The sequence below is a fragment of the Capricornis sumatraensis genome, chromosome 13, assembly GCF_032405125.1.
Source record: "Capricornis sumatraensis isolate serow.1 chromosome 13, serow.2, whole genome shotgun sequence".
In the NCBI taxonomy this organism is placed as follows: domain Eukaryota; kingdom Metazoa; phylum Chordata; class Mammalia; order Artiodactyla; family Bovidae; genus Capricornis; species Capricornis sumatraensis.
In genome coordinates this window covers 19400763-19689120 of record NC_091081.1, presented here as the reverse complement: position 1 = coordinate 19689120, position 288358 = coordinate 19400763, and the positions used below count along the sequence as shown (strand labels likewise).

The window sequence follows — 288358 nt, the reverse complement described above, 5'->3', positions numbered from 1 at the left end:
ATAGAAGCATATTCACATCACAGAAATTCATAATAATCTGTACTTTGACAGTAAGTATCAAATACATTTACTGCCAAGATGTAAAGTAAGTTAGTCGGCAAACATTAGTTTTAATTAACTATGTGTAAGGAGATCCGGGTTCAATTCCTGGGTCTGGAAGATCCCCTGGAGAAGAAAATGTAACCCACTCCAGTATTCTTACCTGGAGAATCCAGTGCACAGAGGAGCCTGGAAGGCTACAATCTAGGGGGTTGCACGAGTTGGATACAACTTAGCGACTTAACTACTACTAACTAACCTAAAGACATCATGAACAGCCAAGTGTCAGTAAGTTACCAGTTTTATGTTTAAAGAAATTGTATCACTATCCACGGTTAGAGAATTGTCTTGGCATGCTTTTTATAAACTGTCATTTGTGAACTGGATATTACCATGAAGACAGATGCTATTAAAAAATCAAACTGATTTATTTTATAAAAGAATATGTTACACAATAATTTGTATAGCAATTACCCAGAATGTTACCTTTTTCTTCTCGTCTGTTTTCAGTCTTATGGTTTTTAAAGTAGGAAGCCAAGTACTGACAATGCTCTTAGGTTATTTTCTTATTTCAACTTTTATAATTAGAGGTCATATGAACTATTCAGAGTAAAGTCAGTATATCTACTTAATTGTTTGGCTCCCACTTTAGCTTTAAAACTAATTAACTGGATGACCTTTGGCAAATTATATACACTTTTTGTGTGTCTCAGTTTCCTCATCTCTAAAATTGTTGGCTAGTATTATTTCATATGACACGAAGTTGTCGTGATAATAAGTAAAGTAATAGGCATGAAAACTATATGGTATGTAAGTTATCTTTCAGAGTACTAAAAGTTCTTTGTAAATAGAAACATTCAGTGAAAAAAAATTCTCTGAAGTTATGGGAATGGGAAAGATTCTGTAAGGAGAAAGATTGGTAACTGGGAGTAACTTGTTTCAAAAATGGGGGAAAAGCCTCATATATATTTGTTATACTAATTTGTTCAGGTTACTCACTTATATTCCTCTCATAGCTCTCAAGGAAATATCAAACTTTGGGGCTAAATCCATTATCTTAAACTTGTAATAAAAGATAATTAATAAAAATAACTAATTGAAAGTACTACTTAACGTATAGTAAACATTGAATGTATAAACTGCATATGAAAAAGAATTCCTGCATGATCTCAATTTGCTAAAGCCCTTAACTTCTCTCACGGATACTCATGTTCAAACTACTTTCCTAGGTTGTCATGGTTTATTAATATTAACCTGAATGTGAACTCAAGGTTTCTGAAGCAGAACAGACTAATATTTGCTTACAGCAAAAAACTGTACCAGTTCCCTTTTGTCCCAGTTCTTAGCTGTACAACAATGTGATGAGAGATGGATCTGGTATCATCACACACATATCAGAGTTTGTAATATGGTTAAGAACTCAGAGAATATAAATCTGGGTGTTTACCTAGAGAGGGACAGCTCTTTCCCCTCCTCTTCTGAAAGGTAAGGACAAAAACCTTTTTTCCCTTGAGAAGGATCCTAGGTTGCTGCTCTTACCCTTTGAAATAGAAATAAATCTCACCAGGAGAAGATAAGACTAGCATCTCTGCGGAGGGTTTTATAGCAGTTTTATAGCTTCCCCAAAAGGGTTGTCCTGAAATATGAAATGATAAGTATCCCATTCGTGCAGGCTATAAGGATAAAGTTGATGGGCATATTTTTAAAAAGAAAACCAGAGGTGGAATTTCTGTAGTAAGAAGGATGATTGACTAAAGAATCTTCAAGTTTTTCTTGTTTTTGAGTTTATGGTAAAAGTAAAAAAGGCATTGATTCTTTCCTGCTATTCATAGTCTGAGGAAATTGAAGACGTTCAATAAGTAGCAATATTCTTTGTAAATATCAGCTGAACTGGGAGAAAAAGGTCAGTCCGGTTAGGGTCTCCAGAGAGCAGAATCAGGAGAGAGTGAGGTCCAGAATCTATGTTTCAATGAGCTCTTCATATCATTCTATATTCTAAAGTTTGAGAAGCACTAGCAATAATGATACGACGGTCACGATGATTTTTCATGCAGAGTTTTCCATGATTACCATAATATTCCGTTTCTTATTTGTGGTTAATATAGGGGACGGACTTCAATTTATTGGGCTCCCAAATCACTGCAGATGGTGACTGCAGCATTACATTTAAAAGATGCTTGCTCCTTGAAAGAAAATCAATGACCAACCTAGACAGCGTATTAAAAAGCAGAGACACTACTTTGCCAACAAAGATCTATCCAGTCAAAGCTATGGTTTTTCCAGTAGTCATGTATGGATGTGAGAGTTGGACCATAAAGAAAGCTGAGTGCTGAAGAATTGATGCTTTTGAACTGTGGTGTTGGAAAAGACTCTTGAGAGTCCCTTGGACTGCAAGGAGACCAAATCAGTCAATCTTAAAGGAAATCAGTCCTGAATATTCATTGGAAGGGCTGATACTGAAGCTCCAATATTTTGAGTCAGTTCTTGGCCTGATGCGAAGAACTGAGTCATTTGAAAAGACCCTGATGCTGGGAAAGATTGAGGGCAGGAGGAGGAGGGGACTGCAGAGGATGAGATGGTTGGATGGTATCACCGACTCAATGGACATGATTTTGCGCATGCTCTGGGAGTTGGTGATGGACAGGGAAGTCTGGTGTGCTGCAGTCCATGGGATCACACAGAGTCAGACTCGAATGAGCAACTGAACTGAACTGATAGGTAGCTCATCCAGATCTTTTCATGCCTTGGTATAGGATGGGTGAATTTGCCTTGACACCCTTACTAGTTACTTTTTTGTCAAATAAGGATGTGGAAGTGGGAGGAACTGGAGGACTTGCCTAGAGCAGAGTAGAACCATTTATAGCCAGGGACCGAAGGTCTCTACTGTCTACTGAAATGCTGTACTCTTGAGATTGTTTTCTTGGATTTTTGTTAGGACTCCATTTGCCTTTTCAAATGGTATGAAAGAAAGCCTCTCAGTCATGCCTGACTCTTTTCGACCCCATGGATTGTAGCCTGCCAGACTCCTCTATCCATGGAATTCTCCAGCAAGATTTGCCAGGCAAGAACTCTGGAGTGGGTTGCCAGGCACTCCTCCAGAAGATCTTCCTGACCCAGGGATTGAACCCAGGTCTCCTACATTGCAGGCAGATTCTTTATTGTCTGAGCCACTACTTCTCTTCAAATTGCAAAAACTAGCTAGTTTTCCAGCCCCTCACAGTGGATTGGAAAGGACAATGTCCTCTGTTGGTTAGGTTGGTTTCTATTTTGGAAGGAATCAACCAGGACTTCATGGATGGTTTGATGGAGAATGAAGAGAGCTGCTGGTCCATGAGCTGAGGTTCAGCACAAACTTGGGCACCTTGGGATGCTGCTAGGTTATCCAGTGATCAAGGGTTTGAATGGAGCTGGGAATGATAGAACCGATAATCTCTGTGTTTCAGGAAATAGGATTGCATCCTCCTAGTCCCCTTCAAAGCTTTTCCTTCCTAGCTTTTGAGGGCACCCATAAATTGATGCAACACTACAAATCTAAATCTATTTTCACCAGTTTTCCTCTCCATCCCCCGAAGAAGTTGACTGTGTTCATACCGCTTTGCCTCTCCTTCCTTTTCATTTGGGAAGTTCTTTTTTTTTTTTTTTCCTAACCGCTCCTTTCACAGTTTCTCCCCCTTTCCCATCTCTTCCATAAAACCTTGAATATTGTTGGTCTTATATTGTCAATTTCTGTAGCACTTATCCCCCGAACCATGTAATTTAACCATTAATTACATGTTGCACCAGATTGTTTGCTCTCGCATTAACATGTCTTAGATTTTTTTCTCTCCAACTAAATTATAAGTATCATGAGACTTTTCACATCTCTCACTTTACAAGTGCAAAACCCTGCTCCTAGCATAGAAAAGAAATTCAGGTCCCAGATTTAGATCTGGTTTTAGCACGTGAGCCTCCACCAGTTCTCCTATTTAATTCTACCAGATGCTCTGATTCTGGAATATTTTCTCTAAACTCTCTTATCTTACTTTGTAAATGACTCCTTCTGTTTCTCTCTCTTGGATGTTGATAAATGTTCATTTCACAGGATGGATGTGTTAGCTACATATATAGACCACCACATGTTCTTATAAAATATAATAGAATATTGATGGGAACAACATTATCTTGGCCTTATGGCATTTCACAAATGAGTTGTTATAGCATGTGGTAAAATCCGGTAAGTTGAACTCTTTAATGAATAGGGACTCCCACATTCATGAGGATTTTTACGAGAAATATTAAGAAACTCAACTCTACATTTATTGTTAAAAAATGTCATTCTCTTCTGCTATTTCCACGGCTAAATGCCACTCCTTCCTTTATCTACAGTTCTCCTAACTTGTTACTTTTAATGTTGCACAATGTTGGCCTTAGCCAATTATTTCTAGAGGCGTATCTGCTAAGTCACTTCAGTCATGTCCGACTCTGTGTGACCCCATAGACGGCAGCCCACCAGGCTCCCCGGTCCCTGGGATTCTCCAGGCAAGAACGCTGGAGTGGGTTGCCATTTCCTTCTCCAATGCATGAAAGTAAAAAGTGAAAGTGAAGTCGCTCAGTCGTGTCTGACCCTCAGTGACCCCATGGACTGCAGCCTTCCAGGCTCCTTCATCCATGGGATTTTCCAGGCAAGAGTACTGGAGTAGGGTGCCATTAACTCATCTACCCATCTCAGAATGTCTATCCATCTGACTAAGAGGTTGGGTCTGCTTCACTGACGTAAACTTGACGATGATGATTAAAACAAATAGGGGAATATTTTTCTCACATAACAGGAAGTAGGAAGTCCTCCTGGAAAGCAAGAATTCAGCTAGCGTAGCCCAGGGATGGTTACCACCTCACTTGGGTCATCATCTCCAGGCGCCTTTTCCTACTTTGAAATATCGAACACGTGCCTTTTGTTTTCCTAATAGTCTCATGGTTACAGTATACCTGCCCCACATTTTGTTTCCCATCCAACTCTGAGGTAGGAAGCCAACAAATCAAGCAAAAATAAAGCAATAAAGGAAACAAGGAAAACAATCAGGAAGGAGGAAGAGCCTATATCAAGAAAATAAAACTTTTGATCTGCAGTAGATCTGAGGCTACATGTCAAGGATAGAAGTATGTCAGGTGGCCTCCTCTGGCTGTGGTGGAGATAAGGAATTATAGGTTTTCTTCGTTGAGTACACTGTCAGCTGGGGTTTTTATTATTAGGGACGAAGGTGAGAAGGATATTGGATAAGCAACAAGCACTGTCTATCACAGAAAAGCCAGAGGCAATCACTCATGAACGATCTAACCTACTTTCAAAGTTCCAAGACATTGTGGCAAGGAGATTATCATGTGTGTGTGGTTGGCTGAGACATTTCAGGCAAGATTGTTGAAAACTCTGAGCAGAATCTCAGCCCTTCAGATACTGCTTGCACTGATTCATTAGTCTTCTGTATTTCTCAATTAAAGGACGCCTTATTAGTTAAACCCAAATAAATGCCTCAAGAGTTCCTTATATTGAATGTAGGAGACTAGAGAAAAATATTCATTCTACTCTGAAGGGTCAAAAATAAACAGGAAAAAAGCAGCTATCCTTTTGGCAAGCATTGGGCTTAGTTTATTGATGTTTGCTGCCACCTGCAGTTTAAACTTGATATTCACTCTGGAGCATATTGACCCAGGAAGTAAAAAGAAAGAATTAGACTAAGAGTATCTGCCACTACTGCAGGGGTGTGTTTGTGTGTGTGTGTGTGGGTGTGTGTGGATGGGTGTGTGGGTGTGTGTTTTCATTCGACTGTTTGCCTTTAGTTGAGTGATTATTTGATATTTAAGTGTAAATTAACTCATCAGCTATATCACTTACACCTGGCTTCATGCTCAACAGATTAGAAGCCTAAATGGATTAAGTGAAGTCGCTCAGTTGTGTCCGACTCTTTGCAACCCCATCGACTGTAGCCTACCAGGCTCCTCCATCCATGGGATTTTCCAGGCAAGAATACTGGAGTAGGTTGTCATTTCCTTCTCCAGGAGATCGTCCCAACCCAGGGGCTGAACTCAGGTCTCCCACATTGTAGGCAGATGTGTTATCATCTGAGCCACCAGGGAAGTCAAGTGGATTAAGGCAAAGTGATTTCTCAAAAAGGCACAAAGATCTGAAATGTCAGTGAAGCTGAATGGCGGTATACTCTGCTTTGCTAAGAAAATGATACAGTCCCTAACAGAATTTAGCTCTATTTGTTATCCTTTCTAAGTAGACTGTCACTTTTTAGTGTGACTTTTTTTCTTTGACAGTTATTTGACCATTCTCTAGTAGGACTATTGCTCTTCTGTATTGGGTTGTGGATCATCAAAGGAACACCAGATGGGCAGCCCTCCTGTATGGAAACACCCAGGCTCAGTGGTCAGGGAAGCGGGGGAAGTCTCCTAAGGGCACGTCCCGCATAAAGAGGGCTTCCGGGGGAATTCAGGTATTGCTGGAAGATATAGTTCCCTTGTTAAACCTAGGCTATTTACATTGATAAGTTGATTACTGTTCACCCTATTTGCCAGATGCATAGCTGGTTTGGTCACATAATCTTTGGTAAGACAGACTGGTATTTAGGAAATAAATCTAGGCAGTTATTTTTTTAAACTGTAGAGAAATATATCTGGAAACACTGTTCCTCCCTATTCTATTTTTAATTCTGTCTGAGCCACCCATTTTTTGTGGGTTTTCACTATAGTTGTAACATGCAGGTGTGGATGTTCTGACACAAACATTTACAAAGCACACCACAAAGCATGAAGTTGAGGTGAAGTGAAGATTGCTCAGTCGTGTCTGACTCTTTGCAACCCCATGGACTATAGCCTGCCAGGCTCTTCTGTCCACGGAATTCTCCAGGCCAGAGTACTGGAGTGGGTTGCCATTTCCTTCTCCAGGGCTTCTTCCCAAACCAGGTATCGAACCCAAGTCTCCGGCATTGCAGGCAGGTTCTTTACCATCTCAGCCACCAGGGAACCCCAAGGCATGTTCACTATCAATTGCTATTTATGGAACCCCATGTCACTGATAAGTAAAATTGGTCTTGAAATTTTTTGTTTTATTTCTTCTATAAATTGAAAATGTTCTTGGCTATTCATAGCCTTAGCTAATCAGTGTTTACGGAATTAAAAATGACAGTCAAAGAAGATTTTAATTAAAAAGATTCTTGCCTTTTCATTCATTTGGTTTAATTACCTGGCCAATGAACAAGTTAGCAGTCATGTACAGATGTGAGAGCTGGACCGTAAAGAAGGCTGAGTGCTGAAGAATTGATGTTTTGAACTGTGGTGCTGGAGAAGAGACTTGAGAGTCCCTTGGACAGCAAAGAGATCAAATCAGTCAATCCTAAAAGAAATCAACCCTGAATATTCATTGGAAGGACTGATGCTGAAACTCCGATATTTGACCATCTGATGCAAGGAGCCAATTCATTCGAAAAGCCCCTGATGCTGGGAAAGACTGAGGGCAGGAGGAGAAGGGGGTGACAGAGGATAAGATGGTTGGATAGCACCACTGACTCAATGGACATGAGTTTGAGCAAACTCTGGGAGATGGTGAAGAATAGGGAAGCCTGCTGTGCTGCAGTCCATGGGGTCGCAAAGAGTTGGACACGACTTAGCAACTGAACAACAATAAAAATGGACGAGTTAAATTCTGGCAGAGTTTCTATTACTCCCGTTCTTAGCCACTTCCTTAAAGACTTTTTATCTATGTGTATTAATGATGCAAAGAACTTTACAGTATCAAAATTCATCTTATAAGTTCAACAACTTTTATTGACTGGCAAAATTTTATGAAATTTTTGGATTAAGTTATGCTGGAACTTATGATAACAACTCTTGAATTTTAAAAGCAAGACAAAAATGATTATAACTAGCCGATTGGCTTCAACTCTGTGCTAGTGATTGCAATTATAATAAAAAAATCTACATTTACTTATGAAATTTTACCTGGGGGTGTAAAAAACCTCATAGTCTATTAGAAAGACGATAGTTTTATACGCTGTTAAAATGAGTCATGCTGAAATTATTGCTTACAAGGGGTCCATCTAAATGATAATGGGTACAAAATGTAGGTTATGCTCTGACAGTAGAGGTCTTATTTCCATCTGGCAAATCTAATGATACTTGAAAGATGTTAAGTCATGAACAAACTAATAGCCCAATTAGAACATCAAATAATCCATGACCCTAATGGTTTATTTTATCTTACACCTTTAAAGTACTTTCGGTAACAATTACTAATCTCTATGTTCCAAAAAGATATAACCTCAGAACCTCTATAGTACTGAAGTTGTTTTTAGCTCTCTTGGTGTTATGTATCTGAGGAATATTCATACCTAATTTTGCATAAAAATTCCTGGGATTCATAGCTCTCTAGAAATCCTGTTAGGCATAGAAAAGAATATTAAATGAAATGGAGTTAATTTTACTAATGCTTTGAAAGGTATGATTTATAAATGATTCTTTATCAACATTGCTGTGACTTGATATTCAGAAATTTTAATTCATACCCAGGCCATAACATTTATTAATATTTTCTTAGGATAAACCTTCAGAAAATTTGCATACACACCTGGTCTAAGACTTGAGCCAGCTTTATTTTATCATTCATTCAGTCAGAAAATGTATGGTTAACAATTACTGTTGTGGCCATCTATAAGGGAGTCACAATACAGGAAATATTTCCTTCAGGTTTATTCTCTTACATTCATTGAAGAGCTAGTTATAAACTTAGATGGACACACCAATTTGCTCATCAGTGTTGGGGATTTTTGCATTTTCCGGCATAACAAATAGATGTCTACAACTTTGCACCCACAATTGGCAAGCTACTTTTGAATTCTCAGAGTTGGGTCTAATTCTACAGGGTGTCCATTAGTCAATATTCTGTGATGAGGAATTTTCAGAGTCTTGTTCATAGCACGTGCCACAGGGAGAAAGCAAACATCAAGCCAACAAGTGGGAGATTTTCCCCAGGAGCATGTAGCCAGCGGGAAGTTTGCCAGTGGAAGTCAGGATGCTATCTTGAAGAGTTTCTGAGTGGTGAGAGAACCATTCAGGGTCCCAACAAGAAATGGATGGCACACTCAAATTAGGGTAATTTGAGAGAGGTCCACTTACAAAGAGATGGTTCCAGAAATAGAGGTGGAGTAGGGAAATTATTATAATAGTGCGGGAACCTGGGACCGCTAACTGGGACTGTCCCCAGCCCTAGGTCTGAGGGCCCATGATGAGGAAGAGGTTACTAGGAGCTGGAAGGGAAAGCGTGATGGAGTTCAGGTCACCTCTGTCTCGGGACACATCAGCGCAGAGTGGCCTCCTGGGATGGAGACAGGGAAGGAACTATCTCTGTGTCACTCTCCTCCCACCTCTGATCTCTTGTTGGGCTCTCTTTTAGCAAGAACCAATAAAACCCCCTGGGTTTCCCAGGTGGCTCAGTGGTAAAGAACCCGCCTGCCAAGCAGGAGACACTGGTTCGATCCCTGGGTCGGGAAGATCGCTTGGAGAAGGAAATGGCAACCCACTCCAGTATTCTTGCCTGGGAAATCCCATGGACAGAGCATCCTAGGGGACCACTATCCATGGGGTCACCAAAGAGTCGGACAAGACTCAGTGACTAAATGACAACAATAAAAATCCCTATTGGTCAGCCTCCTGGGGCAGAGAGTGATAACAGATAACGGGGAGAGTGACTTTTGGGCAAAGTGGGCTGAAAGCCCTCCTTTTTCAATCACTGATGGTATTTAAAAACTTATGAAAATACCATAGGGGTAGAAAATTTTTCTGTTCTGACCTTTCTCTCTGAACCTCATCCTGCTTTTTCCTCTCCTGAACCGAGTAAAACCAGTTGCTTTAAAATCAGACCCTCTGAGGATACAAAGCATAAACCCCTCATTTTCTATGCTCCCCAGACTGAACCTGAACTATTAGCCATATTCAAACATTTTCCCAAAGTCACTGAGGATCCCCACAGATTTGCTGAGGAATCTAGTATAGTCATTTAAACTTATCAACCTGGTTTCTCTGACTTTTATCAGCTAGTTCATGTGCTTCTCTGTGAAGGCCAGGCCCAGTGGTGGATGAAAGCTGCTAACTGGGATGATCTTGAGGAATCTTTAGAATTACATCTTGTATACAAAGGAATCCCTGCTGTTTACTGTTTGATGTAATCATATTATCTATGATCAGGTATGGAGAACAGCAGGTGACTGCATCTGACAGTTTCTAAGGCTTTCCCAAATCCAGTTGATTGGAATAATATTCAGGCTTTTATTAAAAACCCCAGTGAGCTCATGCATGATCATTAAAGCCAGCTCCAAACTGTCTTTAAAGAAAACTCGTTTTTGTATGTTGAATCACTTGAGAAGACCTTAAGTCTATGATCATTAGCAGGCTGAACCGAGATCTTTTTCTTCTAGTTAAAAAGGCCAGGATGGGATAGGAAACTATGTCCTGTCCAGATTTAATTTAGCAGATCAGCTCACCTACACCCTAGATGATTAGACCAAAAGGAAGATCACTAAAGTCTTTAATTTTCAACTGCAAAAAATGGAGGTCCCTAAACCAAACCAAAACTCTCTTAGTCTCTGCCATTATTGCAGAAATCCAGGGCACTGGAGGAAAGATGGTTATAGGCTTAAGTGCTCCAGATGCCTTCAGACTTTTCAATGTCCTCCTGACTCTCCAGTGATGAGACTCTGAAGAACTATAGGGGATTTTCCCAATCCTTCCCCTTAAACAACTTGGAGAAACCACTCTCCAGGTTGGGAATGAATCTTTCTCTGCCTTTATTGGCACTGGAGCTATACCTTTGGTGCTCAACCCCGCTGTTATGAAAGTCCCTGCCTCCAAGTGCTAAATAAAATGGTTCAAATAGTACGGGGTCTCAAACTTGGACAAGTTACTGTTTCTAAACCCATCCCCTTTGGTTTAGGCCCTCTAAGACATTCTTACCCCTTTCTCTTTAGTTCCTCCACCTTTTATTTATGTATTGGGGAGAAATTTCTTAGAAAAACGTCATGCTGAGATATCTTTCTCCCAAAATGGGGAAATAATTCTAGGATTTGATAGTAGCAACCAAAACAGCCAAACAGGCAAAGCAAATAACCCTTCAACAGCACCTCTTTCCTCTGCCTCTGAACACACTAGAGCTAATTTTAGGAACATTAATCATTTGTCCCCATTGGATCAGCTACCACATTCCTTATCAACAAAATCTGTAACTGATATTGATAGAGTGTACCTTCTTCTGAAGTCCAAATAGATCCCTCAAAGCCTCTCCCCAGAATTTATCAATACCTTATTAATAAAGGCTTCCCTGGTGGCTCAGATGGTTAAGAATCTGCCTGCAATGCAGGAGATCTGGGTTCAATACCTGGGTTGGGAAGATCCCCTGGAGAAGGAAATGGCAACCCACTCCAGTATTCTTGCCTGAAGAATCCCGTGGACAGAGGAGCCTGGCAGGCTACAGTCCATGGGGTCCTAAAGAGTCGACTAACACTTTCACTTTCACTTCACTATAAATTAAGAAGTCCTGCAAGGCATTAATCTGATAATGAAAGACTAAGACCCAGGACTTCCTTATCCTCTTCACTAGTCCCTCCCATAACCCTATTTTGCCAGTGAAGAAACCTAACATGTAAGGATGGATATTTGCCCAAGACCTCTGAACCATAAACAATATTGCTATCCCTCATCAACCTTTGGTTCTCAGTCTCAGTTTATTAGCCTTCATCACGCTGAAAGCAAATTGTTCACCGTGACTGATTTATGTAGCTCTTTCTTTAGTATTCCTGTGATAAAGCTGGTCAGTATCTGCTCGCCTTTATTTGGGAAAGAAGATAGACCTGGAAGTGATATCCCAGAGTTTTACCAAAGGCTGTTCTTAACTCTCACCTTGAAAGCAGATTTAGATAATATCATCCCTGTGACCTGTTGCCATTTCAGTGTAGAGAGTAGACTAGTTTTCTGTTGCTGTGTAACAAGCTGCTGTTAACTTAAAGGCTTACAAGAACAATCACTGATAGGCTCACAGTTCTACAGATCAGAAATTGGCATGCCATGGTTATGTTCTCTGCTCAGCGTCTTCCTAGACTGAAATTAATGTGTCAGCCAGGGCTGTGATGCTTATCTAAGGCTTGGAGTCATTTTCCAAACTTATTCAGGTTATTGGCAGAATACAGTGGCTTGTGGTTGTCTGTCTGAGGTTGCCACTTTTGCTGGTGGCATTGCTCAGCTGCCAGGGATTGCCTATTTGAAAGTCACTTATTTGGGACCCTTGGAGATTATCCTTAGTGAGCTTGACCGAGTCAGATAAGTTACTAAAGGTATTTGACTTTTTCTGGAAAGAGATCCAAAGCGTGAGGGAGATGTGATGGGAAGGAGGGTCTCCGCTGCTGAGGGTGTCAATAGGAGGAGTCATGTGGCAGGGAACAGTGGGCAGATGTAGTCACAGTTCTGAGAGGTGGAAGGGAAAGGCTGACAAGGAGGCGAGATGAGCATGCAGTGTGGAATTTTTCCTTACCTCATCCATCCATCCATCCATTCCACAGATAGTCATGTAAGACCACCTACTTTGTGCCAAACACACGGAAGGGCAGCTAGAGAGAATCAAGTAGACAGCCTCTCTGCTTCCTGTCCAGCCAGAGAGACAGAGGCAAGTGGATGCAAGATGGTGAATGTTACTGAGCGGGGACCACAAGATGCCAAGAGGGAGAGAGCAGGAGTCCTCTTTAGGAACTAATGCTTAAGGATTCTGTATTAGCTAAGAGAAGAGGGTGGAAGAGCAACAGAGTGGGAAAGGTGGAGACCTTCCTTCCTTCAGGAAAGGAAAAAAGCGCCGATGAAAGGTGGAAGCTTTAATGACTAAAGGCACATTTAAGGAACTATAATTAGCCCACTAGGATCTGAATTGTCTCAGCCCACCATACAAATCATGCTAATGAGTTTGAATTTTTTCTCCTAAGCACAATGGGAAGACACTGCAAGGACTAAAGCAAGAGTAACTTGAAGAGATTGGCACTTAAGTGATATTAATATCAGCCAGGCTGTAGTGTGAAAAATTTATTGAAGAGGGTGGCCGTAGCAGAGTCATTGAGATGACTGCAGATGGGTGGGACCAGGAGAGGGAGGAGAGAAGAAGGCAGATTTGAAAGAGATGCCCAGTGCTTGGTTGGACTTGTGTGATGATTTGTATGTTATCAGGTATAGGAGTTGTAGGATTAAATGTGACTGCATGAACTTGAATTCACAGTTGCCCCTTTATACTACTCAAGATGTGTCTTTTCTGTTATCAGGATCCTTAGGTTGCAGCAAGACAGCATGTCTTCCATCCACGTTTGGAATACTTGTTCCATCAGTTTGGAATATTTCACTGGGAATACGTTTTTAAGCAGGATAGAGAAGATCTGGATTCCTGTGCCTTTTATTTCCTTGTCTGCTCAATGAGAGGACTGAATTGTAAACTTCAAAGGCTGACTCTAGGACTGACACCCCTGAACTGGGCTCACTCTTGTTTCCACCCAGGCTAGCCAGAGTTTCTGGCTGTAGTAATAGCAGAATTGGCAGTACCCTGAGAACAGTGCATATTTGGATCAAAGGCTGCTTTTGAACTTTTGTACTCCTCCAGTCCCAGGAGTAACGTAAAGAGAGTAGCCAGAAACAGTCAGGTCTATAGATTTAGCTTCATAGCCTGATACCTCTGAAAGTTGCCCAATGTGTCACACAGCAGGGTCATCCATCTGAGCACATGGGAATATTTAATCACTGTCAATTTCCCTTTAATTTCTCCTCTCTCAGTAGGAGAAGATGCATTGAGTACAGTGAATGACATAAATTCTGCATAAAATTTATATTTTATGCATATATATATGTAAATTCCATACTGCATTTATAAACTTCATTTTGCTCTGTCCTCAGAGATTCCAATCAGCAGTGGAGTTCTATGCCTGGGCAGAAATGCCTGAATGCACAATGCTGAAGATGGCAAGGGGAAAATTCTGTCTGCAGCTAAACCTACCAGTGCCAACCTGGGCTCCCCAAGCAAAACCTGCTGTGAGGCAGATATGATGGAGATTTCCACTCTTTTAAGACCCAGACTCATTTCACTGGATGCACATTGCCTTTTTGTGAATGTATCTCATACTTTGTCTTTCTGTGTATTTTAATCTAATTTAACTCTCCTAATGGCTTAGGTGGAGAAGGAAATGGCAACCCACTCCATTATTCTTGCCTGGAGAATCCCAGGGACGGAGGAGCCTGGTGGGCTGCTGTCTATGGGGTCTCACAGAGTCAGACAGGACTGAAGCGACTTTGCAGCAAGGGCTTAGATGAATTGTAGAAAGTGCATTTTATTTTAATCCACTAGAGGGAGCCAGAGGGATTTAGACAATGGCACAAAGGGGACAATCAAGCTGCTTAAGGTCTAAGAAATTTAGACGTTTAAACATTTACAGAAATATCCAGGGTTTCTCAAAGTGGGCTTATTGTCAGTATTACTGGGAGGTGCTTTATGTTTTTGCTTCTTAACTTGTTTGCATTAAAAAATAGACTAAGAATTTTAGATTTACAGCAAAGCTGAGCTAAAGGGGAGTTTTAAAAATATGTAGATTTCCAGACCCTGTCTGAGATCTATAACATCAGAAGCTTTGGGGTGAGGAATCGCTACTGTAAGGGTTGGTAGAATGTCTGGCTTATAAAAAAATGTATGCAAGCTTAAAACCAAGCACAGGGGCAGAAGCACACTGAACTGTATGTAGCATACACAGCAGGATATAGGAACAAAGACTCACAAAGATTTAAATATCAAAAAAATAGAGAGAGATTAAAAACTTAGAAGCTATCAATATTTAAACTATGGGTCGTATATTTTTCTAATTTCAACTGTTATTAATAAATATAATCTATGTGATTTACATAGAGTCAAAGGAAAATCTGAGAACTACCATTAGGATAAGTTTTCCAAGCTCCAAGATGAGATTTTTAGGGAACCCCCAAATCAGTAAAGAGTATACTGTTTTGGAAATAAGCATTTCATGAAAGACTGCCCGATTCCTGTGGCTCTTACCCAGGGAATAGAAATAACTGCTCTAGATCCGATTGCTACCAGACCCAGATGTCTCCACAGTGTCCAGCGCAATCTGTCACACTGGCCCCGACACAAGCAGCTTAAAAAATTAAAGAAAGAAAAGAGGGCACGTGGATTAACAGAGAGAAGTTAACACATTCTGTCCTTATAGAAAGAAATTTAAAATAAAATGAAAGTAATTGGATTAATGTATAGAAAAGTGTGTTAGAAAACCCAAGTGGTATGATGAAACTTAGCAATCCAGACCCTTTGGATGCAGCTGGCCCTGTGGATATTTATAGATTTGTTTAAATCAACATCAAATAGCTAGAATCCTTGTGCTAAGAATTGGTCTTTATAACCGGTGTCTGAAACCTAACTTGAATATCAAATAAAAACTCAGAGCAATGCTTTAACCAACCCCACCAAGGTCCAGCTAACTAGGTTTTCTTTTTTCTTATCTCAGTTTATTTATTTGGCCACACCACCTGGCATGTGGGATCTTAGTTCCCACACCAGAGATTGAATCCACACCCCCTGCAGGGGAAGGGCGGTCTTCACCGGTGGGCCTCCAGGTCGTCCCCCTAACTGGGCATCTATTACAGTCTCGGGGTCAGAAGCGTCCTCCTGATGATGACGCCCTTCCAATGTCAAGAAGTAAAAGGGCACACCTCTTTTTGCCTCTACGTAAAAACAGGGATTCTGAGCACAGTCAAACTTGAAATATTTTTCCTCAAAGATTAAATACAACAGTAATTTTAAAAGGAAAAATGGCAAGGCTCAATTGGCCCAACAGGCCCTGATAAGTGTGGAAACAAGATTCTTCCCGAGAAACCTGGGCAGGTTGGCTACTATCTTAAGAGTTCTTCATTATTTTTTCTTCAAAGGTTTCTTTCCTCTGTAAGGAGGGCCCTCATACTTTTATAACTGAATCTACTCAATCATAAAGCGTAACAGAATTGTATTTTATGTTATTGATGTATTTCAACACAGAAAAAAAGGGAAGTTATGTGATGGAGAAGGAGGTTATGTGATGGAGAGCAATTTAGTAACGTACAGTCAACTCTGAGTAAATCATGCAAATGAATAAAACTCTTTTTAGCTAACTTGATTATATATCCTTCCTCTATATCATCATGTTCAATTTGAAAATAAAATTTTAAAGGAATATTTTTGTGGATAAAAAATTTTTTTTGGAAAAATCTTTTGTTTTAAAATAGTGAATAACAGGGAGTTCAGGGAACTATGATCTTGCATGCTCCGAGGTATGACTAAAAAACAAAAACCAAAAATAAATGAAAAGTTCCTTCTGGATTTTAATGATATTGAATATAAGACTATGTGCCATTTTCCTCATAATAAAATATAAATACATTTATACTGTTATTCACTCCCTTGATTGCAGAATCATTTTCAGTCCCCTGTCTGCCCTTACCAGCTAAATATTGTTCTCCTATCAGCCTTTGGTTAAAAATGAAATACATCTTACTCTAAGTTAGTTGGCTGCAAAACTTGGCAATTCCAACTAGGCTGGCTTGGCTAGAGAACGAGCTCTTGTTTGAGGTTCTGATATAGAGTCTGGCCTTCAAGATCATTAAAATTGTCAGCTGGTCTGCAACAGCTGCCTAGGTCCCAGGTTCAACACCCACACACCAAATCCACATTTTTGAAGAGACAGGTAATTTTAATAGTAAATACCATTATTTTTTTCGTTTGCAAATTTCTTATTCAATCTCTGATTTTTTAAAAAATGTTAACCACTTTCCGCTCCTACCTTAGTTATCTCACCCCTGAGAGGCATATTTAATGGATCACAGTTGTTTTTCCCTCAGAATGGGGACGTAGACTTGTAACCCATCTAGCATCGTGATCCATAGTTTCCTTTACTGGAAGTTGGCACTTGCGGTGAAATCTATTTACTACCCTGGCTTTAAGTTACATCTTTCAGAAACATTAGGTTCCAATTAGCTTTTCCCTTGGTGGTAAGGATCTTAGAGGAGGAGTTCAACTGGGACGCAGATGCTCATACAATGCTCCTTTCATTTTAATCAACACAGTGTTGAAAATATCAGGGGACCAAAAGTCAAACCTGGCAAGACAGACTTTGTTCATAAATATTACTGGCCTGGAGCTTCTCACTGGGTTGAGAAACTGGGTGACATGTATCTTGTTTGATTATGCTTGTTTCTGCTCAATTGTGGATATTTTTGATCCACAATTATCTTGAATGAGTGGAGATCAGAAGATCAGAAACTCATCAGAAGTTTGCAAATTAATAAAGTCTCAGGAGGGAACCTGTATTCAAGGGAGAAATCTTGGCAAGTATTTGGCACAAAAGTCAACTCTGATTGGCTGTTGCCAACTGCATTCTAAAACTCAGCTCCTATACAGGCTTTTTCACATGAGTTTTAACTGATTCCAAATTGTTTTACTAATTTATTCTGAATTATCTTAATTGATTAAAAATGTTAGATAATGCGGTAAATGTTAGATAATGTGGTATATTAGCTATAACTTTCCTATATGAAACAGTCAAATCTTAGTTTTTCAAAGTCTCTCTTCCTTCCTATCTGCATTGGTAAACTGACATTAAAGTAAGAAAACCCCAAACCTCCCAAACAGAAGAGAAAAGAATTCTGAAAGCTAAGGAAGTTTAAACCAATCTTCACTCTGAGACTGTCTGCCAGACCTTTGAGACTTTGATATCTGTTTGATCAGGCCAGAGAGTAGGGGGCAGTAGATGAAACCTAGCATCTGCTCCAAGTGGAAAACTTGATATGAGGCACTCACATACAGCTGAATCCCCAAAGAGCTTCACCCTCAGTCTCAGAGTGAATGAGTGAAACTCCTTGCATCGAAGGGGGAGGTGAGGAAATATGTGCCTCTTGACTTTGGCACCAAGGGAAGGGCAAGGAATAACTGGAGAATTCATAACCCTACACTGTTCTTGAGTGGCTGTGTGTTTTTAATTCATTCTGCTCATGCGGCCACAGAAAGCCTTATGTGTAGGATATAATCTAATGTGGTTTCAGGCTGGTGGTGCCCCTGGATAACTGGCAGGAACAAATGGCCTCTGGAGAGACTCAGGCTACGAACAAATACAAACGGAAAGTTGCCATGAAATGATCCTCATTAAAGCGCGAACAAATTGATGCTTTCAAACTGTGCTGCTAGAGAAGACTCTTGAGAGTCCTTTATATAGTAAGGAGATCAAACCAGTCAATCCTAAAGGAAATCAGTCCTGAATATTCATCGGAAGGACTAACGCTGAAGCTGAAGCTCCAATACTTTGGCCACCTGATGCAAAGAGCTTACTCATTGGAAAATACTCTGATGCTGGGAAAGGTTGAAGGCAGGAGGAAAGGGGACGACAGAGGATGAGATGGTTGGATGGCATCACTGATTCAAAGGACACAAGTTTAAGCAAACTCCAGGAGATGGTGAAGGACAGGGAAGCCTTGTGTGGTGCCATCCATGGTGTTGCAAAGAGTTGGACATGACTGAGCAACAGAACAACAAGAGGAAACTCTGAAATTTCCATTTTTGCTGAGAAGGAAGGTCTGAGATGCAAGAAAGAATGGGGAGCTAAAATATTGCTAAATATGTAGATAGATGCAAACAAGATTGCCAGGAGAAATATCAATAACCTCAGATATGCAGATGACACCACCCTTATGGCAGAAAGTGAAGAAGAACTAAAGAGCCTCTTGATGAAAGTGAAAGAGGGGAGTGAAAAAGTTGGCTTAAAGCTCAACATTCAGAAAACGAAGATCATGGCATCTGGTCCCATCACTTTATGGCAAATAGATGGGGAAACAGTGGAAACAGTGTCAGACTTTATTTTGTTGGGCTCCAAAATTACTGCAGATGGTGATTGGAGCCATGAAATTAAAACCTGCTCACTCCTTGGAAGGAAAGTTATGACCAACCTAGACAGCATATTAAAAACCAGAGACATTACTTTGTTAACAAAGGTCCGTCTAGTCAAGGCTATGGTTTTTCCAGTAGTCATGTATGGATGTGAGAGTTGGACTATAAAGAAAGCTGAGTACAGAAGAATTGATGCTTTTGAACTGTGGTGTTGGAGAAGACTCTTGAGAGTCCCTTGGACTGGAAGGAGATCCAACCAGTCTATCCTAAAGAAAATCAGTCGTGGGTGTTCATTGGAAGGACTGATGTTGAAGCTGAAACTACAATATTTTGGCCACCTGATGCAAAGAGCTGATGTTGGGAAAGATTGAAAGCAGGAGGAGAAGGGGACAACAGAGGATGAGATGGTTGGATGGGATCACTGACTCAATGGACATAAGTCTGGATAAACTCCAGGAGTTGGCGATGGACAGGGAGTCCTGGAGTGCTGTGGTTCACGGGGTCGAAAAGAGTCAGACACGACTGAGCAACTGAACTGAACTGTATAAAACAATATTTTTTCCCACAGATAAAACATTAAGATTAACTAAAAGACTAGATAGACAGCAATAAACTTATAAGGTTGGGTCAGGATAGAAGGGTAGGAGAGTTAAAAGTTTTTTAAGGTTCTTATGTCTTTCAGGAAGGGAATAAGGATATTAACTATAATTTTTAGGTATGTGAATTAAAATAGCTTGAATTGCCTTTAAAAGGCTAGAAATAATATAACTCTTAAAGAAACAGAGAAGGAAAAATGGGATGGTAAAGATATAGCAATTTTAATCAGTTTAAAAGAAGGCAAGAAAGCTAGGAAGGAAAAAAGAAACAGAAATTTAAGACAAAGAGAAAGTACATGATTCAGTGCTAGAAATAAATGCAAATATGTAAAAGTCCCTGATGCTGGGAAAGAGAAGGCAAAAGAAGAAGGGCGTAGCAGAGAATGAGATGGTTAGATATCACCACTGACCCAATGGACATGAATTTGAGCAAACTCTGTGGTACAGTGAAGGACAGGGAGCCTGGCGTGCTGCACCTCATGGGGTCACAAAGAGTCAGACATTACTTAGTGACCGAACAACAACAACAATATAAATAATTACAACCACTCTCTAGTGAAAAGCAAGTTTTTTCAAAATAAATAAAATTCTGCTGTATGGTCTCTATAAGAGCTATACATAAACATAAAAAAACACAGAAAGATTGGAAGTCAAAGGATTGAAAAGATACTCAGGAAACAGCTAAATGAAAACTGGCATAGAAAAATTATTACTAGATGAAGTATAATTAAGGGTTAAAGTCACTTTATGATGGGAAAAGTTAAATTGCTCAGGATGATGCAAGTCACAACTTGTATGTACTTAATGAAGTCTCAAATTATATAAACCAAATATAGAACTGTGAAGATAAATTGGTAAGTCCACAAGCATACTTGGAAATATTAAATCTCTCTCATAGTAATAAATCTCTCTCGTGTGTGTATACTCAGTCATGTCCAACTCTTTGTGACCCCATGGGCTGTAACCCACCAGGCTCCTCTGTCCGTGGAATTTTCCATGCAAAAATACTGGAGTGGGTTGCCATTTCCTACTCCAAGGAATCTTCACGACCCAGGGATCGAACACAGGTTTCCTGCATTGCAGGTGGATTCTTTACCACTGGGCGACAGGGAATCTCCAATATCTCTCATAGTAAATAATAAGGCTGACAATATCTGTGAAGATAAAAGATGATTCGAAGAGAAAAATAAAACTTAACCCCCAAATTGGAGTATGCACATCTTTTTGAAGCACAGATGAAATATTATGAAAACTGACACTTTGAAAACTGGTATTAAGTTTCCACACCCATCAATGTAAAACCTCAAGTCAAAGGACTGGTGTCATACCGATCACTTCTCTAACACAAGGCAACTAAATTAGAGATAAGAAAATCCTACATATTTAGCTATTCAAAAAACCACTCATGTCTAAGGGTCAAAGAAAAGATCATAGAAATTAGAAAATGTTAAGCTCTGAACAATGATAAAAGTATTCCCCATCAAATTTGGGGGGATTCAAATAAAGTGGTACTTAGGGGAAATGTATATTAAGAAGAATCAGGGTTCAAAATTAGTAAGTTAAATATCTATCTTAGAAAGTTAAAAAAAAGAACAAGAGAATAAAGTGAAAGAAAAAAGTAATGCAATTTGAGAAGAAAATGATGAAATAGAAAAATAAACAAACATAAAACAGAGAAATCGACATAGAATCAAAATTGATTTTTTGAAAAATAATACAAAAACAAACCTCGGGGAAATTAAGGAAAAAAGGGAGAGTAGTCTCAAAATAAATGTCATGAACAAAAAAAATGCTATGACTAAAGATGTCAAAGTTATGAGAAGAGTAAATTATTTTACAAACTGGATGAAAATATTTCTTATAGAAATACAAATTGTGAAATCTATTTCAAGAAGAATTAGAGAACCTGAGCAGTCTTATAACCATTAAAGAAATGAAATAGTTAAAAACCTTTGCAAAGAGCAATTTTGATCTTCAGATAATTCCAGTCTTCTCCAACCCTTTCAGAGACCAGAAATGGAGGGAAATACTCCCCAACTTATTTTATGAAGCCAACATTATCTTGATGTCAAATCTAGACAAAAACATTACAAGCAAAATGGAAACCCAGAAAACCCTGAAATGAGCCAATCTCAATCGTGACCACAAATAAAAATCCTGAACAAAATGTATATTAGCAAATTAAATCTGAAAATGCACAAAGATAGTACATTATGATCAATTTGCCTTCATCCCACAAATGTAATTATCAGTTTACTTTTAAATTGTCTATGGCCTCATAAACAACAGAGAAAAATCAGATGATTACTCCAATTGATGCAGAAGAAACATTAGAAAAACTTGATATTCACTTAGATTAGAAAAACTGGAAAACTGAAAATAGTCACTGTCATAGCTTGAGTTTCTCAGGAAGAAGTGTCTGAGATGGAGGTTAACATGGAGGAAACTGATTCGGGAGTGTTCCCAAGGTTAGGATCTTTGGAAGAGAAAGCAGAAAGTAAGACGGGGCAGAGAAGGAAGAAGTCAGGCTGCAGTGTAGACTCAGGGAAAGCTTCACCCAACCCTAAAGAGAGTGCTGAAATGAGGGTAGCCCTTTGGAGTTGGTTTGACTTGGGGTGATAGGTGGGCCTTTACACCTTGTGTCAACCAGCCACCTGAGGTGAGCTACCCCAGGAAGTGGGTGTGATGTGGGCAGGTTGACTCTCTTCAGCCGAAGAAGGCTGACAGTCAAGGGCTGTTTGCCAGTAGCACCGCCAGCTGCTGGAAGAATTACTTCCGCTCAGAAAAGAGGGACCACAGGGGCACACCACAGAGTCTGTTACAGGCATGTACAAAAAGCCTACATCAGATGCTACAGTTAGTGTTAAAATGTGGAAAGCATTCCCTTCAAGATGAGAAACAAGACAAGGAAATCCATTATTACCACTTCTGTTTAGCACTGTGTGGTGAGACAGGATAAACAGAAGGTTTAAGGATTAAAACGGAAATAAAATGAATATTGTTGTAGCCGCATATTCCGGGAAACAAACTCACTCAGAAGGACAGTGCAGATGGAGTGCAGTTTATTACACCGGCGGGCCCAAGACAGAGTCTCCTCTTAGCCAAGGACCCTGACCAGTTTTTGTGAAAACCTTATATACCCTAAGTGTAGTTGCTCAACCCACCTCCCCAGATTCCTTGAAACTAGTCTGGACAAGGTAAAAGAGAGATGTGATCAAAGTTAGCCCATGGTTCATGGGTCACAAGACTAGACAACAGTGGACATTTATCAACAGGCCTGTGGTCATATCCCGATAAACATAATGGAATTTACCACTTTGTTTGGTTAGAGAGATAATTAGCATATTCTTTTAGGTGAGTCCAAGTCCTGAGGCTCTTTTATAGGAGGGTCTGGTTTTCCATTGGTATGCCACTTCTATAGACACCGGGCGCAAAGTTCAGAGTCCATTGGGAGGGTGACCCTGCATGTAGCCTGATGTTCGTAACGTAGCCTGGCCTAAGACGGAGTCCAGCTCTGTCTGTTTCCTCCTTCAATATGATTTGCAGGTGATATGATTGTCTATGAAGAAAACAACCTACAAATGAATGATAACAATAAAAAGCTAGTCAGCTCTGCTGGATGCAAAGCAAATGTATATAAAATGTATATACATATATGTGTTGATGCCATTTTTATAGATAATTATTTAGAAAATCTTAGTCATAAATGGCATTTACAATGGCATCGAAATATAGTAACTTGAAATAAATCTAACAAAAGTGTGTGATACTGAAGAATATGTTAAATAAATATATGATGTTTATGGCTAGTACTCTATTCTATAAAGATTTCAAATCTTCCCCAATTGATCTATAGATATGAAACTCCGATAAGCAAAAATACTACCATGTTGTTTGTGGAATTTGACAAGCTGATTTGAAAATTTACAGGGAAGCATAAAAGACCAAGGAAAATGAAAAGTGAAAAGACTTGCATTACTGGAGAAAGTGACTTGTTATCAGATTACATTATTAAGAATAGGATGTCGGTGCAGGGATAAATTGACAAGTGAAACCGAGTAGAACAGAGTCCAGAAGGAAACCCCCATATACGCACAAATAGAAAATGGATTTTCACAGATCACTGGGAAAGAGTAGACTATTTTGTTAATGGCTTAAGGATGATTTGGTTCCCATATACTTTTAAAAACCTGAAAATTGATTGTAATCTTATATCATGAGGTCAACTTAGGTGTTAAAGACAATGTAAAAGGCAAAACCATACAGTTTTAGAAATAGTGTATAGGGACTATCTTAAAAATCTTTAGTAAGTAGAGTTTCTTAAAGAAGACACAAAAGTATAAATTATGCAGGAAAAGATGAATACACTCAAGTACATTAAAAATGAGAGTTCAGATAGTCAAAAGACACAACAAACAACCCCAAAATTAGAAAATTAAAAACCCCCAAACTAGGAGATGATATTTGCAACCTTTATTATTAACAAAAAATTAGTATCTGAAACATATATATAAACTTTGAAAAAAATAAGGAAAGACAAACAAACACAAAAATGGAGAAAACACATGAGCCAGATACTTAAACAGAAAAGGAATACAAAAAGTTCAGAACCATAGAAAATGTGTTAACCTCATTAGTAACAGCATATTGAAAAGCAGAGACATTAGTTTGTCAACAAAGGTCAATCTAGTCAAGGCTATGGTTTTTCCAGTAGTCATGTATGGATGTGAGAGTTGGACTATAAGGTAAACTGAGTGCCGAAGAATTGATGCTTTTGAACTGTGGTGTTGGAGAAGACTCTTGAGAGTCCCTTGGACAGCAAGGAGATCCAACCAGTCCATCCTAAAGGAGATCAGTCGTGGGTGTTCATTGGTAGGACTGATGTTGAAGCTGAAACTACAATACTTTGGCCACTGATGCGAAGAGCTGACTCATTGGAAAAGACCCTGATGCTGGGAAAGATTGAGGGCAGGAGAAGAAGGGGACGGCAGAGGATGAGATGGCTGGATGGCATCACTGACTCGATGGACGTGAGTTTGGATGGACTCTGGGAGTTGGTGATGGACAGGGAGGACTGGCATGCCGCAGTTCATGGGGTCGCAAAGAGTTGGACGTGACAGTGAATGAACTGAGCTGAATAGGGAAATACAAATCAAAACCAAAATAAGCCATGTGAGTTACATTTTCCTTTGCCTCTAAACTTAGTAAACACTTATTATCTCAAAGTTTCTGTGGGTGAGGAATTTGAGAGTGGCTTAGCTAGGTGATACTTGCTTAGGATGTGTCATGAGGTCAGACTCAAGAAGTTAATGAGACAAGGATATCATACAGCCAGGGAATATAGCTAATATTTTATTATAACTATGAATGGAGTACAACCTTAAAAAGTTATGAATCACTGTGTTGTACATCCAAAACTTACATAACATTATAGATTAACCATATGTCAATTTTAAAAAGAGAGGATCATTTAAAAAAGACTTAAATGATCCTCATAAAATTGCCAAACATGACTGTTTGTTGGCAAAAAAAAAAAAAAAAAAAGAGTAACTTTTAGATGGATTGATATCTACCTAGGACTTATTCATTAAACCCACCTGTCTGAGTATTGTGACTTGATTGGGGTTTTCTTTAAGTCACTCCTGAAGCATTGTGATGACTTTGTCTAACATTAATAGATTTTTAAAAATAATATGTCTTGAGGTATGGCTATGAATAAAGGGGAGAATCTGCTGCTATTGCAAACCAATTATGGAAGTAACTTAAAAAGAAAATCTGAATTGTAACTATGTTTCTATTTATGTAAAATACTGTCCTTGCCTTTCAGTCTGTAGTTGATGTGCACAGACACAGCAGTGGCTCTCGGGTTGCTGTTCTGCTATCTTCCTGTCTCCTTCAGTCCCTCCATGTGTATATGAACTTCAATGATATAATGGGGCATTTAACAGAGATTGCTATGTGCAATACTGTATTTAGTGTTTCTATTTTAATTTTTCTAGGATGTTAATTTATATGAAAATAAAATGCATAATAAAAGAAAAAAAGAAAGTAGCTGAGCTGTAGTCTTCTAAAGGCTCGACTGGGACTAGAAGGTCTACTTCCAAGATGGCTCACACACATGGCTAGCAACCCATGTTGGCTGTTGCCATGGGTAGAAACTGCTTGAGCATCCTTACAATATGGCAGCTGGCTTCTCTCAGAGAAAATAATCTAAAAGAAAGGAAAGCCAAACTGTGATTTCCTTTGTGATCTTTCCTCAGAAATCATAATCATCCATTTTTGCAATATCTTAGTGTTTACAGAGATCAGCTGTATTTATTGTGGGAGTACAGTGTATCAGGAGGAGAATATTGAGAGTCAGGATTCATTGAGAACCATCTTAGGTACAAGTAACTATGGTTACCATTGCACATTTAACAGACCAACAAAATTTTAAGTCTACCACTCCCTGTCATGAAAAAGGCACAGTTATGCTCACTAGGATCACATGGGGAAAATTCAAGACTGAAAAGTTAACCATGTCCTGTGTGTCCCCTATCCTCTTATCCTACTGGTGAGAGAGAAGAACTAGGGCCATTGAGCCATGCTGTCTCTCTCAGTCCAAGGGTTTAGAGCGTCAAAGACTGTCACCTGCTCGCACATGGGAATATAAACTGGCACAAACATGTCAAAAATATTTGGATTTCCTAGGAGAGTTGAACTTTTGTGCAACCTGTGATCTAGCAATTCCATTCCCAGTATGTACTTTAAAGACAGTTTTGCACATATGCAATAGAAAAACATGTTCACAGAAGTCTACTTTTAAGACCAGAGATTTATAAATAATCCATAAAAGGATAAACAAATTATGGTTACTTATCAAGCAGAAAATGATATAGTAATAAGTGAAGAGGAACTAAAGACCCTCTTGATGAAAGTGAAAGTGGAGAGTGAAAAAGTTGGCCTAAAGCTCAACATTCAGAAAACTAAGATCATGGCATCACTTTATGGGAAATAGATGGGGAAACAGTGGAAACAGTGTCAGACTTTATTTTTGGGGGCTCCAAAATCACTGCAGATGGTGATTGCAGCCATGAAATTAAAAGATGCTTACTCCTTGGACGCAAAGTTATGACCAACCTAGATAGCATATTCAAACAATACTTTGTCAACAAAGTTCCGTCTAGTCAAGGTTATGGTTTTTCCTGTGGTCATGTATGGATGTGAGAGTTGGACTGTGAAGAAAGCTGAGTGCCGAAGAATTGATGCTTTTGAACTGTGGTGTTGGAGAAGACTCTTGGGAGTCCCTTGGACTGCAAGGAGATCCAACCAGTCCATTCTAAGGGAGATCAGTCCTGGGTGTTCATTGGAAGGACTGATGCTAAAGCTGAAACTCCAATACTTTGGCCACCTCATGTGAAGAGTTGACTCATTGGAAAAGACCCTGATGCAGGGAGCGATTGGCGGCAGGCGGAGAAGAGGATGACAGAGGATGAGATGGCTGGATGGCATCACTGACTTGTTGGACATGAGTCTGAGTGAACTCTGGGAGTTGGTGATGGACAGGGAGGCCTGGCTTGCTGTGATTCATGGGGTTGCAAAGAGTCAGACACGACTGAGCAACTGAACTGAACTGAATTTAAAATGAATGAACTAAGGTACATGTTTCAATTTTAAGTAATCTAAAAACAATATTGAACAAAAGATGCAAGTCACAAGGAATATGCTCAATATATTCTTTAGAGACCGTACATATGAGATGAAACTATCAAGAGAACAAGAGAATGAATGAACAATATAAAATCTAGACTGGTGGCTACTTCTGTGGGAAGGGGATCAGGAAGTAATTCAAAAGGGGGTTTTGGTATTGTCCCATCTCTCAAAGGCCATGGTTCTTTAAATTCTACTGATATATTTTATACAGTCCTTTTGTAAAAAGGACATGTTTCACAATAAAAATGCAAATTAAAGTGTTCTTAAAAAATAATTTTAAATGTCAGGGCTATTTCAGTGAGCAAACAAATTGTTCTTAAATATTCATCATTACACATCAAGCATCTCCCCATCCTGCATGCCTCTTTATCAAAAGAGAAAAGTATAAATGCATCAAGCCCTTCAAGGAGGACCAGGTTTCCTCAATTCACAAATGTTACCACAAAAGTCATGGTAATTTGCCCCCAGAGCTCCCTCTGATTCATTGTCTGGCTCCACATCTTTGATGTGGGTTTTCAGGAGAACACTAAAATAGACTGAGAATAATAAGCCCAAATTCAACTTCATGCAAAAGAAAAATTAGAATTTGACTAAAATTGATGTCCTAGGTGGATTCTTTTATTCCTCAGGTCTGTGACATCATGGCATTTTAATTTTAAAATGTATATACATATGTGACTTGGACTTCCCTGGTGGCTTAGTGGGTAAGAATCTGCCTGCCAGTGCAGGGGATGAGTTCAGTCCTTGGTCTGAGAAGATTCCACGTGCCTAGGAGCAACTAAGTCCATGTGCGACACCTACTGAGCCGAAGTGCTGCAGCTACTGAAACCCAAGTGCCTAGATCCTGTACTCTGCAACAACAGAACCCGCCACAGTGAGAAGCCCAAGCAGAGCAACAAAGAGTAGCCCCGACTCACTGCACCTAGAGAAAGCCCACACACAGCAGCGAAGACCCAGCACAGCCAGAGATAAGAGGAAAACAAGAAAAAAAAAACCCAAGCATATATGACCCTCTTTATTCTCACTGTTTCGTAAATACTTCAAAATAGACATTTCATCAACTCCAGATGAGTTACCCAGATGGCCCTAAATATTAGGGTGCTCTTGTTGATTAAAAAAATCAGAAGACTATTTCCAGAAACATAGTACATTTTCCTACAGTACGTTAATCACTAAACTCTTTTTTTAAATAACATTCTTTCCAAACCATGAGTAGCTTTCAAAGTGTATGCATTTTGCATAATTATACAAAAATAATTCACTGGCATTAAGATAAGATCAACAGCACAGATTTGACAGACCCACGTATCTGTCAGAGTTTCATGGTTGCAAGCAACCAAAACCAATGCTGACTGGTTAAAACTAGAAAGTAATTTATTGTGAGGATATGGGGTGTCACCAAAGTGAAGACATAATTGACCAAGCAGACTTTGGAAATGGCAGGATTTAGTGTAGCTCTAAGAATCTAGACAATAGAAACTATTAGGCAGTATTTTTCCCTAGGTGCTGTCATCAAAACAGATTAGCTCCAGGTCTTCTCTGGTGGTTCAGTGGTGAAGAATCCACCTGTCAATGCAGGAGACACAGGCTCAATTCCGGATCTGGGAAGATCTCACATGCAGCAGGGCAACTAAGCCCATGCACCACAACTCTGAAGCTGTGCTCTAGAGCCCACTTGCCTCAGCTACTGAAGCCCACGCACCCTGCAGCCTGTGCTCTGCAATGAAAAGGCACCACAGAGAGAAGCTCGTGCACGGCAGCTAGAGAGTAGCCCAGGGAGCAACGAAGACCCAGCACCGCCAAAAATAAATAAGATAATACAATTAAAAAAAAGTTTAGCTCCAATATATTTCAGTCCTTATGTGCTCAATTTTCACATTTCTGTGATAATCTGGTCTGGGCCACTTCTTGGCAGTAGAAAGTACGGCATAATTGACAATTCCACTCAGGCTGCTGCAGTCAAAAGTTTGGGGTGGTAGTGGGAAAAGATTCAGTAGTTCCCAAAGTAAAATCAGGTGCTGTTACTAAAAGAACGGGGGGTACTGATGCTGAGCTGGCAAATAGCAGATATCCACTATAACCCTCTTAACAGAAATTAATTTTGCTGTAATCTTCTTATCCGGAACCACTGCACAATTTAAATTAATGCTATAAACATTTGTGCGTTGTCTTAGTCTGCTTGGACTGCCACAAAAAATAAATAAATAAGTCCAATAGATAGGGTGGCTCACACAACAGAATTACATTTTCTCACAGTTTTGGAGGTGAGAAGTCTGAGATCAGGGTGCCAGCATGGTTGGCTTCTGCGGAGAGAGCTCTTCCTGCTTGCAGATGGTCACCTGTCCTCACATGGTCCTTCCTGTCTCTTTATCTTCAGGCCACCAATCCTATCAGGTTAGAACCCCACCCTGATGACTTCATGCCACCTTGTCTTTTTTCCCATTGACCTGGAAAGTTTCAGTTCATTTTAGCAGTTACTATTTAGGAGTGTTTGTGAAATGATTCTGTTATTAAAAAGTTGTGAACCTACGATATGATGGGTACCATGGGGTTGTGCAAATAAGTAGAAAGTAGATAATTATGTCTTAATAGTCCTGTCTCCAAATACAGTCATACTGAGGGTTGGGGCTTCAACATATAAATTTTATGGAGACACAGTAGCTTTTTTTGGCGGATACCACTATGGGATTCACGATTTGCTAACTCACTTTGATAGTCTTCTTGTCCTCATGCACAAATTTGATTGTAAATTCTGGTGAACTCGTGCTGTTTTCTAAGTAATCTGTCAGAGGTTTGTGGGGAACCCTGCCTCTGCTCTTCCTAGACCAGGAAACACTGTGCTCAAAGCCAGAGGCTCGTGTCTACCATCCATATGCCAGACTGACTTGTCTGAGTCCTTTTCCGCACTTCCGCTCCGGAGCACTCTCTGCTCTGGTCTGGGTATCGCTTTCTTGTTTTTTTATGAAGCCATGTGGAGTCGTGGAAAGGTGTGGAAGTCAGAACACCTGTGTCTGTTCCTAGCTCCAGCACTTCAAGCTGTGTGACTTTAGGGAAATCACTTACCTTCAGGAAATTCATCTGTGCCACAAATGTGCCTTGCTTTCCTACTTGCAAATCTGCAGCTAGGTGTTGAGAAGTCAGAGATACATGCTATGAAGGAAAATGTGGGATGCTGTGAGAGCGTGTGGGCGGGGTGAGGAGCGAACAATGAATCTGGTGGTGTAGGTTGCAGAAGGCTTCCTGGAAATGATAATGAAAATGCAGGATGAGCAGGAGTTACCTAGGAGCAGGCAGGGGGCAGTGTGGGGGAGGGAACACTCAAGACTCAGGGACCAGCCTGAGTACAGCCCCTGAGGCCAGAGGGACTGGGCACGCTGAGCTTCTGACTGGCCAGAGAGAGACTCGGCAGGTGTGATGTCTGGTGAGCCTGGGCAGGCATGCAGGGGCAAGAGTAGGGAGCTGCCAGGCTGCTGGAGATTCTGTTCTCTATTCCAGGACCTGGTGGGAAGTGGGGAGAGTAAAGGACACTCAAAAGATCCCTTAGTCTAGAATATGGCCAAGTATTGAGAGAGGAGCATGGATGTCCCTGGTGGATCAGACGGTAAAGAATCCGCCTGCAAAGCAAGAGACCAGGCTCTATCCCTGAGTTGGGAAGATCCCTTGGAGAAGGGAATGGCAACCCACTCCAGTACTCTTGCTTGGAGAATCCCATAGACAGAGGAGCTTGGCAGGCTTCAGTCCATGCAGTCGCAAAGAGTTGGATGCGACTGGGAGGCTAACGCTAAGAGGTGGCTGAGGCAAGACTAGTGAAGCAGCTGGGGAGGATGGTGGTTTGGAAAAGAATGGGGAGAGTAGAGATAAACATACTAGTCAATTCTTTCCATGTTCAATATATACATGTTTAGCTGCACCGGGTCTTAGCTGAAGCATGTGGGATCTAGTTTCCTGACTAGGGATTGAACCGTGACCCCCTGCATTGGAAGCTTGGAATCTTGACCACTGGGAAGTCTCAACCTGTTAAGTCATTTCTAAACAAGGGTACTGTTTAAGTTACCTGTGGATTATGTAATACTACCTGATTGGCCTAGAGTGATGTTTACTGAGTAATACATTCAGCATATATTGAACTAGACACTTCTCTAGGTGCTGAGGACATAGCAGTGAACAAAACACAGAATTTGACCTCTTACAGCTTTTTTGCTAGAAAAATGGCTTGCATTCTACTGAGGTTGTTATAGAGTCCAAACAAGATATGTAAACTACCCAAATGTGAATGGTTACCTTGGGGTCTCCAGTTCACAGATTTCTAGAGAATACTGGTTTTCAGCTTTTTCCCAGTATTAGTTTACTATGGTTGCTAAACAAATTACCACAAACTCAGAGGCTTAAAACACCACGCATTCGTTACCTTCAGTTCTGGAGGTCAGAAACCTGAAATGCATCTCAGTGGCTCTATCTGAAGATGCTTCACTTAATTACACTTGAGAAGTCCCTTCTATCGCATAAGGTGCTGGGGGTCAGCACGTGGACACCTTTGGCAGTGGTCATTATTCTGCTGACCCCACTCCCCAGTGCAGTTACAGTCTGCCCAAGTCATGACATGGAATCACGTTTTCTCATCTCTCCCAGGGTGTTATGGAACAGTAAAGGGAATCACAGGGACAGCCACTCTGGTTCAGTCCCTTTTTCCTGTGTCTGAGAGGTTTAGAGAATCGTGGAGGTTCCCTCTTTATGAGAGGATCTAGTGTCAAAACCCCAGGCCTCGCCCGTGCAGCTGGGGAGGAGGGCTGAGTGGGTGGTTCCTAGTTATCTCCGCTGCCTTGCTGCTCTCAGACTATTCCTGACAGTATCTGGAAATCTTTAACTGTGAGTGGTCTATCGAGCACAATGTCCTTCCTACAGGGTTACTAGTGGGGGGAAAAACAACACTCTCATGAATGTACCCTGATGGTGGCTCAGGTGGTAAAGAATCTGCGTGCAAGGCAGAAGACCCAGGTTCAATCCCTAGGTTGGGAAGATCCCCTGGAGAAGGGAATGGCAATTCTAGTATTATTGCCTGGAGAATCCCATGGACAGAGGAGCCTGGAGGGCTACAGTCCATAGGGTCACAAAGAGTCAGACCCAACTGAGCGACTAACACACACAAAGAATATGCCCTGACACATTTTACAGCACAGAGGTAGGAAAAGATTCAGTTGATTAAGAAAAGTTCTGGAACTTGTTTCCTTAAGGGGGAAGCAATTCTAACCAATTCCTTGAAGAATTACACTTTCCCACAATGCTGCTATTAAGGGATGAGAAAAACACCCCGGGAGATTTATTGGCATTTCTTCATCAGGGACCAGGCTGTAATTTTATGAATCTTTCCCATGGCTGTGTTAGAAGAGCAGCTCTGAAAAAGAAATAAAAGGTTAAGTTAAAAAAAGGTTAAGTTCAAGTTCTCTTTTTTTCTCCCTTCAAGAAAATGACTAGGGTTTCCTGATTCCAAGGAAGAAACTGCCAACTCAGTCACAGCAAGTGAAAAGTTACCCGCTTCAGATGCACACGTTGTTAAGAGGTGGGAGTGAGGTCTGAGTCTGCCGCAGTGCCCGGCAGGGTCCTTGGCTGCACTTTGCAGGCAAATTTGATTTGGATCCTCAGCTCCTGTGAGTGAGAGGGTATAAGGGCCAGCAGTAGAGAGTGGTTTCAAGTATGTGGATGGAAAGGGCTTGAGATGGAGGATGGGTACTAGAGTGGTGCCAGAAATCAAGGCTGTTATCCAATGGAAAACAGGTCCATTTGCCCTCATGAGTTGTTCCTGGTGTGACAAGGGATGGGAGCTGACAGTGGAAAGGTACACTGAGATAGAGGGCAGGAAAATAAACTTTCTGGGCCCGTGTCTATTTTTTTTTGGCTGTCATGGGTCTTAGTTGTGGCATGTGGGATCTAGTTCCCTGACCAGGGATTGAACCCAGGTTTCCTGCATCAGGAGGGTGGAGTCTTAGCCACTGGACCACCAGGGAAGTCCCCCAGCCCCATGTCTTTATTGCTTGCCATACACCACACTCATGGGTCCTCTGGTCAGATTTGCTTCTCCAGTAAACAAGATTCTTCATTTTCCCCGGCCTCTGGGAAGGCCCCTGGGAGAAGCAGACAAATGAATTTCAGGAGGGACGTCTTTGAAAGACAAAACCACGAGAGGCCCGCAATCCACACTGTCCACTTTCCTGGACTCACAGAGCACATCTTTCTTCCTTTCTCAGCCCCTGTCTGAACCCTACTCTCTGCTTTCTTTCAGTCCTTGTAATCGCATCATCTTGTCCGCGCCTTTCAGCGGCTGGCTGGCCTCTGTTCCCCGAGCGGCGATACCGGTTCTCAGGGGCACCGGCCGGAGAACAGACGCTGCCTCTGCTGGGAGCTGAGTCTCCTTTCCCAGACTCCAAACAGGGAAATGGGTGAAAGGGAGGTGATGAAGGGCCTCTCTTTCGTTTTCAAAACCCTGGCATCAAACCCTGCTAGGATTTCCATGCGGTACTTCCTTGTTCATTTCGGACTGCAGCCCATGTCCTTTCTATTAAAGCTAGAATTCATTCACTAGGTAATGAATGGAAAACTCCTCCCCAGGCTTCCCAGAGAAATTACATAAGCTATTAGTAGCATTCAGCAAGCTTTTACAACTGGAGATAAGCTACCCCAATGTTCTGTCTGTCTCAATGTGTAAAAGCCTGGGCTTCTTCACCTGACTTCAGGTGGGTGACAGGGTCAGAGGAAAATGTGGCCGTTTGTGGCTCTGATTCCCAGCGTGGTTTGTTCCTGTGGGGTATTGCTCTCGTTCTTTCACTAGAAAGCATGGCTTGTTAAAGCCAACTAGACCCAGAGAGCATGAAAAACACACTTTAAAATTCTGACTTTGCTTTTGGGCTTCCCATGTGACGCTAGTGGAAAGAACTTGTCTGCCAATACAGGAGATGTAAGAGATGTGGGTTTGATTCCTGGTTTGGGAAGGTCCTCTGGAGGAAGGCATGGCAACCCACTCCAGTATTCTTCCCTGAGAATGCCATGGACAGAGAAACCTGGCGGGCTACAGTCCATAGGGTTGCAAAGAGTCGGACATGACTAAAGTGACTCAGTATGCTTGTCGCCTTAGGATTTAGCAAGCTGCCTAGTCAGATTGCCCTGGTGTTGATCTTAAAGCAAAACTGGCTCTGTAAGTAAATTGCCAGGTGGACCTGTCCAGGCAGCTGAGGAATTTGTGTCACCGTGTCGGTCGAAATTGCTGTCTGCTGCAGTTTCGACAGTCAGGTGTGGGGTGGGCCCTGATTGTAGGGCAGCTGAGCTGTTGAATGGGGGAGATCAGCTGAACTCCTTTAGAAGTCTGGCTCAGGACCCCAGACTTGCATATCTGGAAGAGTCTATGTGATAGATATATCAGTAGCCCCTTTTTTCAGTAGATGAGCTCAGAAAAATTTTAAGTGAAATCTTTTATTATTATTATGGCTGGTTGTTCAGTTGCTCAGTCGTGTCTGACTCTTTGTGAGCCCATGGACTGCACAGCATGCCAGGCTCTTTGCCCTTTACCATCTCCCAGAGTTTGCTCAAACTCATGTCCATTGAGTCATTGAGGCCATCCAACCATCTCATCCTCTGTCACCCTCTTCTCCTGCCCTCAGTCTTTCCCAGCATCAGGGTTTTTTCCAATGATTTGGCTCTTCACATCAGGAGGCCAAAGTACTGGAGCTTCAACTTCAGTGTCAGTCCAGTGAATATTCAGGGTTTATTTCCTTTAGAGTTACCTGGTTTGATCTCTTTGCCATCCAAGGGATTCTCAAGAGTCTTCTCCAGTTTGAAAGCATCAATTCTTTGGCGCTCGGCTGTTATTATGGCTAGTATAGTTTCATTTAAGGAATTATTTTCATAGTCTCATTTAAGGAATCACATAACAAATCCTTTATAAACACAAATAATCATCCCTTAATTGTACTTCTAGAATTGCTGATTTTCATATGTTGGAAAATGGTTATTCCTCTAGAGAACAAGTTTCAGGGGTAAGTAAGCTGTTTAGCAGCAATATAGTTATTTAAAGTACCGAGAGTGAATAATTTCTGTTCCCACTCTCAGTAAATCTGTTTTGTGTGTCTCAGCTTGAAGAACATTGCAGAGGACACAGACAAACATCTGAAGATAATATTTCAGCTAGGCAGCCTAAGCTCCTCTGGGGTGCAGTATTTAAGGAGGTGGTGACAATTAGATAAGCCAGGGAAGGACATGATGACCTTGAAGTCCCTATAGTCTTGCTTCCCAAGACTGTCCAGGCACAACATTTTTGCCTGTCCTTTGGGACAAGGTGGGTAATGCAAAGCAGCAGAGAATGTATTCTTCAGAGATCCAAAGATACAAAAAATACAAAGCGTGAAGACAAGATTTGATCTCCTGAAGTCCATCCTTAATGTTCTTCCTTCTCCTAGGGATGAAAATGACATTGAACATTTAACAACACATAGCGAAGGCAGTCCCAGTTAGAACCAGAGGGGCACTCAATAAGCAAGAATGAACTCAACAGTCCAGACCAAGAGGCAAAGGGAGAAGGAGCTCCTTACAATCAGAAGGCACACAAGCTAAATCTCGGCTTAGACATGATACTCCCACCCAGTATGATTCTTCAGCATTTACAAAATGCACTGAATGCTCACAGAGATCCTGGAGGCTAGCTGTTGAGGGTTGAATTTGTCTTCCTGAAGGTAATGTTGAAGTCCTGGCCCTAGTACCTGTGTATGTGTGTATGTACATACGTATGTGAAAGTCGCTTAGTTGTGTTCAGCTCTTTGCAATCCCATGGACTGTACCCTGCCAGGCAATTCCATCCATGGGATTTTCTAGGCAAGAATATTTGAGTGGGTTGCCATTTTCCTTCCCAGGGGATCTTCCTGCCCAGGGATCAGACCCAGGTCTCCCACATTGCAGGCAGACTCTTTACTGTCTGACCCACCAGGGAAGTCCTAGTACCTGCGAAGTGAAGTCGCTCAGTCGTGTCTGACTCTTTGCGACCCCATGGACTGTAGCCTACTAGGCTCCTCTGTCCATGGGATTTTCCAGGCAAGAGTACTGGAGTGGGTTGCCATTTCCTTCTCCAGAGGATCTTCCTGACCCAGGGATCGAACCCAGGTCTCCCGCACTGTAGGCAGATGCTTTACCGTCTGAGCCACCAGGGAAGTAGGGTCTTTGCAGATATAATCAATTTAAGATGATGTCATACTGGATTAGAATGGGCCCTAATCCAGTGACTGGTATCCTTGTAAAATGGGGGAAATTTAGACACACAGAGAGGAGAAAATGTCATGTAAAGACACAGACACACAAGGCAAGACAGCCATGTGATAAAGGAGCCATGTGACAATGGACTCAGCCGAAAGTCAAGGAGGCCAGGACTGCGAGCAACCACAGGAGCCAGGGGACAGACATGGAACACACTCTCCCTCTGAGCTACCAGGGAGGAACCAGCTTTGCTGACACCTTGATTTTGGACTTTATAGCATCCAGAATGAAGAAAGAATACATGCTTGTGGTTTTAAGGCATCTAGTTTACAGTACTTGGTTATGGTATCCATGAGAAACTAATACTGTGGGTGATATATTTCCAGTTGTATGAAAAAACAAACAAACACAGGTTTCAGAGATGTTAAGAAACATACCCAAGATTATATAGTCAGTAGGAGGTTAGTATGGGCTTTCCTGGCGGCTCATTTGGTAAAGAATCCACCCACAATGTGGGAGACCTGGGTTCGATCCCTGGGTGGGGAAGATCCCCTGGAGGAGGGCATAGCAATTCACTCCAGTATTCTCGCCTGAAGAATCCATTGGACAGAGGGACCTAGTAGGCCACAGTCCATGTGGTCCCAGAGTCTGACATGACTGAGCAACTAAGCACAGCATAGCACACGGAGTTAAAATGGAAACTGAAAACCCAGATTTATGACTTTCAATCCTCAGCCCTTCCCTCAACACAGCCTCTGAAACAATTGACATGAAGGTGAATAAAAAAGAGATGTGTAGATAGTTCATTTCTGGCTATATACTCAAAAGCATTGAAAGCAAAGTCTCAAAGTGATATTCATACACCTGTACTCACAGCAGCATTACGATGGCTAAAAGGTGAAAGCAGCCATAATGTTCACTGATGGATGAATAGATAAGCAAAATGTGGAATGTATATATATAAACAATGGGCTGTTATTCGGCCTTAGAACACAAGGAAATTCTGACTTACAGTGCAACACAGATGAGGCTTCCCAGGTGGCTCAGTGGTCAAGAATCTACCTGCCAATGCAGGAGAGGTAGAGGTGGATTTGACCCCTGGGTAGGGAAGATCCCCTGGAGAATGGAATGGTACCCCACTCTAGTATTCTTGCCTGGAAAATCCCATGGACAGTGGAGCCTAGCAGGCTATAGTCCACGGGATCTCAAAAGAATCAGATACCATTTAGCATGCACGCACATACTATAACATGGATGAACCTGAGGACATTTTGCTAACAGAAATAAATGGATCACATAAGGACAAACACTGTATGATCCCACTTATATGAGGGATCTAGAGCAGTCAAATCCCTCGAGACAGGAAGTAGAAGCCTGGCTGCCAGAGGCTGAGGGAAGGCGCAGAGGGGAGTTGTTTAATGGGTATAGAGTTCAGTTTTACAAGATAGATGGAGTTCTGGACATTATTACAACAAGTAAATGTACTTAACACTCATGCACTATACACTTAAAAATGATTATATGATAAATTTTATGTGTATTTTACCACAATTTAAAAAGAGGGAGGGAGCATATTTTGATAACAAGATTGTTCGATTGGATTTGCTGTGAGCAGACAGCCGGATTGAAAGGGCTGGTTTCTTCCCTCAAGAAAATATTGCTTCCACCTAGGTAGCTCAGCTGGTAAAGAATCTGCCTGCAATGCAGGAGACTTTGGTTCGATTTCTGGGCTGGGCAGATCCCCTGAAGAAGGGATAGGCTACTCACTCCAATATTCTTGGGCTTCCCTGGTGGCTCAGAGGGTAAAGAATCCACCTGCAATGCAGGAGACCTGGGTTCGATCCCTGGGTTGGGAAGATCCCTTGGAAGAGGGCTTGGCAACCCACTCCAGTATTCTTGCCTGGAGGATCTCCATGCACAGAAGAGCCTGGTGGGCTACAGTCCACTGGGTTGCAAAGAGTTGGACACTTCTGAGCAACTAAGCACGCACTGCCTAGGCCGTCCACCTTAAGGGAGGCTTCAAATAAGGGGGAGTCACCTGCCTCCCTCCAGGGGGTCTGGAAGCCCACCCTCTGAGGGTGCCGGCCTCGCCCTGCAGGTCTGTGCAGGTGCTGGTTATTTGCTCCCGAGACTTCCAGGGTTACGTTCTTCTCTCAGAAGACTTGCACATCCTCAGTTTGTTAGTAGGATGGGGATTTTCATTGCTCTGCTTCCTGATTTTGCTGGTTTGTGGTGTAGGAGGGAGGCGTGGGGGTCCTTTGCATGGTTTGTTTCCTTTGTGGTCCGTGCTAACAGAGCTGTGGCCAGGGCTGGGAGATGGCCTCCGTTCCGTTTCCTGGATGGGAGCCGAGGGCTGAGCTGCTGAGTTCCTGGGTGGTGGCCCTTGGCCTGTGGGGGGCGCTCTAGATGGGTAGTACACGCCTCTATTTTGTCTGTGCCTTCTCCTGTGTTTGTGTCGTTGACATACACATTTACAGTCTGATTCACCTAGCATTTCTTCCGAGAATTTAAGGGGCAGGATTTAAGGACTATCACATGCAGACAGACAAGCATCACAATATAGCAAACGTGTTGGTTCCTCTGCATCCAGCCCTCAGCACATTTTTCCCACACTCCTCTGCTGACGTCTAAGGATGACCTGTCCAGTGCTCCCCTTGCCCTCTGGCTTCCAGTTGGGTTTAGCCTCCAGGAAGCACTGGCAGGGAATGACAGGCAGGAGGAGAGTCCATTCACGCTAGGTATTTATTCTGGTCTGCGTCCTCACTGCTGGCCCGTGGCTGAATTCCTCCACTAAGGCCACAGCTCCCACTGGGGGCAGAGTGGGGTGACCCTTCTTGGCTTTGGAGTGCCCAGAGATCCAGGAACAGCCTCCTCCTAACAACAAAACTAAAACATTCTAGTCGTGAGTTTGATGTCCTGTATTCAAGAGAAAGCAGTCCGTGGGCTAGGGGGAATGCAATGACTCCAAAACAGCGGCACACTCTTCTCGAGGGAATTTAAACAAGAGCCAGTTTTACAGAGTGTTAGAAAAAGCAACTTGGATACAGGGCATGATCGGCTGGAATTACATATCTGACCTTATTCAGAAAGGTCAAGGGAATAGGACATAAGGGAGAAGGCAATGGCAACCCACTCCAGTACTCTTGCCTGGAAAACCCCATGGATGGAGGAGCCTGGTAGGCTGCAGTCCATGGGGTCGCTAGGAGTCGGACACGACTGAGAGACTTCACTTTCACTTTTCACTTTCATGCATTGGAGAAAGAAGTGGCAACCCACTCCAGTGTTCTTGCCTGGAGAGTCCCAGGGACGGGGGAGCCTGGTCGGCTGCTGTCTCTGGGGTCACACAGAGTCGGACACGACTGAAGTGACTTAGCAGCAGCAGTAGCAGTAGAGTCCAGACTGGCTTGGTGTTTGGGGATTGGATGACGGCTACACTGCGTTATGGGTGCATGGAAGTCCAGGCACATCTCCATCAACAGCTCTATTACTGGTCTCTTACATGACTCCTTTGGGTACCATCTAATTCCTGCTGAGACTCTGCCTGATACAGTGAGTGTCAGGAGAAAACAAGAATATTATCACTGAGAACCAAGGGGCTGGGAAAGGGCAGGTAATATAAAAACCTCAAATCAAAAGTTGATTGATATACTTTGGTTCTCTGACTCACCCACTGGAATTTTTAACATGAAAGGCCCAGCAGCTGCATTGACAAGGTCAACTGCATTTCTAGGAAATCAAATATAGTTTCTCACCAAGATAGAGCAAGGACCCCAAACTCTCATAGAGGAACCAAGTTACCCTATGAAACCGTGGCAGGCTCTGTTTCACGTCTCTTGCCTCCCTCAGCTGCCCACAGGATGGGCCGCCCTGCCGCTATCAGCCCCACTGCCATCAACACCACCGCCACTTCCTCCTCTTGAAGCTTAAGTTTCTTTCAAGTTCCTCATCCGATCCTGACTAAGACAGCAAGTATCCTGACTCTGGGTACATTTCCTCTCTGCTGCTGCCTGCCTACGTGGCAGTCCAGCAGCCCACCCCTGCTCTGCCTCCAGGGGTCTTCTCCGTCCTGCCTTTCCCTTCCCCAGCACACACACTCTTGCTGCATCTATCAGACAGGGGACCAGCCAGCCCTGCTCTCACAGGCCCCCCAACACGACTATCAGTCGGTCTCCCTGCCTGGCTTGGCTCTCGCCAAATTCTGGAAGACACTCAGTGGCCACATGATGGCACTAGAAAGTTGCCGATGCTCTTACAGAGCTGGCGACTGCAAAGCTCCAGGGAGCCGGGATCTGGGCTTTTCTGTTTTTGTGAAAGTCACAAAACTGAAAACTGGTCATGGTCAACAGCCTCCGGAAAATCTTAATGTTGTTTCGTCAAGCACTCTTCCTAATCAATGGTTATTGGTGTTTGACACTTGCCAAACGTCAACCCTCCTTCCTCAGCATGCAGCCACACTGCCCAGGGCTCTCTTCTCTTTGCACTCAATACATTTCCGTCCTAAATAGTCTGCCAGTTGCCATGAACCCAAAATTGCACACACAGAGATGTAAGAAAGATTAAAATGTCTCACCTAAGCATGACTGAACTGTTCTCTCCTTTTGTTTTGGTTCATGATTATGCTACATAGTTAGATGTCTTTTCCCTTTACACAAACAGAGCTGGGCAAACATGCGCAAATGAAGACTGCCCACATTGAGAAAAATCCCTCGGCTGCCCCTGGCTGATTAGTCATTACATATTTACATAACACAGGCAAGGTTACCGGAGTAATCATACAAACATTTGCTATTTTCCTGTACCTTCCCTGGCTGATTCAGATTCTTAGGAATCGAGATTTGCTTTGTGCATGCTTTTAAAAACAGCAATGGTGAGATTTACTTGGACGGCTTCTGTTTTAATGTGACTGACTGACAGCCTAACGTTCTCTGAGCTCTGTATCAAAGACAGCGAAACAGAGTGGGGTGGGGGGAGTGGAATACATCTCCAGGATTGAGAAGGGGGAAGGGAACCCGCTGAATCCTGGCTCAGTTCTTTGCCACCTTTGCCAAATGTTCTCAGTTTCTTTGACCTTTAATTTGCTTATCTGCGAACTGGGGTAAAGAATATTTGACTTCTGGAGTTGTTTGGGGGGATTAAATCAGATAAGGCAAATATGCACAGAAGGTACTCAATCATTTGGAGCTATTAATAGTATTCCTGTGATTAGGCTGGATGATCACAGATCCTAACCCACGGTCAAGCGGCTGAAAGGTCAGGAGACGGCCTTGTGCTTCTCCTGAAATGCCACATGGTGATGAAGAGCATGATCTTTTGAGCCAAAAGGTCTGGATTTAAACCGTGGTTCTGCCATTTGTGCAGCAGATGAGTTCGGCAAAGGTAAAATAAAAAGCTTTTGAAGCCTCAGTGTCACAGTTTGTAATCGTAACTGTGCTATAGCTGTTATAGCACTGAACAAGATAATCCCTGTATTGTGGATTGAGTCGTGTTCCCCAAAAAGATGCTGAAGTCCTAACTCTCAGGACCTGCCATGGTAACCTCATTTAGTGATAGTGTCTTTGCAGACGGTCAGCTTAAGATGAGGTCATTTAGTTCATTTCACTTCAGTTCAGTCACTCAGTTGTGTCTGACTCTTCGTGACCCCATGGACTGCAGCACACCAGGCCTCCCTGTCCATCACCAACTCCCAGAGCTTACTCAAACTCATGTCCATTGAGTTGGTGATGCCATCCAACCATCTCGTCCTCTGTCATCCCCTTCTCCTCCCACCTTCAATATTTCCCAGCATCAGGGTCTTTTCCAATGAGTCAGTTCTTCTAATCAGGTGGCCAAAGTATTGGAGTTTCAGCTTCAGCATCAGTCCTTCCAACGAATATTCAGGACTGATTTCCTTTAGGATGGACTGGTTGGATCTTCTTGCAGTCCAAGGGACTCTCAAGAGTCTTCTCTTTGAACACCACGGTTCAAAAGCATCAGTTCTTCCGTGCTCAGCTTTCTTTATAACCCAACTCTCACATCCATACATGACTCCTGGAAAAACCATAGTTTTGACTACACATTAGGGTCATTAGGACGGGCCGTAATCCAATACAACTGGTGTTCTTACAGAAAGCGGACATTTGAATCCAGAAAGAAGCTCGCACGGGGAGAGCACCATGTGAGCGTGAAGGAAGAGATCAGGGTGATGTGCCTGCCAGTCAAGGAACGCCAAAGGTTGCCAGCAAACACCAGAGCTAGGAGAGAGGCATGGACAGAGTCTCCTTCACAGCCCTGGGAAGGAACCAACGCTGCTGAAACCTCCATTTCACACTTCCAGCCTCCAGGGCTGTGAGATGCTAAATTTCTGTTAAGCCAGCCCGTTTGTGGCACTTCGTTACAAGAGCCCCTCCCCCCTACAGACTAACACAGTGTGTATGCACTAACCCAGTGTTTGGTACCTCGTAAGCATTCAATAAATCTTAGATATGATTGCTGTGGTTGTTGGCTAATGACATGTCTTACCTTTTCTAACATTAGTTCCTTTGCACACAAATATTCCCAGCTGCTCTCCCCTGCTTGGTTTCTAGAACATGCATTTTATTGTGATGCTTAAACACGTACAGAAAGGGATATACAAATGCAGATTTCAATCAAGCTGTTGTTTGGATTTTTAAAACATGCAAGCACCATGAACAGAGCTTCATTAAATAGAAAGCCCAGGGTATAAAGAATGATTTTATACAGGGTGAGGGTGGAACCAGAAAACATCCCTGATTAAATTGTGAGGCATTTTGGCAGGTGTCAGGCCCACGGCCAGCAGGGGACAGATCAGCGGCTCAGAGAGTGAGGATGAGGCATCTCGACTTGCTATTCACACGTTTCCAGGGAGTGGAAGTTCATCTCATGAAAAATACAAGATTCCTAGCGGGGCTCCTCAGTGGCTGTTTTATTTTACACTTGTCCTGTGACAGCACAATAGAAGCAGTTTTATTCTCTCATCTCTTGGTATGACCTGTCTTGCTGATGACAACTACTCAGGAGTCTTGACCGATCTGACCTGTGACTTGGTTTTGTACCTTGGCATTTAAACTGTATCTAAAACCACGTAAATAGCACAGAAGCTCACACAGTTTCTTACTCTCTGTTCAACAATATGTATGTGCTGGAAGAATATGAACTGCAAAAATAAATATGTATTTTACTAATACTTGATTCTTGACCTTAAAGATCATTAGGATGGTCTCACTGGAAACACACTATAAAAGTTTCAGGTGGAAAGCATCGATGGTCTGTCTTTCCAGAAAAATTAAAATTACAAGCGTTCTCTTCCTCTCATACATACAATATACAAACAATCCCTAGAAATGAACTGTCTGGAGTATTTTATTTCTTAATTAATCCAGTTTTGCTATTTGGTATAAATAGGATGATGTTCAGGCTGAATGAAAGAATAGGAAAGTTTAGGGAATACAATCCAAGGAGGAGTTTTAACTCCCTCCACATCTGCTGCTGTATTTTGCTTTAAATTAGATTTTAAAATTAATTTAATTTTTCATTTGAAATGGCTCAGCTTTCCCTCACCCCTTTCTTTTTCAATTCTATAGCTGGTCCTCCTGTCTGTGTCCCCTTGGAGGACAAATACTACTTTCTCCAACACCTGATAGTTCTTTTCCCATCTATTTTTTTTTTTTAATCATTTAGCTATATTTCTGGAGAAGGCGACAGCACCCCACTCCAGTACTCTTGCCTGGAGAATCCCAGGGACAGGGGAGCCTGGTAGGCTGCAGTCCATGGGGTCGCTAAGAGTCGGATATGACTGAGCGACTTCACTTTCATGCATTGGAGAAGGAAATGGCAACCCACTCCAGTGTTCTTGCCTGGAGAATCCCAGGGACCAAGGAGCCTGGTGGGCTGCTGTCTATGGGGTCGCACAGAGTTGGACACGACTGAAGTGACTTAGCAGCAGCAGCAGCAGCAGCTATATTTCAGTAAGAAGAACATGACATCAGAAACAGGCTTATTGGCATATAAAAAAGATAAAATTCTCCCCCACGATGTTAGAAATTCCACTTCATAACTCACCTGTTTCTGAAAGCACTGCCCTCTTTCCACATGCAAATACTCAAGGTAACACAATATTATACAACTTGACACACCTTCACCTTAGTTTCCTCATGTGGGAAACTGAGACTCACCATGAGGATAACTATGTCCCAGAACTATTGCTGAAGATTGTATTTTCATGTATCTATTGATAAAGACTCAGTTTTCCAGCAAGCAAGATTTTATCTGCTGACCACACATATAATACAAGAAAATAATGGTAAAATAAAATTAAGGAACCAGAAACAAGGATGAAATAAGGATATTACATGTGATAGTAGAAAGTCAAGATTGAGTCAGGAAAAATATGTTGGGGGGTGGGGTGGGCTGGGCCACCTAGTTTCTGTAATTAAGCTTTAATTAATTAATTAATTATATTTTTGGCTGTACAGCATGTGAGACCTTAATTTCCCTACCAAAGATGAAACCCCTGTGCCCGGCAGTGGAAGCACACAGTCTAAACTGCTAGACTGCCAGGGAAATCCCTGAAATTAAGCTTTAAATACAACTTAGATTCTTGAGAATTCATGGGTTAAGGGTCAGTTATATGATCTTTATGATCACAGAGAAGATAAGGGTTTTAAGAGAGGACATGTGGAACTTGAATGTCCTTACCCCAACAGCATGTGATGCAATGAGGTCATGTTTTCATGAATAATTCACAACCCATAACTTCTGGTTGTTGATATTAGCCCCTTATCTTCCACCTACTGCTCTCCTCTACTCCCTGCATCTCTGTGCTGTCTCCAGTCACCCTTGCAAACAGTAACAACAACAGCACACAAAATAGGAACCACAAAACACAGCTCACCACATGGTGGAAGGGGTGAGGGACCTCCCTGGGGTCTCTTTCATAAAGGATGCTAATCTCTTTCTTTTATTAAGGATGCTAATTTCAGCTCATTCAGTTGGATGTGGATGTGACTGGTGATAGAAGCAAGGTCTGATGCTGTAAAGAGCAATATTGCATAGAAACCTGGAATGCTAGGTCCATCAGTTCAGTCGCTCAGTCGTGTCTGTCTCTGCGACCCCATGAATCGCAGCACGCCAGGCCTCCCTGTCCATCACCAACTCCCGGAGTTCACTCAGACTCACGTCCATCGAGTTGGTGATGCCATCCAGCCATCTCATCCTCTGTTGTCCCCTTCTCCTCCCTAATCCCTCCCAGCATCAGAGTCTTTTCCAATGAGTCAACACTTCCCATGAGGTGGCCAAGTTTCAGCTTCAGCATCAGTCCTTCCAATGAACACGCAGGACTGATCTCCGTTAGGATGGATGGGTTGGAACTCCTTGCAGTCCAAGGGACTTCCAAGAGTCTTCTCCAACACCACAGTTCAAAAGAATCAATTCTTTGGTGCTCAGCTTTCTTCACAGTACAACTTTCACATCCATACATGACCACTGGAAAAACCATAGCCTTGACTGGATGGACTTTGTTGGCAAAGTATTGTCTCTACTTTTGAATATGCTATCTAGGTTGGTCATAACTTTCCTTCTAAGGAGTAAGCATCTTTTAATTTCATGGCTGCAATTACCATCTGCAGTGATTTTGGAGCCCTAAAAAATAAAGTCTGACACTGTTTCTACTGTTTCCCCATCTATTTCCCATGAAGTGATGGGACTGGATGCCATGATCTTCGTTTTCCAAATGTTGAGCTTTAAGCCAACTTTTCCATTCTCCTCTTTCACTTTCATCAAGAGGCTTTTTAGTTCCTCTTCACTTTCTGCCATAAGGGTGGTGTCATCTGCATATCTGAGCTTATTGATATTTCTCTCAGCAATCTTGATTGCAGCTTGTGCTTCTTCCAGCCCAGCGTTTCTCATGACGTACTCTGCATAGAAGTTAAATAAGCAGGGTGACAATATACAGCCTTAACGTACTCCTTTTCCTATTTGGAACCAGTCTGTTGTTCCATGTCCAGTTCTAACTGTTGCTTCCTGACCTGCATACAGGTTTCTCAAGAGGCAGGTCAGGTGGTCTGGTATTCCCATCTCTTTCAGAATTTTCCACAGTTTATTGTGATCCACACAGTCAAAGGCTTTGGCATAGTCAATAAAGCAGAAATAGATGTTTTTCTGGAACTCTCTTGCTTTTTCCATGATCCAGCGGGTGTTGCCAATTTGATCTCTGGTTCCTCTGCCTTTTCTAAAACCTGCTTGAACATCTGGAAGTTCACAGTTCACGTATTATTGAAGCCTGGCTTGGAGAATTTTGAGCATTACTTTACTAGCGTGAGAGATGAGTACAATTGTGTGGTACTTTGGACATTCTCTGGCACTGGAATGAAAACTGACTTTTTCCAGTCTTGTGGCCTCTGCTGAGTTTTCCAAATTTGCTGGCATATTGAGTGCAGCACTTTCATAGCATTATCTTTCAGGATTTGAAATAGCTCAACTGGAATTCCATCACCTCCACTAGCTTTGTTCATAGTGATGCTTTCTAATGCCAACTTAACTTCACATTCCAGGATGTCTGGCTCTAGGTGAGTGATCACACCATCGTGATTATCTGGGTCGTGAAGACCTTTTTTGTACAGTTCTTCTGTGTATTCTTGCCACTCCTTCTTAATATCTTCTGCTTCTGTTAGGTCCAGACCATTTCTGTCCTGTATTGAGCCCATCTTTGCATGAAATGTTCCCTTGGTATCTCTAATTTTCTTGAAGAGATCTCTAGTCTTTCCATTCTGTTGTTTTCCTCTATTTCTTTGCATTGATTGCTGAGGAAGGCTTTCTTATCTCTCCTTGCTATTCTTTGGAACTCTGCAATCAGATCTTTCCTTTTCTTTCCTATCTTTCCTTTTCTCCTTTGCTTTTCGCTTCTCTTCTTTTCACAGCTATTTGTAAGGCCTCCTCAGACAGACATTTTGCTTTTCTGCATTTCTTTTCCATGGGGATGGTCTTGATCCCTGTCTCCTGTACAATGTCATGAACCTCTGTCCATAGTTTGTCAGGCACTCTATCAGATCTAGTCCCATAAATCTATTTCTCACTTCCACCTTGATTTAGGTCATACCTGAATGGTCTAGTGGTTTTCCCTACTTTCTTCAATTTAATTCTGAATTTGGCAATAAGGAGTTCATGATCTGATCCACAGTCAGCTCCTGGTCTTGTTTTTGTTGACTGTATAGACCTTCTCCATCTTTGGCTGCAAAGAATATATCAATCTGATTTCAGCACTGACTACCTGGTGACGTCCTTGTGTAGAGTCTTCTCTTGTGTTGTTGGAAAAAGGTGTTTGCTATGACCAGTGTGTTCTCTTGGCAAAACTCTTTTAGCCTTTGCCCTGCTTCATTCCGTATTCCAAGGCCAAATTTCCCTGTTACCCCACGCATTTCTTGACTTCCTACTTTTGCATTCCATTCCCCTATAATGAAAAGGACATCTTTGGGTGTTCGTTCTAAAAGGTCTTGTAAGTTTTCATAGAACCGTTCAACTTCAGCTATTTCAGCGTTACTGATTGGGGCATATACTTGGATTACTGTGATATTGAATGGTTTGCCTTGGAAACAAACAGAGATCACACTGTCATTTTTGAGATTGCATCTAAGTACTGCATTGCAGACTCTTTTGTTGACCATAATGGCTACTCCATTTCTTCTAAGGGATTCATGCCCGCAGTAGTAGATATAATGGTCATCTGAGTTAAATTCACCCATTCCAGTCCATTTTGGTTTGCTGATTCCTAGAATGTCGATGTTCACTCTTGCCATCTCCTGTTTGACCACTTCCAATTTGCCTTGATTCATGGACCTAACATTCCCGGTTCCTATGCAATATTGCTCTTTACAGTATCGGACCTTGCTTCTCTCACCAGTCACATCCACAACTGGGTACTGTTTTTGCTTTCATCCCTTCATTCTTTCTAGAGTTATTTCTCCACTGATCTCCAGTAGCATATTGGGCACCTACTGACTTGGGGAGTTCCTCTTTCAGTATCCTATCATTTTGCCTCTTCATACTGTTCATGGGGTTAGGTCCATGAATCAACACAAATTGGAAGTGATCAAACAGGAGATGGCAAGAGTGAGCGTCGACATTTTAGGAATCAGACTGGAATGGGTGAATTTAACTCAGATGACCATTATATCTACTACTGTGGGCAAGAATCCCTTAGAAGAAACAGAATGGCTGTCATTGTCAACAAAGGAGTCTGAAATGCAGTACTTGGATGCAGTCTCAAATACAACAGAATGATCTCTGTTCATCTCCAAGGCAAACCATTCAATATCATGGTAACACAAGTCTATGCCCCGATGAGTAATGCTGAAGAAGCTGAAGTTGATTGGTTCTGTGAAGACCTACAAACCTTCTAAAATGAACACCCCAAAAAGATGTGCTGTTCACTATACGGGACTGGAATGCAAAAGTAGGAAGGCAAGAAATACCTGGGGTAACAGGCAAATTTGGCCTTGGAGTACAGAATGAAGCAGGGCAAAGGCTAATAGACTTCTGCCAAGAGAATGCACTGGTCATAGCAAACACCCTTTTCCAACAACACAAGAGAAGACTCTTCAAGTGGACATCACCAGATGGTCAACACTGAAATCAGGTTGATTATATTCTTTGCAGGCAAAGATGGAGAAGCTCTATACAGTCAGCAAAAACAAGACTGGGAGCTGACTGTGGCTCAGATCAGGAACTCCTTATTGCCAAATTCAGACTTAAATTGAAGAAAGTAGGGAAAACCACTAGACCATTCAGGTCTAGATCAAATGACCTAGATCAAATCCCTAATGATAATACAGTGGAAGTGAGAAATAGATTCAAGGGACTAGATCTGTTAGAGTATCTGATGAACTATGGATGGAGGTTTGTGCCATTGTACAGGAGACAGGGAGCAAGACCATCCCCCCAAAAAAGAAATGCAATAAAAGCAAAATGGCTGTGTGAGGAGGCCTTACAAATAGCTGTGAAAAGAAGAGAAGCCAAAAGCAAAGGAGAAAAGGAAAGATATACCCATTTGAATGCAGAGTTCCAAACAATAGCAGCGAGAGATAAGAAAGCCTTCCTCAGCAATCAGTGCAAAGAGGAAAACAATAAAATGGGAAAGAGTAGAGATCTCTTCAAGAAAATTAGAGATACGAAGGGAACATTTCATGCAAAGATGGGCTCAATAAAGGACAGAAATCGTAGGGACATAACAGAAGCAGAAGGTATTAAGAAGAGGTGGCAAGAATACACAGAAAAGTTCTTCATGACCCAGATAATCACAATGGTGTGATCACTCACCTAGAGCCAGACCTCCTGGAATGTGAAGTCAAGCGGGCCTTAGGAAGCATCACTATGAACAAAACTAGTGGAGGTGATGGAATTCCAGTTGAGCTATTTGAAATCCTGAAAGATGATGCTGTGAAAGTGCTGCACTCAATATGCCAGCGAATTTGGAAAACTCGGCACTGGCCACAGGACTGGAAAAGGTCAGTTTTCATTCCAATCCCAAAGAATGTCCAAAGTACCACACAATTGCACGCATCTCACACGCTAGTAAAGTAATGCTCAAAATTTTCCAAGCCAGGCTTCAGCAATACGTGAACCGTGAACTTCCAGATGTTCAAGCAGGTTTTAGAAAAGGCAGAGGAACCAGAGATCAAATTGGCAACGCCTGCTGGATCATGAAAAAAGGAAGAGAGTTCCAGAAAAACATCTATTTCTGCTTTATTGACTATGCCAAAGGCTTTGACTGTGTGGCTCACAATAAACTGTGGAAAATTCTGAAAGAGATGGGAATACCAGACCACCTGACCTGCCTCTTGAGAAACCTGTATGCAAGTCAGGAAGCAACAGTTAGAAGTGGACATGGAACAACAGACTAGTTCCAAATAGGAAAAGGAGTATGTTAAGGCTGTATATTGTCACCCTGCTTATTTAACTTCTATGCAGAGTACATCATGAGAAATGTTGGGATTGATGATGCTCAAGCTGGAAACAAGATTGCTGGGAGAAATATCAGCAACCTCAGACATGCAGATGATACCACCCCTATGGCAGAAAGCAAAGAAGAACTAAAGAGCCTCTTGATGAAAGTGAAGGAAGAGAGTGAAAAAGTTGGCTTAAAGCTCTACATTCAGAAAACGAAGATCATGGCATCTGGTCCCATCACTTTATGGGAAATAGATGGAGAAACAGTGGAAACAGTGGCAGATTTCATTTTTGGGTGCTCCCAAATCACTGCAGATGGTGACTGCAGCCATGAAATAAAAAGGCGCTTATTCTTTGGAAGAAAAGTTATGACCAACCTAGACATCTTATTAAAAACACATTACTTTGCCAAGAAAGTCCGTCTAGTCAAGGCTATGTTTTTTCCAGTAATTATGTATGGATGTGAGAGTTGGACTATAAAGAAAGCAGAGTGCCAAAGAATTGATGCTTTTGAACTGTGGTGTTGGAGAAGACTCTTGAGAGTCCCTTGGACTGCAAGGAGATCCAACCAGTCCATCCTAAAGGAAATCAGTCCTGGGTATTCATTGGAAGGGCTGATGTTGAAGCTGAAACTCCAATACTTTGGCCACCTGATGCGAAGAGCTGACACATTTGAAAAGACCTTGATGCTGGGAAAGATTGAAGGCAAGAGGAGAAGGGTACAACAGAGGATGAGATTGTTGGATGGCATCACCACTCAATGGACGTGAGTTTGAGTAAACTCTGGGAGTTTTGATGGACAGAGAGGCCTGGCTTGCTGCAGTCCATGGGGTCACTAAGAGTCAGACACAACTGAGCGACTGAACTGAAACTGAATCTCATTGATGAATGCTCCATCCTCATGATTCAAGCACCTCTCAAAGACCCTACCTACTCAGACCATGACAGGATTTCAACACTTGAATTTTGGGGGAACAAAAACATTCCATCCATGGCAGTGGCAGACTCCTCCATTGGCAGTGAGGTGGGTACAGACATGGAGAACTCAGATTTCTTTTTTTGTTTTGCTTTCAATTAAAAATGGACTCTAAGTTGCCTTTTGAACACAGTTGAAACCGCTAGCATAGGAGGGATAAGAAAACAGTGAGGGAAGTAACATAAGCCAAAATGGGGTGGGTGGGGGTAACCATCAGGAGTTAACCTGCTTTTGGGCTGAAGACTGGGTTCCTGACCAAGAGTCAGTTAGGCTTTCTTTCCTTTTTCCTTGGGAGATCTCACACTGCACCCTGTGCATCCTCAGAAGAGCATTAGTCCTATGCTAGTATCATCATCTTCTATTGACCTGTCTCTCTCTGGATTCTGGCGTTGCCTGAGAGGAGACTTTTGTTTTTGTGTTGTCTTTACCTGAGTATCGCGAATTCCTAGTAGATTTTTAGCTACAAGAGGGCAGGGAATAGATTTTGCTATCTTCTCTATCCCCTGCTCAGTCTCCAATAAATATCTGTTGCATGAATACATAAATTACTCAGCAAATTTTAGGGATTAATAAATATTTATTCAATTAATGAATCGTACATGGAAATTAAATCATGCTCTGCTGTGCTAAGTCACTTCAGTCATGTCTGACTTTTTGCGACCCTTTGGACTGTAGCCTTCCAGGCTTCTCTGTCTATGAGGTTCTCCAAGCAAGAATACTGGAGTGGGTTGCCATGCCCTCCTTCAGGGGATCTTCCTGGCCCAGGGATTGTACCCACGTCTCCTGCGTCTCCTGCATTTACCACTGAGCCACTGGGGAAGCCCAAATTAAATCATATTTTCATGCAATAAGGGAGTTAACTGCTTTGAGACACATTAAATATATCGTGTGTTAACTGATTCTTTTATCCACTTAAAATCTCTAGTCTTGTCTTTAGGTTTTCCTGATTGTATAGTAATATGTATCCTGGACTGAAAACCTAGGAAACACAGAAAATATAAATGATACAGAATCCTCCCACATAAAATTAAGAACTGTTAATATAGCCTTATTCATACAGCACACATAGTTTTTTATTCTGCTCTTTACTTAATATTTTCCTTCATTGTCAAATCTTTTGGGTTAATATCCTTTTTAATGGCTATGTGATATTCTGACTAACTGATGTGCCTTATTTTATTTAGCTATTTCTCTTATTCTAATGTAGGTCAGTTTTGATTTTTCACTATTATAAATAACATTGCAAAGAAGACTGAATATAAATTCCAGTCTGCATTTCTGATTGTGTGCTTAGAATTGATTTCTAAAAATCTTTTTTTCTCCCAAGCTGTTCAGGGCGGTATATCTGAGTAAACACTAGGACTTTCTGCCTTTTATTAGTGACCTTGGGTAAGTGGAAACATTGTTACCAGTTATTAGTCTGCAGATGGTTCTTTCTTCAGGATAGAGACCCAATAATTCCTTCTGCTCTAGCCTGTGACTACCTACTGAATTGTATCATTATCTCAGCCATGTTTACAATGCTCTGGCACCCCACCCTTGCCCCTTCCAGGGCTGTCTGAATGCCCTGGACATTTCCTTAACATCCACAAAAGGGTTTTGAAAACCCTGAGATTGATGGGGTCATTCAGGAGTATCCTCTTCAGGACAGAAAGGATGAAGGTAAGGACATTTTTATGACAGCATTCAGTCACCCTGAGCACCTACTAACCTCACCAATCCCCTGCATTCATGCCCCTTGTCACCCTCTGAAGACTACTTTGGACTCTAGTGCAAACTCAAGGACATGGTGATTCTGTCAACAGTGTGTGGCAGTAGCTCTCATTAGAAGAACAGATGGGTGCCCCTTAGCCCCAAACATTACATAAAGAATGCCAGTCTCCATAGCCACAGAGGCTGCTACCTTGACTGTCCCTAGGTAGCCTTGTTGTGGCTAAAACCTGAGTAGCTACAGTAGATTTTTAAACTGGACTGAACAGAAATTGCCATGAGGCTGAAGACACGGAGCTGGTTCTGGTCCCCAGCTCTGCACTGGGGCAGCTCCTGTGTAAATCCCTAGGACTGGCCTGTGATCTCCAGCTGCCACAGGGCTAGAGGCTTAGTGGACTGCGTAAGAGGCCCCAGCTATTGGCACATGATGGCCCTCAAGATGGTCACGGGTCAGGAGAGGGTCAAGAGGGTTAGAAGGCTGAGTGCCCACCTCTGCTTTTAGACATTTCCTGGGTTACCACTCCCTGGTGGCTCAGTGAGAAAAGACTCTGCCTGCAACGCTGGAGACCTAGGTTTCATCCCTGAGTCAGGAAGATTCCCCTGGAGAAGGAAATGGCAACTCACTCTGGTATTCTTGCCCAGAGAACCCCATGGACAGAGGAGTCTGGTGGGCTATGGTCCATAGAATCACAGAGAGTCAGATATAACTTAGCCACTAAACCACCATCACCGATAGCTAAGAGACTGGCTGGTCCAGAAGAAAGGAAATCCTTAGAAAGTCAGGGGATCTGTGGTCATGTGTTGGAAAGCTGCATGTCCCAGGTATGAGAGAGGCAGAGAGGCAAGGACAGCGTGGGAAGCATGGTCAAGGGAGGGTGCAGGTAAGTGTCAGCATGCCCGAGTCCATAGCCAATTTCTGGTTTTAGAACAAAAGAAACATTCGATCTGGAAATAGATGACAGGCAGGATTAAAGCAGACACTTATGAATTAACAGTATGAACTTTTAAACCGATGATACACACACTTAACTGGTGGCCCAAACACTGTGGTTTAAAAAAAATATCACGTGGCCGACAACCCCTGCCAATATATTTTTACAAGGTGGTTAATACTGCCAACACTCTGTGATGCTGAGCCAAATTACTCTGGGGTATTGTGGTGCAGAGCATGATGCCGTGTTTTTGTGACAGCCTGGATAGCTGGGGAGCAATCCCTATAACTCAGGAATGTGTACATGGGGCCAGAAGGCACTGGTGGGATCCAGGCCTTCGTGTAGAGCATCTCAGCTCCCTACCTTTGATGGTGGGGCGGGTGGAGAGTTAGGCTGAGTGAGACATCTTCCTCGGAGGCAGGGAAACCAAGACCTGGTGTTGGTTTATTAAAACCCCAAGCATGTATCTCATAACTAGAATTGGGAACTTCTCCCGGCCTAACGTTTGCCTTAGCGTGTGATACCCGGTAACGAGCCAGTGATGTTTTCCAACAATCAGCATGAGCGCTGGCTGGAGCTCTGCTTGCAGGAGCCTGGAGCAGGTCTCCTTGAGGTCATCGACCTGCAAACAGGCCCAGCATCCACCAAATGCTCACAGCATCCATGGCCAGGCCAGGCCTGCTGCTGCTTAATGGGTACCTTCCTCACCAGTGCCGCTTCCCCCACCACCAACAGGACCGACTTCCTGCCTGTCTGGCCAGAGCTCCTCTGGATTCCCTAACGTTCAGTCCAGCTGCCTAATGAAGAAGCCACGGTTCAGTCTGTATTTCAGTACAGGAGATGCCAAGGCCTGCGAGTTTGGCTAAGATTCTCCTGGTAACCAAACCAGATAAGAGCTGAGAGGCTGCTAAGTGGGCAGGTGGATTGTTTACACCTGGCTCTTTTCAGAGGTTCTCTGCAGAGCTGACTGTTGCCTTATTGTGCAGTACATGGTCTCCCAGGGCTGGCGGCGATGGGCAGACCAGAGCTGGGTGAAGGCAACGAGAGTTCTTGGGGTTTAGCAACCACACAGACCATTAACACAAGCATCTAACACTTGCCTTGGAGCATAGAGTATGTGCACCCTAGGTATTCATTGCAAGAAGACAGCAATGTTCTCAACAGTGGGTAACATTGAGGGAGAGAGAGAGGGGATGTGTTTTTCATACAAACAGTAGTTCTTTTCCCTGCAGCAACCATTCTCCCTACCCAGACCTTCACCCTCTCCAAGAAGGATAATATGGAAAATGTAATGGGAAAACACGTCCCTTTCCTTTCTTCTCCAGTAGCTTTTCTAGACTAAGCTGTGATGGGGACTTCCCTGGTGGTCCACTGGTTAAGACTCTGTGCTCCCAGTGCAGGGGGCTGGGGTGCGATCCCTGGTCAGGGAGCTAGATCCTACTTGCTGGGACTGAGAGTAGGAGCGCTGCGACTAAAGGTGCTGTGTGCAGCAACGAAGACCTGGTGCAGCCAAACGAATGAATGAACAAAAAAACATTTGGAAAATAAAGATAGACTGAGCTGGGATGCAAAATGGCTGTCTGGGGAGGCCTTACAGATAGCTGTGAAAAGAAGAGACGCGAAAAGCCAAGGAGAAAAGGAAAGATATAAGCATCTGAATGCAGAGTTCCAATAATAGCAAGGAGAGATAAGAAAGCCTTCCTCAGCAATCAATGCAAAGAAATAGAGGAAAACAACAGATTGGGAAAGACTAGAGATCTCTTCAAGAAAATTAGAGATACCAAGGGAACATTTCATGCAAAGATGGACTCGATAAAGACAGAAATGGTCTGGACCTAACAGAAGCAGAAGATATTAAAAAGAGGTGGCAAGAATACACAGAAGAACTGTGCAAAAAAGATCTTCATGACCCAGATAATCACGATGGTGTGATCACTCACCTAGAGCCAGACATCCTGGAATGTGAAGTCAAGTAGGCCTTAGGAAGCATCACTATGAACAAAGCTAGTGGAGGTGATGGAATTCCAGTTGAGCTATTTCAAATTGTGGAAGATGATGCTGTGAAAGTGCTGCACTCAATATGCTAGCAAATTTGGAAAACTCGGCACTGGCCACAGGACTGGAAAAGGTCTGTTTTCATTCCAATCCCAAAGAAAGGCAATGCCAAAGAATGCTCAAACTACTGCACAATTGCACTCATCTCACATGCTAGTAAAGTAAAGCTCAAAATTCTCCAAACCAGGCTTCAACAATACGTGAACCGTGAACTTCCAGCTGTTCAAGCTGGTTTTAGAAAAGGCAGCGGAACCAGAGATCAAATTGGCAACATCTGCTTGATCATCGAAGAAGCAAGAGAGTTCCAGAAAAACATCTATTTTGCTTTATTGACTATGCCAAAGCCTTTGAATGTGTGGATCACAAGAAACTGTGGAAAATTCTGAGAGAGATGGGAATACCAGACCACCTGACCTGCCTCTTGAGAAGCCTCTGTGCAGGTCAGGAAGTAACAGTTAGAAGTGGACAGGGAACAACAGACTGGTTCCAAATAGGAAAAGGAGTACGTCAAGGCTGTATATTGTCACCCTGCTTATTTAACTTCTATGCAGAGTACATCATGAGAAACGCTGGGCTGGAAGAAGCACAAGCTGCAATCAAGATTGCCGGGAGAAATATCAATAAGCTCAGATATGCAGATGACACCACCCTTATGGCAGAAAGTGAAGAGGAACTAAAAAGTCTCTTGATGAAAGTGAAAGAGGAGAGCGAGAAAGTTGGCTTAAAGCTCAACATTCGGAAAACGAAGATCATGGCATCTGGTCCCATCACTTCATGGGAAATAGATGGGGAAATAGTGGAAACAGTGGCTGACTTTACTTTTTTGGGGTCTCCAAATTCACTGCAGATGCTGATTGCAGCCATGAAATTAAAAGACGCTTACTCCTTGGAAGAAAAGTTATGACCAACCTAGATAGCATATTCAAAAGCAGAGACATTACTTTGCCAACAAAGGTCTGTCTAGTCAAGGCTATAGTTTTTCCAGTGGTCATGTATGGATGTGAGAGTTGGACTCTGAAGAAGGCTGAGTGCTGAAGTATTGATGCTTTTGAACTGTGGTGTTGAAGAAGACTCTTGAGAATCCCTTTGACTGCAAGGAGATCCAGCCAGTCCATTCTGACGGAGATCAGCCCTGGGTGTTCTTTGGAAGGAATGATGCTGAAGCTGAAACTCCAGTACTTTGGCCACTTCATATGAAGAGTTGACTCATTGGAAAAGACTCTGATGCTGGGAGGGATGGAGGGCAGGAGGAGAAGGGGATGACCGAGGATGAGATGGCTGGATGGCATCACCGACCTGATGAACATGAGTTTGGGTGAACTCCGGGAGTTGGCGATGGACAGGGAGGCTTGGCATGCTGCAATTCATAGGGTCACAGAGTCGGACATAACTGAGCGACTGAAATGAAATGAACGAAGCCTGGATGACCTAATTGAGGAAGAAGCCCTGACCTGGAGGAAGTCATTGCCAGATGGAAATAGGAGAGGAGAGAGCTCCTTCCTCCGTGGGTGGGTTTGGAAGTGACAGAGGACATAATGGGGAGAGCGAAGGTCAGCTGTGACTGTCTGGCCACCATCTGCTGCTGGTGGGTGAGGCTTCGGCAGCATTTCTTAAGTAGTAACAGACCCGGAACCTGCCTCACTGTCCCCCCAACCCCGCCCAGCTCTCTGTGATGAAATGTTCCCCTGGCCACTCTGGTTGGAAGCTGGAAACGCAAAATAAAAGAACAAAAATGGAGGGTGCCAGAGCCCTGAGGTCTGTGCTTGCCATCTGTGAATTTTCTGAGTGATTCTGCTTCCAGCCTCACCTCCAGAGGCAACTGATATTATTTTCATAGGCAGAGCTTCTCATATCCTGGCAGCCTTCTTTGGCTGCCAGAAATAAGTCTCAGGGTCGAGAAGCTTCCCCAGATATCTGATCCACTCAAGAAGGACTCTGTCTGTGGCTGCCTACTCACGGGTGCTGGGGCAGAAACTGTTCCCAGTGAGGAGCTGAGCATGTGATGTGCTGTCTGGTGGGTGGGGTGCAGTGGGGTGGGGGCGGGGGGCGGCCTTATGTGTGATGTGGAGCTGGTCTTTTTCCTCGGCCACATCAGCCCAACACATGAAACCTTCAATGACCCCGCAGTTCTCAATGGGGAATGTTAGACTCTTTCTCCCACTTTCATCATCCTGCTTAGTCTGGCCCCACCCTGCTTACGCAACTTGTTTTGTACTCATCCACCCTTAACACCTCATCCTCTGTCCAGTCGCCCTGTTGGCCCTGTTCTTAGATGCCTCATCTTCTGTAGACTCTCCCAGGTCTCCTCCTTTCTGATCACTGCTTGGCACACATCTACTGTACACGCTTCCAAAGCTCACTCTAGTCTCTGGTGTCAGTTTTGTCTCCCTCAGTTCATTCAAAAATGCATCGAGGCCAGTTCAGTTCAGTTCAGTCGCTCAGTCGTGTCCGACTCTTTGCAACCCAATGAAATGCAGCACGCCAGGCCTCCCTGTCCATCACCAACTCCCGGAGTTCACTCAGACTCACGTCCATTGAGTCAGTGATGCCATCCAGACATCTCATCCTCTGTCGTCCCCTTCTCCTCCTGCCCTCAATCCCTCCCAGCATCAGAGTCTTTTCCAATGAGTCAACTCTTCACATGAGGTGGCCAAAGTACTGGAGTTTCAGCTTCAGCGTCATTCCTTCCAAAGAACACCCAGGACTGATATCCTTTAGGATGGACTGGTTGGATCTCCTTGCAGTCCAAGGGACTCGCAAGAGTCTTCTCCAACACCACAGTTCAAAAGCATCAATTCTTCGGCACTCAGCTTTCTTCACAGTCCAACTCTCACATCCATACATGACCAGTGGAAAAACCATAGCCTTGACTGGATAGACCTTTGTTGACAAAGTAATGTCTCTGCTTTTGAATATGCTATCTAGGTTGGTCATAACTTTTCTTCCAAGGAGTAAGCGTCTTTTAATTTCATGGCTGCAATCACCATCTGCAGTGAATTTGGAGTCCAAAAAAGTAAAGTCAGCCACTGTTTCCACTATTTCCCCATCTATTTCCCATGAAGTGATGGGACCAGATGCCATGATCTTCGTTTTCCGAATGTTGAGCTTTAAGCCAACTTTTTCACTCTCCACTTTCACTTTCATCAAAAGGCTTTTTAGTTCCTCTTCACTTTCTGCCATAAGGGTGGTGTCATCTGCATATCTGAGCTTATTGATATTTCTCCCAGCAATCTTGATTCCAGCCTGTGCTTCCTCCAGCCCAGCATTTCTCATGATGTACTCTGCATAGAAGTTAAATAAGCAGGGTGACACTATACAGCCTTGACGTATTCCTTTTCCTATTTGGAACCAGTCTGTTGTTCCCTGTCCAGTTCTAACTGTTACTTCCTGACCTGCACAGAGGCTTCTCAAGAGGCAGGTCAGGTGGTCTGGTATTCCCGTCTCTCTCAGAATTTTCCACAGTTTCTTGTGGTCCACACAGTCAAAGGCTTTGGCATAGTCAATAAAGCAAAATAGATGTTTTTCTGGAACTCTCTTGCTTTTTTGATGATCCAGCAGATGTTGGCAATTTGATCTCTGGTTCCTCTGTCTTTTCTAAAACCAGCTTGAACATCTGGAAGTTCACGGTTCACGTATTGCTGAAGCCTGGTTTGGAGAATTTTGAGCATTACTTTACTAGAGTCCCTGCCTAATTGCTCTCTCTGAAGCCCCATATTAGTCAAAACAAGACTAGGGCGAGCTTTCGCTGGGGTTCAGGTCTTGTGTCTCTGAGCTAAGACCCAACTCTTAAGAATTGTGACCTGCGTGGGGCAGGGAGCACAGCGCGTTCTGGGAAGAGGAAGAGGAACAAGGCTGTGCTGGCCGCTGAGTGGGATGAACAATTCCTGGAAGTCAGCAACACGCCCGTGGAACAGGACCTGGGGTGGCCACTCCTGCCCCTCTGGTCGTTCCTAGTCTCTTCTCCCTCCAGGCGGTAAGGTGGGGCTGGAGAGGAAACCCAGGCCTGCGGTCCTGCTGGGAAGGGATCCCCAGCACTTCACTGTGTTGGCTCCTCCCTGGAGGCGGAGGTCCGTGCGAAGGGGGCACTTTCTGCAAGAGATGGTGCTGTGGGAACCTGGCTTCGGTGGACTCCCATCCAAGCAGTGCACCTCCGTGGTGGGAAGCGGGTGTTGCTCTCTCTTCACGTCAGCATTTCACCTCCTCTCATTGGCAGTGAGACGTCAGCCAGAGGAAGCGCCAGAGGGGCAGCCACGCATGTCCTCCTGGGGAAGGCCCCCACCTACCTGCTTGTTGCCCCTTCTTCAGTCTGCCCCCTCCTTCTCAGGGACCTGCTGGTCCACACCTACCTCACTCTTCAGTGTACCCAGTGACACCCAATCGAGGGTCAGGCCCCCTGACCCTGAGCTGCAGGACAGAACCCCACGTCCCGGTTCAGGGCCTGCTCAGGCATGCGAGTGGAGCGGGGAGGGAGACCCGGCCAGGGAAGGGGACCCTCCCTGTGAACAAAAGTGCCTGCATTTCTGACCCTCTCCCTCCCCCCTGGGTCTCCAGGGGGCCTGTGGTGGGCCTGAGCTTGGACTGCTGGCTGCAGGGTGGGTTTGGGGGGTGGTGATGGTGAAAATGTTCAAATTTGTTGCAAAAAAGACACCTTGTTTTAAGAAGTTTGCCCTCTGCTACTCTGCTCTGGGGCACAGCTTCCATTTCCCAGCCCGGCTTTTGGGCTCATTTGCACGAGCTTTGCACCTGAGGTGAAAGAGGTGGAAGGGAATTCTTCTGATCTTAATGGAGCTCCACTTTGTGCTCTGCGGAGCCCTTCAGCCTTATCGCGTTCTCACAGCCCTTCACAGAAGGCGTTTCGTATCCATCACACTCAGGAGGAGAGGAGCGCCGAGGGGAGGGGCTTGCTCCCACAGTGGTCTCCAAGCCCCCGCCTGCAGCCTCTCCTCTTGCTCGTGCCCTCACCTACTCCCCTCCTGGCCTGTCCCCTCACTGTTCCTTGACCTTCATGCCCTGTTGTATCTTTTTTTTTTTTCATTGTATATTTTAAAAAAAATAATTTTTATTGTGGTAAAAGTCACATAAATAAAACATACTATTTTCACCGTATTTCACTGTACAGGTCAGTGGCACTAAGTACATTCACATCGTGTAGCTCTCACCATTGTCCATCTCCTGAATCTTCCATCCTCCTAAACGGAAACTCTGTCCCCTTTAAACACTAATCCCCATTCCCCCATCCTCTCCCCCTCAGCCCCTGGCACTTACCAGTGTACTTTCTGACTATGAATTGGACTATTCTACTCTAGGTACCTCGTATAATGGAGTCCAGTAGTATTTATCTGCACCTACTGTATGCTGGGAATGCATTTTTAAGGTTAACTTGTGCTACAAACAGATTGCTTTTTCCTCCTTTCCTTGTTATACAGGGGATTCTCATTGGTTATCTGTTCTGTACATACTAGTGTGTATGTGTCAATCCCAGGCTCCCAAGTTATCTCCTCCCTCCTCCCTTGTATCTTAAATCCTTCGCTCTAGCCAGTTGCTCTTCCTGGAACACTCTTCTCCTGGATGACCCAAAAAACTCCCTGCCTAATTCTTTGTATCCTTCACGCTTTTCCACCAGTCTCCCATTCTCCACGGTGGTCCACCCTGCCCACCCTATCTTCATACTGCAACATGTACAGAAGGTATCATGCCCGGCTCTTGTGATGTCTTAATCTTGTCCCATTTCCTATCCTCATCTTCTTTATGTTCTCCTATCCTCCCATCCATCAGTTGCTAAATAGTGTCTGACTCTTTGTGACCCCATGAACTTCAGCACACTAGGCTTCCCTGTGTCCTTCACTATCTCCTGGAGTTCACGCAAATTCATCATTGAGTCAATGATGCCAACCAGCCACCTTATCCTGTGCTGTCTCCTTCTCCTCCTGCCCTAAGTCTTTCCCAGCAGCAGGGTTTTTTTTTTTTTTTTTTTTTCCCCCCCAGAGTCAGCTCTTTGCATCAGGTGGCCAAAGTATTAGAGCTTCAACTTTAGCATCAGTCCTTCCATTGAATATTCACAGATGATTTCTTTTAGGGCCGACTGCTTTGATCTCCTTGTTGTCCAAGGGACTCTCAAGAGTCTTCTCTAGCACCACAGTTCAAAAGCGTCAATTCTTCAGCATTCAGTCTTCTTTATGGTCCAACTCTCACATCGGCACATGACCACTGGAAAAATCATAGCTTTGACTAGACGGACCTCTGTTGGCAAAATGATATCTCTGCTTTTTAATATGCTGTCTAGGTTTATCATAATTTCTGTATTTATGAAATTTATCATTTTCTGCTAGTGGCCTGTTTGTCCACTGCTGTCTCTGAAGTGCCTGGCATTGTGACTGGCAGGTGGCAGGCATTCAGTCCATGGCTGAGGAATCAGTTTAATGAAAGGTCACCCTCGCCTGGATCTAGACAGAGACAGAGCTGGATTCGAACTCTAAAGGTGTCATCTTGCTCTTCCATCTCAGAACCCAAAGCCTGTCCAGGCGGAAAGCAGGCTATTGGCTGCTCAAGAGATGCCTGTTAACTGGATTTCCCCATCAGACTGCTACTCCTCCACAGCAGGGATATCAGAGGCTGTGAACACAAGGCCTGGCCTTGTTTTTCCTGGTTGATAGGTTTGCTGGCATCCAGAGATGGTGGCACACTCCTGGTCACAGGGCACCAAGCTCTGTGGTCCTCAGGAATGTCCTGAATGAGCTCTTCCAAACAACACTAGCCGCTGGGCCCATGCTGTGTGCTCAAGACACAAGCTTGCAATCTCTCCAAGTCAGACACCTGTCAAATCCAGAATTGGCTCCCGGCCTTGCTCGAAGGATTTGCTCTTTAGGAAATGATGGAGGGAAACAGCTGGGGCTTGCAAGGCATGAGCTGGAGGTATCAGGGCAGCACAGAGCTAGAGAGGATGCGAGGAGAAGCCGGTGGAGCAGGGGCGCCAGGTATCTCCCAAGAGGCTGCTCTCTGGGCAGAAAGGCAGCTGAGCCTAGAGGGCTGAGATGAGACAGCGGTTTTGCCGTTTTTGTTTTTAATGAGGGTCTGGGGATGGAGACCATGAAGAAACTCTATAACGTGAGGGTAGACGGGTCAGTCGGGGTCCACTGGCTTAAAGGATGAAGATATCTTCCTGCTCATTTCATAATCAGTTTCCTCAGAACAGATTCTCCCCTGAACTCCATGTACCTGGTCCTTTTACTTGTTATGCTGTGGTTCTGGCTTCTATTTTCTTTTTTCTTGTTTTTGTTCCTGTTATTAGCTGACCTTGTTTATGTTGGCATTAAGGAGAGTTTTCTTCCTAATCTCAGTGGCTTGGTAATAGAAAGTTACACATGGTTTGGATTCTGGGTGAAAGGGAACATTTGTATTTATTCTCATACTTACTGGCTATGTTAGTGTTTCTAGGATAGCCCCAGAATTAATGTTTTAATGAACACTCTAACTGCTAGGAACACCATTCTTTCTGGAACATATTAACCCAGTTAGAGAACTGCCAGTTAGGGTGGTATTTGGTCAACAACAAGCATTTTCTTCCCCACAAAAGAGAGTAATGGAATTAATTTACCATTTCCTCGCTTATGGCATCTATCTCAACATAAATCTCTATATAGAGATCGATTGCACATATAACTATAAAACAGAGTATTGGGAGAAATATTATGATGAGGAAAATCAGAACAGAAGCACAAATCAGGCCTGGCTGATGACATACAGGCAACTAATACATGTTCTCAGGAATAGCATTTAGAAAATGGACTTAGGAACTTCCCTGGCGGTCTAGTGGTTAAGACTTTGCCTTTCAATGCAGGGGATGTAGGTTCAATCCCTGGTCAGGGAGCTAAAATCCCATATGCCTACAGCCAAAGGACCAAAACACAGAACAGAAGCAATATTGTAACAAATCAACAGATTTTAAAAATGGCCCACATAAAAAAAAATCTTAAAAAAAAGAAAAGAAAAAGGACTATAATGAAAATAAATCACCTCTCTATGATTTTTCATCGCAGATAATCTCAGTATTTGGAATGAGTGTGTCATTGTTTCAGTCAGTTCTGGGTAATTCTGGGTGATTTAGTCTTGCTCCCAGTGGATATACATTTTCTGTTCACGAGTTACTTTGTAACAGAAGTGCATCTTCGGATTGAGACTGTCACTTTTTGATGACCTAACTAGTAAAGAAAATAGTTTTTAAAAATAGCATCTTGGTGACCTGAGAAAATCTGCTTGGCTTCCTAAAGTGTATAGCTCACCTGGATGCAGTTTGCCCCTGGCCCCAGACTGCCTGGTCTAGCAGAAAGCACACAGGGTGTCGACATGGTAGCAAAATCCTTCTTCATTTGAGCATCTCTTCCTTGGTGTTCTCACAAAAGCTCCCAGATGAATACAAAAGAGACTCAACTTCTTCACCATATGTTAACTGGGATCACAGAAGAAAACTGAACAATTTTAGCAGAATTCTCCAGATCCAAATAGTGCAATGAACCTACACTTGAGAGTGCCTAGGTTAACTGAACTGCTTGTTTTTAACTTGTTAACTGTAGCATCTATCTGCAACAGTGGTTTCTAGTCTTTTTCAGGTCACAGACTCTCTTTCTCCCACTTTGGGAATCTGGTTAAAGTTTTAGATTCTCATTTCTGAAAAATGCACATAGAGGTATACCCTCATGTTTGAAAGTTCACTTTAGGCCATTTTAATGAAGACTTACATCAGTTCTTGTTTTCACTAACCAGAAGAAATCCAAGGAGGATTTCTGATTTTACAAAAAAGACAGAAAGTGAAAATAGCATTCAGCACATGTCTTGCAGTGTGCTGTTACAGAGGCAGCTTACACCTTGAGCAGCAACAATGTCACCCCCAAGCTCCTTTCCATGCTCAGCATCTCAGCATCCAGGCACCATAGCTTTGAACTGTGTCTGTGAGCATCTGGGCTTTATCTCAGTTTGTGTATCCATTAGCAAGATGCCTCCTAAGGTAATTGCTTCTTTGCTTACACCATTTCGGCATGCAGAAGGTTTTTCAGATAACAGGGAATCCTATACACTAACAGGCCCCATTCATAGACTCCTAGGCCAACAATTGCTCATCTGACACCATGCCAAAAATCTCTTGTGTTTATGTTCTTTGGTGTGCTCTCTAGAAATGTGCAAAAATTTGCTGTTTATATTGAAACATGTACACATACTAAATGTATATACACATGAAGACACTTGAGAGTCCCTTGGATAGCAAGGAAATCAAACCAATCAATCCTAAAGGATATCAATCCTGAATATTCATTGGAAGCACTGATAGTGAAGCTGAAGCTCCAATACTTTGGCCACCTGATGCAAAGAGCCAACTCATTGGAAAAGACCCTGATGCTGGGAAAGAGGGAAGGCAGGAAGAGAAGGGGGCAACAGAGGATGAGATGGTTGTATGGCCTCAGCAACTCAAAGGACATGAGTTTGAGCAAATTCTGGGAGATAGTGAAGGACAGGGAAGCCTAGTGTGTTGCAGTCCATGAGGTCACAAAGAGTTGGATATGACTTAGTGACTGAACTAAGTGATTGTAAATATAATTTTGTTTTTTTTCCTTCTAAATTCAATCCATATCTACAGATGGCGCCCACTCTTTCATGTATTCGACAAATATGTATATTGAGAGGTCTTTCTTTAACAAAAACTTTTCATGAGTCCATTAGTTCAAATTTGATTTTACTGATTCTATAATTTGATTCTATATATATATGGCATTTTCTCTATTAGAATGAATAAATGAAATAATATATGAAAAGATATATCATAAAAAGCCAAATTGAGAATGTTGATATTATTGTTATTATTATTTGAATTGGCCATTTAAAATTCAGCATCAAAACTTTAGCTTCATATTGCAGCAGGTAGTATCTTTTATGGAAACTGCTCTAACATATGACCTTTTACATTCTAATAATTCAGACTGCCTCTTTATTTTTATTTCACTCTAATCAATTATTTATAAAGTCATGACACACCTGCTCACCAATCTTTGTGGAACAGGTACTTTTGGGGGTGTGTACTGTATATGAAGTCTTTTTCATTTTGTGAAAAAAAACCACTTCTCCACATTACTCTGATTGGAGTTACTGTAACTCCAACACAGGTCCTGACAAAAGCAATTACATTCTGACCTGAGTTAGAAATCTTATTAATTACACGTAATCGATCAATTGCTTGTTTGTTTCGCTGACTTCTTGTTATAAACTGATTATAGACCATTAGTGTTCATTAATATACCAAATTAGATTTCACATCTTCTTCATTATACACTGGAAATAACACCAGTTCATGCTTTGACAGGGTCTGTTAAAAAGAATGCCTGTTGTAACCATACTCTCCTATGTGAGTCTGGAAGTAGATAAACCACTCAAGAACAATTTATGAGCTTGCTAATTTTTTTTTCTGCTCCTTGCCTTTAGCAGTAATATATAGCTTTGATATGGAGAGCCCTCAAGAGTGCTGTCTCAATGGAATTCTTAGAGTAGGGAGGAAAATAACTTACGAGAAGGATAGCTTTATTCCAGCATATGTTTTATGGAGAGTGAGACTTTTCTTAATATTTGGGGAGGAGGGATACTGAATAGGGGGAGTTGGGAGCTGGAGAAATACACAGAGAAGAGTAGGGAGAGAAACAATATTTCCTATTTTGAAAAATAGCATCACAGTTCAGTAGAATCAAATTTGAACTAACGGACTCATGAAAAGTTTTTGTTAAAGAAAGACCTCTCAATATACATTTGTCAAATACATGAAAGAGTGGGTGCCATCTGTAGATATGGATTGAATTTAGAAGGAAAAAAACCAAAATTATATTTACAGTTAGTCCATTGGGGCTGGTATAATACAATACCAGGGACATTCGTTTCTCACAGCTCTGAGCTGTTCGAGATTCTGAAGATTCGATGTCTTAGGAAGGCCCTCCTCCTGGTGCACAGATGACCTTACTGCTGTGTCTTCCATTGGTAGGAGAGATGAGAAAGCTCTCTGAGGCTTGGGATCTCTTCTTATAAGGACCCTTGCCCTTATAAGAGGTCATGAGGGGCTCCACCCTTATGACCTCATAACTTCTCAAAGCCCCACCTCCAAGTACTATTGTATTGGGAATTAGGTTTCAACATATGAATTTGAGGGACACATATTCAGTCTATAGCACATACTCATTTATTAGGTACTTATTATATACTATGAGCTAGAGTCAAAGATGAATATGCATCATTATAGTATTTTCTATAAAAAGGAAAACATATCTTAAATATTGTTTTCTAGAAATCAATTTTGGACTTCAAAGTTGTTTCAATTTGTTGCCTAGTGCCAGATACTTGTCTTACTCAATCTCCTAAATTGGTATTTTGGTTGTTTCAATTTTTATAAATAACACAGAATAGCAACTAACAGAGAGAATAATTTAGCAAAATGAGAAAAACTCCACTCCCAATTCTGGGAGAAAAAAAAAAAAAAAGAACAAAAGAACCTCCCAAAAACCCAAAACACTGTTCTACAAGAAAATGATCAAACTTGGCAACAGTGACTGAGGATATTATTTTTTTGACCAAATTATAATGCAGACTGGTCTTAATTGCTTTTGATAAATTGTTTTGGTCTAAATCACTAGTAGAGAGAGAGAGACTGGCACAAATAACTGCAGTATAATGTAATAAGTACACCCCTTTAGGCTTATCCAAGATGCTAATACATCAAAAAGAAAGAAGACAGGGTTAGAGAGGGTCACAGGTAACATCTGAACTGGACTTAGCAAAGTAGGCATTTCCATCTAAACCCAGCCAAGAATGCAGAGAAAAATACTCCAAAATGTCTCTAAATAATTTTTTTAATCACAGGATTCTATGATGCTAAGTATTATTAATTTCTGTCCTTTATCTCTAATTTCTTGAAGAGATCTCTAGACTTTCCCATTCTGTTGCTGGTTTTAGGAAAGGCAGGGGAACCAGAGATCAAATTGCCAACATCCGCTGGATCATGGAAAAAGCAAGAGTTCCAGAAAAGCATCTATTTCTGCTTTATTGACTATGCCAAAGGCTTTGACTGTGTGGATCACAAGAAACTGGAAAATTCTGAAAGAGACGGGAATACCAGACCACCTGACCTGCCTCTTGAGAAACTTATATACAGGTCAGGAAGCAACAGTTAGAACTGGACATGGAACAACAGACTGGTTCCAAATAGGAAAAGTGGTTCCAAATAGGAAAAGGAGTACATCAAGGCTGTATATTGTCACCCTGCTTATTTAACTTCTATGCAGAGTACAACATGAGAAACGCTGGGCTGGAAGAAGCACAAGCTGCAATCAAGATTGCTGGGAGAAATATCAATAACCTCAGATATGCAGACAACACCACCCTTATGGCAGAAAGTGAGGAGGAACTAAAAAGTCTCTTGATGAAAGTGAAAGAGGAGAGTGAAAATGTTGGCTTAAAGCTCAACATTCAGAAAACGAAGATCATGGCATCTGGTCCCATCACTTCATGGGAAATAGATGGGTAAACAGTGGAAACAGTGTCAGACTTTATTGTTTTGGGCTCCAAAATCACTGCAGATGGTGACTGTAGCCATGAAATTAAAAGACGCTTACTCCTTGGAAGGAAAGTTATGACCAACCTAGATAGCATATTAAAAAGCAGAGACATTACTTTGTCAACAAAGGTCTGTCTAGTCAAGGCTATGGTTTTTCCAGTGGTCATGTATGGATGTGAGAGTTGGACTGTGAAGAAGGCTGAGGTGCTGAAGAAGACTCTTGCGAGTCCCTTGGACTGCAAGGAGATCCAACCAGTCCATCCTAAAGGAGACCAGTCCTGGGTGTTCATTGGAAGGACTGATGCTAAGGCTGAAACTCCAATACTTTGGCCACCTCTTGCGAAGAGTTGACTCATTGGAAAAGACCCTGATGTGGGAGGGATTGGGGGCAGAGGCAAAGGGGACGACAGAGAATGAGGTGGCTGGATGGCATCACCGACTCGATGGACATGAGTTTGGGTGAACTCCGGGAGTTGGTGATGAACAGGGAGGCCTGGTGTGCTGCGATTCATGGGGGTCGCAAAGAGTCGGACACAACTGAGCGACTGAACTGAAGTATTATTAAACTAATAGAGTTAGTGTTGTGAAAAAAATCTAAGTTCTCTCTCTTGGAAGATCATTTAGCTTTCATCATTTTTATGTTCCACTAAGTAGGATATAAAACTAAGCTGATATATATGGGTTGGCATATAAAGGCTTAGAAAAGTGCTACTATTAGTCATGTGAAAATCTGGAGTTAAGATCAATTGTGATCCAAAGCAGGGTAGCCAAAGTTTAATCACTGACATCTGAAACAATCATTTTGATGGCCAAGCTTTTTTCAGGTTTTATTTCAGGTTCATCTGTCCCTCTGTTCTCTGAGAACAGGTGCTTCATGGACTCACATATTTCCTTCTCTGAAGCCTATTCTTTGACTGAAAGCACATGCTAAACTTTTTGGATCTTTCATGGATGGGTAAATGTGACTTCTCACCAGCAAGTTCATCACTGAGATATGAAGGCTCAAAAATACATTCAATGTTTTTGCTCTGCAGCTCAGGGAGGACTCATGGATTGTTGCAATCAAGGCTCTCAATCTATTAGTTTCTAACAGCTGGTAGTCTTCAGGCTTATTTTTTTTCAATGAGGATCTCTCAAGCTAAGCGGAGGTTCCAAATGGTGAGACTAGCTATAGCTAATTTGGTGACATTTACCTGTTTCCTCTCCTATCTCTTCCTTGAGCTTCTTAAGGTTAACTCTGCATCTCAGGGAACGACAGTTCTCAGACTCCTTTGTTCTGTTTTCCTGGTAGTCTTGGTCGTCTTGGCCAATGGGAAGCATTGGTAATAGACTGTGAGGTAGGAGAAAGGAAGAAGCCAGGGCATTTTCCTGCTCATTGTGCTTCCAGCGCTGCCTAGCCATTGCTGTGCCACCTTCATGATACCAGCCTGTCCTGGACCATTCCTTCCCGCTGCGGTCTCGGCTGCCGCTGAGTCCCCCACTGTTGATCTAGCTCACGCTCTGGCCTTTTCTGCTCTCTTGCAGCAATGCCTTCACCTTGTGTCTTTCCTCCTCCCGCCCAGAGAGTGCCATATTGCAGTTGCTAATTTCTGAACTGCCATCAGAGTTCACCATCCACTGTTTGATGGCTCAGCTCTTCCATCAGCAATGTAACACATTCTTCATGTTAAATTTCTTCTTGTTGAGACCGAGCGGTTTCTGGTTCCCTGGCTGACCCCACTTGTAATAATTACAAAGATAATGACCATAGAAGAACCTGGAGGATTTCTCACTTTAAACGAATCTCTTCACAATGTGATGCCTGCTTCTGAGAATCTAGGGATCTTGTATTGGAACCATGAGAATCACAGAAAAAAGAAGGTTTTGCCAACTTCCTTTGAGATGTGGGGCATATCAGCAGTTTCACCAAAGGTCTCAGGGAAGCTCCTAAAATGTACTGAGGAGCCACCAAGTAACCTCTGTACAGTGGAGCAATAGTTGACACTTGGTCTTGGATTTTTATCTCGAGGTAAAATACAATCTCATTGCCAAATGGATTTTTTTTTCTTGCTTCCAGCTTTTTATAAAAATATCATGGGCAAAAAAGTAATACAGCATATATTTGTAGGGTAAGGGAGCAGTATGTACGTCTCATTTTTCCCTTCACACCTTTTACTCCAAAATAGAATAAAACAATTTATTTTACAGCGTATTCAAGACTCATTTTAAACAGAATAGCTTCTACAGTTAATCAATAGATAAAGACTCTGGAGAAGTCTGCTCTTGCTCAGACGTGCTGAATCTCCTATTTAAAGAATGAGCTGTGTACATGAGCCAAGAATGCTTTTTGGTTTGGCAGTCTTTATCTGATCTTTGGGAGAGGTTAAAAGCCCAGATACACAATGTGGAAATTTTGAAACTGCTCCTTAATGCACTCATCATTGTATGAGCAGACAGAAAGAAAACTAAATCTATTCTATACTGTTTTTACAACAGAAAAATAAATCCAAGATCTTGTGAACATTCATTATATTTATCTACCTTTTAATCATGTTTTTGATGTATTATATGCTTTTATCTAGTGTGTAAAAGAAATTGTGTATATTGATTGATAATAACGACAAAAGTCGCTTTCAGATTTTCAGGGACTGATTAATCTCTCTGAGATCTCTTGTTTATTCTCCCTCTCGATATTTGCTCATTTATACTAGCACTTCCACCAGAAATAAAGCAGACAAGAAGATAAGGTTGATGACAGTGAAAATTCTAGCTAGCCATTTTGTCACCTGTTATTGTCGCTGAAGAAAGGCCAGCTTGGGAAAAGGAAGATGAACTTATTAGGAAGAATATAACAATGTAATTATTAAGGGATTTGCTTGACTCCTAAAATCCTTGATCCTATTTCTAGAGAGGATTACAAAAAGGCTGCAGTAGCTAAGAGGTATTCTTCTTTACCTCACGGACAGTGTCTCCCATGTGTTTCACTGACCAAAAGAAGCCAGTCTCAGATGTGTGAGCAGTCTTAAACTATGATGGCTTAAACAAAAAACCCCCCACCCCCTCTAAAACAAAATAAGCAAGCCTAATCCTAATGATGAGAGAGTATCTGGTGTGTCTGCTGATCTTACCAGCAGTGTGTAGTCCAGATCAATTAAAATGAAGGAATACAGCTCAGGCTCCTGTGGGTTTTCCCTGAGACAACTGATATATTTTGAACATGCTGCTGCTGCTGCTGAGTCGCTTCAGTCGTGTCCAGCTCTGTGTGACCCCATAGACAGCAGTCCGCCAGGCTCCGCCATCCCTGGGATTCTCCAGGCAAGAACACTGGAGTGGGTTGCCATTTCCTTCTCCAATGTGTGAAAGTGAAGTCGCTCAGTCGTGTCCGACTCTTAGCGACCACCTGGACTGCAGCCCACCAGGCTCCTCCATCCATGGGATTTCTTGCCTGGAAACAGGCAAGAGTACTGGAGTTGGTTGCCATTGCCTTCTCCGTTTGAACATGCTAAGGGATGAGAAAAGTGTTCTATCTTTGGTGAGTTTACTGTTGCAAGTACAGTGATGAGAATTTTCTAATGACAGCTTATAATTAGGTATCTCACAGTTAAGGTAAACATGAGATTACCCACTAAAAATAGAATCTGCATTCAATCTTGCAGATAGAAGTACCACTTTGTGTTAGTAGGGCCTAGCAGAGGCTGTGTTCTGTTGCAGGCAAACTTAAGATGAAAATTCTGTTTTTATTTTTTCAACAAGAGTTTGAGACTTTTCTTTCATAATACTTTGTATGTGCTAAGTTACTTCAGTTGTGTCTGACTCTTCGCTACCCTTTGGACTGTAGTTCTCCAGGCTCCTCTGTCCGTGGGATTCTCCAGGCAAGAATATTGGAGTGGGTTGCCATGCCCTCCTCCAGGGGATCTTCCTGACCCAGGGATTGAACCCTGGTCTCTATGTCTCCTGCCCTGGCAGGCAGGCTCTTTACCACTAGCGCCACCAGGGAAGCCCTTAACACTTGGTTCAGTCTTTATTGTATGTTCTCTGAGTGCCTTCTAGTGCAGGATGGAAGGATGTAACCAGATTGAAGACAAATACATGCCAGAGGCCACATTAAGTCTTGTATTTTTATTCATTAATAAGCCATGGCAATTTCCTTTTAAAATTTTATATATTTTTGCATATTTGCCCCATTTTCTAGCTCTGTTCAAGCAAGAAGCAAGTCTAACTTGCTCTCTGCTGAATCCCTAGGAACCTGGGATAGTGTCTGAAACACTCTGGGAGCTTAATAAATGTCTGTGGAATGAATAAGTAAAAACTAATGACCCAAGAATGTGATGCATGTGAATAGGAGTTTGTATAAAGTCCTTTGGAGACTCATAAGAAGCAAGGACAAATTGGGGGAAGAGAGAGGCAGATAGGTCACAAACATGTAAATTGAGACTTAAAAGGTGAATAGACATTTTTCAAAGAAGAGCAGAATACAGACAGGAAGGGCCATTTCAGGTGGAGTGCAGAAAAGTGAAAGTCAGCAGGGGTGTGGCAGGGGAGGAGAGGGGAACTGTGTATACTTTGTTAGGCAGAATCTAGGGCAGAAATGCAAGCCCCTCTTTAGAAGGGAACAGTCTGCTTCACTGGCGGGGAGTACTAGATGAAAAGGCAAGTGTCACTCTGACATAATTCATGTTCTCAATGCTACAGAAACTCTGTTTCTTTTTTTTTTTTTCTTTTTGAAGGCGGGGGACAGGTAACTGGACGCTCAATAAAAATCACTTTATGCATTTGTCTTTGAAAGGATGTGATTAGTTTTAAATCGCTCTAAGTACATTTCAAACATTTAAGCTGAGGGGCTTCCAGTTCAAGATGGGAGAGTAGAAGGATGTGTGCTCATCTCTGCCAGAGCAACAAAATCACAACTAGCTGTTGAACGACCACTGACAGGAGGGTGCTAGAATCCACGAAAAAAAGATACCCCAGTCCAAAGACAAGAAGATGCAATGAGATGGTTGGAGGGGCACAATCACGATAAAATGAAATCCCATAGTCACCGAGTGGGTGACCCACAGGCTGGAGAACATAACACCAAAGAAGTTCTCCCACTGTGAAGGTTCTAGGCCCCAAGTCAGGCTTCCCAGCCTGGGGATCTGGCAAAGGGACTGGGAATCCCCAGGGAATCTGATCTTGAAGGCCAGCAGGGTTTGATGACTTCCACGGGACTGGGGGAAACAGATTTGACTTTTGGAGGGCACAAACATGTAAGCTGATCTTGGAAGCAATACTGGCTCTTTCAGAAATTATTTCAGCAATCCTTCCTAGTTGATAAAATTGATTTTGCTGGTTTCCAAAGCTACTTTTGGATGAAAACAAAACTATACTTCAATTTAAAAGCAGTTCTTAACTTGCAGTCACTGGTTTATTTTCACGGCAATATTTGAATACATCAATGACACAGCTGATAATGGTGCTCTTACTAGTGCAGCAGTCAGGCAGGTTGATCCCTATTTCTTTTCTTCTATAAATGCTCAAAGAAAACCGCCTGTTCTTTAATAGAAAGTATGTGGAAATGTCAATTAGTGCAGCACACTGGTGTGAAGAAAGAGCTGGATATTTCTGTTCTCATCTCAGAAAATAAGAGCTACACTCTGACCTTGGAAGATGAGCAATAACATGTGTTTGAAGCAGTCTGATTGAAGGACGGCATCCAAAAAAGCCTAGGGTAGTTGGAAACCGCAAGCAAAATAATAGCAAATGTGTTGTCATAACAAAACAAGCTGGAGCCTTCCCAAGGTAGAGGAGAGATGATTCTTTTGCAGGAGATGATTCTTTTTAGCTCTTTATAAAGCAAGAAATAGGGACTGGGATTCAGGGATTGAAGCATAATCCTACCGGGTACAGAGATAAGAACATGTACATAGATAAGAACATGTACATATATGAGCTGTAGTAGTCCTCCTGATGTAGGTGTTATTATTCCCATTTTACAGATGAGAAAAGTAAGGTTTTGATGTCTTATAATTTGGGTGTGGTGGTCTCAAGTCCATGCATGGAACATTCCTTGTTTGTGTATTGCGTTTCCTGCTCCACCATCCTCAATAGACATTACTGAAGGTACAGCCTAGCTGCTCACCTGGGCTGATTCACTCCTCTCATTTTACAGATGAGGAAACTGAGATGTAAAGACTTGTTTCAAATCATACAGGAAGTTAATGCTATAGCCAAGTCTGGAACTCAGTTGTCTTGATTCTTAGTGGAATCTGCTTGTCACTGGCCCAACTATCCCTATGTTCTTCTTTTCTACTGCATTATATAAAGAAAAGAGACTAGATGTTTTTAGTGGTGGTATTTAAAATATACAAAATTTTGCAGCTCCTGGCCAAGAGTACATTAAGTCACAAAGTTATCCATCTGGAAACAGATAGCAAGGTGAACAGTACTTAAAATGTACTTAGGGTTTATTTAACTAGTGAGGCTAAAGTGTTGTATGGACTGGCAGGGTGGTGGTGAGGTTTTGCACAAAGAAGGAAGAGACAGCTTGCTAGTCCTTCTGTCACTTACTAAATAGATGCCTTGGGTCGCAAGAGTCAAAGCTGTCATGCCCATGATACGGGGCCAACAGCACCGTGCCTGCCTTAAGAAGTTGGTATGGTGACTTCTCAGCTTAGTTCTAAGGGGCGATTTGATGCTATGTGTTTCTACTTTCTAGCAACAACTACAAAAATTGAAAGTCAGGAACAAAGTTCCTAAAAATTCGGCGAATGAGAATCATCATTTCTCCTAGGAGAGTCAAAAAACAAAACAGAATAGAACAAACAAAACAAAAAACTCTTAGGTGCCAGTCATTTTTTGGGAAAATGTCACTTGAAAATCAGTACATTTTATGGCCCTTTGTGCAGAATTATGAATTAATGTGTGTTCCTAGCCTAAGGCCAAAATAAGCCAGGATGTGGGAAAGTTGCTCTGCATCCATTGCTGTTCTTCTCTAGGCTTTCATGCTAATTTGCATTCACTGGGGAATGAAATGAATCTGGAACACAAGTTTACGTTAATTTATTAGTAAGTAATGTTTTAAGGGCATTCAAAGTGATCGTAACAATGACAAGTCAAAAAAAAATCTTTGGTGATTAGCATTACAATGAATGTAAAAAATAGGGCGGGTGGGAGGGGCAAAGGTGGGTGTGGATGGAAATGAAGGTGCTTTTCAGAGGTCATTTCCAAGAACATCTTATACATTTACATCACACATGGCCCACTAGGAATTCCGTGTACTCTGCACAAGTGACAGCCATGTTAAATTTCAAGAAAAACAGAAGAAACAATTTAAGAATTGACTTTAAAAGCAGCTATTGGGAGAAGAAAGCAAATGGAACAGTCACTGAATTAAAAATTGGGGTGATTGAAGTTAATACTTTTAAGATTCCTTCAATAAGAAAGAGTTGTTTAAAAATCCAATGTAAATCTATTTCTCAACGATTTAGGTGTATGGCTTACTACTTAGAAATGCTTTTGTAAAAGGACGAAGCTATGTTTCCAAAGTGATCCAAATTTTGTCTCAGGTTGTTGTTGTGCTTAAACCTTGAAGCAGCAACAAAAATTCAGAAGGTACATACGCTTGTCATGACTTGCTACTTAATTCATTATTTCTTCTGTTTTAGGACTTCCACCTACTTATAACTTAAAATTGTGGCTCTTGAATTTAGAATGGATGGGAATTACAGAAAGAGCTCACTAAACATGGATATTCCAGGCCACCCTCTAATTTTGATTTGCTTAGTTTAGACCAATGCTCTGGAATCTGCAGTTTAACAAGACTTACAAGAGATTCTCGCACAGGTGAACAGCAGCCGACACCTTGAGAAATACAGCCTTAGACCAGTTTCCAACAGTGAACTCTGAATTTACACCTTTATTTTGGAGTGGGCTGGTTGGATATAATGTACGCTCTCATATATTGTTCTTTCTTATAAGCATAAATCTTACTAAACCTCTGTGTCTGGTAGCACAGAGCCAGGATAGAAAACAGTTCCTGACCTTGGGAGAATTTCCCAGTTTCGTCATATTTAAAATAAAAGAATTGGACTAAATGCTGTCTAGACTCCTATGTAGTTCTAATACTTTATGTGCATATCTGATGCCTGGCAAATATTTTGTAAAGATTATGACTCATGTATTGGCCAATGTAGATGGAATGAACCAGAAGAAACAGAAACCAGTCTTTGGGCCATTAAATCAGTTAAAAAGATTAAAAAAAATTCTCTTCATCCCCTTCTGAGACCCCTCAGATGTCAGGCACAACCTAAGGAGCTAGAATAGCAATTAGATATATGAACTCTAGGCTTAAATAAATGAAAAGATCTATATTATTTTCTTAAAAATTTAAGCAACAGTCTACTTATAATTGGACTTCCCTGGTAGCTTGGTTGGTAAAGAATCTGCCTGCAATGAAGGAGACCTGGTTTTGATCCTTGGGTCAGGAAGATCCCCTGGAGAAGGAAATGGCAACCCATTTCAGTATTCTTGCCTGGGAAATCCCTTGGGAAGAAAAGCCTGTTGGGCTACAGTCCATAGGGTCACAGAGTCAGACACGACTTAGTGACTAAACCACCACTACCACCTACACATAATTATCAGAAATGAAATGTATTGATTGCCAAGTTGTCATCTCTGTATGGATGGTTGATATTAGTGTAAAAAAAAAATCATGCTTAGAATCTTTTTAAGTAATCCTGTCACCAACAGAGTAAACAAAACCAGTATCATTTGTGTTACAAATAATTGAATTCAGAAGGTTTCCTTTTGATTAACTCTATGTTAAGTAAAAAAAAAAACTATTTGCTTGATGCTATTGAAATAGGTTCTTTTTATGATATAGTGACTGGGAGAGTAAGTTACAGAAAACACTAGTAGGCTATTCAAATAGAAACACTGAAGAAAACTCAATATTGGAAAAATCGTGACTTACAATTTTTTGGGTATGTATTTTACACAAGACTATATATACACAGTACCTTAATGATATAAATGGTGTAAAAAAACATCTGTTGGTTGAAGGTTATTTCAATCATAAATACTAATTTACTCTATATTTCCCTAAAACTACTGTGTGTGCTAAGTTGCTTCAGTTCTGTCCAGCTCTTTGTGACCCCATGGGCTGTAGCCTGCCAGGCTCCTCTGTCTATGGGATTCTCCAGGCAAGAATACTGGAGTGAGTTGCCATGCCCTCTTCCAGTGGACCTTCCCAACCCACGGATCAAACCCATGTCTCTTACATCTCCTGCATTGGCAGGCGGATTCATTACCACAGCAGTTTTAAAAGCTGCCCATTCTTGTGATAAGTTATTTAAAACAATAGCAGGTAATACTGGTATTAGCATTTTTTTTTAATGTACTACTTATTAAGACATTTGTAAATAGCTGTAGCAAAGCCTATGAATACAAGGTAGAATTTCATTCATTCATCCACCCGTTAACCAAACATTCACTGTGTACACCAGGTATGAGATGCTACTCCAGCACTGAAAACGGCAGGGGGAGAAAGACCCAATAAAGTAACTTTCTGTTCATATGGAGCTTAAATTCTAAGAGGTGAGGCAGACAACAGACACATAAGGAAAACAAATATGTTACATAACAAATCTAAATAGGAAATAAAACAGAGTAAGGGGCAAAGGTTGATTGGGAATTTTATACTGATTTGTCAAGGAATCCACTCTGTTACGGTGCTAATTAAGCAGAGGCCTGAATGAAGTGAGGATGAGCCAGAAAAACGTCTAGCAGAGATCTGGGCAGAGAGAACAGCAGCCCACATGTTTGAAACATTTTAAAAAGTACAACCTGAATCTGAAGAACCTAGCCTTTTAAAAAATATTGGACGTTCTCCTGTAGCTTAAGTTGTTCTTTTCTATTAAGCCTCTTGGACCACTAAAACCTAGTGACCTCCTTCTCCTCTGAACATCTATAGCAGAATTTAACTTGTCATTTAACACAATGAAATGTTTCGTTTCACTGGTGGTGGTGGTGGTGGTGGGGTTTGATCTCAATTGGCCTGTCAACTGAAGAACAAGGACCACCGATGTCTCCCTGGTGGTCTGGTGGTTGACAGTCTGCCTGCTCAGGTGGGGGACACGGGTTTGACCCCTAGTTTGGGAACTGGGATCCTACATGTCTCGGGGCAGCTGAGTCCCCATGCAACAGCTCCTGATCCCGTCGGCCACAATTACTGAAACCTGTGCACCTAGCGCCCATGCTCTGCAGCGAGAGAGGCCATTGCAGAGAAAAGCCAGCGCACTGCAGCTAGTTCTTTTGCTTTTGCTCGCTGCAGCTAGAGAAAGCCCATGCGAGCAACGAACGCCTCATGCAGCCAAAAATACATACATAATAATTAAAAAAAAAGAAGAGAAACACACTTCATGTTATTTCTGATGCCAACTCCCTGTCTCTGCTCCATGTGCCCTGGTGTTCAACATATGTCAGATTCTGACCAAAAGTATCTGATTAACCAAAGGGGGTTAGGCAACATTATCTGCAATCTAAAGTTTTTAATGGGGAAACTGTCCTTGGCCCAGTTCTCTGGGTATGGTATGGAATCACTGTTAGGTTTAATACGTCCATTTGCCATGGTACACACTCATCCCCAAACACCCAAAAGCTTACTTAGATGGAGAAAAACATAACAAATGAGGAGATATATCAAAAGACTTTATTTACAATAGAGAAAATTTACAAATATAGTCTTTAAAAATTATGTGTCAATCTATTATGTTTCCCATTACATTAGAGATTTATATAAAGTTGAAAATGACACAGTGGATTTAAGCACAAACAAAAAGCAATGGGAAGAACTACTAGTACACATGAAGACGTCATGATGAACATCACTGAAGCTCTGTAAACTGCCATGTAACCTATATGTGTATCGCACAATGTCTACCAAACATGTGCAGAAACAAAATTAAGTGCTATTTTAATTATTCACCTTTTGGGATGTGAAAACATATGTAAACATAATTGCACACTTTTTGCTGAAAATGAAAGAAAGACAGCCTCTACCTAAGGACTTCAGTTGTTTAAAATAATTAACACAAAATATAACTTTAATTAAATTACATCACCATAATAGTAATCTCTTATTTTGCTTACGTGATTGGTATTTTGGGTCCTAGGTTAAAAATATCCAAGTTCTAGAATTGAAATAACTTTGTTCTTGCTATTGGCTGGGCAACATGTAGTACAATCTTCTTGCCTATTTATATCAGAAAGCAAAAAGTTCATCATGGTACAGTTCTACGTGTTCATACAACCTGACTTTAATATCCTATCTGCTGCAGAAATACCTATCAGCTTGTGCTTTTTCAAATCAGATTGAAAAGCAAAGAAAATAAATTATTTTAAATTGCTAGTTCAAAGACATTCATATGAAAGTTATAATCTAAATACATATGGCCCAATTTTGATGAGAATCTTCTATACTTTGCCTTTAAGTTTTGGAAATAGCAATCATGATGTCCTAAAGGATCTTTTCCACTTACTAACTTTACTGATTTATTTTTTGACATATACCAATGAATAATATTGAAAAAAGGGGCAGGTCATATACCTTTCAGACAGTGGAAATCTTTTGAAAAGCTTTCAAAAGCTGAAATAGCTAAAACAACTAAGTCTATTGAGATCTAAGAAAATAACTGTCTTAAAAACTATTAGGCTGAAGCATATGAAATTGCTGATATTGAGCAATTTTTAAACTACAAATGCTTTAATTTCATACGCTTCAACCTAATCTATGGGGTTGCACTGATCTATGTGACCGCTGTAGTTGAAAAGTACAGATGGTCAAAATCTCTGTACCTCAGTACATGCATCATATTAGCCCTTTCATAGGAATATATATAAAATATGAACCAATATGATAACCTAATCTATTTCTGGGAGAACAATTCAAATCTCAAAAAATGTTTTGAAGAATCATTTAATTATAATTATTTTGATCCGCTACAGGACTGAGGAGGATTGGGAGTGTCCATTCCTATGCATTACTTCTAAGTGGAGATTGCTACATTGAACTTAACCAGACAAAGTATACTATAACGTAATTTGGCCTAAACGTTTATTAGATTTTTCCTCAATTGACCATGAATAGACACATTGCCAAAGATTCTTTGAGTTAAATTCTGCTTTCATAAACTGAAATGAATGATTTACTGTTTGAGAAAAGACCCTTTTCAAACCTGAAAAACCTAAACAAATGTAATAGTTTCTTTTTTTTCAAGAAAAATTAAAGATGAAATGTAAACAAAAAACCATATGAAATACCCTCTCTCCAGAGAGTGAGCCCCGATTTCTTTACATATTCAGATAAAAGCAAATGCTAACACACTAAAAGTTATACAGTTTCCCTTTAAAAAATATAATTCGGTAATAGCAGAGCTCTGCAAAACCGAAAAGCTCACTTTGTTGTGTGGTGGAGAATGGAAGAAATTAACCAGTACATGATCCAGAGATGACACAGGGCGTTTAAAATAAAATCTGAAAACTATTTCCCAAATTAGGGAACACTAATAAAATTAACTGACAAAAATATACCGAGGATCTGATGAAATGAGGTCAACAGGAGATGATCCTTTGGGGATGATATTCTAATTTGAATTACAATGTGAGTAAAGTATTCTAGAAGATATTCTATCAAATAATGATAGACCCGCATAAGGACACTGTCACAGTTATAAGATCTGTCTCTGGTGGATAGACAAACCCGATTAACATGAAATTGGAAAGGAAAAAAGCTTTTTTATTATTTAATTCATTATTATGGCTTTTTGCAACATGGCAAAACATTACAGCTTAAAGCAGACATCATCTCCTCATAGAGGAGGAAAAAGTTTTGCAGTCAAATCAAAATTGTAATTAAGAGATCATAGGTATACCGTTCTATTCAGTTTACTAAAAATAATACCACATCTTCATAAACTCTAGAGATAACAGATTACTTAAAAACAACAACAAAAAAACCCTGTGATTCACTGGCTGAATAATAAAGGATACAGTAAGGAATTTAGGTCCATCTATATGTATGATAATAAACGTATAAGACTGCAAAACAATTTTAAAACTTAGAATAATCACAGATCTATTAATAAAAATTCATCATGTGCCTGGTCACCAGAAAAAGAACTATTAAGGTATGCAGTGAAAGGAGTGGAGGAGAGTAAAATATAAAATGTCTTTTTATTTCCCATCGTCTTCAACTTTCTTTAAATTCCTAGAGAGTACAGGGAGAAGATGTGCCTCGGTGTTGAAGATCCAATGTTCCAGAGGAAGTAGATTGTCATCAGAAAATATTAAGTACAAATATCTGGAGAGAGAAACATGGGTATGTGAGGCCTGAGGGACCTGGTTAGTCAGTGAAACCACAAAGACACAGAAAAAAACCACATCAGCGTCTCCATTCCCCTTATGGAGAAGTGTGGACATCAGTCAAGTATAGCAAAACCTTAAGAAGTGCACTCGTTAATGCTGAGGAAAAGCAGCTGCTGTGTGCTTTGATCCCCTGGACAAGAACCCTACACAGCAGTCCCAAGGGGCTTCCCTGGTGGCTCAGGAGGAAAGAATCCACCTGCCAGCACAGGAGACATGGTCCAAACCCTGATCCGGGAAGACCCCACACTTGGAACAGCTGAGCCTGTGCACCACAGCTATTGGGCCTGTGCTCTAGAGCCCTGAGCCCGTGTGCTGCAAGGACTGAAGCCCAGGTGTCTGAGAGCTCGTGCTCTGCAACAAGAGAGGCCACCGCGATGAGAAGCCTGCTCACTGCAACCGGAGTGCAGCCCCCCTTACCACAACTAGAGAAAAGCCTGGGCAGCAACGGAGACCCAGGAGAGCCAAAAATAAATAAATACAATTAAAAATTAAAGAGGTAGAACATGTAAAAATGTTAACTTAAAAAAAAGAAAAGGGCAGTCCCCAGCCGCCGAACTTACACAAGGATGGAAACACGCCCACAGCTACTGCCATGCGCGCAGAATGGATTTCGGCAGCAGTCATGCTCGATAGTATTTGAATGTGCTCATGATAAAGACAACTGGGAAGATGTGCTCAGGTATCTGGGGCACACACACTGAGAATGACTGTTACTCACTTTAGAGTCTCTGCCAGGAAGAAGCTCTGTTGCACGTCGTCGTAGCTCTCCTTGTTGAAGTAAACATCCCTGAGGCCGGAATAGCCCCCTTTCACTCTGCAGTGTTTCTCCAGGGCCTAAACCGCAAAGAGGAGGGGAAACATGGTCACATTTCAGGAAACTGGCTGTCACAGGGTTTTACTACTAGACTTTCATGTTTACAGAAAATAAGGACTTAAGCTGACCGACTGTGCCACCCCACGGACTGAGGCCCACCAGGCTCCTCTGCCCATGGGAGTCTCCAGGCAAGAATACTGGAGTGGGTTGCCATGGCCTCCTCCAGGGGATCTTCCCGACCCAGGGACAGAACCCAAGTAGGTCTCTTCTGTCTACCTGCATTGGCAGGAGGCTTTTTTTTTTTTTCTACCAGTGCCACCTGGGAAGCCCATGGACAGTATATCTCATGTAACTGGAAACACTTTTACATTGAATTTTGGAATAATTTTTCTGTTTTTTTTTTTTAAAACCATTTCGTCTTACGGTCTAGAGCAAGATTCGTCAAACTACAGACCACAAGGTACATCCAGCCTGCTTTTGGTTTTTGTAAATACAGTATTATGGAACCACAGACGCACTCATTTATATATTGTGTATGGCTATTTTTTCACTACAGTGGCAGAGCTGAGTAAATGCTTATGGCCCCCAAGCCTAATTCTCTTTGGCTCTTACAGAAAGTTTGTTGACAGCTGGTCTGGAAAGACTTGATGTCAACCGGGATTCTAAACCACTGGCTGAGAGAGTGTGCGGGACTGCTGCGGTCCTCAGAAGATCTTATCTTTAAAAAATTGATAGAGTACTAATGAGTGATATTGGTGACTGGCAGATATAAAAGGAGAAAATGAAAACCAGTGAAGAAAACATGGCTGGCATCTATTTCTGAAATATATTTTTCTTTTCTTTAGACTGAGATGGAAGAAGATGTGATTAAACCACTGGTTAACTACCCAGAGAGAGGATCCTACATTCTTACCACTGACTGACTACAAGTGGGTATTATAGTCAGAGATGGGAAAAGGCAAGGGATGGGCAGTGTGGGAGTGAAAATTTAGGTAACAAAATTTTAAAATGACTTGCTTTCCATGTGCCAGTTACTGCTAACCTGACTGCTCTTTGTAGTGGATATCTGGATATTACACTGGTTTGCCTTACTGGTTACCAGGCACAATCATCTCCAGAAAGTTATTTTCTACTCACTACATCCTATTGATTTTAATAACTATATGGTCAAATAAAGATTCCCACTGTATACAAACTCTTACTGGAAACCTGGTTCTAATTCATAGAATGTGGACAAAAACAATAAAGTGTAAGACTAAGTCCCTTACAATGTTTAATGAGATAAAGGAAACATGAATAAGATGAAGTTATTCTTCAGGTTATTTTTCAGTTTTCTTCTACAGATCACTACCATGTCCCTTTAAAAAAAAATTTGTATAATTATATTGCATTTTCCTCCTATTCAGCTCAACTACCAAGAGGATATGGCATAGCTCTTGCCATATTAATTGAGAAAAATCTTCATCAGCGAGAAAAGGGTTTAGGAGGAAAGTATGGCTCTAAGAATGTGGGGCCTGGAAAAGGTGAGGTGGAAGGCAAAGGCAGGGAGCAGGAATGTGGTGCTGAGTGATCCACTTCCATCTGCAGACACTGATAATGAGGATATTGATTCCACACCCTAGGGCTGGAGGGCAGAAGGGAGACAGCATTGGTTGGCAGAAAAAGCATTTAATTACCAGGTGAAAGAAAATCTAAGTGGCAGGCTACGTGAACATGTCTCCCAGTGTAGAACTTTTTAAAAGCCCTAGGGAACATACGAACAATCAACTTAAAAAAAAGCAGTTTCGATTATACTCTCAGTTTCAGACAAAGAACTAAATGGAAGGAAAGCCTGAAGAAAGGGACTTTCAGATTCTATTATATTTTTCCTTCCTTCCTTTTTTGATAACTGTTCTGTTTGATAAAAAGTCAAATGCCAGATACATGGAGTAGGCCAAAAATTATTTGTAAAAAAGGGTAAAAAAATAAAGATTCAGAAGAAGTGGGTAAATTTGTTGTCATTGAACGTAATGAAATCCTATTTCCAGACATTTCCTTAAAAGAAGAATTTATCCACAAAAATTTTTCTTGATTTTTTTCCCTTGAAGTTCTTTGGTACTGTGATAAACTAAAGAGAGGGCCAGGTATAATAAACAGCTAACCCGCCTTCCTATAGAAGTTTCTATGTGATAATGTATTGGTTGCTTAGTTGTGTCCAACTGTTTGTGACCCCATGGACTGTTCTGTCCATGGGATTTTCCAGGCAAGAATACTGGAGTGGGTTGCCATTTCCTTCTCCAGGGGATCTTCCCGACTCAGGGATCCAAAATTTCTATAAGCTCCTTCTTTTGTTGTAGAAAAAAAGAGTTGTTTTGGGACAGGTGCTGCCCAAACATTTTTCATCTTTTCAGTTCACTTCCACTCATTCTTTTTTCTCTCCCATGCCTAATGCGGTGAACCAGAGTGGTCAAAAACGCAATCTGACATTTTAGAGGTGGGGGCTAAGTCCCATCTCTAGACTTCCTCATTGTGGCCTCAGTTTTCTGGATCCAGGGAGCATCCTTTTTCTCAACGTGAGGCTGTCCTGAGAATAGAACAAGATGACACACTTACTATTATTAGCACAGCGCGGGCCTTTCAGAAGTTTAGAGAGGCCTGCCTGTGTGCTAGGTCACTTTAGCAGTGTCTGCCTCCTTGTGGCCCTATGGACTGTATCAGGCTCCTCTGTCCCTGGGGATTCTCCTGGCAAGAATACTGGAGTGGGTTGTCATGTCCTCCTCCAGGGATTTTTCCAACCCGGGGATCAAACCCACGCCTCTCATGTCTCAGGTATTGGCAGGTGGGCTCTTCACCGCTAGGGCCACCGGGGAAGCTTAGAGAGGCCTAGCTACTTTGATATTTTGAGGGTTTTGGTAAATTAAAAAGAAAAACAAGGCAGGGAGAAATGCCAAAGAGATATCTTTAACTTTCAAAAAATAAAAAAGCCTTCATGTCAAGTCTAAATTTTAAGACTTCAGAGATGTGAAGCTGGGGACAAGCAGCTCTCCTGGGTCCCCATGACAGTCCCTGGCTTTACTGTTTCTCGACAGTGGAAGAGGCCACGTACCCAGGACGCTTAGTCTGATCAGAACATCATTTCACTACCATCTTTGGGACTCAGCCTCTGGACATGGGTTCCTCCAAAAACAGAGCATGAGACATGGGCTGGATGCAGGGAGCTTTGCTTTTTACAGAGGTGACATCAGGAAGTGATCGAGCTGGTGGGAAAAGTGAAGGAAGGGAGGAGGGCCAGTGAAATACACACGGGGCAGGTCACAGCTGTGTGCATGGGGGCTCACTCCCGCCTGAAACCCTCTAAAGAGCCAAACAGAATGCCTCTCAGAGACTCTTCTGGGATAGTGATGTATCAACTCCAAAACCTCGGTGGCCGAGGGCGGCCCTTGGGGCTGCAGCCTCCCACATGTCCCAGACCTCCGCCAGCTGCCTCGGAAGAGCCTCTGAGTCAGAACAGCTGAGAAGCACTGGCACTGGACATGACAGGGCCAGCAGGCCAGGGTGTTATCCACTGGAGCTGAAGCCAGGACACAGGGAGGGCTGATGGGACGGGACACAGCAGAAGAGGAACAAAAGGTGCTGCCGTACCTTCTGAGTCTATGATTTTCGTGGTTTTTCACAGAAGGCAAGAGGCCCCAGCACTACCACCCTCCACTACATTTCAAGTTCTAACAGAAGTTACCACAGGCAAAAACAGGGGAATTCCTGTGTTGCGACACAGCAAACAATCTGACATCATATGCTACAGTAAAAGGAGTAAACAGATAAAAACCCCAACACATCAAACCAACCTTCATACCCTGCAGACAACCCCCTCCCCAAGAACCAAGCAAATCAAAGCTTTCTGCCCACGCGACAAACTACCGTCATACAATTTTTTTTTTCACTTTAACATCTCCAAAATTGGCATGTCATAATTTAATTGGTATTGTTGTATTTTCTTAACAGTATATAAAATAATGGTTTCTTATCAATTATGGTGTTTCATATTTGATGAAATGTTATTACTGAAATTTTTAATTTAAACTGATACTTGCAAGGGAGTGTTAACCTTAATTTCCTTGCTGGCCTATTGAAGACTAAAATAATTCCCAATTACCAAAGCTTAGCTGAATCTCAATTTTAATATACTTTTTATTCAGAGGAAAAAACATAAAGAAACTGGAATTACAACTGACTAACCATAATTAGAAAATTTTGCAAAAAAAAAAGGCATAAAGAATTGCTATTACTTAAAATAACTGACAACTGGTGATAAGATACATACCAAATGAAAAGAGTAATAAGCAAGATTCATCAACAGCGTCCTAAGATATTAGTCAAATTTTACACAAAGGCAATGCTCATTTTAGATTTCCTAAGAGAACTTATTCCTAATGGTTTTAAAAGACAGCTAACTTTCTAACAAAGAGTGCTACACAGTAAGAGAATGTATTGATAATTAAAGTGTTTGCCTGTTCTTATCCCCTGAATTTCCTCCCACTCCTTTTGAAATAATAGCTCTTAAAATTAGACATTGTTTGATGCATATCCTAAAGTGCACCTCCTCTGGCATTCAGCACACAAAGTGTTAACAGATTCGTTTAGGAAGATGATACATCATATGCAGCAGGAAGAGATCCATGAAATGCCAAGATAATCCAAATAACACACTGGACAGATAGAAAGCTTACAGCTTTCTGAGACCCGTGTTGGAATATTCGTGTACAAAGTAGTTCTTCTATAGGTACTGTCTAAAAGTTATATGTAAGTACCTCATTTGCTCTAATTAAAAGCATATATTACCATTATGATGCTCAAAGACTAAAAGAAACATCACACAGTGGTCTCTTGAAACACACAACAGGTAAGGGTGACTATTCCCAAGTTGCCAGATGCCCTTCGTGGGATTAACTGGTCAATGTTTTTATAAACGTGAGAACTTAATTTTATAATAGGTCTTTCTAGATTCTTCAATACCAGAGGAGGTATATTTATATACAAAAAACAGAGCTGAAGGCAGGGATGGGGGATGACTTAACTGAAAACAGTCTTGAATGGAAAGATGGCTGGTCAAAGCTTTAAGCATCATAGGAGAGTTAATAGACTAGATTGACAGGGATCACTGAGTATTTTTTCCACACATGTATTCCCACAAGAAACATAAGCAAACTAAAACGTCACCTCCACAGCTTCCCAGGCCCATTTCCTGTACTTTGGATCATGAGTCAGTCGCCACATGTACATGTAAGTCTCAACAACTTCTGGCCGTAAGATGTAGTATTTCTCATTTTGCCTCGTAGCAATGGCTTCAACACCACCATCGAATCTGAAAGCTTCTGGTCCCAGTTTCACAACTGAAAGACATGCAGTGGGGGACAAGGGTTATTGTCTCTGACAATGCTTAGTGTCTATAACTTAAATGAAATTAAAAGATACTTTAAAACATTCAAGAGGGGTGCCAAAATGCCCTTTTAAGGAATAGCTATACACATTGTATAATAAGCAATAGTCAATATACATTTTAAATTTATCTACTGAAAAGAGTACATTTAAGAAAGTGGTAATAATCCTTTATTTTCTTTCATTTTACCACCATTTACTGAGTACTCACTGGGTCAGTGCAAATCATCACCTTATTAGTGAGCTAAAAAATTAGTGTTTGAGAATTCTAAGTCATTATGGCATGAAGGTTACATAGTATTTGTGCATCAAACTTTCATAAGAAGGCAGCTAGACTCATCACATGGGGCTTCCCAGGTGGTGCTAGTGGTAAAGAAGCTGCCTGCCAATGTGGGAGACCGAAGAGACGTGGGTTTGATCCCTGAGTCTGAAAGGTTCCCTGGAGGAGAAAATGGCAACCCCCTCCAGTATTCTTGCCTGGAGAATCTCACGGACAGGGGAGCCTGGTGGGTTACAGCCCATAGGGTTGCAGAGTCAGATACAAATGAAGGAACTTAGCACACATGTAGATTCATTGTATATTTCATGGAGATTCTGGGAAGATTAATAATGGTTTATAACATACCAAATTTCTTCTGTATTAGGACAGGGACTCTCGCCCAATGTTATTTACGTAAAGCAGGGTCAATAAGTTACACTTGACCTTTTATGGCCTGGATTTTTGTTTATTGGTAAACTAAAGGTAAATATCTTTATGTAGAAAAGCAATGCCTCTTAAATTAAAAATGTAAATTCCTTTAAGATATTAATCATAATCATCAAATATTCATCAGGCACAGTAGATGTTCTTTTGATGGCAACAAATGGACAAAGCTACTTACTGAATGAAATAAAAAGCACAAAGATTATATATGAAGAGTAACAGGGACTCACAGGTGCGATTGTAAGATTCGTGACAGGTCCGGGCAATTTCAGCCCCAAGTTGAAGGTAGTGTTGGGTCATTCCTTCAGGAGCGTCGTCGGCCCCGAGTGCAAACATGCCTCCAGCAAAGCAGGTCAGGTGGCCCATCTTGTGTTCCAGGAGGCCCCCTTTCCACTCTGCGATGTAAGTCAGTCCATTACGGGACTTCCGGATCAAGTGAGTCTCAATAGCCTGAAAATAATACTTATTTTCAACATTTTGTAATCTTTTCTCAGATTTATACTTAAAACACATTGTGGCTCAGATGGTACAGAGTCTGCAAAGCAGGAGACCAGGGATCGAGCCCTGGGTCGGGAATGTCCCCTGGAGAAGGGAATGGCAACCTACTCCAGTATTCTTGCCTGGAAAATCCCATGGACACTGGAGCCTGGTGGGTTACCGTCCATGGGGTCACAAACAGTTGGACACGACTGAGCAACTAACACATTCACTCTCACCACAACAGTATATATATATAAAAGAATAAAACATCACTCACAATTTGAATTTTGTTCCATAAATACAATTCAACTTGAGATTTCATTTATTGCTCTTGTATATCTCCTCTAATCTACGCTTTGTTAGTTTGGTTCGTTGGAATTAATGCTGTTGGGCCAGCCCCATAGGTTTTTCTTGGTTCCATGATCAAACACTTGTAGTCCTCAGACCAGAAAAGCTGTCTCTTTTTCAAAGACAGGCCACTGGTATAGTGTTGAGAGCTGCTTTAATGCATTTCCATTTTCAAAAATAACACAAAGCACAGGCTCAGCTCTGAATAATGAACAGAGCATATTTGTGTATAAACCCCAGGCCAGTGCTGTTACTCTTCCTTTCCCTCCCTTAGGCTTGAAAGGGTGGCAAAACAGAGTGGAGAAAAAGGAGCTGTTCTTCAGGCAGTCAGATCTTGGGTATGTATGCGCTTCGTTGCTCAGTCGTGTCTGACTCTTTGCAACGCCATGGACTGTAGCACGCCAGGCTCTTCTATTCATGGAATTTTCCAGGCAAGAATACTATAGTGGGTTGTCATTTCCTACTCCACGGGATCTTCCTGACCCAGGTATCAAACCAGTGTCTCTTGCATCTCCTGCACTGGCAGGTAGATCTTTACCACGGCTTGGTCTGGGAAGCCCCAATTGCTTGGCTTCAAATTCCAACACTGACATTTACTATCTGTAAACTTTGTGGGTAATTTGCTTACTGCATCTTTAAATCTCAGTATCCTTATCCATGAAATAGGAATAGTAGTATCCATTGAGAAAATAGCAACATTTTGTTTATGAAGCAGTCAGTACAGTGATTAGCAGTTGATAAAAACCATTTATTATCATCACATCACCACTGTGGTAACACATGAATTAAATTCCTCCTTAATAATTCTATTAAAAAGGATATTAATATATGATGAATAAGTTTTTTTTTTTTTTTAAAGAAAAGAGGTCTTTAAATTTGGGAGAAATGATTTTACAAAAATGACTAAACATCTTTGGTTATTTCTGCCCCAGAACTGTTGATATTCTTCTGAGTATATAAACAAAATAAGCCTTATTAGAAAAACCCAAAGTTGTGGTATAAGGGCTTGGCACGACTATTTTTATTACTTAAATAGGAAATACCCCCCACACCCTCAATTATTAATACTTCTTGGAAGAAGAAGGGCTATGACTGTGTCTGTAACTGTTATAGTATCATCAAAATAGAGATTTTAGGAAGCACAGAATACAAGCATACCTTTTTTTATTGTGCTTTGCTTTATTACACTTTGCAGATACTGTATTTTCCACAAACTGAAATTTTGCTGTGACCCTGTGTTAAGAAAGTCTATCTGCACTGTTTTTCCAACAGCATTTGCTCTTTTCATGTCTCTGGGTCACATTTTGATAATCTGCAACACTTCAAACTTCTTCAATATTATTATATTCATTATGGTGATTTGTATCCGTGATCTTTAATGTTACTATTATGACTCACTGAAGACTCAGATGATGGTTAATATTTTTAACCAGAGTATATACATTGTTTGCTTTATACATACTGTTATTGTACACTTAATAGCCTAGAGTGTAGTGTAAATATAACTTTATATGCATGGGACAACCAAAAATTTCATGTGAGTTGCTTTACTATGTTACTTGCTTTATTGCAGTGGTCTGGAACTGAACCCACAATATCTCTGAGGTATGCCTGTAGTAGATACAGACAAAATTGTGATAGAGAAGAATGAATGAAAATGAATGCATAGGTAGGTAAAACCTCTTTTACCTTTATTGGAAATAAACAAATGAAACCAAGATGGCAGGAAATAAATGAACACGCTACTGTGCTCATTAACTGTGGCTAAGCTAATTTTATTGATGGTCTAGTTATTACATTAATATTTCATTCTTATTTAATGCAACTGAACATCTTAGTTATTTACACTTCTCATAGCACAAATTGCAATAAAGTCCTTCAAGCAGATACTTGTTCATCACCCAAGAAATTATTCTTTCTACATGGCAAGAGTAATAGCTTTGAGCATGCATTAGAGAAACATTATTACCCTGTTATGGATCCTGAATAAAGTACTGTATTATTTTTGGCATGATTCTGACCAAGTCACTATCTCTCAAAACAAACTACAGTGAAGTTCTAAGACTTTTGAAACAATGTTTGTGTGGCAATGGGAAAATGTAAATAAATATAAAGGAGGAAAAATTAGTCTTCAGTGGTTTTAAGATATGTTGTGTCAAGCCTATAGAGAATTGATTAGGGGAAAAAAAGTGTATATTTTGTGATTTCATCCTATATTTGAAAAAAATTAGCTGGATGTGCCTCTAGAATCCTAAATGCCTAATCCATCACCTGTCCAGATCACTCCAAAGGACTTTCTGGCTGCATGAGAACCTACCACCATGGATTCTTAGTATGACTTCCAGACGAGGCCACATAACAGCCAGGTAAAAACTCAAAAGTATCTGTTATTAACACAATCAAAAAAAAAAAAAAAAAAACAAACCACGCCACTCTGGGATTAAATGATTTTCAAAAGGCACTAGAAGCTAAAGCTGATGGACTACACGTCCAGTAAATTAACTCTCCAGAACAACATTGCAAGGGATTCTCTACTTCACCACAAAGATCTTTTGCAGTATAACCAGGTGGTGACAGTGCTAAAGAACTCGCTTGCCAATGCAGGAGGTGTGAGACACGGGTTCGATCCCTGGATCGGGAAGATCCCCTGGAGGAGGGCATGGCAAGCCACTCCAGCATTCTTGCCTGGAGAATCCCATGGCCAGAGGAGCCTGGCGGGCTACAGTCCATAGTGGCAAAGAGTCAGACACGACTGAAGCCACTTAGCATGCATGCAAGCAGCCGGATATAACCAGCACAAGGAAACTTTAATATGTAAGACACGACTACTTCTTCAAATCAAAAGTGCAATTGTTCTAACTTTGCTTTCTAAGTTGAAAAACACAATATGGATTGAAAGTGTTTTTACTATTAAGAGAAAGAGGAAACACTTTGACTTCATTTGTTCTTAATGGATTTTCCTGTCAATGGTTTGTCTAAATACAATATGTTAAAAGCTGGGTGGGTATAGTTCTAGAAACCAAGGGAAAAGTATTTGAAAGTTGTCTTTCCTGGAACATCAAGATCTAAGGGGGCAATTTTAAGATTAGAATAATTAAAATGTCTGCCAAGACAGTAATTAAAAATGATATAATGGAGACCATACTGTATGGAGAACTCCCTGAGTTAAAACCTGAAACCTCACAGGAATGAAGAAAAAATAAATCTGGAAGAGGGCATATGGACCATATCCTAGTCTGCTTTTAATGTTTACCATGTGTCTTAAAGGCTGTGCGAAATGAAGGCCACGGTTCTAACTAAGGTGTCTGGTTCCAACATCTGATATATTAAAGAGCTGTATCTGCTCTGTGTAGTAAAGCTCACTATTGACCTTGGAGGGAACCAACGTAATATTAAATCTAGAGAGGGGATATATGTACGCATATGGCTCATTCACTTCATTGTACAGCAGAAACTGACACAACACAGTAAAACAATTATATTCCAATTAAAAAGTGGTGATGGGAAGACTGGAAAGCTACATGCAAGAGACTCAAACTGGACCACTTTTTCACACCATATATAGACATAAATTCAAGTGGATTAAAGACTTCAGAGTACAATCTGAAACTATAGAGCTCCTAGAAGAAAATATTGGCAGTGCATTCTTTGACACTGGTCCTAGAACCATATATATATTTATATGACTTCCTTGGTGGCGCAAATGGTAAAGAATTTGCCTGTGATGCAAGAAAGAATTTGCCTGGGTTCAGTCTGTGGGCGGGGAATATCCCCTGAGAAGGGAACGGCTATCCACTCCAGTATTCTTGCCTGGAGAATTCCATATATCGGTTTTTGATCTGTCACCTTAGGGAAGGAAAATAAAAGCAAACAAGGGAGACTACATCAAACTAAAGAGCTTTTGCACAGTGAAGGGAACTAGCAACAACAACAGAAGAAATGGGCACACAATAGAAAACCTACTAAATGGGCGAAGATATTCGAAAATGCATCTGATAAAGGATTAAACAAAATCCACAAGGAACTCATACAACTCAACAAACAACCCAATTAAAATGGACAGAAAGCCTGAATAGACATTTTTCCAAAGAAGAGAGAATACAGAGAGATGGCCAACAATCACATGAAAAGATGCTCAACATCACTAATTATCAGGGAAATGCAAGGTAAAACCACAGTGAGCTATCACCTCACACCTGTCAGAACGGCAATCATCAAAAAGACAACAAACAGCAAATGCTGATGAGGATACGAAGAGAATATGGTTGATAATACTGCAATAACTTTGTATGGGGACAGATGGATACTAGACTCACTGTGGGTGATAATTTCATAACATACACAAATGTCGAATCACTATATACTACATTTGAGACTAATATAACATCATACATCAACTACATTTCACTTAAAAAAAAACTAAACTAACACAACATTGTTAATCAGCTATACTCCAATAGAAAATAAAAACAAAAAACTATTTAAGGAAACAAACATATTATATATTTACCTAACACACTACTTATTACACAGTAAATCAACAAATATTTGTTCCCCCTTATTCCTCTTCTATCACAAGGACCTTTGAAAACTATTAATAATCGTCCCTTACAGATTAGTTTGGATAGTTCAGGTTTTTATTTCAAAGTACTGTCCATAATTAAATGGAAGTAGCCATTAGAACTGTCTGTAATCGTGGGTAATTTTAACTTACTTAATTTTTAGAATATAAATTCAGGATTTACAATAATTTCAACTGTGATTTTAACAGGGAACTCACACATGTTTAAGAAAAATACCTCGTTTTCAGATGTGTGAATCTTAACTGAGGTTTGAACCATGAAAAAACTTCTAACTGCCCTATTAGAACTAAACAATATCAAGTATGATTATTATTGTTATAATTATACTAGCACATATTGAATTCTACCTAACTGAAAATATTTTGTAACCCACTCATGTAGTATTTAATTTTTTCATTAAAGCTTGATTAATATGCAAGTTATAAGTTAGCTGAGTGCCAATAATGATTTAAATTTGTGTTTACCTTAATAGCATCAAAATACATTTTCTTAGCCTGGAGATCTGTCTTGTCAGACATTAACCATGCCTTTAGCAAATATTCATAAAAACTGTCTCCAAGTCCTCCAACTGATACATGATCTGCAAAGAGAAGGAAATGAATTTTAGACTGATTCAGACTTTAATTCAGATAATGCAGTAAAATCACATCAGTAAGTAGGATGCAAAACCCCAAGTCAACAGCAAGTCAATGTTACATTTAAATTCCAACAAATCTCCTATTTGCAGAAAGATATTCTGAAATGAGCAGATGTGCTGTTAATTAATGTGATATACTTTAAATAATAACCAGTATAGTTTTATAAATATGCAGATAAAAAATAATCAACCCTAATTCTAAAATTATGGTTCATTAGAAAAAAACTAAATTAAAATGTTTCACTATATATATACAAAAATTTTAATTGCTTTATTTCTCAGTAAGATAATAAACCATGTCAAAGCTATGAGTATCATATCTTACAAAAAAAACCCAAAAAAAACCCCTGGCCTGAAATATAACCAGAAACTCCTCAGTTTCTTCTAATTATTATTATTTGATAGCTTTTGTAGTATTATCAATCTGAAGGCTCAAAATTCTTCAGGGGAGGCCAGTAACAAAGAAGACAGGGCAGAAGTTTTTCTTCCTAACACAGTCACTCCTCTGTATCTGTGGGCTCCCTGTAAGTAGATCCAATCAACTGTGGATTGAATATGTGGAAAAAACATTCGAGGAAGTTCCAAAGAGCAAAACTTGAACTTGCCACGCACAGCCAAATATTATTTTAATAGCATTTATACTGTATTTACATGGCATTTACATTGTGTTACGTATTAAAGGTAGCGCAGTGGTAAAAAATCTTCCTGCCAGCGCAGGAGACATGGATTTGATCCCTGGGTTGGGATGATCTCCTGCAGGAGGAAATGACAAACCACTCCAGTATTCCGGCTGGAAAACTCTTGTGGAGAGAGGTGCCTCGTGGGCTAGAGTCCATGGGATCGCAAAGAGGCCGACATGACTGAGCAACGAAGCACGCACATGCACACAGGTAGTAAACGTACTCTAGAGATGATTTAAAGTATCTGGAGGATACGCATAGGTTACTTGCATATACTATGCCATTTTATATAAGGGGATGAGCACCCGTAAATTTTGGTATTGTGGAGTCCTGGAAGCTATACTCCACAGACAGGAAGGATGGAATGCACTTCATTCCTACAATCCCCCTCCACGGTCATTTATTATGCTAGATCCACTATGTATGTTGCAAACAATCTTGTAACTTGCAGGTAGGTAATCCTCTTTAAAAGTGAGATAAGAAGCTTAGAGGAGCTAAATGAGATTTTAACACTGGTAGGTGCCAGGTGACTCTCCAGCCCCCATAGGGTCTCAAATTTGTAATCACTTGCTCTCCAACATATACACCAACCGTACGTATTCTCTTGCCTACTACTTGAATACATACATTTTCCAAGCATATTTGCCTATAAAAACAGAGACACACTCTCTTTGAAAGATCATTCCTAGAGTTCACAGACAATTTGAGCATTAATAAGATGGTCTTATTTGGGAAATTCGCATTTGAAGTTTCAAACCTTAAAACTAATTTTATGTATCTATTAAAAAAAATCTTTATTTGTTGAATTAGTTACAAAAAAGTAAACTGATTTTTATACCACTATCCAAACAATTTTCTCCTGAGTCCCACCCAACAATGAAACTTGGACACTGGGACCTAAAACTGAAGAGGTCATAAGAATGAACATATTATCTTTCCCTCCTCAACCTTATCTTAGCCTTGATCCCTATCTCACTAAGTGGCACCTTCATACTGCCAGGTCAGCATAAGTCAGACATCAGATGGCCATTCTTTACTTCTCTCCCTCACTCCCATATTCACTGAGTTACTGAACTCTACTAATTTCACCCCCGATGTATCTCTCAAGTCCATCCACTCCTTCCTGTCTTCACTAATACAATTTTGGTCTGAGCTACCACTATGCCTGAGTCTGCAATGGCAAATTATCTTGTCTCCTGCACGGTGACAGCATTTTGCTATTTCAACTAATTAAAAAATCAGTTCCTCAGCCATACTCGTGCTCAAGAGCTACATGAGGCCTTGGTCACAGCACTGGAAGGGAGATGCAGAACATTTCCACCACCACACAAAGTTCCCGTGCCAGCGCCACGCCGATCTATCCTCCACATTAATGCCAGAGCAACCCTTGTAACATGTGAACTGAATCATCCCTTTCCTGACGCCTTTAATGTTGAAGACTCAAATCCTGGGTGTCTGGAGACCAGGGAGGCCCTGCACGGTCTCAGCCTTCGCTATGTCATCAATCCTGCTCTCTGCCCTCTAGATATACTGCCCTTCTCTAGGGTTTTCAAAACAATCAGACTCCTTCCCACCTCAGGGTCTCTCAAGGTATTGTTCTCTCTGCCTGAAGTGTGCCCCCTGACTCCTCTCCCCTTCCTTTGGTAACGCTTACTCACAGTTCATGTATCAGACTGCCCACCAGGCTCTCCATGCACTTTCTCACAGCACACGTTTGCCACATCTGCACTTTCATGAAATGGGGACATTTATTGTGTGTGTGTCTTCTCCATGAGATTATGGTTCAGGAAGGCAGGGACTAGACCTGTTATGTTTTCCAGTCCATGTCAACCCCTAAGGAGTATCTTGCACATAGTAGGTACTCAGTAAATAACTGACAAACAAAGCCAAATTCTTTTAAGTTAATTTTATGAAGGACTACATCTATGACACCTAGAAGGGATTTATTTTTAATGTGTGATTTTCTTTTGCAGAAAGCCCAGAATTACAGTTTGTTTTACTGTAAGATTAGTATTTTTATAATTCTAAGGCTGATTCTTAAAATAGCAGTTTGACATGACCTTTACAGCTTCCTAAATAGACAGCCACAGAAACCTCTGACATTTACAAACTAAACGGACTAAGTACTATCTCATCAATAAGAAGCCTGTTGTTATAAACACGATCACAGGAGACAAATGCAAGTGAGGCATGGTAAAGCAAATCTCTGTTCAGTTACTTTCAAAATAACAGGGACTAAATGAAGTAATAGGAAATGATGGCCATGATTCAGACATGTCCTTTAGAGTTAAAGCAATGAGAGTTGAAAACGAACAGCCAGAAGCAGCTTCATTTTCTTCCCCCTTGGGTTATGATTCTATAATGGAGGAAGAGGCAAGCTTGGACATTTAGTGATTTTTTTTTTTTTAAAGGAAACGGGTTTATATATTTGCTTTAATGCCAGTTAGTTTTCTATTTTTTTCACCTATAAAGTTTTTATATTTGGAAAGAATCAAAATAAAGGAACATAAAGGAATATGGAAGAGAAACAAGAAAAATTCTTTTTTAATAATTTAGTATTTCACTCACTAAGCTCCCCCCGACCATGTCTGGATGACTATTTGTGTTGGCAACGAAGTCCTGTGTAAACATCTTAGTGGCTGTAAGATAGAACATGCCTCATTTTATCAGCAGGAAAGGACTGTCTACTAGAAGGAACATATATGGTATTCTTATTCCCAAATGCTCTAAACATAATGTGTATGACAGCCACTCAAATATTATGCTCTTCTATAAAAGGGGTAATTTATTCTTTTCAATAGGAATAGGTCCCAGAAAAGGATGTCTGCTACTTTAAAAGAGAAAAAAAAAAATCAAAAGAATCAAGACAAAAAGGATTATATACTCAATATCTTAACCCTTTAGTTTTATAGACTTCATCTGAATGTGAACTTCTCTCTTCAAAGCAATCCCCCAACGATGCTCATTACACCACATTTTATACATATATATAATACTGTGTTACTATATGTATATATAATATGGTGTTACTAAACACACACAATGTTGTCTCTATTAATTGAAGAAGGGTGACAGTTGTTCTGTTTATAGACATGGAAACCATCTTTGGCCTCAACAGTCATGACATATTATTAATGATCAGGACTAGATGCTGCCTCTCAACCACAGTTGAGGAGCAGGAGCCAAATGGTTCAGAGAGGAAAAACAGAGCCATTACTAACAGGAGAGGCAGGAGTTAGATTGGATACATACTGCATGAGTATTCACAAAATTCAAGTAAACTTCTACTAGCTGTAAGACACTACGTGCTGGGTCAACAAATATGACGAAGTCACTGTCCTCAACAGTTCTGGATCCCTAGGAAGATGGATATGTATATGAGCCATTAGGAAAAGGACTGTGATGGGAAAGTACCGAAAGTGTTGGGATGGGGGAGGAAGATAGGGGCAAGCAGAGGAGGAGTGGGTGAACAATTTCCAAACAGTGTCTTGAAGAAGGCCACGAAGAAAGGGTGATTGAGTTGGCTCTTGGTAGAGTTAGAAAAACAGGAAAAGGGCTGGAGGGAAAAGGCACAGAAGCCAAGACCCAGATATGGCCAAGCAGAACTTGATTAATGAATAAAAAAAAAGTGCATCTTCCTCGTGGCTGGAACATCGGATGGGGATGTGGGAAGAGAGGCAGGAGACGCATGAACTCTATTTGTTTTTCCATCAGGAAACTGGCCCATAAGCAATTCAGTTACAAAGGGCCCTTTGTACCAGGAAGCATGGACAAATACATAGTACACTGGTGACCCAGAAGGTGAAACTGAGATGTTCCAGAACAACTGACTCTTTTTGTCCTTCTTCATAGTGATCTCTAAATCCTATAACACAGGAAGGAGAGAGCAACTCACAGAGACTTTTCTTTAAATTTTGAAATCTTTCATGAGGATAACTTTAAAAATACTTTTCCTTTCAGAGAATCATATCTAGTTATCTTGAATTGAGAAAGTTACTCAAGTTCTATTTTTCCCAAATATTATGGTGGCCTTAACATTTTTAACCTCAGTATGCTTTAACATTCTTAAAAATGAATACGCATGCTGAAGAATCCGTTTATGTAATATCTATCAATATTTGGGCTTCCCAGGTGGTGCTAGTGGTAAAGAATCCACCTGCCAATGCAGGAGACACAAAAGGCATAGGTTCGATCCCTGGGTTGGGAAGATCCCCTGGAGGGCAACCCACTCCAGTATTCTTGCCTGCAGAATCCCATGGAGAGAAGAGCGTGGCAGGCTACAGTCCACACAGTAGAGTTGGACATGACTGAAGCAACTTAGCATGCATGCATATCAATATTTACTGTATTGGAAATTAAAACAGAACGGAAAATATCTTAGTAAAGTAATAATATACTCATTATGTTAATATATAGGCTTTTCAGAAGAATATGCTACATTTTACCAAAACAAAAAAAACAAAAAACTTAGTGGGAAGACAGACACCGTTTAACATTTTTGCAAATCTCTTTAATGTTTGCTGTACTAGAAGACAATTGGATTTCCATATCTGCTGTACATTCAATCTGTTGCTATGTGTTGTTCTGGCTGAAACATATGAAGAAAATGCAGCCTCACACACTTACATAGTGGGAAAGCAAAGAGTATTTTGATAGTCTTTTCAGATAACTGCAGATAATTTTTTTGGTATTACAACAAAACTGACAAGTGGTTAAAGTTTTTAACAGTTACAATGTGGAGTTAGAAATCACATCAATGAATTTTTGCACTATTACATTAAAATGCACTGGGCCATCTTGCACTTTGAATGCACTTTTTCTCACACATGATTTTGCAACATCATGCACGGTCATTTGGGACATACTGGTTCCCTGAATTATGCACAGCTTCCAGATGATGATACATTTGATTATATAGCATCAAAAAAAACCATATTTGTTATATCATCACCAATCTTAGCAGAAGAATCTTTTAGTGTTGGTGAAAGGCATTAAGCTTATGGTGGCATGTGGAAAAAATTTCAAAATTCTAATTATAAGCTCAAGTTTTATCTTTGGTAGAGACACTCTTCATTTTCCTTGAAGAAACATGCTCATTTTTGTGACATTTACCAATTACCCAAGTCTGAATAATCAGTTTGTCTTCAGCACTTCCTTCAAGTAAAAATGATGACTCATGAAACAGCATGGCAGCCAGTTCAGCTTGCAACTCAAATCACAACACAAGTGCTTTTCTATGAGGTTTTTCATCATGCAGCAGAAGCGTTTTGTGTCTTTTTCATTTAATCATACAGAATATTACAAGGATGTGATCTACTCAGTGACTGTGATTTACTAGAATCAGTAAATGTTTTGCTTCATTAACAGCATTCATGAGCGAAAGTGGCATCTTTTTATTTGTTGTGGTTATCTGTAGTGAAGGACATAACCACAGGCAAATCTCAAGTTACTGCCCTTCATTTTATTGCCTGAGTTTGTTAGAAGTTGGAAATTTGTGAAAACCCTGCATTCAGCAAGTCCGGCATCATTATTCCAACACCGCTTGCTCACTTCCTGTCTCTGGATCATAGTTTGGTAATTTTCCAATATTTCTAAGTCTTTCACTACTATTATATTTTTTATGGTCAACTGTGATCAGTGATCTTTGATGCTACTGTGACTTGCTAAAGACTCAGAAAATGGCTAGCACTTTTTAGCAATAAAGCGTTTTTACATTAAGGAATGTATATTGCTTTTTAGATATAATATTGTACTACTGTATGCTTAATGGACTGCAGTATAAACATGACTTTTATATGTACTGGGAAATTAAAAAATTTGTGTCACTTGCTTTATTGTGCTATTTGATTTACTGCCATGGCCTGAAATGGAGCCTGCAATGTTTCTGAGGTTTGCCTGTTAGTATCTGCTGTCTCTGGCATGATTCTCACCATGGGTTTAGCAGTTTTACCCACTACTGCTTTTGCAACATAACTGCAAATGTCAACATGGTGAAAAGTGTTATTATAAAAATAGCTTTGATTGTGGAGATCCCCTGAGAGGTCCAAAGAACATCTAATGACCTAGCAGACCATGCTTAGGTTAAGTGGCAACCTTGACTGTGGACTTATCATGTCAATGCCAAGCCTTCCACAGACAATACTAACGCAGACACAGATTTTAGCGCATTTTTTCCTACTAAATTATTCTTTAAGAAAAATACTTCTGAAGTAACAGTGAAGCATACTCATCTAATACCCTATTTAAATATAAAGAAAAAACTCTTGAGTAAAATCTCAAGGTGTTGCTAACATCCTTGTCACTGCCAGGCATCTCATTTAGGGTTCTTCATTTGCTCTCAGGTGTTGCTTAATCTACCACTGTTTTCCCCAATCAGCCTGAGAGCATTTCTTTCAGCTACTCTGAGTCTTTAGAGCCTTGGTCAAAGTCCCTGAGGATCTTAAGTGAGGGCTTCCAGCACAATACTTTCTCCTATGGTAAAAGGTAGCTCTCCTGGCGAGAAGCCTTTATCTGCCGCCTTAACACTGACTAAACAAAAGTACCCTGTTTGCTCCTTCAATTTCTCAGCCCTTAAAGATTCAGGGTCCACTTTCATCCTGCAGCCAAGCAGAAAGAGAAAATGTTATGAAATAGAATGCTCTAACTACTCTGGGAAAATCCTGCTAGTCATTAGCACAAAGGAACAATTTTCTTATCTGCATAATCAGTTTGTTAGAGGCTATCATCCCCACACTACCCTGACCAGATCTGCCTTTCTGATTAACACCTTTAAATGCGCTTACAGATAATCAGGCTCACAGTTATGCATGAAAAATAAAACAACATAGCTCCCCTGGTAACAGTTATAGTCTGCCCTATGACAGAAGCTTATTTATGAAGGGAACTTTCCTCTTTTCTAAGGATTCTCCAACAAGATTTGGGCTATTTTGGTGTTCCTTCTCTCTGTTACTAGAACAGTGCTGGGTACTATAAAGAGCTAAAACAAGGCTTAACTCTTGACTTACATTGAGCCCACTGTCCACTATTGGGATTCAGATAGTTAGGGTAAAGGCCTTCTGGTTTTTCCAGGTTGTTCAGTACTGTTCGAATATTCATTACCTACAATAGAAAATGAAATGTTACTATGAAAAATCTAAAGAAAAAAGTTTGGTGCCATTCTTCTCTTTCTTGATTACCTTTTTTCCATGTTAGAATAAAAGTTGATTTAAATGATGCAGTATTAGAACAAAGATAGTTGTCACCAGCTTACAAATAATTACAGTAAGTGAATATAGTCACACTGATTACCATATGCGAGATACCATATAAAGAAGTAGAATGAATCAGTGGATACACTGGATAAACAAAGTCATTACTGTTTTGGAGTTTGCATCCAGTGGAGTGAGACAGCTAAGAAACAAATAAATACGTCAAGTGGTAATAAAATCTATAAAAAATACAAAAGGGTAATGGGACAGAGTGATAGGAGGTGGTGAGGCTGCATTCGGTTAGGGTGCTCTGGGGAGGGTACTGGGAGAGTGTTTAAGCACAAATTTAAAGGAATAAAAGAGGGAGCAGTGCAGAGCAATGCAGGAGCAAGTACACAAAAGCCCTGAGAAGAGAGTGGGCTTGGCAAGACCACCGAGGCTGAAGGTGAGGAAGCAAAGCAAGCCAGGACCCACACTGTGCAGGCCTCTCAAATCATATCTTAATCTGAGGAAGATGCAAAGCCATTGAAAACTTGTATTTTTACAGGATCAGTGTGACTGAGGGTATGAGAGGAAGTGGTAGTCAGACAGCTACTGCACAGTCCAGGTGAGAGATGATGGGTCCCTGAGCCAGGGTAATGCACAGGGGATGGGATACAAAAGATTTCTTGATGGTTTGGACCTGAGGTTTATAGAAAGAGAAGAACCATGATAACTTCAAGAGTCTTGGTCTGGGCCCTTGGGTAAACTGAGGTGTCTTTTCCCAGACAGTAAAGACTAGAGTAGAAGCAGGTGTGAGGCGTTTTAAGTGGGACTTGTCTGAGCGACCTCACAGTGCAGATGTTGAACAGGTACTTGGCTGTAGAGCTTGGAGTTCAGGCGCCAGGTTGGGACTGGATTTACAAACGTGGAGACAGTCAACATACAGATAATACGTCAAGTCATGAGACTGGGGAGAATGATGGAGAGAGTGAAAGTAAAAAGAAGAGCCCCCACTTTGAGTTCTGGGCTTTTTCAGTGTTTAGAGGGTGGGGTGATAAGGAGGATCCAACAGAAGAGAGTGAGAAGCAAGCAACCTAGGGGAGTACTGCGTGTCTGCATCCAGGGCCAGAGAAAGCCTCCTGGAGAAGGAAGTGACCCAGCGCATCAACGCTGAGAGGGCGAGGAAGACGGAGAGAGACGACAAAGGTCCCTGGAATGTGGCAACAGTGTGGCTGGGAGAAAAGCCTGGCGGGAAAGCGCTCCAGGGAGTGGGAGTCAGGCAGAGAAGACAACAGACACAGACAATGCGCCCAAGGGACGCTGCTGTAAAGGCGAGCCGACAAAGCGGGGTGAAAGCTAGATAAGGGCAGAGTGGTGGTGTGGTGGGTGTGTTTCTTGAAAATTAAAAATCAATTCAACTGCTACCTTGCATTTGTAAAACTGAGCTTAAAAAATTCTTCCACATGTGTGGTTCACATAGTCCACAAAACACTGTTTTTGAGAAAAGGGAAAAAATTCAGAGAGGTAAAGTTACTTACTGGAGGTGCAGAGAATCAGACATGTAACTCAGGCCCTCTTGCACTGTTAGAATAGTGCCATGAAATAGTGCTTTATAGTTTGGTTACAAGCAATGCTGCATGTAACAAAAATTTACGGAGGGCTCCATTAGACTTGGTTGTTCTTTTCCACATTCCATATGCCTAAATCTCCCCAGAGAGGATATTTTCCTATAAGTACTCTTTTGCAATGCAGGGTCGACTGGAGAATCTCACCTTATCAGCAAAGATGGGGTTTCCTGATAAGTAGCTCAAGTGCATAAACTCCAAGTGCAGAGTTCCAAATTCTGCCAAAATACTGCTTCCTCCTGAGGCCCAGGGCCAGTTCCTTCCAATCCCACTACAGAAGAGAAGAGAGTGAAGAGTTATGGGTCAGACTAATTCCATGTTTTTGCAGCTCTAAGTAGTAGAAGCTAAAGACACAGTTTTTGAATAACGACATTTCAGCTAACAGATCACTTTATATATTTTAAAATATTCACTGCTGTTTTCCTTGGCTACTGGTTTCAAGCTTTGACCCTTATCTCCAGATGGAAAATTACTTTTGATGTAAGTCAGAAAGAAGTTGTTATGCGCTTGCTGTTGATGAACAAATATTTTAGAAGGTATAGGTGCCAGATAGAGATACACACCTATTCCAATTAGAATATAAAACAAAATCAGATCAAAATACCCCCACCATGTTCCAGAACCCACATAAAAGACTTTCAACATTTTATTTAATAAAAGTCCAGGGGTTTTATAGATTTTACATATAACATTTTCTATACAAAAACATTATTCTTGGATATAAGATCCAACACTCATTCCAACTCCCTTCAAACTTCCTCCCCATTTACTTGATGCCCTTTCTTATGTTTCCCTTCATACAGTATTACCTGTTCTCTAAGGCACTCATGTATTATTCCATGATCTAGTTAATTTATGCTCAAAAATTTCAACAAAATTATGTAATTCAAATCTGAAAGAGGTCAAACGGATACACTTAAAAAATGATTGCCTTGTGGCTTATCTTAGGGAGATGCTTTTTAGAAAGAGTTAGTCCCAAACGTACACTGACACAGAAACGCATAAGCGACTCTTGAGACATGGCCATACCCTTGGGTATAGTTTATTTTGGGAAGGCTATTTAAAATGTCAAACACAGGTGACAATTCAAATAAAGAATAACGCTAATGATTCTCCTGACCGATAAATTCCCTTGCAGAAGCTGAAAATCCATATTTTGGTTTTCATTCAGGTTCACATTTATTGTATGCCTAATATGCAGATGACACCACCCTTATGGCAGAAAGTGAAGAAGAACTAAAAGCCTCTTGATGATGGTGAAAGAGGAGAGTGAAAAAGTTGGCTTAAAGCTCAACATTCAGAAAATGAAGATCATGGCATCTGGTCCCATCACTTCATGGGAAATAGATGGGGAAACAGTGGCTGACTTTATTTTTCTGGGCTCCAAAATCACTGCAGATGGTGACTGCAGCCATGAAATTAAAAGGCGCTTACTCCTTGGAAGGAAAGTTATGACCAACCTAGACAGAATATTGAAAAGCAGAGACATTACTTTGTCAACAAAGGTCCGTTTAGACAAGGCTATGGTTTTTCCTATGATCATGTATGGATGTGAGAGTTGGACTATAAAGAAAGCTGAGCGCCGAAGAATCGATGCTTTGGAACTGTGGTGTTGGAGAAGACTCTTGCGAGTCCCTTGGACTGCAACGAGATCCAACCAGTCCATCCTAAAGGAAATCAGTCCTGAATATTCATTGGAAGGACTGATGCTGAGGCTGAAACTCTAATACTTTGGCCACCTGATGCGAAGAGCTGACTCATTTGAAAAGACCCTGATGCTGGGAAAGATTAAAGGCAGGAGGAGAAGGGGTGACAGAGGATGAGATGGTTGGATGGCATCACTGACTCAGTGGGTTTGGGTGAACTCCAGGAGTTGGTGATGGACAGGGAGGCCTGGTGTGCTGCAGTTCATGGGGTCGCAAAGAGTCGGATATGACTGAGCGACTGAACTGAACTGAACTCTTTGCCAGGGACTACAGTAGGACATTGGGTTCAAAGGATTTTTATAGTGAACAAATCACTCTTAACTGCCTTCTAGTATAATGGGAGAGAAAGACCCAAGCATAAATAATTCTAATCACTTACGATAAAAACTAAGTTAAATGTGTGAAGTGTTCTGAGCGCCTAGAGCCAGGACATGCAATTCAGCATGGTAGTGATCAAGATGGCTTCTTCAAGAAGAGTCTTGAGTTGATTCTTGAAGGGTAAGTAAGAAATAGTGAGGGAAGAATGGACAGAGAATCCAGACAGTGAGAGACTCATAACGGAAGGGCTAGCCAGGAACTGGAGGTAGCTCCAGAGACTGGTAAGTGGGGGGAGGGGAAGGCGGGAAGGAGAGAAGGCTACAAGGTTAAGTTGAAGCCAAATCTTGGAGGCTAGAGAGCCTCTTGATGAGGATGAAAGAGGACAGTGAAAAAGCTGGCTTCAAACTCAACATTCAAAAAACTAAGATCATGGCATCTGGTCCCACCACCTCATGACAAATAGATGGGGAAAGTGGAAGCAGTGACAGATTTTATTTTCTTGGGCCCCAAAATCACTGTGGACAGTGACTACAAGTATGAAATTAAAAGACAGTTACTCCTTGGAAGGAAAGCTATGACAAGCATATTAAAAAGCAAAGAAATCCCTTCCCTGGCAAAGGTCTGTCTAGTCAAAGCTGTGGTTTTTCCAGTAATCATGTATGAATGTTAAGAGTTAGACCATAAGGAAGGCTGAGTACTGAAGAACTGATGCTTTCAAACTGTGGTGCTGGAGAAGACTCTTGAGAGTCTCTTGGACTGCAAGGAGATCAAACCAGTCAATCCTAAAGGAAATCAGTCCTGAAGACTCATTGGAAGGACTGATGCTGAAGCTGAAGCTCCAATACTTTGGCCACCAGATGCAAAGAGCCGACTCACTGGAAAAAACCCTGATGCTGGGAAAGACTGAGGGTAGGAGGAGAAGGGGGTGACAGAGGATGAGATGGTTGGATGGCATCACCGACTCAATGGACATGGCTTTCAGCAAACTCCAGGATATAGTGAGGGACAGGGAAGCCTGGTGTGCTGCAGTCCACAGGGTCCCAAAGAGTCAGACACAACTCAGCAGCTGATCAAAAACAACACCTGGAGGCTTGTGGATTTGTCCCTTTCCTCTCTTTCCAAGTTGGGTCCACTGACACACTGCTCCTGCTGGACCCTAGGTTTCCCACCTGCTTTGTTTTTCATCTGAGGCATTCACAACCCTGGGTAAACCCTTCTGTTCTGTCGCTGGTTCTGCTGCAGGGCTTCTAAGGACACTCAGGAAAAGGAAAAGAATGATGACAAACTGGTATCTGACATGGCATGCCTTCCTCTTACTCCCTGTTTCTTTTTAAGAAAAATTTGTGTTTTGTTTCTAAAACACAAATTTATAGTAAGCCTAATAAAAAGAAATAAAAGACAGAGATCTGAAAATATTTATTTTAGAAAGTGCCTTACACTTACTAACTTCTGGGACTGAGAGTCAGTTTTTATTTTCATGGTTGGCTTAGGTAAAAGGAATGGCCAGTCATCCAAATAGGATGAACAGCTACTTTCAAATTTTATTAACATATGGCAAATGCATAGAGTAATTGGTCATTAACTTGCTGTCATGACATATTATTTTTTTATTCTAACCGTTCCATCACTGACCAAAGTCAATAAGCCTATTTAGCAAAACTACAAATTTCCATGTTCCAGAGAATCTATAAAAAACAAAGCTACAAAACCAAGCAAGGGGGAACAATGACTCCATGCTAGAGAAGGAAGAGGATGGCACGTTTCCAGATCTTCAGGGACTAGTTCAAATTCAGGGTATCAGAGGGTGTGGGAGGGCACTCAGATGCAAAAGAAGCAGTGCAGGTTCTAAATAAAATTCAACTTACTTTTGTATGCTGGTATTTGCTCTCTGCTATTAATGTGGTTAATCAAGAGAATATCAGATACACACTGAAAATTTTTCAATATGTGAAAAAATAAAGATTTTTAAAAGGGTTTTATATATATATACACACACATATATATACGTTCTCTCTTTCTCTGTCTTTGCACTCATTCATATCAGAAGGAAAACAGTACTGTATCACTAATTATACAGGAAGCAAAACATTAAAAGCACTAGCAAAGGATGCGTCATATGAACAGAAAGGAAGCTGGGCTCCAAATGCATGTATTATGCTTATATGAAAGTATAGTTTTGGTTGCCATTCTTTCAACCTACAAAATTAATATATTTCAGTAAAATTATAAGATCAATGGTTACACTGGCTCTTAAATGTAAGTCCTGAAAGGGTTTCAAGAAATCAGATAAGGCATCATTACATCTTTATATTAAATAAGGTCAAAATGAATTTCATTTGAGAGCGTAAGGGATTTTAAATATCTTTACCTTTAGTTCTGTTGTCACAGTATCTTAAAGGAAATCATCTTCCTTATTTTTATTTTACAAGCACTAATATTTTAGAAAAGTGTTTTAAAGATAAAATAACAGTTTGTGCTCAGAAACTATAAATTCCATAAGGCAAGCATGAAAGGAAAGAATACTTAAATACTGCCAATCTTGTTATAGTGACTGCATATTAAACCAAAATGATGACTCAGCATATGGAAATACATACAGAAAGGCAATTAACATGATGTGAAGAGCTGCTAAGTGTTTGGTTCAAAGAATCCTAGAATAGAACTTCAAACTTTGGTATCATCCTAATTTCATTTATTTCTGTTTCCTCCAATCTTCAGTTCTGCTATTTTAAAGTATAGTATTATTTAATACATGCATCTCAACTTTTAATTTAAAGCATTACAATTCTACAAAGGTAATAATTCTTTGAAAATAAAACATCACATCAGAAAATAACTGATTTTGGCAACTGCAATTAGAAACATGTCTTTTAAAAAACTGAGCTGCTATGATTCTTTTGAAAATGTGGATTACTGTTGTTGCTTTAGAGACTGTAATTTGAATGTGGTTTATTAGCAGCTGTAATATACTTCCTCATTCGACCGCACTCAAAAGCAAGAAGGTATAATTATTTACTGAACTTATAACTCTGATAAGCAATGGGCGTTATGTGTTTCCCTTCTTTCTCTTGGGAATAGTTAACAGCACCAAAGAAAGGAAGTACAGTAGTAATGATGCTATTCCACTCACGTTTGAATCCTGTGAGATTCAACTCAAAAGAGATGCGAACTCTTTTGCCAGAGCTTATAATGAATCAAGTAGCTGGAGGATTGTTCAGGATTGATGGTATACCCCCTCAAATTAATCTTAAATCCAGGTACCTGAAGTTATATGTTATAGTTACTTCCCAGATACAATTTAGAACATTAACAAATACACCTGTTTTTTTAATATCATCAAATGTAACAAAGAATTTATAGACGTGAACAATTCTAAAAAACTGCCAGATGAATATACAAGCAAAACATTAAACGGTCATAAAGTCCTGTTACAGACTTTAAAGTTACTCTTCCTTGCTGCCTGCTCTTCTTTATAAAATGGGAAATGGGCCAATAAAGAAATTTCTTGAGGATTCTTGCCTGAATAATTTCTGATTAGCTGATTAGTAAACAAACTCTTTCAAGTTCACTGTCCAAAATACAGCTTATTCCTTGGGGCTATAGAGTTAACAAGTTTTGGAAGAAAAAAAATTTCCCATGTTCTATATATCATTGTAAAGCTTTACTTATGTTTGCAAATGAAGGGGCACACGAGGATATTTAATTCAGAACAGCAGATAATCCAATATTATTCCTTTTGGATTTTAGCACAAATTAGGAAAAAATAATTAGAAAGTTCATGATGATTGTTTCATTTAAACGAATTCCCAAAGCTAATTGATTTCCAGACTCAGCAATTTCAGCTTCACTTATTACAAATGCTTCCTTCCCGCAAAGGTTCGCATAGTGCCAATCTTTCAAGTTTCTAGCCTAAGACCTCATTAAGACTTGGACTACAATTCCAGGGACTAAGACTAGACATGATTCCACTGTAGCTCATGCACAGAAATTCTGACTGGGGAGCACTGATCTCCTGAGGGCTATCCTTCCAGGGAAAGCTGTTTTAATAAAGGGCAGTCACTTGACTGAATTAATTCATAATTCAGCACTTAACTGTTTCTGAATAGTAGCATATGGATTATACCTCTAAAGAATTTTCATACTTAAAATTTTTTAACCAAGGGACACATAACTTTTTAACAATTATCCAGATCTTGTTCCACTTTGCAGGTATTTAGTTTAGACGGAATTGGAGCTGAATAGCTATTGTTTTAGTTTATTCTCACCCTCCATACAGCTGTCCTTGTACTTGACCATCCTGGATTGGAGGATAAGCTCAGGGCTACAAAGACTGAGATGTTAGACTGAGATGTTAGACTCTCTAATTCCATAACGGATTTGCTCCCGAGATTCAAAGATGCTAAAACTCTGTTTTCCAGCTGCTCTTTCGGTAAGGCGCCCCCCCCCCCCCAACCACTTTCAACAGACTGAAAATAAGCTGAATGTACTTTCTTCTCCATTATGGGGCACATGGAATATCCTACCATTAGGTCAGGGAACCCCACCAAAAGGCAGTACTAACGAGAAAATATTCCAGTGACTTTAGGATGTGTGAGCATGCTCATATATTTACTTTATCATACTTAAAAAAACCATATTCTACTTGTTTGCTTTAAATATACATTTTTTTTTCACAGACATTTCCCACGCCAATCAATGTACATCATTGTTGTTGTGGAGTACTGAAATCATAGTATCTGACTGAATGGATATATTCTAATTTACTTAAATATACACCTACTGACTCAGTGACATGAGTTTGAGCAAATTCCGGGAGATAGTGAAGGACAGGAAAGCCTGGTGTACTGCAGTCCATGGGGTTGCAAAGAGTCGGACATGACTGAGCAACTGAACAACAACAACCCCTACTGATGGACACTGAAGCTAATTTATTTTTTATTTATGATTTTACCACTATAAATAATTTGCTGATAAGTACAGACCTTTGATAAAGCTAACTTACTTTTACATAAAAAATGGTGACATCAATTCCAGCTGGAAGCTGTTAGCTTGTCCGAACTGATAATGAGGATGGGCTTGGGAATGTATACTGGAGGCATATATGTCCACTGTTTACAGAAATATCTCTCCTTATAAAGTGGGCTCATTACATACCATCACATTCGGTAGCTTCTAGAACTCTTGGGGTAGCTCAAATCCATTTGTTATAAATCATCACATTAAGTCCTTTAGAATTGGAGGAATGGAAGTTACAGACAAGGACTTCACAACCAGACACTTCTCTAATAAACCTCGGGGTGGAACAGAAGCATAGGATGTTCCATCTTCCAAATGGAAATTCACTAACAAAATTAATAGTTTGTCAGACATTCCCTTCCTTTGATTTTAGATATAATTATTCCACTACTGTAAGAGTTTAACATATAACATTATTCCAAGACATGACTTAAGGTCCAAGCCTACAGTCAGATTTGATTACGTTTGTTATAGTCGCCAAATTGTGTCTGACTCTGAGACCCCGTGAACCGCAGCACGCCACGCTTCCCTGTCTTTCACTATCTCGTGGAGTTTGCTCAAACTTATGTCTACTGAGTTGGTGATGTCATCCAACTGTCCCATCCTCTGCCACCTCGTCCTCCTCCTGCCCTCAATGTTTCTCAGTATCAGGGTCTTTTCTAATAAGACAGCTCTTTGCAACAGGTGGTTGGAGCTTCAGCTTAAGCATCAGTCTTTCCAATGAATATTCAGGGTTGAAGTCCTTTAGGATTGACTGGTTTGATCTCTTTGCAGTCCAAGGGACTCTCAACAGTCTTCTCCAGCACCACAATTAGAAAGCATCAATTCTTTGGTGCTCATTCTTCTTTATGGTCCAACTCTCACATCTGGTACATGACTACTGGGAAAACCATAGCTTTGACTAGACGGACCTTAGTTGGCAAAGTAATGTCTCTGCTTTTTAATATGCTGTCTAGGTTTGTCATAGCTTTTCTTCCAAGGAGCAAGTGTCTGTTAATTTCATGGCTGCAGTCATCATCTGCAGTGATTTTGGAGCCCAAGAAAATAAAGTCTGTCACTGTTTCCACTTTTTCCCCATCTGTTTGCCATGAGGAGATGGGACCAGATGCCATGATCTTAATTTTCTGAATGCTGAGTTTTAAGCCAGGTTTTTACTCTCCTCTTTCACCCTCATCCAGAAGTTCTTTAGTTCTTCTTCACTTTCTGCCATTAGAGTGGTGTCATCTGCATATTTGAGGTTGTTGATATTTCACCCAGCAATCTTGATTCCAGCTTGTCTGGCATTTCTCATGATGTACTCTGCACAGAAGTTAAATAAGCATGGTGACAATATATGGCCTTCACATACTCCTTTTCCTATTTTGAACCAGTCTGTTGTTTCATGGCCGGTTCTACCTGTTGCTTCTTGTTCTATACACAGGTTTCTCAGGAGACAGGTAAGACGGTTTAGTATTCCCATCTCTTTAAGAATTTCCCACAGTTTGCTGTGATCTAGACAAAGGCTTTAGCATAGTCAGTGAAGCAGGTGTTATGTTGCAATTCCCTTGCTTTTCTATGATCCAGTGAATATTGGCAATTGGATCTCTGGTTCCCCTGCATTTTCTAAATCTAGCTTGTACCTCCAGAAGGTCCTGGTTCACATACTGTTGAAGCTGAGCTTGAAGGATTTTGAACATTACCTTGAGAGCATGTGAAATGAGTGCAAATGTATGGTAGTTGGAACATTCTTTGGCACTGCCCTCTTTTTCTGCCTTGCATTGTATGGGTCTATGGCTCATCTTGGGGCTTCCCTTGTAGCTCAGTTGGTAAAGAATCTGCCTGCAGTGCAGGAAACCTGGGTTGGGAAGATCTCCTGGAGAAGGAAATGGCAACTCACTCCAGTATCCTTGCCTGGAAAATCTCATGGACAGAGGAGCCTGGTGGGCTGCAGTCCATGGGGTTGCAAAGAGTCGGGCACGACTGAGTGACTAACACTTATGGCTCATCTACAGATCAAGACCAATGAAATCAGTACAGACCCCAAGTCTTTGATTCTCTGTATGCTATACAATAGTCTCTTTTCATAGCCAGAATGGCCAGTATTTCTCCCTTCTACCTGATTCTAAATCCTTAGGGAGACAGATTCTGCTTTATGCACCTGTGCAACCTCAAAGTCTAAGGCACTGCCAAGAAAGAGACGTGCTCAGTTCAAGCTTCATGTAATACAATTGAAAAAAAAATAAACAAAAGGGTGTTTTTACTGCCTCCTCCCCCTAATTTATATAATCCTACATTAATGTCACCATACACCTGCCCGCTCAAAGCCAAGTTAAGAAAAAAACATAGTCGCTGGATTAATCATATAGTTTTCTATCATATACTTGAGGTAGTCTGAGGCTGTGATTTCTAAGAACTTAGAGGTGAAATGAGCAAAGTATGGAAAGAATGGTAAATTTTATGAAGGCTAAATTTTATTCAATTTAATGACTTTTTAATTCTGAATCTATGTCTTTCCTATTTTTGTGATGTTAAGCTTATCTTTTTCTTCCCAAATGGAATAATGATAGGAGGTAGTTTTCCTTTTTGTTTTCTTGAGCATCTTTTTTTTTTTTTTTCTTTTTTAATGAAAAAAAAAAAAATGCTGACAATGTAAGGCTGGTCTCTCAATAACTGGGGAAATTTTACCAGGTCCATGAAAGCTAAAAATCTGGCACCACTAATTGTAAGATACAGTCAAAGCTACACAGCAATTACTACTGGAAAGCTCACTATCAGTTATACCAAAAAATGGATGATATCAAGGTAATCAGGGCTAATTACCAATGCATTCTTTTAAGTAACATTAGGTAAATTTAGATATTTTTCTTACCATCTAATGGAAATCTAACCAGCCCAAAGAAACTAGATGGTTAGTTAAACTACTTTATCATTGGAAATGGTAGTTTTCTTAGTTTTGAATTTTTACATAAGAAGTATCACACCAACAAAAATGTGTGTATAGCTTGTGGGAAGAACAAACAGACTATGGGATTACTCTGAACAGATGCTGGAGAATAAAGCTACCAGCTATTGCATTCTCATTTTCCTGCCTTCTGCCTACAACGTATGCTTCCAAGACTGTGGAAAACGGTGTTATGAAATAGTGTGGCAACTAAAGGTTTGAAAACATAAAGATAAGGAAAAATTAAGACAAAAGAATAAAGAGGACAATACAAATAAAGAGAAAGCATAAATTGCTGAGGAAAATTCAGCAATAAAGACAGGTGTCCTCAACGGAACACTACCTACTACAATAAAATCAACGTCTGTTCTGTTCTGACTCTCACTGACATCCTTATATAAAATAGAATTGTGGTAAAGAATCATCTGTGTATAATTAGCTATATGCTGCCTGGTGACATCTTCTTTGTTATTTATTTTTCCACATGCTGAAATTCATCTCTCTAACCAGGGAATAAGATCTACAGGGGGAGATAAAAATCTTTTTTTTTTTTTAACCACCACTCCTCCTTCAAAGAGATACTCACATAGTATAGGCCATAATTTGATGTTTGATGCATTTATATATTAGGGTAACAAATTTACTTCTAATATTACTGTAATTAAAATTCTGAGTAAGGTTTATTATAATTAAAATATTTTATATGTATTGATACTTTCAGTTTATGTTTACCTCTAATTTACAAGTGTGAATATTTTCAGTAATTGAGATTCTTTTTATTATAGGAAAAAAATACTAAAAAAAAGTAATCTCCTAAAAACTTTCACAAAGTAAAAATAATCAAAATGGGTAAACTACATGGTCTGAACCTTTGGTAGTCTCCTAATCCTGATACGAACATTCACAAAATATTTCAAAATACTAAGCAAATAGTTGGTGGAACTTTGATAGTAAAACTGCCTGTTTCCCAGTAGAATATTCAAAATATGAGCACTGACAAACACAACTAACTTTTAAAATCTATAATGTGTGTTAGTTCTGTAAAATGCCACAATGAATACATGAGTATAATGTTTTGAGACCATTCAGTCATATTTATTTTACCATTAAGGCAATAATCAGATAAATGAGTGCCATCACAAAAATGTAGCTTTTGATAGCTTTAACGGTAGAAAACATTATAAAATGCTAAAATGAAAATATCAAAATAGCATTTCAAAGTTAGAAATAATAGCCACTCTCATTTTATCTATTTCTGTAGTTGCTAAGTCATGTCCAACTCTTTGCAACCCCATGAACTGTAGCCTGCCAGGCTCCCCTGTTCAAGGGATTCTTCAGGCAAGAATACTGGTTGCCATGCCCTCTTCCAGGGGATCTTCCCAACCCAGGGATCAAACCCAGGTCTCCCACATTTCAGGCAGATTCTTTAACATCTGAGCCACCAGGGAAGCCCAAGAATACTGGAGTGGGTAGCCTATCCCTTCTCCAGGGGATCTTCCCGACCCAGGAATGGTTAGGCTTTATAGTTCATATAAGGTTCAGTGCAAATATGATGGCTCAGAGAATTTTATGTAATTAATAGGCCCCAAACACTGCTTTTTGGATCTTCCCCTGTAGCTCAGTTGGTAAACAATCTGCCTGCAACGCAGGAGACCCAGGTCGGGAAGATCCCCTGGAGAAGGAACTGGCAACCCACTTCAGTATTACTGCTTGGAGAATCCCAAGGACAGAGGAGCCTGGCAGGCTATATAGTCCATGGGGTCGCAAGAGTCGGACTTAGTGACTAAATCACAACCAAATACTGCTGTTCTTAACCCACTGAGGATAGGGTTTGGTGATGTTATGAAAAGAATATATAAGAAACAGAGGAATCTGGAATGAAGGGGAGAGACAAGACTTAGGACAATCAATATTAGACTAAGGTTAAGACCACACTTTCCAGGTAGATCTGGTCTGAAATGAGCTGTTGTGAAATAAAGTGATGAACTAGTAGGGGGATTCCAGGTTTTATGGATTGGGGTTACTCTTGGTACAAAACAAGTCTTAGAGCTCTGATGAGTGTCGTCTTGTTCCATGAATGCCAATTTAAAAACAATCACAATGTTTATGCTCTCTTCCCTGCCTCCCTCATTCAAAATGAACATGCTCTCCTAAAGTCCTTGGGGAAAATGTACTTTCTTGGAATTTAAGGTGACCGACTTCAGTTAAGGGTAGGATTCCAATGTGGAAAATGGCACAATTATCATGTAATGTTAAGTACCAAGAAGAGAATAAAACAAGCTGATGAGACAGAGTCTGATGGGGAGCCGTTTTAGATGGGTTTTTTGGGAAGAGCACGTTAAAGAGGAGATTTTCAAGTGCAGATGAGCAAGATAAAAATCAATCTGTCAGTGAGGACCTGGGAATGGTTTCTGCAAGTGCCCTAAACGGGGACATGACTCTGCAAAGCGTGAAAACAGGTTGTGTGGCTGTAGTGGCAGATCACCCAGGACTGGCAGGACACAGCAAGCAGGGCCTTATTCTAAGTGCAATGGGAACTCACTTAGGGTTTTAAATAGGAAGTGACTTGCATTATTAAAGTTCACGCTGGCCACTATGTGAAACCAAGACTGGAAGTAAGCAAGCAAGTGCAGGTGTTCAGGCAAGATCAAGCTGGTGGCCTGCACGGGTGCTGGCAGTGGGCATGGACAGATGAGGGATTCTGGCTATGTCTGGAGGAGGAAATGGATTTGGGGATGAGTGAAGACCAGAATTAAGGCAGATTTTTAATTTTTTGGATTTAGCAGCTGAGGGAGTATTGATGCCACTTCAGAAGATGCAAAAGACTGATGTAGGAGAAGCCATGATAAAGCATGAGTTCTCTTTTTTCGGAGTTTGCTATAATAATCATCATTTATAATTAGGAGGACAAAGCCAAATTTGATCATTTTAACTTTCCTTTTTTAGTTTTTTTATAAGGATCAATTTATGCAATTTAAGGAACTTTTACAATGCTTTTTCTGAACTCTAAAAATTGTGAAAATAACAAAAATATGGCAAAAAATTGAAAACATAGAAAAGAATATGTAATCAAAACAAAGTTTGCATCATATTCTAAGTCATAATTCTAATGGAAGGAGCAGCCTGGCAGGCTGCAGTCCATGGGGTCACAGAGTCAGACACGACTGAGCAATAACACCTTCATTTTCACTAATTATTTTTCAGAGAAAACACCATCAAGAATTTACTGAAATCTCTCCCCAAATTTCCTAATGCATGGTCACTAGGCAAACTTTTTAAAAGTATAAGTGGAAGTATGCTATCTGCTAATGCTACTGCTAAGTCACGTCAGTCGTGTCTGACTCTGTGCGACCCCACAGACGGCAGCCCACTAGGCTCCCCCTTCCCTGGGATTCTCCAGGCAAGAACACTGGAGTGGGGTGCCATTGCCTTCTCCGGGAAGTATGCTATACATATTACTATACACTGTGCTTCATGAAAGATTTAAGTATATTGGTGTTCTACCATGTTACAGCTGCGTAGTATTCCAGGGTGTGGGTATACAGTTACTTATTCAATCATTTGTCTTTGGTCTCAAGTTTTGCTATTATAAACAATGTTGCACATTCATCAGTAGGCCTAAAGAATAAAATCTTACAAATGGAATATCCAGGTCATGAAGAGTATGTTTAAAATTTAATGAACACTACCCAATTACCTTCTAACAAATTTGTCCCAACACATAGTCCCTTTAAGTGTGCATGAGAACATTCTAGCTACTAACTCTGGGCATTTATCAAAATTTTGAAACTTGGTAAATTTGCTAGGTGAAAAGTAACATCAATGCTATTTTAATTTGCATTTCTTTATTTATGAGCTTCTGATGTTCAATGGACAATTGCATCTTTCTCTGAGAAACACGTTTATGAAATTGTTTCATGTACAGATTGGACAAAATGTTCTCCATTATCATTTAAATGCAGCTTTTTTTCTCCTGTATTAATGGGGAAATATTGATGAAACTACTAAATAGTTTAATAGCTTAGTTGCTGCCTCTATTTCCGTTACTTTTTATAAATTAAAAAAATATACAAGTATTATATAAGAAACAATGTAAAAATGAATTAAGAAACAGTTAAACATTGAATCCCTACGCTTAGTTGCTCAGTCCTATCTGACTCTTTGTGACCCCATGGACTGTAGCCACCAGTCTCCTCTGTCCAGGAGATTCTCCAGACAAGAATACTGGAATGGGTTGCCATGCCCTCCTCCAGAGGATCTTCCCAACCCAGGGATCGAACCCAGGTCTCCCACATTGCAGGCGGATTCTTTACCATCTGAGCCACCAGGGAAGCCCAAGAACACTGGAGTGGGTAGCCTATCCCTTCTCCAGGGATCTTCCTGGTGCAGGAATCAAACCGGGGTCTCCTGCATTAAAGGTAGATTCTTGACTAGCTGAGCTACCAGGGAAGCCCACTGAATCTCTACCCCCTTGTAATGTTTCCCACCTGTGAATCCTAGTTAACCAGTGTCTTCCAACCACATGCATACAAACATACAGATATATATCTACACAGATATATGTCTCTCAAGGATTTGTTCTTTTCAATAAAAGAGATTACTTTTACATAAACTACTTTGTGAGGTACCTGTCTTAATTAACAGCTTATCACAGACACTTTCTGGGACAATCATTTTTAACAGCTGCATAATAATATTCCATAGAATGGATAATCACATTTCATTAAGCCAGTCCTCTACTGATAAACAGGTAGAGCTCTTCAAATTTTTAAATACTACAGTTATGCCATGTTAACCATCCATATTCATACTCATGCTTGTAGGAATAGCTTTTTACACATTAAGAAAACTTGCTTTTTATCTAGCATGTGTTTTGCTAATTTTTCCCCAAGTTACTGTTTGTCATTTGATTTGGCCTTTTTTTTTCCTATATTATTTTTATTTGGTAACATTTTCAATTCTTCCCCTATACATTAAATAAGTTCTGACTTCTGTGCCCTATTTATAAAGTCTTCTCCCTCCAAAATTATGCTTTCAAAATCCTGAAAATCTGGGCAATAAATCCTTTTTTAAAAAAGTTAGATTCAACAGTGAAAACCAAAGTATTATTGTATATAAGTAAGCATAAAATTTACATTTTAAAACTATAAATATTTTTGTTTCTTAGGTCATGTAATACTTTAGAAAAACTGTATTAGGGTCACCTGTTCAATAGCTTAGCTAATTATAGCTGTTGAATATTTAAGTTTCTAAAGTTAATTTTCTTCAGTATTTTTTTGGATCCTACTGCAAATTTAGTGATTTATTTCCTCCCTATAGAGATTTAGTAGTTTCATCAGTATTTCCTCATTAATAAAGAGAAAAAAGCTGCATTTAAATGTAATGGAGAACATTTTATCCAGGAAAAACAACGGAGAGACTATAGGTAAATCAGAGAATGGTCCACAAAATCTTTAAACCTTATGTATTTAGAGAATTTGCAGGTATAACCATAGCCAAGGCCCTTAAACTCTCTAAGGCAGCCATCTTTTGTTTTTTAAAACAAAGTAACACCTGTACAACCCACCTCCTATGATTTCAGTGGGATCACATGGGATAATACACATGAAAGGACATAGAAAACATAGGGTTTAGCCCAGAAAAGTATTTTTATCTTTTGCATTAAGCAACTGACATTTAGCTAACCAAAAGAAATCTGTTTGGGGTTTTTTTCTCTTCAATTTTAGAGATATGTACTCAATAAAAATAAATTAACCAAATGTTCACTTGGAGATAGAAACTATAACACAAGTAATAAGGAAACAAGGCATTCCCAAAACTTAAAAATGTAACAAATTATAACCGTTAACACCCAACTTCCTTAAAGCAACTTAATTGCTGTAAAGCTACCAAATAAGCAGCACTTTAAGAAAGCTCTTATAGGTTGCAAGTCCTCTAGAAAAAGGGAATTCCAAAAATATTTCCAGGAGTAAGAGACAACTGCAGAGACCTATGACATATATATAACAAAACATGAAAATCCCTGAGTGATTCCTCCACCCCTACTCCAGCCCCAGCCAAAGGTGAGAAATCTTCACTTGTTCTTGACAGGCACAGTATATCCCTTCTGCAAGCTGGATAAATAATCAATTACGAGTCTTTAAGGAATCATCATCTTAAAAATTCACATATTTGTAAATATCCATATACACAGCAAATTATTAAAGATTATTCTCATAAATTATCTCCTGCCAAAACAGAACTTATATAACAATATCCATTTTAGAATGATTTCCAAAAGCTTACAAGAAAAATCTTTCTTAGGCCCAAACTTGCTCATTATGCTAACTACTTTACTATAGTAATGTGTGATGTCGGTAAAGGGTATTATGATTTCCACATCTGCTGATCTAATCAACTGTGATCAGTGGGTTAAACCCATTAGAAAGTTTAAAGCTTAATTTTAAAGGGTAAAGATTTGATAACTCAAAAATTTATTTTACTTGGCAAGCTTGAAGAATCATTGGTATAAATAATTTTTTGAAGTTAACATCAATTTTTAATTTAATTAAACTTACTTTCATTAAACTTAACTTTGCAAGCAAAACAGTTTAAATTTCATTCTTGTTAGAAGTATCTGTAAATAATGAAGCACTGCAATCAATGTCAAAAACAACAGCCTTTCACAGACTTTTATTTTTGACATTGGTTACACTGCTTCACAGACATATTGGTAATTCACAGTAAAAAAAACCCAAAAGCAAACATATCAGACGAGAGGTAAATTCAGAGAAGAGAGGATGGCAAAAAGGAAGTGGTAATCAACTTCACCTGTGGAAAGAAGACGAGACTCTGGTAATGCTCAGTTCAGTCACTCAGTCATGTCTGACTCTTTGCGACCCCATGAATTGCAGCACGCCAGGCCTCCCTGTCCATTACCAGCTCCTGGAGTTCACTCAGACTCAAGTCCATTGAGTCGGTGATGCCATCCAGCCATCTCATCCTCGGTTGTCCCCTTCTCCTGCCCTCAATCCCTCCCAGCATCAGAGTCTTTTCCAATGAGTCAACTCTTCACATGAGTTGGCCAAAGTACTGGAGTTTCAGCTTTAGCATCAGTCCTTCCAATGAACACCCAGGACTGATCTCCTTCAGAATGGACTGGTTGGATCTCCTTGCAGTCCAAGGGACTCTCAAGAGTCTTCTCCAACACCACAGTTCAAAAGCATCGATTCTTTGGTCCTCAGCCTTCTTCACAGTCCAACTTTCACATCCATACATGACCACTGGAAAAACCATAGCTTTGACTAGATGGACCTTTGTTGACAAAGTAATGTCTCTGCTTTTGAATATGCTGTCTAGGTTGGTCATAACTTTCCTTCCAAGGAGTAAGCATCTTTTAATTTCATGGCTGCAGTCATCATCGTTTTCAGAGCCCCCCAAAATAAAGTCTGACACCGTTTCCACTGTTTCCCCAACTATTTGCCATGAAGTGATGGGACCGGATGCCATGATCTTTGTTTTCTGAATGTTGAGCTTTAAGCCAACTTTTTCACTCTCCTCTTTCACTTTCATCAAGAGGCTTTTTAGTTCCTCTTCACTTTCTGCCATAAGCGTGAGGTCATCTGCATATCTGAGGTTATTGATATTTCTCCCAGCAATCTTGATTCCAGCTTGTTCTTCCTCCAGCCCAGCGTTTCTCATGATGTACTCTGCATAGAAGTTAAATAAGTAGGGTGACAATATACAGCCTTGACATACTCCTTTTCCCGTTTGGAACCAGTCTGTTGTTCCATGTCCAGTTCTAACTGTTGCTTCCTGACCTGCATACAGGTTTCTCAAGAGGCAGGTCAGGTGGTCTGGTATTCCCATCTCTTTCAGAATTTTCCACAGTTTATTGTGATCTACACAGTCAAAGGCTTTGGCATAGTCAATAAAGCAGAAATAGATGTTTTTCTGGAACTCTCTTGCTTTTTCCATGATCCAGCGGATGTTGGCAATTTGATCTCTGGTTGCTCTGCCTTTTCTAAAACCAGCTTGAACATCTGGAAGTTCACGGTTCACGTATTGCTGAAGCCTGTCTTGGAGAACTTTGAGCATTACTTTACTAGCGTGTGAGATGAGAGCAATTTGTGTGGTAGTTTGAGCATTCTTTGGCATTGCCTTTCTTTGGGACTGGAATGAAAACTGACCTTTCCCAGTCCTGTGACCACTGCTGAGTTTTCCAAAATAGCTTGCACATTGAGTGTAGCACTTTCACAGCATCATCTTTTAGGATTTGAAATAGTTCAACCGGAATTCCATCACCTCCACTAGCTTTGTTCGTAGTGAAGCTTTCTAATGTCCACTGGACTTCACATTCTAGGATGTCTGGCTCTAGGTGAGTGATCACACCATCGTGATTATGTTGGTCTTGAAGATTTTTTTGCCCAGTTCTTCTGTGTATTCTTGCCACCTCTTAATATCTTCTGCTTCTGTTAGGTCCATACCATTTCTGTCCTTTATCGAGCCCATCCTTGTGTGAAATGGTCCTTTGGTATCTCTAATTTTCTTGAAGAAATCTCTAGTCTTTCCCATTCTGTTGTTTTCCTCTATTTCTTTGCATTGATCGCTGAGGAAGGCTTTCTTATCTCTTGCTATTTTTTGGAACTCTGCATTCAGATGCTTATATCTTTCCTTTTCTCCTTTGCTTTTGGCTTCTCTTCTTTTCACAGCTATTTGTAAGGCCTTCCCAGACAGCCCTTTTGCTTTTTTTGCATTTCTTTTCCATGGGGATGGTCTTGATCCCTGTCTCCTGTACAATGTCACGAACCTCTGTCCAGAATTCATCAGGCACTCTATCTATCAGATCTAGTCCCTTAAATCTATTTCTCACTTCTACTGTATAATCATAAGGGATTTGATTTAGGTCATACCTGAATGGTCTAGTGGTTTTCCCTACTTTCTTCAATTTAAGTCTGAATTTGGCAATAAGGAGTTCATGATCTGAGCCACAGTCAGCTCCTGGTCTTGTTTTTGTTGACTGTATAGAGCTTCTCCATCTTTGGCTGCAAAGAATATAATCAGTCTGATTTTGGTGCTGACCAACTGGTGATGTCCATGTGTTGAGTCTTCTCTTGTGTTGTTGGAAGAAGGTGTTTGCTATGACCAGTGCGTTTTCTTGGCAAAACTCTTGACAAAAATGCCCTGCTTCATTCCATATTCCAAGGCCAAATTTGCCTGTTATTCCAGGTGTTTCTTGACTTCCTACTTTTGCATTCCAGTCCCCTATAATGAAAAGGACATCTTTTTTGGGTGTTAGTTCTAAAAGGTCTTGTAGGTCTTCATAGAACTGTTCAGCTTCAGCTTCTTCAGCATTACTGGTTGGGGCATAGACTTGGATTACTGTGATATTGAATGGTTTGCCTTGGAAACGAACAGAGATCATTCTGTCTTTTTTGAGACTGCATCCAAATACTGCATTTTGGACTCTTTTGTTGTCCAAAAGAGTAATGCTCCAATATGTTAATTAAATTTTTATTCACAGAAAAATGAAATAATATGAGGATCCTAACTCATATCCTAAAAAGCTAAATGAGGTGCTGGCTGTAAAAATTCCTTGAAAGCTTCATGTTATCAAATTGTAATTGTTCTGTTTATTTGAATATTTAAAAAGTGGTCCTTACTTGTTTGTTTAAAAAAAAATAAAAATAGGCAATGGGCACTACCTTTAAATGAGGGCGGACTGGTAGGAGGTTGTTTATATAATTAAGTTAATCTTCACTACAACCACATAGGTAATGTTACCTTACTGTTTACCAAAGGAAACTCGTAAGATTAAGAGACTTCCCTAAGGCTTTCAGTTAAGTGGCAGGAATGGGTGGGTTTCTAAGCCAGGTCTATTTCTACAGCATGTATTTCTACTCATTTCACATAATACATCGTGTCATTTTTCATGCTGCTAAAGATGGTAGGGCCATGAAAATAAGCAAATTACCTGCATCTAGGACAGCAAAACGAATTTATTAAGTGAAAATTGAGGAATGACCAATCAGTATTCATTTATCTGAAACAAGATGGTGTTTTAAAAAAGAAAATAATACATACAAGATGACTCATAATATACTTTTGCTTTAAAATAAGACTCCCCCAGTACAAATATACTATAGAGATACAGAGAAAAATGATGTTGATATCTTGCAACAAAATAAAACAAGTTCAGTTTTTTAATGACTCCAAAGTAAACTAAATGTCCAGGTCAATGACAGTTACTAGATCTATAAGCCTAATGCTTTGCCAAAATCTAAAAAGTCTTTTGGGCATGAAAAAATGTTTAAATTTTTTTTAGGATCCAATTCTTAATGGCAATTTAGGACATAATCTCTCTCTTTTAATGTATATTTTTGTTAGATATAAAATGTTTCAAAATACTGAAAAGCATTAAAAATGAAAAGTTTGACTTTCAATTTGTGCTTCATCTTCTCTTTTCCTATTCTCTCTCCTCCACAGAGAATCACTCCTGTCTGCTGAATCACTTTTACAGAAATTTTTTGCATATGCCAGCAAATATGAATAAATATTCATTCCTTTTAACAGAAATAGAGCTTCCCCAGTAGCTCAGCTGGTAAATAATCTGCCTGCAATTCAGGAGACCCTGGTTTGATTCCTCGGTCAGGAAGATTCTCTGGAGAAGGGACAGGCTACCCACTCCAGTATTCCTGGATTTCCCTGGTGGCTCAGCTGGTAAAGAATCCGCCTGCAATGTGGGAGACCTGCGTTTGATCTCTGGGTTGGGAAGATCCCCTGAAGAAGGGAACGGCTACTCCAGTATTCTGGCCTGGGGGACATGACTGAGTAACTTTCACTTTTACAAGACCATACTCTTGTTTCATATTTAGAATACTCACTGCTCTACTTTTAAAACTTAATTTTTAACAAAAAATGTTGAATACAAAGACAAGGTAAAGCAAAAGTTCAATAAGCACATAGATTTATCTGTATGCCCACCACCTAGATATAATACTATTAATATTCATATTGTTATATTTGCTTTACTTATCTACCTATATGTAAGCATATTAGTGTTCTTTTGGGGAATTATTTTAATAAAATTATAGATATCTAGTCACAAAATAGTTCAATATTCATCTCCAAAGAGAAGGGACATTTTTCTTCAAATCATGTAATGCCTAGTCATTATCCAATCTCATCAACAAACTGACCTCCACATGTAAAGAACCATTACTTTTTAAAGAGCTCTTTTTGCCTGCAGTACCGCTGGCATAAGAGAAATATTACAGTCTTCATCTAATACCAAAAGTTTACAGTGTTTATTTTTCATTTTGGTTGTTGCCAATTTATTTTTATTAGCACTTTTCATCTCTATTAAAAAAGTACTGTCTAAACTTCACTTTGACATTGACATAGGAAACTGTCCTCACCATATTTAGTCTTCGCAGTTTGACACGCACAAAATTGCCTTAAAAATGTTATTTATATAATCATAGCTAACATCCTGAACAGTGATAGGAAGTGCAAAGGAGAAAGCCCAGTTGCTCTTGTGGCAGAATCTTCCTTCTCTCTCTTCCACAAATTCTCTACTCACTGACCTTGCAGGGAATTTATCTTACATTCTCAATTTATTAATCAACAGGAAGAGTGATTAGTGGTGGTGAAATCTGCACAGCTCTGTGTATATATACTAAAAAACTTTGTATACTTTATATGGGTGAATTGTACGGTACGTAAATTGTATGTTCATTAAAGCAGTTTTAAAAAGAGAGGGAAATACATGTACAATTTATTCTAAAGTATGTGCTAAACAGAATTAGTTCCCTAAAGTGAAATTTAGGATTTTTCTATGTATATTCTTAGTACTAAAAAGAAGCCTAATAATTAAACTAAATGAACTGAAGTTCCTATTTATTCTACTATTTTGATTATGTAACCATATTACAACTGTGATTCTTACAAATGTAGGCATAGTGTGAGGAGACAGTTTATCAAAGTATTGTTGTTTAGCTGCTAAGTTGTGTCTGACTCTTTGGGACTCCATGGACTATAGCCTGCCAGGCTCCTCTGTCCATGGGATTTCCCAGGCAAGGATACTGGAGTGGGTTGCCATTTCCTTCTCCAGGGATCTTCCCAACCCAGGGATGTAACCTGAGTCTCCTGCACTGGCAGGCAGATTCTTCTAGCCACAAGGGAAGTCCATAAAAAAGTACAGTTAGAAACACTCTTTAAAGCTGTGTGACTTGAAGGGAAGTAAGTAATCTTACTTTCACAGGTAACACTGACAATTGGTACAATCATTCTGCATGGGTGTTTGTCAAAATATATAACAAATATTTATAATAGTCACACTCCTTAATAATTCCATTTCCAGAAACTTATCCTGAAGAAATAATTTTACTGTCAAATATAAACACTTATATCCCCAAATGTAAATAAATGACTTGTATATTCAGGTACTATTTATACTAATGTAAGACTGAAATGAGCTTGGCTATCTAACAACAAGGAAAAGTTTAAAAACTATAGAAGATCTTATAGTATGCAGCCATGTTGTTAAAAAAATGTCTAATAACATGGAGGACCCTTTTTAATATATTTTTTTTAAATGAAAGGACTTCTGACTTCCAGCAATGGTGAAGGGAGCTGACTGGCAAATCCTCCAGTAAGTAACAATTATAAAATCATGTTACCTATCTGTCTATTAAAGGCACCAGAAAGTCACCAAAAGCAGGCTTAATATAAAGGAAAAGCTGACCACTGCAAGACACCACTGCAATGAGCTAGGGTTCAGGTTAGTGGCTTTCCCCCAGATCGCATGGCGTTTCCCAGGGGGGCAGTGGTAAAGAATCCACCTGCCAGTGCAGGAGATTTGATTCCTGGGTCAGGAAGATCCTCTGGAGGAGGAAATAGCAACCCACTCCAGTATTCTTGCCTGGAAAATTCCATGGACAGAGGAGCCTGGTGGGCCGAGTTAAAGGTTGGTAGAGCAGCTGAAAATTTGTGTGTCTGTGTCTCTGTGGGTGTGGGGGCCTAGTCCACAGACGCCATAGAGGATGTGGGACTAAAAATCTGGGTATACTGTCTGCCCAAATCCCTGCTGGACCACTAAATAAGATGCCACTGGGTCACCAGGAAAACAGCTAACAGAAACCAGAGGGACATTTACCACTGAAAGGCAGAACTGAACTCGATCTGTGAGATCTCTCTGCATGAGATCTGTGAGCTCCTGGCTTTGTCTGACTCCTGAATCTATGCCTGACTTGGGAGGCAGAAAGCTAAAGCCTCACTGATTTCAAATGTCAGTGGACAGAGATTACTGACGGCCTACCACAAACTTTGCCCCAAACCTGACTGAATGCTAAATTGCACAGGTACAAGAAAGTTCCCCGGGAGGCCAGATTGAAAACAATAACATCTGGAAACTAAAAGAACTGAGCAGAAATCTCAGCTGTTGTACACTGCAGGGTAGATAGTTTACGGTTTGAATGCAAAGGAGCTAGCTGCTTACTAAACGACAAAACCATTCTCAGAAGGACATAAAATGTCAAAAGTCATATCCACAATATCTAGTTCTCAACCCAAATTCACTAGATATGCAAAAGAAATAGGAAAATATGATTCATACTCAAAAGAAGGATCTAGATGCTGGATTTAGCAATGACTCCAAAGCAACTATTTAAATATATTCAAAGAACTAGAGAGAAACTTGCCAAATAAATGGTCAGAAGAAACAGAAAACTTGAAATTATTAATAAAAATTCATCTGTCGAACAGAAAGAAGACATCTAAACATAAATTTCAGAGTCCAGAGGAGAACATTTAGAGGTCAAACAAGCGTAAAGGAGAGAAGAGTGGAAAAAATATCTGAAGAAATAATGGTTGAAAACGTCCCAACTTTTTCTGAAAAGCATGATTTGCGAATCTAAAAAATGCATTGAACACAAGCAGGATAAATACAAAGAAATCTATACCTAGCTAGGTACATTAGGGTCAAACTTATAATAGCCAAAGATAACGAGAAAAAATTAAAAGCAGTCAGAAAATAAACAACAAATTACATAAAGGGCAACAGTGACAAGGTAATAGCTGACTTATTATCAGAATCAGTGGAGGCCACAAGCTGAACGAATGATATTCAAAATGTTAGTAAGATTTGAAAAGTAAAAATTCTATATCTGATGAAGCCTTTCTCCAAAGGTAAAAGAGAAATAGGTATTTTCAGATAAGAAACAGATTGTTTGTGGCCAGTAGCAAAAACAAACAAAAAAACCCTAATACTAACACTCAGCGATTATGAAGGGCCAACTATACTATGCCATTTTATGTAAAGTACCTGAGCATGTAAAGGACCTCAGATTTTGGTATCTGAGGAGGATGCCCTTGGATACCAAGAGCTGACTATATACTGTTGGAAAGTTCCTATATTTTACCTGAAATAGAATATTAACTCTAAGTAGATTGTAATTCTTAGAGCAATATACATGATGTCTAGATACACAGATTATATACCAACATATAAAAATATATGTTCACATATAGTAATACAGGAAAGGGGAAAAGGAGGGACAGCGGACAGCATGCACTTCAATAGGGACATCAGTTCCTCTGTCTTCACGTTCCACAGGGGTGACACGCAGAAACCTGAGTGGATGCTACACATGTGGTTGTCTTGTATTCCTGTCAAGGAGCTTTAACCTAATAAGCTTGCTCAACGTTTGCTCCAGAACAAGACATTATCTTTGTTATCTTGAACAGCAAAAACCACAACAAAACCGTACAAACAGAACTGCCCACTACCCTAGAAGACATGTTAGATTCTTTACCTTCTAAGGTTGTTGAAAAGATCTTTGAAAACAGAGCCAGGAACAAAAACTGGTATGATTCGACAATTCCATTCCTAGGTATTTACCCTAAGAAAACTAAATAACATGTTCATGTAAAGACTTCAACTTTCATAAACAGCTTTATCCATGACAACCAGACATTGGAAATATCATAAATGTCCATAAACTACAGAATGGATAAAACCATAGTACATCCATAAGACACTATTCAGCAATCGAAAGGAACTATTATACACAGAATAATATTAATGAACCTCAAATACTATTCTATATGAAAGAAATCAGAAAAGGGCATTTATTGTATGATTCCCTTTGTATAAAATTCTAGAAAGGGCAAAAGTCATCTATGGTGACACCAATGGTCAGATGAAGGGGAGTGATGACAGCAAAGGTCACAAGGAGAGTTTTATGAGTGATGAAATGCTGTATGCCTTGACTGTGGTAGTTACAAAGTACACATATTTGTCCAAATTCATTGAAATTTATAGTTAAAGTGGGTACATTTTTGCCTATAAATTATATCTCAAAAAAGTACATGAAAAGGAAAAAGAATAAGAGAAAAAAGTTCATGATTTCGGTGTTGCTGCTGCTAAGTCGCTTCAGTCGTGTCCGACTCTGTGCGACCCCACAGATGGCAGGCCATCAGGCTCCACCATTCCTGGGATTCTCGAGGCAAAAACACTGGAGTGGGTTGCCATTTCCTTCTCCAACGCATGAAAGGGAAAAGTGAAAGTGAAGTCGTTCAGTCGTGTCCAACTCTTAGCAACCCCATGGACTGCAGACTACCAGGCTCCTCCACCCATGGGATTTCCCAGGCAAGAGTACTGGAGTGGGGTGCCATTGCCTTCTCCGGATTTCAATGGTGACTCCTTGAAAATGCGAACTGAATGATTTTTAAAGTATTTATTTACACTGGATTGAAATGGTGAGTGATTATTTTATTTTTTCTATATTTTCTCCAATTAATTTAGTTTTTTCATAATAAGAGAAAAAGAAAATATAGTTTATTAAAAACAACAGGCTTACCAAAGATTATTTTACTAATTAAAATTATTTAAAAATATGTTATCTAGAGAGAAAAACACCTATAGTATTTCACTGAAGTGGCACTAGTGGTAAAGAAGCCGCCTGCCAGTGCAGAAGACACAAGAGACACAGGTTTGATCCCTGAAGTCAGGAAGATCCCCTGGAGAAGGAAATGGCACCCCACTCCAGGATTCTTGCCTGGAGAATCCCATGCGCAGAGGAGCCTGGTGGGCTACAGTCAGTCCATGGGGTCACAAAAAGTCAGACACCGCTGAGCAACTGAGCACGTGACATGAATCTAATGCTTAGAAAAAAATTTTCTAAATATGCAAAAATACCTATTGGACTAAAAAAGGAGACAAGAATAACGGCTTGATTTTCTCGCTCTTAGGTTAACATATTCAACTGCATGTTAGACAATGTTGGAATACTAAACTTACTAGACTTGTGTTAAGTGACATGGTTCAGAGAGACCCTTGTAATATAGCTCTGGGGTAATTACTTATTGATTGTTTGCCAGCATATTTATCCCTTGATAACTTAATTGAAGAAAGTTTTATCTTTAGTTCAGAAGCAAAGAATCTGATTAACTTCATTCTAACACTACTGGTATTTCATGTGTTTACAATGAATCCAAAGTGCTGGTCAATGAAAATGATTATACTTTGAAAATATCATATTGTGGTATTGACTTAGGATTTTCTTTAATATATATTGATAATTCCCAAACAATTTTTAATGACACTTTTAATACTTTTTTTTTTTTTTTTGCTGAGAAACTCAACCATCTTAACTGACCATTCAAAAATGCATCATGGAATAAATTATTAGCACACAAAAAATAACTGTAATTCAGAAGAAGAGTTTCTGGAACAATACACATTACATTTTTCTTATAAAATAAGTCAGATTTTTTTTGGGAAGCTCAGACTCTTAGAAAACTAATTGTTAAACTAATCTCTTAGTCACAGGATTACTGGAAACTGAGAATAAATCTAAAGAGTTTTAAAAAACAAACCAACATGGAGGCAATACTAAATTTTTTCTAAATAAAAACACAGATGCTTTACCTACTCATAGATGAAAATGAAATATAGTTTGTATCAATCTTATACCTTTTAACCTCCAGGGTTCAAATCTCTCACTGAGGGCAAACATATGAGTCTGTTCCTTTTTAATTAGAAAGCATCATAAATATAAGCAATAAGGCTAATTTTCTACAGTGGGTACTTTTTGAGATTAAGATTTCATATTGCTAAACACATGTTACTTTCATTAGTAGTTAACATAAATGAATAGTACATGACATTTCAATTCATTTCCAAATATATTCTGGGCAATAAGTTTATTATACTAGAGTAATGATATATTTATCAAGATGACTATGTGAAGAACATGTAACAACATTCATCTGAATCACTAATTTATGAAAGTGCATTCTGGAGACAGGAAATGTAGATCAGAAATGGCAATAGTTGTTCTGGATAAAAGAGGTTCCAAGTGAAAGAAGTCTGGGAAACAAAGTTATAAAAAGCCTGAACCCTAGTTAACTGCTCTGAGAAGTTTACAGTGAGGAAGGCTGTGTAACATACTGCTTACATTCACCTACAGAGCTGTTTTCACAGATCACCTATTAATATCTCATGACATTATATTCTGTGAAACACAGTTTGATATTACTATCAACATAACTTATCAATAAATTCTGCTGTGCTGATATAAAGATATAAATTTCACAAATGTGGTTGAGTTGCAAGCAGTTTTGATTGATAATCAACAGCACACACTTACGTTCTTTGAGGAAAAGTGCTTTACCAATACCAGAAAAAAAATGCTACATCTTTTATGAACCTTTCACTCATTTTTCTGCAGTCCTACTTCTCTGTCACATTCTCAACTCACGTAATTCCCTCTTCTTTATCTATTTTAAACATATGTAAGATGAGCTGATAAAGATATGCATATAGACCTGCACCTTCTGAGTTTAGGCTTTTGGTAGCAGGACTCATCCTAAGCTATAGCAGTTTTGAATCTGAACCCACTATGATGGTTTCTTCTACAAATTAAATGAACAGGTTCCTTTTTTCAGTCTTCATTTTTGACTAACCGAAACAAGTAAACAGAACTGAAAAATACAAATTCGCTGTGGTGTCAAACACAGGCTTTTTCTCTCAAGTCAAGTCATTTTTGGTAGCAGTCCCTTGTAAACAACCTGATTTCACAGATTATTTCAACTGAATGAAAATCTTGGAGACTGCTGCTTGATGGCTAAACTAAAGACAAAAGATCAAGTTTAACATTGTTCCCAGCATTTTGAGGACTGGCAACCTACTCCAGTATCCTTGCCTGGAGAATTCCATGGACAGAGGAGCCTGGCAGGCTACAGTCCACGGGGTTGCAAAGAGTCAGACACGACTGAGTGACTAACACATGACTGACTGTGAACTTCCACATGCAGGACTTACTTCATAGGTTTGTGTTCTGGGGAAAAGTTAAATACGAAAGAAGGAAAATATAGAGATCCTAAACTATCAGCTCCTGTAAGTGGGCATGATTTGGTCCTAGGTTTTATGGCTTTCAAGACAAGGAGAGCAGTAAATCTAACTCAGCTAAGCTCGAGCCCCATTATGTAGCTCATCCTGCTTAAAATCTTCCACGGCTTCCCACTGACATCAAGAGAAACATGAAACTCCCAAGAGAAGCCTGCTGTTGCTCCTTTCCAGATGCTGCTCTGGGTTCCAGGCAGCCTTGCCTTTGTTCTGCATCTCAGCCTTACCCTGCTCCTTTCTGACATGGAGATTCTCCATCATGGGCCCCACTACCTGGATGGTCCACTCTTTCCTCTTCCCCTAGATTTCATCTACACATCCCCTCGATCTCACCTTGAAAATCACTTCTTCAGGATAACTGTCTCCGATCTCCCTGAAATTTAATTGTGTTTGTGATTAATTAATGCTTGTTGGTCCCATAGACTGTAAATTCTGTTAAGAGTCACCAGGAATGTGTTTGTGTTTACCAATCCATCACTCGCACCTAGCCCAGGATCTATAATGAAGAGGATGGTCACTCGATGATTGCTGAGTAAGTGAGCAGGTTCCTTTAACTTACCGCAATGGAAGCACAGGTCTAGTTCCCTGACCACTTTCCTGGAGCAGGTTCTCTGCACCAGTGCTGCCCTGGTTTAATATGACTATAGTGACTATGACAAATATATAACTGGACCTCAGATAACAAGCACAAGGATATTTCTTGGACCACATGGTCCTTCTGCTGATTCTACAATTCTGTGCTTGCTCAGCACCAGCCTGCTTGCTTCCTTGTCTTGCCAAAGCACTACTGAACTTATTTTACCTGACCATGAACCCTTGAAACAGCCTATCAAAATGCTCATGAAAAGTAGAGTCTTACTGGATAAAGAAATAAGATGGTATTTTTTTTTTTCCACAGATGAATATTGCTTTATAATTATGTGCTGGGTTGGCTTAACACTTTTTTTTTTTAATTTAATTTTTTTTTATTTTTTTAATTTTAAAATTAAAAAAATAAGATGGTATTTTTGAGTCTTAATTTTTCATATGAAAGGCAAAGGCAAGAGAAATGTTGTGCTGGACCACAGTCTGGGCACTGGGACAGTGATTAACAGTGAGTATTGCCACACTGCACTGTGATATTCCACTTTGATCATTTCAGATGCACTGGGCCAAAGATTCATGTCTATACATATTCTTAACAGAACTTACTTTCTACCTCATCTTCTAATTAAAAATGCTTTCCCACTAAAAAATTATGAAGAATATTTTTGCAAGGCGGTCTCTACTTTTTTCCACATATTTTATTATTTTCTTAGAAACTGGACTATAATTGCTTTTGCTTTACAATGTTGTGTTAGTTTGTGTTGTACAACATCATGAATCAGGCATATGTATACACATATCCCCTCTCTTTTGAGCTTTTAAAATCAGCCTAACTGAACCCAATATCTTCCATCCCATTCTTCTTATATCCGTGAAGTATGCAGATATAATTTAAATCCTTCCTATGAGTCCTGTTTTCTGATCATGCCAGAATAAGAGAATCTAAACATTATTTAGATAAATCACTGTACTTGGTATACCAGTTTTTAAGGTTTAGATGGTGGGATGGCCTCAATCTCTTCCCTAGCTATGTAAAACAGGAAAAAAAGTCCACAGTGCAACACCATTTTGTAAAAAGCTGCCTACACTATTTTTCGCTACATAATTAATGTCATATTTACACAATAGAGGTTGACCAAAAAGACACTTTTGGTAATTATACCTCTATGCACCATTTTTTGTTTTAGGGGAGGAAAATGATCATATTACTTCTTAGTTCACTGAGGAGCCTTCATCTCTATGCATTCAGCACACAGGCAGAACTATTAGAAATCTCACAACTAAGTGGTATAGCTTGTATTTGTAGAAAGAAACAAAATGTTAGGAGAACAAAGAAAGGAATGTGATTAAACTTGTCCAGGGTGGGGAAGGGACAAGGTAGAAAGGAACCAAAAAAAAAAAAAAGGAAGAAGAATCTTCCCCAGAACAAGTAATGTAACTGGCCCTTTAAAAACTGCAGACAGATGATCCATCAATCCCACTCCTGGGCACATACCTAGGCAAAAGTATAATTCAAAAAGATACATGCACCTCTCTGCTTATGACAGCACTGTTTACAATAGCCAAGACTTGGAAACAACCTAAATGTCCATCAACAGATGACTGAACAAAGAAGACACAGTATACATATAAACGGGGTACTACTCAGCCATAAAAAGAATGAAATAATGCCATTTGCAGTAACATGGATGGACCTAGGGATTATTTTACTAAGTGAAGTAAGTCAGAAAGAGGAACATAAATTCTGTATGACAGCATTTATATGTGGAATATAAAATACAACACAAATAAACATTTCTATTGAACAGAAACAGACTTACAGACATAGAGAATAGATGTGTGGTTGCCAAGGGGCAGGAAAAGTGGGAGGAAGGACGGATTGGGAGTGTTGAGATTAGCAGATGCAAGCTAGTATATGTAGAATGGATAAACAACAAGATCCTACTGTATAACACAGGGAACTATATTCAGTATTCTGTGATAGAAGTCACAATGGAAAAGAATAAGGAAAATACACATATGTATAACCGAGTCACTTTGTTGTTCAGCAGAAATTAACACAATATTGCTAATCAACAATATTTCAGTAAAATTTTTTAAATGGCAGAGTTTTGTTGAGGGTAAGGGGGCCCTTTCGGGCAAAGGGTAAATATACATAAACATGGGGGTCTGAAAGCACAATACCTATTTGAAGAAAAGCTCTACAGCTCTTGAAATTAAAAGATGCTTGCTCCTTGGAAGAAAGCTATGACAAACCTCGACAGCATATTATAAAGCAGATATATTACTTTGCCGACAAAGGTCTGTATACTCAAAGCTATGGTTTTTCTAGTAGTCATGTATGGATGTGAGAGTTGAACCATAAAGAAAGCTGAACACCGAGGAATTGATGCTTTTGAACTGTGGTATTGGAGAAGGCTCTTGAGAGTCCCTTGGACAGCAAGAAGATCCAATCAGTCAATCCTAAAGGAAATCAGTCCTGAATATTCATTGGAAAGACTGATGCTGAAGCTGCAGCTCCAATACTTTGGCCACCTGATGAGAAGAACTGATTCACTGGGAAAGATCTTGATGCTGGGAAAGACTGAAGGAAGGAGGAAAAGGGGATGACAGAGGATGAGATGGTTGCACGGCATCACTGACTTGATGGACAGGAGTTTGAGCAAGCTCTGGGAGTTGGTGATGGACAGGGAAGACTAGTGTGCTGCAGTGCATGGGGTCGCAAAGAGTCAGACACGACTGAGTGACTGAGCTGAACTGAACTGAACGGTTCTTGGGAAGCTGTTAAAGATTCTTGAGTAAGGGGAGAAAGTGTGGAGAGCAGACGGATAACAGTTTGGAAAGATTACTCTAGCTATGATAGATAACATGCATGTACTCTAATTGGAGGGAAGAGAAACTGGCAGCCAGGAAGAGTATTTCCAAACCTATTGCTCCAGACCAGAACTGAACTGACTGAGGGTTGGCGAGAGTGGACAGGGGGGCGGGGATGAAATAAGAATGGGAAAGGAACCTGGCTGTGAGAGGGGTCAGAAATATTACAGAAATAGAGTACATAGGATCTGATGACAGACTAACCATCAGAATAAGTATTTCAAGATGTCCTCGGGATGAACTGAGGTTACTGGTATAACAAAAGGTCAGTCTGGAAGGGACACTGGTTTAGGGAAACAATGAAGATGACTTTCAACATTTAAGTTTAGGAGCTATCTGGCACTCAGCAGGATATAGGGATTACATTCTGTAGGGAGGACTGGGCTAGAGATGTGGATCAAAGGATGGCTACTGCCATAAATCTAGGGCTTAACAATAGAATATCCAGATGTTTCTATCTAGAGAAGGCTCATAGGCAAGTATCATAACATCTCAACGGAGTGGGGAGGATGAGGTGTAAATAAGTAGGTGGTGTGAAAGATGAAGAGGAAAAGACTGTTGCCTTGAAGAGCCAATGTAAGAGAGGACGCAAAGACCTCCTTCACTGCACGGAGGGCCTGGACACTGTACTAAGAGAGGCAGGGAGAGACTGAGCCACAGAAAAATGCTTCCACCCTTTCTACACCCCTCAGACTTTCAATGAATGCAGTTCCAAATTCTGATTATTTTGACATTATCACAAAGATGAGGAGGACATACAGGAGAAGAGTAACTAAGATGGTAGAAGAGAAGAAAGTGTATTTGTAACAGAAAGGGTTGAAAAGAATTCAGGTTCTACATAAGACTTAAAAATATATTCCTGTAATTTATCAAAGTTATGTCTTTCAGTTGATTCCACTTGCAACATAATTTCTTTTCTTTGGGAAAAAAAGAATACAGATTCTTTACTCTAAAAGAGGATTAAGGGAAGATTTACATAATCCTAGCTCTTTCATCCAGGTAAGAAAGATGCTATGCATATAATTTTCCATTTTAACTCTTTAGAAAGGAGATTATATTTATTTACATTTACTTTTATCTTTAAATAGTGAAAGTGAGTTTAACAAAAGATATAGTTCTAATAATAGGGTACTGGTGAAATTTCATTCTGGGAGGTATGTGGAATTCTATCAGACCCAATGAATACACTTTTAATAGCCAGGAAGTGCTCAATGATCAATACAGCACAAACAGACAAACACGGTGATAGCCTATAATGGCAGTAAAATATCAGGACAGTTTTCTATTCCCTGTCTTTCTGAAAGCGTGAAATATTTTTTTCCTGAAAAAAAAAATTTCTTTTTATTCCAATTGTTAACTATTTCAAAAAGAAATCTGAATTATAGAATTGGATATTTATGTCTGTACCAGACTAGATTAAATCACATTAGTGAAAAATTTAAAACATACATCTGTTTGGGACTCCTCTGTAGACTACAGAAAATTGCAGAAGCATAAGGCATTAATATTAGCTTGTCTGGTGGCCTGTAGCTTATACACTCATAATTTTTCTTGCTTCCCATCTCCTCCCCTTTACATCTTTTCCTTTAGGATCAACATAATAATAAATGAATTTTGTAGCACCTTTAGTTTGAAAAGAGACCCTAGGCTTTACTGTCTTTGGAAAAACTTGAAAAAGCAAATGTATTATTCTTAATAGATCTATAAATTCCAATTTTAAAAATTTCTTTAAAAAATATAAACATGAAATCATTTCTCCTTATAATCCTCAGAAACTCACATGAGTGAAATCTATAATTTGAAGTCCTTTGACTCTTGTAAAAATTTTGGATACTAGCACTATATATGTTTTTCATTTAAAAATACCACTCTGTCAGTACAGACTTACACCTTCAGCCATTTTGTTGCATAGCTAATCAATATTAAAGATTAATGTCTTTAAGCACTTTCTGACCTATTTCATCTTAAAACCAATAACTCACCTAAGAAAAGCTCTTGATCTAATTAACAACTTTTTCAGGCACACTTCCATGGTTGGCCCACTTTAAAGTGGAGAAAATTAATACCACAAGATTATATAGTCTTATAATATTTAGATCTAGTTAAAGCAATTTAGAACTTCTCTTGAAGCCAATTTTAAAAATATTCTCAAGAGTAATCTAAACAGGATCAAAGTCCACTTAATATATTAAGACAATATGCCCATTATAAACTGCCAAATGATAAGACATTGGTCCAGGCTTGATAAAGGCAAATGACATTTAGATATTTATTGTTTATGGTAGCAGCCTTTGAAGCAGAATGCAAAACTCTTAATTAGAGTGCAGGAAGAAACTATCAAAGCTGCTGTTTCTAAATTTTTTATCTAAAAGAAAAAAGCTTTATTAAATTAAATATTCAGATATACACTATTCCCCTCCCTTGGTGCATATGTAAAAGGTTTCATATAAAAGATATTCAGAGGTTTCCATAGAGACTCCAAAATGAGGAGAGGTCGGCAGTGGGTCCTTTGCTTGTCCTACAGCTTTCAGGGACTGTGGATGTAGTGGGATTTATGAGCACAGAATGACATTGATGCAGTTAATTTTAAAATTCAAGATCTCTACATAGTAGAAAAATGATAATATCATAACAGTTTGTAAAAGGATGGAAAGCTACCACACAAATATTCCGCACTAAACAAGAGATTTTTTAGATTGTCTTGAGGCAAAGTATTTAATTAAGAGTTGACATTTCACAAAAGAAATGTGTCCCTATTTGCTGATGTTTTCTAGTATAAGCAGCTGTTTGCAGTTTGCTACCTACCAGATAATTAAAAAACAGAAAGAAAGAAAATGGAAGAAAAGAAATAGAAAACATGCTTAACCCATCATTTGAAGATAAAAGTAACATTTGACGTGAATTTAAAAAAATCTGAATTTGAAAGAAAGTTTTTCTAAGAAAAGATCATCTTGAAATTGTAAATTTATGAAAATGTGTGACTGTGACTCACCTTTAAAATTCATAAAAAATATAGCAAATTTATACAAATTGATCAAAATTTGTGTCAAACTTGAGAATGGAATTTGCTATCCTGCTTTAGAATCTTCCAAAGGAAGAGTTCCAGAGGTTTTTCTTATTTTCTATTAGTTTGCAAGAAGAGATAACAAGAAATACTGAAATTTTCCAGCAGAGTTACAAGAATATTCTTTGCATAATTAAAGAATAGGATTTAAAACAAGCATCATGTTTTTAGATCAGTCAATACCACACTTCTCTCATCAACACAACTTTAAATCTTTTCCATCTGGACAAAATTAAAACCAAGTTGAAATAAACACAGAACAAGAACTTTGAATCACTTACTGTATCACAAGCATTAAATTGAATTAAAAAATCATATGACTCACTAAAAATGACTAAAAATTTATTTCCTCATCTGTATCTTTTTACAATTTTATTTTTTGGAGTGTTTTAAAGTGATCATGACATTAATATGCTGGTATTTGCAAATAAAATTTATAAGTAAAAATACATGCTCTGGGGTAAGTGCTCAAAAATATATTACTGATAAGAGAGCAGAAAAGCTTAAAAACCATGGACTTATGGTACTGACATAATTGTGCAGTACAAAATTACATGTAAATAAATGGCTAAAAGTGATATATTTATATATCATTCACATTAATTTTTCTCATTAAGGAACCATAATTTTTATACCTCATGATGAATGAAACTGCCACAATTTTAGCCCTAATTTTAGCCCTTATTTTATAGTATCCCATAACTTAAAAATAACCTTTCTTCAGCTGGGCAGTTCCACTGTGTACTTCCCTTTGTGGTCCCTGCTGCTGCTGCTGCTGCTGCTAAAGTCGCTTCAGTCGTGTCCGACTCTGTGCGACCCCTTAGACGGCAGCCCATCAGGCTCCCTGTCCCTGGGATTCTCCAGGCAAGAACACTGGAGTGGGTTGCTATTTCCTTCTCCAATGCATGAAAGGGAAAAGTGAAAGTGAAGTTGCTCAGTCATGCCGGACTCTTAGCGACCCCATGGACTGCAGCCTACCAGGCTCCTCTGTCCTTGGGATTTTCCAGACAAGTGTACTGGAGTGGGTTGCTATTGCCTTCTCCGCTTTGTGGTCCCAGATGATGACAATTATTATGAAGCCTTATTAATATTTCCCTTGTTTGAGGAATGGCAGAAAGTGAAGAGGAACTAGAAAGCCTCTTGATGAAAGTGAAAGAGAAGAGTGAAAAAGTTGGCTTAAAGCTCAACATTCAGAAAACGAAGATCATGGCATCACTTCATGGGAAATAGATGGGGAAACAGTGTCAGACTTTATTCTTTTGGGCTCCAAAATCACTGCAGATGGTGATTGCAGCCATCAAATTAAAAGACGCTTACTCCTTGGAAGGAAAGTTATGACCAACCTAGATAGCATATTAAAAAGCAGAGACAATACTTTGCCAACAAAGGTCCGTCTAGTCAAGGCTATGGTTTTTCCAGTGGTCATGTATGGATGTGAGAGTTGGACTATGAAGAAAGCTGAGCGCTGAAGAATTGATGTTTTTGAACTGTTGGAGAGTGTTGGAGAAGACTCTTGAGAGTCCCTTGGACTGCAAGGAGATCCAACCAGTCCATTCTAAAGAAGATCAGTCCTGGGTGTTCATTGGAAGGACTGATGCTAAAGCTGAAACTCCAATCCTTTGGCCACCTCATGGGAAGAGTTGACTCACTGGAAAAGACTCTGATGCTGGGAGGGATTGGGGACAGGAGGAGAAGGGGACGACAGAGGATGAGATGGCTGGATGGCATCACTGACTCGATGGACATGGGTTTGAGTAAACTCCAGGAGTTGGCGATGGACAGGGAGGCCTGGCGTGCTGCAATTCATGGGGTCGCAAAGAGTCGGACATGACTGAGCATCTGAACTGAACTGAATTGAACTGATGAATTTTAAGGGATTCCCAGGGGACACTAGTGGTAAAGAACCTGCTTGCCAGTTTAGGAGATATAAGAGACATGGGCTAGATCCCTGGGTCAGCAAGATCCCCTGGAGGAGGGTGTGGCAACCCATTCCAGTATTCTTGCCTGGCAAACCCCATGGACAGAGGAGCCTGGAAGGCTACAATCCACGGGGTTACACAGAGTCAGACATGACTAAAGCAACTTAGCACACATGCATGCATGGGTTCTGTGGGGAGAAGTCTCACCCAGGGAGTGGATGAGCTGCCTGGGAACCGTCTTCCCAATCAGAACTCCAGATGTGCTTTGACACTGGACTTCCCCCTGCTGATTAAGTCTGGATGTTGGTCAAAACCCAATCTGGTGATTCATCCTCTATCCTCTGTTTGATCCCTGGGTTGGGAAGATTCCCCTGGAGAAGGGAAAAGGCTGCGCACTCCAGTATTCTGGCCTGGAGAATTCCATGGACTCTATAGTCCATGGGGTCACAAAGAGTCAGACATGACCTAGCAACTACACACACACAGATATACATATTATACTCACACACATAAAAAGACATACACTCGTTTACTTGAAAATCCATTCTTCTCTCCTAACTTAAACACAAGTGATATGGACAGCTACCATAAAGATGTCAGGGTTCTGAAATTCCATAATGATCCCCTCTTTTGTATCTAAAAGACCCCCGACTTCTCAAAAGTCTAAGGGCCTGTCATAAACATTATCCTTGTAAAACTGATACTATTTATTAACTGCATTTAAGAAATGAGAAAGCCAAGGCTGAGAGAAAGAAGAGATGTGATCCCATTATTTTGTAATAAAAATATACTCAGTAAACACAGCATCTTAAACATATAGTTTGATGTATTTTTGAGAAATAAATCACACTGTTAACGTAGCAGAATTGGGACTTAGGTTCCTATTCCTTCTGCTGCCATTTTCTTACACACAATCAGCCAAGTTCTAGAAACGCAGTGTCAGATACTAAAAAATTATGGCACATATGTAATTCATAATTCATTTATTTTCAGAGTCCATTTGCAGAGTGCTAGCCAAAAAAAATCACCACTCTGACAGCAGTTTGGGACAGAGAGAGTGGGACAGGACATTCCCTAGCTCTCTAAGGAGAGAGAGTACCAACCCCAGGGTCTAGGCACAGAAAATAGAAGTGAGAGAACACAAGAATGTGTAATAGGTTTGTCCAAAGCATATAGAAGATCATTTATAAAATCATATGCTTTAAGGGTCTGGCAAGTAGATTCACTGACCTTTGAAATAAATGCAATCATATTTTAAAAGAAAGAAACACAAAAAATCCAAGCTCTTTGTACAGTGTACTCACACACAGCTATATGAATGATACCCACCTTAAAATAGCTTATGTAACTTTTATTGTACTTCCAGGGGGATGGAATAGATTTATGCTTAAATTTTTGGAAAAACTGCTCACTGATAAAGCCATTATAGTAATTGCACTGGGTCTGTTTATTAATTTGTCACAATTAAGTCAATAAGAGCTTTACTAATGTCCTATTACTTGATTAGTTTTGAAAGTGATTATCTTAAGAACTAGACTTAATTGGAAGCCTCTCAATTTACAAGGTACATTAAACTCTCAGTAGCATCTTAAGATTATTCAACATATGCAGGTCAATTACCAGTAATCACTGTTTTGTACAAATGTTCCATAAAAACTATAGCATGACATGACAAAGAGGGAGAGTGAGATTTAATTAATAATGCCAGACTCCAACTGACATTTCCAGGATAAAAGGGCAACATGAGCATTCATATAAAGTCTTCCTGAAACTGGGTCTGTTACTAAAAATCAAATAATGGAAAGCTAGCAACTCTACACCTTATGGATGAAGATAATTTGTCATGATTGCTAAATCACCAAATTGCACTGCCTCTACTCATGCCCAGCTGCATATTAATTTCTAGATTAGTAAATTACAATTAATTCTTACTATTGCTCCATCACTTTTCCATTTAATAAAAGAGATTTCAATTAATTATTGTTCATCCCTGTTTTCAGAACAGATCAACTACAGCTATTACTGCATAAGCAAGAAACCTGGAGTGGTTAATGTATCCACCAAGATTGTGAGTTCTTTAAAAATTATTGGCTGTAGCATAAATATTTTATATTGATCTTCCAATTTCGACTCAAAGATTCAATGTGGTCAGTTGAATATCTACAGTGACTAACAATTATAAGGTCTAAGAAAGTACCTTGAGACCTAGGGTGATTTTCAAATACCTATTCAAACAATTTCATAACTTTTAAACTAAACTTTATTAGATATTTGAAAGGTCTGCCCCACACTAACAACATGAGCCTGGTCTTGAGATTCATCACAAGAAAATTGATTGCTGCTTCATTAAAAACCTGGGATTGTAACTCCTTGAGAAAACTATTCCACTGCTGACTTGTAAAGGCACCCTATGAATTATGTGTTCTGACTTGTTCCTAATCTAAGTTCTGTACACAGAATACATTTCAAATTGCCAAAGCTGATTTGCCACCAATTGTGTGAACACAGTGAACAAAGCTGAATCTGCAAAACACTAGTTCTGTGCATTTGAAAATCTTGAGATGAAAGGCGCTTTGAGTTTGTTGCATTCAAATAACTATAATTGCCCTTAAACAAAAATTTCCTGGTGCGTTAAGCACTTAAATGGTGGGGATGCTATGGGGAAAGTCATGGTCATATTTAACCATCCAATTCCATGGATTTTGTACCAATAATCTATCTGCCTAAAATAGAAGAGTGAGGAAGGTCTCTTAACAGACTTCCTACACACCACAAGTCATTTTTTTTAAGGGTTTTAAGCAATCCTCGTAGGATAGATTGTCTCTAAATTGCCTACACATCACCTCTGATACATTTCTGGACTTTATGCATTTGCTGTAATTGAGCTTTAGAGGCAAGACATTATGAAAATAGACAAAAAATATTTTTTCAATATCTGATCCATGCGTGCGTGCATGCGAAGTCACTTCTGCTATGTCCAACTCTTTGCAACTGTATGGACTCATAGCCCGCCAGCCTCCTCTGTCCATGGAATTCTCGGGCAAGAATATCTGAATGGGTTGCCATGTCCTTCTCCAGGGGATCTTCCCGACCGACCCAGGGGCTGAACCTGTGTCTCTTACCATGGTTGGGTAAAATAGCCAGCTTATTCCATTCACAGGTCATTTTTCTGTTCCTGTCCTACCAGAAGCACACAGAGGCGGTCTACAGCAGATGCAGATTCATGGAGAAAGAGGGTGGGTGATGTGGAGAGCTTAGGAGGACTGTTAGCACCTGTGTTTAGAGACAGATTACACCTGCTTCTTCCTCCAGGGAACAAAAGACACTGAAAACCCCATTTACCTGGGCATTAACTTCAATTATGACCAGAGGAATGGGATAAAAGGGAACAGTCTGCCTTCCTTCAGGCTCTTCAAATTCCCTCTGCCTCACAATGAATGTGTGACTAAGAAACAGCAAAGCATCTTTTGCTCAGGATTGCTTGTCCCTTAAGTCCCAATAAAAGAGGCTATACACAAAGTGCATTTAAATTAAGTGCTGCCACCCTTATTGTCCACTTGCAATAAATAAATGCCTTGAGCTTGGTCAAGCCACTGAATACCTGGCATGGACTTAGTGATCTGAAGCTTGCTGAGAGGATTAAATGATTCAGAAAAAGCCTAGACTCCCTCTTCCTCTGGTGGAAGGATAACCTTAGCCTCTTTTCATGGGTGTGGAATGTCCTCAGGTACAAGAACTGGTTGCCAGCTGCTGTTAGTAAAGTTGCTTTGCCTTGAAGCAACAAGAAGGTTCTTCTTTCTACAGTTACCCTGAGTTCCTTAATTAAAAATGCCTTTCTTTCCTCCTTCTATGCTAAAATGGCCCAAATCTTGCTTTCTAGTCTTACAGGATTAAAAAATATATATTGCAAGGGGACAAAGGCGATAAACTCTTTTTTGGTAATTAATGTTTGGAATTAGCTGTTTTCCAGAAGAAGCAACAAACTGCTTGGGGATAAGTGAAAATACTGGGCAATTATTAACAAGAGTTAATTAATCATAGGACTCCCCGCCCCTGCCCTCCCGGCCCAATCCCTCACTTTCACCCTATGGAAATTTGGAATTGGCTGCCCCTCTGAGCAGCTCTGAGATTTAAGAATCTAAACAGCTTGGATGTCTTAGTCAATTCTTCTATTACAGTGGTTCTCAAAGTGTGGTCCCCGACCAGAAGCATCAGTCAACCTCTGCATCAGCTGAGACCTGGTTGTTGTTCAGTTGCCAAGTTGTGGCAACCCCATGGATTGCAGCACGCCACGCTTCCCTGTCCATCACCACCTCCTGGAGTCTGCCCAAGTTCATGTCCACTGCATCAGTGATGCCAATGTAAATTATCATACCTGACCAAAAACCTGCCCAATCAGAAACTCTGTGGGTGAGGCCCAGCAACAAGAGTTTTAACAAGCCTTCTAAGCCATTCTTGAAGCTTCCCAGGTGGCTCAGTGGTAAAGAATCTCCCTGTGAATGCAGGAGACGCAGGAGATGTGGGTTTGTTTCCTGGGTCAGGAAAATCCCCCGGAGGAGGAAATGGCAACCCATTCCAGCACTCTTGTCTGGAGAATCCCATGGATAGAGGAGCCTGGTGTGCTACAGTCTACAGGACTGCAAAGAACTGGATAAGACTGAACATGTATGCATGCTAAGCAATTCATACAGACTCTAAATGTTGAGAATCATTGCTCTATTACAGCTGGGTGTTTTCAAATCAATTGTCTGTTTATTTCAATAGTTAAATTGGCCATCAATGGGGAAGGAAAGGTTTCCAAAGGTAACTGAAAACAGAAATGAATCTATACTTAGGATAAAAATATTAGACTTCCAGCAGTGACTCTCAAACCTAGATTAATAATGGAATGGCTGAAGAGCCTAAAAAATGCCAGGATCTTACTCTAAGCCAACTGAAACAGAATGGAGGGTAGAGAGGTAGTGATGATATTTACAAAATGCACAGGTTAGTCTAGCACAGGGAAGGCCGAGAATCACTGAGAGAACGTAACTACAGTAGTCAGACCCTTACTAGAAGTAGGACAGCCTAAGAACTAGAAAATAGGGCTATGTGGATGTTTCTAGCAGAAATATATGTACATTCTCATAGACTCATGTCATATTAATTAAGCACTAACTGGCATGTGGGACGTGGGAAAATAACATTACATTTTATTGGCTCACATGCTTCTTAAACCTCATAGGTTGAACAGTTCCTCTTTCTAGAAGAGAAAATTCACCAATAAATATAATTTGAGAGAGGTATCTGGGTTTTGACCCTATAGACTGATTCTAAAATAATTTTCAAAATAATATATGTTGGAGCATAAAGCCCCCACAATCCTACATGGACTATGGGGACACATTCTCTCCACACTTCTAGCTGGTTCTACTAATAGCAATTCCATTTCTGACCTAGAAAATGGGACTCGAGTTTGAGAATGGATTAGAAGCACTGAATGACTTAAAAACAGAAGATTATCATAAAAAGGCATCAAAACCAAGTCAGTTTTAGTTATGCATTATTTTATTGCTCTATACACACATTATTTTATAATGAACATTTAAAACAAGGCCATAAATTAATAATTTCAATTTATATTTATTTCACAGCACTCTGCAATGACTAATCTTTTACATATTAATTCACCAGATTTTCACAAAAAATGCCTTATGAGGTCATCAGAACAGATACTATTATTGTGGCTATTTTAGTTTTACTTATGAGAAGAGAAACTCAAATAAATGAATTATCCAAGGCCAACCTGGTGCAAAGAACTGACTCATTTGAAAAGACCCTGATGCTGGGAAAGACTGAAGGCAGGAGGAGAAGGGGACCATAGAGAATGAGATGGTTGGATGGCATCACCGATTCGATGGACATGAGTTTGAATAAGCTCCTGGAGTTGGTGATGGGCAGGGAGGCTTGGTGTGCTCCAGTCCATGGGGTTGCAAAGAGTCAGACACGACTGAGCAACTGAATTGAACTGAACTGCACTGAAGAGCTATACTGACAATCTTAACAAGTAGCAACTTTAACTTTGATATTTTGATGTTTGATATTAGTAACTTCATGCATGTAAGTTTCAAACCTCAAAATATGGTTATTTTTATTTCCAGAAGAGTTCAGTTCAGTCGCTCAGTCGTGTCTGATTCTTTGTGACCCCATGAACTGCAGCATGCCAGGCCTCCCTGTCCATCACCAACTACCGAAGTTCACCCAAACCCATGTCCATTGAGTCGGTGATCCCATCCAACCATCTCATCCTCTGTCGTCCCCTTCTCCTCCTGCCCTCAATCCCTCCCAGCATCAGGGTCTTTTCCAATGAGTCAACTCTTCACATAAGGTGGCCAAAGTACTGGAGTTTCAGCTTCAACATCAGTCCTTCCAATGAACACCCAGAGCTGATCTCCTTTAGGATGGACTGGTTGGATCTCCTTGCAGTCCAGGGGACTCTCAAGAGTCTTCTCCAACACCACAGTTCAAAAGCAGAAGAGTATAAACGGCCAAATGAATTAAAACAGATAAAAGAGGGAAACCCAATAAAATATCCAATCAGAAAAAATAAAAACCTAGTTTAGCATAAATACCTGGAAAGACTAACTTCTATTTTACTTTTCTAGAGTTGGTAGAACTTATTTTCGAATTCTTAACAGATCCATAAAACATATAAAAGATAAACTATAAGATATAGCTCTAATTTTATACTTAGGCTATATAACTGCTACAAAACATGTCTAGGATAACTAAGTACTATTTTGCTTCTTAGAATATTAGCAAATCGTTAAATAAGTTTGATCTCCTCAGGGCAGAAAATTTGTTTCTTGATATTTTTTAATTTTTTTTAATGATGTTAAACTATAGAATTGTATTCTGCTTCATTTTAAAACAATATACCTCTTTCAAATCTAAAACCAGATACTTTAAAAAATGGTTAGCAAATTTAAAATGTAGATGTTTATATATCAATGTCAGGTAAAAATGCAGGGAGATATATGGAAAATACTTTTTAAAATATTTAACCTGATTAGCCTGTCTTTCATAGTTTGTGTCTATTAAAACTAATTATGATTTAATATTCAAGCATTTTATACCACCAAAGTATTAAGAAACCCCAAATGGGGGTTTATTACCCTACACAAACTACCTACTTCATAAAGGATAATGTTTCACTATTAGAAAACATTAAGCTATGTACTATTCTTAATTAAGCCCCCAGTTCTGTTAAAGTAAAGCAATTTGCAATTTAATTATTATAATACAAGCTAAAATGTAACTAATGACATAGTATACATTTGTGCTGGATAATTAGAGTAGTCAGTAAATAAAGCTTTACAAAGCAGGAAATAAAAACAGGTGAGGGAGTTGCGGCTCATTCATGGCCTTGCTTGGGCTTCCCTGGTGGCTCAGACAGTGAAGAATCTGCCTGCTATGCAGGAGACCTGCGTTCAATCCAGGATGGGGAAGCTCCCCTGGAGAAGGGAATGGCGATCCATTCCAGTATTCCTGCCTGGAAAATCTCATGGACAGAGGAGCCTGGCAGGCTATAGTCCATGGGGTCACAAAGAGCTGGACACGACTGAGTGACTAGCACATGTGGCCTCGCTTACTAATGAGAATTGGAGTAGAGATCAGTCACTCACCAGCACGTTTCCCTGATGTGTGCAATAATAGCGCACGCTGTAGACTGACCTGCTAACCTAATATAACCACCAGGTAAGTGTCTGTTCAGGAAAATCCACAAAGAGAAACAACTGAGGGAACAGTATAAACTAAAACTAACTCACAGGAAAGACAGAATAATCACTAGGAACACCCAGACTATATGCTCTGTGATATAAATGAGTAACAGGAATATTAACCATATTTTTTAAAATTAAGAACACTCTTTAGAAAACTTCAAACTACTACATTTATCCTATTTAGGCTTAAATTATAACTAGAAATATGGAAATGGTGAAACATTTGACTTTACAAACCAGAAGTGATTTTTCTTCTTTAGGTTGGAAAAAAAAAAAATGCATAGAGCCTCTTACTAGTAGTACTAACAACATCAGACATCAAATTTTGACATTTTCACAGTAGCAAAATTGAGTTCTACCAAAATCTAATCTGTGAAAAAGGCAATGCTTTCCTTTTACCAGAGGTGTTACATAATGTACGCATTCTCATTCTACTATTGTACTGGTGAAGCAAGCATGTTATTCTAATCAAGTACTGTGTGTAACACCCAGGTGTTTGTTCAATCAAATTACCACTTACTATCAATTCATAGTTTCAATTAACTTACAACTTCATATAGCAACTCTTGAATTAGGAATTTATTATAGATGTAGCAGAAGAGATGATTTAAAACTTTTTTTTTTGTGAACAGATTTTTTGGGATAGACTTTCTAATGTAGGATATGCGTAAATTATTTAGATTCTCTGGTATTCTCAGTTTGCAGAAATACTGAAATCTAATTCGGTTTATTGGTGTTTTGGCTCCAAATACATAAACCTCCCCAATTCAAAACACTGCTTGCCTTAAGTTCAAACTGGTAAAACCTAAATACTAGAGGAATGTGAACAGATAATACCAGTATGTTCACATTTCTGTTAACCTATAGGTTCTGGCAAAGAGTAGCCTCCATAACTATTTTCAAAACTGAGATGGAAGAGCAGAATTATGTTACAGACAGCATATTGTGCCCCTCCCATCATAATTATTGCCAAGAGTTTGAAAGCCAGTCAATAGTGACTAAGGAGCTATTCTAAACAGCATTCTTGAACACTTTAGTTCCTCTTGAGCGTCCTTCCATTGATACTCCCTAAGTTTAAGAAGGTAATTAAGAAAATATTATTTTGCCAGATATATTTTTCCCCACCTCTTTTTAAACTTCACTGGTGACAGGCTTCAAAAAACTAGAAAATAAGCCCCTAGAAAATAAGCCCCAAACCTGCTGTCCTTTGTCCTCTGGCCCATACTGTGAAAATACAGAGATTCAGAGGAAACAGCAGAGATGCACTGGGTGACATCAGTAACACACCCTGAAATGTGATTATTGCAGATAAATATCAAGTGCTGTTTTTGTTCCATAGAGAGAAAATTCTTCAAGATGATAAATGAAGCTGATTGGGCAAAGGGTAGGATGAATTTCAGTGGGTTGGTATTACTATTAATTTTCCCAAGACTTATTGTGTAAATTTGTAAATGAGATTGAGAGTGGATAAAATAATAAAAAATTCATACAGGTTGCCAGGAAGAAGTTAAGAGTGTTCCTGTCAGTTGTAAAATGGTTACCTAATTTCCTCTAGTTCAACATGAAAACATCACAGATTACATAAATGAAATGGCACATTATTTCTGAATCAAAATAATTTTCCTGTAATACTTAAAAATCAAACATAAGTTCTAAAGTACAATACTGTAAAATAATGTACAATACTGTAAATTTGAAATAAGTTCTGATAAAAAAAGGTAAAGCCCCAGTTAATGAATTTTCAGGAGATATAAAGATAACAAAGGATTCAGTACTGAATAGTTTTTAGAAATATTCCTTTATGCATTGAAAAATATCTCCACTATACACAAAAGATAGATTTAACTAAGGAAAAAAATCCTCTTGGCTGTAAAAAGAAACACTAAGTTAAATATGTTTTAAAATAATCTAATTTCTTATAAGTATTTCAAGAGAGGCTAGAACTAATTAAATGATATCAGCACCTTATAATAATTGACTTAACTTTTGCAAAGATGTAGGCCCACACCTCAATTAGTTTTAAGAGCCTTTATCTAATTCCATTATCTTCCACAAAGCAATAAGAACTACCCTTATGGCATCCTGGGCTTCCTGACAGCTCAATGGGTAAAGAATCTCCCTGCAACGCAGGAGACACAAGAGATGCAGGTTCAATCCCTGGGTCAGGAAGAGGCCCTGGAGAAGGAAACGGCAACCCACTCCAGTATTCTTGCCTAGGAAATCCCACGGACAGAGGAGCCTGGTGGGATACAGTCCATGGAGTCGCAGAGTCAGATACAACTGGAGCGACTTAGTATCCATGTACCTACTTAGAACCAGGTCTCTTGGTAACCAGTTAAGTTAGTGGGTTATCATGCCCATATCATTCCTCTCAGAGGGTGCAGAAAATATGTGTTAAATGTGCACAAAGTTTTCATAACTAGATCTTATTTTCAAGTATCAGAGAAGTTTCTAGGTCTGAATACTATCTGTATACTATCTGAATACATAGTCTGAGGATATGGACGGTATTATAGGTGATCTACATGAGCCAAATAAAAAGCTCACAGATCTCTAATACCATGCTGCTCAAGCCAAGCATATATACCCACTTCCACCTTAAGACACTGGAACATGTGCCATGATCCCCAAGCTAACAGAGAAAGCTGGAGGAACCCAAAGGGAAGAATGAATCCTGAGATACCACGTTATACAATAGAAAGCAACTTCAACTTAACATGGCCCAGGGGCGTGAGCTCTGCCCATCTCATCACCGCGACACCTTTGCCTCTGCCCCAGACACACACACATACATAAAATTATAGACAGGTACGGGGTGATTTCAAGGTATAGATATAACATACAGACAGAGCATGACATTTAACTGATACATTAGCCAATTAATTTCATGATTTTCCATGATTAATTTTAGGAAGGAATGTCACTAAAATAAATAATTAAGGAAAAAGGTGCATTAATCTTGCCAAGTCGCCCTGTGCATCCTCTTGGCTTTCCTAACATAAGAAAGCCATTTAACTTTTGCCTGTGAATCCACGCATCTGAGTACTCTGGTTCTACCATTTACACACGGCATGATGTTAGGCAAATAACTGTCTCTGTGACTCAAGTTCCTGATTAGTGAAATGGAGATAACAGTAGTACTGACCTTATTGGGTTACTGCGAGGATTAAATGTGCTAAAGTGTCTACACAAAACTTCATATTTTATGATGACCAAACAGCTGTCATTATCATCATCACAAAGAGACACATGCAATTAATTACTTATGGGGAAGAAGGAGTTAGAAGGGAGCTTAAGATAAAACTATTAACAAAATGCTCAGGCTATCATGAAAATTCAAACTATTAATACTTCCTGTGAGAATATGAGAAATTCGGTTTAGCCCAAGTTTTTCTTGGGGCCACATTCCTATGAACTTGGCATGCCAGGGTTCTCCACGCAATTGGGATGAGGAGGATGGACTGATCTGGGTCAGTGGAGCAGTTTCCTTCCCTCCTTACAACTGTGGGTGAGCAGCCTCAGACGCATCCAGTCTCAGTTACACTTAGCTCGTCGCGTGGTGGTTCCACTTGTATGTGCTGATCTACACCTTGTATTATGCTGACTGATCTACACGTTATATCTTAGCAATGCCTCTGACCAGCAGCTTAACTGATGGAAGTGATTTAGGAACTGGCTTCTTTTGAGAGTGAAATGCTTTGATGAGAAAGGGATGTTTTTGGAATTTATGGAGAGACAGTATCATTGATACAATGTCACCATGAAACAGTGAAAACCTTGAATCATGTCTCATGTGGATGACTTTCTTGAGGTCATTTGATCCCATGATGGGAACCCATGGAACACTGAAAAACACTAATAACTTCCAACACAAGGACGTATGCCAAGACTTGCCATGGTATCAGTCACCAACACCATTCAAGTAAATATCCATCTGATGTATGTTTGTTAGACCACAATCTTGACTATTTTAACTTAAAACATGTTGTTGAAAATGAAGAGTTTTACCTTTTTATATTCAGCAGTGCCCAAGGTATTCCAGAGGGTGTTTGAAATGCAGGTAGCAATTTTACCCCAAGTTCCACTGCTTTCTTTCGAAATATCTGAAAAGTTAAACAGTTAAGTAAGCTACTGTTGTAAGAAAAACAAAATGTGCTATTCTACTTCCCCGCATTGAGTATATTTCTACTTAACATTAAAAAAAAAATGTTTCTGAACTTAATGGAATTACCCAGGAAAGTAAGAATGGTCCAGGGGCCACTGTGCTGTGGAGTATTTATTACCAATGCTGGTTGCACATTAGACTCATGTGAGGAGATCTGAATAATACTGATGTCTTGGTAGTACTCCTGATATTCTAATTTCTATGGCTTGGGGGCTCCCAGATCAGAACTTTTTAAAGCACCACCTGTGATGTCAAGTGATTCCAATGTGCATGCCCACGGGAGAACCATCAGAAGTTCTGGTCCTGTTCTGGTTTCACTTATTTACTAGGGCACAGAAAAGGGAGAAGCTGTGAAAAGATATATTATCCTACAAATAATCTGTAAGTCCTCTTAGCCCTCTGCAGTTTTAACTTCCTCTTATGGTTAAGTGCAGGTGACACGGAAAATACAAAGTTAAAATAGATACAAATTCTGCCCAGAATTTAGTGAAGAAGGCAATGTATGAACAGATATCTGACACACAGACCCTGACATAAAGTCGTTTAAGAGTTCCGATGAGTTCAGCAAGGCTGCATGCCATTTAGATGAGGATTGTATGCAGCATGTAATGGGGGGTTCATAATTCTAGAGACAGGCTGAGAAGAAGAGGGAGCATTGTGAAGGCATCAGTATTAAGCACTGATGCAGGCAAGTGGGGGGCCTGCAGAAGAAATGGACCAGGTCAGCTTCCCTGTCCAGAGCCAAGAGGGAATACTGGTAAATGAGGTCTGGTATGCACAGCATGGGCCCAAATCACAAAGGGTCATAAATGTAAGGCTAAGAATCTTATTCCATTAAAATGGAAAAATATTGAAAGTTTTGAGCAGCCAGTTCACTTCATCAGAACTGTGCTTTAGAAGATTAATTAAACGACATCCAGTCACAGTTTTAGGTCCAAAGAAAAGCACCGAGTTAATTTATTCAGTGAAGGAAGGACTGCTACAGCGTTCTCTGCTCGAGCTGTGGCCGCTAGCAGATGCCGTGTCCCTTCCTCCTTGCCACGCTGTATGACTGAGTGTGGTGGGCTGGGAACTTACTATTTCCTTCTGTCTCTTCCTCAAACAAGAGAGATGTGAGAAAAGCTGCAGGAACCCTGAAAAGCATGGAGGATGAGCCAAGTCCTCTCCCAGCCTGGGAAGGGGTTCATTAAAGCCATGGTCAAGGAAGCGTTTTGTGGCTTCTCCAGAGGCAAGGGTTCCAGTCCTTGGAACTTCTGCTGCAAGACCTAAGCCCCCCACAGAGAAGTCTAGGCACTGGGGCTTCCGGACGGAGAAGAATCCAGTGATATCAATATTGATGCTGCTTTTGAAACCCTACTCTTTTGGAAACTAACTCCTACTCTGTAATGAAAGTTGAGAAAATAATGAGTTTTAATGTAAGAATTTGGCTGACAGTCAATTTAGGTAAACTAGCATTCTTGGAATACAAATGAGGACAAAGACATTTGTAGTATATAAGGCACTAAAGAAATAGAGATATCATTTTCCCCATAAAATATTATTATAACTCTTTGAAGTGGACAATTTCCTGTTTCAACAGCTGACAGTGAATGGGAGAGGAAGAGAAAGAAAATAAGCCAAAAGGTATATTCTTTATTTCCAGTCTCTTAGTCTAGAGAATTCCAAGTTCTCTTCTGCTGTAAAGAATTATCCAATCACTGCCCAGCCATCTGCCAACTTTCTAGTTTCCACCCAACTTTTAAAACTGTTAATTAATTAACTCCTTTACAAGAAACTTACATAAGACTGGAAGTCAGACTTGTAATTAAAACACCATCACAGATATTATAGCCATATGGCTTGGGAGTTAAGGGCTCGGGCTTTGAAAACACGATGCCTGTGCTGGAATCTCAGTTCTACTTCTTCAAATGGGGTAATCTTGGGCACACTGCTTAATCTACCTATGCCTAAACTTCTCCATCTATAAAATGGGGATAGCCATGTCCAAGGCCAGCTTCTCTAGTTCCATCACTGACACTACTGTTCGGCCAGTCCCTGGGGCATGAGAGAGCACACATTGTGACTTTCATCACCTTTCGGTTATTAAACATCAACACTGAAGTTCCCAGAAACATCTCATTTATGGCTCATTTCCTTTCCGTGATGTGAACACAGTCCATATTTTCATCACCAGGCACAATGAAGGGGCATGGCAGCAAAGGAGGTCTTCCTACCTAGGTCCCCATTCTCTAGGATTTCCCTTCCTATCGCCATTAGCCTCAATCTATTTTACCATGTTTTTCTTTTTACCATGTGATTTTCTTATTCAAGAAACCATCATGATTCCCTCTGTTGTGTAAAACGTCAAGTCAAAACCTAATGTACTGGCTAATCTACTGACCTCTATGAATCCGACCATCTATTATCTTCCGTTTTTACAAAGGCCATCCTGGCTCCAGCTTGAGTCTTCAGGGTCTCAAGTACTCATTCAAGTTCAGTCTACCTTAGTATCTTAAAAAAATTTTTTTTTTCCTTCAGATCTAGTGAGATATAATTGACATACAACGTTGTGTAAGTTTAAGAAGTAACACATGATTATTTGATACATGTAGATATTGTGAAATGATTACCATAATGAGGTCAGTTACCACTCTCATCCTCTTGCATAACTATCTTCCATATGCATGTATCATGCCAGCTTAATATATTTATTTACACGGTTTTCTCATCCTAAAACATGCAGTGCTGCCTCCAGTTGGCTAATCCAAACTCACCCAATTCTCCAGGCCAAGATATTTATTAACACCGTCAGTGAACTTCTACTTGACAATTGGCATCAGCCAGTGCAGCATTTGATTACAGAAGGCAAGATCCAGATCTCTGTTTTCCTGTGTTACTCTCTTATATCCTCAAGTACTTTTCTTCTTCAAAAGTAGAGAAAAAAATCTCCGTTTCTCCTTCACTACCTATTATACATATCCAACCCAAATTTGCTCACTTTGTATTAAAGTTATTGATATCACCACAGTATTCCTATGAGTAGTAGGTGGGAAGACATTTATAATCTTAATTAACATACAGGAAGGAAACAGCAACCTTCCCCATCCCAAGGTTTTTGCCTTTGCTGTTTCCTCTGGCAGCAATGCCCGTTTCCTAGCTCTTTGCATACCTGTTTCATCCTTAACTTCAGGAAACTGCTTGAAAGTCCCCTTTTAAGAGAAGTCTTTCTTAAAAACCCCAAATAAAGCTGGCCATTCTCATCATTTATCATATCACCTTATTTTGATCCCACTATCACACTCTAATTATCTTATTTGCTTGCTGACTGGTTGACTGACAACCCCACTAGATGTAAATGTCATGAGGGCAGGACTTCTGTCTTGTTCCTCCTTGCTGTACGTATATACCTAGTATCCAGCAAAGTGGCTGGTCCTCAATGAACGTTCATTTAATAAAGGAAAGAATCAATCAAATATTAAATATATCTGGAGCACTCTAATGAGAAACCACTAATATTATAGTGTCTGTCCTATTCCATGAATTTCTATCATCTTCAATGCCTACAAGTAATTATATCAAGTACTCTGCAGTCTCTATGTTGGGCACAATTACAAAATAGTTTTTGGATGAAAACATTAATTAACCTCTTGATACTTTAAATGAAATCATATGTGAGCCTAAATTAATTCCAATTCTTAACGTTTGATTTGTTACCTCCTCTTGAGACATGAAGAGAGGTTAGTTACTTGGAGGAGGAATCCAGATTCTCAAAGAGAATATCTTTCTACCCAAAATGGTGACTAATAAAATTCCAATTTAGCTTACAAAGTTAACACTGTTAAAAGAATGAAGGAGCAATGTCACAAATCATCCTGAAGGGCAGTTAAGTTTTAACTAGCATGTCTTAGTTAATGTGCTCAAGAGTAAAAGACCACAGAAAGCACACTAAATGGTACTTCAGTGCCTCTTCCCAGGCGGCAGGCACGATGGAGGGTGCGCTGGACCCAGGCCCACACTAGGTCCCAGGACGGGTTTTACTATGGCTCAGTAGCAGGCCTGGGCCTGCCACTTAACCATTTTGATCTCAGTTTCCCGAAATAGGAGAGCGGGGTTGGTAACTTCTAGTTTGGACTTATTCCTGAAAAAACTAGCATCAGAAGTCACAAAGCTAGTATTAAAATGAAACTGGCAAAAAAGCAAAACTATCATAATTTTTTAATAAAGACAGAAAGTATTAATGTGCCACCCAATTCTTAGTCAATCTTGGTTTGTTGGTACTTACACTGGGTAGGGTGGATTTTATAAAGTTAAGAGGGAAAGATGAAAAATGACAGGTAATGAAATGTAATCTATGCTGATAATAGAAGACACACTCTTAAAAAAAAAAAAAGACCATTACAACTAAATATGGCCTTGGGTAACTTGCAGTAATCAGCTGGAAACGGGCAGATATCTAATGACCCAAAAGGAATCTTCAAAAAGATTCTGCATTATAGAGACTCTGATTACATTCACATCAAAAAAAATCAAAACTAATAAAATTTACTAGAAGGGTGGTAAAATATTATGAAATAGCTTCTGAAATAATCTTTCAAGCATGTAACTAAAAAATAGATTTAAATAAAAACATTTATGGTCTAAAGTTAAGAATTTCAAAATAACTACATCCAAATTGTATATTTTCATTACACTTAAATAACATCATCACAGTCTTATTGCTAGAAAACTTCATATTTTAGAATCTATCAAATAAAAACATTTATCTTTTTACTTTACCCTTACAGATAGGATTAGACAGGCTGTAAACAAGATGTATGGCTTTCTTTGCCTTTCTAGTTTGCAGATCCCTGAAGAACTGCACAAGAATATTTACACACCAGAGCAAAGAATAAGGAAAGAAGAAATGAATAACAACAGACGGCTCTAGAAAGAACCAGTTTCAGTTCAGACATGCTTCGATTTGAAATGTACAATTAATATAAAAGCCTTTCTTTAAAAGCTCCTGCTGCAAACTTCACTGTTAAAAGATCAAACACTAATTCCCCATTAGTACAAGCAGAGTTTACCTATTACTCATTTCTGCTACATAAAGCTTTCAGCACAAGATGCCGTTGATCTCATAAATATCTTTGGCTTAAAATAACTGAAATAACCCATATATCATTAGCTGAGTTGATTAACACATATAATATGGGCCAAATTTAATCACTCAACCAATAAGCTACTGTATTGAGCTACTCTGGCTTTTGAATTTAGAGTGGAACATGGAAAGGTTTAAATATTTGAATAAAGATATAAAAATAGTTAATCCAGGAGAAATTTAGAGCTAAGAGGGACATCAAAGGTCATCTAGTTACATAATCTTGGCTTACAGATGTGGAAATTGAGGTTCAGAGAGGCCCCATTCCCCTAATTAAATGTTCCAAAGTGGGATGGTTTGGTGAGAACTATAGGCAAGTGAATGCCAGTTTCATGCCATCCCAGATACATGTAATTCTTCTGATCTGGGGGGATCGCCCCTGTGAGTCCCTTATGTATAAGTGTGTACACACCTTTCATTGCCTCTTTCTAATCTTTGCATTCTCTCTACAATTAAGCAAAACACTAAACTGAAGTTTTTCTAAATTATTTGTTGTATTTGTCAAACTGTACTTTGAACTTCATTGTTAAAACTTATAAATTTAATTAGATTAAAATTGTTATCAACTGTTCTTTCTTCCCTGTGATTCAGTACAATTCAATTTTTAGCCTCTAGGCCATTAGATGAAAAATGTATTCTTCACTTCTTCATTCTTCTGAAGAATTAAAGCACTAACATCTTCCCAACTTGTGTACTGAATATAAAAAGGATATGCATACTAACCTACCAATAATCGCAGGTTATAACAAGGAAGAACCACAGGTTTTAACAGGTTATAATCACAGGTTAAAACAAAAAAGAATAACTCTATCTTAGACTTGACTTTCTAAAGCACAAAGTTTGAGTGAAAAGAAAAATTTTCTGATAAATTAAAAATCTAGCCATAGAATGCTCTTACTGAACAGGCATTTTAGACTTGCAAGTGAAGTCGCTTAATCATGTCCGACTCTCTGCGACTGTACAGTCCATGGAATTCTCCAGGCCAGAATACTGGAGTGGGTAGCCATTCTCTTCTCCAAGGGATCTTCCCAACCCAGGGATAGAATGCAGGTCTCCCACACTGCAGGCGTATTCTTTACCAGCTGAGCCAGCTTTTAAAAGATCATTATTATGAAATAGTAACAGCTAGTGAAACTTTTGAAAGTTTGCTTTTATACTATCCCCTTGTCAAAATGAAATAAATGTTGATAAATGAATTAACAAAATTGCATCCTGATACTGATTTTTTCCTGAAGGTTCAATCTCATTCTCTAGCACGGAAGGTTTTACGAAGTTGAGAGAGCAAGATGAAAAATGGGGAGACATACTGGGAAGAACTTCAGGCTATTGTTCAAGGTAGACATCACTAGCATCCATGCTGGCAGAAACCAATGCCACCTACTCATAGAAGTGGTCCTGTATTTTTCTTGAGCATAAGCCATAGTCAAGGTGGCCTGGTAGCAGACACACTGAACAGGGCCTGAGTTCTAGCTCAGGGCCTACTACTTACCTGCTCTGCCACAGTAAGGATGCATCATTTCAGTTCTCTAGTTAGTTTTTTTTTTTTTTTGTAAAATGCAGGCACTAGATAAGGCACTTTCTAAGCTACTTTTCTGCTCCACAGGAAGTGGGTTTAAAACTTAAGAACTTACTACATGCTTCTCAGTGTGGTAAGGGCGATAAGGGAGATACACAAGAAAAAATAAGATCCCTGATTCCAAGAAGCTTAAATCCAGAAAGGCAAGTCAGTTATATGAAACTAGATAAACATAAAATATACACCAGAAAACAACCGTACGAACCAACATAGAGGTAGAGAATAAACTCAGTGATATAGACTATAACTAGGGGAATAAAAAAGACGGAGTTAGGTCATGGGGAGAGAAGGCTGAAGATGGTGCTTCTGTGGGTGCAGATGCGGATTCATTCAGGGGCTGGTATGCACATATTTGTGCACACTCTGGGTTAATATCGTGGAGGACGGGAGATACAGCAGAAGCGGAGAGGAAGGAGCCTGACTAGAGGTGAAGATTAACAGGGTCTAGAAAACGAGAAGGCAGAAACGGATGAAAGCAGGCAGGCTAATGACCTTAACTGTCAGGGACAGAAGTTAAAGGATTGGTTAAAAGGGCACATCAGTTGGGTCAAGAAAGTCCCAACACTTCTGATCTTGGTTCCCCCCATTTACAAGTGGAAGGGCTTCTCAGTCATCAGGGTTCTGAGAGACGGGGCAGGGAGAAAGGCGGTGGTTCTCACTGGGAGCTTTTCTTAGTTGTAAGGGCAAAGATACATAAATGACAACATCGAGAAACATTACATTGTCTGTCTGAAGGAAAGACCTTGAGAAGTAATTAGGGTCCTTTTAAAATAATGTTTTCTCAAGAAGAAAGTATACATGTGTTGTAGAGATAAATGTGGCAGGGACTGGGAAAGAGGAAATAGTGTGATAATCAAAAGGTATATGTTCTAACATACACTCAGTATGAAAGTTAAAAATGCACAGTAAAGGAGAAGAAAATCAATGGCTAGATAGTTCTCACACTTAGAATTATTGTGAGGTGTACAACAGATTGTGTTATCTAGATGTTCTAACTCCTAAAGCACAGTATAACAGTCCGAGCCATTACACAGGGCTTAAAGATAGATTTCTGAGCTGATCTTTCCAACTCAATTTAAGTTTAAAAAATGGGCAAGCGGCCAACATAATGTTTTGAAAATACACAGTTTATTGTGTATTTAATATTAGGTAAGCATGTCAAGGAGAAGCATGTCAAATAGTTCCTGAACTATTTTGCATCAAGAAGAAAAAATTTTTTTAAAGAAAACAGAGAGACAGGAAATTATGAAAACATGAAGCCTATCTGGTTATTATTTCTAAAAGAATTTGTGTGAACCATCACACAAAGGCTGTTAACACGTGAAATCATAGTGTTAAAATAGGAGCTGTTTGGTTTACTATTATGTTTATAGGTAAACCTCACAAATCACTTGAAATATACAAAATCCAGGCTTAGAAACCTTTGTTCCAAAGAAAGAAAAGAGAAAGAAAATGAGAGCCTCATCCAAGTAAATACATTGTGATTTTCTGGCATTTTTGAGTTATGAGGCATTCTCTGCTAGTGAGTTTTTCCAGATACTGAATCTTACTTCTAAAGAGCATTGAAATATTTATAGTTTAACCTTTTTGTCTCAGTTTTATAAACATGTTTATCTGCTCTTTTGATTTAGTGCAATTACACAAATCCTGTCTTGATGACTCAGCATCAGCATCACATGAGTTGAGGCTAGAAGATCTAATTCTTTGTCATCAGCTGACTGAGCTGTATGATCTCGAGCAGCAGTCCCTAATCTTTTTGGCACCAGGGACTGGTTTCATGGAAGAAAATTTTTCCACAGACTGGGGGAGGGGAGAGGAGGAGGATGGTTTCAGGATAATTCAAGCCACATTACATTTATCATGCACTTTATTTCTATTATTATTACATCAGCTCCACTTCAAATCATCAGGCATTAGATCCCAGAGGTTGGGGACCTCTGATCTGGAAAACTCACTTAACCCCCTCTTTGCCTTAGTTTCTAAGTATGTGAGTAAGGATCATTCTTGCAGATCACAAGATGATTAAATATGATTAAATGCATAAGTGCTTTTTAAAGAGCATACTAGTTACCATTATCATTGGTCTTCACTATAGACACTGGTTCCTTCAGGAAAATGGAAGCGTATTAGACTTTTTGTCCATACACTAAATGGTCCAAAAAACTGCTGAGCTTTTATGTCTGTAACTCTACTGTTTCTTTTGTTATTAGATATCCATTAATTACAATGAAGACTTCTCACTACAACAGCCTGCAACAGTAACTGTCTGCTTTCCCCTAAGTTGCAGACTAATTTTTATAAACAGCTGTCTGTACCAGGGCTTAAGGATAAGTCAAACATCTCTTCTTATGGTGCAGGGTGTGAATTTCAGGAAACATGCCCTCTTCTTTGTCAGATGACTACATTTGAACTACTAACTCTACAGGTATGAAAAAGCAATTAATTAGTATATTATTTAGGAGTAATAGTTTGCAAGTTTGCAAAGTAAACTAAACACCCATATCTCCATAGATTTTGTTTTGCTTTTGGTTAAAAAAAAAAAAGTGCAAAATGGAAGCCACTCCTTTTTCATTTTATCTAAGCAAATATAAACCTATCTGGTTGTGTATCTATTCTCATTAATCAAGTGTTTTTTGATTTCTGCATGACCTGCCTTTATTTATTATACATGGATACCTCCACAGTACCTATGGGCACAGAGTGCATAATTTCATGTCAGTTGATCGAAGAACATTTTAACTTATCAAAAGGTACAAGATTTGGAAGCAGTGCTATTTTTGTCTTATGCTTGTGTCCCTCAAAGCAAGGTGATTAATCTCTTTTAACCTCAGTTTCCTTGTCTACAAGATAGAGAAATATACAATTGCATTCTAGAACTCAAGAGAATTCCTTTTTTCTATTCTTTTTCCCATGCCAAAATCTAAAATTTTAATTTTCTTATTATGCAATAAAACTCTTTATTATTGAAAAATCATAAAATTAGACAAATAAACAAAAAATAGAGCCCCATTAATCCTATCTGCAAAGAGTTGGACATGACTTAGTGACTGAATAACCACATTCCTATCCACCCAAACACAATTATTGTTAACATCTTAACTATCTCTCTTCTAAATTGATTGCATTTCTTTGAGAAATGGCATCTTTCCATATACACTATTTTGTAATGTTTTAAATTCATCCCCAGCAACTTAATCAACATTAAATACATCATTCAACATCAGAGGTCAGCAAACATTTTCTGTAGAGGGTCAGACAGTAAGTATTTCAGGCTTTGCCAGGCACATATCTCATGTCGTGATTTTTTAAAATAATCTTTAAAAATGTAAAACCATTCTTAACTCTGGTAGTACAAAACAAGTCTCAGAGTGAATCTGTGCTGTAGGTTGTTGACTTTTGTTTTATATCAATGGATAGATTTCTGTATACAGGTGTACGGATTTGTCAGAACTTAGATACAAGTCCCATACCATTTGACACTTAGGTTTCCACTGTCTAGATGTTGCAAACAGTAGCGAATAAACATCCCTGTACATACTTATCTGTATGCACGATTGTTTCCTCAGGTTAAATATTTGAACGTGGAGTTTCTGGTCAGAGGGCATGTGCTCCTTCATTTACTCATCAACTCTAGCTGTGGGGTCAAAGCGGCCATGGACAAATTGTAAATGAATGAGCATGTCCACAGTTTGCCAATCCCTGGATTATACTAACTTGACTGAAAGCATCAAGCATTAAATAATTTTCATTTAAATGAAGAGATTTAAAAATATATTTATAAATCCTACTTCAGGACAACACTACTGTGTTTTTAATAGATCAGTGTTATATTCTTATAGTACCATAAATAATTCAATGAAACGTCTTGTATTAACAGATCAGAATACGAAATGCCATGTAACTCAACAGTTTTCTTATTAGAAGACTTTTGAATATATCAACTGAAATAATTTGGGAGGCATTTCCTCTTTAAAATATGAGCATAAATAATAACACTACAAAACATAATTCATCTTGTGAATTGTGGTGACTCTTGTACTATGTGAATGTTTTAAAAATGATTACACACATAGACACACACACAGATACACACTTCAACATAGTTTAAACTTTCTAAATTATGAGCATTCTAAAAGGAACCTGTACTATAATTTTGACCTTTTAGAGATGTCAAGTCATTTAGTCAACAAATAGCTATTAAACGCCTATGAACTACATGTCAAGTTTCACAAGGTATGGAATACAAAACTAAACAAGAAAGCTGCGGTCAGTGACTCGGACACTTGCTTTTGAAGAGTGACAGTCGAAAAATATTCAGAGTAGTATTTTCTGATACACAGGGGAGGCTAAAGTAATAACTTCTATTTCTTCTTCAAACAGAAAATGGATACATATTTTAAAGGTATTAATGGCAGAAGCTGTGCTTCAAGAATGTGAAGCAGAGTGGAAGGCTATGGTCCTGCCTCAGCATGTCCTCCACCTGTCTCTAGGGGAAAAACGTTAGCCGAAGAATAAGCTTTACCAGAGAATTATGAAAATGCAGAAAGAAAGGAAAACAGTCAAAGGAGGCCAAATAAGAATAGCTTAGTCATTAAGCATAGTCAGGGACTTTTAGTATCTTCACAAAGGCTAATAAAATTCCGAGCCATATCCTGTGAGTTGTCTTGTAAAGATACTGAAACCCCCAACAGGTGGAGGAGGTTAACTACACGATGTTCAGACTGTGGCCACGATGGAAGGCGCCACCATTACGAGAACTGGCCTCGAAGATAAGGGAGCAAACTGACACTGGAACTGAAGATTAATTACACTTAAAACAATCAAGACGACACTGGGCAAACCAGCACCTGCATGACCAATTTTTCAAGATTACTGTTAAAGCTGACTGTACTGTTTCTACGTGTAGCCCCCTCCCTCTCCATCTGTAAGAGCACTTGCCCATGATTTTTTGTTTTCTTGGTGGTGGGTTGAGGCAGGGCAGTTGGCTTTTGGGCAGGAGTCTGCCCTCCTCCCCAGTTGCTGGCATCCAAAATAAACTTTCCTTTCCAAATAAAAAAGACAATGAAGACAAGTACAATACTGTTGCATTACTTCACAAAGTAATCAGACAAATCCTTGCCATTAGTCTGACCATGCAAAATTGGCAAAGTTATCAGATATGTGGAAAAACTACGGTACAAAACTGTCGAGAAAGCTACCATTTAGGTGTTTTTGAAGACCTCAAATTCAGCTTTAGACCAAACTGAACTCATACATTTGTGTGTGTGTGTGACTAGTCAACAACTTGAAGGTTATCATTTAGATGGGAATCACCTACAGGAGTTAAGAATTGACCTATTAGATCTGTAAAAAGAACTAGCTCCAACAGAAAACATTGAAATAGTCTTTTAGAGAGACTCATGGACAGGGAAAGACTATAATATCATTTATATGTGGAATGTTACAGAGCTGAACTCACAGCAACAGAGGAAGGGGGCAGGTGGGATGATGGGAAAGTGGGAAAATGCTGATCAAAGGGCATACAAGATGAGTAAGTTCTGGAGGTCTAGTGTACGGTATGGTGATTATGGTTAATAACATAATGTTATTAATATATACTTGAAACATGCTAAGAAACATGCTAAATATTCTCACCACAAAAAAGAAATGATAATTATGTGATGGAATGTAGGTGTTAACTAATCCTACTGTAGTAATCATTTTGCAATATATAAATGATCAAATCAACACTTTGTACATCTTAAATTTACACAATGTTAAACAATATCTCAAAGAAGCTGGAAAACAAGTGAGACTCAAAGTTCTGAGAAAGCACCGTGGAGAAAACACGGCAATCAAAAGATAAAAGAGGAATAAAGCAGTCCAGTAGAAGGGCCATGCAGCAGACCCACAGAATCAAGAAGCAAAGGAAATGGGAGTCAAGTTCATTCAACATTAAACAAAAGCAATCCCCAAAAGAGTCAGACATGACTTAGTGACTAAACAACAAAGAACAGCGCAGTGGGTTGAAACCTGACATGAGAATAGTAGTTTAGTTGCTAAGCCGTGTCCGACTCCTGCAACCCCACGGACCGTAGCCTACCAAGCTCCTCTGTCCATGGGATTCTCCAGGTAAGAATACTGGAGTGCGTTGCCATTTCCTTCTCCAGGGGATCTTCCTGAACCAGGGATCAAACCCAGGTCTCCTGCATTGTAGGCAGATTCTTTACCAACTGAGCTATGAGAGAAACCCAACATGAGAATGGATATATGTGTATGTGTGGCTGAGTTCCTTCACTGTTCACCTGAAGTTATCACAACATTGTTAACTGGCTACACCCCAACACAAAATAAAAAGTTCAAAAGAAAAAAAAAAAAAACTTGACATCTATGTCGAAAATTTCATCTGTAACAAAACAGTAAGAGTGGGACATTCCTGAGTCACTTACGAGGCAGTACTGTTGAAGACAAAAGACTGAGAATCCTAGGAAAAAACAAATGTCTCTTTTAAAGGGTTAGAAAACAGAAACTATTTCTTTCTTAGAGACAGACGAAGAAAAACAAAAATTCTGGCCAGGTCCAACACAGATCTTGGACTTTGAGGAAATAAGATTTCAAAAGGCTCTTAAAAGATCTTCATTATAAATTAGAGTAATGACAGAAATTAGTGTCACATATTTCACGGGGATTATAACAGGGTTCTTCTGCTTGCTTTATTCAAGTAGAGTTGTCCTTAATATAAATGAAAACCCAAATAGCTTATGCTTCCTTTGATATGACGTTTATCAGATTTCAGGAAAAAAAAGCTTTATTATAATTCTTTATCTTTACCAATTCTTTATCTAGCAAATTAGGACATGGTTTCCTTACCAGTGGTGAAGGCCAAATTTGGATGTCTATTTTCTTAGTTGATTTTTTTGAAAAAGAGGAATCCTGTTAATTGCAAGGGGTCAGAGGTTCTCAAACCAGCAGCATTAGCATCACCTGGGAAAGGCAAATTAGCAGCCTTGCACTGAGATCTACAGAATCAGAAACTCTGATAGTGGTGTTGTGGGAAGGGGGGACCCTACAGGGCCTCAAGAGGGGGCTCTTGTCTAACACTTGGAAAAGAACTGTCCAAGGAGACACTGCTGACCAAGCAAGAGATTTTAGTGGAAAAGGGCACCCGGGTGGAGAGCAGTAGGGTAAGGGAACCCAGGAGAACTGCTCTGCCGTGTGGCTCACAATGTCGGGTTTTATGGTGATGGGATTAGTTTCCAGGTGGCCTTTGGCCAATCATTCTAATTCAGTCTTTCCTGGTGGCACACGCATCGTTCAGCCACGATGGATGCTAGCAAGAGGGATTCTGGGAGGTGGACAGACACGAGGTGTCTCCTTTAGACCTTTCCCGAACTCTTCCAGTTGGTGGTGGCTTATTAGTTCCGTATTACTTATCAGGATCTCCTGTCATAAAACAACTCATGCAAATAGTTACTATGGTGCCTGGCCAGGGTGGGTGGTTCCAATCAGTGTGCTTCCTCTAACAGTGGGGCCCACAAATCTGCATTTTAATAAGGTTTCCTGGGAAATCTGATACATAGCACAGTTTAAGAAGCACTGAACTAGGTGAACTCAGGTAATTCAATAAGAATGGGAAATAAATTGATTGGAATGAATAATAATATTTATTGCCATGGGTATGATGTACACTGTTTCTGTAGTGAACTAAGCGAAAAAATCTTTAATAATCTTCAAGTTTAGCAAACAGAAGAGGTATTAAGCCACGTGATGCTGAATCTGCAGTTTAATAGCCAATTCTCCATTTGCTACTTGCCTGATATTTAAGAGCAAATGGGACAGCCAACTCCTAAACGAACAGCAGTCATCGCGGCATAATTTCAGTCTTATGTGCTTGCCACTGTGGTTTAGGAGCTTATTTTACTGTTAAGTCATGTCTCTAAGTCACTTAATAGCATTAGAATGGAAAGATATGGTCAAATTTATGAGGCCAAGAATGAACCTCCTGTGAGTACTTTACACCACATTGAGAATCTAATTATTGGTTAACAACACAGCATTTATTAGTTTTCTCTCTCTTCATACAGACTCTGAGGCAAATCAGCACACAATAGTATTGTTTTAAAGAGTCATTTATACGTAAAATAGCTCTTGTATCTGTTTTTGGTAGTTCACAGGTTAAAAAAAATCCCCGTTTTAGGGTAAGACTTGTCATACAAGGTCAGACACAGTAGAAAACAATAAAATAACTATTTTTCAACTGTGAGAACTATGCCAATATCATAGATTTGAAATCACATAACTGAAAAATGTTTGTAAAATGCATATGAACAATGGGAAGAAGATTTACGTTCAGCTTTCTCAAGATATATTTTGGGCTTTTTTTTTTTAAGTTCTTAATAAGGAAATCAACAAGAAAGAAATGAAAACTAGTGGAACATATGTAAATATTTCTTGATATCTAGATTCCTTAGAAAACTTGGAAAAATTAAATATATAAATATTTTTAGGTTTCCTAAGGCCTTTCCAAAGGCTAGGCTTTACTTATCAACGATTGGTTAGAATGTAGAATTGGGGTGGAGGGATCAAACATATTGGGTTTGTGCTGGTTGAATAATTTCTTACATTCAAAAAAGTCACAATGAACATTTTTCACTAAAAAATACAAATACAGTTAAATAAAAGAATCAAACAGCTAATTATGATCATGGACCCCATGTATCTCAGTAGACTGCAAATCAAGTGTTTTAAGGCCACTCCTTTTCCCCATGAGTTGTTTTATTTCCTCCCCCTCTTTTTTCCTTTTTGCCTTTTTCCTCCTTTCCTAAATATCTTCCTCTTTTATAGCTCTTGCAATAATATATACTTACACTGTGAATTGATAACATTTCACAATAAAAAGAACACAGAGGTTTCACCCCAACTTACCTCTAACATGCTAACTGTAAGCAAATATGCAGACATAGATTATAAAATCTGAACAATGTGCTTTGTTTATATTTCTGTCCTGTAAGAAGTCATTTAAGTAGGATGAGAACCTCTGAGAAAACACATTTAGTAAGAACTCTCAAGTTCAGGGATGCTAGGAATGAGAAAGTTTAAGTAGGCCTTCAGCCATATAATTTCCCAAAGACTGATCTGCATAAATAATTTTGGCCAAGTAATAAACACCTGATGCCTATGTAGAATTCACTATATTCCAGGGACTCTTCTGAATGTCTGCATTTACTAAGTTGCTCTATCCTTCTACAAGGCTTCTGAGGTGGGAAAGGTTGTCATCCCTAATTATGTTCACACAATGCCAGCAAGAAGCAGAGAAACAGAGACTGGAATGCACAATCTGGTCCCAGAGTTTATGGTCTTGACCACTTCTCCACACTGCTGAAACTAAGTGTTGTTAACAATTCTGGACAAAAAGTCACATTTGCTGTAAAATGAGAAATGAATTAATTAAAAAATTGTTCAGTGTTCTCTGTATATGTTATAGTGAAAGTGAAAGTCATCAGTCGTGTCTATTTGCGACCCCATGGACTGTATAGTCCATGGAATTCTCCAGGCCAGAATACTGGAGTGGGTAGCCTTTCCCTTTTCAAGGGGATCTTCCAAACCCAGAGATCAAACCCAGGTCTCTGGCATTGTAGGTGGATTCTTTACCAGATGAGCCACAAGGGAAGCCCAAGAATACTGGAGTGGGTAGCCTATCCCTTCTCCAACCAATCTTCCCAACCTAGAGATCAAACTGGGGTCTCCTGCATTGCAGATGGATTCTTTACCAACTGAGATATCAGGGAAGCCCTTATATCATAGTACATCCTGTTAAGTATATAGTATGTTTATGACTAGAAAATTTACTACCAAACCTAAAAGTGGTAAATGAAAAACTGTTTCAAGTTATTTGGGCAATCTGTTTCATAAAATAAAAAGATGAATACTGTAAGTCAAAGTATCTGTTCAATCAGCACTTTAGGACAAGTATTATAGAATGAATATTTGTTGTTGTTATTTAGTAACCAAGTCATGTCCTACTCTTTGCAACCCCACAGACTGTAGCCCACCAGGCTCCTCTGTCCATGGGATTTTCCAGGCAAGAATACTGGAGTCTGTTGCCATTTCTTTCTCCAGGGGCTCTTCCCAACTGAGGGATTGAACCACCTACTGCATTGGCACCGAGAAGGCAATGGCACCCCACTCCAGTACTCTTGCCTGGAAAATCCCATGGATGGAGGAGCCTGGTGGGCTGCAGTCCATGGGGTCACTGAGGGTCAGACACGACTGAGTGACTTCACTTTCACTTTTCACTTTCATGCATTGGAGAAGGAAATGGCAACCGACTCCAGTGTTCTTGCCTGGAGAATCCCAGGGACGGGGGAGCCTGGTGGGCTGCCGTCTATGGGGTCGCACAGAGTTGGACATGACTCAAGTGACTTAGCAGCAGCAGCACTGCATTGGCAGGAGGGTTCTTTAACACTGAGCCACCAGGGAAGCCCGTATAGAACATTTACATTTACTTTACACTTGAATTATGCTTGTTTTATACGTGAAATATGCTCTCTAATGTATACACATCAAGCTAATGCAAATACATTAAATATTCTTTCAAATAAAGAATATTCTTTCAATTAAGAAAGAGATCCAAAATAGATTCCAAGATCCAAAATTGATTCCATCAAGCTTTGACTGTTCTTCTAGGTAATCTCTTTTATTATTGATATGTTTAAAGCATATTTAAATTCTAAAGATACACAGAGGTGTATACATATCTTCCCACTCACAACACACATGCCTACAGAATGCATAACTAAAGACACACAGCCTAGTAATTACCATCTAGGTCAAGAAACAGGGCTCTGTGCGCCCCATTAAAAGCCATCTATCTGTGTACCTTGTCCCAACCATCACTCCTTCTCTCTCTCTCCAAAAGTAACCACATCCTGGCATTTATTCTTAACATTTCTTTATCAACCAACAGCACATCCTTAGAACCTATAGTCAGTCTTGCCCACTTAAAAACAAAACAAAACAAAACACACAAACTACTTAAAGGTCTCTTTTAAACCATAAGCTGCCCCCTTTCCCCTTTCATTTCTTTTAGCTTATCTGGACAAATTTAAGTCATTGCAAATCTAGGAGCCTCATTCTGCACATGTATAGTGCAGTTCAATACATTCTTCTCACAGTGTTTCTGACAAATTACAAGCTGGATCCAGAGTCTTGGTTCCTTTGACAAGGTTCTAGGTGATATGTTCTTTTATCAGGAGGTTTGTATGTGGTTTGCTTTCCTTTTGAGAAGTCAGCAGCTTTGATAATCATGGCCTGGATCCATTAACTCATCAGGAGTTGTAAAAATGGGTCACTTTCATTTATTAACAGGAATAATTTTATTAAGACACTTGGCTTATCTACCACTTGGTTTCCTGTGATACAGTTCACATAGGAAAGGCAAGTCAAAGGCTTGGTTCTTTTTACCAATTTTCATGGTAATAAACTGCTTTCCTTTCATTCTTTGAAGGTGACCAATTGTTTTTGATTTTTAATATCATTAAGAACTTACAGACTTAAATGTATTTGGTGGGTGTTAATCTGTTATATTTCTTATTTATACTGAAACTCAAAATGTCCGTCTTTTGAAGGAGGGAGTCTCTTTTAAGTTGGCCCCTGGGTCCTTTTGACATTGCTCCCGTAGTCTTTGTCCGTGTCTTTGTCATGGACAAAGTTCGACATGGTTTGATGTTTCAGAATGATACTGTACGTTTTTTATTTCAGCCATTTCTCAGAAGCCCTGGTTAGCAAGGAATCAGAATTCAACACCCAGTCTGGGCATACTTCACTGTTTCCAGGCCTTTTTAGGGGACACACACACATATTTATATATTTTAAGATATAGTATCTCCTAAGTTCTTACTAATATTTTCAATTAAATTTCAGAGCTATGGTGTTTTTCTTTTTAACATTTTCATCATATAATTTACCCATTAAAGTATACATTTCAGTGGTTTTAGTATAGTCATACTAAATTGATTCCCACAACAAATTTTAGAACATTTTTTATCACCCATCCCAAAGAAGCACCATGTTCATTAGCAGTCACTCCTCATTTCCTCCAACCACTTCAGTCCCATGCAACCTCTAATCTACTTCCTGTCTCTATAGATTTGCCGGCTTTTGACATTTCATAAGAATGGACTCATGATGCATGCTCTTCGGCTGTCTGTGAAGCTTGTTGCTTGGTATATTTCGTCAGGAAGGGCTCTTTGAAACAATACTCCCCAAGTTTCTGCGTGAAGATAATACTTTGTCAGTGCCCTTTACACCTGAAAAGTCAGTTTTGCTGGGTATAAATCCTTGTTTCTCATTCTTGCTACAGCTGCCAGAACTGCCTTTGAGTTTGTCATTAAAAAGGGAGCTCTGTTTATACTGAAAAGCAATCTGCATTCACATTTTGCATAAGGGAGGAGTTAAGACTGTGGGTGTTCATAAGGAAAGAGCCAGTGCATATTCCTCACTGTTTCTGTGTCTAGAGAAGTTTATTGTTTTCCTTGCAGAGCTTCTCTAGTTTTTAGCATCTCCCTTCCACTATCAACCAGCCAATGCATCTTCCGTAGGACACAAGCTTTTTCCAGAGCATAAAGAGGCCCAACTTTCCTATTTCTATTACACCCCCAGGTATTTACATATCTGGATAACCTAAGAAGCACAAATCTGTATTTCACCAGAAGGAGTTACTGAATTTACACCCAAAAACAAGAAGTTGTGAGTTATGAGGAGGAAACTTCTCCCACACACCCACTCCTCCAATTTACAACTTCTCCCACACACCCACTCCTCCAATTTACAACTTGAAAAATCCATGTTTCATAGTTCCAGAACACTGCATTTAGAGGATACTTAAAAGACATTTATTTCCCATTCCATAACAACAGATTTATGAAAAAAAAATCTGAAAGTGATAAAATGGCTTGTTCAAGGTAATCCAGTGAGGCAACCACTAATCAGGGTCTGAGAAGCCAGGATTCCAGATTCTAAGAGCAACGTTCCTTCCACTCCATATGAGCTACTTAAGCTCACTTGGTAGATGCCTCCCAAACAATGAATATTTCAAGTAGCCTCCTGTTTACAGATGGTTTACCTGTAGGCCCCAAATGTAGCAACTTTCCTGAGAAATACAATTTTAACTAATGAGAGCCTCAGATCATTACACAGATGTCTACTCCTATTACAGGGTCACAGGGAGCAGCTAATCCTCATAAATGGAAGGGGAGGCAGAGTTTTAGGGTGAGGAGAGAGTGAATGAAAGAAGACAGCTGGCTTTTCATCACATCTATAAACTCCTCCAAACATTTTCTAAAGTATTTTAAAAATATAGAAACTGCCAGTATCTGTGTACCCATAAGCAAGTTCTATCAATTCATATAGTCACATTTGCTTTAGATTTTGAAAAACATAGGAAAATATTACAAATTTGAAATAGTTTCTAACTACCCTAGGTTTCCATCATAAAGTGAGTCTAGGTTTTGGTTTCAGAAGTCTCACGAGTGTCTGGTAGTCTATACGCTCCCCTTTTTATAGTCACTTTCTTTATCTCACAGACAAGGTTTTCCTTTTTCCCTGGCTCACTACTGAACAGCTTTTCTCTTACTCTCTTCTTCAAGCAAGCATGCATGTTTTTGAAGTTTCTTAAGGATATTTACTGCTGTAACAACAGGAAAAAGGCTCTCTGCTATGTCTTCCCTAATACGTTCTTTCAATTAGATCCTGTAGACAAAGACAAAGTCACAGACTGAGGCAAATGCCTCAGGAGTTCCAGATTTCCTTCTATGTTAGTAATGAACACAAACTTTATTACTGAATCTATAATAATAATCACAAGTAATTCCACTCTTTTGACTTTTAAATGGTTGAGGATGGAAAATGCAGAGATTTTCCATGAATGAATTTTTTTTTAACAGTATGAAATACTGTACATACTATTTTGTATCACTTTAGATAGGCATGTGCAACAAGAGTCTTGTTACTATAATCAGCTTTTGTCTTTTTAAACTGCTTTTGAAAATATAAAGATTAAGGATTGATGACCAATCTGTTTACTTAAACTTTGTGTTACCTCCATTTCCATGTGAACTGAGGATGATACTAGCATCTAATAGATGTTGCTGTAAATAAATCCACCATCTGAAATGGAAATCTATAAATTGACCATAAAGAAGGAAATTCAATTATCACTGAGTAAAGTCATTTTCTTTATGAAACAGATGTCAGAAAGGGAGAAAGGTGACTTTCAAGACTTCACAGGCTGGATTCTTATAAGAAAAGTTAAAAATAGTCAAATTTAAAAAAAGGCTAGAACAACTGAATCCTGAGGAACTTTAGGGGGAAAAGTTTGGTACGGATTTTTTTCAAGTTTATTGCAATTTTCCTTTAATATTTTTCTGATCATAAGATTACTACTAGCTCACTCTGAAAAATCTGATATGAAACACAAAAAGACATGGGAAAGATCATAACAATCATAAACAAATATTGTTTACATTTAAGAATAATGCCCTATGTAGTTATTCTATCTTTTTGTAGCTGAAAACAAAGAAACAAACAAAAACACTAAGTTCACAAATATAGAGATCAGAATAGTAGCTGCCAGAAATGGGTGATGGGAATCAAAAACAATCATATACACATTAAAATTTGTCTCTTGTTTATCAATATCTATGTCATCAAATAAATTAACAAGCATAAATTTTAATGGCTGCACAACATGACATTATGTGAGCATTCCATGAGCTGCTCCACCATTTTTTTACTGTTGGATATTGCAGAGTCTCTTCCTATTTTACTGTTTATATAAAATGCATTCATTAACTGCTTTGGCATAATAAGATTACATTTTGGATTACTTCCTTTGGTAGATTCCCCAACGCTGAATAACTGGAACTAAATAAATACCTTTAGAGTAAGGATCTTCCTCTATGCATAGTACTTAATTGCTTTTTGGAGCAACTAAATCTAGTTACATTTCCTTCAGCAATGTTGAGCCAATTTTTATCCTATTCTCACCAAATTGGGTATTAACATGTTTTTAGTCTTTGCTAATTTGATAGGGAAGAAAGAGGGGGAGAAAGAAGTTGGAAGTGTTGCTACTTTATTGTGACTTTGTATAAGGAGAAGTCAGTGATCATTCTGCATCTGTCTGGATATGTGAGTGGGGAGAATGCAGTGAACAGGTAAACAATACTGGAGGGAAGTGCATGCCAGGCAGTGGTGACAGGAGGCTGGCAATCTTTGAAAGTGTGGCAACTACCCATTTATCTGAGCACTAGCTAAACCCCATTATTTGAAGTAGCATCCTGAAATTCCATAATGGAATGAACTCCTAGGAAAAACTGGAGAAATGTCAGGTCCCTGGATCTAATCTTAGTTTAACTCATGGGCCCTGGTTTTGAGTCTTATCTTGTGACAACAATTAACTTAATGGAAGGAAAACCTACTAGAAAATGGTTCACTGCACATCTTTAATGACTGTGAGAAGTAGATATTTTAATCATTTTTTGCAATTACTTTTATGATATATGACAATAAATATGAGCTTTCCTTCTTCTCTTTGTCTAATATAAAAAGCAAGTAGGCAACTGTATTCCAAATTTTTATTCTCAGTCAGGAGAAATTTATTAAAGTGTTGTCAACATATGGTAGATTTATGAGCTATTTCTAAGTTCTTTTTGGAATTCTCTAATTATATAAAAGCATTTCAATTGTATTGGTAAACCTTCACAATTTATGTGTTAATAAAGCCAAACTATTTTAATTTCATTTGAAATGACAACGTACTACCTTTTCCCTTCATATTTCTTTATCAAAAAATATGATTCAAAACTTGAAAGTAATTATTCTTTTTTCTAAATTGTATATATGTACATCATTCAGTGCTCTCAATTACTATGGTTCTCAAAATATATTTTATTCTGAGGAAGAGGGTGAGAGAGTGAAGAATAAAACCACAGAGAAGGAAATGAGAACACTTGCAACTCAAAGAACTATTTGGAAAAATTCAAGGAAAAGTTTGTTTTGGAAAAAGACATGAATATGATGAATACATACTTTTAAATATGATTGGAATAATAAAAATGTTATAAACTCTTAAGTGTTACCATATCATAGCTTAGTTTTCATACATCAATTATTCCTTGTTGCTCAGAAAAGTGGAAGATTTCATGGGTTTCAGAAGCCTGCAGCTGACTCATTACATGTTGAACTGATAAGCAAGTAAATAAGAAAGGAAGATTGTGGTAACTCTGGATTTGGGAATATGTGGATAGGGTCATTGTGCAGACAGAGCAGGGTCTAATTCCAGTTTTCTCACTTACTATATGACTCAGGAATCAGCCAGTCAGACCTTCAGTGTAGCTACAATATGGAGTTTATGAAATCTCTCCAGTATTGATACTGTATATCTGGCATACAATAACCCGAAGATAATGGTCTTACTACCACCATTATCATCACTACCACTGTCCTCCTCCTCTTCTCTCTTCCAAAGAAAAGAGAGAAGTCTACTATAAACTCTGAATTCTTAGGTTCTTCTGTTTAGATTGTTATTTTCTCCCAATCTTCAATGGTGTCATTCTAATCTGAGATCCATTTCATGCTAAAGTAGTCCTTCTTGTCCCATCCATCTCTGTCACTCTTTATCCCATGACTGAATTGTATTTTCTTCATAGCACTTACTGTTATCTGACATTATACTGTGAACTTATTTAATATTTTATCTCACTAGAATGCACATTTCACGACAGCGGGGACTTCATCTAATTTGTGCATCACTGAATCCTCCAGATATAAGAACACACTTTGGCACATAATAGATGCTCAAAATTATCAGAGCTGGCACATAGTATTTGCTGAATAAAGATGTGAACCATAAGCAACTAAACATGTTAATAACTGCAAGCCTGACAAGATGAAAGAGCTTTAAAGTTCACTATATCTGATTTTTGAGAGTTAAACTCCAGGTTAATATTATTCTGGGTTTCCCTGGTAGCTCAGATGGTAACGAAAAGTCTAGTTATATAGCACTATATAGCATTCTATAGCTATAAAGGCTAGATAGCAGAAACTCAACACACATACTACGGTTGTTATTTGAATTAATAGTTAAATCTAAATTGAATAATATGTATACTTTCTACCTGACCAGAGGAAGTTCATGAGACACAGTGGTTTAAAAAAAAAACAATATTTAATAATTTTAATACCAAGTGAGCTGTAAGAATTGAAACAGAAGTTAGCAGCAATTTATACATTAGAGTAATTGTGGTTATTATTATATCAAGAACTTAAATATGTTAAAATAATATTAAACAAATAAATGCATTAACCAAACAGAATTTAGAAGAAAAGGTGACAATCTCTTTTACTTATCTGTTCTAACCCTAACTGTCTACCTAATGGCATGAATGAAAAACAAAAGTGTTTATAACAAAGAGCTGTGAGGAAATTCTTGGGTTCTCTGCCCTATTATTAAATCTCTTGGATTTCCTTATTTTGCAGGACCCTGGAATTAGTCATTATTTGTACTGCTTCAGGAGAATTGGATAACTCAAATTAAAATAAAGATCAATTATTAAGTTAAAAACAAACATTACCCTCAAGGCTTAGGTTCTCTTTATTATCAATGGAAAAGAATTTTCAGCTAAATTATAAGATGAACTTCCAAATGCAAAATTAATGGTGGTATATCCAGAGAAGGGCTTCTCAAGTGGCCCTAGTGGTAAAGAACCCACCTGCCAAAGCAGGAGACATAAGAGATGTGGGTTTGATCCCTGGATTGGGATACACAAACAGCTCTCTCTAGGAGAAACACTTCATGATGTAGCAGAAACGGCTGCAGTTACTAGGATAGTTAACCCTAAAATTTGTCAATGAACTATCTTCTAAAATGTTTTAAAGGAAAAACTTTAAAGAAATACATAAAACTATACATCTGCATCATAAAGTGGTAACACAGAAAGCTTTTTAAATGAAATCTTCAACGACTTACTTTAGAAGGCACTTGCTATACACTGAATGTTTCCTCTCCTCCCAAATTTCATACATGCAATACTAATCCCTAATGCAATGATAATTTGGAGACAGGTGGAGGCTTTTGGAGGTGGTTTTGGATGAGATTAGTGCCTTTATAAAAGATACCCTAAAGACCTCTCTCAACCCTTCTGCCACATGAGGATGCATAAAGAAGATGGCCATCTATGAAACAAGAAGCTGACCATCAGGAGACACCAAAATCTTCTGGCACCTTGATCCTGGATTTCCCAGCCACCATAACTATAAGAAATAAATGTTTCTTGTTTATAAGCCACCTAGTTTATGATATTCTACCATACCATTATAGCACTGTGAATAGACTAAAGGAAATTGAAAACAAATTCACATCACTACAATTAAATTTACTACAGTTATCATAGACAAAATTTCATCTAGTTATAGCTGAAAAGAAATAGCTTTGCACAGGTACATAGTTGCATTAAATCTAACTAGTTAATATGCATTTGTTTACATTTCTACTGCCAACTCCAATCATCTGTACTAACTTAAGGCTCTACAGTCATGAATGTTTACCCAACAATCATATATTGAAATTTCATACTGCATGAATATTCTTCTCCTTTTTGTTTAAGTAGTGACCTTTGTTCAGTACATATGTCCATATGGATTTATAAATATTATGTAAAGTGTTTATATCTTAGGAAATTTAAAAATAAGTTCACTGATGCTTGGAAGGTTTTTTTCTTTTTAAGACCAGTTATGTTTTTAAATTAAAATACATTGCACAGGAAGCCATGCAGAGTTTCTGGCAAAATCTCCTTAGTCACTCATCCTTGTGATGTCATCCTGGATTATGACATCACTCAAAACTGCCCTATTTTTTAGATCTCTCATTTATACATTCCACTGTACAGCCTTAACTTCCAGAATGTCTAGTTATTTGCTAAACTACTGCTACTACTGCTATCCTACTTCAACTAAATAGGCAATTTAACCAGTCGATTTTCTATCAATCACCTGATTTTTTTCATACTGTCAAACTTGTTCTTGGACTTCATGGTCTATAATTTTAATACTCTTTTTTTTTTTGACAATACCATATAAAGTCCATGCCTTTTTTTGATGTCTCTGTCTCATCCATCTAGCAAAACTCAACAAAAACAAACCAGCTACCTTCTCCACGCTTGTATCTGAACTGCTGAGCACTGCTGGAGAAACAAGTATCATACTCGTGAGGACTGATGCCACCATGAATTCACGGTCTACCACCAAGATGCTGTCCAGAAACGCTACCATGTTTCTCTAGTCAGCCCTCTCTAGGATGACAATCTCAAAGTACACAAAGTCATCTGAAATGTCTACTGTCTCCTCGTGAACCTTAGCAACACCCTGTCTGGTAATTCTTCTTCACACAGTTAACAAGGACCATTGGATAATAAATATCTCATATGTTTGCCCCCAGATCTGCCGAGGCACTCACATGTATGCCTATCTTCTCCTCTGTTCTCTCATACTGCAACGGAGACGCAAACACTCTATCAAGTTGTCCTCTGAATCCTCCCCTCCGCTACCTTAAGGATCTCCTCTTCAATCAAAATCACTCTGGATTATATGCTATTACTCTACCAAAAGTACTTTCAGTAGAGTTATCCATGACCTCTATATAGCTATGTCCAAAGATACTTTTCAGTCCTGAGACATCCTGCCCTAGCAGCAACCTTTGACACAACTGAATATTTCCTCATTTTTTAAATATCACTTTCCCTTTGCTTCTGTGATAATCACATTTTATCGGTTTTCCTCTTACTTCTGGGATTACAACTTCCAACTTCTTAGTCTCCTTTTCTAGCTCCTTTCTCTCACTAATGCCTACATGTTTAGGCTATCTCTTTTCAATCTATATATATTCTTAGCAGCCCCATTCCCTTCTATCCATTCAATTATCATTTAGCTGTTGATGACTCATAAGTCTGGGCTTCCCAGGTGGCACAGTGGTAAAGAACCCACATGCTGATGCAGGAGCTGCAGGAGAAGTGGGTTTGTTCCCTGGGTCAGGAAGATCCCCTGGAGTAGGAAATGGCAACCCACTACAGTATTCTTGCCTGGAAAATTCCATCCATGGTCAGAGGAGCCTGGAGGGATACAGTCCTAGGGTGCACAGACATGACTGGGCACCCATGCGTGACTCATAAGTTCAAGCCAAGAGCCTACTTCTAGCACCTATGTTTGAGATCCCTAATGTTTGGCTGCTACTTGATATCCTGAAGCTAGACTGTCCAGCTCTGAAAGCCAGCTCTGCTATTTTGTATGCCCTTGGGTAAGTTACTTAACTCTCAGTGCTCTGTTTCTTCCTATATAAAATGAGGATAAAAACAATATCCACTCTTACTTTATAGGGCCGTTGTAACATCTGGATTAATGTTTGTCAACGGAGACTACTTCCCTTGTTCACTGTTTCTGCAGCACCAAGTGCAGTGCCTCAAAGTAGGTATTCAATAGCATATGCTGACTCACTCAATACATGAACTCAACAGATGGTAAATTATCCCAATTCTCAGGAATTTTCTACCAGTCCCATTAAATTTAAAATTCCTTGCTATAGCTACCTCATGATACCTTTCATCATAGTAATTTCAAAGAAAAAACATATAAGGAAATATTCCTGGAAAAATATAGCATTTGTTTAAATCCCACACGTATATACACATAATCTGAGGTTTCCCTGGTGGCTCAGGTGGTAAAGCATCTGCTTTCAATGTGGGAGACCTGGGTTCGATCCTTGGGTGGGAAAGATCCCCTGGAGAAGGAAATGGCAACCCACTCCAGTACTCTTGGCTGGAAAATTCCATGGACAGAGGAGCCTTGTAGGCTACAGTCCGTGGGGTCGCAAAGAGTCAGACACGACTGAGCGACTTCACTTCACTTATATACACATACAAATTTAGTATTAGAAATCCATGTCAATGTAATTCAGGCAATGAAACTGATTTGAAGCACTGGTTTTAACAGGTATTGTAAATTATGAAATATTTCAACATAAATCTAAATGTAAACATATTACCTCATTTTTTACATTAGGTTTTATAAAACAAGAAATACCTGGCCTTATGAAACACTTTAACGGAAGAGAACAGTGGCTGGACGAAAACCACCAGGTCCACAAGGAGGGCTCAACACAGCAGGGTGATGCCAAAGAGCAACAATCTGCTTGCCCACCAGATGACTCAGGGCTGGTGACAGGTGCTTCTGTTCCATAAAGTACTTTACCTCTGTTTCTCAACTTTGCTGTTTGAAATTTGGAAAGTTAGAGAAGTCTAGAATGAAGATGTTTCTTAGAGAAACAGAACTTTTGCAGACATATGCTAGAAGAGTAGCCTTTTACTTGAAAAGTTAGTGAAGATATGTATTCCTATCCCATGATGATTCCTATTCCTATCCCTATCTCTACGTATTACCCTAGGGCCACAGGATGGAAGTCTTTTCCTTGTGGTGCAGGCTAATTCCAGTTTGGGAACCCTTCAAACAGGTTTCCTTCTCACAAATTCCTATCTTCTGCTTCTCCTGGCAGTTGGGAAGGTTACACAGTTTAACCCAAGTCAGTGGCCATTGGGGCAGTCATTAACACTATTTACTCCCAGGCAGGCAGAGGAACCAGAGATTAAATTGCCAACATCCACTGGGTCATTGAAAAAGCAAGAGAGTTCCAGAAAAACATCTATTTCTGCTTTTTTGACTATGTCAAAGGCTTTGAATATGTGGATCACAAGAAACTGTGGAAAATTCTGAAAGAGATGGGCATACCAGACCACCTGACCTGCCTCTTGAGAAACCTATGTGCAGGTCAGGAAGCAACAGTTAGAACTGGACATGGAACAACAGACTGGTTCCAAATAGGAAAAGGAGTATGTCAAGGCTGTATATTGTCACCCTGCTTATTTAACTTCTATGCAGAGTACATCATGAGAAACACTTGGCTGGAGGAAGAACAGGCTGGAATCAAGATTTCCGGGAGAAAGATCAATAACCTCAGGTATGCAGATGACACCACCCTTATGGCAGAAAGTGAAGAGGAGCTAAAAAGCCTCTTGATGACAGTGAAAGTGGAGAGTGAAAAAGGTGGCTTAAAGCTCAACATTCAGAAAACGAAGATCATGGCATCTGGTCACATTACTTCATGGGAAATAGATGGGGAAACAGTGGAAACAGTGTCAGACTATTTTTTGGGGCTCCGAAATCACTGCAGATGGTGATTGCAGCCATGAAATTAAAAGACGCTTGCTCCTTGGAAAGAAAGTTATGACCAACATAGATAGCATATTAAAAAGCAGAGATATTACTTTGCCAACAAAGGTCCGTCTAGTGAAGGCTAAGGTTTTTCCAGTGGTCAGGTATGGATGTGAGAGTTGGACTGTGAAGAAAGCTGAGTGCTGAAGAATTGATGCTTTTGAACTGTGCTATTGGAGAAGACTCTTGAGAGTCCCCTGGACTGCAAGGAGATCCAATTAGTCCATCCTAAAGGAGACCAGTCCTGGGTGTTCACTGGAAGGACTGGTGCTAAAGCTGAAACTCCAGTATTTTGGCCACCTCATGCGAAGAGCTGACTCATTGGAAAAGACCCTGATGCTGGGAGGAATTGGGGGCAGGAGGAGAAGGGGACAACAGAGGATGAGATGGCTGGATGGCATCACTGACTCGATGCACGTGAGTTTGGGTGAACTCTGGGAGTTGGTGATGGACAGGGAGGCCTGGCGTGCTGTGATTCATGGGTTTGCAGAGTCGGACACAACTGAGCGACTGAATGACTGAACTGAACTGATGTGGTGGTAACACTGCATTCCCTCCCCCAACCCTTTAAGTTACAGTGACCAAGTGACTTGCTTTGGCCAATGAGAAGAGAGCTGAAGTAACAGGTGTTTTTCCAACAGCTGCATCAAAAGACACTGCGTGGTTTTCTAGGTTTTCTTTTGCTACCTCCCCACCCTCCAACACCCTGACTCCTGTCTTGGCAAATGCAAATGACTCAGATGGCAGCTGGTCCATCTGTGTCTGGGCCCCAGAGGGAGGTTGATGAGAAGCAGAGTCGTGGGCAGACCATGTGGCGTGCACCGGACAGAAAGTGGGTAGAGCATATTCTTTTAAACCACTAGGATTTTTGAGGCTGTTACTGTATCATTCTAGTCTCTTCTAACCGATGTGAATTTGCAGTCCTATTTCATAAAGAAACAAGTTAATTTTCTGAGTTTCCCTCTCCTTTAGGTGCCAAGCCTATCATCTTGTTTGGTCTATCATCTTTATCAATCAGATGCAAATCTATACCAGCTTCGGGCATTTATATATTAGCCATGAATAAGTTTTAGAGCTGAAATTATTGGCACACTGTGGAACTGCTTTCATGAATTACTGAGATAAAGTTCTCATAGCTAACAAAATTTCTGTGCTTTCGAAAACAATCATAAATACAGGATAGAGCTCTGTACAGAGTGAGACATATAGCAAACCTGAGTTAAGCAGCAGGGATGATTTCTATAACTCAATGTAGGACAAAAAAAGCAGTATTTTCGTTTGACTAAAGTGTACATTATTTTAGAATCAATTCCACCTACTCCTAGATCCCTTTTAAAGTATAACATAAACTTCCAATCTTAATAAAATATTCAACGTGAAACAATTTAACTCATTAACCATGGAAACAATGACACATTCAAGCAAAATTACTGTCATCTAGTATCATTTTGCTAACTTAAACATTTTTAAATGAAAATATTACTTATTCAGTTTATCATACTCCTTTATAAAAGTTTCAATAGTGAATTAATATCTAAAGTATATGTAAGGAACATCACTAAATAAACTCTACAAAATTGATGTCTAGCCCCTGTAAGCATCCCAAATACCTGAATCCTATTATGAGATTTTTAAAAAATAGATTTTTCTACCACTATATTCACATTCTCAATCTAATTTCCCTCCTCCCCACTACACAATCCTTCCCCCTTCCTTTAGGTTTACCCCCTTGATATTTTTAAAATTAGTGATATTAGCTACTTCTCTTTTTCAGGAAGCTCTTTAGCAATCTTTCCTACTGGTATGGCTGGAGCAGTGGATTTCTTTTGGTTTAATTTGGGAAAACATTCTTTTGCAGCCTTCAAAATGAAGGTTATCTGAGTAAATTGATCTAATGTAAAAACCCATTATACATGTTTCCCCAGTCTTGGAGCAGATGCCCTTCTTTCTTTTATTCACTGGAAGCTCATTCAATCTTTTTAGCTTTGATGAGTTGACTTTTTTTCCTACTTCACACACTTAAACCATATTAACTGAATGTTTCCTCTGAAAACGAAATACCTGGTCAGTACTAAATGTTCTCTCTCAATTTATAGTTTTTCAAATCAGGAAAAGCTTTCCTAAGTATTTTATTAAATTATCAGTGTCCATAGAGCTTGTATATTTCCTCTGATCGTCTTATCCACCATAGTGAAATTATGTCCTTTTTTTTTTAAAACTCCCAAGCATTTTTTGTTCATACCCTTCCAACAGAGCCTCAATTTCCTGTTTAGAAATTATCTCTATTTGGTCTTCATGGGATACAGAATTCAAGCCGCATGGAAGACTCCTATCATATTCTCTCTTTCATTTCCCAAGACCCTCATGGGGCCACATTAACTAAAACAGACAACTGACCTTTCTGATAGGGCTTTGCGTCTTGACAAGGGTAGAAAAAAATCAGTGATTTATTATTTCTAGGATGTCCCAGAGTGATTGTTCAACTATAAAGATCCTCTCTGGCACCTTGAGAGTGTTAGGTTCAATTTGTTCTTCAGCCTTTTTTTACATGTCTGTGACACGACTGTATCCCATTAAATTAACTTTCTGCTCAACACAACCATCGATTTCTGTGGTACAACTAACAATAATATTTGATATAGGCATACATGTTATTTTCTACATGTATCTTGTCTCTTGAAATGCCTTGTTTTGCATTTGCCGATCTTCAATGTCACTTTTGCTTTGGTTACTCTTAATCAACATTTTCCAAAATTTGTTCTGGGAAACAATGTTTGTAACTCAGTGTTAGCAGATGTTACATTAAAAAAAAAAAAGAGTTTGTGGTTAAGTAAGTATGGGAAACACAAAGATAAATAAAATTAGTTTCTTTTTCTGTGACTTTGAATTTCTAAGAAAAAATATAGGATGTAGTTTTTCCTATTTTTTAGAATGTACACAGATACAGATTTATCCTGCCATATCTAAGGTGATCTGTAGAATATAATTTGGGGAATGCTATTCTAGAGGCTGCTATTTACTGTCTTCAATAAAGACTTTAGTTTCCCTCGAACTTGTAATAATACAGCAATGCTATCTCTTTTATGTTTAATACTATTTAGTGTTTGGTATTCATCTTATTCTTATCCCATTGGCTTACACTTTTTGTGGTTATCTGTATCCCTTATATAGACTCTGGAAATCCTGTGACTTGGTTTAAAAAAAAATGCTACAACATATTTTAACTGAGCTAGGGCATTTTAAGTTTTGAAAATGTATTTCATGTGTCTATCGTTCTTTTGGTAGGTTTAGAAATTCATTGACATTCTCCATTATTGCTCAGTGTTTCTAACTGTAATTTTCCTGAGGCATGTAACCCAAAGCAGTGGTTTCTCTTCTGTTTTTGCAGCATAAATTTAAGAATCTTGAGCTTATATCAATGTAGGCCTATATACTTCTGAAGGTGATTTATAAGATGTTCTCAGAATACGCCTGAACCTCAGTGACGAAAGGAGAATGTTAAATTATGGTGATTTAGCAGTCCCTCTATGAGATAATTTAGGAAGATGAATTTTCCTAGACTATCTTAGTAATACCTTGATCTACATAAAAGTGTGTAGCATAGAACTTTATCAACAATCAAAAACCAACTAATTCATAATGTGGCCATGTTGATGTTCTTTTTATTAAATGAATGCCTAGTTTTTCATTTTGATATGGAAACTAATAGGTCAAGCTCAGACTTAGGGTAAATAATTTTTCCTTGATCCTGTTCCTGACAGCCAATTCTCCTGAGTGCATTGGTCAAACGAAAGGTAACTATCAGTGATGAGGTAACTGGTAGGAAAAAACAGGAGATGATGGTAAAACAGTCTAATACTAATTGTTTCTCATCTGGCAATCCCACTTTAAAGAATAAATGTATTTACTGGTTGATTATAGCTACATTATTCAAACTATAGGAATACTGAAAACAACCCAACTGTCCAACATTTAGGGAACAGTGAAAACTGTGGTGAGAAGATGTATCTTTAAGAACTAAAATTAAAAATATATTCTATATAAACACACAAAAGTATATAAGAAAGGAAGTTAAGCTAAGTTAATTTTTACCATAAAATTAAAATACAGAAAATATAGATAAAATTAACACAATGTTTTTTGCACATGAATAAGGACAAAGCATATATACTAAAAGAATAATTATTTTCAATGGAAGTGTTCTTTAAGGTCTTTTGCTTACTACAGTTAGCTAAGCATAGAATTTTAAAATACTCTTACAAGGTCCTAGGCAAATGATTTTATCCAGGCAAACTATCTGTGGGTATTATATTTTTATCAGTAAATAAATATATGTCTCTAATAAGAATACTCATACATAGAAACAAACACATAAGCTTAAGACACTATTATGAGTGAAAAAGTATCCCAATTTACATGATAAATATTTAGAAGAAATACATAACTGCTTCTCTTTGCATGCTTTATTACCCTATCTGAGTCCAGATACAATGAAGTAGTCCTATTTCCTCCAAACTGTCTCACCCCCACAGAAATGATGACGAGAGTTAAAACCAAGTATGCCACATCAAAAGGAAGGGAATATGCAGACACTGGGCATGCAAAGCCACAAATGCTAAAAGAAATTTGTTCAGTGAAAAACCAGTAGCTAATTTTAAGTAGGAGTTTTAAAAATTATGGATTCCCTTGCTTAGTGTTTAGAACATCCTAAACCAAAATGAACAACTGAAGTTTTTGGGGACTAGAAAAAGGGAAGAAGAGGGATAACGAAGAACAGGATTTAACACAAAGAGGACAGGTTAAGAGGAGTGTAGAAGCCTTCTCTATACTTTGAAGACCTCTATGGCAGAATGAAATCTAAAGTGAATGACAAGCTGTTTTGCTATTACTAGGGAAAGTGCCTGAGAGACAGAACAAAGGAACGCAGCCTTTCTCATTAAACGTTCACTGCTCTGCTTCCGCTTGTGTGAAGGCGCACAGAACCACATGGACTAGTATGCTAGGTCAGATCCACTCCTGCCCCAGCCAGACTGCTGAGACTAACACAAAGCTGATTGATATGCAAATGAAATATGTGACTGTTTTTCCTTGATGTCAGCTTCTAACACTGTTGACATTGAAAGTGAGGTCCACTAATGACTCTTAGTGGACACTTAGGTTGTTATTCATAAAGTTGCCCAAAGCCTCTTGAGGAAATAGCATCTATGCTTTTCATGAGCATGATATAAAAATCTCTTCTTAATCTACTGATAAAAAGCAGCTAAAAATGAAAAATTTCTTCTTTGCTCTGAGTAGCAGATAATTAATGAAGCTTAACCTAGGAAGAGCTACAAAACACTTTACAAGGACTTATTGGCCTACAGGACTTCTAACTGGGAAGCAGAATATCTCACTCATTTTCTTAAATACTAGTTTTTATATCTCACTTGCCAAGCTTTCTTTATTTCAGATTTTTTTTTAAATTAAGCTAACATTATACTAACATGTCTGATGGCTCAGTGGGTAAAGAATCTGCCTGAAATGCAGGAAACATAGGAGACAGGGGTTCGATCCCTAAGCTGGGAAGATCCCCTGGAGAAGGAAATGGCAATGCACTCCAGCATTCTTGCCTGGAGGATCCCATGGACAGAGGCCCATGGACAGAGGAGCCTGGCAGGCTACAGTCCATGGGGTCACAAAGAGTCAGACATGACTCAGTGACAGGGATATATACTAAAATTAAAATAATTTTTAAAGAAAGAAGTCCACAAGCTTGCCACTCTACTAAACCTGATGACTTTGTCCACAGGCATATATAATTTGTAGTTTTAATCACATGATACGTAACCTAATGGAGCCAGGCTTTTTTAAAGGCATTGTTTAACATTTTTTGACATGCATGTTCTGCTGAACTTTCCCAGTGTGGTCACTTAATTAGTACATAATAAAAGAAATTCAGTATATGCTAGAGGCCAATCAAAATGTGAAAATTTAATGGATACCACAAAAGCCATATAGAAAATATGATTTTAAGACACTTCATAATTCCCATTTATAAGTCACTTTCCATCTTACCTCTGCTCCAGACAGATAGTAGGCTGAGATTAGTCCACCAACAAAGCGTATATTTACTTCAAAAACAGAAACTTCAGCATTCTGTGGGAAACAGAATAAAGGATGTTCATATGTAAATGGTACGATACAATTGAGAAAAATATCACCATGAAAAGTGCGTGAAACATTTAAATTTTTTTCAATCTTATATGCTTGCTCAGAGAAATTTATACACAAGAGGAAAAAGCTTTGTCTTTTAACTGTCAAATATATGTAAATATTATAGGTAATTTTGACTCAAATACCAATTATAAAAATATTTATAAAATGAAGTTATTTCCTCCCTCTATTCAGTAGAGGTTCAGTTCAGTCGCTCGGTCGTGTCCAACTCTTTGTGACCCCCATGGACTGCAGCACACCAGGCCTCCCTGTCCATCAACAATTCCCGGAGTTCACTCAAACCCATGCCCATTGAGTTAGTGATGCCATCCAACCATCTCATCCTCTGTCATCCCCTTCTCCTCCTGCCTTCAATCTTTCCCAGCATCAGGGTCTTTTCCAATGGGTCAGCTCTTTGCATCAGGTGACAAAGTACTGGAGTTTCAGCTTCAACATCAGTCCTTTCAATGAACACCCAGGACTGATCTCCTTTAGGATGGACTGGTTGGATTTCCTTGCAGTCCAAGGGACTCTCAAGAGTCTTCTCCAACACCACAGTTCAAAAGCATCAATTCTTTGGTGCTCAGCTTTCTTTATAGTCCAACTCTCACATCCATACATGACCACTGGAAAAACCATAGCCTTAACTAGACAGACTTTTGTTGGCAAAGTAATGTCTCTGCTGTCTAGGCTGGTCATAACTTTCCTTCCAAGGAGCAAGCGTCTTTTAATTTCATGGCTGCAGTAACCATCTGCAGTGATTTGGGAGCCCCAAGAAATAAAGTCAGCCACTGTTTCCCCATCTATTTGCCATGAAGTGATGGGAGCAGATGTCATGATCTTAGTTTTCTGAATGCTGAGCTTTAAGCCAACTTTTTCACTCTCCTCTTTTACCTTCACCACAAGAGGCTCTTTAGCAGATGTGACAGGCTCAGGGTATTCTAGTATTCTGTTCTGTGTTCTTTTATTTTATTCATTTTCATGTTTGGCCATAAAGGCTCTTTATACATTGGCTGGTAGTTCAACATTATTCTATAACTCTTCCCGCATCATTTTAGGTATTAATGGCACAACTAGAATGTTAAATAGGATCTGAAGTTGGAGTGGCTTGGGTTCTAGTGCTGGATCTCAAAAATACTGCTTTTGGTCTGGGATGGTCATATTTCTTTGAGAGTAAGTTTCATCTCTAAGTAGAGGATTATATGTTGGACTTCCCAGGTGACTCAGTGGTAAAGAATCCTCCTGCCGGTGCAGGAGACGCAGGAGATGTGGGTTTGATCCCTGGATTGGGACGATGCCCTCGAGTAGGAAACGGCAACCCACTCCAGTATTCTTGCATGAAAAATGCCATGGACAGAGGAGCCTCGTGGGCTATATAGTCCATGAGTTGCAAAGAGTCAGACACAACTGAGTGACTGAGCACTGAGCAATAATATATGTTGAACCTTGCACCAATAATAGCTTGCTTTTATTATTATTTATGAAGTACTATATCCTGCATTATAGAGTCATATAGTCTCTTTATATGACTAAGTCTTTTAATCCTCACTTCGACTGTATGAAATAACTGCTATTCTTTTGTCCATTTTACAAATGGAGAAACAAAATTATAGTGGTTACTGTGACTATTTTAAGGTCAGACAACTAGTAAGTGGTTGAATCAGGATTTAAACTTGAGTACTCTGCTTCGTGGTCTCTGTTATCCTCACTCCTGTCACCTGACATGATAATGCATCAGGTATCTTTATTAATGGTCATATAATTCTGGCATATAATTAGTAATTATTGCCCACAACTGTTGCATAATATTTGACTATTACATTCTATTATAGATAATTTAGCCCAGCTAACCTACAATAGAAGTTAGATACACTTTGTTATCCAACCAAACTTTGGGTCTGCTTGCCCACACAACAAAGCTAGTCCACTGACACTGGGTTGCAGTGAAGGGAAGTACAGTGTTTACTGCACGATGCTACTGAGAACAAGGGCAGCTCATGCTCAAAAGACCTGAACTCTCGATGCCTCTGGGGGGGAGGGGGGGTTTAAAGGCAGTGTGAGGGAGGGGACTGCAGGGTGCATGATCAGCTCATGCACCATTCTCAGGATTGGATGGCATCAAGGTATAATTTCAAGCATCATCAATATTCTGGTTTCAACTAGACTAGGGTGTATGTGCTTACAGTCAGCAGTTTTCATCTGGGGTGGGTCTGTTCCTGTAAAAATAATGTGAGAATGTGTGCCAGGCCTTTATCTGTATCTTTCAGCGATACTGGGAGTTCAGTGATTATGCTATGTGGCAGATTTATAATCTAAATAGCTACCACATTCCAGGCCCAATAGCTATTTTTTGCTTCTACATTTTCACATTTCCTAATCATTAACTCTTGAGCCAGCCTTCTGAGACTCAAGAGAGGCCTGGAAGACTAAAGCAAAAGTCTTTTGCTTCAAAGGAGATTGCATGTACACCCGTGGTGGATTCATGTCAATGTATGGCAAAACCAATACAGTATTGTAAAGTAAAATAAAGTAAAAATAAAAATTAAAAAAAAAAAAAAGGATAGGGACACAGGGGCTTGTATGTTGCTTCAACTCCAAGCTTTCATTAGCTTCTTTACATGGTCATTGGGCCTACGTGATAACTGTTCACTTTTGCCTAACATCAAATCAGTCACCGAAATCACAAAGGCTAATAGCAAACTAATATATGGAGTCAATATCCAGCAGATGAGCTTAGTCACAATTTTCGGAGAAATTATTTCCCTTAACAAGCATTTATTAAGCAACTACTATGTGCCAGGCACTGTCCTAGGTTCTAGGGACACAGCAATGAAACCTCAGGTCCTCAAATTATGGAGTCTACATTTTAGTGGGAGTCTACATTTTCAGGAAAAAAAGGATATGTGTTTTCGTTTAATTTCCACATGTTCTCTCTAAAAAGGTGTAAGCATCTCATAAATTAAAGCTAAGTAATTGCTTAAGTTACAACTTTGTTTTCCAAAAAATTTCTTGCAAAAGGAAGATCATGAAAATTACTTAGACAATAACTAGGTTAGAGTTAGGGAAAACCACCATAATATATGACTCTCTGGTGAGTTCATTTAGTTGTATTCCCCAATTTGTAATATGTACCTAAAACCTAATATAATTTGATTAGAGAACTTTACATAGTAATAATTTATCTGTGATGTGTATCACTCTAAATGAGTATCCTACAAATATTGGTAGAAGCTTTAATATTAACCAAAATTCCTGATAAGGAAAAAGGAAGGAAATTATTAATTTATTTTTGCTCACACAGCCACACTTATGTCTAAAGGTAATAATGTCTAATAATAAAATCTAATAAATAAAACCCTCAAATCTTATCACTCTCAATTTGTACTTGTGGATTTTAGTTTTTAAACCTAAGAACAGTCATCCACATTTCTGCCTATTGAAGCATGTTGATTTTATATTCTTATTCTAGCTTTGGGTTCATTTGCTATATATTTTCTTTTCCTCCTTTGAAAACTTTGGATAACTGGGACTTTCATATAAATATCTGATATAACTTATTGCAAAGTAGAGGACTGAGCCATGTCAAACACCATCATAAATATATCTTCAGCAAGACATCTGTCACTTACAGGGTACAGCTGTTCAACCAATTATTGATCCAGCAATGTGTTCTAGAACCTAAATTCTATTTATCTTCCTCTGTCCGAAGATATTGAGAGATGGTTTTGCAAAGTGCCCTGCTCAAGGTCAGTGCTTTGTCTTTTGAATTTCTCAGATCTAATAGTTTGGTGAGCCCGTCCAAGAAGCAAATCTGGCTTGTTAGTGAATCCATGCAGGTTCCTAGTGTTCCTGTCTTTAAAGTTCTCATTCAGGAATGTCAAATCACCATTAGTCATACACAATAGTCATATTTACCTTCTCTTGGGGGCCAAAACTACATTTGAATTCCCAATATATAATTTTTCATCCTTTTTTTCCCCCCAAAGTTAAATCCAACTTATTTGAAACCTAAGTTTGAGAGCTTTTAACATTTGAGGTTTTACTATGTTTTAGGTAAGAAGAATGAAATTTACATACTTTAGGTCACTCTTTACAGATCTGTAGATGAAAAGGACTAAGAAGATAAAAACATAACATCTTGCTTGGCTATAGTCGGGGCAAAAGACTATAAAAACACTGCTTTAGAGGAGACAGCTAAATGTGAGATCCCAGGCAAACCACATATTCTGAGTCTTGGTTTTCTCATTTGTAAAAAGGGACCATGCACTTCTTACAGGGCACTATTAGTCCATGCATTGCACACACTGCCTGGCACAGGTGAAAGTACCCAGTAAAGAGTTGATGCCCTTACACTGGACAAACCTCAGCTGAAGTAAACCAATAAGGCCTAGCTTCTTCAGGGATGAAGAGCAAATCAGAAACTGCAGAATCATAATCTTCTAAATACTAGAATGCAAACTGATCCTTTTGGGAGTCATGTCCCATACCTGTATAAGTGAGTTATGCTTCAAATCCTCTTTTTGAAATACAGTATCCTGACCAAACTTCCTTTTGTGCTTAAAGTACTTTATACAATATCTGGATTTTCCAAAGTGAGCTTCTACAATCTGTGGGTTTAAGGCCAATTTTATAAATGTCTTGATTCTAATTTACATGAAAATAAACTTATTAAATGTGAATGAAGATACGCATCCTATTAATATTAATGCAGCATCTTTTCAGATGCTCTAAAACTTCTCTAGTGATTCACTCTAATGACAGAAGAGGGGTCTGGGCAGGGAGAGAGCAGTATGTGAAGGATGGGAGCCCCAAACAACCTGTAACACTAGAATTTTGTGTGATTTATCTTAACAATGTAGATTTTGTAATTTCTTTTAATCTGTGTGTTTTTTTTTACATATGTAATCTTTAAAAAATCTTAAAAATGGGAGTATAAGTGCTTTAAATGTTGTGCTAGTTTTTTCTGTACAACATCACGAATCAGCTACATGTATCCGTGTATCCCCTCCCTCTTGAGCCTCCTCCCACCTCCCGACCCCATCCCACCCCTCCACATCATCACAGAGCATCAAGCTGAGTTCCCTGTGCTATACAGAAGCTTGTGTTTATTTTAAATGAGACTAAATTCCCTAAATCTTTAAGTAAGGTCACATTTCAGGAACATGCCCTGTGTATTCTATGGTGTCCAGTACACAGTGAGTGTACACAGGTGAGTGCCAGTTTGAGAAGTAAATCCAGTCTTTGTTAACTGCATGCACAATGGATGAGCAAGGGGAAGCTGGACATTTTTGGCTTAAAGCCTACCCACAAAACTATGTGGGCTGGAAAACTGCTCTTTCACTTTGACTTTCCTCTACCAATAGCTGTTGAATCAAAGAACACACTTAACCAGAATCACACATAAATTAAATAAAATATGTAGTATAATTAAGTTTGCAACTAAAATCGAGAGGTAAAATCATGCAAAAACTAGGCTTCCCTACTAAAGTCTCATATTGCCCAGGGTGTCTTAGACTGGTAATTTCCACATTAAGTTAATCTCTTTCCTTAGTATTGCTGTCCTCTGGCATACTAAGTATGTGTATATGTGCTTGCTATATACAAATATAAATAAAGTGAAAGTCAGTCATGTCCGACTCTATGCGACCCCATGGACTATATAGTCCACGTAATTCTCTAGGCCAGAATACTGGAATGGGTAGCCTTTCCCTTCTTCAGGGGGTCTTCCCAACCCAGGGATCGAACTTAGGTCTCCCGCATTGCAGGCAGATTCTTTACCAGCTGAGCTACAAGGGAAGCCCTGCAGCTTAAGAGAAAGATAAAAAACGTCTGACACTTGCAGCCTGTTTTCTCCGTTTGGGGGCCCCTAGCCTTCCTGCCTGTTATCCTCTCATTCTCCCCTTTTCTTTTACGAGAATTATGTTGCCAGGGGAAAGGGGTGCTGTTCTCGTTCTGTAACTGCTTCTGTGCTGATAAGGGGCATTGTACCTAAACTGGTGAGGCAACATATTCTCCTAACTCTCATATTGAGGGTCTCTGATCCACACATATATATTTCAACCTCCTCCTATAAGACAGGATGGTATTTTAAATAACTCAAAGAAACTTATTAGGTTGCATTTTTTATAAGCAACTTATTCACTTTTATAAGCAAATTATAAGATGATGTATGGATGTGAGAGTTGGACTGTGAAGAAAGCTGAGTGCCAAAGAATTGATGCTTTTGAACTGTGGTGTTGGAAAATACTCTTGAGAGTCCCTTGGACTGCAAGGAGATCCAACCAGTCCATTCTGAAGGAGATCAACCCTGGGATTTCTTTGGAAGGAATGATGCTGAAGCTGAGACTCCAGTACTTTGGCTACCTCATGCGAAGAGTTGACTCATTGGAAAAGACTGATGCTGGGAGGGATTGGGGGCAGGAGGAGAAGGGGACAACCGAGGATGAGATGGCTGGATGGCATCACTGGCTCGATGGACATGAGTCTGAGTGAATTCCAGGAGTTGGTGATGGACAGGGAGGCCTGGCATGCTGCAATTCATGGGGTCGCAAAGAGTCGGACACGACTGAGTGACTGAACTGAACTGAAGATGATAGATTTTAGTAAATAAAATAACAGGCTTGCCCATTTGAATAGCAAATTAAGGTTGTAGAACAGATTCAGCCATGGATTTTGATTGAGGAATTATAGAGGCACAAACCTTCCTTGACAGATACATTGCTCCTTTGCACCTTCAGGCTTTAAGATAATTATTTAGAATCAAACCTGCATCAAGTTTAAGGAATTCTCCTTAATTCTTAACTTATGTTCCATACAGCAGGACAGACTGGATTGCTTTAAACTGAAAGACTTCTTAGAAAAGAATTTTTATTTCCAGAAATATCTTAATTTTAAATATCTTAATCCTATTCTCTATTCCAATTATTAGTTTTTATTTTTTTGACTAATTCTCTGAGCCTTAAAATCAGAGAATACTTCTAGCTATTCCTCTAAACTTCCTGTCAGTTTTCTACTCAATGAACTATAAGCAAGGAACAAGCAAGTATTAATTAATAACAGCTGCCCCACTACAAACCAATGCCATAACTCTGTTTAATAACAACTGCTCCACTACTAACATGTGCTAACCTAGACAGCGTATTAAAAAGCAGAGACGTCATTTTGCTGACACATTTCCATATAATCGTGGGCTTCCCTGGTGGCTCAGAGGGTAAAGCGTCTGCCTGCAATGCAGAAGACCTGGGTTTGATCCCTGGGTCAGGAAGACCCCCTGGAGAAGGAAATGGCAACCCACTCCAGTACTCTTGCCTGGAAAATCCCATGGACAGAGAAGCCTGGTAGACTACAGTCCATGGGATCGCAAAGAGTTGGACACGACTGAGTGACTTCACTTTCACTTTCCATATAATCAAAACCGTGTTTTTTCCAGTAGTCATGTATGGATGTGTGAGCTGAGAAGGCTCTCAGAGCCCAAGAAGGCTGAGCGCCGAGGAATTGATGCTTTTGAACTGTGGTGTTAGAGAAGACTCTTGAGAGTCCTCTGGACAGCAAGGAGATTAAATCAGTCAATCCTAAAGGAAATCAACCCTGAATATTCATTGGAAGGACAGATGCTGAAGCTGAAGCTGAAGCTCCAGTACTTTGGCCACCTGATGCGAAGAGCTAACTCACTGGAAAAGTCGCTGATGCTGGAAAATATTGAGGAGAGGAGGAGAAGGGGGCAACAGAGGATAAGATGGTTGGATGGCATCACTGACTCAATGGGCATGAGTTTGAACAAACTCACAAAGATAGTGAAGGACAGAGAAGCCTGGCATGATGCAGTCCATGGGGTCGCAAAGAGTGGGACAGGCTGAGCAACTGAACAACTATGCTTTATCTTATATTTATGTTCATCTTATCAACTATGCTTTATCCACTTACAGTGGAAACAGCATTAGACTTTTCAAGACAGGTAGCTACCCATAAGCTTTGTCTATGTTTAGGCTTAGCATACACATTCACTTGTATGTGGTACTTCAAAGTGTGTGTTGTAGTAACATCTTAAAGATTACATTTCCTCTTAATAGATTAAATTACAATATTAAACAGTATAGCTTAGTATAATATGTGTCCAAGCAGCTTTTAACTTCATGTTTAAGTAACATGATAGACCTCTTAAGATGAACAAAGTACAAATTCTTCAGGCAACAAAGATAGGCAAATCACCTTCTTCTCTCTGTTAATAGGTTAGTTTTACCAAGCAGGTCCAGAAAGGCCCTAAAGTAGCAGTCCACTCTATCACTGATTACTGTCAGAGGGATCATAGCTCAGTATCCTTATAGCCAAAACCAAAATCATCTCCTCTGGCAGACAGTGATTAGCATTCAGAGAGAAAACACTGAACAGCTCCATTTGACAGGATAATTAACTCAGTTATCTACACCATCGCCTGTAAAGGCTTCTCGAAAACAGAGCTTTTATAAAAGCAATACTAAGGCAAAGGTCACTTCTCCTATACTCCATGGTACGGAGCTCTGGACCTAAGCCAAGGGCTCATTCAGGCACTTGAAGAGATCCCAATTTGCTTCTTGAGGTCAATTTACAACCTTCAGATAGAGAACCATACAGCTTATTTTCTAAAAAGTAGGATGGCATTCCAATTGTGTAAGAGAATAATCTGGATCTTTAAAAAATACAGTCACTGTTGCTACCAATACCTCTGTTATCTAAAACATATGGTGTTCATTACAATTAAAAAGCACAATTCAAGTGTTTGCCAAAGATCAGTCTCACTGTGTTGCTAGTTAGAGTCTGGAACAAGCTAATCATTAGCTTTGTCATTCTCAAAGCTCATCCTCTCATACAGAGATATCACTTTACCTCAATGCAGGAAAAGCCTTTTTAATAATAATTTTAATATAGTTTCGATTTTTACTGAGGGTTTATATAAGAAATTGTTATATGGAGAAAATGTCTATGACATAAAATTCATTATGGAAGTCAGTTTTCAATATTCCTCACGGAAGGATCTAGGTGATCAATACTTCTTTCAAGTCACAGTAGAGAGGAGGAAGGAGAAGGCAATGGCACCCCACTCCAGTACTCTTGCCTGGAAAATCCCATGGACTAGGAGCCTGGTAGGCTGCAGTTCATGGGGTCGCTAAGAGTCAGACACGACTGAGCGACTTCACTTTCACTTTTCCCTTTCATGCATTGGAGAAGGCAATGGCAACCCACTCCAGTGATCTTGCCTGGTGAATCCCAGGGACGGGAGAGCCTGGTGAGCTGCCGTCTATAGGGTCGCACAGAGTCAGACACGACTGAAGCGACTTAGCAGCAGCAGAGAGGAGGAAGTTCAGAACTGAGTTTGCAAAGGCCTAAATATGAAACTCCTGATCATTTGTTCTTAGGTTAATGATCTTTCCGTATCAGGAGCCACCAAAAACCTGTTCTGGAAGTAAGTTAGGGAAAAACAAGCACATCACTTGCACCTGAACTGCGGATCATTTCTAACTATTTAAAAATATGACACAGCACAGTGTCATATTCCATGTTCTACCCATGTTCCACGTCAGACTCTCTCCTAGCTGAGTCTAGCACAGTTTGTCAGCAAGTAGGACAAGGTAACAACATCTCATCATTTCATTAATCTTTAGTGAATACCTATGGAATGATACATCCTAATGAGTACTGAGATATCAAGATTACATGCCTACTTTTGAGGGACTCAAATTCTTTGGCTGCCTATGTTTCTCAACTCTTGGCAGTTCCTTTCCACTAAAAACAGGGTACTGAGTTAGGCAGATCGTATTAAAAAGCACAGGTCTTATCTAATGCATGATTTGCAGCAGATTAATTAGTTACCTCTTCTATAAAAATAGGGGGAACACCACTTACCCCCTGTAATGTGTCACAAAGATTAAATCAGGTAATCTATGAAAAAAATCACCTAGCATTAATACTCTGTATGTCTCAGTACTCTTTAAATAGTAATTTCCTTTGTCCTTTCTTCATTTCCTAAAAAACCTGGCCTGAGCTAGGTAATTTGACTATTATTCCTGCTAGACTATAAGCTTCATTAGGGTAAGAACTTGACAATTAAAAGATAATTACTATAGCTATATTTAAAATGGATAACTAAAAAGAACCTACTGTATAGCACATGGAACTCTGTTCAATGTTACGTGGCAGCGTGGATGGGAGGGGAGTTTCAGGAAAAATGTATACATGTATATATAAGGCTGAATGCCTTTGGGGGTTCACCTGAAAATATCACAACATTGTTAATGAGCTATTGTCCAACACAAACTAAAAGGTTTTTAAAAAGGTAATTAGTATATAATTAATACATGCATGAATTAATGAATGAGTAATGAGTAGCCGAGGATCTGCTTCAGATTCCTTTCCTTAGGATTACTTTGAATTAAAACCAGAAAACTCAGCCACCAGAGTCTACCCTTATAGTTTTCTTCCCAGACCTTTGTGCCTTTAGACAACTGGAATAAATACAAAGCTCTACCTGAAGCCCTCGATCCTATAGATTATCTCAGTGATTTAAGTCAGTTGTTACAGCCATTTGAACTTTGTACTACCAAGTATGCAGATTCATCAACTTGCTATGCCTTAATTAAAAGAAAATGAGTTTTGGTTAATGACAGTATAAACCAATAAAAAACATGTACTTTATACCTGTAAGTGATACAAATTGAATATTTCACATATAAACAAATTTATTTTTGACTGTAAGATTTGTTTATACTCAGGAGCACCACAAGATAAAACAACTCTCAACAACAGTGGTTTTATTTCAGTTTCATTCTTATTTTTCCCTTGCAATAAATTTGGATGCATTAACTTTTTTTTTTGCATTACCTTTATACTGTCAATTAAAATACCTTATCAGGAAAAAGTGTTAATTTGAAAACAAGCAATAATTTATCCATGCTGGAATGATACTATATGTTATCCATAAAAATAAGTTTTCTGTCTAACTTTTCCAATTTCTTCTTCCTTTACATAAATGGAACAATGTTTTCAGCCTTTTCAGAAAGAAAACTATAATTGTTGACACAATTGCCAGAATCTCTGGGTAGAACGACTGAATACAGGAAAGATTCTTTTATGGGACATAATAAAACCAACTAGAAGACTGTAGCTGGAGCACTTTAAATCAATATAGTTGTCCTGAATTTATATGTGTTATTAGTTTTAATATGGGAAGTATTATCATTTGGATGTTACTGATAAACTTTTATATTTTTAAAGAAAAATATAGCAATACCCAAAGTTGTTGTTCAGTTGCCCAGTTGTATCCAACTCTTTGCAACGCCATAGATTGAATACTCGAAGAGAGAACTGCAAAAAATACGTTTCAAGACCTCTCACATTAGGAACAGTAAAATAAAGTGAAATTTGAGACCTGTGACTATGGTTTTTAAAGTATATTTTGAAGGGTATAGCCCAAGATTATCAATAACATTTCTAAATTATATTTTATATAAAAGTATGTGAAGTCATTGAAGAAAATCTTACAGAAATACAAAAGTACAATTTTAAAGAAACAAAGCACAGTATCTTAGGCATCATTCAACTGATAGTCTAATTCCTTTATCTGACAAGCAAGGAAGTCAAAGAATTTGCTCTTCGTAAGTTCTAAATAGCCTGATATCCCCTATTAGATTCCCTTTGCCTCCTCACAGGCTTCTACGGTCCATGGAGCACATTCATGTCACCTGGTCATGGTCTGAGGCCAGCCAACTGCCTTCTGTTACCTTGACTATTACTGTGTGAGGCTTTTGTGCTTCATCCTTTTAAATAAATGATTCCAGAGTCTCTCAGACTACCACTGGACAGGAAAAGCAAAGAACTGCTGCAGTGTTCGGGGAAACTTTTGGGCAGCAAAGGCATAAGTGCCAAACAAGGAACCTGGACACTCTTTAGCCTATGTCACTAAGGTCTACTCTCCTGGAAGAATCGAGGTCTCATTCTCCTCCTTTTCCGGAAGAGAGGATGGGGAGGGAATACATTCTCCATTCTCTCCTCCATATAGTTGAAGACAGTCCATAGTTCTTTACCAGTAGGTAGCTGAGTTTATGCAAAAATAACGTGGCAGGACAAAAATACTATTAAGAAAGAACTGCTGTTGTTGTTCAGCTGCTAAGTTGTATCCAACTCTTTGCAGCCCCATGAACTGAAGCACCCTGTCCTTCACCATCTCCTGGAGTTTGCTCCAACTCATGTCCATTGAGTCGGTGATGCCATAGAACCATCTCATCCTCTGTCGTCCCCTTCTCCTCCTGCTTTCAATCTTTCCCAGCATCAGGGTCTTTTCCAATGAGTCAGCTCTTAGCATCAGGTGGGCAAAGTACTGGAGCTTTAACATCAGTCCTTCCAATGATTATTCAGGGTTGATCTCCTTTAGAATTCATTGATTTGATCTCCTTGCTGTCCAAGGGACTTTCAAGAGTCTTCCCTAGCACCACAGTTTAAAAGCATCAATTCTTTGGTGCTCAGCCTTCTTTGTGGTCCAACTCTCACATTCATATAGGACTACTGGAAAAATCCTCAGAAAGAAACCTTTTGGTTCATTGCCTTAATTTTTCACACTCAGGTCTATTGGTTATATCTGAGCTACCACAGGTCATATCCAACCAAAAAGCCTATATTGGTTATATCTGAGCTATTGGTTATATCTGAGCTACCACAGATCATATCCAACCAAAAAGCCTATATTGGTTATATCTGAGCTATTGGTTATATCTGAGCTACCACAGGTCATATCCAACCAAAAAGCCATAGAATCTTACAAAATCACTCAATCCTTGAGCTTGTTTTTTCATATTTAAAGTAAAAAGACAGAACATGTCAATTTCCAAGGTCCCTTTATGTTGGAATACTGTATCTTTTATACTCTAAATTCAGTTATAGGCAGACTAAACACAGACTCATCTGATTCTTTAACTCAGTGATTTCCAAAGTGGGTTATTTATGGCAATTAATTAGAGGAACAGGAATATGTTTTTAATTCAAAGAGGCAGGAAAAGGACTCAGTGTTACACTGCCTTTAATACTCTGGATGGTGCTGGTGAGAAGAGCTCCACAATGCAGAGGGGTCAGCAGGGAGACACTCTTTCTCTGTCCATTCTCAACATACAGCATGGTACTCGTGCCTGGTTATGGGGATTTACAGATATTAGCAAATGCTTAGCAGATAGAAAGAGGCTTATAAGAATTTCTGCAAAGTAATCTCAGATTAAACATAATACAGTGAAATAAGTCAAATACCACATGATATCATTTATATGTGGAATCTAAAAAAATGATAGAAATGAACTTATAAATCAGAAACAGACTCACAGACATAGAAAACAAACTTCTAGTTATCAAAGGAGAAAGGGAGAGGGATAAACTAGGAATTTGGGATTAAGAGACACATACTACTGTATATAAGAAAAACAACAAGGACTTACTGTATAGCTCAGGGAACTCTCTTTAGTATTTTGTAATAAACTATAATGGAAAAGAATCTGGAAAAAAGTATGTGTGTGGGTATGTGTATGTAACTCAACTTAAAAAAATACCGATGATGCAAACGTAAGTGAATGACTAAAAATCACCAGGGCCAACTTTTCCTGTTCTGAAAACAAGTTCTTTGTTAATCTCATTATGAGGGTAAAGGAGGGACTGTGGAATAAAATTTGCTCTGACAAGATGTAGTCCCAAACTATCATGAAATGTTCACTACCCATAATTATGAACCTTTTCCTTGATGTACAGTGGGTACTGAGATTTATTAAAAATGATAGTATGTGTACAAAATTTTAAAAATATTTCATATAGAAACTGAATTCCCTGGCCATCCAGTGACTAGGACTCCATGCATCCACGGCAGTGGGCACAGGTTAGATCCCTGGTCTGGGTACTAAGATCCTGCAAGCCCCGTGACACAGCCAAAAAAACGGGTCTACAATCAACAAAGTTTAAAGCCTTATTTATGGGAAAGTGGATGCAGCTGCTGCTGGATACATATGGTGCGGTCAGATAAGCTACTTCCCGGTATTACTGACTCGGCATCCATTTTGTTCGGCCAAGTGGCTGGCAGGGGCTTTAAATGAACACTGGCCCCTCAGGAGAATCCCAGGGATGGGGGAGCCTGGTGGGCTGCCGTCTATGGGGTTGCACAGAGTCAGACACGACTGAAGTGACTTAGCAGCAGCAGCAGTCCCTCAGGCAAGAGTGTGCCCTTGATAACAGCCCCAGGGTCACAAGTAAATGTCAGTTCCTGGTAGGACTCCCTCTTGTGATCATGTTTCCCCCACCCCCAGGGCCCGCCCTCTGTGTGCCCTTCAGAAAAGACCTTACTGGAGCCTACTAAGTTGGTTTGAATTGACCAATTCGGCCTTACCTTCGGAACCCTGAAGCACTCGATCTACCGTCATAAAGGTATGTGCCCCAGGTCCTGTCTCTCTGTCCATACTCTGCCTTGATCTCCCTGTATGGCCCCTGGAGGTGAGTCATGTACCTTTTCAGGACCTGTTAAGTAATAAACCTCTCTATTTCAATTTCTCTTGCGGTCTTTCATTGAACTGCAGCTTACCATATAACACCCTGGGTTCTAGCTATCAAAGGTTCATCTAACAAAGTCGCAATATTGCACCATGGTGCAGCGCAGAAGCACAAGGCTTTTGTGGGGCTCACAGCTCTGATGTACAACTATCTGTGTGCTCTAGAGAAGCCCTGAGACTCTTATTTCTAATCTGTGAAGGTGTGAAAATAATACTCATTTCTTGGGGTTACTGTGGGACTTGAACAAGAATACTTGGCACGTGTAGGTCTTAATAAATATTAATTTCTTCATTCTTACTCTTAATTTGCCAAAAAAAAAAAAGATGTATTTGTGTAGTAAGGAAGGGAGGGAAAGTTAAGAATATAGTATGATACTATTTAAAATTGCATTATTTGTTTCTGCTAGGATACAACACAATAATTTGCCCCACAGGAGAATTTATCCATGTTAACTGAGATTTAAGAACTGAATAGGCAGCTTTTGTTTAACTTACCACATTAAAATTTAGATTTTCTTCAACCCATGCTTGAGCCTCTTCAAATTCATCTTTCATATTCATAATAAAAAGTGTATCCAGGGCATCTACTATTGTTGCTCCTTGGATATTACCTGAAAATATCAGAAAAATATTTACTCAATAAAACACCTTTGACAGATCCATACATCCACACTGAGCATACCTTGGACAGGAAGTGAGTAATACTGAATTTATTAGTAAACAAGAATACTGAACACAGTCTAAAGTTCTTTCAGTGAAAGATAATTTAAAAGTTGTATCAAACCAAACTAAAAATTATCACAGGCTATAGACTGGTACACTAATCTTTAAAGTCTTTTCTGAGTTGCAGAAAATAAATCTCTTAGAAATTTCATTTGTGATCACATTCTCTAGCAAAAAAAAAAAAAAAAAAGACCTGAAACCAAGGAGCAATACACATATTAATTTTAATGTAATTACATCAAAGTGCACCTGCACAAAACTGTTTTAATTATAATTAGATCTAAAATTGTTTAGTGATAGCTCTAAGAAACCATTACTCAAAAATGGAATTCAACCCCCTCTCTGCAGCTCTGACTGATCCGAACCTCTCCTCCCATGTCCTAACCAGGCCTGACTCTCATTTGTTTCCTCTCAACTCCCTCAGCAGGAAGACTTTACATTGCTCTTTCACTCATCACTTTCTATCTCCCACTGTTCCTACATATATGCATCTCCTTTCAGTCTGTGAAGTTCCTCAAAATAGAGAAGTCATGTCTTATTCACCTCCGCATTCCATGCTGAAAGACTCGGAATGTTTTTAAGGCTTAACAATAAATTTAAAAATCATCACTGTATTAACACAGAACTACGGAATCTCTTCGATAAAGATTATGGCAAATTTACAACTAAAAGACTTCTTAATGGTATGAACAACTTTCATAGAGATAAAAGCAAAACTGGAATTATTTTTTTTTAAGTTATAGTAAGCAATAAAAAAAATTAAGAACTCTGAGTCTGCATAAAGTGTCTGGGTTTCTCTCTTTATTTACCATCACCCATGTTAACTGGCCACCACGTCCTCAAAACATACTTTAGAATTATCTGAAACCACATGTACTGCTACCACTCCAGGTTTGATTCTTTTCACGTTTAAAGGGAGTTGCTGTGATGAACCAACCAGCCTTTCCCCCTACTCATCCAGTGCTCCCTAACTGTTCCTGGAATGTCCTTCTCCCTACCAGAGAGTCTACTGTTTTTCACAACTTCCAATGATTATCTACTGAATCTACCCAGTCCAGTTCAGTTGCTCAGTCGTGTCTGAATCTTTGCAACTCCATGGACTGCAGCATGCCAGGCCTCCCTGTCCATCACTAACTCCTGGAGTTTACTCAAACTTGTGTCCATTGAGTCAGTGATGCCATCCAACCATCTCATCCTCTGTCGTCCCCTTCTCCCCTGTCTTCAATCTTTCCTAGCATCAGAGTTTTTTCAAAATGAGTCAATTCTTTGCCTCAGGTGGCCAAAGTATTGGAGTTTCAGCTTCAGCATCAGTCCTTCCAATGAATATTCAGGACTGATTTCCTTTAGAATGGTCTGGATGGATCTCCTTGTAGTCCAAGGGACTCTGAAGAGTCTTCTCCAACACCACAATTCAAAGAATCCACCCAGTCCTTTGGTAATTCACTATCTGTACATACGTCTTCTGCACTAGGTCATAAACTTTGCAAAGATTTGTGTTTATTAATAACAGTGCTGGAAAGGGAGCCAAACAAATGCAAAGTCCTAAATAAATGGAAAAGTATAGTGGGGTGATTAGGAGCACACTCTGACCTTAGCCAGTCACATGTGGGTTCAAGTACCAGTTCAGCCAGTTAGTAGGTGGCTAGCACTGGGCAAGCTGTTCTCTCAGTTTCATATTTCTCATCTATAAAATGCACGTAATAACAGGGATTAAATGAGAAGATGCACAAGTGGCACTGTGGCACCTAGGGTCAGCTGATACTGTTATTTGTTACAGAATGTGATCTATTTAACAGGGGGCTTCCCAGGTGGCGCTAGTGGTAAAGAACCTGCCTGCCAGTGCAGGAGATGTGAGAGATGCAGGTCTGATCCCTGGGTCAGAAAGATCCCCTGGAGGAGGGCGTGGCAACCCACTCCAGTATTCTTGCCTGGAGAATCCCATAGACAGAGAAGCCTGGCGGGCTACAAGTCCACAAGGGTGGCAAAGAGTCAGACACAACTGAAGTGACTTAGCACACACTATATAACAGCTTCAGTTAAAAGATAGAACATCACCTTTTCCATGGTGATTTCAGAAGTATCAGACCAAGATTCACATCCTCCCCCCGCCTTTCAACCTGTTACTTACAGACGAAACTGTGAGAACTGAAGAGGAATGGAGTTCAGGGAGAAGGGCGCTGGGGAGCTCTGTGACCCAAGGAATCCATCTAACACTTCTGTTACTTAGCTTCTGCACCTCCACAAGGTGAATGTTATTAATACGTGGAGAAGGTATTAATCACAGAAGCAGGCTGTGAGGACCCAAAGCAATAAAATGATGCCAAAGTGGATGAATGGAAGTTCATATAACAGATGACTCCATCCTCCCTTTCTCTCACAAACAAGAGAAATTCAGAGCCAAAGCTGAGAGTCACTGAGACACAGTGAAGGTCACCACGGCTGGCTGCCTTGGCCAGCTTATTGATAAAGACAAAGCTTTTATCTGACAGGAAGCAGTTAATGCAGCCAACAAATACTCCTCTGCTATGTACCACATGGGAGCTAAAAATCAGGATACTGTGCCCATGCCCATTAAATAAGGATCTTTGGAAGTGTGCCCCAGGCATCAGTATTTTTTAAGGAACGCAGGTGGTTCCAAAGTGCAGTCAGTGCTGTCTGAAGGACACACTACGCACAACCCCTGCAGACAACTCCATCAGGTGTACAAGTCTCCTAGCAACACAATCTGGAGGGTCACACAGACTTTCTCCACCACCCACAAGTGCAGTCGATTGGAGGGAAGTTACTGCCAGGAATGAGCCAAAGCACATACTACTCACCAAACAAACTGCTTGAATGGCCTCCTTTTGATACAGGCTTCAGTTCATTTTTACCCCAGGCATAACGTTTATAATTTTTCCAAGCATGTTTCATCATCTGAGAAAAGAAATAAAAATGGGATTATAATTTGAATTTCAGACGTTTTTGCTGCAAGATAGACCATACATCGAAGATCTAAAGGTTAAAACACTAAAACTCACTGCTTAGTTAAAAGGATGATGATAATTAAAAGGGGGACAATGGTATGAATAAGCTGGAACACACACATAACATACAAATACACATCATCCCTTTATGTCTACAAATGGAGACTTTTTAAATCCATTTAATCTTATTTCATACATTAATACATATCATTTTCAAAAGTCAGTTCCCAGCAACAGATAGTTTATCATAAAAGGGTGAATCATTCTTAATAGATAAGTCTAAGTAGATAAATCATTCATTTATCTATTTCATCCTCATAATGCATAAAATCTGTAAGGATTGTATACTTAAAATTCCCCCTTTTCTTGCAAAAAGTTCTCTGTACTTAGTGTACAGACATCCAAAGTTATTACTTTAAACACTGATGTATCTTGACCAAGACTATACGGAGAAGTATTTTTAAATAAATATAGGAAATGAAAAAAAGAAGCTAATTCTATATATTCCCAACCTAGATGTCTTGTACTAGGAATGTTTTTAAAGTCCAAAACTCTCTGCCATAAATTAGCTGTGTACATTTTTCATTTTCAAATTTTATTAATTTTAACAAAATTAGTTTACTTACATATAATGAAAATCAATCAATTTTTCCTGGCTTAGAAACTAAGCTCTGACCTATTATGCTAGATATTAACTATAGTAGAAAATGAATAATAGTCAAGGAAAGAAATTATTCTCTAAGAGCTTATCAAAACAGTTGTATAACTATTATAGAATAGTTGTACAGATGTTTTTAATGACTCCAAGAATACACTGCACCTATTTTTGTATACATTTTTTTAAAAGGGTTGAGGACTCCTCACCTGTCCAGAATTTATTCATGCCACTATCCCCAATCCATTAGCAACAGTAACTAAAATATGAACATAATGGGGAAATATTCTAATCTGGCTCCGTATTTTAAAATATCTTAAAAAGCATCACTAAAGTCATACATACTATATACAGGCTGTTTATCACTAAAAATCTTCAGTGAGATCAGTACGATTTTATTAATAAGAAAGTCTTCCTATGTCCCCCCAAATAACAAAGCACTATCTTCAATCACTCTTTATCAGTAAAGTATCTTCCTAACTCACCACTACTGTTAGTAAAAACAGCTACCAAAAAATCTGTACTGTCTGCGGGGTACTCCACTAAATGCTCTATGTTCAGTATTGTATTCAATTCTCGTTACCACTCTTTGAATGACGTTGTATTGTCACTGTTTGCTAGACGAAAAAATTGAGACTTTGAGAAGTTACAACACAAACATGTTTGCTCAGATCATGCCATTTCTCCACAGCTGTGGAGCCAGGGTTCATCCCTGTGTTGGCCTGACTTCAAAGCCAGTGGCATTAATCATACACTGTATAAACTTCCTTTGATGAGTCAGCAACAGACCCTTCCTATGATGAACCAGATTGTTGATCTTCTAACCATCAACAGAATGCGTATACGATGGTGTTTTAGAGATTTTCCTCCTTATAAATTAATTTTGTTGAAAAGTATACTAGGTTTGAAGGGAAAATGACTTGATCTACAATGACTACCAATTACTCACACAATCATGGATGAGTCAGGCTTTCTTTATGGGAAAATCTGGGATAATTCCTCACAGGATGCATGTAAGGATTACATGAGCATGACCTGTGTGGTGGCACCCTGCGCACAGGGTGAATAATCGCATACCTACTGAATTTAAGTCTATATTGAGCCCAATTAAACTCACGTCACACAAATAGAAACCAATGAGCCTCTGAAAAGATGGGGTACATGAACACTAGGTACAGAAACACCTTGAGATTACATCTCAGTTCGATTTGGTCTTCCCATTAAATGCACTGTATTTGGTAAACTCTTTATTCCTGTTTCAAAGATACTTTATAAATCCAAAGATGCCTAATACAAGAACAGAAAAAAAAAAAAATTGTTACGATGATTTGTTTCCACTCCAGGTCTGAATGGAAATCTGTGCCATGTACTACTAACGACTCAAAGACAGCATAAAGCTTTCCTATAGAAGACTGTTGTTTAGCCAAACATGACCATTTATACAATGTACCACTGGCATAGAACCTCACTGAGTTACTACTGTAATATATATGAACTTTCCTTATCTTTTTTTCCTGAAGGGAAAATCAGACACTAATTGCTTATCTGCCTGTATTTCAAAAGCTGCTGTGACCCATTTCTCAAAATGGGTTCCTCATCCCATGGGATTTTCTATGCGTTAAAGTTAGAAAAGAAAAAGAAAACAGTGTGGTCAAAGTGCCCTGTATGGAGCTCTAATATCGGTTTCTCCAGGAATCTGTGAAATAAAGAGGAAGAGCCATCCCGTTAAAGGATTCCAGTGGTTGGTCACCTGGGGTGAAACCCTGAGGGAGGTGGAAGGCAAGGAGAGAGAGAGAGACTGGGAAGCAGACGGCAGGGGCGGGGGGGGGGGGGGTGGGGGGGGGGTGATCAGTTATTTGCATGGTGACCAGGGGAATTATGTCAAGCTTGTAGAGCTGCTGCTGCTAAGTCACTTCAGTCGTGTCCGACTCTGTGCGACCCCAGAGACGGCAGCCCACCAGGCTCCTCCGTCCCTGGGATTCTCCAGGCAAGAACACTGGAGTGGGTTGCCATTTCCTTCTCCAATGCATGAAAGGGAAAAATGAAAGTGAAGTCGCTCAGTCGTGTCTGACTCTTAGCGACCCCATGGACTGCAGCCTACCAGGCTCCTCCGCCCATGGGATTACAGAACTGCAAACAATGCTGCTGAATGCTCAATGTTGATGAATTATCTTCCTCTCCTCCATGAGGTTCTTTTCCTGCTGAGACTGTTTACTTACTGCCCAGTGGTATGTCCTCATAGAAAAATCCTCTTGTTTACTGCGGAGGAATGTATAAGAGCAAGTCACAGGTACAAGCATCTTAAAAAATGGGTTCATATCTGAGCTCTGCCATCATTGGTGTGACTCCAAGTGAGGCAATTAATCTGAGTCCACTTTCCACACCCATTAAGTGTAAACAAATAAACGTACCAGTCCAGTAGACAGCAAGGAGATCAAACCAGTCAACCTTAAAGGAAGTCAACCCTGAGCACTCTTTGGAAGGACTGATGCTGAAGCTGAAGCTCCAGGATTCTGGTCCCCTGATATGAACAGCTGACTTATTGGAAAAGTCCCTGATGCTGGGAACAATTGAGGGCCGAAGGAGAAGAGGGTGTCAGAGGATGAGATGGCTGAACGGCATCACTGATGCAATGGACATGAACTTGGGCAAACTCGGGGAGATGGTGAGGGACAGGGAGGCCTGGCGTGCTGCAGTCCATGGGGTTGCAAAGACTTGGATACGACTGAGCGACTGAACAACAACAACCAGTTCAGAGACACTCACATTCCAGCTATTCCAAAGGACATGGAGGGCTTCACTTGGTTCAGCTGAGGACTAGCGGAGAAAGGGGGAGGGTGTTGAATCTACCGCCCTGATAAGGTAGAAATTGATGGCCTTCGCTCTTAAATTTACATTTACAATCGATGCTTTGAACAAACTGATTTTAAAAGCCTGTCAGTAATTTCCACCAAACTTTGACATTTCTTGTCACATGAAAGTAACTTCTGAAACATCCAGATAAAAATCTCAACTGAAAACGTTTTTAGGATCACTCTCTCAGTCTTCTTTAATCTTTGGTGGAACAGGGACATGGCAGCAGGGAAACAAGATAAAAAGTAAACTTCAAGAAATCAAGTCACAGCTTGGCCAAACCCTGCTCACCCACTGGAAAACAACGTCTAGATTCGTGAACATGAGACAACAATCTAGCTGGCCCTGCCTCTCATCTGGTGCAACCCGGCTCCCTACATTCCCGTGGGAAGAAGGCTGAGGACCAGAAGGAGCGCTGAGCCCCCGGGAGACCCTGTGCTGTGGATGCCGTCACAGGGAGCAAGGCAGGCGGGCTTCAGCTGGGGGAGCTGGAGCCCTGTTGTCTAACGGTCGGATCTCTCAGACCCTCAGTTTCTCATCTTTAAAAACAACAATCGAAGGAAACAAACATCCCACTGCAGTGCAGGATGTTAACTGTGCGGGAGGATTGGGTTGTGCTAGGGCAGGGATCTATGGGAATACGCCATACTTTCCACTCAATTTTGCTGTGAACCCAAAGCTGCTCTAAAAATTACCGTCTACATGAAAAAAATTAATGAATAGAATTATCTTCCTCACATCATGGTCAGGAGATCAGATCTGATAACGTCTGGCTACAGGGAGACATCTGAAGAGTGTTCCTGGCTTTCAGGCCGACCTCCCACCTCACTGCCCCACCTGGTGCAGGAGTTTAAACAGAGATAAGCAAGAACAGCGCAAAGGAAAGTGGACACGGAGCTACGCACACAGCGGACAGGGCAATTCAGCGGGAGGGAAATTCACAGGGGAGGGAAGAGGTCAGTGTCACTGAGAGGTCACAGAACGCAGAGCACGGTATGACTCGGCACTCACAGACACTGCAGGCCTGGAGTCTACCACAATTACTGCATTTGGGGCCCTGTTACGCTAAATGGAACCAGGATGCCGCCTAAGACAGTCCTGGGAAGATTCTCCCCTTAAGACGGTACACTGGGCAAGGTCCGAGTCCACCCACCTTCTATCTGTCCTCGCTCTGCACAAAGAACCCTCCCAGCCATGAGAGCTTCCAAATTCACCCCATATCAGATTAAAACACTCATTCAGCACTTTGCTTAATTTATCTCTTTCCAAAACTGAAATACATCAGTTCTCTCTCCCTTTCCATTGGACAGTTAAGAATCCACCTGCAATGCAGGAGACCTGGGTTTGATCTCTGGATCAGGAAGATCCCCTGGAGAAGGAAATGGCAACCCATTCCAGTATTCTTGCCTCAAGAATCCCCATGGACAGAAGAACCTGGCAGGCTCCAGTCCATGGGGTAGCAAAGAGCTGGACATGACTGAGCGACTAACACTTGCTTTCTCCCTTTCCACAAGGCTGTTTGTGTGGCTGTGCTCAGCTGTATCCATCTGACTCTTTGCGACCCCGTGGACTGTAGCCCACTCCAAATTCAACACAGTCCTGTACTTCACCCAGCAGCCCCTGGACAGAGGGATAGAATACATTCAGTTGTTGGTTCTGGGTCCAGGGCCAGCTCCCTGGCTTGTGCCCTGCTCTGCTTTGGGCTCCGAAGAAGGATTGAAAATTCAAGGGCCAGACAGAAATAGAATGGCCAGGTTTAGGGCAACTGAAAATGATGGGGGAATTTAGCCAAACAAGAGTGAAGGCCCTGGCTAAAGCCATTTAAAGAAATACTCTTTAAAAAAAAAAATACTAAGCTTGCTTTCAAGGTTTGAGCTAGGTTTTCCAGGGGTCTAGAATAAAAACAGTATACTAGTGAAAGGGAAAAAATATCTGTGAGCCACAGATGGCCCACAGACCAGCGGTCTGCACTGCAACCCCAGGTTTAAGGGCACATGTCTAGACCTGACTACTCTGTTCTCAGGCCTGTGGGCATGACGCTTCCCTCCAGGCTGCCCCCCCAGCTCAGGGAGCAGTGCCTGGCCCACTTCCAGCCCAAGTTGCCTCAGTGCCTGCTCTTGACCGTTCAGGGCCTGTCAGGACATCGGTGTTGACTCTGCCCAGAATTAGTGAGTCCTCAAGACCTGAGATGTATAAAGCACTATGCACATGCCTCTCAGCAATTCTCTTCTTGCTGAATGAGAGGTAAGCTGCCATTTCAGAAAGCATTTGTAATTCTAAATCCTACACCATTCTACACATACAAGTGCAGAAGCTGTAAAGAAGAAAGTGACTTAACTTTGTCCCACACCTACAAGGCACTGGGGGAGGAACCTGGTAATGCTTTGCCACACACTTAATCCTCCTTAATGCCTCTGGGGTCAGAGAAGGCAATGGCACCCCACTCTAGTACTCTTGCCTGGAAAATCCCATGGGTGGAGGAGCCTGGTAGGCTGCAGTCCATGTGGTCGCCAAGAGTCAGACACGACTGAGCGACTTCACTTTCACTTTTCCCTTTCATGCATTGGAGAAGGAAATGGCAACCCACTCCAGTGTTCTTGCCTGGAGAATCCCAGGGACGGAGGAGCCTGGTGGGCTGCCGTCTCTGGGGTCGCACAGAGTCGGACATGACTGAAGCGACTTAGCAGCAGCAGCAGCAATGCCTCTGGGGTACTATTAACCCCATTTTACAGAGTAGGAAGCAGGGGCCCAGCATACCACAGAGAAAGAGCAAGGTTGTGAACTCTCCCATTCTGATTCTTTCTTTTGCATCACTTAGAATGCCGTGACTTTTTGCTGCTTGCAAACCTTAAGACTGAGCTCCCGTGCTGCTCCAGGCACAGGGGGCAGCCCTACCTGGGGTCCAAAGGGACATGGCCGGGTCTCGCAGCAGAAGGGCACACACCAAACTGGACTTGTAAGCTGGCTCCAGGACGGGTCCTAGAAGCACCAGTTTTTCTCATCTGCATTGTATCCTTCAACCCTCAGGACCTTCGTTCCCTCTGCTTCAGCTCTCTCTCCAGCTCTGAAGCCCAACTCTTCTCCTCCCACTGTGTAGGCTGCTAGGGCGGACAAGATGGCTCTGCCCTCCTCCGACCCTGCCTGTCCCTGGATTTATGGAGAACCGTGAACTCTTCTTCATCACACTGAGCTGCCAACTGCGCTGACCCCTGATCTTTTCAGCTGCAGTATTTCGTGAGCTTTATCACCACCTCTAGGGCTAAAGGTGGCCACTCTTCTTTCCTCCTCTCCACGAGCTGACTTCTTCTTCCTTGTCCCAGTGTGTGCAATTAGTCACCAGGCACCCCAGGCTGCCTTATAACCAAGGAGTGGATAGATGTGTGACCACATTTTCTTCAGATTCAGATGTCCTGAATTCTCCCACAGCCGATTTAGTGTTTTTTTTTTTTTTTTAAGAAAGCAGGAGATACATAAAGGAGGAGTAATTATTAATGCTATTATTGTATGAATCCTAATGGGCTACTAAACATTAATTCCTCGAATTGAAACAGCAGTTAGAGCAGCAATCTCTTATGAAAAAGACTTGGAATGCCTGATAAAGTCAGTTTTAAAAAATGAGAAGTCCAGTTAATCACCACTTATAGAGGACAGATTGTCCTGTTTCTAAGAAGTATCTCATATCCTAAGAAAAACCCAGTTTTTCTATGTCTAGCCCAGAGAACTGGGTTATAAGCTATTTAATGGTTCTTTCTCTGTGACCAAATTCTGACACTCTGTTATAAAATGTCTGTGCTATTACCAAATGGAAGAGAGTAGAGGACACCCCTTTCAAGCCCCCTCCAAACTTGACTACAATATAAATATTCTAAGAAATAGTAATTTCGCATCTGAAAAGTTGGCTGTTAGAAAAAGATTTGTTCATATATGACTATCTAGTACACTCCTTTTTTTGGAAAAAAGTATTTATTAGTGAGAATATTTTCTTTATACAGACAAGCTCTGGATCAGCTGAGGGTCTATGACTTGCAGTTATTCCCTTCTCAAAAATATCTGTCTTGTGGTCAGTGACTGTGGTCTCTTCCCACAGAGTTCAAACATGCAGCATCAGAGTTCTTGGTCTTTCTTTGGTTGATTTTAAATCGATCTAAATCTGCTTCCATTAATTATCCTTGCTAAGTAAGACCTCTGTGGTCAATGGGAGGCTAGCAAGTGGTCCTTTGCAGGCTAGATGCCAACTGATCTTCCCTGCACAGTTCCAAGGCAAAGGCCTAGTAGTGAGTGCTTTTCCAAACCTGGGAATCATCAGTGACTACAAGGCAATGGCACCCCACTCCAGTACTCTTGCCTGGAAAATCCTACGGATGGAGGAGCCTGGTAGGCTACAGTCCATGGGGTCGCTAAGAGTCGGATACGACTGAGCGACTTCACTTTCACTTTTCCCTTTCGTGCATTAGAGAAGGAAATGGCAACCCACTCCAGTGTCCTTGCCTGGAGAATCCCAGGGACGGGGGAGCCTGGTGGGCTGCCGTCTATGGGGTCGCACAGAGTCGGACACAACTGAAGCGACTTAGCAGCAGCAGCAGCACAGAGCTTTTAGCAGGCAAGAGAAAACGATACCCCCCGCTGGGATACCACGGACCTTTGTTTTATTCTAAGAAGGTCTCAAAAACGTTTCTTCATAGGAAGCAAACCTATTCTCAGTGAATCTCTTCTCTCAAAAGACATTTTTTTTTTAAATTTTAGTTTTAATATTTGTAATAAAATAAGCTTCCCTGGTGGCTCAGTAGTAAAGAACCCACCTGCCAATGCAGGAAATGTGAGTTCAATCCCTGGATTGGGAACATTCCCTGGAGAAGGAAATGGCAACCAACTCTAGTACTCTTGCCTGGGAAATCCCATGGACAGAGGAGCCTGGAGAGCTGCAGTCCACGGTGTTGCAAAAGAGTCGGACAGGACTTAGCAAGTGACTAACTAAACAACAACAACAAAGCAAGTCCAAACATCCTTTTAACTCATGCGTGTCACTCTATAGCTTCAAATTTTCACTCCATTTATCTTTCTGCAGGTGTGACACAATGTTTTAGAATAAATATGCTCTTTAAGGGATCTGTTTATAAGATTTGTCAAGTTCATGAAGACTAATAAACTTTTTATTGGTTCTTTTAATACTCCTTTTTTTAAATGTTACAAATACTATGAAGTTAGAATATAATTAATGAGAAAGAATATATAAATAATAAAAAAATAAGCAAAATTTTTCTAAAAATGAACAAAAGTTAGAGATAACTGCCTTTTAAAATTTACGTTCTTTTCTTCTTATTTTCTTAAGCAAGCAGAGTTGCCTGAGAGAGTCCTGTTCTGCTTCAGTTATCAAGAGGAGAGTTGCAGGACACAGCATTTCTTTTTTTTCTTTTATATGTATGTGTTTTTAATAGACAATTTTTTAGAGCAGTTTTCGGTTCACAGCAAAATTAAAAGGACAGTATAGATTTTCCATATACTCCCTATGCACATGCGTGTAGTAATACTAGTAATATTATGTTTTTGAATGATACATTTGTTACATTAGTGAGCCTAAACTGACATGTCCCATCACCAGAAGTCCATAGTTTACATTAAGGTTCACTCTGGTTATTGTACATTCTATGAGTTTTGGCAAATGTATAGTGACTTTGTATCCATCATGATATCATCACACAGAATAGTTTCATTGACCCAAAAATCCTCTGGCCTCCACTATTTTTCCTTCTCCTCCACCCCACCCTACAACCACTGATCTTTTTACTATCGCCATAGTTTTTCACTGTCCAGAATATCATACAGTTGAAATCATATAGTACATAGTCTTTCAGACTGACTTCTTTCACTTGGTAAATATATACTTAAGGTTCCTCTATGTCTCAATTTTTATGACTTAGTACCTCATTTCTTTTTTTAATTTAAATATACTTTAAAATTTTTACAATGTTGTGTTATTTCAGCCATACAACAACACAAATCAGCCATAGTTATACATACATCCCTTCCCCCTCCAGCCTCCCTCCCCTCCCCGCCAAGCCCCATCCCTCCCAGTGAATAGTACTCCAGTGTCTGCATGTATCACTCTATCTATTCACCTTCTGAAGGACATCTTGGTTGCTTCCAAGTTTTGGCAATTATGAATAAAGCTGTTATCAGTAGGAAAATTGCAGGGTGCAACTGTTCCCTTTTCAAATTAAAACTAGAAATCACTATCTTAACTAAAGGATTACAAATTATTGGTATAATTTTGTAAGTTATTACTTCTTGAAGGTAGAATTCACACTATATTGCTTATAAAAATGTCACGTATTATAGGGAAATATATTTTTTTAATTTCTGAAATAATTACCCTTAAGACTGTCCATTGTTAATAAATAGCTGGGATACTCCTTGTCATTTGAAAGTCTACAATATAATATTATGAAAGTAATTTTTGTATACTGCAGATAACCATTTTAAACATTAGTATCTAGTATACCAATAAAAATGTTCTATTTTAAAAATTACCTATGAAATGTCAGCTATATATATTAAATATCAAAAATGCTGGTTCCTAAGTATAATCTTGAAGTAGCAGCTAATCTTGTCTTGCAGCTTCTGCAAGACGTAAAATTCATAATTGATGTGTCACAAAAAGGTATTTTCTTATCATCCTTAATAATAGAAAGGGCCAGCATTCATTGAACACTTATATGTCAAGAAATATGTGAAACATTTACATATTCTCTCAGTCCTTCACAACAATCCTACAAGGAAAGTAGTCTCTCCACTGAGAGTCCCATCAACACAGATGAAGAAATTAAGAGGTTAAGTAATTTTTCCAAGGTCAGCCCTCCATCAGGGTGGAGGCTCTGAATTCAGGCTGACTCTGAAGCCTGTACAGTGTCCTGAGTTAAACATGTGACCCATGAAATCTGGGGAATATGCCCTACAAATAAGTTTCCAAACAAACTGTTAACTCATGTGTTATTGATACATATAATGCATGCTTTCTATTATTTATTTAATTATCCTGGATAAATTCAACTTCCAGTAGTGAGACTTCAGAAACAGGCTATGCAAAACCATCTTCCAATTTTTCCATTTTTAAAAACCTTGCTGACACAGGAGAGCAACATTAAACATATTGGTAGATTGAGAAACTAGAATAAAAATCAGAATATCTCTTGCTTCTGATGCCCTGTGGGAAAAGATATCTTACATACACGGAAAAAGACTTTTGCTTTACATATTATTGTAATATCTAAAATTTCCTTCCAGTGACAGATATTAGTTTATTTCCTTCTGCACATCCTACAGTGTTAGGTCATAATCTTTATTCTTGGTTTCATAGTATACAACATTTGTCACCAACAAAACCCTAGTAATTTTGTTTATTGAGAACTGAAAAAACATGTTTTGCTCAGAATGAGTTTAAATGTCAATACCATTCTATAAATTTCCCCTAAATTGGAAACATCAGGTTTTTGCCCAAACACCTACCAAAAAAGTACAGCAATACTGATTATTTTCCAATGCTCGATTACAGGTTTATTTAGACTACTGCTATGTTTCTAATATTGAATATGGCAAACAATGACTTTGGACTATATGTGGTACCGCTGTTAAGGCAAGCATTAACATATAATACGGTCGTATCCTTACCATCCGATAAGCCATATTTTCTATGGGTTGAAGATCATCTGTGATGTTTTGCAAGTGATGGCAGTATTTCCCTGGGCTTGAAAATGCATTACTCTAACCATTCTGTTAGAACTCTAAATTCTGGTAAGGCTAGAATTTTTTTTTTGGAAGGAGATAATCATCATTCATTCTACAGTTGCTGGATGGCAAGTGCCCAGAATTAAATGTAGACCAGATTCAGTGACCTGTGAAAGTAGATGGTATTACTTAGTATTAACTTTGGGTACAATGACTTCCAATTTTGTTCAGCTATTTCATGGCTTAAAAAATTGGGCAAAGACCTTCATAGATTTAAGAAAAAAAAAAAAAACAGTGCCAAGTTTGTCAGCAGAGGTCAACTTATTTCATTGTTCATAAAACTACAAAACAATAATAAAACAGGAAAATGATGAATATATATTCTATCTATTGCAGACTGACTCACCCCACACCCCAATCTCCTTCTCCCTGCTTGTCCAGAAACTACAGAAGCTGAATGTGTGTTTTCCTAATCTCTCTACAGCTAGAGATGGCTATGTGACAAAGCTCAGGCCAATGAGACGTGAGTCAAGGCTGACCAACAGCCCTGCTGTTCCCCTTCTTTCTGTCTTGAATGGAGGTGTGAGGCAGGCAGACGTGCTGTCACTGTGGCTGTTCTGCTACCATAAATGAGTGTAAATCCCGTACTACAGGGCATCGTCCTGAAGAGGAGATGGCGATAGCCTGCCTCATTATGTTTTACTTATTTTTAAAATTAATTTTATTTTTGGCTGTGCTGGGTCTTCATGGCTGCACACAGGCTCTCTCTAGTTGTGGTGAGCAGGGGCTACTCTCTAGTTGGGGTGGGTGGGTTTCTTATTGTGGCAGGTCCTTGTGTTGTGGAGCACAGACTCTAGGGTGCGTAGGATCAGAAGCTGCAGCTCGAGGGCTCCACAGTACAGACTCAGAAGTTGTGATACACGGGCTGAGCTGTTTTGCAGCATATGGAATCCTCCCAAACTAGGGATCAAACCTGTGTCCCATGAATTGGGAAGTGGATTATTCACCAGTGGACCACGAGGAAAGTCCCCCGTTATGTTTCAAATTCAAACTAAGGTTATTTTGTCACTTACCTCACTGATTACCAATCACTGATGAATTTAACATGTGAGTAACTACTGTTTTAAAAACCTGAGTGATCAGATCAAAATTGGACTTATACCATACCCCCAATCTGGGGAAATAGGAAGTTTTTCTCTGCATTATTTCTTTTCATAATATTGTTTCCTAGCTGAAACTATTCTGAAGGTTTGTTCAGAAAAGTTGCACAATAGTAAATAGTATGATTTGTCAAAGAAATTATGGGAGCTTGAGTCCTTTGTTCAACGTTTAAAATACCAGTAGGGGGACATGCATAAATAATTTAAAAAAGAAAAATTATGTAGTCAGGGTTCCGGGATTTACCCAGAAGACAATAACTTCAAGGGGCAATCTGAGTTGTTTTCATCCACCTTCCTTGAAAAAAATAAAATATTTGTTCAAAATGGGATAAACTGTTCAAGTAAATACTGTTATCAAAGAAGATTATATTTTTGGATGAAAATCCCAAATATTAGTTCAGGCATCTTCTATAATAGAATTTATCCACAGTGGTAAAAACTGAATTACCTTAATAGTTGCATCGCATTCTTATCTTGAAAAGGGCTCTGATTAATACATAATATAGTATTTTCACTAAATATTGTGCTTTTGTGAGTAAAACTAACAATACTAGTTGGAATGTTTAATTTTTATCTACTTTTATGGAGTATCATAGCTGAGTTACAATTTCTTTCTCTCAAATATAAAATTTATCTCATCGCCCTCAAATATATGTGTGTATATGAAAGAATACAGCCTTTTCCTATTATAACTACACCAAATCTTATTTAAAATAGGTCAGTGTATTTGTGATCTTCAACTATCAATTTCCATATAAACCAACAGTTTTATACTGTGTATTTTCTTCTCATTGTTTGAACAATATTAGAATTCCATATCCTTCATTTCTGGAAACAAGACTGTTGTTCCAAATAGAGAAGTATGACCTTCTACTGTCGACAGAAAATACCTTCCTAGCACTGAATATAAAACACTGTCCTTGGCTTAGGACTCTCTACTATGATTTAGAATATCCTTGTTTAAAATGCATCTCAGAACCAGGAGAATATTCTACGTTCTCCCAGGATGCTCTGTCAGGACTTGTGAGGGATGTGTCCCTCCTGCCTGTTCCCTCAGCCCTGTCTTAGAAGGATAACTTCCTAGGAACTAACTACTCACTTTAAAATTTTACTGGCAAAGATCTGAGGTCTTGGAACGTAGCAAGAGGTCAAACACATAACCGGTAAACAGGTACCCTGGGCAACAGTGAGGGCGGTGCAGTAGTCTTAGCCTCACCATGCTAGCCGCTAGCCGGCTCCTGTAGGACGTGCTCACAGAGAAGGAAGCACACCCAACCCCTGTCAGCCAGGCAGAGAGCAAACTCCAGAACAGATACAGTGGGGCAGCGGGGTGCAACCGCTCCCATACAAGACTCTCTGGACGCCAAGTCCCAACTTCATTCCCACCTGTTTCCTTAGAGACAGGCTGAACTGCTCATTCCTTAGGCACGAGCATCTGCGTGCCTATAGCTACACAACCAATGCTGCGTTCACTCCCTGTCCACAAGAGGCTAACCAGTACACAGCTGTCTGTCATGTTTTAAGTCTTATCAGTGTTAGTAATTGCTGGAATTCTGGTCCTGTTGTTTTCTCCTCTGACTTGGACTTCTGGGTCCCAGGCTCTGCTTAGCTTAACCCAGGACTACTATCATATGCCTCGATGCTGGCATTCTTCTTGAAACCTGGATTCACAGCTTAGCTCCACCCTTGGGACTAATGGTAGACAGTTCTTGAACTGCCTTCCTAGCATGATCTCTATCTTCAGCCCAGATAGAGATCTTCATCTCTGTCTCTACCCCTCAAGCCACTGGCCTGGTCCATCACAAAAAAATACCATTCTCCACACTACACGAGCAAGAGGCATGGTCCTGTGACATCTGCTGTGGAGCTAAGCCTGTTTACCAGTCCTTTCCGTAGAAGAATACGTGTAAATGCTGATTCATTGTAATCCAAGGTCTCCCTCCCCCAGATCAACTAATTCTCCAGGGAGAAACTTAAGCATTTCTCTATTACCAGTTTCACTGGTAAAGCTGTTAAAGAGTTTTTCCACAATGTCTTCATCACAAGGCTCTAAATTATGAAGTGGCCAAATAAGATTCAGGTAACAGTCATTTCAAAACTGAATGAAGGAAGGCCTTAATTCGTTTTCAACTGTTGTGTAGTTTGATCTTTTAAGGTTCAAAGATGCAGCTAAGTCCATACTGAGGTGGCCTCAGACGGATAAAGCTCTCCGTTCTAACAGTCTGAGGTCACAGAGATGATCCAAAGCCTTGAAGGATGCCAGTTACTCCTAAAACTAATCCCTCTTCATCCTGAAGTCTGTGAAGAATTAGTTATCACAGTTCTACCACTTCTAAAGAGTGTTATAAAAACCAAGTTTTGAAGTTTAACAAAAGACCACATTAAAAAGTGTAATTCTGCTGTAAACTGCTTTTCCCAGTTTCGAGCCCTGAAGACAAAATATGGCTGATATGGTGTATATTCAAAAACATTTTGTTTGTTCCTTTTAAATGAAGTGTCTGGGTGTTTCTCTTTGAACCTCTACAGGTACATAATACCTAATATGTGAAAGTGTTAGTCACACAGTTGTGTCCAATTCTTTGCGACCCCATGGACTGTAGCCTGCCATGGAATTCTCCAGCCAAGAATACTGGAGTGGGTAACCATTTCCTCTCCAGGGTAATCTTCTTGACCCAGGGATTGAACTGAGGTCTCCTGCACTGCAGGCAGATTCTTTACTGTTTGAGCCACCAGGGAAGCCTAATACATAACATAATGACCCAAAAAGGACAGAGTGGATGTCATCCTCACTGCAAGGAACACTCCTTTTGCTGACACTTATGAGCCAAGAATTTGTTAATTGCAACAAGAAAAATCTATTTCTATTACATACAATCACAAGTTTTACCAATACTTAGCATGTATATCACATTTTGTAATCAAGTATTTCTGAGCACCTACTACTACCTACTTGGTGCCCAGCATGACCATAATGATTTACAGCTGAAGGTTGTTGTGTTTCTGTCCTGTGGTTCTCAATTTCGTCAGGCAGACAACAGAGAGGAAGCTAAGGGAACGCACCCAGATTCTTTGCTTTGCCTCCTGGAGGTCAGTTTCCGTAGTTCCCTGCACCCTAGTTGCAGCGCAGGTGTTGAAGACTAACTGACCCAGTCATCAAAAGGACAAATTCTGTGAAAAGGGAGAATGGATAAATATAGTCCTGGATAGTGAGAAAGATGGCTTAAGTAGCCAAGCTTGGGGTAAAGGTAACAAGGTTGGGGGGTAATGGAGAAGGACTGGCTGAAGCATATTCTAAGTCATCCGATGTATGTAAGAGGGAGGTGGGGAGTGAAGACCGCACACAAGCTTTATGTCACAGTCAGAAATAAAAATGACACTGGCGCAAATGTTTCTGGCCTTTCTAGACCATACACTACAATGTAGGTAAATTCTAAACTGGTAGCTATAATGGGTATTTATCTTGTCTGTACTCTGTTTCAACATACATGCTGCTGCTGCTGAGTCGCTTCAGTCGTGTCCCACTCTGTGAGACCCCATGGACTGCAGCCCACCAGGCTCCTCCATCCATGGGATTTTCCAGGCAAGAGTACTGGAGTGGGTTGCCACTGCCTTCTCCGTTCAACATACATAATAACAGCTAATATCCAAATTCAAGTCAAATTCAAGTAATTTCTTTCCTATAATCTCCAGGAAAAAGCTCACTGGAAAGTTTGTAAATTAGGCAAATTAGAAATTCTGTAAATTTCTTCACAAGAACAAAGTATATCTTATACCTAATTGTGTATTCAGAGGTTAAGCACATTCTTGTAAACTTTGTGTTACATATAAAAATAGACAAGTAGATTAAGATCTTTTTTAAACCCACTATTATTATTATTATTTTACTGTAGAACTCAGAGCTCCATGGCTGTCAAGGATGAAGATATTCAGTGTTAAAAGTCACTAATGAAACATGAGTATCTCATTTGCAAATGAAGGTGTTACTAAAACCATATAAGGTCACTGGTTTAAAAGAGGGTTTCAGCCTCTGTTTTACTGACATTTTGGGAAGACAGAGTTCTATGTTGCAGGGGGGCTTTTCTGTGCATTGCAGGATGTTTCTAGCAGGATCCCTGGCCTCTATCCACTAGATGCCTGGAGCACATAATCCCACTGTGACAGCCACTGTCTGGGGGGAGAGGACAAAATATCCTTGGTTGAGAAGCAATGATTAAAACAAACTGTTTGATTAGAACAATAATCCTAATAGTTACACAGCACATGTACTAGGCTCAACTCCATGTGACCATCAATGACAACTCTATGAAGTAGGGCTTATTTTACAGATGAGGAAACCAAGAAGTTAAGTTAGTTTCAGAGTTAAGTTAGTTTACAGAGAGGTTAAGTTAGTTTCCCAAGGTCACTGGACACATAAGGGGCAAACAAGGAAGTCAAGCCCAAGGAGTCTGGCTCCAGAGTCTGTGTTCCTAACTTGTATACTACACTTGCTATGACATATGAAGAACAGACACAAATCAGAAATACTTTTCACTCAAGATTTTTAAGTCTATAACATTGGGTACTACACATATCCGAGTTCAGAATACTCATCTGTAAAATAATGATAATGAAATTAAAATAAGGTACTTTATCAAAGGCTAAAGAAAAGCTCTAAGAATAAAGAGTAAAATATTTTTCTTATTTACCAATACTCTTTTACATGTGGATACATCTCTGGTTTCTTTTTCCTGTTTACCTGCATTTAGAGGTGGGTATACCTGGTGGCTCAGCAGTAAAGAATCTGCCTGCAATGCAGGAGACACGGGCTGGAGATGTGGATTTGACCCCTGGGTCAGGAAGATCCGTTGGAGAAGGAAATGGCAACCCACTCCAGTATTCTTGCCTGGAGAATCCCATGGACAGAGAAGCCTGGCAGGCTTTACAGTCCATGAGGTTGCAAAGAACTGGACATGACTTAGTGACTAAACAATAGCAACATACACAAAACGACTATAAACCTGGTTTCTTTTGGTTTGCTTTCCTCTACCCGTAACCTGAGGCACAAAATATCTCCGAGGTAACAGCTTGGTTGATCACAAACCATAGCAACAGGCAATTCACCAATGGCTGTTGAGTAACTTTTGTATGTAAGGGGCTGCATGCAGTTAGTGCCACATACAGGATCACACATAATACCCATGGGTGGTTAGAAGAAATCCCCCAAAGAGGCTCATTCCCTTGGCCTGTAAATATGTTGTTTCACATGGCAAAAAGAAAGTCTGCAGACGTAATGATAGTTACTCAAGGACGATTAAGACAACCTTAAAATACAGAGATGAGCAACCTTAAAATACACAGTATTTGGGCACACCTAATCTAGTCACCTGAGCCCTTAGAAGCCAAAAACATTTTTCAGCTGGAGACTGAGGAGATACAGCAAGGGGACAAGTCAGAGGTTCAGTGAGAGATTCGTCACACTCGATGTGACATCGCCAGTTTGAAGATGGAGGGGTTATCTCAATGTGAAGGCAGGCAGCCTCTAGGAGCTGAGAGGCTCCTGGCTGACAGCCAAGCAAGAAAGTGGGGACCTCAGCGCTACAGTTACAAGGAACTGAATTTTGCAACAAATTTGAATGAAGCTCTGAGAGGATCCTCCTCTAACGTCTGCAGATAAGACCCTGGCGCCTTGATTTTGGCCTTATGAGACCCAGTGCAGAGAAACCCAAAAACAAGCCCACTCAGGCTCTGTGAGATAGTGACTCGTATTGTTCTAAGTTGCTATGTTTGTGATAATTTGTTGCAGAGCTGCAAGAAACCTAACTGCACAGGATAGGCTGGAGACAAGAAAGAACAGCAATCCACCCACTTCTATGCCACAAATTACCAAGCAGTAGATAGGGGTTTTAGAAACCTGGTTCTTCAACCTCCAAACTATTTCCTTAAATAATCAATATCTGCATCATAGTGGAGGCAAACAGTTTTGCATCCACTCATCACTGGGTCCTAACATCCAAGGAAGGCAGGCATTATCCTCCCGTTTACAGATGAGAAAGGCTCAACGAGTTGTGTACTTAACATAGGGTAAGGCTGTCCATAAGTGACACAGCCACGAGCTCCTTCATCTCACTCTCTTGCATGTGCTGCCTTTAACAGTAAAAGTGTAATAAACATAGTATAGAGAATTAAACAAAGCAGGCCATCAGAGCACAGTAGCACAAATGGTTTTCGGCTGAAGGGGGATAAGAACAGGTTAGAATTTGTGGAACTGGTAACATTTAAGTTGTATTTTGATGGGCAGGTAGGATTTCAAAAGAAGATGACTGTTAGGACTTTTTCTTGTTACTGTAAACTTGGAATCAAGGCAGCAGTATGGTAGGCTATTAAAGAATGAACATCTCAGGGAAGGTTTGGCTCATGAACTGGTATTTTTCAGGCAGGTTTAAATCGCAGTTACTGGAACAATATGAAGATACTAATACTTGTGTGTGTGCTCAGTTTCTAAGTCCTGTTTGACTCTTTGTGACCCTATAAACTGTAGCCTGGCCAGGCTTCTCTGTCCATGGTATTTCCTGGGCAAGAATACTGGGAGAGGGTTGCCATTTGCTCCTCCAGGGCTATCTTCCTGATCCAGGGATTGAACCTGTGTCTCTTGTGTCTCCAGCCCTGCTGGTGGATTCTTTACTGCCGAACCACTGGGGAAGCTGGGGAAGTCCCGGTGATACTAATACTGGTGAACTGTAATTTCATGACAGTAGAACTTTCTGTAGTGAATACACAGCAGAAATCCAATCTGCCTCTAACAAGCAGTCCCACAACAGAGTAACTTCCAGTAAGAAAAATGCAGCTGGGTGCAGCAGAGATGATGGAGATCTCCGTGTAGCCAGGCAACCCTCTTCTCCCCAACACTCAAGAGGCTCTGCACCCTGGCTGTGCTGGGGCTAAAAACCAACTCTCTGCCCCTTGGCCACAGCTGATTATAGCTAGATCTGATTCTCTGTTCTGGAAATTTGGAACTGAATCTCTGAGATGCTTTTTAGAACCTCTATCAGTCCTTTAACCCACTGGCCATGTAAATTTGTTTGCAGAGGAAAGAATAAAGCAGGTATGTCTGCAAACGATCAAGCAGCCCAGGAGGAACAACAGACTTGGTTTCATGTGTCCTGCAGATTCATAATTCCAGGCCCTCTGAGGTTTTGGTGCACCACCTGACCTGGATCCATGAGATTATTCCTCTTATCTTTATAATATATATCTCTCCTTATTTTCTCTAACCTAAGTTGACTGAATTTATATCCTTATAAACATGAGACTCTAACAGATTCTCCAAAAAAGCACTTGGGACCATGCATCTTCTGTTTCAAACACTTAGGGAAACCCCAAGACTAGGTCAATCTGTTTTGTCCACCTTCCCCAAAAATGGCAGAGTGGCTGAATCCTTAGCAGGATAAAAAAAAAACAACAAAAAAAAACAAGTGAGCAGATGGGGCCATAACAAATCCACGGCCGCTAGCCCCACATGTGTGCTCGGCAGGGCCCAGCAGGCTACTTTGTTTCTCTCCTCAGCCTTCCCATTGCCCCTTGTCATCTCGCAGCTGCCATCCCATCTCTCTGTCCTGCTCACGGCAGCCTTCCTGTCTCTGTCCTTCTTTACCTCCGTTACAACAAGGCTCCCACCCCAAACAGGCCACTGCAGATGCTCCAGCCTTCTCCTGCTTGTTACCAAACCCAAATTCTCAGCCCTCTTGCCTTTCAGCAACATTTGACACTGTTGAGACTCACCACTTAAAACAGAAAATATCCAAAAACGCTCGAGGGTGTCATACTCTAGTTTATGGCTGAGGTTTTCTGTTGCCTCTTTCTCTCTGCATCCCTTAAATGTTGGTGTTCTTCAGACTTTAGGCCCTGAACTCTAACAGGACTCTCAACCCTCAACGGAACTTATTTACTTCCACAGATTGATGATCTTAAGATTGATAACTCTAGTTTACCCCTCTCTTTGCAGGGCTTACTGTGTGCTTCCCACTGCCTGTGAGACCTTCTCCACATGGATACCTTTCCCATTTAATGCAGAACACCCGAAATCAAATCCACCACGTCTCCCCACTTCTCTGCTTCACTTGGGTCCCCACTGTCACCAAAACTCTTGTGCAAGCCAGGAACCTGAGAACCATTTTTGACTCTGTTCCCCACCCCCAGCCCCAATATAAATACAATGTTCTGTAAATATTAAAAAAAAAAATCTCAAGGACCTGTTCACTCTATCCTCACTACTTTTGCGCATTTAGGCCATTATTACCTCTCACCTAGATTGCCGCAGTCTTCTAACACTTGCCCCTGACTCCAGTCTTATCCAAAAATGCAAATTTGATATTATTTCCCCAACTTAAAACTTCCCATGGCTCCCAGTGATCTCAGGATAAAGTCTGAACACCTTTCAAGATCCATTCTCTGTTTTACTTCTCTGGACCACTTCTTAGCATTCTCTTGTCAACTGCCATGTCCCAGATTCAGCTCCCTGGCGGGATCTAATAGCTATTTTCTACAAGGAAACAGCCCTTCAGTGGGCTAGGTCCTACTCATGATCAGGTTTCTCTAATCCTTTCCTACTTTTAGAAAGAATTCCTGAACCCCTCAAACCTGAGCTTACTGTCCCTATCAGATGCCCCACCACACTCTACAATTCCCCCCCACAAAGCATTTATCCTTGCTCTTTATCCCTCTGGATTCCAGACACACAGTGGTTCCATCTGTCCTGCTTACTGCTGTTTCTCCAATGCCTTGCACAGCATGGTACTCCTAAATAGTTCTATGAGGACACTGTTGGCTCACATTTCTTAGTTTATTAAAGGAAAATGATATTAAGGTTATTTGTTAAAAAAACATTCACATGTGTATGATTACTGCATTGACCCACTTGCATATACTTTTAGAAAGAGTTCTAGGACCTGGTGTGTCATCACAGGATCAATTAAACAAGTCTTTGTGATCATTCCTATATAAAACCTGAGTGTCAAGTCAGTAATGATGTGTTGTGTTACTCTGACTCACAGATCTGTTTTGGCAATAAACCTCATTGTGAATTTAAAATTCACATCTCATTTAATATAGTCACACTTAATGGAAAGTCTCTCTTGAAAAGTAAGTTATTGCAAGATTATTCATTCTAAAATTTAAGATTTGTCTGGTGGTTCAGCGGTTAAGAGTATGCCTTGCAATGCAGGGGACACAGGTTTGATCCCTGGTCTGGGAAGATCCCACATGCCGTGGTACAACTAAACCTGTGTGCCACAACTACCAAGGCTGAGCTCTAAAGCCCACGAGCCCCAACTACCCAGCCCACAGAGCAACTAAGTCCGAGAGCCGCAACTACTAAGTTCAAGCACCACAACTACTGAAGCCCGTGAGCCTACAGGCCATGCTCTGCGATGAGAGAAGCCACTGAAATGAGAAACCCTCCCACCCCAACCAGAGAGTAGCCCCCACTCACTGCAACTAGAGAAAGCCTGTGTGCTACAATGACGATCTAGGGCAGCCAAAATAAAGAAACGACCACATCATCACCACATCCAAAAAAAACTTAAATAAACTATAGGAGTCATAGTTGCCCCAAGATGAGAGTGAGGAAGGAAGCAAGTTCAGACTTTCTTTCAGGGACCACTTTCCCTCTCCACTTTGATTTAAACAACTTTCCAGAACTCCCAATTTCTTCCGTTAGTGCGTCAAGTATTATTTAGATAATTATATACATACACATACATAATCATGTATTTATATATATTGTGCATATACATATTATTAACATCTACACACATACATTAATACACACTAATTAACTTATGCTTAATGTCGGATATAATATTACTCTTAAGAAAAGCATTTCCAAATGAACTGATCATGGGTTTTACTTTGAGAATTAAATATAAAAAACCCAAACAAACAAAAAAAATCCCCTGAACCCCAGCATGCTTTTTGCCACAAGCTGAGATGGAAACAGTGTCAAGCTTCACACTCCTGCTTCCCCCTCCCTACTTCTCAGGCAGAGGAGCGACTCTGTCACAGGTGTTCCAGGGCTTTAGTCCTGGGTAAGATCCTCAAGGGTCTCAAGGTGTGGGGGTCCGGGTGGGGAGGCTGAGGGCCACTGACTGTGGCGAGCACAGTGAGAGTGGGACGTGTGAGAGGTAGCCAGATGAGCCACGTCCAATGCCAGGTAAGGACCCAAGAGCTCTGTAACCCTGGGCAACCTGCTTGACCTTGTCTCCCTCAATTTCCTGTATCTAAAACTGGGGAAATAATACTGAACTCACAGGGCTGTTCTGAGAATTAAATGAGTTTATGCATGGAAAGTGGTTAGCACTGTGCCTAACAAGAAGTAAATACTCCACAAATGGTATCATGCAATTTACTTTCATATATCTCACCACTCTAGAATTAAAATAGCAGATAAAGGAGAGTCAATCTACACAAAGATGAAGACTATAAAAATCTAGTTACTGGTTGTTTTAATTATATATAGATCAAGCTACCCAGAAAATCACTTAAGGAGAGACTGTTCTCAGAACAAGGAAAGTTAACACATGCATTCTACTGGGAGAAAGAAGGGAGCATCTTTTAGAATATAACTGAGAAGCTGTATTTTTTATTAAATAGTTAGTCTTGACTGCCATTACAATTTTAAATCTAGAGAAAAAGTGAAAATTATCAGCTATGTTACAGTTGTTGCTATTCATAAGGAAAACCTACCTTTTCACACTGTTCAGTTTTATACATCAGGGTCTTACTTAGAAAAGACCCTGATGCTGGGAAAGATTGAGGCAGGAGGAGAAGGGGATGACAGAGGACGAGATGGTTGGATGGCATCGCGGACTCAATGGACGTGAGTTTGAGCCAGCTCCGGGAGATGGTGAAGGACAGGGAAGCCTGGCGTGCTGCAGTCCATGGGGTCACAAAGAGTCGGACATGATTGAGTGACCCAACAACAACAACAACAACAAAAACATACCTGCAAACTGATAGCTAAGGTTTGAGTCAACTAAGCAATTAAAAACAAAAAATCTCATTTTATATATTAAGGCAAAGTGTTCGTCACTCTGTCTTGTCTGACTCTTTTGTGGCCGCATGGACTTTTTGTAGCCTTTCAGGCTCCTCTGTCTGTGGAATTTTCCAGGCAAGAATACTGGAGTGGGTTGCCATTTCCTCCTCCAGGATTAAGCAAAATTTGGTTTAATAAAGAAATAGCTAACCTGGGGTCTTGTTATGTGAGGATAGAAAACCAGAGTGCATTATATACAGACACTCTTCTTTTAGGATCACTAATGTGTGCTGTGCCCCTGGGGTTTGTGAAGACAGGATACTCCAGGTGAGGTACAGGTGCTGTAACCTACCTGGAAGTAGAGGAGGAACCTTCCCTCCATGCCAGATTAGTTTACCGCCTTCACATCAGCTCCTGAAAGTGCTGTCTGCAAAAATCCTCCAGTGTTTTGGAAAATTCGAGCAACACTATGATGATGCCTGAGATTTCAAATCAATCAAAGGCATTGCTTCTTGAGATAGCTTCCAAGCAATTCCATTGAGAGCCAAAGACCCACAAACATGTTAACCAATCATGTAACTGGACAGCTTTCTCCCTCAGGAATTCTAAAACCTAGCAGCGAGTGCCGGCAGGTCAGGGAGAAGGTGATCTGTCAGTGCTAACGTCTGGAATCCACTTCTTAAGGTTCCAAGAAGCCAGAGTGCTCCTTGGACCTGGCTGATAAGCACAGTCACTTCCGGATTATTAAGGCCACTAGTAATGTGACATGTAATACGTGTAATCCTATTTGTGCTGCCCTCTGCTTCTGTGTCATCGGCATCACCTCTCCAAGAGAAAACACTAAAGGATGGACGACGATGAACAGCATGGGTTAAAAGAATGACAGAAAAACACAGCTATGTTAAGCTCAATTAAGACAGCTAAAACTAATACCTGGGTACTTGTATGGTGTACTTAGCCCTAAAATCCTAAAACTCTATTACCATATCAAAGTCAAAGTAGGGGATTTAGGTCAAAACCTTCGCTTATCAAAAACACATACATGCAGAGAGTAGTTTTCCTGATCAGGAATCTGCAACTAGTTAACTCACCCTGGTATTACAGTTTATCAAACTTCTTCCTAGTCCCCACAGAAGTCCCTTCTAAATGTCCAAATTCTAGTGCCTGTCCCTTACAAAAACCTAGAGTGTAATTCTCCAGATCACAGGTGGGTGGAGAGCTACAACCACAGAAACACATACACAGAAACCCCGATTTACAGGCATATTCTAGAGAAACTGTATTAAAAAAGCATTAAGAAAGAAAGAGATGAATAGCGTCCCTCTTCCCTACTCCACTAAGGGCAGTTGTTCTTAAACTTCTGTATTTAAGCTTATCACACCATGTTATATCTTGGAATAGGACTCTTTCCTATTTATAAAATTAGGATTATCTATTGGTTTTCAATTTTAGAAGCATTTAACAAGGCATGGGCAATGCAAATGCCTCTTGATTTTAACTTTTCCTATTTTCCTTTCTACCAATGGCAAACAGGTTTAAATTCTAAGATAGGGGAAAACAGATGGCCTGGGAGGTGGGGGTGGCATGAAAAAAGGAAAGCTAGAAAAAAAAGTAGAGTAAATAGACTCATGGCAAACAAGCATACCTTTACTTCTTAATTGTTTTTATTAAACAGATTCTACTTTGAAAATCTAACATTAAAAAAACTTATAGATATCATAGATCAAAAGTTTTCTATTGTTGTAGGTTGAATCATTAGAACTTAGATATCACTGCTTATGTTAAAACTAAATTCAGCCAAAACACTCTTCAGAAAGTCTTTAATATAATGTTCCAATAAAAAAAAGTAAAATTTAAGAACACTAGTTGGTATTCTGTTTCCAAATCTAATCCTCCAGGCATAAACTACAAAGTTAATAAAGAGCAGATTAAAACTAACCAGGAATAAGTTATTAATTCCGTTTTCCATTTCACTCTTCAATTCTTGTCTTAAATGCTCTAGGAATCTCTGCTGCTGATGTAAAGCTGCAGCAGCTCTAATAATCAACGAATCTTATCACACAGGGTGTAGATACTTTCTAAATGAAAGCACCATATGTCTAATTATTGAGCTAAATTTATACCCGTAGCTATCTCTGAATGAAACATTTTCAGCTTCTTCAGCTCACAAAACATTTCTTTCTATGCCCTTAAGGCATTTTAGATTTCATTCTTCTCCTCCGCCTTTTTTCCTCCCCGCAGATCTGAGTGTTTGTGTGACACCAGACCAGGAACCAAAGGTAACTGGCCACTGATGAATGGATGTCCTCTCCCTGGTTTTCCTAAGCATGAGTATCACTTCTGTGAGATAACAATTGAAAAGAGGAAAAGAATGCTTTCTTCCCCACGACAGGAAGCAAGGATTTGGGCAATAACATCTAAGAAGGGAGGTAACAACAGAAAATACAAGCTATGGGTTAACACGGCAATACTGCAGTTCAAGCTTCCTTTTCTTTCCTGGAAGGGGCTTCTCAAAACCAGTTCTCACCAACAACCTCTTTTCTCAACCCATTCCTTGAATCAATCCCTACTTGCCAGTAAATACTATTATTGACTAATGCTATGTACCAGGAATCATGTAGAGATTCATCTTCTACTTTAATTCTTAGAAGAAATCTGCAAAAGGCAAAGACCCGCCATTTCCATTTCACAGGTGGAAAGGGAAGCTCAGAAGGGTTTCTACTCTGCCATCGTGCCTCACCATCTGAGTAGATTGTAAACAATTTTGGTGATGTACTTGTTTCTCACTTTGGTTATATTTAAGACACACTGTCTTCCACTGTTAAATTCTGGGCCATGAACCTATGCAATAAAAAAAGGTGTCTCCATACAGAGGAGGAGTTTAGACTCTAGTTGGAAGCTAACCAAGCCCATGAAATTAGCAACACACAGGTCAATGACAGAAACTATCAAAGCCACGTGATTCTGGAGATATCAGAGACCAGTAAAAGTTGGGAATGTGAGAGAGCTCCATGGTGGCATAGAATTTGAGAAAATGAAAAGACATTCCATTTGAGAAGGATAAAATAGAGTGTGGTTTGGAGACAGTAACTATGCAAGTTTTGCTTTTCAGCAAACACAGAATCCTTCCTAATTTAAGGGATGTGACTCCAGCAAACGGAGCTAGATTTGTAGAAGATAATGAATGCCAGCTAGAACAATGTTTTTTAAACTTTTGTTAGTTAAGGAACCAGAAGTATCAGCATCACCCACAGGAATACGTTAAAAATGCAAATTCTGTGTGGCCCACCCAGATCTAGTGAATTAAAAATTTTGGAAGCACCAACTTGCAATCTGAGTGCTAATGTGCTTTCCAGGTGACTTTAAGCTGTCTAAAGTCTGAATCAGTGCTTCATAGGAAATGAAGCCCACTAAAACCTCTGACTTGGGCAACAGGAGGGAAGGGATATTTTTGGAAGATGAATCTAATATGCAGAATGAATTGGAAAAGCGACCATGTACAAATTCATGAAATTCACAAAGCCTCTACCATGCAATTATTTATATGAGATAACACTTTTCAGGAGATATAACATGAAACTGGGAAACAGAAGAGTAAGGTTCTCTCTCAAAATACTACACCTCTTACAGAGAAAGTTTTATTAAATTCTAACTTCTCTAGAGGAAATGATATTTAACCCATGACTTTTCATTTCAATGTGATATTGCAGGCACTATTTATAAAAACACCATTGTCTCTCAAAATTTTTTGCAGAGATAGGAAAAAAAAAATCCACAACAACTTTATTAGGGTGTAACATGTATAAAATTGAAATGTAAGAAAAATGACAATTCTTATTAAATGTAGTCCACAACTTTAGATAATAAAGAACACAAATGAACAAGGATTACCTAATTTAAAAATCACAGACCTGAAAAACAAAACGCTGGGTTGTAAATGTAAAGTAGATTAACTTTTAAGCAAAAGAGAACTTTTTATATTCAAGTGTTGACCTTCAAAAAATCTTACAAATATCTACATTTATTTCAGTGATGTTACATCTGCTTAAAAGATTTTTTTATGAACCTCCTTCACAGCCAGTTACAAGTCACATAAGAAAATGAACACAGCTTTTCATTTTATAAATCATTCTAAAAACTTTAAAACTAGAAAAGCTGTTTCCCATTTTTAGACCTGCTTCTGTATGACTTTTGACTGTTATTAAACTATCACATCTCCCCTCCAGACAAGGGCCTGTAGCCCCTGAGAACAGGTAGCAAAGGTTCCAAAGATGCAAGGACACCACTTTTGGAATACATGATTAAACAGGGGCGGGTGTCACACTTAACCTAAGTAACCCCTCTTGGCTGTCATTTAGTCACTAAGTCGTGTCCGACTCTCTGGGACCCTGTTAGCCCACCAGGCTCCTCTGTCCATGGGATTCCCCAGCAAGAATACTGGAGTGAGTTGCCATTTCCTACTCCAAGGGATCTTCCTGACCCAGGGATCAAACCTGCATCTCCTTCACTGGCAGATGGATTCTTTACAAGCGAGCCACTAGGGAAGCAATTCCTCCTGGTACGCTTGTTTAAAAAGGTGCATTCATTCAACACATATTTACTGGTTCTATTATGGGTGAGGCCCAGGGTTAGCTGCTCAGGTGGATGAATTCGGGGAAGCACTTTGTCCTGCTCTCAACAGGACAGTCCTGCTGCAGGTTTATGACTATGAAGGGCCAACATCACAAAGACTCTGCACTCTCAGAGTAAGTGAAAACAGGAGTATTTCCAGCCTCTGTGGTATCTTATTACTAATAGAACACTTAATAAATCATAATTTTTATTCACCCTAACTGCTAGAGCAGCTTTTCAACAGTAGTTAATAAACCATCTTCATTTCTTTATGCTCCTCCAATTGCACCCCTCCCACCCCACCTGCTTTTTTCTCATCACCCATTCTAAGTTAAGCGAGCCCTGTGTGTGTGCGTGCTCAGCTGCCCAGTCATAGCCAACTCTTTGTGACCCTGTGGACTGTAGCCCGCCAGGCTCCTCTGTCCATGGGATTTTTCATGCAAGAATACTGGAGTAGGTTACAATTTCCTGCTGCAAAGGAACTTTTCGACCCAGGGATAGAACCTGTGTTTCCTGCATTGGCAGGCGGAGTCTTTACCACTGGGCCACCTTGGAAGCCTAACTAAGCCCCTAGGAGGATTAAATAATGAAGAATAGCCAAATACTTAATATGAGTGAACATATACCATGTATTAAATGCACATCAATTATAAAGTACATTTTTTACTACATAAACTTATAGAAATGCTGACTCAGGCTAACTCTTGAAATCACAACATGGACTGCTGAAGCACTTCTAATCATGAGATGAAAACCTGTAGTTCTAATCATTGGATGAAAACTTGCAGTTGACTAGACACATTATAACACTCCACACTGCTAGCTGACTACAAAAATAACATGTCTCAGAGAACAGCATCCTAGACAGTCTAAAATTACTATCATCTCAAACCACAATTTATAAAAATAATATAGTATGTTTATATCCATCGTTATTCACCATGTTAACTCAAAGCGAAATTCAAACAGTTCTGGCATTTGGAAGACTTTTATGAACTAATCAAGGTTAGAGTACAAATACATTTTGAGATGTGCAGCTCCTCACTATATCAAAAAAGCATGGCTAAAAACACATTTATTTAAAGAAATTGGCCAAAAATAAGAAAGAAAAAACCCAAACTAAACTTCATAATCATGCTTTGCTTTTATACTATAAATAAAATACCTTAGACAAAATGTGGATTTATCCTACTTAAGTCACCAAAGGCCTCTAATATACAAAAGATCAACCTGCTCCTTCAAACATAAAAATGTATGTTGCTTTGAAATTTTATCAACAATTTCCCTTTGGTTAATTTTTCTTCTGTAAGAATTCAGCTTTGTAAGACTTGCCATCTTCTGGAACCACTAGGGGGAAAAGGTCACTTCTGAAGTTCTATCTGGATTATTTTTGAGCTTCAATTATGATCTTAAAAATATTAGGAAGCCATCCTGGTGAATTCTAAAATAGAAGATTCCCTCTCTCTTTCCCCAGCATCTTCCTCAAATATCTGATGCAAAAACCCAATGATAACAGTGAAGATGAGCCAATGCGAGTTGGCTGGCTGGGTCTTGGCTGACCGAAAGTGGGCTGCTCTAGTGTGCTTGGCAGATACTCATATCAGTAAAGACTACTTATAATTCTAGGGATCTAGCCCAGGAAAGAAGCAAACTTTGTTGTTGTTTTTTTTAAATAAAATGCTGTCTACTGCCTTTCAGGACTTTGCCTCCTTCAGGAGCCCATGTGTCTCTAGCCAGCTTGTTGGATCCATCTTCTCTGATGTCCCACTTCTTAGGTCTCCAAGCTCTGTCTTCATTCCCAAGCCTGCTCCTTTAAAAACTTCCTTGTCCTGTACATTTCACAATGAGGAAATCCAACTAGTCAACCAACACAGGGAAAAGTGCTGCTCAAACAAGGGTAAACTAAATACACGTGATACTGTTTCATCACCCATGAAAATCAAAAAGAGTCAAGACTAGGTTCATTACATTACAGGTGGAAGTATAAGAAAAATCACCCCTCAAAATGTACTATGATTCTTTGACCTATTCATTTCCCCTATAAGAAATTTAAGACTAAAAATCCTACTTATGGGGTAAGGGCAATGAAAAACCAGCTGGAATCTTAACGGACAAAGATGTTTATCCCAACCTAAGATAAAAACAAAAAACTGGAAATAATCTAAATGTTCAGGTCCCAGGGGAGGGTTAAATAAACTATGATGATTCTATTTCATATATTATGCTATCATAAAATGATACTTTAAAAGAAAAATTAAAAAAAAAATGTATCCATACTGCAGTTTTAATTGTAAGAAAAAATAACCAATATGCTGGGGTGGGAAGTGTTGACATTGCTTGGGACTGGGTGATTGAACTATGAAGAATCCCCCCCCCACCACCGCCTTTTTCTACTCCTGTGTACTTTCAAAATGTTCTTTCCTAAGCTGGTATTACTTTACAATGAAATAACACAATGGAAGATACTTGCTTGTTTTACAAACTCATTCTCACCCTTGCTAAGATAAACCTCAAAGAATAATAATTTCTGCTGGGCAAATTTAGTGATATCATTTTAACAGGAGCCTTTAAAAAGTAATACATGATTGAAAGGGAGGCAGTGATGGTGAAATTTCAGGCTGCTGGGAATGAGATTTTTGAGACCAGGTATACACCCTATGCTGCCTTCATCATTCCACAGATCTGTCCTTTTGTCTTGTGGCCCAACAGACAGACAGACAGTGAGGAAATGCGATCTTTTATCAGCTGCAGCACATATTCTTGTGAAAGAGGAACTAGAGTTAATCTTGCCCGGAACATCAGCTCAGAGAAGGTGGACGTGGCCATCCCGAGTGTGAGCCACGAGTCCTGGACTTCTATGTCCGAATCCTCTCATCCCTTAGAAGAAACCAGTGCTCTTCACAGGACTTTACAAAGACCTTTCTATGAAGAAAGATTTGACAGGTACGAAGATCCCAGCAACAGCTCATGGTCTCTGGATGGCCCAAGTTCATGTCTCAACCAGTTATTCACAGGTCCATCATTATTCCTGTTGCGCCTTCTCTCATAAACTCCTGGCCATGGCAAACAGATATCCCCACCAGCGTTGCAACAAAGGTTGTTTTAGGGTGTAGTGTGCTGTATTATTGAGCTTCCCTGGTGGTTCAGCTGGTAAAGAATCTGCCTGCAATGCAGGAGATCAGGTTTGATACCTTGGTTGGGAAGATCCCCTGGAGAAGGGAATGGCAACCCACTCCAGTACCTCTGCCTGAAGAATTTCATGGACAGAGGACCCCTGCAGAGCTTGGCACCCTTGACCATGTTTTTATCCCCTCCCTTTACAGGCCCACTCTCATACTAAGCCCCTTCATACTAGACACTGGAGATAGGACAATCGAATGGGAGACCGACTAATAATTACATTTAAAAATGCAAATAAAAATTAATATAGTATGCCTGCGTATCATTGTATGGAAGGATGCAGAACAAGGGGAACCAGAGTGCATTGGAGCAAATGAGGGACCAGGTTGCTGCTAAGCTTAAGAGGGAGGGAGACTAAGAGACTAACAATTTTTAAAAAGGAAGTGACGGCGGCATTTTACTGATAGTTACAAAAGTCAAGCAAATACAAAGGCTACATGGGCTTTTTAATTTCATTATCTCTAGTCTGGATTATCTGCAGGTCTGCTAGGCTCTAATGTGCCTAAAGCAACTGCCAGAGTATACATGACAGAAATGAGGGCTGTGACTTCTAAATGCTCTTAAGCCTTAATCTCATTTGGTTTTCTTTCAAGTATGTAATGATCACAGAAGTCTTTACAGGACTCAGTGGGGGTGGGGCAGCACCTCTGCATTCTGCAGAGCAAAGAAACTAGCCAGGATTGCTTTCTCAGGCAATGCCTCACCAAGGAAAGATCTTCCTTCTCCTTCTAGGATACTCTCAGTGGGGTTTCTAGCTGCCGGCTTGCTATTCAGGGCTGAAGAGGAGGGAGGGCCAGGCCAGCCAGCCTCCAAAGCATATGTTCTCATTAGAGTCAAGACATCGTGGGCGGAGCCGGCCTGAGAACTAAAGAGGCAGTTCCCAGCTCCATAGTAAATGCACTTGGGGAATCTCAGGAGCTCAGGGCTCACAGAGCCCTATTTTTCATATGCAAAGTGAGTATGGGCTTCAGGATCTCCGAGGTCCTTCTGGGCCGGATACCTTAATAAATCTAAAATCAAAGCTCTCAAAAAGGTCGCGATCTAGTTACAATCTAGACCTGATTTATGTGAATTTTGACTACCAGGTAACACACTGAGCTCTGATTATAGAATTGATCATAATTACATACATTTTTGCTAAATCTAAAATAATTTTCTTCACACTTCTTAAAAATATTCCCCCAAAGACAAAACGGGTTAAAATGCATTTTACTTAATCCCTCTTCTTCTCTACCTTGGAGAACAATTTCAAGGCTTAAGGAGGCAACTCAAGAACTGCACTCATTCTGAGAAGATGGTACTTCAGGAACAAGCACATGAGACTGTGAGAAAGAGACAAATGAATTCTTTCACACATATTCTGAAGTACAGAAGCTGAAAAAGTATGCAATTTTTAAGGATACCGAAAGTTTTTTGGACTTGGCAGGAACATGAGAAAATCAGAGTTGACAGTAACACAGTAAAATCATAGCTGTCTGAAAGATCATCCTGAACTGGAAATGTACCCTTTAAGCAAACCTACTTTGAACTTTGTTTTTGATAACTTTTTGAAACACCATTACCCACTTTCCTGATGCATTAAACAGTATCTGAAACAATGTAATCTTGGCTTGATGGCTTCAGGTAGTGACTACTAACAGTAACAACAGCAAGCAACATTTATTATACACTCCCTGCGCTTTATAATAATGTGTGCTAAGTCACTTCAGTCATGTCTGACTCTTTGTTACCCCATGGACCGTAGCTTTCCAGGCTCCTCTGTCCATGGGACTTCCCAGTCAAGAATACTAGAGTGGGTTGCCATTTCCTATTCCAGGGAATCTTCCTGACCCAGGGATCGAACCCGAGTGTCTAATGGATCCTGTACTGGCAGGCGAGTTCTTTACCACTGGTGCCACCTGGGAAACCCATGTATAATAATAATACAATTTTAAGTGCTTTGTGTGGATGCTCACATTTAAGCTTTCTGATCCAAGAAAGTGCATACTTGATTATCACTGCCATTTTACAAATGAGAAAACTGAAGCTCTGACAGATTAAGCAACTTGCTTAAGGTCACAACAACTAATACACGGTAAAAGCTAGATTCAGGCCCAACTTGTCTGACTCCAAAACTAGCCCTTCTCACCATACCATGTTGCTACAAAAGAATGTAGCAGGGGCAGGTAAAAGCATCCAGAGAATCTCCAGAACCTTCTTGGGTGAAGAGACCCCAGATTGGTGCTTTTTAAATGTATGTCTACTTTTTGTTTTTTTAAGGTAAGTATAGTTAACATGCACAATTACATAAGTTACAAGTGAACAATACAGTGATTCACAATTTTTAAAAGTTATACTCCATGTATTGTTATTACAAAATATTGGTTATATTCCTCATGTTGCACAGTATCTCCTTGCAGCTTATTTCATACCCAACAGTTTGCATCTCTTAATTCCCTATCCCTAGATTTCCCCCTCCCCCTTCCCTCTCATCACTGGTAACCACTAGTTTGTTCTCTATACCTGCGAGTCTGCTTCATTTTTGTCATACTTCATGAATCCCACAGATAAGTGCTATTATTAAATATGTCTACTTTAAAAAATATATACTCCATCAGAGAATGGCATGATATATTGAAAGCGATGAAAGGGAAGAACCTACAACCAGGAATATTCTACCCAGCAAGACTCTGATTCACATCTGATGGAGAAATCAAAAGCTTTACACACAAGCGAAAGCTAAGAGAATTCAGCACCACCAAACCAGCTTTACAATGAATGCTAAAGGAACTTCTCTAGGCAGGAAACACAGAGAAGGAAAGGACCCACAAAAAATAAACCCCAAACAATTAATAAAATGCTAACAGGATCACACATATCGATAATTACCTTAAATGTAAGGTAAATGTAAATGCAAAAAATGTACCAACCAAAAGACATAGACTGCTGGGTAGATGAACCCCACAAATTGTATGTAATTATTTTATATTGTTAGGTTAATCATGTTTCCATCATGGCTTGCAACTGTAATTATCTGTTTTTTGTTTTTTTTTTCCCCGGTCTGGCTACTATTGATTGTGAAAACTGATAAACATCTTTTACTATTGTGATTCAGTTCAGTTGAGTTCAGTCGCTCAGTTGTGTCCAACTCTTTGTGACCCCATGAATTGCAGCACGCCAGGACTCCCTGTCCATCACCAACTCCCGAAGTTCACCCAAACTCATGTCCATCGAGTCGGTGACAGCATCCAGCCATCTCATCCTCTGTCGTCCCCTTCTCCTCTTGCCCCCAATCCCTCCCAGCATCAGAGTCTTTTCCAGTGAGTCAACTCTTCACATGAAGTGGCCAAAGTATTGGAGTTTCAGCTTTAGCATCAGTCCTTCCAAAGAACACCCAGGACTGATCTCCTTTAGAATGGACTGCAAAGATGGGCTCGATAAAGGACAGAAATGGTATGGACCTAAGAGAAGCAAAAGATATTAAGAAGAGGTGGCAAGAATACACAGAAGAACTGTACAAAAAAGATGTTCATGACCCAGATAATCACGATGGTGTGATCACTCACCTAGAGCCAGACATCCTGGAAAGTGAAGTCAAGTGGGCCTTAGAAAGCATCACTACGAACAAAGCTAGCGGAGGTGATGGAATTCCAGTTGAGCTATTTCAAATCCTGAAAGATGATGCTGTGAAAGTGCTGCACTCAGTATGACAGCAGATTTGGAAAACTCAGCAGTGGCCACAGGACTGGAAAGATCAGTTTTCATTGCAATCCCAAAGAAAGGCAATGCCAAAGAATGCTCAAACTACCCCACCACTGCACTCATCTCACACACTAGTAAAGGAATGCTCAAAATTCTCCAAGCCAGGCTTCAGCAATATGTGAATCATGAACTTCCAGATGTTCAAGCTGGTTTTAGAAAAGGCAGCAGAACCAGAGGTCAAATTGCCAACATCCGCTGGATCATGGAAAAAGCAAGAGAGTTCCAGAAAAACATCTATTTCTGCTTTATTGACTATGCCAAAGCCTTTGACTATGTGGATCACAAGAAACTGTGGAAAATTCGGAAAGAGATGGGCATACCAGACCACCTGACCTGCCTCTTGAGAAACCTGTATGCAGGTCAGGAAGTAACAGTTAGAACTGGACATGGAACAACAGACTGGTTCCAAATAGGAAAAGGAGTATGTCAAGGCTGTATATTGTCACCCTGCTTATTTAACTTATATGAAGATAACATCATGAGAAACGCTGGGCTGGAAGAAGCACAAGCTGGAATCAAGATTTCCGGGAGAAAGATCAATAATCTCAGATATGCAGATGACACCACCCTTATGGCAGAAAGTGAGGAGGAACTAAAAAGCCTCTTGATGAAAGTAAAAGAGGAGAGTGAAAAAGGTGGCTTAAAGCTCAACATTCAGAAAACTAAGATCATGGCATCTGGTCCCATCACACTATTGTGATTCAGTTCAGTTCAGTTCAGTTGCTCAGTAGTGTCGGACTCTTTGCGACCCCATGAATCGCAGCACACCAGGCCTCCCGTCCATCACCAACTCCCGGAGTTCACTCAGACTCACGTCCATCGAGTCTTTATTATTCATTTAATACCACTGTATCATGGCTGTGTGCTCAGTTGCTCACTCATGCCCCACTTTTTGTGACTCTATAAACAGTAGCCTGCCAGCCTCCTCTGTCCATGGAATTCTCCAGGCAAGAATACTGGAGCAGGTTGCCATTTCCTCCTCCAGGAGATCTTCCTGAATCAGGGATCGAACCCACATCTCTTGCATCTCTTGCATTGGCAGGCAGATTCTTTATCACCAGTGCCACCCGGGAAGACCATATCAACAGAAATTAGTAAAATTCTATATCCCCAAAACTACCATTTAAGAGAAAAACCTGTAATTGCTTTTTTTAAATCCAGATGCACAGTAGAATTATCTTGGAATATTTTGAAAAATACAAATGCACAGGTGTTGTTTTTTTCTTCAAAGCTCCAGACCTGATTCTAATGAGCAGCCGTGTTTAAAACTACTGGACTATGTGATTATCTTTTAGTACTATCTAGTTTGTTTCATTTTTTTTCTATTTCACATTCAGTGCTCCTATTTTGCTTATGTTTTCCAATTTCTCCATCTCTCTTTTTTGTTGTTTTTTCTCAAGCCTTCATGAAGTGTAACAGAAAGCTTTTGTATACATGCTGCTGCTGCTACTGCTGCTAAGTCACTTCAGTCGTGTCTGGACTCTGTGCGACCCCATACACGGCAGCCCACCAGGCTCCCCCATCCCTGGGATTCTCCAGGCAAGAACACTGGAGTGGGTTGCCATTTCCTTCTCCAATGCATGAAAGTGGAAAGTGACAGTGAAGTCGCTCAGTTGTGTCCGACGCTACATATATGTATACTTTTATGTACATAAATAGCATGCACAATATATTTAATTTAGAAAATTATGAATTTTTGCCTTGCTAAAAAATTTACATTTTGATTCTGCTTGTTTGACTATGAACAGAGTGCTAGATTTCTAATTTATATTCACTCAAAACTTTGATATAGTTCCATTTATTCTGGCACCTAGTATCACTGCTAATAGTCTAGAAAGCTTATTATCTTGGTGATTTTAAAAAAACATTTTTTTTGAATGAGGCTTGAAACTTCTAATCCAATTCAGAGAATATAAATACATACTATGTTGCAAAAAGAAAAAACCAGGAAAGTAACATGTGATACAGTATTACTGTATCACGTTGTATTATAAAGTGAAGATTTTGTTCAAATATCAAAAAACTTTATGTTAGTGTCCATTATTTGTTTTCATACCTTATACAAGATTCCAAATTGCATTTAGTTGCATTGAGCAGCTTCAGCCTCATGCAACAAATTCTGATAACTTCTCTTTTCATTTTTATTCTGTCACAAATACTTTCTAATTTCCCTTGTTATGGTTTCTTTGATACACTTATTTAAAAATAGACATTTAATTTCCAAATACATGGGGTTAAGTATTTTTTATGTTAATTTCTCATTTTGATATTCATTTCTCACTTAAATCCTTTTTTCTCTGCAATCACCCTCTTCATTTTTTCAATCTTATGATTTATTGAAGCTTTTTACTTGGCTAAGTAAAGATGCTCTTGGTAACTGTCACATTGCACATGAAAATATGTGGGTTATTTTCAAGTATCTTTCGATATTGATTTCTAACATAATTCCATAGTGATAAGAGAACAGACTATATGATTTCAAGATCTTTAGACCATGAAATTTTTGCATCTTGTTTTATGTCCCTGGATATGTCCCAGTGTCTCCAGGTTTATAGTCTATGGGAACTAGAATAGAATTTGTACTCTGTTGTGTGAAAATTATATAAATCTTAATTACATTGAATTGATTCATAGCGCTTTTTCAGGTCTACTCTATCCTTCTAATTTTCCGTCTATCCATTCTATTAATTTTTGAGAGTTTGATATTGAAACACCAACTAAAAATCTTAATTTATCTACTTTTAGAAATAATTATAATACATAGTGGAACTATATATAATTGCTCTTTATTTTCCAAGTCTCCTGTAAATGTGTTATCATATTCACAATTTAGAAAAGAAAAAATATATACTTCTTCTGGTTAACTTTCAATTCTTCTGTTATGCATTGTGCAATGTCAAAAGAGCACCTACATTTATGGTTTGAAAGAACTCTTCCGAGCTGGTACACCCCTTTCCTCTTTTTTTTTTTTAATTTCTCCCCTACCTCTCTTTGTAAAGAATGCCCAATTGAGTAATTACTAATGCCTCTGTTTCCCTGCAGGTATCTTCATACGAGAAAAAGATATCATCAAATTTCCCAGGATGGCTTTAAAAGGAAGAGGCCTTCTTAACCATGACCCTAGTAAGATCTTTTTTTAAATTACAATAGTTAACGTAATTCATATGAGACCAGAGTTATAATACTACAGGATTGTACATGTTTTGCAGTTACTTGACATTAGTGTCTGCAAATAATGAATATGAGAGTCAATTTATACACCTCCTTGACATTTTACTTAGGAGGCAAGTCATGTCTGGATAATGAGCAACATTCACCCAGGATTGGACTTCCATGCTCAACTCTACCACTAACTAACTAGCAAAATGATTTTCAGGGCAATCTTTGTGTCTCAGCTGCCTTTATGGTAGCTATCTCTAATGTCTCATTCAGATACAATATTTCATGGCTTCGAATACATTGGAAAGATTGATGCCAGGAGGAGAAGGGGATGACAGAAGATGAGATGGTTGGATGGCATCACAGACTCGATGGACATGAGTTTGAGCAAGTCTCTGGGAGTTGGTGATGGACAGGGAAGCCTGACATGCTGCAGTCCGTGGGGTCACAAAGAGCCTGACACAACTGAGTGACTGAACTAAACTGCACATTTACTTTCAAAAATCAGAGTTATTTTTATAACATTTTTTGATAGTAGGAAAAAATTTGGCAGACTTGTTTAAAGGACCTTTAAACGTATTTAATAGTAAAGGGTGGGGGACTAGAGGTAGCTCAATTATTTAATACTGCACAAGACATTAGACAAAGAACATTGAGGGAAAAGTCAAGACTTAGTTTCCCCAAAGAATCTCTTTCTTAAAATACCAAACACTGGCTTGTCCTTTATCATTTCTGCCTCCTTAGGGGAAAGGCATGTCATGGTATCCACAGAGCCCAGCAGGGGAGCTACTCCTGTAGCGACCAACCAAAACTCACCTTTGACAAACACATTTTTGTGGTTTTTGTAGGTTATAAAGGACTTAAAAGGCCACAAGTTCTCTACTGGGTTATGAGATATAAGGGTCCTATGCAGTGCTGATCTACCCATGTATATATAGCCCTCATCACTCATACTGACCTGTTGGGTTTCCTCCTGTCTGACCTTTAGACCCATGCTTTAAACTTGTTCTGATAATGAATTTGTATTACCATAGCTTATTATATAATTTAATACAAATAAGTTAACTAAGCTGCTGAAGTCCAACAAATTCACTCATCCAAAGACACTTTTTACAAATGTGAATCATCAGCACAAATTTCTCAAAGTGGTTTATTAGCTCACTGAAGAAATAAAGATGCATTTACTTGAAAATACATTTTTAACCTCTTTTCCACTGAATTAACTAGGTTCTAGATCCTATATAGAGCTCCTTTATATGAATGTTAAGTTACCCAGTAAGAGAAAAATACTCCTCCCAAAGAAATTATCAGTAGCTTACAGAAAATTGAGCTGAGCATAACTGATTATCCATTAACAATCTTTTCCTTCATTTGTACATATATTAATGTTCAACACTCAGCATCTACTCTAATACTTACACTGCTGAAATCTTAAATTTATTCATTTACTTGTTAAAGAGGGAAATTTTTACAAATGCTCCATGACCTACTTGCTCTGAGGAAGGTCCTAAGAGTGGGAAAATCTTGCATTTGCTCCTGTTCAATGTCTGGCGTGTTTCAGAACTTGGTGAGCTGAACAGGCAAGGTAACCCAAGGCCATCCAAGCTCCTTCAGAGTCAGGTCTTCAAATGGTGGCCTTTATTATTTTGCAATATTATTTTCCATACTACTACTCATACAAATAAGTTTCAAAATAAAAATGCCTCGTTTTAATATGTCAAGGTAGATTATTCCTATGTCTGATTTTTAATAAAAGTTGTCAGTAGTTAACATAAATTACAGACTCATGAACAACCTAAGGCTAGTGTGTCAGGCATAAAAATATATCTTCACCATTAGCTATCAATATGAAAATTTTCTTTCAACTTTTAATTATGTAACAGTTCTGGAATTAAAAACTAAGGCCTGTTTTGAGAAACCTAGAGAAGAAAACTGTGACCCAACAGTTAACTGGTCCTAAAACCATACTTGATAGACCCAAACCTGGCTGTCAGCCTCCCCACTCCCATCCCATTTAGACTGGTGGGGGTTCCAGTCTAAGAAGGGAGGGTTCACATTGATAGTTTGACTGTCTTCAGGCCCTATTACTCAGAGACCCTCCCCATAATTACACAAAAATGGGGGGGAAAGTTCATACTCTAAATTAGGATTAAGGTTCTAATTCTAAAGGATAGTGTGGATGCTTTGCGTAGACTCCCCCTAAAAGCTTTCTGATTTTTAAAAAAATGTTGGGGTAGAAAAAGAAAGTACTATTTTTCTAAAAATTCCATGGTGCTCTTTCACTTCTGTGCTTCATTTGCTTTTTAAAGTTAAGGGCAAGTTGAGCACAATTTTAAAAAGATCAGCCTCGTGGGAATACGTACTACATATGTATTATAAATTTCATGGAAGTCCCAGAGTTGATTTATTTATGAAGTTTTCATGGGGTGGGGGATGTCCTAATTTCAGTTTTAAGTTTTATGACAAATATTTACCATCCATCAAGTCAGTACTAGAAAGCATGTAGCTAGCACCTTTTGTGAAGAGTGCTAGGCAATAAACATCGTATTTGAAATTAAAGACTGTTTCCCCTTAACACAAATTTTTTAAAAAATTTACCACAATACCAGCAACACAACTGAGTTGGCAAAAAAAAAAAAAAAAAAGCACTGGCTGTTTTTAAACCAAATTTACAAAATGAAAGTTTGGCTCAGAAATCATAGTCCAAGCTCCCAATATGTTAGAAGACTTGCTTATATCAATACTTTCTAAATTTTACCTATAACACTGTTAGTACCTCCAGGTGTGATAGAGAACCTAAGTAAATAAAAAGAACTAGAAAAAACAGGAACAATAAAAATCAAGATCAAGGCAAAGATCCATTGGTTTCTGACAAGGCATACATAGTATCTGAAACTGAATCTAAATGTATCAAGTTGAAGTCCATTCATAATGGGCAACCACTCTTCCCTCTCTAAAACTGAATGTTTACAGCACAGTTTTATAATAGCATGAGTTAACCTTTTTTTTTTTGGTTTACAAACGAACACATCTGCCTGATGGAAAACCATAATCCATTTCTTCCCATTAGTCTTTGACTAAATACTAAAGCTAATCATGTTGGCTTTCTACCCCCACCTCCCCACCCGCTTGGATCTCAGGGCAACATGAAATTTTAAAGAATCCATTTAGTTCCACCACTTTACGCAAGACTGGGCAGTTTCAAAACATCCAGGTACAAAGATGTTAGCATCACACTGATTCAGAAGGCTACATAAATTTCCTTTACATGGTTAATTAAGATCTTTTGATCTACAGACAAAGATAATGCTGGGTCTAATAGCAACAGATACGTGAGGAACACGTACTGTTAATATTCTGTCCTGAATTGACTGCTACCACCCCAGTGCTTCTGATCTAAATGCACTTTTACTCTGTACTAATCGGTACCAATAGCTTTTTCACATCCACAGATCTATAATATTTAAAATAATATCCTGGGACAACTGTGATCTGCACTGTCAGTTCATAGGAATTCAGAGGCATGAAATGTGAATTACATTGCTTCAAACTTAAGGAAAACATAAGCAGATACAGATTTGGGGCTAATTTATCTATGGGTTTTGGTGGGATATTTTCAAGGAGGCTGAGAGATGAAAAGGAGAGGGAGATGACTGGTGAAAGCAGAGCTTTTTTCCATCTTCCTGGAGAGTGGGAGGAGTTTCATGGAGAAGGAGAACTGCTAGAAAGAAGTTGTCACAGGGAGTACAATCCACTTCCCCAAGTCTGGGAAGGTTTTACGCCCGAGGAAGGGTCCCATAGTTAAAAGGTTGATGGGCTATGGTACAGGAGGGATGACTGCAGGCAGTCTGCCTAGGATAAACTGAAAGGGACCCAAATCCACCTTAACTTGCTCAATTACAGCTTAACCAAATTCATCTGGTCGTCATATTAAAATTACAAATTCTACAACGATCAAGCTACCTCCAATCTGCAGCCACTTCAGCTAAGTACCTCTTCACAACCTCAAAACTCTTTTTATGCTCTGAAAATGGAGGAGGCGGGGAGGGGGGGGGAGGGAGGGGGAACCAGGAAGCTTCCTTTCCTGAGTACCTGGTCCAATGTCAAAACACAGCATTTATTTTCAAACCCTGTGAAACTTAAAAAAAAAATGAAAATTCATAGTGTATTTCAGAAATTGGAATCAAAATTTGGGGTAACATGCTTTTAACATGGTTTCTACAGTTGCTGGATTGTGCAAAAATCCAGAATGGTATAGTTTCACAGGGAAGAGTAGCTGAGAAAGGAGGCTTGTCCACAGACAGCCTGGTGACAAGAAGTCTGGGCTTCAAGTCCTGATTCTGTCACTAGCTGGTTCTAGGGCTCTGGGCCTTTTCAACGTTCATTTTTCAAATGATAGTCTGAAACGATTTTTAAGGTCCTCTTCAGCTTCAAGCTAAGCACAAACTGACCATATGTTTCAAGTTCCAACCGAAAATTACAGGAAAAAAATTATGAAAGACTTAAAGTCCATGTTTGCCCGAGATTAAGTCTGTCGTCATTGTGCTGCTGTGGAGGAAAACCTGTTGCATCACATGGAATACTCTTTCCAGCTACACTAGAAACGCAAGCAGCAGCAGGCTGGCTTTTTACATCTTTTTTTTTTTTCTTTCTTTTTGTGAAAAGTAAACAACAGTGTGCCCCCTATGATAACAAGTTCTCAAGTTTCACCTTTATAGTCTGTAAGTACACACAGGATGCCACCTGGCGAAATGGGGCCACGTGACTGAACGCGGACTGGGCCAGCCTGCTGTTGGAACATTTCTGTGATGCGTGATTGATGCTTTGCGTTTACATTCAAGCTTCATTCCAAACCCACGTCCAAGCTTTATTAGAAGGCTGTTTGGGACCTTCACTGTTGCTGTTTTCAGGGACGTTTAACCACCTACTGGCCAGTGGAAGAGGAAGTCTCCACAGGATCTGCCCATGTATTTAATACCTACTTCGTGTGGTTTATGCTCACTGGAGCATGCAAGTTAAAAACAACGGGATTCAACCTCAGATCCTAATTGGTCACACCTACTTTGACAATAAAAGGGAAGTGAAAGAGCCTTTGACACTGCATCTGGTGGAAGTGGAAAACCTCCCTGTCTTCCCCACACTAATGTTACAGACCTGCCCTCCGCCCCCTCCCCACCCCCAGCACTGTAATATCACACAGTTAAGAGTTTCAAAGGTCTGCCATTTCTCCCAGAAAAACACCGCGGGTCTGGAGGGATTTCTAGCTGGGCGCACTCACCTCTTTGATCTTTTCCCTTTTCTCGCGGATGGCGGCGTCGGCGGGTTCCCGGTCAATCGCCCCGATTGTATTCAGGGGTGCTAAGTACACGGGGGGCAGCCTTCTGAACCCCGCCCTGTTACTCAGCTGGTCCTGGGCCACCTTCTCCTTCTCCATCAGGATGTCTCTCTGGATCTCCTCGGGCAGCTTCTGCAGGGTCTCCTTGGCTTCCCTCAGAGCCCGCTCGTGGTTTTCGCGGATCCTGGCCAAGTTGTCCTCTAGGGAGGCCGCGGGGTCTCCCGGAGCGCCCTCCTCGCCGCGCCGGGCGCGCCCCTCCGCCGCGTCCTCGGCGCGCGCCCCGGGTCCGGGCTTGTGGTCGGCGGCCGGCTGCAGGGCGGGGCTGGAGTGGAACAGGACCCCGCTGAGCAGCTTGGAAGAGTCGGGCAGGAAGAAGATTGCCCCGAAGCAGAGCGTGATGAAGGCGCTGAACACCAACAGCAGCACGAACTTCTCCGTCAGGCGGAAGGCGGCGGGGCCCGACCCCTTCCTGCCGCTGCTGCTGCCGCCGCCGCCGCCGCCGCCAAGCCCCCCGCCCAGGCCGCCGCCCGCCGGACTACTGAAGAGCGGCAACAGGCCCCCCACGGGCATCGCGCCCGCCGCCCCGGCCGCCGGGTCGCCCGCTGTCCAGTGGCCTCGCGCCGCGCCGCTCAGCAGCCAAACTTCGCCGCCGCCGGGCGTCAGCGGCCGCGGGGCTGCGTCCTGGGCATCCAGGCCGCCCAAACCCCCCGCCCGGGCTGCAGGTATCCCCCGGGGAGACAACTCCCCTCAGGGTCTTCTCCCCGAGGCGGCTCCTTTGGCAAACGACGCGCGCGCGACAGACCTCTCGCTGCAGCCCCTGCGGGGAGAGAAACAGTAAAAACACAGTAATTAACCAGGATGGTGATAAAGTTTCCACCGGTCTCCACCCTCCGACGGCCGCGAGAGCCGCCAGGACAGCTCCCCCGGCACGGAGTCCGGAGTCCAGCTGCTGGCACCGCCCTCGGAGCCCACTCTTTGGACTTAAGGGTGAAGTTGGCGGGTCTCGGGGGCGGGGTGTCCCGCGCACACCTGGAGCAGGGCCGCGCGCGGTCACCTCCTTGCAGAGGGCAGCGCGGGAGAGGCGCAGCAGGGGTAACGGTGGGGAACTCGTCAACTTCGCCTGCTCCTCATCCCGAAGATGGGACCGGCTGTCTCTCCGCTTCCCAGGTGGCGTCTGAGCGTGCCTCCCCGCAGCCCCGAGCACCGCGCGGCTGGGCTAGCGCGCCGACCCGCGGGCGAGTCGGAGCGAACAGGGCAGCGCGACACCCTCCGCCGCGGCCCCGCGAGCACTAACACCACTGCCGGTCTCGGGGCGGTCGGAAACGAGGGCGGTGACGCGGCCGGAGAGTGACGGCGCGGCCGGGCCAATCACGCGCCGCTCAGGGCCCCCCGGGGGCGGGGCCGAGGCGGGGAGGGGGGCCGCGCCGGGAGGGGAGTTTACGGGAAGCGCAGCCTCGCGGGGGCCCGGCCGGGGGCGGGGAGGTAGCCGGGGCCCCTGAGGCACGAGGCGGGCGGGAGAGGCGGCGGGAAGCCGGGCAGCCTGACCCTCCACTGAGGCCATGGGCCGGAGGCGGCGGGCAGGACCCGGGGTCCGGGAGTTTATCCCGCTCTGGCCTCGGGCCCGGGTCCCAGAGGGTGGCTGGACTCGAGTTGCGGGGGAGGCGCCTGGGCTGATGCAGGACCTCCTTGCTGCCCCCTCGGACCTGCGCCTGGCCCTGCCGGGCCCGCTCCAGGAGGGCCGAGAAGGACGGGGTCTTGCCAAGAATTGCCAGATCTCTATGAAGCATGGTTTCTCTTCTTTACCCAAAGCAGGGATTCCGCCAGTGCTCGGTAGCAGTTAACCCAAAAGTCCCTTGATGAGAGGCTGTGATTTGGAGAGCTCTTGAGCTCAGCTTTTGAGCTCTTGGTCGAACATCCTATCACCTAAGAGCCTTAGTGGTTCTGTGGTTGCTCCGAAATCTTCGACTGACTGAATCCTCTCCCCCTTAAAAAAAATAAGTGGTGTAGCTCCCCCACCCACCCTCACTTTCAAAAGTCACCTGCCTCACACAAGTTGGTCATATTTTCCACTTAAAGAAGAAGTTTTATGCTGCCATAGCTTCAAGTAATAAATTTCAACATTGTTGAAATTGACTTGGATTTGACTACTTCCAGGGAAATAAGGAGTTGGTCCAACGGAGATTGTCTTCTAGACAGCGTTATTTTGCAAAACGTGTTTGTAATTCCCCTGTTGCTCTGCAAATAAAGGGTTATCAAAGAGAAGAAAGTTGACTACCTTCCCATTTCCTATTTCTGAAAGCTAGTTGATAGCAGGCTTATCTTCTATCCCGCATGCTTTTCTAGAAAGGTGATTTTAGATGTTTCTGCTTGTTGTCTTTAGAAGAAAGGAAACAGCTGACACCTTTCAGGAAGGTGCCCACAGCATAGCTGTTCTCAGGATTTAGGCTGTGTGAGAAAATCTAAAATAAAATTTAAAAATCCTTATTACAGATTTCATTTTAGTATTCATTTTAACCACCATTACAGTATTTGTTTTGTGTAAAACAAAAGTTTTTGTTAATGGGAAATTATTGTTTGATAAAGCCAACTGTATGGCTTTTTTTTTTGGATAACTGCTGTGAAATTCTATGCCCAGAAGAGTGCAGCATATCCAAGCAGGGTAACAAAGTTTAGAAGGACTGAAAAAGGAAACAGTAATTTTCATTTTTAATGATGGAAGGGTAATTTTTGTTTCAAACTACAACTTGTAGATAGGTTGGAAAGTTAAATCATTGGGAATTAAGGTCTCTATCATCATCTTTTGTGGAATGCTTTATTATTTCAACTATTGAATTATTTCCTGTAACCACAAAATATTTAGAAACATTAAGATTAATGTTACTAAGTATTCCAGAGAAGCAATAAAATCTTTTAAGTGCATGTTAAAGTGATGAAGAAAGGAAGTTATAAATCTAACGCCATTTCTTTAATTTTGATATCAAACCAGTTTGAGTTTAACCCATATCCTGTAGTGGAAACATTTAAAATTTAGTGTATGGACTTAAAGATGATTTTTTTCCCTTAAACACCTTAAATTTTATTTATCTATATTGCAATTCATGGGGTCGCAAAGAGTTGGACACGACTGAGTGACTGAGCTGAACTGAACTGATACTGTGTTTAGGGTTTCCTCAGTGGCTCAGTGGTAAAGAATTTGCCTGCAATGCAGGAGATGCAGGAGAGGTGGGTTCAATCCTTGGGTGGGGAAGATTCCCCTGGAGGAGAAAATGACAACCTATTCCAGTATTCTTGCCTGGAGAATCCCATGGACAGAGAAGCGTTGTGGGTTATAATCCATAGGGTCGCAAAAAGTCAGACATGACTGAGCAATATCGTGTTTAAATCTTTTACAGTGACTATTATATTCATTTGTGTTTACCTTTATGTAGCTTATTTTAAGACTGCTTTCTTACTATATATTTTTCTTATGAAACAGATTTATTAAGAGTGAAGCCTGCTTTTAATGACTGGTTAAACCAAGAAATTAGCATGGGTGCTTGATTATGGGATACATATTAAAGGGTGCCAGTCTGTGTTAGGTAGGAGAAAAACATGTGGGAATGCTCACATTTGGGCTAAAGCAAGTTTTAAAAAAATTCACAGAGAAGGTATTTGAAGAGACATACCAACTAAATCAACAGCATTAAAACCCTGAAAACCAACCATGTATATTCATGGTAAGGAAGGAGGACAGAATGTTCAATAAGTAAAAATGTACATTTTGTAGAAGTGAAATATAAGACTTTGCCCTGATTTCAAAACCATACAGACTCTACAGTTGGAATCACAATACTTTGTATCCTCATATATAGCAAAAATAAAGGAGACTGTTCTGGTCTCCAAATAATAAAACTTCCTGTAAATCCAGACTCCCTGCCTTGCCTACCTGAAGACTGATGATCTTTGTGAATGCAGTGACTGTGATAAAGTTGCTGTTTTCTCATTATGAATAGTCTAATGTGAACTTAGCATCCTTAGGAATTTTGTGCAGTTTTTCTGTTCAGATATTTGCTGTGTTTTCTTACGTGGCCAGCTAGTCCTGAAGCAACTCCCTTGTACTTCTTGCAAGTTTGCTTGCAAACTTAATTCTTAATTTTTCCTTTTCTAGAGCTTATATCTCTGTATCTTTGACAATTTGTAAAATGTTTCAAGATAAAATCTTTAGCATCAAGTAATTTTTTAAACTTGATTTTGGTTGGAGACATCCTCCAAAGTACAAAAAAACTCCAATTTATTTGACTGCTTGAATTTCTCTGTTTCTAAAATAACATTTTTAGCAAAGGGTAGATTTAATTTTTACATAGATGTGCTAAAATTAAATATAATGATAAATATAAACAGGATTACAAAGGAAAAGAGACAATATTTTTATGAAAACTGTGGTGAATAAATGTTTTTGTAAAGCTGTAAGTTCTCAAAAATTAAATTGCAAAAATCTTTTCTGACTAGGAAGTTTCTAGAAGGTGCTTCTTGTTTTATGGAAAAATCTTTTTGACATTCTTTGTTCTCTAATTTAAAAATATAATGTAATCTAATGAAAGAATTTAACATATATATATAATAATTAATACTAAGATGTTCCAACAAGTTAGATTTTTGATAAAAATAAATCTTCCTATAGCTGATTTTCTAATTGTCTTCAAATTCCAGTTCAGAATAAGTTTTTACTTTTATTTTTAAAAAACCAAAACATAAATATGAAAAAATTGTTCATTTGTGAACGTTAATCTTGAAATTTCAGTAATTCAATTGGCAATGCTGAATTTTACATGAAATGTATTATGATGAGAATAAACCAAAGTATAAAATAAGCTATCAATAATATTCTTAATTATTTGAGGAGTTACAGTCATATATCTGGCCCTTTTTTATACTCCTCCTCAGATTACTTTGGAACAGCTTGAGTAGTAGATTATTTTTACAGAACTTCAATCACCTTTGTGTGTGTTTGGGGCCAAGGTTGGGTGAAGGGTAGGCAGGAATAAGAGGCTGAATCAAGGAGCCACCTCTGTCCCTACATGCTCCTGTTGAAAAATGTTTTTGTTTTCAAAACTCATTTCATCAATATTAGCAGTTTCCAACTGAAAAACATTGTGTTCTACAAAGTATTTGGGCATAGCTCTTGGAAATTTTAGAGCATTTCTCTCCATAGAAATAAAGTTGTAAATGGTGCTTTGGTGCTAGTCTTTAAAGATCTAAAACCCTAGGGAAGAATAAAACATTGGAAAAAATAATGTTGCAATGCTAGTAATCAAAGTAGCATTAAATTAGAAACTGTTTTATTTATCGAGACTGTTGGAGCCTCAGGACAGATTTGTCTGGAAGAAGCAGCAATATAATGATTGTTTCAGGAAGATTCTAAACTAACTTGCAAGGTTGTAAGGTTTGTGGAAGCTCTTAGGTATAGTTTTTCTCCAAGTAGATTCCATTCCATTTCAAGTGTATCACTAGTGCTACCCCTAGGGTGTTTTGTTTCTGTTTTCTTTTGATTTGATTAACAAAGGAACTAAAAGAGATAAATAAGTTCCTGGAGAGGTTTTCCTGAAGTAATTGAGCACGAGTTTGAGAAGAGATAAGAAAGCCTTCCCCAGCAATCAATGCAAAGAAATAGAGGAAAACAACAGAATGGGAAAAGACTAGAGATCTCTTCAAGAAAATTAGAGATACCAAGGGAACATTTCAGGCGAAGATGGGCTCGCTAAAGGACAGAAATGGTATGGACCTAACAGAAGCAGAAGATATTAAGGAGAGGTGGCAAGAATACACAGAAGAATTGTATAAAAAAGATCTTCAAGACCAAGATAATCACGATGGTGTGATCACTCACCTAGAGCCAGACATCCTGGAATGTGAAGTCAAGTGGGCCTTAGAAAGCATCACTATGAACAAAGCTAGTGGAGGTGATGGAATTCCGGTTGAGCTATTTCAAATCCTGAAAGATGATGCTGTGAAAGTGCTGCACTCAATATGCCAGCAAATTTGGAAAACTCAGCAGTGGCCACAGGACTGGAAAGGTCAGTTTTCATTGCAATCCCAAAGAAAGGCAATGCCAAAGAATGCTCAAACTACCCCACCATTGCACTCATCTCACACGCTAGTAAAGGAATGCTCAAAATTCTCCAAGCCAGGCCTCAAGAGTATGTGAAACGTGAACTTCCAGATGTTCAAGCAGGTTTTAGAAAAGGCAGAGGAACCAGAGATCAAATTGCCAAAATCCGCTGGATCATGGAAAAAGCGGGAGAGTTCCAGAAAAACATCTATTTCTGCTTTATTGACTATGCCAAAGCCTTTGACTATGTGGATCACAAGAAACTGTGGAAAATTCGGAAAGAGATGGGCGTACCAGACCACCTGACCTGCCTCTTGAGAAATCTGTATGCAGGTCAGGAAGCAACAGTTAGAACTGGACTTGGAACAACAGACTGTTTCCAAATAGGAAAAGGAGTATGTCAAGGCTGTATATTGTCACCCTGCTTATTTAACTTATATGCAGAGTACATCATGAGAAATGCTGGGCTGGAAGAAGCACAAGCTGGAATCAAGATTGCCGGGAGAAATATCAATCACCTCAGATATGCAGATGACACCACCCTTATGGCAGAAAGTGAAGAGGAACTAAAAAGCCTCTTGATGAAAGTGAAAGTGGAGAGTGAAAAAGTTGGCTTAAAGCTCAACATTCAGAAAACGAAGATCATGGCATCTGGTCCCATCACTTCATGGCAAATAGATAGGGAAACAGTAGAACCAATGTCAGACTTTATATTTTTGGGGTCCAAAATCACTGCAGATGGTGACTGCAGCCATGAAATTAAAAGATGCTTACTCCTTGGAAGAAAAGTTATGACCAACCTAGATAGCATATTGAAAAGCAGAGACATTACTTTGCCAACAAAGGTCCGTCTAGTCAAGGATATGGTATTTCCTGTGGTCATGTATAGGATCTGAGAGTTGAACTGTGAAGAAAGCTAAGCACAGAAGAACTGATGCTTTTGAACTGTGGTGTTGGAGAAGACTCTTGAGAGTCCCTTGGACTGCAAGGAGATCCAACCAGTCCATTCTGAAGGAGATCAACCCTGGGATTTCTTTGGAGGGAATGATGCTGAAGCTGAAACTCCAGTACTTTGGACACCTCATGCGAAGAGTTGACTTCTTGGAAAAGACTCTGATGCTGGGAGAGATTGGGGGCAGGAGGAGAAGCGGACGACCGAGGATGAGATGGCTGGATGGCATCACTGACTCCATGGACGTGAGTCTGAGTGAACTCTGGGAGTTGGTGATGGACAGAGAAGCCTGGTGTGCTGCAGTCCATGGGGTTACAAAGAGTCAGACATGACTGAGCGACTGAACTGAACTGAACTGACCTGAACTGACACTACCATGTGTAAAATAGAAAACTAGTGGGAATCTTCTGCATAGCACAGGAAGCTCAATTCGGTGCTCTGTGATGACCTGTAGGTGTGGAACGGGAGAGTCGGGGAGAGAGGAAGGCTTAAGCGGGAGGACTATATGTATACACATAGCTGATTCACGTTGTTGTGCAGAAGAAACACAATGTTGTAGATCAACTATATTCCAATTTAAAAAAATAAAATGGGAAAAAAACTTTCATTTCTACCAATAATAATAATATCCACTGGAGGAAAAGTGGGGGAAAGAGCCCCAGGTTTTGGGGAGAGAGTCCTACAGTGTTTCCTCACTCTATAAAAATAGGACCAAAAGGGTTACGAAAGAATCAACTTTATATTTCTTAAACTTGAGAAAATATGAGTGATGGCAGAGTCTGAACGTGAGGAGAGTGTTATTACTGCTCAGTGCTTGAAGAATCAGGAAAGGAACAATTCAGGCAGAAAGCCTGGCTAGAGAAGGCCAACAATGGCCTTTCAGAACTCTGGTATATATATATTTGAATTTTATGACTTGAAGAGATAACTTTTTTTTTTTTTTAGAAGATATACTTTTGACTGAGTGAAACTGAAGGAAAAAAGTTTTCTTCCTATGACTAGAGAAAGAGTTTTCCTTAATTTTAAATTCAGTTCAGTTCAGTCCCTCAGTCGTGTCCAACTCTTTGTGACCCCATGAATTACAGCACGCCAGGCCTCCGTGTCCATCACCAACTCACGGAGTTCACTCAGACTCATGTCCATTGAGTCGGTGATGCCATCCAGCCATCTCATCCTCGGTCGTCCCCTTCTTCTCCTGCCCCCAATCCCTCCCAGCATCAGAGTCTTTTCCAATGAGTCAACTCTTCACATGAGGTGGCCAAAGTATTGGAGCTTCAGTCTCAGCATCAGTCCTTCCAATGAACACCCAGGCCTGATCTCATTTAGAATGGACTGGTTGGATCTCTTTGCAGTCCAAAGGACTCTCAAGAGTCTTCTCCAACACCACAGTTCAAAAGCATCAATTCTTTGCCGCTCATCTTTCTTCACAGTCCAACGCTCACATCCATACCTGACCACTGGAAAAACCATAGCCTTGACTAGACAGACCATTGTTGGCAAAGTAATATCTCTGCTTTTCCATATGCCATCTAGGTTGGTCATAACTTTCCTTCCAAGGAATAAGCGTCTTTTATTTCATGGTTGCAGTCACCATCTGCAGTGATTTTGGAGCCCCAAAAAATAAAGTCTGACACTGTTTCCACTGTTTCCCCATCTATTTCCCATGAAGTGATGGGACCAGATGCCATGATCTTAGTTTTCTGAATGTTGAGCTTTAAGCCAACTTTTCACTCTCCTCTTTCACTTTCATCAAGAGGCTTTTTAGTTCCTCTTCACTTTCTGCCATAAGGGTGGTGTCATTTGCATATCTGAGGTGATTGATATTTCTCCCGGAAATCTTGATTCCAGCCTGTGCTTCCTCCAGCCCAGCGTTTCTCATGATGTACTCTGCATAGAAGTTAAATAAGCAGGGTGACAATATACAGCCTTGACGTACTCCTTTTCCTATTTGGAACCAGTCTGTTGTTCCATGTTCAGTTCTAACTGTTGCTTCCTGACCTGCACATAGGTTTCTCAAGAGGCAGGTCAGGTGGTCTGGTATGCCCATCTCTTTCAGAATTTTCCACAGTTTCTTGTGATCCACACAGTCAAAGGCTTTGGCATAGTCAATAAAGCAGAAATAGATGTTTTTCTGGAACTCTCCTGCTTTTTTCCATGATCCAGCAGATGTTGGCAATTTGATCTCTGGTTCCGCTGCCTTTTCTAAAACCAGCTTGAACACCTGGAAGTTCACGGTTCATGTATTGCTGAAGCCTGGCATGGAGAATTTTGAGCATTCCTTTACTAGCGTGTGAGATGAGTGGAATTGTGCGGTAGTTTGAGCATTTTTTGGCACTGCCTTTCTTTGGGATTGGAGTGAAACTGACCTTTTCAGTCCTGTGGCCACTGCTGAGTTTTCCAAATTTGCTGGCATATTGAGTACAGCACTTTCACAGCATCATCTTTCAGGAAATTTATTTTAAAAAATAGCTTTATTTTTTTTTGAAAAATAGTTTTTTCTCTCCATTCCATATTCCATAAAGATCACAATTCTTCCCAGACAAATCAAACTCAGAAAATGAGAAAAATTATGATACGTTACTCTGCCGAAGTGAAAACTTTTTCATGAAATAAAGCGAAATGAAACCACATGTGCTTGTTCCTATTCCTATTTTGGAGAAACTCTCTACAGCTATGAAACGACAGCACTTGACTTCGCAATTTTATTACATTATAAATGTGCTCTTTGCACTACATATTTGGTCTTTCATATTGCCCTTCAGGGCAGAACTTTTTCTTAGCTCTTAGTCTCTATAAATGAATAGGAGTTCACTTGTGGTTCTTTGTCCATAGAACAAAATTCACTTGAAGCACTCTCTTGCAACAAGTTTCATTTAGGGGCTAAAGTTAAAGCAGATTTGTTGCAGAGAGGACCTGAACAAATTATATCTATTGAGTGTGTGACTGGTAGTCTGATTGTTTGGTATAATTAATAGTGGTCTAAAGTTCGTCTAGTCGAGGCTATGGTTTTTCCTGTGGTCATGTATGAATGTGAGAGTTGGACTGTGAAGAAAGCTGAGCACCGAAGAATTGATGCTTTTGAACTGTGGTGTTGGAGAAGACTCTTGAGAGTCCCTTGGACTGCAAGGAAATCCAGCCAGTCCATTCTGAAGGAGATCAGCCCTGTGATTTCTTTGGAAGGATTGATGCTAAAGCTGAAACTCCCGTACTTTTGCCACCTCATGTGAAGAGTTGACTCATTGGAAAAGACTCTGATGCTGGGAGGGATTGAGGGCAGGAGAAGAAGGGGATGACAGAGGATGAGATGGCTGGATGCCATCACTGACTCGATGGACGTGAGTCTGAGTGAACTCTAGGAGTTGGTGATGGACAGGGAGGCCTGGCGTGCTGCGATTCATGGGGTCACAAAGAGTTGGACATGACTGAGCGACTGAACTGAACTGAACTGAGACCGTGGGAATGGGAGGGACATACTCAAATTAACATAGGAAAAGAGAAGGGAAGATTTCCAAACCACTACCCATATATCGATTAGACTTAATGGTCTGAAACTGACTGCGTCTCATATAGGGTTTCTACAACTTACTGGATTTAAAATGTGTTGTGCTTGAGATATGCAATCTGGCTGTTAGATTATAAACAGCTTTTGAGCGTCCACTGAGATCATTTGATTCTCCAGTTTCCCCCAAATATTAAATGAGCATGATGTATTTGACTATTATGATGTATTATAACCTGAACAGCAACCAAAAAACAATGAAAATATCAAGTTCCTTAACATGCCATTCCTTTAAAATATTCTTAGTATTAAAGCCCATCTCTCTCTCTCTATTATATATATACCAAGAAATTAATTTCAGTGTTTTTAAAAGTAAGAATTTAGTTTACTTAAGAAGTAATTGATTGCCTTAGTCTGGGGTCCTGAGATAATGAAAGGTCACTGCTGAAGGATATGAGGTTTCTTTTGAGGGCATGATTGTGGTGATAGTTGCATGACTCTGAATATACTACAATTGTACACACTAAATGGGTGGCTTTTATGGTATGTGAACTATATTTGAATAAATTTATTATAAAAAAAAGTTTTCCTTTCAGAACTCATTTATAAGAATCTTGAGAACTTGGAATACCTTAAGCAAAAAAAAAAGGTAAAAATAAAAGGATGAAGCTGACATCGTACAAAATGGTATTAAATATTTGAAAAGTAGTAAGTGGAGAGTATAAAGTCAAAAAAGATTTTCAAGTACATAGAGGAAAATGCTATAAATTCTCAGCTTGAGAAGTATATATTTTTACTGAGTAGTCAAACCAAAGTAAGATTTTAAAATTCTGAATCACTTCTACACTCTACACTTTTTCCTATTAAGTAAAACATGGATAAGTAATATCATTCATATTTTTTGTATACATGGAAAATTGCTATTAAATTAACTGTACTTCACAGCACTGTAGTGACCAAAATGTTTCTAGAAGTTAACTGCTTAGAGGAGCACTTTATACTAAGCAAAATGATGCAGGGGCAAGAGAGCTGGATTAGGAATCAGAAGACCTATCTTTAAAACTAGCTCTGATTTCTGTGGATTTTTAAACACTTAGCTTCCATTTTTTTTTTTTTGTAAAATAATGGGGACTCCTAATTGAAAGAGTTGTTATGATGATTAAATTAGATACTGTTTGTCTATCAGAGAATGTTCTGTGAGTATAAGGTATTATAACAGCTATTAATAATATTAATTAGTAACACAATAACATACAATTATATTAATTAGTAACACAATAACATACATTAATATTAGTAATTATTATTGTTAATCACTTACCAATAACCTCAGATATGCAGCTGACACCACCCTTATGGCAGAAAGTGAAGAGGAACTCAAAAGCCTCTTAATGAAATTGAAAGCGGAGAGTGAAAAAGTTGGCTTAAACCTCAACATTCAGAAAACGAAGATCATGGCATCTGGTCCCATCACTTCATGGGAAATAGATGGGGAAACAGTGGAAACAGTGTCAGACTTTATTTTGGGGGCTCCCAAATCACTGCAGATGGTGACTACAGCCATGAAATTAAAAGACGCTTACTCCTTGGAAGAAAAGTTATGACCAACCTAGATAGCATATTCAAAAGCAGAGACATTACTTTGCCAACAAAGTTCTGTCTAGTCAAGGCTATGGTTTTTCCAGTGATCATGTATGGATGAGAGAGTTGGACTGTGAAGAAAGCTGAGCACCAAAGAATTGATGCTTTTTAACAGTGGTGCTGGAGAAGACTCTTGAGAGTCCCTTGGACTGCAAGGAGATCCAATCAGTCCATTCTGAAGGAGATCAGCCCTGGGATTTCTTTGGAAGGAATGATGCTAAAGCTGAAACTCCAGTACTTTGGCCACCTCATGCAAAGAGTTGCTCCTTGGAAAAGACTCTGATGCTGGGAGGGATTGGGGGCAGGAAGAGAAGGGGACGACAGAGGATGAGATGGCGGGATGGCATTACTAACTCGATGGACGTGAATCTGAATGAACTCCGTGAGTTGGTGATGGACAGGGAGGCCTGGCGTGCTGCGATTCATGGAGTCACAAAGAGTCGAACACGACTGAGTGACTGAACTGAACTGAACTGGAGAATCATCTAGCACCAGAATTCTAACACAATGTCATTGAGAAGACTAACAGGGTAAAATTTGTATCTATTATATAATTTCTTTCTTTCTCCCTTTCTTCCTTTCCCCTATCATCTATCTTCAAGATCTTTAACTCAAAAAGCTGAAATATTTTGCAGAATTGACTACTATTATAATTTTTTAAAGCACTCAGAAGTATTTAATAGGATGTATTGTAAAATTTGTAGCAGAATCTGTATCTGACTCTTCTATGTTCAGTTAATTCTACCAAAACAGAAAACAGTATTTCTTCAAAAAAAAAAACAACACCCAGACATTCTGGGAAATTTTCTGTTTTTCTGCTTTCATATACTATTCATACACCTATTAACTATATATTTTCTACTCAAATTGTTTTTACCTTTTGCATTTTTATAGTTTTATAAGCTTATCACAAGTATAATACATGTGTTATAGAAAATTTAGGATATATGGTCAACAAAAAGAAAAAAAATTAAAATTTTTACCACAATGATACTTTTGTACATATCTTATGTAGAGAAGAAAAACTGTTCCCTTTTCCTTTCTAGCTTCTTTGGCAGGTTTAATAATTAAATTGACGTGAGATAGATTAACGGGAGAAAAGCAAATTTAATTTCATATTTATAGGAGCTCGTAAAAATATGAGACTAACCAGTGCAAGCAACTTTTATACTTTTTAGATAAACTATTATTTGTGAAGATTTGACAGAATGAAGGGGTTTAGGCTTGGGGTAGCAATTTAATAAAGAAGTAATAAGCTTTCTTTATATAGCCTTCTCAGCCTTGAATTTCCTATCTCTGGTGATAAAAATGCCTTCTACCTTCCTGGTATAGGAGGACACTTTCACATGGGACATTTATTTCTGGCATTCAGGGAGACAAAGAGTCAGAGTGTTCTTCTTGCACTGGCTATTTCTTGAATAATTTTAATTAAAAATAATCAACATGCCAAAGTGGCATATTTTGATGTAGCCTATTTTGTTCACCTTCAATCCTGCCTTTGAAACTTGCTCAAGAAGTTTCACTCTCATAAGTTGTGCTGGTAGATTGTTGCATCTCATTGAACCAGTCTTCTATTCCTAAGAATAGGTTGGTTCAGATAAATTCATTTCAGGAACTGGTGATGCAACACGTGTATGCATGCTCACTAGTGTCTGACTCTTTGTGATCCCATGGACTGTAGCTCGCCAGGCTCCACCGTCCATGGAATTTTCTAGGCAAGGATACTGGAGTGGGTTGCCCTTTCCTACTCCAGGGAATTTTCCCAATCCAGGACTCGAACCTGCATCTCTGCATCTCTTTCATCTCCTGCAATGGGAGCCCCAAATTAGACCTATATTGTGCTAGCTCTCAGGCATTTAATAGAAGGCATGTCTATGGAAACAAAAGAAAAACAATGATTAATGACTGAAGTAGATCATACATCTAGTTTCTGAGTTCTGCAGAAAACCAATAAAGATTTCTAGATATCAAACTTGAAGCATTTTCAGATAGATGAGGGCAAGCAGTGGCAACTTGATAAATTTTCCTGGTTTGTGGATTGAATATCTGTGATGATCTGAACGGTTCACAAAGCAGCAGGTGCAAAGACTGTCCATATATGAGCTGTTGTGGTGATTTCTCTGAAGTTTATATCAAGTTGTCCTACTTTAGCTTGCATGGCTTCAGGAAAAAGGGCAGTTTTAGTTTTCAATGATTTCAAGTCAGAAAGGTGGGGGAAAAACTTGGAAATAATAGTTTGGAGAGTTGTAGTCAAATATTGGAGAAAACGAAAATTCAGAATTCAGTCCAGTTTGCAGGTAGAAAACAAAACCTCAAAGACAATTAATAGCACTGATCTTTGATATCCACAAAGATGTAGTACTGAAACATAATTTTTCTCCCTATCATCACTCCATTTCTATCAAAGAGAACCACAATAAGACTAATTCGCTTGCAAATAATTCTAGTTTAATAAACTTGACCTGCTTGTTTACATATGTGTAGCAAGAATGGTGAATGACCATATCTTGGAATATGCTGGAACTTTTAATAAAAAGACTCATATTGAACTCTAAAAAGCCTCTTGCGGCTAAGAGCCAAACTGGACTTTGCGTGCAGTACCTATAGATATGGGTACATTCCTCTCTTCTTAAGGTCCCCCAAATCCTGAGCTTCCTTCCTCACCTGATAAGGCTCTAGGAACCCTGTAGGCAAGATATCAGATTGTTTTTCCAAGTGACTTTATTGACTTCATTAATTCTATCTTAGTTTCTTAAAGCTGTGTGGTCAAATTTTAAGTCTATGCATATCTCCCTTAAATGTGACATTCTGGTCAAAGCCTTGATAGTATGACTAATGTTTTCAATTGTGTCCTGTTGCAAAGAGAAGAGATTCTTAATTGAGCTTATGCAAATAACTATATTGCCATGAAAATAGGAATGCTCATTGAGAGCTTTCAAATTCTAGAGTGATCAGGTAGAGAGAAAAAGTAATTGTTTTCTTTGTTCACAAGAGTATACTTTACCAAACTGCTTTAAGTTAGCCATAGCCTGAGAGAAAACAGAGAAATGTTTTCTTAAATCAGAAAATAAATAAATAAATAAAGGAACCAACAACTTTTCAAACAAAAATTCATGAAAATTATAATCATCCTCATCAGTTCATTCAGTCCCATATAATTATTCCTTGTTGATCTTGATCTTTTGTTAGCAGTTTTGTGAAGCCATTAGTTTCTCCATTAGAATTTTGTAAATTCTTACCCAATTCAGTAGTATGATCTGTAAGTTGTCAGTATTCTACAGTACTTGTCAGAGTCCTTTCCATGAATCTCTCTGAAGATGAAACATTTTTGCAAAATCATCAGGGTAAAATACTAAATGCAGAAGACTTTAAAATGCCCACGATTAAAGATCTGATGAAAGTTCATGACAAGGTTCTTGTCAAGGAAATTTTAGTTATTTCTGTGACATACATTTTAAGATAGTAATTAAGAGTTATAAGTGATAACATCATGCTAGAACATATTGGATTTGGAAGTATGTTGTACTATTTCTGGAAGACTTATCACAGATGCCTATATAAACACAACATGAAGAAAGCCTAGTACTATTCTCTTCTTTGACAAGATAAAATTGTATATCTGCATTATGCTTAATAACTCTGAAGACATGTCTATTTTAATCAAATCTACTTAAATTAGTTTCTATTTATCAAAGATTATCCCAAATCATATAAACTTGAAACACATTTTATTTTCTCTATTTCTGAGTTTTAGGTATGTTTAGTTTCAGTTCAGTTCAGTCGCTTAGTTGTGTCCGACTCTTTGCAACCTCATGAACTGCAGCACGCCAGGCCTCCCTGTCCATCACCAACTCTCGGAGTCCACTCAAACCCATGTCCATTGAGTTGGTGATGTCATCCAACCATCTCATCCTCTGTCGTCCCCTTCTCCTCTTGCCCTCAATCTTTCCCAGCATCAGGGTCTTTTCCAAAGAGTCAGCTCTTTGCATCAGGGGGCCAAAGTATTGGAGTTTCAGCTTTAACATCAGTCCTTCCAATGAACACCCAGGACTGATCTCCTTTAGGATGGCCTGGTTGGATCTCCTTGTAGTCCAAGGGACTCTCAAGAGTCTTCTCCAACACCACAGTTCAAAAGCATTAATTCTTTGGTGCTCAGCTTTCTTTACAGTCCCTCTCACATCCATACATGACCACTGGAAAAACCATAGCCTTGACTAGACAGACCATTGTTGGCAAAGTAATGTCTCTGCTTTTTAATATGCTGTCTAGGTTCGTCATAACTTTCCTTCCAAGGAGCAAGCGTTTTTTAATTTCATGGCTGCAATCACCATCTGCAGTGATTTTGGAGCCCCCCAAAAATAGTCTGACACTGTTTCCACTGTTTCCCCCTCTATTTCCCATGAAGTGATGGGACCAGATGCCATGATGTTTGTTTTCTGAATATTGAGCTTTAAACCAACTTTTTCACTCTCTTCTTTCACTTTCATCAAGAGGCTCTTTAGTTCTTCTTTACTTTCTGCCATAAGGGTGGTGTCATCTGCATATCTGAGGTTATTGATATTTCTTCCAGCAATCTTGATTCCAGCTTGTGCTTCTTCCAGCCCAGCGTTTCTCATGATGTACTCTGCATAGAAGTTAAATAAGCAGGGTGACAGTATATAGCCTTGACGTACTCCTTTTCCTATTTGGAACCAGTCTGTTGCTCCATGTTCAGTTCTAATGGTTGTTTCCTGACCTGCATATAGGTTTCTCAAGGGGCAGGTCAGGTGGTCTGGTATGCCCATCTCTTTCAGAATTTTCCACAGTTTCTTGTGATCCACACAGTCAAAGGCTTTGGCATAGTCAGTAAAGCAGAAATAGATGTTTTTCTGGAACTCTCTTCCTTTTTTGATGACTCAGCAGAATTTGCCGATTTGATCTCTGGTTCCTCTGACTTTTCTAAAACCAGCTTGAACATCTGAAAGTTCATGGTTCACGTATTGCTGAAGCCTGGCTTGGAGAATTTTATACATTTAGTTCATAAACACTTAATTTAAGCCAATTAAATAGAGTTCTTTTACAAATTAATTGGCAATATCATCTGGAAAATAGAGAAAAATGCCATATCTGTAATGTACATACATAAACATATGGGCACAGAGATCTAAGCTTTTATTCTAGGAGTTCCCTGGTGGTCCAGTGGTTAAGAATCCATCTGCTAATTCCGGGGACAAGTGTTTGATCCCTGGCCTGGGAAGATTCCACAGAACATGGGGCAACTAAGCCTGCACGCCACAGCTATTGATGAGCTCTGCAGCCCATCAGCCACAATTCTTGAGCCCACCAGCCACAACTCCTGAGATCTCCTACCACAATCCTGAGCCCTTGGTGCCCAAGAGCCCGTGCTTTGCAAGAAGAAAAGTCACTGAGATGAGAAGCCTACACACTGTAACTAGAGAGAAAGGCTGCTCACAGCAATGAAGACCCAACACAGCCAAGCAAATAAATAAATAAACTTTATAAAAAGAAAGAAAATGTTTTTAAAAATAACTTTTATTCTAAAATGTTAGTCATGAATCAAATATAACAATATAAAACTTGCTAGTTTATAAATAGCAGTTGAATTCAAGTTATATCTCTGCCGGACAGAATAAGTTAAGGTTACCTTGCTGAGATGGCTAAAGCTTTTTATTAACATTTATGGAGAAGGTTTTTAAGATTTATATTTGCTCTTGACAAGTGATCTTATGGAGGCTCTGTGGGCTAGATTTTGGGCAAGGGAGTTTCTATAGCAGTCTGTATTTTAAAAAGCCTCCCCTCTTTGTTTTTAGTCCCTATTAAGTGGGGGCTGTGTTGTATTTATTTCCTGAGGTGTTACTATTTCAAAGACTTGGTAAGATTTATAACTTCATAGGATAGGGAAAGAATGTAAGCTTTTAGGAGTTTTGGAGTCTATTCATCTATTATCAAAAGTCTAGGGCAAGTGCTATTTCCATTTTTTCTTATTTTTTCTTCTGTGCAGGACAATTGCACAGTCATTGTCTGGATTTGTTAGACCTGCAAATGTCTGAAGGCAAATAAGGAGTGGTATGAGTGGATTTTGAGGTGCTCTCAGAGTTGTACTTTTGTTTCTCTAAAGATTCAAGTTGCAAATCAAGAATTACTGACTTTAACTCTTCTCTTTTCTATAATCTATCTTCAGAGAATTGGGGAGCTGCTTTTATCATAATGCTCAGAGGTGGGTTAACCCACTGAACCACACTATTTGAATTTGTCATTTTATATCAGGGAGAAAATTTTCTACCAAGGTGGAAATTAGAGGATTTTTATGTTCTAGAGCTTTAGGGTTTAGTGCAGTGTGGCTTTGAAAAGTTTGTACAAAGCATTCAACAAAGGTGTTTGTATGTGCTTCTGTTTGAGTGCACAGTTTAACCTCAAACCAATTCACCTTCGAGGAGAAAACCTCTTCTTGTATTTCTATTTGTCCCTGAATATCAGCTTCCAGTTAAGCCATTTCCTGATCATTTGCAGAAGGGCCTGGGAGAATTTTTGGCCATCTGTTTCCTCTGAGAGGAGGGTTTTTTCCAGGGGGCCATCTGGCTTGTCTGATAACTACAGTACAATCATGGGTGGGAAGAACACCCCTTAGCAGCCAAACAAGGTTCTTGTGAGTAGGGTTGCAAATGGCCATTAATCTTTTTAATTCCTCTTTAAATTTGGTAGGATCTTCTGAAAGTAGAGGTAAAAGGGTCTTATAATTTAAAAGACTTGTTGTGGTTTAGGCAACATGAACTCTTTGGTGCTGGTGCTGGTGGTGGGGGTGTGGTCTAGGTCATATCTGCAAAGGACATTGCTTAAGAAAACCTGAAACTGGCAGAGCCTAAAAGCAGGAGGAGCCCTGGAAAGCAGGAGGTGTTTTTAAGGGACAGCAAAGCAAGTTTTACTGTCTGTCTTGGGTGCTTCTGCTAAATTCACTTACTGGCTTTTAACATTTACCTAAGTAACGTGTATGCCCTGGGCTTTGGGACTAGAGGTGCTAGAGTGACTTGAGTGCTCCCTGTAAATCTTGTAGGAGAAGGAAAGTTAAAATAAGCAGCTGGATGTTTAAGGAATTTTCTGAGAAAGCTGGAGGATTTGAGCTGTTAAGGGATTCATTGAGGAAATGGGGGAATTTACATTGTATGTGGACTTTAATTTTGTTTTAATTTCTATTATTTCATCTTGTTAGGGGAATCCCTCAGGCTAGTGTTATATTCCTTTGTATTCACTTTTCAACTTGGTCTTTCTACAGGTATCTTCAAGACAATTGTTTAGGACAGAGAGCCCTAATTTTTTTTTTTTTTTCTCCTTTAAGTATAATCACTTAAAAGAATCCATCATTTGGGCACTGACAATAGGATCTTGTGTTAATCTTAATACTATGCTGTGCTTAATTGCTCAGTTATGTGGACTCTTTGCGACTCCACGGACCATCCCCTGCTAGGTTCCTCTGTCCATGGAATTCTCCAGGCCAGAATACTGGAATGAATAGCCGTTCCCTTCTCCAGAGGATCTTCCCACCCCAGGAATCGAACCCAGGTCTCCTGCGTTGCAGGCAGATTATTTACCATCTGAGAATGAGGGAACTCCCAATCTCAATAGCAACTCAAACTAATAAGCCTATTTATAGCTTTACCAAGGATGCAAGAGGTACCCCCAAAGAGGGTGCAAAACACCCTTATAACATCCAGAAAATTAAGCAGTAGGACTTGTGCAGTGAAAACAGTGACTCCAGTCTGTCATGGGATGGGAAACACCTCTAGTTACACACTGGCTAGTCTTTGACACTGGGCAGGTGCTAGTAGGATGAGACTTTCCCAGTACTAACAAAGTCACAAAGGTTGAGATGACAAAGGCCTCTTATGGACAAGGATCCCTTATGACTAACTCCCCTGAGAGCTAGCACAACCAGACAAAGAGAATGCTGCTTGTGACTTTGAGTCTATTCAACCAGCCACCAGACACACACTGGTAAACGACCTTCTGAATTCTGGAGACCAGAGAAAATATTCTCACTGTTCACAGAGCCACACTCTCAGCACTTAGAACAAGATGAAAGGAGAACCTCCACTGGTTTTTATATAAGGGACCCATAGCAAAGTCCACACTAGTCTGCTGAGAATCATGAACTCACAAGTCTTTGAGCCCTGCTCAAACAATTTATAGACCTATTGCCTTAGATGGCAATACTGGTATTCTGCAGCAGTGGTTTTTATGTTCTGACCAGATCATTCCTTCTGTTTATGGTCCTTTGTGGTTCTAAGAGCTCAAGGGTGACCTCAGTTCTTATTTATTTTCCAATCCTGAATAGTCAGAGAAGTAAGGATTGCTTCTGAGGACAAAGGTGCATTTAGGGGAGGTCTCCCAACAGGATCCAAATTCTTTTGGTACCACTTGCAAACAACCAACTCTTATTTTCATGTGAGAACTGGATAGATGGACATTGAAAACTAGCAACACCCAAAGAATTCACATTGGGAATGGTGGAAGTCTGATTTTGGCTTAGGTTTCGCCAGAGATGAGAGATTCTGTTAGTCAGACTGGAACAGTCACTTCTGGAATAGTCACCGGAATTTCCTAGGTTTTAATTCATACTGTGACCAAAGCTTTAGGTATTTGTATTTAATCATCTCTTTCTTTAAGATTTCTAATGCTGTCAAAAGCCCTAACTTCCACTGGCAGTCACTGAATTTGTTGAATAAGTCACTGGTACTGGCAACATTGTCCCCCAGAGCTTTACCCCTACTGGATATACTTGATGCAGGTGACCAGAGATGATAGTTGACTACTTTTTGGTCACTGATTACCATAGATTTCTGGGTTATCTTCCTATAACATGATAAAGGCGTTCATGGCTTTTCTGGTTTCTAATTCCTGGTTCCAGATTTTGACTGCAGATAACAGAAAGCAATACTGGCTTCCTTCAGCCAACAATAAATTAAAGTGAAGGGATTTATCAGAGGATGCAGAGGATTCATGCAATTAACACGTGATTGTTGTTGTTTAGTCGCTAAGTCGTGTCTGACTCTTTGCAACCCGATGGATTGTAGCCCGCCTGGCTCCTCTGTCCATGGGATTTCCCAGGCAAGAATACTGGAGTGGGTTGCCATTTCCTTCTCCAGTTCTCCAGGGGATCTTCTGGATCCAAGGATCGAACCTGGGATCGAACTCCTGCATTGCAGGCAGATTCTTTACCATTAAGCCACCAGGGAAACCCCAGTGTATGACTACTAAGCCCTTAAACGAGGCAGTTATGCTGCTAGTGGGAACCAGAATTATTTGCAGACTTGTATCCAGAGTTAAAGCCCAGGAAGCCCCAGGGCACCTGTTATAAAAGTGAAATCTGGGAGAAGAAGGCTTAGATATCAAAAGACTGTGGGACTTGATCAATTTACTTCAGCAGTCATTTGCAAAATGTATGGAAGAGTAGAAATTTAAGGTATAGAACCAAAGATGGAGAACCATAATTTTATATTAGACTGAATTTATTGATATGAGTTCACTTGTCAGAGATTCCTGATGGCATGTGAAGGTAAAGAACTGGGCTGGTGAGCACTACCCTAGACTTACAAATGAATGGAGGTGTCAGACATGACTTAGAATAAGGTAAAGAAAATAATTCAAAGAATTGGGAGATTGGAATACTGGATTTGATTTATTATAGATGTCTTGTCCACTCATCCAATAAATATGTTCCTCCAGCAGGCCCTGAAGACATTCTATTCACTAGGACTTTGAGACATACGTTGTGATTGGATCTCTGGCTTATTACAAAAGTAGTGTAGTAGTTCTCTGGAGTGTGTGGGAGAAGCTGAAATCGAAATGAATTTCCTGATTTCAGTAGGAACAGTGAGTCCTTAAGGCAGCAGAGCCCATATAGGTCACTTACCACTGGAGGCCTGGTGGGCCTGGTTACGGTAATGACAGCAGGGAATGAAATGGGCTGACTGCAATGGGATTATTGCCAGTGGTCATGGAATCCTTGGGGTTGAAATAGAAAAACAATCCTTTAAGGTCACATTTTATTTCTCTAGCCCTAAACTGCAGGTCTGGTGGAATTAATTCCTCTATGCTTTATTCTAGAGCATAATATGTATGGCTTATTATAAAATAGTAGCCACTTCCTTACCCAGGGGATCTTCCTGACCCAGGGATCAAACCCAGGTCTCCTGCATTGTAGGCAGATTCTTTACCATCTGAGCTACTAGGGAAGCTCCATTATAAAATAATAGTGGTTAACTCTAAAATTTACTTTTGAGGCTAAGGAGATCAAACCAGTCAATCCTAAAGAAAATCAAGCCTGAATATTCATGGGAGGGACTCATGCTAAAGCTGAAACTCCAATACTTTAGCCACCTGATGCAAAGAGTAGAAAAGACCCTGGTGCTGGGAAAGATCGAGGGTAGGAGGAGAGGGGGATGATAGAGGATGAGATGGTTGGATGGCATCACTGACTCAATGGATATGGGTTTGAGCAAATTCTGGGAGACATTGAAGGACAGGGAAGCCTTGGTGTGCTGTAGTCCAGGGTCTCAAAGAGTCAGACACAACTGAGCGACTGAAAAACAACAGAATACATATCACAATAAAACTAGAGGAGGAGGGGACATTACCCAGAGTTTGCAGACTTGTGATTTTATAGAGTAACTGATGAGATTTGGGGCTGTCTTCATTTGGAAAAGGAGTGTGTATTTGTGGTACAAGTAATGAATTGTATTAGGAAGAACAATTCTGGGGGAAGTGTGATTTTGGGAAAAAGGATATGAATAAATGTTTGTCTGCCAAAGGTGTGGACCGTACATTTTTCATTTTATTTCTGTCTAGTATCTAGCCATATTTCTATTTGGGGAATTCCTCAGTGAATATTCTCTTGGAAAGGATAAGTGCTTCACCTCCCACTACTGACATTAAAGATGTCAGCTCCTCTTTTTGTCTGCCCTGGAAGACAGGCTTGATCATATAACTAGCCAATTAGACACTGATACCTTGGACTGTAAGTTTTAATATGGAGTACATACATAAAGATAGGATGAGGTTTCAACTTTGGTGGTATAATGGAATAATTCTTGTAGTGTCAGGGTGTTCTGGTCAGATGATTCTTGTTAAAAGATACTTCTTATGACTCCTGGTTCTTTAACTTCTGGATCTGCTTTGATTCCTGCCTGGTTACAAGGGCTTGTGGTTCAGAATTTTTTGATTCGGTGAGCTCTTGATAGCATTTATTCTCCATTTTCTTGCACTTAAATAGCCAGAATTCATTTGCATTACTTGTGTATGATGCTGTGCTGTGGTCAGTCACTTCAGTTGTGTTCAACTTATTGCACCAGGCTCCTCAGTCCACGGGATCCTGCAGGCAAGAATACTGGAGTGGGTTGCCATGCCCTTCTTCAGGGGATCTTCCTGATCCAGGGATCAAACCCAAATCTTTCGTGCCTCCTGCATTGCTGGTGGATTCTTTACCACTGAGCTACCAGGAAAGCCCCACTTGTGTATGTTGTTTGCATCCTAGTAAACACAGAATTTAAAGGGAATGTTCTTTCCTCCATAATCCTGGTCCTCTTCTATTATCTCATCTCAGTAAATGACACCATCATTTATCCAGTTGAACAAGCCAATAGCCAGCCCTGACAATCCTCATCTAATCCATCATTAAGATTTTTCCTCCTAAATATCTGTTGAGTCTATCCACCTCTCCACAGCTCTACCCCCTATCAATATCAACACCCTAGTCTAAGCCACTGTCATATTTCACCTGGACTACAACATTCTCTTTGGTTGACTTGCTTTTTGTTCTTCTCCTCTAATCCATTCTAAATGTAAAATCTGATCATGTTACGCAGTGTTTCTGGTGAGGGCCTGCTTCCTAGCTTTCAGACAGCTGACTTTTCATTGTGTTCTTCCATGGCCTTTCCCGAGTGCATAGGCCTCAAGTTATGTGAGGTCAAAGGATCTCTTCCTCTTCTTATAAAACCATTCATCAGATTAGGGCCCCACTCGTACAACCTTGGTTAGCCTTAATTACCTCTTTACCTTATCCTCAAACACAGTCACACACTGACTGACATCAACAGATGAATTTGGGGGGACACAATTCAGTCCATACCATTCTGCCCCTGGTATCCCCAAATTAATGTCCTTATTGCATGCAACGCACATTTATTTTATCCCAACAGCCACTAAAATCTTAACTGATTCCAGCATCAACTCTATAAGCTTCATCTAAATATCATCTAAATCAGATATGAGTGAGACTAGAGGTATGACTCATCCTAAGGCAAAATTCCTCTCTAGCTGTGAACCTGTGAAATCAGACAAGCTAGGTGTTTCCAAAATACAATGATGGGACAAGCATAAGATAGACATTGCTATACCAAAAGGGAGAGATGGGAAAGGAAAAAGGGATGATGGATCCCAACCAAGTTCAAAACCTAGCAAGGCAAATACCGTTAGAGCTGAAAGCTTGTGAATAATCCTCTTTGGTTTGATGCCCTGCCTTCTGGACCTACTAGGGTGGTGGCCCTGTCTTGGGGGCCCTTAGGCAGGGTCACAACCTCATGTTAGGCAGGCCATAAGGCCTGTTGAAACTGAGTTGGTAGCCCTGATGATCTCTGAATGAACTTTGGGGTCATTCTTCCTTTTTATTGAAGGGTAAAGCACGTGCACAGCCAAAAACTTCTATGGTTCCATCCTGTAAAATTCAAGGTGACAGCTTCCTTCATTCTGTCCCACTTTCTCAGCCCCTCCTTTGGTCCAAACTGGTAGTGTCACCACTGATATAATTGCATCTCTTTTCCAAGCCTCTGCTGAGATGGTTGATTGCAATCCATGAGTCACATCCTTTACCAGAAACTGTTGAGCCATACCTCTAGAGCTGTCTTTAGGACAAGCCTCCCCCCTCCCTTCCTTTTTATTTTTTTGGCAGTATGGTCAGGCTTAGCATGTTCCAAATCTTCAAGTTCCGGTTCCTTTATGCTTACCAATTGCTTTCTTAATTCAACTTTTTCCTCTCACATTTTACTAAAACAGTAAGGAGGACCCAAGTGGCTCCTTTAATACTTTGGTTGAAAATCTCCTCTGCTAAGATCCAAATTCATTGCTTGAAAGTTCTACCTTCCACAAAACTCTAGAGCATAATTCAGCAAGTTCTCTGCCACTTTATAAAAAGGAATTTTCTTTCAGTTTCTAAAACCCTCTTCCTCATTTTTGTCTGAGACCTCAGCAGTTTGGGTGGAGTAAGGTTTGAGAATTTGCATTTTTACCTTTGAACATCATTTCTATAAGCTAGCAAAGGGCCTCTCAAACATTAAAATGCATACTAATTCCTGGTCATTTTGTTAAATGTAGATTCTGATTCTGTAGGTCTAGGGATTTCTGCAGTTCTAACAAACTGATAGGTTAGTAGCAAACTGCCTCCAGGTGAGTTGTACTTGTTGGAAATATAAAATGTCCATCTGATCCCCAGGGGTCCAAATTGGAATCTGCAATTAACAATGCAATTTAACACAATCCATGTCAATCAGTATTGGAGAAACACTATTCTAGGTACTTTGAATCATCAGAAAATTAGGAGGGAAACTTCCATGGAGGCTACAACAGACTCACAGAAAACTTGTGGATAGATGCTTTGTTCATGGTGGATGATATTTAGTTAGTCCACTCACTTTGAATATTTTACAGCTTATAACCACATCAAAAATATATTACTTTTTTTTTCTTGACATAAATATCGTTGTATAGGTAGGGCAAGTCTTTCTAGTTCCATTTTATAGTTGAGAAACTGAAAATTAGTATAGATAAATCATTTATTTAAGGGCACACAACTAATGCATGTCAGGTCTTTAGTTTGAACCAAGTACTCTGCCTCAAGTCAAGTTTTTTTTTCACCAAATTATGCTTCCAGATCCTTCTTTCTATTAAAAAATGACTGGCTTGGAAATCATATTACTTGAAAGGGAACTGGTCTTTCCAATGAAATCATTTTCACATATGTTAGCCTGTCCCTTCAAATTCTCCAAACAAAGCCTTCATCCTGACTGTCATCATCCATGTTTTTCTAAGATGTTCTTTTCTGTATATCTTACTTTTTCAATGTTTGGAACATGGCTGGAAGTCAGGAAATAAAGGGAGCTCTGCACAACCAAGGTGGGAACAAAAAGATCCAAAATGCTAAAGCTTATGTAATTTGCTCACAGGTGAACAGTCGCTTCTGTAGAAAAGCTCCCAGAGCCCTCCCCTAGAGCCGGAATACTCTGGTACAGGTCCTAGAAGTATGGAAATTTCTGTCATTCTCCCTCCTGTCCCCAACCCAAAGCTAAAGCATATAACAAGAAGCATTTGGAAGGAGAAGAGTTCCTGTCACAGGCACATACAGTGACAGAGGGAAAAAATACTGGATTTTTTTTTTACAGTAGAAAGGATACAGTTACTATAAAAAATGAAGGAGAAAGAAAAGAGGAAGGAGGAGGGGAGGGGAAGGAAGATGAAAAGGAAGAAGAGAACTCAGAAAGCTCAGCCTTACGCACCACAGTAGGTCATGCATTCATCGCTGCAATACACTAGAGTGGAATTTTATTTTAAAATAACAGTGATTGTACATCATCCAAGAAAAGGTTAAGTTATATTTAGAGTACCTTTTGAAGAAAGCAGTAAAATATGCAATGCAATTCAGAAAGATTTCTACAAAGAGATTTAAGTGAGCAAATCTCCAACATTTCAGAGTGACACATCCTCTAAGGATTCCTGATAGATGAGATTTTCTTGTATTTTCTTTCTTTTGTCTCCCTTTCTATTATAGTGTTTTAGAGTATGGAGAAGACATATCACACTTGAATCTCACACCTGACTTTATATATACATGTATATATCCAGAACAAAAAAAAAAGGAAAAAAGGAAAGAAAAGGAAGAAAAAAATCACGGTGGCATTTCCTTCAGCCATTCCATCAGTGAGCGCATATTTTCTGGAGCTTGGGATGGAGGACAGGCCTTGGCTCTTATTTCAGTCTTGGTTCCTCTTGGGACTCTCATGATCCCTGCATCTTCCTTGTGATTGTCGTGTTTGAAAGTATGTATTTTTCGTGCTCTATTACCAAATACATGTTTTATCCGTTGAACAATGGAGAAAAAACATTAAACTCTTCAGATGCTAGTAAAACGTGATTTGTGTTGTTCAGTCGCTCAGTCGTGTCCAACTCTTTGCGCTCCCGTGGACTGCAGCACGTCAGGCTTCCCTGTCCTTCACTATCTCCTGAAGCTTGTTCATACTCATGTCCATTGGATTGTACTTATTGAGAGGTACTGAGTTGGTTTCCAGTGTTTGGTGTCAAACAAAAAACAAATCCAGACTTAGTAAGGAGAGACTGTATTCGGAAGGTTTAAGATGAGGGAAGGGCGAGCATCTCGAGAGTGAAGGAAAAGGAATTGATTTTACTTTTATGGAGAGGAGTAAACAAGGCTAGAAGGAACCAGGTTGGGAGCAGTGAAACGAGATAACAGTATAGTATGATTGGATAGTAGTTCAGAGGATGTTTTATTCTGAGACCTATCTGTTTAGGTGGGTTGTGTGTTGGCTCTGGCTGAGGGTGAGCCAAAGTTCAGGAACCTTGGGGGAAAGAGAAAAATTACTAAAGTTTGGTTAAGAAGAGTTTTGTTCACATTGATCAGTGGGGATGAGCCTTTTGTCTAACCATTTATGAAAGCTGATTCACTTTGCTGTGCAGTAGAAACTAACACAACATTGTAAAGCAACTAAACTCCAATTAAAAAAATCATTTATGAAGCAAAGAATGGGAATTTGGAGGGACTATGTTTGGTCTTATCATAAGTAACTAGGGGGTGTGAAAGGATTTCAATCTAAAATGAAACTGGAGAGGGAATTTCCTGGCGGTCCAGTGGTTAGGACTCAGTGCTTTTACTGTCATTCAGGGTTCAACGCTTTTACATTCTACTTATTTTACTGGATTCAATCCCTGGGGGGGATTAAGATCCTGCAAGCTGAATGCACAGCCAAAAAAAAAAAAAAAAAAAACAACAAACCCCAAAAACAAACATTAAAAAGAAAAATAAATAAAGTAAAATGGAATTGGAGACTACGAAATGCAGAATCTCACACATGTGTCCTTACAAAAATGGAACTTAAGAACTGAGAGGCTGATTTTCCCCAAAGGCCTGATTTACAGAAGAAGGAGACCTATCTCCTGACTGATGACCGTTTGCATAGAATCCTGCCCCATGCCAAAGAACTTACTGCCGAACCCTGGCTGGACTTCCCCCTCATTGTACTCCTTGCCTCCAAGCCCTCAACAGACTTGCCTATAACTTTGCTACAGCATGTGTTTCCCGAGTTGCAGTTCCTTTGCTATTCCTGAACAAGCTCCATTTCTGGTAATTTGAGCTTGTCTCACTCTACTTCTTTATTTAGGTTGACGGAGGGTATCATTCGCATCTAAGGGTCATTTTTTTAATAATGTTTACAAAAAGGAGCGTGTGTGTGGGAATTTCTTAACCTTTGTTATTTTCCAATAGCACAGAATACAGTTAAAATTCAACATTGACAATAGTATATAAATATTAGCACATATGGAGAAGGCACTGGCACCCCACTCCAGCACTCTTGCCTGGAAAATCCCATGGATTTCCAAAATCTCCACAGGCTACAGTCCATGGGGTCGCGAAGAGTCTGACACAACTGAGTGACTTCACTTTCACTTTTCACTTTCATGCATTGGAGAAAGAAATGGCAACCCACTCCAGTGTTCTTGCCTGGAGAATCCCAGGGACAGGGGAGTCTGGTGGGCTGCCGCCTATGGGGTTGCACAGAGTTGGACACGACTGAAGCGACTTAGCAGCAGCAGCATTAGCACGTATACTGAATTTGGGGGGGTAGTTTAATGAATTTCTAAAGTAATTTTAACTACATACAATAATCAGGTGGTAACTGCAGAATCTAACCCCTGCTTAAAATGACTTTACTACAATTATCATAACCACATATGAAAGTTTGAAATTTCATTTCCCAGGATTTCAAAATCTCTAATGAATGAGATCTCATATATATATATAAATAAAATGAAAAGTCATATCACTTCCTCAAAAAGTCTTTCTTGACTAAAATCACCTTTAGTTTAGGGGTTTGTTGCTTACTTGCATTTTTAATAGTCTTCATATTTGTAAGTCATGTGCTTAATACTTCTCTTTCATGACAGTTTGCAAGCTCAACGGGATCAGGGAGACTACTGTGCTTTTGCTGCTATCTTCCAGCACCTGACTCATAATGGAGGCCCAAATCACATTTAGTGGTTGAATAAAAGCTGTTTCTATCATACTTTCATGGTAAAAGAGATTGAGGAAATCATCAAATTACTGTTGTTTCTAATAAAATATTACTTCACTCTATATCTTCCAGCACATGTAGTTTTGGCTAGAGATTTCTTATAATTCAGGTCTGTGAAAACCGGAAGGATTGTCTTGAGAATCATTTTACAGTTTTTGGATAAGTCTATGTAAACATAATACCATCACTTATTAATCAATACAAACTAATATTTATTATTGATGAGTATATGTCAAATGCTTCATATAAATTATTTTTTAATCTTTGAAATAATCTATTGAGAAAAATGTGGACTGTGGACTATATAAAAATGGTTTTAGACAATTTATATATAAGAAAAAGACCAGGGTAGTCGAAATATCTAACTCTTATTGCAGTCGTGGATTACAGGGTCATGGAAAAGAATGGATCCCAGGTGAAGTGCTTTTTTATTTCCTGCATTTATTTTGCATAATTCTTCTAAAATATATAAATTATGATAACATGGTATAATAAAAGGAGTTTGGGAGATAATTCTTACTTATGGAACCCCATCCAAAATTTAGTACCATAACAGTTTATAATTGTTTCTTCTCAGATTATAATTATGGATATTTTTGTGGATGAAAAACATAAAATATGCAGTTATTTGCATTCAACAGAATTTATGTAGCATAAATTCACCTCCATAAGTCACAGGAAATGATGACTAAGTACGGTATAAACCAAAATTAATTAGGGTATAAATTAGGGACCAATATTAGTAATGTAATTCCAAGAGGTTCCCTTTTGACTCCACCTGAAGTGCAGGAGACACAGAAGACACAGGTTCAATCTCTGGGTCAGGAAGATCCCCTGGAGCAGGAAATGGCAACCCACTCCAGTATTCTTGCCTGAAAAGTCCCATGGACAAAGGAGTCTGGTGGGCTACCGTCCACAGGGTCGCACAACTGAGCAACTAAGCAGATATGCAGTGTAATGCCAAGTGAGAACCTTTAGTCCTAGCGAGGTGCAGAAAAGCTGAGCGGAGTGGCCATGGACAGAGGACCTTGACCCTGGGTCCCTTGGTTGCGTCCAACAGTACAGGCTTCTGACCATCACTCAATTTCCAGTCAACTGAGTGGATAAAATAATTGAACAAGCCACTCAAGGTGGAACAGCTTCATAGATTTATCTACTTCCAAAGTCTTGGACTCTAAAACCTGATTGAACCTGGTAGGTTATGACGGAGGGAGGAGGGATGGGCAGCTCCTTCATCTCCCAGGGAAGTTTAACACTTCATCCTCTCCCTTTCCTCCTTCCTCGTGCCTCTGTGTACTCAGTAAACCTGGGGGTTTGGGGAGGATGAAGGATAATTAAGAAGAAAAATAGCTTCTCTTGTCCTTTATTCTTTACCCTCTATTGCCCTGAGGCAGAATCCTAATTATAGCTTTGAAATTAAAAGCTAGCTAATTTAGATTAATAGAAAAGAAACTCCAAATTCAAGATTGCCAAACTTGTGGATTATTTTTGAATTCTTTCCAGAATCCAGCCTTCCTGTTTTTCAGAATTTGTTTCATGCAGAACAACAGTGATTATCAAAATTAACTCAGGTAGTTATTGGAAAGCAATTTTCTTTCTCGGCTAGTTCTATATGCCCAATGCCACTGTCAAGGTGCTGGAGATACATGGGTGAGTAAAACAAAATGCTTGCCTTCATAGAGCTTCATTCTAATGATGGAGACAAGTGATAATCGACAAAAACAATATGATTTCAAGTAACATTAAGAACTCTGAAAAGAAAGTAAGATAAAGCATATGAAATGAAGTGAATGTGTCCTTTCTGATGACGTGATGCTGGAGGAAAGATTTTCATAAAATGAGGGGGACAAGTGATAATTTGGGCAAAGAGCTGTGTGGGTAAAGGGTAGAACAAGTACAAGAGCTTTAAGGGGAGCATGTGTTTGGTCGGAGGCCAGTGTGGCTGGGGAAGAATTAAGGTATGAGTGGGAGGAGACATTAAATCAGAAAGGTAACTTAGGATCAGATCATATAGAATGTAACAGATCATGGGTTAGGATTTTCGATTTTGTATTAAGTGTGATTGGAATTCATTAGAGAGTTTTTGCGGAGGAGTGACATTATCAGATTTACATTTGTAAAAGAAGATCTGGCAAAAGAAAAATTATAGCAGATGGAAATTTGAATCTATACAGAAAAATACAGAGCACTGGAAATGGTAACTATGTGCTACATATAAAATAGTTTATTTTCCTTGCGTTTAAATGTCTCAAAAAGACAATTGACTGTTTAAAAAAAATAGAGAGTTAATAACACATAGAGGCAAATCATATGTCAACAAAGGCACAAAGATAGGGAGAAAAAAATTAAAGTAGAGTTATAAAATTATTATATTACATGTGAAATGCTAAAATATTAGTTGAAGGTAAATTGATAATTAAAGATGTATAATATAAACTATAAAAATCACTAAAATAACAAAAAAGTATAGCTAATAGGTCAGCAAAGGAGAAACAATGGAACCATAACATAATTAATTCAAAAAAAGGCCGAGAGAAGGGAACAAACAACAGATGTGAAAAATAGAAAACAAATAGCAATATGGTAGATTTAAACCCACTCATATCAATGTGAATTTGGAATGTGAAGTCAAGTGGGCCTTAGAAAGCATCACTATGAACAAAGCTAGTGGAGGTGATGGAATTCCAGTTGAGCTGTTTCAAATCCTGAAAGATGATGCTGTGAAAGTGCTGCACTCAATATGACAGCAGATTTGGAAAACTCAGCAGTGGCCACAGGACTGGAAATGGTCAGTTTTCATTCCAATCCCAAAGAAAGGCAATGCCAAAGAATGCTCAAACTACTGCACAATTGCACTCATCTCACACGCTAGTAAAGGAATGCTCAAAATTCTCCAAGCCAGGCTTCAGCAATACGTGAACCGTGAACTTCCAGCTGTTCAAGCTGGTTTTAGAAAAGGCAGAGGAACCAGAGATCAAATTGCCAACATCCGCTGGATCATGGAAAAAGCAGGAGAGTTCCAGAAAAACATCTATTTCTGCTTTATTGACTATGCCAAAGCCTTTGACTGTGTGGATTACAAGAAACTGTGGAAAATTCTGAAAGAGATGGGCATACCAGACCACCTGACCTGCCTCTTGAGAAACCTGTGTGCAGGTCAGGAAGCAACAGTTAGAACTGGACATGGAACAACAGAGTGTTTCCAAATAGGAAAAGGAGTACATCAAGGCTGTATATTGTCACCCTGCTTATTTAACTTCTATGCAGAGTACATCATGAGAAACGCTAGGCTTGAGGAAGCACAAGCTGGAATCAAGATTGCCAGGAGAAATATCAATAAGCTCAGATATGCAGATGACACCAACCTTATGGCAGAAAGTGAAGAGGAACTAAAAAGCTTCTTGATGAAAGTAAAAGAGGAGAGTGAAAAAGTTGGCTTAAAGCTCAACATTCAGAAAACAAAGATCATGGCATCCAGTCCCATCATTTCATGGGAAATAGATGGGGAAACAGTGGAAACAGTGTCAGACTTTCTTTTTTGGGGCTCCAAAATCACTGCAGATGGTGACTGCAGCCATGAAATTAAAAGACGCTTACTCCTTGGAAGAAAAGTTATGACCAACCTAGATAGCATATTGAAAAGCAGAGATATTACTTTGCCAGCAAAGTTTCATCTAGTCAAGGCTATGGTCTTTCCAGTGGTCATGTATGGATGTGAGAGTTGGACTGAAGAAAGCTGAGTGCTGAAGAATTGATGATGCTTTTGAATTGTGGTGCTGGAGAAGACTCTTGAGAGTCCCTTGGACTGCAAGGAGATCCAACCAGTCCATTCTAAAAGAGATCAGTCCTCGGTGTTCTTTGGAAGGAATGAAGCTGAAGCTGAAACTCCAATACTTTGGCCACCTCATGTGAAGAGTTGACTCATTGGAAAAGACCCTGATGCTGGGAGGGATTGGGGGCAGGAGGAGAAGGGGACGACAGAGGATGAGATGGCTGGATGGCATCACGAACTCGATGGATATGAGTTTGAGTGAACTCCGGGGAGGCCTGGCATGCTGTAATTCATGACGTTGCAAAGAGTTGTACACGCCTGAGCGACTAACCTGAACTGAACTGAACTGATATCAATAATTATTGAATGTAAATGATCTAAATATCCAATTAAAGGCAGATGATTAGATAAAAAAGACCCAATTATATGTGTCTTACAAAAACACATTTTGCTTTATTTTTATTTATTGGACATGCTGCATGGGTTTCAGGATCCCCAGCCAGGGATTCAGTCCTGGCCCCTGACAATGAAAATGTTGAGCCCTAATCAATGGACCACCAGGGAATTCCCACAAAACCCATTTTAAACATAAAGACAGGAATGGGTTGAATGGAGAAGGATGGAAAGGTAAAAGATGAAAATTACAAATCAAAAGAAATCTGAACTAGTTATATTATTTCAGATAAAGTAGATTCATAGCAAGAAATATTATGAAGGATAGAGAAGATCATGTCACAAAGATAAAGTGTCAATTTACCAAGAAGATACAAGAAACTGAAATGCTTGTGTATATGATTCAGTTCAGTTCAGTTCAATTCAGTCGCTCAGTCGTGTCCGACTCTGCAACTCTATGAATCGCAGCAACCAGGCCTCCCAGTCCATCACCAACTCCCGGAATTTACTCATATTCATGGTTTGCCTTGTAAATGAACAGAGATCATTCTGTTGTTTTTGAGATTGCATCCGAGTACTGCATTTCAGACTCTTGTTGACCATGATGGCTACTCCATTTCTCTAAGGGATTCCTGCCCACAGTAGTAGATATAATAGTCATCTAAGTTAAATTCACCCATTCCGGTCCATTTTAGTTTGCTGATTCCTAGAATGTCGATGTTCACTCTTGCCATCTCCTGTTTGACCACTTCCAATTTGCTTTGATTCATGGACCTAACATTCAGGTTTTGTGCAATATTGCTCTTTACAGCATTGGACCTTGCTTCTATCATCAGTCACATCCACAACTGGGTATTGTTTTTGCTTTGGCTCCATCCCTTCATTCTTTCTGGAGTTGTTTCTCCACTGATCTCCAGTAGCATATTGGGCACCTACCGACCTGGGGAGTTCCTCTTTCAGTATCCTATCATTTTGCCTTTTCATACTGTTCATGGGGTTCTCAAGGTGAGAATACTGAAGTGGTTTGCCATTCCCTTCTCCAGCGGACGACATTCTGTCAGACCTCTCCACCATGACCTGCCCATCTTGGGTGGCCCCACATGGCATGGCTTAGTTTCATTGAGTTAGACAAGGCTGCGGTCCGTGTGATCAGATTGGCTAGTTTTCTGTGAGTATGGTTTCAGTGTGTCTGCCCTCTGATGCCCTCTTGCAACACCTACCATCTTACTTGGATTTCTCTTACCTTGGGCGTGGGGTATCTCTTCATGGCTGCTCCAGCAAAGCGCAGTTGCTGCTCCTCATCTTGGATGAGGGGTATCTCCTCACAGCTGCCCCTCCTGACAAAACCTCAAAATACATTAAAAAGAAAAACACTGATAATACTACAAAAAATAGACAAATCTATAATTATAGACAGATATCTTAAGTCCTCTTTCAATAATTGATAGAACAAAATAGAGAATTAGAAAATATATAGAAGTCTAGAGCAACACTATTAATCAGTTTGATCTACTTACTTACATAACTCTTCAATCCACAACAGAACACACATTCTTTTCAAGTGCATAGAACACTTACCAAGATTGACTGTGTTCTGAGCTGTAAAACAACTCTCCATAAATTTAAAAGCATTAGAGTCATACAAAGCTTGTTTATGGCCAGAATAAAGTTTAATTAGAAATAGAAATGGGAAGATACTCATGGAGATCTCAAAATGTTTGGAAAGTAAATAACACCCTTCTATATATATCACCTTGGACCAAAGGAGAAATCAAAAAAGGAAACGGAAAGTATCTTGAACTGAATAAAATAAAAATATCCAATAAAAAGCTGTGGGATACAGCTAATATATATGGATGGAAATTTCTGGTACAAAATATTTATACTAGATAAAAAAATAATAGCTCAAATCAATGACCTCAGCTAAGAGTAAATGAAACACATATATAATGGGAGAAAGAAAAAGATTAGAGATTAGGAAGATTAGAAATCAAAGAATTAGATAATAGATAAAAGAGAGAAAATCAATGGTATCTTAAGTTAGACTGATCAAAATTATTAAGAGAAGATATAAACTCCAGGAGAGTAAGAATTAATATCAGTATAGATTCCACAGGTAGAAGTTTGTGGCAATACAGTTTACCATCTAGATGAACTGTTCAAATCCCTTGAAAGACACAACTACCAAAATTCACTCATGAAGAATAGAAAACCTGAAAAACTCCTAAATCCATTTAAAAAATGAATTTGTAGTTTAAAACTTTCCAAAAGGTAAATTCTTGCCTGGCCCAGACATCTTCACAGATGCATTCCACCATACATTTAGAGAAGGAATAATAAAAACTCCACTAAAAATTCTTCCAGAAAATTGGAGGGGAGTTCCCAGCTCATCCCAAGGATAATACTATTTTGAAACCCAAAGCAGGCAAATCTATAACAAGAGAATAAAACCGTAATATTCATCATGAACACAGATGAAAATATTCATAGCAAAATTTCAGCCAATTGGATCAAACAATATATAAAAATGATAATACATCATGCCCAACTGGTATTTGTCCCAGGAGTGCAAGAGTTAAACCAACCTTAATTTTTTAAAATTAATAAACTCATGGTTTCCCTGGTGGTCCAGTGGTTAAGAGTGCCACACTTCCTGTGCAGGGAGTATGGGTTCGATCCCTGGTTGGGGAACTAATATCCCACATGTTGAATAGTGTGACCAGCAAAAACAAACAGCTTTTTTAAAAATCCAATTAAAAACATTTTTAAAAAATTAATGAAGTCAATTCAGCATGTTAAGAAGACTGTTATTAGTCAGCTTGTCAGAGAAGGCAATGGCAATCCACTCCAGTACTCTTGCCTGGAAAATCCCATGGATGGAGGAGCCTGGTAGGCTGCAGTCCATGGGGTTGCTGAGGGTCAGACACAACTGAGAGACTTCACTTTCACTTTTCACTTTCATGCATTGGAGAAGGAAATGGCAACCCACTCCAGTGTTCTTGCCTGGAGAATCCTAGGGACGGGGGACCCTGGTGGGCTGCCGTCTATGGGGTCGCACAGAGTCAGACACGACTGAAGCGACTTAGCAGCAGCAGTCAGCTTGTGTCACCCTAACAGAGTATCTTAGACTGGTGGCTTAAATAACAGAATTTTATTTCTCACAGTTCTGGAGTCTGGAAATGCAAGATCAAGGTGCCAGCTCATTAGGTGTCTGATGAGGACCTTTTTCCTGGCTTGCGGATGATTTCCATTTCTATGTGTTTTCAGGTGGCAGAGATAGGTCTGGGTCCCTTTCTCTTCTAATAAAGGCACTAACCCCATCAAATTAGGGCCTCATCCTTATGATCTCATTTTAAGCTTTCTCACCTCCTTAGAGGCTTTGTCTCCAAATACAGTCACATGGGGGTTTAGGGCTTCAATGTATAAATTTTAGGACACATTCAGTCCATAATATAGACTAAAAAGAAAAAAACCCACCTGAATGAGAGCAGTTACAGGATATTTTCACATACATGCACAAATGGAAAAATCTTAAAAATATTAGCAAACAAAATCAGCTATATATATATATATATATGAAAGTGAAGTCACTCAGTCGTGTCTGACTCTTTGTGACCCCATGGACTGTAGCCTACCAGGCTCCTCTGTCCATGGGATTTTCCAGGCAATAGTATTGGAGTGGATTGCCATTTCCTCCTCTAGTGAATCTTCCTGACCCAGGGATCGAACTCGGGTCTCCCGCATTAGAGACAGACGCTTTATAGTCTGAGCCACCAGGGAAGTCCCATATTTTGAACTGTGGTGTTGGTGAAGACTCTTGAGAGTCCCTTGGACTGCAAAGAGATCCAACCAGTCCATTCTGAAGGAGATCAACCCTGGGATTTCTTTGGAAGGAATGATGCTAAAGCTGAAACTCCAGTACTTTGGCCACCTCATGCGAAGAGTTGACTCATTGGAAAAGACTCTGATGCTAGGAGGGACTGGGGGCAGGAGGAGAAGCGGACGACCCAGGATGAGATGGCTGGATGGTATCACTGACTTGATGGACATGAGTCTGAGTGAACTCCGGGAGTTGGTGATGGACAGGGAGGCCTGGCATGCTGCCATTCATGGGGTCACAAAGAGTCAGACACGACTGAGCGACTGAACTGAACTGATATATGGCTAAATATTATATATCTATATATAAAAAATATGTATGTGTGTTTGTGTATGGGGGCTTCCCAGGTAGCACTAGTGATGGGCAGGTTAGACCTAAGAGACACAGGTTCGATCCCTGGGTTAGGAAGATCCCCTGGAGGAGAGCATGGCAACCCACTCCAGTACTCTTACCTGAAGAATATGGACAGAGGAGCCTGGTAGGCTGCAGTCCATAGGGTTGCACAGAGTCAGGCATGACTGAAATGACTTAGCACACACACATATAAATATGCTTAAAAGAGAGAGTATGCTTTGACCCCTTTCTATTGGCTAGGTCAGGAGAGAGCTTCCCCTGCATTGGAATAAGTCTGCACTTCTCCAGTCTCTAAGGTTTTCATAAACATTGGTGAAGAAGGCAGCC

General features: G+C 39.9%; 1 protein-coding gene across 1 annotated transcript; it reads right to left on the bottom strand.

Annotated features, from left to right (window-relative positions):
- Positions 1-79386: 79386 nt before the first annotated feature.
- MAN1A1 (mannosidase alpha class 1A member 1) lies at positions 79387-250674 on the bottom strand. Its single transcript, XM_068984879.1, has 12 exons — positions 250048-250674; positions 206534-206630; positions 203487-203602; positions 188308-188388; positions 153109-153203; positions 104695-104818; positions 102758-102851; positions 94901-95016; positions 89256-89475; positions 88104-88276; positions 82812-82927; positions 79387-82028 (listed from the first exon to the last, which is right to left on the bottom strand). The coding sequence occupies exons 1-12, from the start codon at positions 250672-250674 to the stop codon at positions 81902-81904; spliced, it is 1986 nt and encodes a 661-aa protein (XP_068840980.1). The 3' UTR covers positions 79387-81901.
- Between the last annotated feature and the right edge of the window lie 37684 nt (positions 250675-288358).

Bases quoted from the DNA above. Each gene is read 5' to 3' on its own strand.
- MAN1A1 (XM_068984879.1), bottom strand. From the start codon at position 250,674: ATGCCCGTGGGGGGCCTGTTGCCGCTCTTCAGTAGTCCGGCGGGCGGC. The intron at 153,204-188,307 runs GTAAGATGGAAA...TTAACTTTTCAG, and splicing joins ACTATCTGTCTGGAGCAGAG to ATATTTCGAAAGAAAGCAGT. The intron at 102,852-104,694 runs GTGAGATTCTCC...TTTCTATTGTAG, and splicing joins ACCCCATCTTTGCTGATAAG to GTAATGAATATTCGAACAGT.